We start from the raw sequence: 288,358 nt of genomic DNA on the forward strand, positions 1-288,358 counted from the left end.
CCGAATGGCATCACAAGGTATTCAAAATGGCCTTCTGGCGTATTAAATGCAGTTTTCCATTCGTCACCCTGCTTAATACGAACAAGATTATATGCCCCTCGGAGGTCAATCTTAGTAAACCAACTAGCCCCCTTAATCTGAGCAAACAAATCAAAAAGAAAAGGCAAGGGTTATTGGAATTTGACCGTAATCTTATTAAGAAGACGATAATCTATACAGGGTCTCAAGGAGCCATCCTCCTTAGCAACAAAAAAGAAACCCGCTCCCAATGGTGACGAAGACGGCCAAATATGCCCCTTCTCCAAAGATTCCTTAACATAGCTCCGCATGGCGGCATGCTCTGGCACAGACAGATTGAAAAGTCGGCCCTTAGGGAACTTACAGCCTGGAATCAAGTTAATAGCACAATCACAGTCCCTATGTGGAGGAAGGGAACTGGACTTGGGCTCATCAAATACATCCTGGAAATCCGACAAAAACTCAGGGACCTCAGAAGAGGGGGAAGAGGAAATTGACATCAAAGGAACGCCACTATGTACCCCTTGACAACCGCAACTCCTTTCAGACATAGTTTTCCAATCCAGCACCGGATTATGTTCCTGTAACCATGGAAACTCAGTACAACAACATCATGCAGGTTATGCAACACCAGAAAATGGCAATTTTCCTGATGTGCTGGAGCCACGTACATGGTCATCTGCGTCCAGTACTGAGGTTTATCCTTGGCCAATGGTGTAGCATCAATGCCCCTCAAAGGAATAGGGCTCTGCAAAGACTGCAAGGAAAAACCACAGCTCCTGGCGAATTTTAAGTCCATTAAGTTCAGGGCAGCGCCTGAATCCACAAATGCCATGACAGAAAAGGACGACAATGAGCAAATCAGGGTCACAGATAAAAGAAATTTAGGCTGTACAGTACTGATGGTAACAGACCTAGCGACCCTCCTAGTACGTTTAGGGCAATCAGAAATAACATGAGCTGAATCACCACAGTAAAAACACAGCCTATTCTGACGTCTGAATTCCTGCCGTTCTGTTCTAGTCAAAATCCTATCACATTGCATAGGCTCAGGACTCTGCTCAGAGGACACTGCCATATGGTGCATAGCTTTGCGCTCGCGCAGACGCCGATCAATCTGAATGGCTAGAGACATAGATTCGCTCAAACCATTAGGTGTAGGGAAGCCCACCTAACATCTTTAAGGGCTTCAGAAAGACCTTTTCTGAAAATAGCAGCCAGAGCATCCTCATTCCATTTAGTGAGCACAGACCATTTCCTAAATTTCTGGCAGTATAATTCTGCCGCTTCCTGACCTTGACACAGGGCCAACAGGGTTTTTTCTGCATGATCCACAGAATTAGGTTCGTCATACAATAATCCGAGCGCTTGAAAAAATGCGTCTACATTCAGCAATGCCGGATCCCCTGATTCAAGGGAGAATGCCCAGTCCTGAGGGTCACCACGCAGCAAGGATATGGTGATTTTAACTTGCTGAATGGGATCACCAGAAGAACGGGGTTTCAAAGCAAAAAACAATTTGCAATTATTTTTAAAGTTCAAAAACTTGGATCTGTCCCCAAAAAACAAATCAGGAGTAGGAATTCTAGGCTCCAAAGCCGGAGTCTGGACAACATAATCTTGGATACTCTGTGCTCTTGCAGCAAGTTGATCAACACGAGAAAACAAACCCTGAACATCCATGCCAGAGCATAAATCCTGAACCACCCAGAGATCAAGAGGAAAAAAAAGACAAAACAGAGCACAGAAAAAAAAATGGCTCAGAATTTTTTTTTCCCTTCTTTTGAGATGCATTTAATTCATTTTTGGCCACTTGTACTGTTATGAACTGGTGGTTTAGGAGCAACATGGGACGAGCTCTGAAGGAAGTGGTACCTGTACTGACCGCAGTCCCTAAGCTCAACACAACACTAGAAGTAGCCGTGGGATGCTCCTGACACTCCCTAGGCACCTCGTCACAGCCTGAGAACTAACTACCCCTAAAGATAGAAACAGGAAAACTATCTTGCCTCAGAGAAAATCCCCAAAGGATAGATAGCCCCCCACAAGTAATGACTGTGAGTGGAGAGGGAAAAGACATACACAGAATGAAACCAGGATGTAGCACAGGAGGCCAGTCTAGCTAGATAGATAGGAAAGGATGGAGTACTGTGCGGTCAATATAACACACTACAAAAAATCCACACAGAGTTTACAAAAATCTCCATACCTGACTAAAGGTGTGGAGGGTAAATCTGCTTCCCAGAGCTTCCAGCTTCACTGAATTAATTCATACTGACAAGCTGGACAAAACATAGAAAGCACAGAACGGATAAGTCCACAACCTGTGGACAGAAAAGAGCAAGCAAGGACTTAACTTTGCTGAACTGGTCAGGATAACAGGGAAATCCAAAGAGATGTGAATCCAACCAGGAACCATTGACAAGTGGCACTGGTTGAAGGGAAGAGCCAGGCAAAAATAGCCGAGCAGAAAGACAATCAGTGGAAGCAGCTGCAGACTGCTAAATGCAAGGAGCAGCCATACCACTTAAAACCACCGGAGGGAGCCCAAGAGCAGAACTCACAAAAGTACCACTTACAACCAGTGGAGGGAGCCCAATAGCGGAATTCACAACACGATCCACACCCACTCAGCAGTTGTTATGTGTGGGGGCTGAGTGTTATTTTGACGGGCTTTGAGAAGCTGGAAAGCAGACAATGCCCTCTACTGCTCACTAAGCCTTGCCAACATATTAAAGGTGGAATTCCAGCAAGTAAGCAGGTCACAAATCAGTCAGTGATGAAGCAAATTAAAGCGCTGCTGCAGCAAAGCCAGATTGGCGAAAATCTGGGATGACTTTCGGAAATGGGCTCTGACACGGCGTACCTTGGCAAGTAGGTCCAGCAAGTCAGGGTATGTTTTTAAAAACCGCTGTATAACCAAGTTGAGCACAGGGGCCATGCATGGAATGTGTAGCAGCTTTAAAGCCGCCACCAAGTTACTCCCATTATCGCACACAATGAGACCAGGTTGGAGGTTCAGTGGGGAGAGTGATTGATCAGTCTGTTCTTTTATCCCTGACAACAGCTCTACTGCATTGTGAGCTTTATCACCTCAACAGAGAAGCTTCAGAAGAGCTTGCTGCTTCTTTGCCAATGCAGTGCTGCAGACCTGCCAGCTGGGGAGTGATAGGAAGGCTAGTTCAGCTGAGAATTAGGAGGAGGAGAGACAGGAACTGGAATACGAGGAAACAGAAAACCAGATGAAAGTTAAACCTGCTATTCTTGGTATGGGTAAGATGTGTCATGCCCCAGCATCTGACTCTGTCTCAGACTCCACCAAGTTCGCCCACTGTGATGTCAGGAAAATGAAGCATCCCTGTCCACAAGAACTTGTCCATGTGTCTGTGGTTAGTTGGACCTTCCCTGTGACTGCTTTGGCCAGAGCACTGCTGATATTGTGTTACACGTGCTTATATGACAGGACGACTGCACAGCGGGAAAAATAGTGATGGATGGGATTTGAGTACCTTGGGGTTGTCACTAGTGTTGAGCATTCCGATACCGCAAGTATCGGGTATCGGCCGATACTTGCGGTATCGGAATTCCGATACCGAGTTCCGATACTTTTGTGGTATCGGGAATCGGTATCGGATCCATAGTGATGTGTAAAATAAAGAATTAAAATAAAAAATATTGATATATTCACCTCTCCGGCGGCCCCTGGACATCACCGCTGGTAACCGGCAAGCTTCTTTGTTTAAAATGAGCGCGTTTAGGACCTGAGAATGACGTCGCGGCTTCTGATTGGTCGCGTGCCGCTCATGTGACCGCCACGCGACCAATCACAAGCCGCGACGTCATTCTCAGGCACTAAACTCCTCATTCTAGGAATTTAGGACCTGCGAATGGCGTCGCGGCTTCTGATTGGCCGCGTGGCGGTCACATGAGCGGCACGCGACCAATCAGAAGCCGCGACGTCATTCTCAGGTCCTAAACGCGCTCATTTTAAACAAAGAAGCCTGCCGGTTACCCGCGGTGATGTCCAGGGGCCGCCGGAGAGGTGAATATATCAATATTTTTTATTTTAATTCTTTATTTTACACATAAATATGGATCCCAGGGCCTGAAGAAGAGTTTCCTCTCCTTCAGACCCTGGGAACCATCAGGATACCTTCCGATACTTGGTGTCCCATTGACTTGTATTGGTATCGGATATCGGTATCGGCGATATCCGATACTTTTCGGGTATCGGCCGATACTATCCGATACCGATACTTTCAAGTATCGGACGGTATCGCTCAACACTAGTTGTCACCTCCAAAAAATCGTGGAAAGACTCAGTTCCCACAAGCCAAAACAGCAGCATCTCCAGGACTAGCAATCTGGCAATGTGGGTGATTAGCATTGGGCCTGTAGATGGGTAGATATTTCTGCTTCCAGGCAACAGGGACAAGTGAACACTGCACTTGGACAATAAACTAAAGGTGGTTACTTACTGTTGTGTCTGTGCAACTGCAGGTTGAGGGCAGGAGGCATCAGCACCTGCTTCCTGAACAGCAGATTAGGAAGGCCGTAACTCATGGTAAGGGGCAGTGGTTTCACACTAAAGGTACCGTCACACTTAGCGACGCTGCAGCGATACCGACAACGATCCGGATCGCTGCATCGTCGCTGTTTGGTCGCTGGAGAGCGGTCACACAGACAGCTCTCCAGCGACCAACGATCAGGGGAAAGACTTCGGCATCGTTGAAACTGTCTTCAACGATGCCGAAGTCCCCGGGTAACCAGGGTAAACATCGGGTTACTAAGCGCAGAGCCGCGCTTAGTAACCCGATGTTTACCCTGGTTACCATCGTTAAAATAAAAAAAACAAACGCTAATACTTACTTATTATGATGGAATATAGGCTGAACTGGATGGACAAATGTCTTTTTTCGGCCTTACTAACTATGTTACTATGTTACTATGTTACCGCTGTCAGTCCCCGGCGCTGTGCTTCTCTGCTCTGGCTGTGAGCACAGCGGCCGGAAAGCAGAGCGGTGACGTCACCGCTGTGCTCTGCTTTCCGGCTGCCCGCCGCTCACAGCCAGAGCAGAGAAGCCCAGCGCCGGGGACAGACAGCGGTAGGTAAGTATGTAGCGTTTGTTTTTTTTTACTTTAACGATGGTAACCAGGGTAAACATCGGGTTACTAAGCGCGGCCCTGCACTTAGTAACCCGATGTTTACCCTGGTTACCAGCGAAGACATCGCTGAATCGGCGTCACACACGCCGATTCAGCGATGTCAGCAGGACCTCAACGATCAAAAAATGGCCCAGGCCATTCCGACACGACCAGCGATCTCACAGCAGGGGCCTGATCGCTGCTACGTGTCACACATAGCGAGATCGCTACTGAGACCGCTGTTGCGTCACAAAACTTGTGACTCAGCAGCGATCTCGCTATGTGCGACGGGGCCTTAAGACTCAGATTTTGTACAAAGGTGTTCCGCCCACCTACTGGGGTGCTTGGCTTCCATGTCCTTCTGAATGCTGGTGATGCTCAGTTTGGCAGTGTTTTTGCCTCTGCTTAGCTTTGTTTGGCAGATGCTGCAATTACAGTTGTTTTGTCTGAAGGACTGTCAGAAAAAAACTGCCATACAGGGGAACAATGCACCCTTGGCCTGCTATCTAGCTAAGTGGGGGACTCTGAGGAGCAATTGACTGAGTTCTTCCATTGCTCAAACCACTACCTCTTTTGTACCTGTTTTCTTGCTATAGATCCAACCCTATTTGGACTACTGTGCTTGCTAGGCGTGCCATCGTACCAGGTTGGATCAGTAACCTTATCACAGACCACATCGTCTTCCAATTCATCAATCTGATCCTCCTACTGAGTTGCAATTTTAGGCTGACCTGATGGCAACTGTTTGTCATGATTATCATCCACCTCTTCGGACATTAATTGACCTTCACCATTGTGACTTTCTCCTGGCCATGGATGCGCAAATGTTTGGGTATCACTGCACTCCACCTACTCATGACCCTCTTTATTGGAGTACTTTGAGAGGCCTGAATAATTACAAGGTAGGTAAACAATTCATCTGAGTGGCCAGCATTATTAGGGCTGGCAGAATGCTCCAAATAAATATAATAATAAGGTGCGCTCGCAACTCGGGGTCCACCATGCAGAGATGGTAACTGCTACTCGGTAATGGTGGACACTATATGGCATTAGTGAACCGAGCACTCACGAGTAGTGTTGAGCATTCCGATACCGCAAGTATCGGGTATCGGCCGATACTTGCGGTATCGGAATTCCGATACCGAATTCCGATACTTCCCACGTATCGGATACCGGAATCGGAAGTTCCCAGAATTCAAACTGCACGCAGCAGCCAAAGAGGAATGAATGGAAGTGTGGGCACATCCTGTTTAGCATGGTGGGCATGTAAGTACTGGCAAGGCTGTGATTGGCTGCTGAAATGATGTCACTCTGCACTATAAAAAACGCTGCCGCCATTTTGCGCTCACTCTGCTGTGATTTCAGTTAGGGACAGGACGCTGTGTTCTAACTGAGGGCCAGTTGAGATAGCTAATTGCTTTATTTTGCTTTCCCAAGGCTAATTTAGCAAAACGCTGTGTGTTGTTCACTGTTTACCTTGCTCTTGCCTTGCAGCGCTGTTTTAACAGCGTTCTGCAAGGTCTCTGTGTGTGTGTGCAGCTCACTCTGTAGTCTGTGTGCAGCCATATACCCGGTTGTATTCAGCTCAGGGGGGGTTCACACTGCCTCACACAGTTCTATCCATTGTCCTTTTTTGCTCATAGTGCAGCCTGCTGCACATTTTTTCTAAAATTTCCTATTAGTGTTTTTCCACCCGTCTCCAGCTAAATTGTGGAAAAACACTACACAGGATAACCTAGAGGGGGGTTTTTGGGCCTTGCAGCGCCATTTATGGCTGTCTGCACGGTCTCCGTGTGAGCGCAGCTCGCCCTGTAGTCTGTGTGCAGCCACAGCCGGTTGGATTCAGCTCAGGGTGCGTCACTGCCTCATACCGTGAAAAAATTTTTCCTTTTTTTCAAATAGTGCAGCCTGCTGAAAATTTTTGCAAAAATTTCCTATTAGTGTCTTTCCACCCGTCTCCAGCTAAATAGTGGAAAAACACTACATAGGATAACCTAGAGGAGGGTTTTTGGGCCTTGCAGCGCCGTTTACGGCTGTCTGCACGGTCTCCGTGTGAGCGCAGCTCGCCCTGTAGTCTGTGTGCAGCCACAGCTGGTTGTATTCAGCTCAGGGTTCGTCACTGCCTCATACCGTTGAATAACTTGTCCTTTTTTTCAAATAGTGCAGCCTGTTGAAATTTTTTTTTTAAATTTCCTATTAGTGTCTTTCCACCCGTCTCCAGCTAAATAGTGGAAAAACACTACATAGGATAACCTAGAGGAGGGTTTTTGGGCCTTGCAGCGCCGTTTACGGCTGTCTGCACGGTCTCCGTGTGAGTGCAGCTCGCCCTGTAGTCTGTGTGCAGCCACAGCCCGTTGTATTCAGCTCAGGGTTCGTCACTGCCTCATACCGTTGAATAACTTGTCCTTTTTTTCAAATAGTGCAGCCTGTTGAAATTTTTTTTTAAAAATTCCTATTAGTGTCTTTCCACCCGTCTCCAGCTAAATAGTGGAAAAACACTACATAGGATAACCTAGAGGAGGGATTTTGGGCCTTGCAGCGCCGTTTACTGCTGTCTGCACGGTCTCCGTGTGAGCGCAGCTCGCCCTGTAGTCTGTGTGCAGCCACAGCCCGTTGTATTCAGCTCAGGGTTCGTCACTGCCTCATACCGTTGAATAACTTGTCCTTTTTTTCAAATAGTGCAGCCTGTTGAAAATTTTTTACAAAATTTCCTATTAGTGTCTTTCCACCCGTCTCCAGCTAAATAGTGGAAAAACACTACATAGGATAACCTAGAGGAGGGTTTTTGGGCCTTGCAGCGCCGTTTACAGCTGTCTGCACGGTCCCCGTGTGAGTTAAAGTCGCTCTGTAGCCCGATCTGCAGAAAAAAAAAAGTAAAGTTCACCAAACACCACTTAACACTTGTGTAGGCCACATTTTATAAATAATAAAGTCTAGTCCACACTTTACAACATTAGTGTTTCTTACACCTGTTAGGAGGAGCATTTCAGGAATAAGCACACTAAGGCCTTAGTACTTTTCTGCTTATCTTTATCTGTCAACCAAGATGAAGAGGGCAGGGAGTAAGGCACGTGGGCGTGGGCGCGGAGCAGGGAGAGGAGCAGGGAGAGGACGTGGTGATTCTGTGCCTGCTGCGGGCACCGGTGACTCGTCGTCACTCAGTTTCAACAGGGAACAGTCCTTCATGCGCAGCTTTGTCGGAGAGCGCCGTGCACCGCTGCTGCATGAAGATCAAATTGAAGCCGTTGTCGGATGGATGGCAGCTAACGCATCGGCATCGACTTCAATTAGTGCCACATCCTCTCAGGCACAGACCACTGGAGAGCAGCCATCTGTCTTTTCACCACCTGCCAAATTGGCCAGGCAGTCAGAGAGCCCAGGACAGGAGCGGTCTCTACTTCTGTTCTCTGAATCTCTTGGCTTGGAAACAGGGGGCCAGCCAAGCAGTATTGGAGAAATGGAAGAAGAGGCAGTGTGCAGTGATGCCCAACAGCTTTGTCTCTCTGACTCTGAAGAGGCGGGTGGGTCAGTGCCTGCGGTGAACACAGCGCAGTACGCATCTGATGATGAAACTCAGGTGCCGCTTTCTGGTGCGTACTGTGCTGCCGAGACTACCCAGGAGGAGCAGTTGGTGGCAGAGGGTAGTGGAGATGATGAGGTCCTTGACCCATCGTGGCGTGAGGTACAGGAAGGTGGTGGGACCAGCTCAGAGGAAGAGATTCCCCTAACGGGCCAAAGAGGGAGAGGGAGGGGGAAGACTGCGGAGCCTGTAGCCTCCACTTTGGCACCCGTTAAGAGCCTGTCTCTTTCAAAAGCCAAAAAGGGCGCTCCCAAGACTTGCAGTGCCTGGTCCTTTTTTGACACAGTTGCAGATGACATTTGTTTTGTCAAATGCAAGCTGTGTCATCAGAAAGTCAAAAGAGGTAAAAGTGTCAGCAACCTCAATACCACAAATATGTGGAAACATGTGCGGACCAGGCACGCGGTGGAGTTCCAAAAACACACTGAAGACCTAGGCCATCCAACAGCGGCAGCTACCACCTCTTCAGCTCGTGCTGCCTCTTCCTCCAGCTCCCGCACAGCTGGTTTGGCGTCCTCCCCGGATCGCCATGGAAGAACCTCTGGGACTGTTGTCCAGAGCCTAGTGTAATTCCACCCACAGCACCACATTCCCAGTCATCCTCACACTCCCAGTCTACTCTACAGCCATCGGTAGTACAGGCATGGGAGAAAAGGCGGGCATTCTCGGCCAACCACCCCTGAGCACAGGCTCTGAATGCAGGCATTGCCAAACTTCTGTCACTGGAAATGCTCTCATTCAGGCTGGTGGAGACTGACAGCTTCCGTGACTTGATGGCATTGGCAGTCCCACAGTACAAGGTGCCCAGCCGCTTTTACTTCAACAGGCAAGCTGTCCCTGCCCTGCAAAAGCATGTGGAGGGACACATAAAACACGCGCTACTGAACGCTGTCAGTAGCAAGGTCCACCTCACCACCGATGCGTGGACCAGTCAACATGGACAGGGGCGATACATTTCCCTCACTGCCCATTGGGTTAATGTTGTTGAGCCCGGTACAGATCGTGCGAGTGGCGCAGGACGTGTCCTGCCCACTCCAAGGATTGCAGGAATCCAGACTGTACGCATTGACTCCTCCTCATACACAAGTTCCTCAGAATCATCGCTGCAGGAGCCGTCACAGTCCACCTCCACATGGACCCGTGAACGTTTACCTATGACCGACATGAGCACAGCCGTGGCCAAACGTCAACAGGCCATCTTGAAACTAGTTTAATTGGGGAATCGAAGCCACACAGCGCAGGAGCTCTGGAATGCCATCAAGCAGGAGAGAGATGTGTGGTTTGTGCCAGCGAATCTCCAGCCAGGCATGGTAGTGTGTGACAATGGCCGAAATCTGGTGGCAGCTTTGGCACTTGGCAACCTCACTCACATCCCATGTCTGGAACATGTGCTCAATTTGGTTGTGCAGAGTTTTCTGAGGGACTATCCGGATCTTGATGCACTGCTGCACAAGGTCCGCCTAGAGTGTGCTCACTTGCGGCGTTCCAGCTTGGCAAGATCTCGCATTGCTGCTCTGCAGCGCCGATTCCGCCTTCCGGAACACCGCATCATATGTGACCTACCTACCAGGTGGAATTCCACGTTACATATGTTGGAGTGGTTGTGTGAGCAGCAGCAAGCAGTAATGGAGTACCAGCTGCATCAGGCGCTAAAAAGTCGCAGTCAGCGCCGATCAGACTTCACAACCACAGAGTGGGCCACTATGAAGGACGTCTGCCAGGTTTTGCGTCCTTTTGATTATTCCACGCGGATGGCAAGTGCAGATGATGCCCTAGTCAGCATGACTGTCCCCCTTATCTGCCTGCTTCAGCAAACTTTGCAAGGGTTAAGGGATGATGTTGTGGAAGAGGTGGAGGATGAGGAGTCACCTTTTCCATCAGCTTCTGGAGAGTCAGCGCCACGTGGTTCCTCACAAAGGGGTACGCAGGGGCCACTTTGTGAGGAGGATGAGGAGGAGTCAATGGAGGAGGAAGAGCTCCATCCAGAGGAGGGAGTGAGACAATTGTCCAGTGGTCAGTGTGTACAGCGAGGGTGGGGTGATGACGAGCGGGCAGAGATCATGTCTCAAGCAGGGGACAGCGTTTCTGGGCCAGTTGGCAGTCTGCAGCACATGGTGGATTTCATGCTGCAGTGCCTGAGAAACGACCGACGCATCGACCACATTCTCAACATGCCTGATTATTGGGTGTTCACCCTCCTCGATCCTCGCTACCGGGACAACGTCCAAAACCTCATCCCAGCGTTGACCCGGGAGCGTAAAATGCGGGAGTACCACGACACACTGGTGAATTCCATCATCTTCTCCAGTCCAACTGAGAGGAGTGCTGCTAGTGCTTTGCAAAGCAGCTCAGTGCATCGAGGCAGTGGAGGAGGCTCTGCCCAAAGAGGGAGCAGAAGCTGTGTCTCTGCCCAAGGCAAGCCCAGTATGGCACAACTGTGGCAAACTTTTGTGTGCCCGCCCCAAATGTCTACACCATCACCGGCGGCTCCAGTCAGCAGGAGGCAACGGTTCCGTCAGATGGTGACAGACTACATGGCTTGCCCTCTTACTGTACTCCCAGACGGCTCTTCCCCGTTCAAGTTTTGGGTCTCTAAGCTGGATACATGGCCAGAGCTAAGCCAGTATGCATTGGAGGTGCTGGCTTGCCCTGCGGCTAGTGTCTTATCGGAACGTGTCTTTAGTGCCGCAGGTGGTGTACTAACAGACCGTCGCATGCGACTATTCTCCGATAACGTTGACCGGCTTACTTTCCTGAAAATGAACCAGGCCTGGATCTCGCAGGAATTTGCCACTCTTCTGCCTGATTAAGCAATTGGGTGTCATCCAGGTCTCCTGATGTGTTCATCTTTCTACCACCTGAAGTGCTATCCCTGGGCTCCAACACCGCCAGTTGCGGCTCAGAAGTGCAGGCTGCACAGTCAAAACATACAACCCAGTGTTATTGGGTTTCAGTAACGTCAGCTGATCCCCAGCTGTGTAGCCGGCAATGTGTCCTGCGACCGCCACGCTGGCACAACAACCTAAATGTAAGGGAACCTGTCCCCCCCCCCCGGCGTTTGTTACTGAAAGAGGCACCTTGTGTAGCAGTAATGTTGCACAAGGAAAAGGTAGCTCTTTTAGTTTAGCTCTTTGCACACGCAGAACTTAACAATTATAAAATGTGTTCACTGATACCGTTATACCGTCCCGGAGCTGGGACTTTCCTTCATAATGTGACGCAGCACAGCGGTCATTCCTACCCCCTTGGTGCCATGCGCTGCCTCCTCAGCATTGTTTTAAGCTGTCACGGAGCCTGCGCTGTTCTGTTATCCCTTGGCCATGGCCAATTTGCGCTGCCTGTCTTCTGACATAATTTGGTGTCAGGCTGGCTGCGCCTGTGCGCCCGCGCTGCCCGAGAACCCGCCTCGCAGTGTCTTCTGATTGAATCACACTGCGAGCCTGGGATCCATGGGCATGCGCAGTGCATATCTTCACCTCGGCCTCTCGCTCCTCTCCCTCCACCTTCTTTAGACTGTGCGCCGTCAGCTGATCCCTAATAGCATGCCACGGCCATGACGCCGCACAGTCTGAAGAAGAGGGAAGGAGGGGAGTGAGAGACGAGAATATGCACTGTGCATGCCCATGGATCCAAGGCCCGCAGTGGGATTACATTAGATGACACTGCGAGGTGAGATCTGGAGCAGCGTGGATGCACAGGCACTGACAGCCTGACACCAAATTATGTCAGAAGACAGGCAGCGCAAATTGGGCATGGCCAAGGGATAACAGACCAGCGCAGGCTCCGTGACAGCTTAAAACAACGCTGAGGAGGCAGCGCACGGCACCAAGGGGATAGGAATTACAGCTGTGCTGCGTCCCATTACGAAGGAAATTCCCACCTCCGGGACGGTTTTACGGTATAAGGGGACACATTTTTAGTGTTTACTTCTGTGTTTGCAAGGAGCATAATTAAAAGAGCAACCTTTTCCTTTTGCATCCTTAGTGCTGCACAAGATGGCTCTTTCAGCTACAAACGTCTTGGGGGGGGGTTAAAGGTTCCCTTTCAACTTGCTCCAATCAGGCTTCGGCCTACACTCTGTTCCTCTGCTCCTCCTGCTGTCCCTGGGCTCTAACACCGCCAGTTGGTGCCTGGAAGTGCTGTCTGCACAGTCAACAGTTGCTCCTCTGTTATTGGGGTTCAGTAACGTCAGCTGATCCCCAGCTGTGTGTGCGGCAATACCTCCAATCTACTCCTCCTGCTGTCCCTGGGCTCTAACACTGCCAGTTGGTGCCTGGAAGTGCTGTCTGCACAGTCAACAGTCGCTCCTCTGTTATTGGGGTTCAGTAACGTCAGCTGATCCCCAGCTGTGTGTGCGGCAATACCTCCAATCTGCTCCTCCTGCTGTCCCTGGGCTCTAACACCGCCAGTTGGTGCCTGGAAGTGCTGTCTGCACAGTCAACAGTCGCTCCTCTGTTCAGTAACGTCAGCTTATCCCCAGCTGTGTATCCGGCAACGTGTCATGCGACCGCCACGCTGGCACAACAAAAATGTAAGGGAACCTGTCCCCCCCCCCTAGGTGTTTGTTACTGAAAGAGCCACCTTGTGCAGAACTAATACTGCACAAGGAAAAGGTCGCTCTTGAAATTATGCTCCTTGGAAACGCTGAACTACACACTCATGTAATGTGTCCCCTAACACCGTCCAACCGTCCCGGAGGTGGGACTTTCCTTTGTAATGTGACGCAGCACAGCCGTCATTCCTACCCCCTTGGCTCCGTGCGGTGCCTCCTTAGCGTTGTTTGATTCTGTCATGGACCCTGCGCTGTTATGTTATCCCTTGGCCATGCACAGTTTGCGCTGCCCGTCCTCTGACATCATTTGTTGTCATCCTGGCTGCGCCTGTGCGTCCACGCTGCCCGAAATCCCACCTTGCAGTGTCGTCTAATGTGATCCCACAGTGGGCCTGGTATCCATGGCCATGCGTAGTGCATATGCTAGCCTCTCACTCCCCTTCTTCACGCTTCTTCAGACTAGGCGGCGTCAGCTGATCCCTAATAGCATGCCACGGCCGTGACTCCGCACAGTCTGAAGAAGCAGGAAGGAGGTGAGTGAGAGGCGATGATATGCACTGCGCATGCCCATGGATCCCTGGCCCGCAGTGGGATTACATTAGATGACACTGCGAGGTTGGATCTCGGGCAGCTTGGACGCACAGGCACTGCCAGCCTGACACCTAAATGATGTCAGAAGACGGGCACCGCTAACTGTGCATGGCCAAGGGATAACATTACAGCGCGGGCTCCGTGACAGAACCAAACAACATTGAGGAGGTGGCGCACGGCACCAAGGGGGTTGGAATGTCGGCTGTGCTGTGTCACATTACAAAGGAAAGTCTCACTTCTGGGACAGTTTAACGGTGTGAGGGGACACATTATATGAGTGTGTACTTCAGCGTTTGCAAGCAGCATAATTTTAGGAGCCACCATTTTCCATGTGCAGTATTACTGCTGCACAAGATGGCTCTTTCAGCAACAAATTCCTGGGGGGGTTAAAGGTTCCCTTTCAACTTGCTCCACTGCAGGCTTCGGCCTACACTCTGCTCCTCTTCGATTCCCTGGGTTTCAACACTGTCAGTTGCCACCTGGAAGTGTTGTCTACACAGAAAAAACACTAGCTGATGTGTCAGTGGGGTTCGGCACCGCCAGCTGTTCCCCTGCTGTGTAGTCGGCAACGTGTCCAGCACAAGCCACGCTGGCACAACAGACCAAAAGCTGCCACCAGTGCAGGCTTCGGCCTACACTCAGCTCCTCTCCTACTCCTGCTGACCCTGGGCTCAAACACCGCCAGTTTCTGCCCGGACGTGCTAGCTGCACAGAGAAAAACTCCAGCCAATGTGTTAGTGTGGGCTTCAGCACCGCCAGCTGTTCCCCTGCTGTGTAGCCTGCAACGTGACCTGCAAACGCCCCGCAGGCACCTGAACTGAAATTAAAGGGACCCTGACCCCCACCCCCAGGTGTTTCTATGTATAACAGCCACCTTGTACAGCAGTACTGCTGCATTTGTACAAGGTGGCTGACTTTTTCTCCTTGCCCACCTTGAATTAAACACGTGCAAAATGTGTCTCATTACATTACAATGTCCCTGAGGTGTGACTTTCCTTTTTAATGACACGCAGCACCACCCTTCGTAACGCTGCCCGTCTTCTGACATCATTGGTTGGCTGCCTGTGCCTGTGCGTCCGCCCTGCCCGACACAACCCCCCTCGTTGTCTGATCTATTTTGACTGCAAGGGTGTGATTGATGGGCATGTGCAGTGCATATGTTCACCTGTCTTAACTCATCTCCTTCCGCCTTCTTCATACTGTGCGGGATAAGGCGTGTGCAATGCGCAAAATTCAAAGAGCAACCTTTCACTTGTGGAGCATTAATGCTGCACAAGGTGTGGCTCTTCAACATTATAACACCTGAGGGTGGGTTAAAGGTTACCTTTGAAATTGGTTCAATTAGGCTTCGGCCTACACTCTGCTCCTCCTGCAGACCCTGGGCTGTAACTATGCCAGTTGGGGCCCGGAAGTGCTGGCTGCACAGAGAAAAACACCCGCCATTGTGTCAGTGGGGTTCAGCACCGCCAGCTGTTCCCCTGCTGTGTAGCCGGCAACGTGTCCAGCACAAGCCACGCTGGCACAACAGACCAAAAGCTGCCACCAGTGCAGGCTTCGGCCTACACTCTGCTCCTCTCCTCCTCCTGCTGACCCTGGGCTCTAACACCGCCAGTTTCTGCCCGGACATGCTAGCTGCACAGAGAAGAACACCAGCCAATGTGTTAGTGGGGTTCAGCACCGCCAGCTGTTCCCCTGCTGTGTAGCCGGCATCGTGTCCAGCACAAGCCACGCTTGCACAACAGACCAAAAGCTGCCACCAGTGCAGGCTTCGGACTACACTCTGCCTCCTGCTGACCCTGGGCTCAAACACCGCCAGTTTCTGCCCGGACATGCTAGCTGCACAGAGAAGAACACCAGCCAAAGTGTTAGTGGGGTTCAGCACCACCAGCTGGTCCCCTGCTGTGTAGCCGGCAACGTGTCCAGCACAAGCCACGCTGGCACAACAGACCAAAAGCTGCCACCAGTGCAGGCTTCGGCCTACACTCTGCTCCTCTCCTCCTCCTGCTGACCCTGGGCACTAACACCACCAGTTTCTGCCCGGACGTGCTAGCTGCACAGAGAAAAACAACAGCCAATGTGTTAGTGGGGTTCAGCACCGCCAGCTGTTCCCCTGCTGTGTGGCTGGCAACGTGTCCTGCAAACGCCATGCAGGCACCTGAACTGAAATGAAAGGGAACCTGCCCCCACCCTCCGATGTGTTTCTATGTATAACAGCCACCTTGTACAGCAGTACTGCTGCATTTGTACAAGGTGGCTGACTTTTTCTCCTTGCCCACGTGGAACTCAACACGTACAAAATGTGTCTCATTACAGACCATTTCACTGCCCCTGAGATGTGACTTTCCTTTTTAATGACACGCAGCACCCCCCTTGGTAGCGCTGCCCGTCTTCTGACATCATTGGTTGGCTGCCTGTGCCTGTGCGTCCGCCCTGCCCGACACAACCCCCCTCGTTGTCTGATCTATTTTGACTGCGAGGGTGTGATTGATGGGCATGTGCAGTGCATATGTTCGCCTGTCTTCACTCCCCTCCTTCCGCCTTCTTCAGACTGTGCGGCCTCATGGCCGTGGCAGGCGATAAGGGATCAGCTTAGGCCGCCCAGTCTGAAGCAGGTGTAAGGACATTTGTGAGCGGCGAACATATTTACTGCACAAGGCCATGAATCCCAGGCTGGCAGTGTGAATTATTGAAAACACACTGGGGTTCTGGGATTTATGGCCATTAGTGTTGAGCGATACCTTCCGATATCGGAAAGTATCGGTATCGGATAGGATCGGCCGATATTCAAAAAATATCGGATATCGCCGATACCGATACCCGATCCCAATGCAAGTCAATGGGACCAAAATATCGGAATTAAAATAAACCCTTTCTTTCCTTGTAGGTTCATTCTACATGAAGGAAAACAACTAAGAATAATGCAGGATGTATTTGGGGAGGTGGCGGAGACATTAAAGTCATAGAGGTTTAGCCCAATCAAATAGAATAGCATGTTTTTTTTTTTTTTTTTTTAAGACGTTCGGAGTGACAAAGATATTGACTATGTAAATATTTTTTTTATTTTGTCAGATATTGATGTTTCACTATTCCACACCCTTCCCCTTCTTTTTTTTTTTACTTTTCCCACACTTTCATCTTCATCATCATCAGCATCTTTGACATCAACTTCTTCTTCACCTTATTCATCTTCTTCTTCATCCTTTACCTTTTTTTTTTTATTATTACATTCTTCATATTCATTTTATTCAACTATTATTATTATTCCTATTCTACATATTCATTTTATTCAACTGTATTATTCTTCCTATTCTACTTCTTCATCATATTCTCATTTGTGACAGGCATTCCCGTAGTTGTTATCTATAAAAGTTGGAAGATTACACCTTCCGTTCTGCCAGTCACAAAAGTTACATTTGTCCGCGTTCAGTTTGGCCTGCAGCATCAGGCTTTATCCAGGGGCACCACGAGGAGGAACGGACTCACCCCCATACACTGCTTAGTCTTCTTCTGCATATAATTGAGATAATATCTTTTGCTCTGATATTAAATGTTATGCTTAATGTTCTTCTGCTCTTTGTTCTGCAGCCTCTTGTTCTTCTACTTCTCGGTCTTCCATGTCGTCGTCTCCAGTGTCGTCATCTCCGCCGTCGTCATCTCCGCCGTCGTCGTCTCCGCCGTCGTCGTCGTCGTCATCGGGGTGGTCTTCTGGGTTGTCGTCGTCGTCATCGGGGTGGTCTTCCGGGTCGTCGACTTTAGGGTCTTCAACTTGGAAATGTAGCAGAAGGTACAAGAAGGCTGAGAAAATGCCAAGAACCAGATGATGGAACTGGAACTCGGATGGCTACCCGAAGGTTCAAGAGCCTATGGAACTACCGAGGACCAGCTGACGTTACTGGAACCCGGTTACTAAGCAGGAGGTACCCGTGCTAAAAAGCACTACCAAGGACCGCCTGACGTTTGCGGAACTCGGATACCCAGAAGGAGGCACCTAAGCCAAAGGCTCTGCCCGGAACCAGCTGACGGTACTGGAACCAGGATGGGGAGCAGAAGGTACAAGAGCAAAAGACACTGCCAAGAACCAGCTGACGGTACTGGAACCTGGATGGGTAGCCGAAGGTCCAAGAGCCAATGGAACTACCGAGGACCAGCTGACGTTACTGGAACCCGGTTACTAAGCAGGAGGTACCCGTGCCTGAAAGCACTACCAAGGACCACCTGACGTTGGTGGAACTTGGATACCCAGAAGGAGGCACCTAAGCCAAAGGCTCTGCCCGGAACCAGCTGACGGTACTGGAACCAGGATGGGGAGCAGAAGGAACAAGAGCAAAAGACACTGCCGAGAACCAGCTGACGGTGCTGGAACCAGGTGGTGGACCCCAAGGCCCACAGGAGAGGAGAGAACAGCTAGGCCGCGAGGCAGCCGCAGTCACCGAACCCCAACAGTCCTACAGGGGGAGCTGGGCCTACTGGCACTACAGAACCAGCCTTGACTACCAGTTCACGCAGCCCACATAGGAAGCTCCTAAACTGGAGGCACCCTGGAGTTGGCTAACCCGACCGCACCACGACGGGGCAAGCATAGGCGTCTCAGTGAGCTTGACACAACCCGGAAACAGCTGACGGTGCTGAAACCAGGTTTGGCACGAGGGAGTACCTGTGACAAAAACACTGCCGAGAACCAGCTGGCGGTGCTGGAACCCAGATGCGTTGCCCCAGTGTGCAAGAGCCAATGGCACGACCGAGGACCAGCTGACGGTGCTGGAACCCGGTTACTAAGCTGTAGGTGCCCGCGCTTAAAAGCACTACCAAGGACCGCCTGACGTTGGCGGAACTCGGATACCCAGGAGGAGGCACATAAGCCAAAGGCTCGGCCCGGAACCAGCTGACGGTGCTGGAACCAGGTGGTGGACCCCAAGGCCCACAGGAGAGGAGAGAACAGCTAGGCCGCGAGGCAGCCGCAGTTACCGAACCCCAACAGTCCTACAGGGGGAGCTGGGCCTACTGGCACTACAGAACCAGCCTTGACTACCAGTTCACGCAGCCCACATAGGAAGCTCCTAAACTGGAGGCACCCTGGAGTTTGCTAAGCCGACCGCAACACGACGGGGCAAGCATAGGCGTCTCAGTGAGCTTGACACAACCCGGAAACAGCTGACGGTGCTGAAACCAGGTTTGGCACGAGGGAGTACCTGTGACAAAAACACTGCCGAGAACCAGCTGGCGGTGCTGGAACCCAGATGCGTTGCCCCAGTGTGCAAGAGCCAATGGCACGACCGAGGACCAGCTGACGGTGCTGGAACCCGGTTACTAAGCTGTAGGTGCCCGCGCTTAAAAGCACTACCAAGGACCGCCTGACGTTGGCGGAACTCGGATACCCAGGAGGAGGCACCTAAGCCAAAGGCTCGGCCCGGAACCAGCTGACGGTGCTGGAACCAGGTGGTGGACCCCAAGGCCCACAGGAGAGGAGAGAACAGCTAGGCCGCGAGGCAGCCGCAGTTACCGAACCCCAACAGTCCTACAGGGGGAGCTGGGCCTACTGGCACTACAGAACCAGCCTTGACTACCAGTTCACGCAGCCCACATAGGAAGCTCCTAAACTGGAGGCACCCTGGAGTTGGCTAACCCGACCGCACCACGACGGGGCAAGCATAGGCGTCTCAGTGAGCTTGACACAACCCGGAAACAGCTGACGGTGCTGAAACCAGGTTTGGCACGAGGGAGTACCTGTGACAAAAACACTGCCGAGAACCAGCTGGCGGTGCTGGAACCCAGATGCGTTGCCCCAGTGTGCAAGAGCCAATGGCACGACCGAGGACCAGCTGACGGTGCTGGAACCCGGTTACTAAGCTGTAGGTGCCCGCGCTTAAAAGCACTACCAAGGACCGCCTGACGTTGGCGGAACTCGGATACCCAGGAGGAGGCACCTAAGCCAAAAGGCTCGGCCCGGAACCAGCTGACGGTGCTGGAACCAGGTGGTGGACCCCAAGGCCCACAGGAGAGGAGAGAACAGCTAGGCCGCGAGGCAGCCGCAGTTACCGAACCCCAACAGTCCTACAGGGGGAGCTGGGCCTACTGGCACTACAGAACCAGCCTTGACTACCAGTTCACGCAGCCCACATAGGAAGCTCCTAAACTGGAGGCACCCTGGAGTTGGCTAACCTGACCGCAACACGACGGGGCAAGCATAGGCGTCTCAGTGAGCTTGACACAACCCGGAAACAGCTGACGGTGCTGAAACAAGGTTTGGCACGAGGGAGTACCTGTGACAAAAACACTGCCGAGAACCAGCTGGCGGTGCTGGAACCCAGATGCGTTGCCCCAGTGTGCAAGAGCCAATGGCACGACCGAGACACCAGCTGACGGTGCTGGAACCCGGTTACTAAGCTGTAGGTGCCCGCGCTTAAAAGCACTACCAAGGACCGCCTGACTTTGGCGGAACTCGGATACCCAGGAGGAGGCACCTAAGCCAAAGGCTCGGCCTGGAACCAGCTGACGGTGCTGGAACCAGGTGGTGGACCCCAAGGCCCACAGGAGAGGAGAGAACAGCTAGGCCGCGAGGCAGCCGCAGTTACCGAACCCCAACAGTCCTACAGGGGGAGCTGGGCGTACTGGCACTACAGAACCAGCCTTGACTACCAGTTCACGCAGCCCACATAGGAAGCTCCTAAACTGGAGGCACCCTGGAGTTGGCTAACCCGACCGCACCACGACGGGACAAGCATAGGCATCTCAGTGAGCTTGACACAACCCGGAAACAGCTGACGGTGCTGAAACCAGGTTTGGCACGAGGGAGTACCTGTGACAAAAACACTGCCGAGAACCAGCTGGCGGTGCTGGAACCCAGATGCGTTGCCCCAGTGTGCAAGAGCCAATGGCACGACCGAGGACCAGCTGACGGTGCTGGAACCCGGTTACTAAGCTGTAGGTGCCCGCGCTTAAAAGCACTACCAAGGACCGCCTGACGTTGGCGGAACTCGGATACCCAGGAGAAGGCACCTAAGCCAAAGGCTCGGCCCGGAACCAGCTGACGGTGCTGGAACCAGGTGGTGGACCCCAAGGCCCACAGGAGAGGAGAGAACAGCTAGGCCGCGAGGCAGCCGCAGTTACCGAACCCCAACAGTCCTACAGGGGGAGCTGGGCCTACTGGCACTACAGAACCAGCCTTGACTACCAGTTCACGCAGCCCACATAGGAAGCTCCTAAACTGGAGGCACCCTGGAGTTGGCTAACCCGACCGCACCACGACGGGGCAAGCATAGGCGTCTCAGTGAGCTTGACACAACCCGGATTCAGCTGACGGTGCTGAAACTAGGTTTGGCACGAGGAAGTACCTGTGACAAAAACACTGCCGAGAACCAGCTGGCGGTGCTGGAACCCAGATGCGTTGCCCCAGTGTGCAAGAGCCAATGCCACGACCGAGGACCAGCTGACGGTGCTGGAACCCGGTTACTAAGCTGTAGGTGCCCGCGCTTAAAAGCACTACCAAGGACCGCCTGACGTTGGCGGAACTCGGATACCCAGGAGGAGGCACCTAAGCCAAAGGCTCGGCCCGGAACCAGCTGACGGTGCTGGAACCAGGTGGTGGACCCCAAGGCCCACAGGAGAGGAGAGAACAGCTAGGCCGCGAGGCAGCCGCAGTTACCGAACCCCAACAGTCCTACAGGGGGAGCTGGGCCTACTGGCACTACAGAACCAGCCTTGACTACCAGTTCACGCAGCCCACATAGGAAGCTCCTAAACTGGAGGCACCCTGGAGTTGGCTAACCTGACCGCAACACGACGGGGCAAGCATAGGCGTCTCAGTGAGCTTGACACAACCCGGAAACAGCTGACGGTGCTGAAACAAGGTTTGGCACGAGGGAGTACCTGTGACAAAAACACTGCCGAGAACCAGCTGGCGGTGCTGGAACCCAGATGCGTTGCCCCAGTGTGCAAGAGCCAATGGCACGACCGAGGACCAGCTGACGGTGCTGGAACCCGGTTACTAAGCTGTAGGTGCCCGCGCTTAAAAGCACTACCAAGGACCGCCTGACTTTGGCGGAACTCGGATACCCAGGAGGAGGCACCTAAGCCAAAGGCTCGGCCTGGAACCAGCTGACGGTGCTGGAACCAGGTGGTGGACCCCAAGGCCCACAGGAGAGGAGAGAACAGCTAGGCCTCGAGGCAGCCGCAGTTACCGAACCCCAACAGTCCTACAGGGGGAGCTGGGCCTACTGGCACTACAGAACCAGCCTTGACTACCAGTTCACGCAGCCCACATAGGAAGCTCCTAAACTGGAGGCACCCTGGAGTTGGCTAACCCGACCGCACCACGACGGGGCAAGCATAGGCATCTCAGTGAGCTTGACACAACCCGGAAACAGCTGACGGTGCTGAAACCAGGTTTGGCACGAGGGAGTACCTGTGACAAAAACACTGCCGAGAACCAGCTGGCGGTGCTGGAACCCAGATGCGTTGCCCCAGTGTGCAAGAGCCAATGGCACGACCGAGGACCAGCTGACGGTGCTGGAACCCGGTTACTAAGCTGTAGGTGCCCGCGCTTAAAAGCACTACCAAGGACCGCCTGACGTTGGCGGAACTCGGATACCCAGGAGGAGGCACCTAAGCCAAAGGCTCGGCCCGGAACCAGCTGACGGTGCTGGAACCAGGTGGTGGACCCCAAGGCCCACAGGAGAGGAGAGAACAGCTAGGCCGCGAGGCAGCCGCAGTTACCGAACCCCAACAGTCCTACAGGGGGAGCTGGGCCTACTGGCACTACAGAACCAGCCTTGACTACCAGTTCACGCAGCCCACATAGGAAGCTCCTAAACTGGAGGCACCCTGGAGTTTGCTAACCCGACCGCACCACGACGGGGCAAGCATAGGCGTCTCAGTGAGCTTGACACAACCCGGATACAGCTGACGGTGCTGAAACCAGGTTTGGCACGAGGGAGTACCTGTGACAAAAACACTGCCGAGAACCAGCTGGCGGTGCTGGAACCCAGATGCGTTGCCCCAGTGTGCAAGAGCCAATGGCACGACCGAGGACCAGCTGACGGTGCTGGAACCCGGTTACTAAGCTGTAGGTGCCCGCGCTTAAAAGCACTACCAAGGACCGCCTGACGTTGGCGGAACTCGGATACCCAGGAGGAGGCACCTAAGCCAAAGGCTCGGCCCGGAACCAGCTGATGGTGCTGGAACCAGGTGGTGGACCCCAAGGCCCACAGGAGAGGAGAGAACAGCTAGGCCGCGAGGCAGCCGCAGTCACCGAACCCCAACAGTCCTACAGGGGGAGCTGGGCCTACTGGCACTACAGAACCAGCCTTGACTACCAGTTCACGCAGCCCACATAGGAAGCTCCTAAACTGGAGGCACCCTGGAGTTGGCTAACCCGACCGCACCACGACGGGGCAAGCATAGGCGTCCCAGTGAGCTTGACACAACCCGGAAACAGCTGACGGTGCTGAAACCAGGTTTGGCACGAGGGAGTACCTGTGACAAAAACACTGCCGAGAACCAGCTGGCGGTGCTGGAACCCAGATGCGTTGCCCCAGTGTGCAAGAGCCAATGGCACGACCGAGGACCAGCTGACGGTGCTGGAACCCTGTTACTAAGCTGTAGGTGCCCGCGCTTAAAAGCACTACCAAGGACCACCTGACGTTGGCGGAACTCGGATACCCAGGAGGAGGCACCTAAGCCAAAGGCTCGGCCCGGAACCAGCTGACGGTGCTGGAACCAGGTGGTGGACCCCAAGGCCCACAGGAGAGGAGAGAACAGCTAGGCCGCGAGGCAGCCGCAGTTACCGAACCCCAACAGTCCTACAGGGGGAGCTGGGCCTACTGGCACTACAGAACCAGCCTTGACTACCAGTTCACGCAGCCCACATAGGAAGCTCCTAAACTGGAGGCACCCTGGAGTTTGCTAACCCGACCGCAACACGACGGGGCAAGCATAGGCGTCTCAGTGAGCTTGACACAACCCGGAAACAGCTGACGGTGCTGAAACCAGGTTTGGCACGAGGGAGTACCTGTGACAAAAACACTGCCGAGAACCAGCTGGCGGTGCTGGAACCCAGATGCGTTGCCCCAGTGTGCAAGAGCCAATGGCACGACCGAGGACCAGCTGACGGTGCTGGAACCCGGTTACTAAGCTGTAGGTGCCCGCGCTTAAAAGCACTACCAAGGACCGCCTGACGTTGGCGGAACTCGGATACCCAGGAGGAGGCACCTAAGCCAAAGGCTCGGCCCGGAACCAGCTGACGGTGCTGGAACCAGGTGGTGGACCCCAAGGCCCACAGGAGAGGAGAGAACAGCTAGGCCGCGAGGCAGCCGCAGTTACCGAACCCCAACAGTCCTACAGGGGGAGCTGGGCCTACTGGCACTACAGAACCAGCCTTGACTACCAGTTCACGCAGCCCACATAGGAAGCTCCTAAACTGGAGGCACCCTGGAGTTGGCTAACCCGACCGCACCACGACGGGGCAAGCATAGGCGTCTCAGTGAGCTTGACACAACCCGGAAACAGCTGACGGTGCTGAAACCAGGTTTGGCATGAGGGAGTACCTGTGACAAAAACACTGCCAAGAACCAGCTGGCGGTGCTGGAACCCAGATGCGTTGCCCCAGTGTGCAAGAGCCAATGGCACGAACGAAGACCAGCTGACGGTGCTGGAACCCGGTTACTAAGCTGTAGGTGCCCGCGCTTAAAAGCACTACCAAGGACCGCCTGACGTTGGCGGAACTTGGATACCCAGGAGGAGGCACCTAAGCCAATGGCTCGGCCCGGAACCAGCTGACGGTGCTTGAACCAGGTGGTGGACCCCAAGGCCCACAGGAGAGGAGAGAACAGCTAGGCCGCGAGGCAGCCGCAGTTACCGAACCCCAACAGTCCTACAGGGGGAGCTGGGCCTACTGGCACTACAGAACCAGCCTTGACTACCAGTTCACGCAACCCACATAGGAAGCTCCTAAACTGGAGGCACCCTGGATTTGGCTAACCCGACCGTACCACGACGGGGCAAGCATAGGCGTCTCAGTGACCTTGACACAACCCGGAAACAGCTGACGGTGCTGAAACCAGGTTTGGCACGAGGGAGTACCTGTGACAAAAACACTGCCGAGAACCAGCTGGCGGTGCTGGAACCCAGATGCGTTGCCCCAGTGTGCAAGAGCCAATGGCACGACCGAGGACCAGCTGACGGTGCTGGAACCCGGTTACTAAGCTGTAGGTGCCCGCGCTTAAAAGCACTACCAAGGACCACCTGACGTTGGCGGAACTCGGATACCCAGGAGGAGGCACCTAAGCCAAAGGCTCGGCCCGGAACCAGCTGACGGTGCTGGAACCAGGTGGTGGACCCCAAGGCCCACAGGAGAGGAGAGAACAGCTAGGCCGCGAGGCAGCCGCAGTTACCGAACCCCAACAGTCCTACAGGGGGAGCTGGGCCTACTGGCACTACAGAACCAGCCTTGACTACCAGTTCACGCAGCCCACATAGGAAGCTCCTAAACTGGAGGCACCGTGGAGTTTGCTAACCCGACCGCAACACGACGGGGCAAGCATAGGCGTCTCAGTGAGCTTGACACAACCCGGAAACAGCTGACGGTGCTGAAACCAGGTTTGGCACGAGGGAGTACCTGTGACAAAAACACTGCCGAGAACCAGCTGGCGGTGCTGGAACCCAGATGCGTTGCCCCAGTGTGCAAGAGCCAATGGCACGACCGAGGACCAGCTGACGGTGCTGGAACCCGGTTACTAAGCTGTAGGTGCCCGCGCTTAAAAGCACTACCAAGGACCGCCTGACGTTGGCGGAACTCGGATACCCAGGAGGAGGCACCTAAGCCAAAGGCTCGGCCCGGAACCAGCTGACGGTGCTGGAACCAGGTGGTGGACCCCAAGGCCCACAGGAGAGGAGAGAACAGCTAGGCCGCGAGGCAGCCGCAGTTACCGAACCCCAACAGTCCTACAGGGGGAGCTGGGCCTACTGGCACTACAGAACCAGCCTTGACTACCAGTTCACGCAGCCCACATAGGAAGCTCCTAAACTGGAGGCACCCTGGAGTTGGCTAACCCGACCGCACCACGACGGGGCAAACATAGGCGTCTCAGTGAGCTTGACACAACCCGGAAACAGCTGACGGTGCTGAAACCAGGTTTGGCACGAGGGAGTACCTGTGACAAAAACACTGCCGAGAACCAGCTGGCGGTGCTGGAACCCAGATGCGTTGCCCCAGTGTGCAAGAGCCAATGGCACGAACGAGGACCAGCTGACGGTGCTGGAACCCGGTTACTAAGCTGTAGGTGCCCGCGCTTAAAAGCACTACCAAGGACCGCCTGACGTTGGCGGAACTCGGATACCCAGGAGGAGGCACCTAAGCCAATGGCTCGGCCCGGAACCAGCTGACGGTGCTTGAACCAGGTGGTGGACCCCAAGGCCCACAGGAGAGGAGAGAACAGCTAGGCCGCGAGGCAGCCGCAGTTACCGAACCCCAACAGTCCTACAGGGGGAGCTGGGCCTACTGGCACTACAGAACCAGCCTTGACTACCAGTTTACGCAGCCCACATAGGAAGCTCCTAAACTGGAGGCACCCTGGAGTTGGCTAACCCGACCGCACCACGACGGGGCAAGCATAGGCGTCTCAGTGAGCTTGACACAACCCGGAAACAGCTGACGGTGCTGAAACCAGGTTTGGCACGAGGGAGTACCTGTGACAAAAACACTGCCGAGAACCAGCTGGCGGTGCTGGAACCCAGATGCGTTGCCCCAGTGTGCAAGAGCCAATGGCACGACCGAGGACCAGCTGACGGTGCTGGAACCCGGTTACTAAGCTGTAGGTGCCCGCGCTTAAAAGCACTACCAAGGACCGCCTGACATTGGCGGAACTCGGATACCCAGGAGGAGGCACCTAAGCCAAAGGCTCGGCCCGGAACCAGCTGACGGTGCTGGAACCAGGTGGTGGACCCCAAGGCCCACAGGAGAGGAGAGAACAGCTAGGCCGCGAGGCAGCCGCAGTTACCGAACCCCAACAGTCCTACAGGGGGAGCTGGGCCTACTGGCACTACAGAACCAGCCTTGACTACCAGTTCACGCAGCCCACATAGGAAGCTCCTAAACTGGAGGCACCCTGGAGTTGGCTAACCCGACCGCACCACGACAGGGCAAGCATAGGCGTCTCAGTGAGCTTGACACAACCCGGAAACAGCTGACGGTGCTGAAACCAGGTTTGGCACAAGGGAGTGCCTGTGACAAAAACACTGCCGAGAACCAGCTGGCGGTGCTGGAACCCAGATGCGTTGCCCCAGTGTGCAAGAGCCAATGGCACGACCGAGGACCAGCTGACGGTGCTGGAACCCGGTTACTAAGCTGTAGGTGCCCGCGCTTAAAAGCACTACCAAGGACTGCCTGACGTTGGCGGAACTCGGATACCCAGGAGGAGGCACCTAAGCCAAAGGCTCGGCCCGGAACCAGCTGACGGTGCTTGAACCAGGTGGTGGACCCCAAGGCCCACAGGAGAGGAGAGAACAGCTAGGCAGCGAGGCAGCCGCAGTCACCGAACCCCAACAGTCCTACAGGGGGAGCTGGGCCTACTGGCACTACAGAACCAGCCTTGACTACCAGTTCACGCAGCCCACATAGGAAGCTCCTAAACTGGAGGCACCCTGGAGTTTGCTAACCCGACCGCACCACGACGGGGCAAGCATAGGCGTCTCAGTGAGCTTGACACAACCCGGAAACAGCTGACGGTGCTGAAACCAGGTTTGGCACGAGGGAGTACCTGTGACAAAAACACTGCCAAGAACCAGCTGGCGGTGCTGGAACCCAGATGTGTTGCCCCAGTGTGCAAGAGCCAATGGCACGACCGAGGACCAGCTGACGGTGCTGGAACCCGGTTACTAAGCTGTAGGTGCCCGCGCTTAAAAGCACTACCAAGGACTGCCTGACGTTGGCGGAACTCGGATACCCAGGAGGAGGCACCTAAGCCAAAGGCTCGGCCCGGAACCAGCTGACGGTGCTTGAACCAGGTGGGTGACCCCAAGGCCCACAGGAGAGGAGAGAACAGCTAGGCCGCGAGGCAGCCGCAGTTACCGAACCCCAACAGTCCTACAGGGGGAGCTGGGCCTACTGGCACTACAGAACCAGCCTTGACTACCAGTTCACGCAGCCCACATAGGAAGCTCCTAAACTGGAGGCACCCTGGAGTTTGCTAACCCGACCGCAACACGACGGGGCAAGCATAGGCGTCTCAGTGAGCTTGACACAACCCGGAAACAGCTGACGGTGCTGAAACCAGGTTTGGCACGAGGGAGTACCTGTGACAAAAACACTGCCGAGAACCAGCTGGCGGTGCTGGAACCCAGATGCGTTGCCCCAGTGTGCAAGAGCCAATGGCACGAACGAGGACCAGCTGACGGTGCTGGAACCCGGTTACTAAGCTGTAGGTGCCCGCGCTTAAAAGCACTACCAAGGACCGCCTGACGTTGGCGGAACTCGGATACCCAGGAGGAGGCACCTAAGCCAAAGGCTCGGCCCGGAACCAGCTGACGGTGCTTGAACCAGGTGGTGGACCCCAAGGCCCACAGGAGAGGAGAGAACAGCTAGGCCGCGAGGCAGCCGCAGTTACCGAACCCCAACAGTCCTACAGGGGGAGCTGGGCCTACTGGCACTACAGAACCAGCCTTGACTACCAGTTTACGCAGCCCACATAGGAAGCTCCTAAACTGGAGGCACCCTGGAGTTGGCTAACCCGACCGCACCACGACGGGGCAAGCATAGGCGTCTCAGTGAGCTTGACACAACCCGGAAACAGCTGACGGTGCTGAAACCAGGTTTGGCACGAGGGAGTACCTGTGACAAAAACACTGCCGAGAACCAGCTGGCGGTGCTGGAACCCAGATGCGTTGCCCCAGTGTGCAAGAGCCAATGGCACGACCGAGGACCAGCTGACGGTGCTGGAACCCGGTTACTAAGCTGTAGGTGCCCGCGCTTAAAAGCACTACCAAGGACCGCCTGACATTGGCGGAACTCGGATACCCAGGAGGAGGCACCTAAGCCAAAGGCTCGGCCCGGAACCAGCTGACGGTGCTGGAACCAGGTGGTGGACCCCAAGGCCCACAGGAGAGGAGAGAACAGCTAGGCCGCGAGGCAGCCGCAGTTACCGAACCCCAACAGTCCTACAGGGGGAGCTGGGCCTACTGGCACTACAGAACCAGCCTTGACTACCAGTTCACGCAGCCCACATAGGAAGCTCCTAAACTGGAGGCACCCTGGAGTTGGCTAACCCGACCGCACCACGACAGGGCAAGCATAGGCGTCTCAGTGAGCTTGACACAACCCGGAAACAGCTGACGGTGCTGAAACCAGGTTTGGCACAAGGGAGTGCCTGTGACAAAAACACTGCCGAGAACCAGCTGGCGGTGCTGGAACCCAGATGCGTTGCCCCAGTGTGCAAGAGCCAATGGCACGACCGAGGACCAGCTGACGGTGCTGGAACCCGGTTACTAAGCTGTAGGTGCCCGCGCTTAAAAGCACTACCAAGAACTGCCTGACGTTGGCGGAACTCGGATACCCAGGAGGAGGCACCTAAGCCAAAGGCTCGGCCCGGAACCAGCTGACGGTGCTTGAACCAGGTGGTGGACCCCAAGGCCCACAGGAGAGGAGAGAACAGCTAGGCCGCGAGGCAGCCGCAGTCACCGAACCCCAACAGTCCTACAGGGGGAGCTGGGCCTACTGGCACTACAGAACCAGCCTTGACTACCAGTTCACGCAGCCCACATAGGAAGCTCCTAAACTGGAGGCACCCTGGAGTTTGCTAACCCGACCGCACCACGACGGGGCAAGCATAGGCGTCTCAGTGAGCTTGACACAACCCGGAAACAGCTGACGGTGCTGAAACCAGGTTTGGCACGAGGGAGTACCTGTGACAAAAACACTGCCAAGAACCAGCTGGCGGTGCTGGAACCCAGATGTGTTGCCCCAGTGTGCAAGAGCCAATGGCACGACCGAGGACCAGCTGACGGTGCTGGAACCCGGTTACTAAGCTGTAGGTGCCCGCGCTTAAAAGCACTACCAAGGACCGCCTGACGTTGGCGGAACTCGGATACCCAGGAGGAGGCACCTAAGCCAAAGGCTCGGCCCGGAACCAGCTGACGGTGCTTGAACCAGGTGGTGGACCCCAAGGCCCACAGGAGAGGAGAGAACAGCTAGGCCGCGAGGCAGCCGCAGTTACCGAACCCCAACAGTCCTACTGGGGGAGCTGGGCCTACTGGCACTACAGAACCAGCCTTGACTACCAGTTCACGCAGCCCACATAGGAAGCTCCTAAACTGGAGGCACCCTGGAGTTGGCTAACCCGACCGCACCACGACGGGGCAAGCATAGGCGTCTCAGTGAGCTTGACACAACCCGGAAACAGCTGACGGTGCTGAAACCAGGTTTGGCACGAGGGAGTACCTGTGACAAAAACACTGCCGAGAACCAGCTGGCGGTGCTGGAACCCAGATGCGTTGCCCCAGTGTGCAAGAGCCAATGGCACGACCGAGGACCAGCTGACGGTGCTGGAACCCGGTTACTAAGCTGTAGGTGCCCGCGCTTAAAAGCACTACCAAGGACCGCCTGACGTTGGCGGAACTCGGATACCCAGGAGGAGGCACCTAAGCCAAAGGCTCGGCCCGGAACCAGCTGACGGTGCTGGAACCAGGTGGTGGACCCCAAGGCCCACAGGAGAGGAGAGAACAGCTAGGCCGCGAGGCAGCCGCAGTTACCGAACCCCAACAGTCCTACAGGGGGAGCTGGGCCTACTGGCACTACAGAACCAGCCTTGACTACCAGTTCACGCAGCCCACATAGGAAGCTCCTAAACTGGAGGCACCCTGGAGTTGGCTAACCCGACCGCACCACGACGGGGCAAGCATAGGCGTCTCAGTGAGCTTGACACAACCCGGAAACAGCTGACAGTGCTGAAACCAGGTTTGGCACGAGGGAGTACCTGTGACAAAAACACTGCCGAGAACCAGCTGGCGGTGCTGGAACCCAGATGCGTTGCCCCAGTGTGCAAGAGCCAATGGCACGACCGAGGACCTGCTGATGGTGCTGGAACCCGGTTACTAAGCTGTAGGTGCCCGCGCTTAAAAGCACTACCAAGGACCGCCTGACGTTGGCGGAACTCGGATACCCAGGAGGAGGCACCTAAGCCAAAGGCTCGGCCCGGAACCAGCTGACGGTGCTGGAACCAGGTGGTGGACCCCAAGGCCCACAGGAGAGGAGAGAACAGCTAGGCCGCGAGGCAGCCGCAGTTACCAAACCCCAACAGTCCTACAGGGGGAGCTGGGCCTACTGGCACTACAGAACCAGCCTTGACTACCAGTTCACGCAGCCCACATAGGAAGCTCCTAAACTGGAGGCACCCTGGAGTTGGCTAACCCGACCGCACCACGACGGGGCAAGCATAGGCGTCTCAGTGAGCTTGACACAACCCGGAAAAAGCTGACGGTGCTGAAACCAGGTTTGGCACGAGGGAGTACCTGTGACAAAAACACTGCCGAGAACCAGCTGGCGGTGCTGGAACCCGGATGCGTTGCCTATCAAAGATTGTCTTCCTACAGCCCCAACTAGCGGTGTTGGAGCAAAGGGTAAGCAGGGGGAGCAGAGTGTAGGCCGAAGCCTGCACTGGAGTCAGCTTTGTGTCTGCGTTGCGTTTGCAGGACACTTTGCCGGCTACACAGTGGGGGAACAGCAGGCGGTGCTGAACCCCACTAACACATTGGCTGGTGTTTTTCTCTGTGCAGCTAGCACTTCCGGGCAAAAACTAGTGTTGTTACAGCCCAGGGTCAGCAGGAGGAGGAGAGGAGCAGAGTGTAGGCCGAAGCCTAGTTGAACCAATTTCAAAGGTAACCTTTAACCCCCCCTCAGGTGTTGCAAGGTACAAGAGCCACACCTTGTGCAGCATTAATCCTGCACAAGTAAAAGGTTGCTCTATTTAGTTTGCTCCTTGTACACGCTGAATAAAACACGTACACTATTTAGCCCATTATACTGTCAAACAGTAGTGGAGGCGTGACTTGTCTTTTTAAGGAGATGCAGCACAGGTGTCAAAATTTACACCTAGGTGCTGGGCGCAGATTCCTGAGCGTTGTTATTTGCTGTACAGGAGTCTGCGCTCTTGTTATCCCTTGGCCATGCGCTGTGAGCGATGCCTGTCTTCTCACCTCATTTCATGTTGGCCGGTGCGGTTAGCGATGGCCATGAAACCCAGACCCGCAGTGTCTTTTAATAAAGTCACACTGCAGAGCTGGGATTCATGACCTTGCGCAGTAAATGTTGTCGCCTGTCCCTGATGTCCTTACAACTGCATCAGACTGGGCGGCCTCATCTGATCCCTTCTCGCATGCCGCGGCCATGAGGCCGCACATTCTGAAGAAGGCGGAAGGAGATGAGTAAAGACAGGCGAAGATATCCACTGCTCGTGCCCATCAATCACACCCTCGCAGTCAAAATAAGTAAGACAACGAGGAGCGTGGTTTCAGGCAGGGCGGACGCACAGCCGCAGCCAGCCAACCAAAGATGTCAGAAGACGGGCAGCGCTAACAAGGGGGGTGCTGCGTGCCATTAAAAAGGAAAGTCACACCTCAGGGACATTGTAATGGTCTGTAATGAGACACATTTTTTACGTGTTTAATTAAACGTCGGCAAGTAGACAAAGTCAGCCACCTTGTACAAATGCAGCAGTACTGCTGTACAAGGTGGCTGTTATACATAGAAACACCTTGGGGTGGGTGGCAGGGTCCCTTTAATTTCAGTTCATGTGCCTGTGTGGCATTTGCAGGTCACGTTGCCGGCTACACAGCAGGGGAACAGCTGGCGGTGCTGAACCCCACTAACACATTGGCTGGTGTTTTTCTCTGTGCAGCTAGCACGTCCGGGCAAAAACTGGCGGTGTTAGAGCCCAGGGTCAGCAGGAGGAGGAGAGGAGCAGAGTGTAGGCCGAAGCCTAGTTGAACCAATTTCAAAGGTAACCTTTAACCCCCCTCAGGTGTTGCAAGGTACAAGAGCCACACCTCGTGCAGCATTAATGCTGCACAAGTAAAAGGTTGCTCTATTAATTTTGCTCCTTGCACACGCTGAATAAAACACGTACACTATTTAGCCCATTCTACTGTAAAACAGCAGTGGAGGCGTGACTTGTCTTTTTAAAGAAAAGCAGCCCAGGTGTCGAAAATAACACCTTGGTGCATGGGCGCAGCTTCCTGAGCGTTGTTATTTGCTGTACAGGAGTCTGCGCTCTTGTTATCCCTTGGCCATGCGCTGTGAGCGCTTCCTGTCTTCTGACCTCATTTCATGTTGGCCGATGCGGTTAGCGGTGGACATGAATCCCAGACCCACAGTGTGTTTGGAAAAAATCACACTGCGTGGCTGGGATTCGTGCCCTTGTGCAGTTAATATGTTTGCCGCTCACACATGTCCTTACACCTGCTTCAGACTGGGCGGCCTCATCTGATCCCTTATCGCATGCCGCGGCCATGAGGCCGCACAGTCTGAAGAAGGCGGAAGGAGATGAGTTAAGACAGGCGAACATATGCACTGCACATGCCCATCAATAACACCCTCGCAGCCAAAATATATGAGACAACGAGGGGCGTTGTGTTGGGCAGGGCGGACGCACAGGCACAGGCAGCCAACCAATGATGTCAGAAGACGGGCAGCGCTACCAAGGGTGGTGCTGCGTATCATTAGAAAGGAAAGTCACACCTCAGGGACAGTTGAATGGTCTCAATGAGACACATTTCGTACGTGTTGAGTTCCACGTGGGCAAGGAGAAAAAGTCAGCCACCTTGTACAAATGCAGCAGTACTGCTGTACAAGGTGGCTATTATACATAGAAACACCTGGGGGTGGGGGGCAAGCTCCCTTCAATTTCAGTTCATGTGCCTGCGTGGCGTTTGCAGGTCACGTTGCAAGTTACACAGCAGGGGAACAGCTGGCGGTGCTGAACCCCACTAACACATTGGCTGGTGTTTTTCTCTGTGCAGCTAGCAATTCCGGGCAAAAACTAGCGGTGTTAGAGCCCAGGGTCAGCAGGAGGAGGAGATGAGCAGAGTGTAGGCCGAAGCCTCCACTGGTGGCAGCTTTTGGTCGGTTCTGCCAGCGTGGCTTGTGCTGGACACGATGCCGGCTACACAGCAGGAAAACAGCTGGCGGTGCTGAACCCCACTAACACATTGGCTGTTGTTTTTCTCTGTGCAGCTAGCACTTCAGGGCAAAAACTAGCGGTGTTAGAGCCCAGGGTCAGCAGGAGGAGGAGAGGAGCAAAGTGTAGGCCAAAGCCTAGTTGAACCAATTTCAAAGGTAACCTTTAACCCCCCCTCAGGTGTTGCAAGGTACAAGAGCAACACCTTGAACAGCATTAATGCTGCACAAGTCAAAGGTTGCTCTCTTCATTTTGCTCCTTGCACACGCTGAATAAAACACGTACACTATTTAGCCCATTATGCTGTAAAACAGTAGTGGAGGCGTGACTTTTCTTTTGAAGAAGACGCAGCACAGGTGTCAAAATTTACACCTAGGTGCTGGGCGCAGACTCCTTACCGTTGTTATTTGCAGTACAGGAGAGTGCGCTCTTGTGTTATCCCTTGGCAATACCCTGTTAGTGCAGGCCGTCTTATGACCTCATTTCATGTTGGCCGGTGCGGTTAACGATGGCCATAAATCCCAGACACACAGTGCCTTTCCATAAAGTCACACTGCGGTGTTGGGATTCGTGGCCTTGTGCAGTAAATATGTTCGCCGCTCACACATGTCCTTACACCTGCCTCAGACTGGGCGGCCTCAGCTGATCCCTTATTGCCTGCCACGGCCATGAGGCCGCACAGTCTGAAGAAGGCGGAAGGAGGGGAGTGAAGACAGGCAAACGTATGCACTGCTCGTGCCCATCAATCACACCCTCGCAGTCAAAATATATGAGACAACGAGGGGCGTTGTGTCGGGCAGGGCGGACGCACATGCACAGCCAGCCAACCAATGATGTCTGAAGACGGGCAGCGCTAACAATGGGGGTGCTGCTTGTCATTAAAAAGGAAAGTCACACCTCAGGGACATTGTAATGGTCTCTAATGAGACACATTTTGTACGTGTTGAGTTCCACGTGGGCAAGGAGAAAAAGTCAGCCACCTTGTACAAATGCAGCAGTACTGCTGTACAAGGTGGCTGTTATAAATAGAAACACCTGGGGGTGGGGGGCAGGCTCAATTCAATTTCAGTTCATGTGCCTGCGTGGCGTTTGCAGGTCACGTTGCCGGCTACACAGCAGGGGAACAGCTGGCGGTGCTGAACCCCACTAACACATTGGCTGGTGTTTTTCTCTGTGCAGCTAGCAATTCCGGGCAAAAACTAGCGTTGTTAGAGCCCAGGGTCAGCAGGAGGAGGAGAGGAGCAGAGTGTAGGCCGAAGCCAGCACTGGTGGCAGCTTTTGGTCAGTTGTGCCAGCGTGGCTTGTGCTGGACACGTTGCCGACTACACAGCAGGGGAACAGCTGGCGGTGCTGAACCCCACTGACACATCACCTAGTGTTTTTTCTGTGTAGACAACACTTCCAGGTGGCAACTGACAATGTTGAAACCCAGGGAATCAAAGAGGAGCAGAGTGTAGGCCGAAGACTGCAGTGGAGCAAGTTGAAAGGGAACCTTTAACCCCCCCCCAGGCATTTGTTGCTGAAAGAGCCATCTTGTACAGCAGTAATACTGCACATGGAAAATGGTGGCTCCGAAAATTATGCTCCTTGCAAACGCTGAAGTACACACTCATATAATGTGTCCCCTCACACTGTCAAACCGTCCTGGAAGTGAGACTTTCCTTTGTAATGTGACACAGCAAAGCCGTCATTCCAACCCCCTTGGTGCCGTGCGCCACCTCCTCAACGTTGTTTGGTTCTGTCACGGAGCCCGCGCTGTAATGTTATCCCTTGGCCATGCACAATTAGCGGTGCCCGTCTTCTGACATCATGTAGGTGTCAGGCTGGCAGTGCCTGTGCGTCCAAGCTGCCCGAGATCCAACCTTGCAGTGTCATCTAATGTAGTCCCACTGCGGGCCAGGGATCCATGGGCATGCGCAGTGCATATCATCGCCTCTCACTCACCTCCTTCCTGCTTCTTCAGACTGTGCGGCGTCACGGCCGTGGCATGCTATTAGGGATCAGCTGACGCCGCCTAGTCTGAAGAAGCGTGAAGAAGGGGAGTGAGAGGCTAGTATATGCACTGCGCATGGCCATGGATACCAGGCCCACTGTGGGATCACATTAGACGACACTGCGAGGTGGGATTTCGGGCAGCGTGGACGCACAGGCGCAGCCAGGACGACAACAAATGATGTCAGAGGACGGGCAGCACAAACTGTGCATGGCCAAGGGATAACATAACAGCGCAGGGTCCATGACGGAATCAAACAACGCTAAGGAGCCAGCGCACGGTGGCAAGGGGGTAGCAATGACGGCTGTGCTGCGTCACATTACAAAGGGAAGTCCCACCTCCGGGACGGTTGGACGGTGTGAGGGGACACATTACATGAGTGTGTAGTTCAGCGTTTGCAAGGAGCATAATTTCAAGAGCGACCTTTCCCTTGTGCAGTATTAGTGCTGCACATGGTGGCTCTTTCAGTAACAAACGCCTAGGGGGGGGGGGACAGGTCCCCTTACATTTTAGTTGTGCCAGCGTGGCGGTCGCATGACACGTTGCCGGATTCACAGCTGGGGATCAGCTGACGTTACTGAACCCCAATAACAGAGGAGCGACTGTTAACTGTGCACACAGCACTTCCAGGCACCAACTGGCGGTGTTAGAGCCCAGGGACAGCAGGAGGAGCAGATTGGAGGTATTGCCGTACACACAGCTGGGGATCAGCTGACGTTACTGAACCCCAATAACAGAGGAGCGACTGTTAACTGTGCACACAGCACTTCCAGGCACCAACTGGCGGTGTTAGAGCCCAGGGACAGCAGGAGGAGCAGATTGGAGGTATTGCCGCACACACAGCTGGGGATCAGCTGACGTTACTGAACCCCAATAACAGAGGAGCGACTGTTAACTGTGCACACAGCACTTCCAGGCACCAACTGGCGGTGTTAGAGCCCAGGGACAGCAGGAGGAGCAGATTGGAGGTATTGCCGCACACACAGCTGGGGATCAGCTGACGTTACTGAACCCCAATAACAGAGGAGCGACTGTTAACTGTGCACACAGCACTTCCAGGCACCAACTGGCGGTGTTAGAGCCCAGGGTCAGCAGGAGGAGCAGAGGAACAGAGTGTAGGCCGAAGCCTGATTGGAGCAAGTTGAAAGGGAACCTTTAACCCCCCCAAGACGTTTGTAGCTGAAAGAGCCATCTTATGCAGCCCTAAGGATGCAAAAGGAAAAGGTTGCTCTTTTAATTATGCTCCTTGCAAACACTGAAGTAAACACTAAAAATGTGTCCCCTTATACCGTTCAACCGTCCCGGAGGTGCGAATTTCCTTCGTAATGGGATACAGCACAGCTGTCGTTCCTATCCCCTTGGTGCTGTGAGCTGCCTCCTCAGCGTTGTTTTAAGCTGTCACGGAGCCTGCGCTGTTCTGTTAGCCCTTGGCCATGCCCAATTAGCGCTGCCTGTCTTCTGACATAATTTGGTGTCAGGCTGTTAGTGCCTGTGCGTCCACGCTGCTCCAGATCCCACCTCGCAGTCTCGTCTAACGTAATCCCACTGCGGGCCTTGGATCCATGGGCATGCACAGTGAATATACTCGACTCTCACTCCCCTCCTTCCCTCTTCTTCAGACTGGGCGGTGTCACGGCCGTGGAATGCTATTAGGGATCAGCTGACGGCGCACAGTCTAAAGAAGGCGGAGGGAAATGAGTGAGAGCCCGAGGGGAAGATATGCACTGCGCATGCCCATGGATCCCAGGCCCGCAGTGTGACTCAATCAGAAGACACTGCGAGGCGGGATCTCGGGCAGCGCGGCCGCACAGGCGCAGCCAGCCTGACACCAAATTATGTCAGAAGACAGGCAGCGCAAATAGGGCATGCCCAAGGGATAACAGAACAGCGCAGGCTCCGTGACAGCTTAAAACATGCTGAGGAGGCAGCGCATGGCACCAAGGGGGTAGGAATGACGGCTGTGCTGCGTCACATTACGAAGGAAAGTCCCAGCTCCGGGACGGTATAACGGTATCAGTGAACACATTTTATAAGTGTTAAGTTCTGCGTGTGCAAGGAGCTAAACCAAAAGAGCTACCTTTTCCTTGTGCAGCATTACTGCTGCACAAGATGGCTCTTTCAGTAACAAACGACGGGGGGGGGGGGACAGGTTCCCTTACATTTAGGTTGTTGTGCCAGCGTGGCGGTCGCAGGACACATTGCCGGCTACACAGCTGGGGATCAGCTGACGTTACTGAAACCCAATAACACTGGGTCGTATGTTTTTACTGTGCAGCCTGCACTTCTGAGCCGCAACTGGCGGTGTTGGAGCCCAGGAATAGCAGTTCAGGTGGTAGAAAGATGAACACAGCAGGAGACCTGGATGACACCCAATTACTTAATCAGGAAGAGGAGTGGCAAATTCCTGCGAGATCCAGGCCTGGTTCATTTTCAGGAAAGTAAGCCGGTCAACGTTATCGGAGGACAGTCGCATGCGACGGTCTGTTAGTACACCACCTGCGGCACTAAAGACACGTTCCGATAAGACACTAGCCGCAGGGCAAGCCAGCACCTCCAATACATACTGGCTTAGCTCTGGCCATGTATCCAGCTTAGAGACCCAAAACTTGAACGGGGAAGAGCCGTCTGGGAGTACAGTAAGAGGGCAAGCCATGTAGTCTGTCACAATCTGACGGAACCGTTGCCTCCTGCTGACTGGAGCCGCCGGTGATGGTGTAGACATTTGGGGCGGGCACACAAAAGTGTGCCAGAGTTGTGCTATACTGGGCTTGCCTTGGGCAGAGGCACTGCTTCTGCTCCCTCTTTGGGCAGAGACTCCCCCACTGCCTCGACGCACTGAGCTGCTTTGTAAAGCACTAGCAGCACTCCTCTCAGTTGGACAGGAGAAGATGATGGAATTCACCAGTGTGTCGTGGTACTCCCGCAATTTACGCTCCCGGGTCAACGCTGGGATGAGGTTTTGGACGTTGTCCCGGTAGCGAGGATCGAGGAGGGTGAACACCCAATAATCAGGCATGTTGAGAATGTGGTCGATGCGGCGGTCGTTTCTCAGGCACTGCAGCATGAAATCCACCATGTGCTGCAGAGTGCCAACTGGCCCAGAAACGCTGTCCCCTGCTTGAGACATGATCTCTGCCCGCTCGTCATCACCCCACCCTCGCTGTACACACTGACCACTGGACAATTGTGTCGCTCCCTCCTCTGGACGGAGCTCTTCATCCTCCATTGACTCCTCCTCATCCTCCTCACAAATTGGCCCCTGCGTACCCCTTTGTGAGGAACCACGTGGCGCTGACTCTCCAGAAGCTGATGGAAAAGGTGACTCCTCATCCTCCACCTCTTCCACAACATCATCCCTTAACCCTTGCAAAGTTTGCTGAAGCAGGCAGATAAGGGGGACAGTCATGCTGACTAGTGCATCATCTGCACTTGCCATCCGCGTGGAATAATCAAAAGGACGCAAAACCTGGCAGACGTCCTTCATAGTGGCCCACTCTGTGGTTGTGAAGTCTGATCGGCGCTGACTGCGACTTCTTTGCGCCTGATGCGGCTGGTACTCCATAACTCCTTGCTGCTGCTCACACAACCGCTCCAACATATGTAATGTGGAATTCCACCGGTTAGGTAGGTCACATATGATGCGGTGTTCTGGAAGGCGGAATCGGCGCTGCAGAGCAGCAATGCGGGATCTGGCCAAGCTGGAATGCCGCAAGTGAGCACACTCTAGGCGGACCTTGTGCAGCAGGGCATCAAGATCCGGATAGTCCCTCAGAAAACTCTGCACAACCAAATTGAGCACATGTGCCAAATATGGGATGTGAGTGAGGTTGCCAAGGGCCAAAGCTGCCACCAGATTTCGGCCATTGTCACACACTACCATGCCTGGCTGGAGATTCGCTGGCAGTAACCACACATCGCTCTCCTGCTGACGTTTGGCCACGGCTGTGCTCATGTCGGTCATAGGTAAACGTTCACGGGTCCATGTGGAGGTGGACTGTGACGGCTCCTGCAGAGTTGATTCTGAGGAACTTGTGTAAGAGGAGGAGTCAATGCGTACAGACTGGATTCCTGCAATCCTTGGAGTGGGCAGGACACGTCCTGCGCCACTCGCACGATCTGTACCTGGCTCAACAACATTAACCCAATGGGCAGTGAGGGAAACGTATCGCCCCTGTCCATGCTGACTGGTCCACGCATCGGTGGTGAGGTGGACCTTGCTACTGACGGCGTTCAGTAGCGCATGTTTTATGTTTCCCTCAACATGCCTGTGCAGGGCAGGGACAGCTTGCCTGCTGAAGTAAAAGCGGCTGGGCACCTTGTACTGCGGGACTGCCAATGCCATCAAGTCACGGAAGCTGTCAGTCTCCACCAGCCTGAACGAGAGCATTTCCAGGGACAACAGTTTGGCAATGCCTGCATTCAGAGCCTGTGCTCGGGGGTGGTTGGCCGAGAATGCCCGCCTTTTCTCCCATGCCTGTACTACCGATGGCTGTAGAGTAGACTGGGAGTGTGAGGATGACTGGGAAGGTGGTGCTGTGGGTGGAATTACACAAGGTCTTTGGACAACAGTGCCAGAGGTTATTCCATGGCGATCCTGGGAGGAAGCCAAACCAGCTGTGCGTGAGCTGGAGGAAGAGGCAACACGAGCTGAAGAGATGGTAGCTGCCGCTGTTGGTTGGCCTATATCTTCAGTCTGTTTCTGTAACTCCACAGCGTGCCTGGTCCGCACATGTTTCCACATATTTGTGGTATTGAGGTTGCTGACATTTTTCCCTCTTTTTACTTTCTGATGACACAGCTTGCATTTGACAAAACAAATGTCATCTGCAACTGTGTCAAAAAAGGACCAGGCACTGCAAGTCTTGGGAGCGCCCTTTTTGGCTTTGGAAAGAGACAGGCTCCTAACGGGTGCCAAAGTAGAGGCTACAGGCTCCGCAGTCTTCCCCCTCCCTCTCCCTCTTTGGCCCGTAAGGGGAATCTCTTCCTCAGAGCTGCTCCCACCACCTTCCTGTTCCTCACGCCACGATGGGTCAACGACCTCATCATCTCCACTACCCTCTGCCACCAACTGCTCCTCCTGGGTAGTCTCGGCAGCACAGTACGCACCAGAAAGCGGCACCTGAGTTTCATCATCAGATGCGTACTGCGCTGTGGTCACCGGAGGCACTGGCCCACCCGCCTCTTCAGAGTCAGAGAGACAAAGCTGTTGGGCATCACTGCACACTGCCTCTTCTTCCATTTCTCCAATGCTGCTTGGCTGGCCCCCTGTTTCCAAGCCAAGAGATTCAGAGAACAGAAGTAGAGACGGCTCCTGTCCTGGGCTCTCTGACTGCCTGGCCAATTTGGCAGGTGGTGAAGAGACAGATGGCTGCTCTCCAGTGGTCTGTGCCTGAGAGGATGTGGCACTAACTGAAGTCGATGCCGAGGCGTTAGCTGCCATCCACCCGACAACGACTTCAATTTGGTCTTCACGCAGCAGCGGTGCACGGCGCTCTCCGACAAAGCTGCGCATGAAGGACTGTTCCCTGCTGAAACTGAGTGACGACGAGTCACCGGTGCCCGCAGCAGGCACAGAATCACCACGTCCTCTCCCTGCTCCTCTCCCTGCTCCGCGCCCACGCCCACGTGCCTTACTCCCTGCCCTCTTCATCTTGGTTGACAGATAAAGATAAGCAGAAAAGTACTAAGGCCTTAGTGTGCTTATTCCTGAAATGCTCCTCCTAACAGGTGTAAGAAACACTAATGTTGTAAAGTGTGGACTAGACTTTATTATTTATAAAATGTGGCCTACACAAGTGTTAAGTGGTGTTTGGTGAACTTTACTTTTTTTTTCTGCAGATCGGGCTACAGAGCGACTTTAACTCACACGGGGACCGTGCAGACAGCCGTAAACGGCACTGCAAGGCCCAAAAACCCTCCTCTAGGTTATCCTATTTAGTGTTTTTCCACTATTTAGCTGGAGACGGGTGGAAAGACACTAATAGGGAATTTTTTAAAAAATTTTAAACAGGCTGCACTATTTGAAAAAAAGGAAATTTTTTTCAAGGTATGAGGCAGTAACGCACCCTGAGCTGAATCCAACCGGCTATGGCTGCACACAGACTACAGGGCGAGCTGCGCTCACACAGAGACCGTGCAGACAGCCGTAAACGCCGCTGCAAGGCTCAATAAACACCCTCTAGGTTATCCTATGTAGTGTTTTTCCACAATTTAGCTGGAGACGGGTGGAAAAACACTAATAGGAAATTTTTTTTTTAACGTTTAAACTGGCTGCACTATTTGAAAAAAAGTAAATTTTTTTTCAAGGTATGAGGCAGTAACGCACCCTGAGCTGAATCCAACCGGCTATGGCTGCACACAGACTACAGGGCGAGCTGCGCTCACACAGAGACCGTGCAGACAGCCGTAAACGGCGCTGCAAGGCCCAAAAATACCCGTCTAGGTTATCCTATGTAGTGTTTTTCCACAATTTAGCTGGAGACGGGTGGAAAAACACTAATAGGAATTTTTTTTTTTTAATTTTAAACAGGCTGCACTATTTGAAAAAAAGGAAAATTTTTCTCAAGGTATGAGGCAGTAACGAACCCTGAGCTGAATCCAACCGGCTATGGCTGCACACAGACTACAGGGCGAGCTGGGCTCACACGGAGACCATGCAGACAGCCGTAAACGGCGCTGCAAGGCCCAAAAACCCCCCTCTAGGTTATCCTATGTAGTGTTTTTCCACAATTTAGCTGGAGACGGGTGGAAAAACACTAATAGGAAATTTGAGAAAAAATGTGCAGCAGGCTGCACTATGAGCAAAAAAGGACAACTGTGTGAGGCAGTGTGAACCCCCCCTGAGCTGAATACAACCGGGTATATGGCTGCACACAGACTACAGAGTGAGCTGCACACACACACACACACAGAGACCTTGCAGAACGCTGTTAAAACAGCGCTGCAAGGCAAGAGCAAGGTGAACAGTGAAGAACACACAGCGTTTTGCTAAATTAGCCTTTGGAAAGGAAAATAAAGCAATTAGCTACCTCAACTGGCCCTCAGTTAGAACACAGCGTCCTGTCCCTAACTGAAATCACAGCAGAGTGAGCGCAAAATGGCGGCAGCGTTTTTTATAGTGCAGAGTGACATCATTTCAGCAGCCAATCACAGCCTTGCCAGTACTTACATGCCCACCATGCTAAACAGGATGTGCCCACACTTCCAATCATTCCTCATTGGCTGCTGCGTTCAGTTTGAATTCTGGGAACTTCCGATTCCGGTATCTGATACGCGGGAAGTATCGGAATTCGGTATCGGAATTCCGATACCGCAAATATCGGCCGATACCCGATACTTGCGGTATCGGAATGCTCAACACTAATGGCCATCGATAACCGCACCGGCCAACATGAAATGAGGTCATAAGACAGGCTGCGCTCACAGCGCATGGCCAAGGGCTAACAAGAGCACACACTCCCGTACAGCAAATAACAACGCTCAGGAGGATGCGCCCAGCACCAAGGCGTTATTTTTGGACACCTGTGCCGCGTCTTCTTAAAAAGACAATCACGCCTCCAATACAGTTCTACTGTACAATGGGCAAAATTGTGTACGTCTTTCATTCTAAGTGTGCAATGAGCAAAATTTAAAGAGCAACCTATCACTTGTGGAGCAGTACTGCTGCACAAGGTGTGGCTCTTCAACATTTTAACACCTGAGGGTGGCTTAAAGGTTACCTTTGAAATTGGTTCAATTAGGCTTCGGCCTACACTCTGCTCCTCTCCTCCTCCTGCTGACCCTGGGCTCTAACACCGCCAGGTTTTGCCCGGACGTGCTAGCTGCACAGAGAAAAACACCAGCCAATGTGTCAGTGGGGTTCAGCAACGCCAGCTGTTCCCCCGCTGTGTAGCCGGCAACGTGTCTTGCAAACGCAACGCAGACACAAAGCTGCCTCCAGTGCAGGCTTCGGCCTACACTCTGCTAAACCCTGCTTACCCTTTGCTCCAACACCGCTAGTTGGGGCTCTAGGAAGACAATCTTGAATAGGCAATGCATCTGGGTTCCAGCACCATCAGCTGGTTCTCGGCAGTGTCTTTGTCACGGGTACTCCCTCCTGCCCAGCCTGGTTCCAGCACCGTCAGCTGGTTCCGGGTAGTGTCAATGTCACTTACACGCCTATACGTTGTCCCGTCGTGTTGCGGTCGGGTTAGCCAACTCCAGTGTGCCTCCAGTTTAGGAGCTTCCTATGTGGGCTGCGTGAATTGGTAGTCAAGGCTGGTTCTGTAGTGCCAGTAGGCCAAGCTCCCGCTGTAGGACTGTTGGGGTTCGGTAACTGCGGCTGCCTCGCGGCCTAGCTGTTCTCTCCTCTCCTGTGGACCTTCTGGTCCACCACCTGGTTCCAGCACCGTCAGCTGGTTCTGGGCAGAGTCTTTGGCTTAGGTGCCTCCTCCTGGGTATCCGAGTTCCGCCAACGCCAGGCGGTCCTTGGTAGTGCTTTTAAGCGCGGGCACCTACAGCTTAGTAACCGGGTTCCAGCACCGTCAGCTGGTCCTCGGTGCCATTGGCTCTTGCACACTGGGGCGACGCATCCGGGTTCCAGCACTGCCAGCTGGTTCTCGGCAGTGTTTTTGTCATGGGTACTTTCTCGTGCCCAGCCTGGTTCCAGCACCATCAGCTGTTTCCGGGTAGTGTCAAGCTCACTGAGATGCCTATGCTTGCCCCGTCGTGTTGCGGTCGGGTTAGCCAACTCCAGGGTGCCTCCAGTTTAGGAGCTTCCTATGTGGGCTGCGTGAATTGGTAGTCAGGGCTGGTTCTGTAGTGCCAGTAGGCCAAGCTCCCGCTGTAGGACTGTTGGGGTTCGGTAACTGCGGCTGCCTCGCGGCCTAGCTGTTCTCTCCTCTTCTGTGGACTTCTGGTCCACCACCTGGTTCCAGCACAGTCAGCTGGTTCCGGGCAGAGCCTTTGGCTTAGGTGCCTCCTCCTGGGTATCGGAGATCCGCCTACGCCAGGCGGTCCTTGGTAGTGCTTTTAAGCGCGGGCACCTACAGCTTAGTAACCGGGTTCCAGCACCGTCAGCTGGTCCTCAGTGCCATTGGCTCTTGCACACTGGGGCGACGCATCCGGGTTCCAGCACCGCCAGCTGGTTCTCGGCAGTGTTTTTGTCACGGGTACTCCCTTTGCCCAGCCTGGTTCCAGCACCGTCAGCTGTTTCCGGGTAGTGTCAAGCTCACTGAGACGCCTATGCTTGCCCCGTCATGTTGCGGTCGGGTTAGCCAACTTCAGGGTGCCTCCAGTTTAGGAGCTTCCTATGTGGGCTGCGTGAATTGGTAGTCAAGGCTGGTTCTGTAGTGCCAGTAGGCCAAGCTCCCGCTGTAGGACTGTTGGGGTTCGGTAACTGCGGCTGCCTCGCGGCCTAGCTGTTCTCTCCTCTCCTGTGGACCTTCTGGTCCACCACCTGGTTCCAGCACCGTCAGCTGGTTCCGGGCAGAGCCTTTGGCTTAGGTGCCTCCTCCTGGGTATCCGAGTTCCGCCAACGCCAGGCGGTCCTTGGTAGTGCTTTTAAGCGCGGGCACCTAGAGCTTAGTAACCGGGTTCCAGCACCGTTAGCTGGTCCTCGGTGCCATTGGCTCTTGCACACTGGGGCGACGCATCTGGGTTCCAGCACCGCCAGCTGGTTCTCGGCAGTGTTTTTGTCACGGGTACTCCCTCGTGCCCAGCCTGGTTCCAGGAACGTCAGCTGTTTCCGGGTAGTGTCAAGCTCACTGAGACGCCTATGCTTGCCCCGTCGTGTTGCGGTCGGGTTAGCCAACTCCAGGGTGCCTCCAGTTTAGGAGCTTTCTATGTGGGCTGCGTGAATTGGTAGTCAAGGCTGGTTCTGTAGTGCCAGTAGGCCAAGCTCCCGCTGTAGGACTGTTGGGGTTCGGTAACTGCGGCTGCCTCGCGGCCTAGCTGTGCTCTCCTCTCCTGTGGACCTTCTGGTCCACCACCTGGTTCCAGCACCGTCAGCTGGTTCCGGGCAGAGCCTTTGGCTTAGGTGCCTCCTCCTGGGTATCCGAGTTCCGCCAACGCCAGGCGGTCCTTGGTAGTGCTTTTAAGCGCGGGCACCTACAGCTTAGTAACCGGGTTCCAGCACCGTCAGCTGGTCCTCGGTGCCATTGGCTCTTGCACACTGGGGCGACGCATCCGGGTTCCAGCACCATCAGCTGGTTCTCGGCAGTGTCTTTGTCACGGGTACTCCCTCCTGCCCAGCCTGGTTCCAGCACCGTCAGCTGGTTCCGGGTAGTGTCAATGTCACTTACACGCCTATGCTTGCCCCCTCGTGTTGCGGTCGGGTTAGCCAACTCCAGGGTGCCTCCAGTTTAGGAGCTTCCTATGTGGGCTGCGTGAATTGGTAGTCAAGGCTGGTTCTGTAGTGCCAGTAGGCCAAGCTCCTGCTGTAGGACTGTTGGGGTTCGGTAACTGCAGCTGCCTCGCGGCCTAGCTGTTCTCTCCTCTCCTGTGGACCTTCTGGTCCACCACCTGGTTCCAGCACCGTCAGCTGGTTCTGGGCAGAGCCTTTGGCTTAGGTGCCTCCTCCTGGGTATCCGAGTTCCGCCAACGCCAGGCGGTCCTTGGTAGTGCTTTTAAGCGCGGGCACCTACAGCTTAGTAACCGGGTTCCAGCACCGTCAGCTGGTCCTCGGTGCCATTGGCTCTTGCACACTGGGGCGACGCATCCGGGTTCCAGCACTGCCAGCTGCTTCTAGGCAGTGTTTTTGTCACGGGTACTCCCTCGTGCCCAGCCTGGTTCCAGCACCATCAGCTGTTTCCGGGTTGTGTCAAGCTCACTGAGACACCTATGCTTGCCCCGTCGTGTTGCGGTCGGGTTAGCCAACTCCAGGGTGCCTCCAGTTTAGGAGCTTCCTATGTGGGCTGCATGAATTGGTAGTCAGGGCTGGTTCTGTAGTGCCAGTAGGCCAAGCTCCCGCTGTAGGACTGTTGGGGTTCGGTAACTGCGGCTGCCTCGCGGCCTAGCTGTTCTTTCCTCTCCTGTGGACCTTCTGGTCCACCACCTGGTTCCAGCACCGTCAGCTGGTTCCGGGCAGAGCCTTTGGCTTAGGTGCCTCCTCCTGGGTATCCGAGTTCCGCCTACGCCAGGCGGTCCTTGGTAGTGCTTTTAAGCGCGGGCACCTACAGCTTAGTAACCGGGTTCCAGCACCGTCAGCTGGTCCTCAGTGCCATTGGCTCTTGCACACTGGGGCGACGCATCCGGGTTCCAGCACCGCCAGCTGGTTCTCGGCAGTGTTTTTGTCACGGGTACTCCCTTTGCCCAGCCTGGTTCCAGCACCGTCAGCTGTTTCCGGGTAGTGTCAAGCTCACTGAGACGCCTATGCTTGCCCCGTCATGTTGCGGTCGGGTTAGCCAACTCCAGGGTGCCTCCAGTTTAGGAGCTTCCTATGTGGGCTGCGTGAATTGGTAGTCAAGGCTGGTTCTGTAGTGCCAGTAGGCCAAGCTCCCGCTGTAGGACTGTTGGGGTTCGGTAACTGCGGCTGCCTCGCGGCCTAGCTGTGCTCTCCTCTCCTGTGGACCTTCTGGTCCACCACCTGGTTCCAGCACCGTCAGCTGGTTCCGGGCAGAGCCTTTGGCTTAGGTGCCTCCTCCTGGGTATCCGAGTTCCGCTAACGCCAGGCGGTCCTTGGTAGTGCTTTATGCGCGGGCACCTACAGCTTAGTAACCGGGTTCCAGCACCGTTAGCTGGTCCTCGGTGCCATTGGCTCTTGCACACTGGGGCGACGCATCTGGGTTCCAGCACCGCCAGCTGGTTCTCGGCAGTGTTTTTGTCACGGGTACTCCCTCGTGCCCAGCCTGGTTCCAGGAACGTCAGCTGTTTCCGGGTAGTGTCAAGCTCACTGAGACGCCTATGCTTGCCCCGTCGTGTTGCGGTCGGGTTAGCCAACTCCAGGGTGCCTCCAGTTTAGGAGCTTCCTATGTGGGCTGCGTGATTTGGTAGTCAAGGCTGGTTCTGTAGTGCCAGTAGGCCAAGCTCCCCCTGTAGGACTGTTGGGGTTCGGTAACTGCGGCTGCCCCACGACCTAGCTGTTCTCTCCTCTCCTGTGGACCTTCTGGTCCACATCCTGGTTCCAGCACCGTCAGCTGGTTCCGGGCAGAGCCTTAGACTTAGGTGCCTCCTTCTGGGTATCCAAGTTCCACCAACGTCAGGTGGTCCTTGGTAGTGCTTTCAGGCATGGGTACCTCCTGCTTAGTAACCGGGTTCCAGTAACGTCAGCTGGTCCTCGGTAGTTCCATTGGCTCTTGGACCTTCGGCTACCCATCCGGGTTCCAGTACCGTCAGCTGGTTCTCGGCAGTGTCTTTTGCTCTTGTACCTTCTGCTCCTCATCCTGTTTCCAGTACTGTCAGCTGGTTCCGGGCAGAGCCTTTGGCTTAGGTGCCTCCTTCTGGGTATCCAAGTTCCACCAACGTCTGGTGGTCCTTGGTAGTGCTTTCAGGCATGGGTACCTCCTGCTTAGTAACCGGGTTCCAGTAACGTCAGCTGGTCCTCGGTAGTTCCATTGGCTCTTGGACCTTCGGCTACCCATCCGGGTTCCAGTACCGTCAGCTGGTTCTCGGCAGTGTCTTTTGCTCTTGTACCTTCTGCTCCCCATCCTGGTTCCAGTAACGTCAGCTGGTTCCGGGCAGAGCCTTTGGCTTAGGTGCCTCCTTCTGGGTATCCGAGTTCCGCCAACGTCAGGCGATCCTTGGTAGTGCTTTTTAGCACGGGTACCTCCTGCTTAGTAACCGGGTTCCAGTAACGTCAGCTGGTCCTCGGTAGTTCCATAGGCTCTTGAACCTTCGGGTAGCCATCCGAGTTCCAGTTCCATAAGCTGGTTCTTGGCATTTTCTCAGCCTTCTTGTACCTTCTGCTACATTTCCAAGTTGAAGACCCTAAAGTCGACGACCCGGAAGACCACCCCTAAGATGACGACGACATCGGAGACGACAACCACTGAGATGACGACGACTCTGGAGATGACGACCCTGAAGACCACCCCGATGATGATGACGGCGGAGACGACGACGCCGGAGACGACGACCCTGGAGACGACGACCCTGGAGACGACGACCCTGGAGACGACGACATGGAAGACCGAGAAGCAGAAGAACTAGAGGCTGCAGAACAAAGAGCAGAAGAACATTAAGCATAACACTTAATATCAGAGCAAAAGATATTATCTAAATTATATGCAGAAGAAGACTAAGCAGTGTATGGGGGTGAGTCCGTTCCTCCTCGTGGTGCCCCTGGATAAAACCTGATGCTGCAGGCCAAACTGAACGCGGACAAATGTAACTTTTGTGACAGGCAGAACGGAAGGTGTAATCTTCAAACTTTTATAGATAACAACTATGGGAATGCCTGTTACAAATGAGAATATGATGAAGAAGTAGAATAGGAAGAATAATAACAGTTGAATAAAATGAATATGTAGAATAGGAAGAATAATAATAGTTGAATAAAATGAATATGAAGAATGTAATAAAAAAAAAATAGGTATAAGATGAAGAAGATGAATAAGGTGAAGAAGAAGTTGATGTCAAAGATGCTGATGATGATGAAGATGAAAGTGTGGGAAAAGGAAAAAAAAGAAGGGGAAGGGCGTGGAATAGTGAAACATCAATATCTGACAAAATAAAAAATAATTTACATAGTCAATATCTTTGTCACTCCGAACGTCTTTAAAAAAAAAAAACCATGCTATTCTATTTGATTGGGTTAAACCTCTATGCCTTTAATGTCTCCGCCACCTCCCCAAATACATCCTGCATTATTCTTAGTTGTTTTCCTTCATGTAGAATGAACCTACAAGGAAAGAAAGGGTTTATTTTAATTCCGATATTTTGGTCCCATTGACTTGCATTGGGATCGGGTATCGGTATCGGCGATATCCGATATTTTTTGAATATCGGCCGATCCAATCCGATACCGATACTTTCCGATATTGGAAGGTATCGCTCAACACTACTCACGAGTTACCCATCTCCCGGTGTGTACTGCAGCAAGCCCTGTTACTTCACAGAGCCGCTATACTAAGTTTAGCGCACAGAGTACGCACGGCGTCACACAGACGAACACCACTAACAAACGTTAACTGAAGAGATTTAGCGCACTGAATGCGCGCTGCGTCGCACAGGCGAACGTCAATAACTGATGCTAACTAACGTGAAGTGTGAACTGAGTGCATGGTGGCGCATAGGCAATGTCACTACTTGGCGCTGTCTCAAACTCCGATCACCCTATTCACATACACAACCAAAGGGTAGGGTATCATTAGGAGTAGTGTTGAGCATTCCGATACTGCAAATATCGGGTAACGGCCGATATTCGCTGTATCGGATTTCTGATACTGAGCTTCGAAATTTTTAAGATATCGGATACTGTAATCGGAAGTTCCTATAGTGCAATGATGCACTATAATGGAGTGAGGCAGTGTGTGGGCGGAGACTGCATCTGTGTGTGCGGTCGGGGTCTATTCGTGACCGTGGGGGTCTGAGCGGGCCTGCTGGGGGTCTGTGCGGGCCTGCCGGGATTCTGTATGGGCCTATCAGGGGTCTGTGCGGCCGGCCGGGGGTCTGTGCGGTCTCCCAGGGGTCTGTACGGGCCTCTAGGGGGTCTGTGCGGCCTGCCAGGGGTCTGTGCAGCCTGCTAGGGGTCTGTACGGGCCTCTCAGGGGGTCTGTGCGGCCTGCCGGGGGTCTGTACGGGCCTCTCTGGGGGTCTGTGTAGCCTGCCAGGGGTCTGTACGGGCCTCTCTGGGGTCTGTGCAGCCTGCCGGGGGTCTGTGCGGGTGTGCAGGTATCGTCCAGATGACTGCTAAAATGGCAGCGATTGACACATTAGCCAATGATGGGACAGTAGTAGTCCCATCATCCGGCTACTGTGTTGAATGTAAAAAAAACATACTATACTACATACATACTACATACATACTAGATGCATACTACATACATACATACTACATACATACTACATACATACATACAACATACTACATACATACTACATGCATACATACAACATACTACATACATACAACATACATACATACAACATACATACAACATACTATATAAATACTACACACATACATACAACATAAAACATACCACATACATACTACATACATACTACATACATAATATATACATACTACATCCATACAACATACATACTACATACATACATACAGCATGCATACTACATACATACAACATACATGCATACTACATACATACAACATACATACTACATACATACTACATACATACAACATACTACATACATACTACATACATGCATACATACTACATACATACATATATACATAGTACATGCATACTACATACATAGTACATTCATACTACATACATACATACTACATACATACTACATACATACACACTAAATACATACTACATACATACTACATACATACATACTACATACATACTACATACATACATACATACATACTACATACATAGTACATACATACATACATACTGCGTACATACTACTTACATACTACATACATAAATACTACATACAATACATTCATACATTACATACAATACATAGGTATAGACATACAGTACGTATAACATAGAGTACATACTCACCATTGCTTGTCATTTTGATCCCCGAAGCCAGTGTCATCTGTAAAAAAGATTAAAATAACAAACATCCAATATACTCCCTGATCCGCAGAAATCCACGAGTGTCCCACGACGATCTCCCGTGGAGAACGGCAGCATCAGCTGACTACATACATAGTACATACATACTACATACATAGTACATTCATACTACATACATACATGCTACATACATACTACATACGTACTACATACATACATACACACACACTACATACATACTACATACATACTACATGCATACATACTACATACATACTACATGCATACATACATACATACATACTACATACATGCTACATACATACTACATACAATACAATTCATACTACATACTTACATACTACATACATACTACATGCATACATACATACATACATACTACATACATACTACATACATACATACTACATACATACTACATACAATACAATTCATACATTACATACAATACATAGGTATAGACATACAGTACATATAACATAGAGTACATACTCACCATTGCTTGTCATTTTGATCCCCGAAGCCAGTGTCATCTGTAAAAAAGAAGAAAATAACAAACAACCAATATACTCCCTGATTGTTGTGAATTCTGCTTTTTGGTTCCCTCCAGTGGTTGTAGGTGGTAATGCAGTTGTCCCTGAGTTGCAGTCCTGGTCAGGTATATCTGCTGATTGCAGTTCTGACTGGGGTATTTAGGTGTGCAGGATTCATTAGTCCTTGCCAGTTGTCCATGGTTCTGGGAGGTTTTGGATCTTTGTCTGGTTCCTCCTGCCTTGCTGCCAATTCAGCAAAGATAAGTGTCTGGTTTTTGTTTCTATGGCACACTTGCTGTGTGCTTAATAATTCTGTGCTATTCATTGGTTTTCTCTTGTCCAGCTTAGATTGTGTCAGTGTTTTCTCAGTCTTGTTGGATTCTCAGGAGTTGCAGATATACGCTCCACATCTTTAGTTAGATGGTGGAGTTTTTTGTATTTTCTGCTGTGGATATTTTTGGAAGGGTTTTAATACTGACCGCTGTTGTGGATTCTGTTTTTGGGCTCCCTCTGGTGGTTATAGATGGTACTGGGTGACTTGTGTTGTCTGCGGTCTCTGGTGTCCACCTGTTCTATCAGGATATGGGAGTTTCCTATTTAACCTGGCTTTCTTGTCATTTCCTCGCCGGCTATCAATGTAATCAGTGTGTCTTGTTACCCCTGCTTTCCGCTTCTGTAATCTTCAGGACAAGCTAAGTTTTTGATTTTCCTGTTCCACGTTTTGCTTAATTTTTGTCTTAGTCCAGCTTGCAGATATGTGATTCCTTTTTGCTGGTTGCTCTAGTGGGCTGATATTACTCCTCATGTTCCATGAGTTGGCACATGAGTTCAAGTAATTTCAGGATGGTTTTTTGTAGGGTTTTTCGCTGACCGCGCAGTTCACTTTTGTATCCTCTGCTATCTAGCTTTAGCGGGCCTCATTTTGCTGAATCTGTTTTCATAACTACGTATGTGCTTTCCTCTCATTTCACCGTCATTACATGTGGGGGGCTGCTATTTCTGTGGGGAGTTTCTCTGGAGGCAAGAGAGGTCTGTGTTTCTTCTAATAGGGGAAGCTAGTCCTTCGGCTGGTGCGAGACGTCTAGGAATCATCATAGGCATGTTCCCCGGCTACTGCTAGTTGTGTGAATTAGGTTCGGGATCGCGGTCAGCTCAGTTTCCATCACCCTAGAGCTTGTTTTGTTTTTTGTGCTTGTCCTTTTGTGATCCCCTGCCATTGGGATCATGACAGTATAGCCGGCCCGAAAAAGTGGTAATCGCATTGGCTGAAGTAGGAGGAAAAGTAGTCTGAGGAAGTTTCCCCCCCCCTCAGAGTTTGCTGCCTAGCCTTAATTGCAGCCTGGCTGCGTCTTACCTCCTCTTAATCCTTGAATGGCTCTGACCTCAGCTGTTTATCATGGACGTCCAGAGTTTGGCTTCCAGCCTGAATAATCTTGCTGCTAAGGTTCAAAATATACAAGATTTTGTTGTACATGCTCCTATGTCTGAACCTAGAATTCCTATCCCAGAGTTTTTTTCTGGAGATAGATCTAGTTTTCTGAATTTTAGGAACAATTGCAAGTTGTTTCTTTCTTTGAAATCTCGCTCCTCTGGAGACCCTGCTCAGCAAGTCAAAATTGTTATATCTTTCCTGCGGGGTGACCCTCAGAATTGGGCATTTGCATTGGCACCAGGGGATCCTGCGTTGCTCAATGTGGATGCGTTTTTTCTGGCATTGGGTTTGCTCTATGAGGAACCTAACCTAGAGATTCAGGCTGAAAAAGCTTTATTGGCTCTCTCTCAGGGGCAAGATGAAGCAGAAATATATTGTCAGAAATTTCGGAAATAGTCGGTGCTTACTCAGTGGAATGAGTGCGCCCTGGCTGCAAGATTCAGAGATGGCCTTTCTGAGGCCATTAAAGATGTTATGGTGGGGTTCCCTGCGCCTACAGGTCTGAATGAGTCTATGACTATGGCTATTCAGATTGATCGGCGTTTACGGGAGCGCAAACCTGTGCACCATTTGGCGGTGTCTTCTGAACAGGCACCTGAGACAATGCAATGTGATAGAATTCAGTCCAGAAGTGAACGGCAAAATTATAGGCGGAAATATGGGTTGTGTTTTTATTGTCGTGATTCAGCTCATGTTATATCAGCATGCTCTAAACGCACAAAAAAGGTTGATAAGTCTGTTGCCATTAGTACTTTACAGTCTAAGTTCATTCTGTCTGTGACTCTGATTTGTTCATTATCAGCCATTTCCGTCGATGCCTATGTGGATTCAGGCTTATGGATTGGTCATTTGCCAACCGCTGAGGGTTTAGTCTGGAGCCTCTGGAAGTCCCTATTCCTTTGAAAGGAATTGACTCTACACCTTTGGCTATGAACAAACCTCAGTACTGGACACAAGTGACCATGCGTATGACTCCCGTTCATCAGGAGGTGATTCGCTTCCTGGTACTGTATAATTTACATGATGTCTTAGTGCTTGGTCTGCCATGGTTACAAACTCATAACCCAGTCTTGGACTGGAAAACGATGTCTGTGTTAAGCTGGGGATGTCAGGGGGTTCATGATGATGCACCTCCGATTTCTATCGCTTCATCTACTCCTTCTGAGGTTCCTGTATTTTTGTCTGATTATCGGGATGTTTTTGAGGAGCCTAAGCTCAATTCGCTTCCTCCTCACAGGGATTGCGATTGTGCTATAGATTTGATTCCTGGCAGTAAATTTCCTAAAGGTCGTTTGTTCAATCTGTCAGTGCCAGAGCATACTGCTATGCGGGATTATGTTAAGGAGTCCTTGGAAAAGGGACATATCCGTCCATCTTCGTCTCCTTTGGGAGCAGGTTTTTTTTTCGTGGCCAAAAAAGATGGTTCCTTGAGGCCTTGTATAGATTACTGTCTTTTGAATAAGATTACGGTCAAATATCAGTATCCTTTGCCATTGTTGACTGATTTGTTCGCTCGCATTAAGGGGGCTAAATGGTTCACTAAGATTGATCTTCGGGGTGCGTATAATCTTGTGCGGATAAAGCAGGGTGATGGGTGGAAAACCGCATTTAATACGCCTGAGGGCCATTTTGAGTATTTGGTGATGCCTTTTGGACTTTCTAATGCTCCTTCTGTCTTCCAGTCCTTTATGCACGATATTTTCCGTGAATATCTGGATAAATTTATGATTGTGTATTTGGATGATGTTTTGTTTTTTTCTGATGACTGGGAGTCCCATGTTCAGCAGGTCAGGAAGGTGTTTCAGGTCCTGCGGGCCAATTCTTTGTTTGTAAAAGGTTCAAAGTGTCTCTTTGGAGTCCAGAGGATTTATTTTTTGGGGTATATTTTTCCCCTTCTACTATTGAGATGGATCCCGTCAAGGATCAGGCTATTTGTGACTGGACGCAGCCTACATCTCTTAAGAGTCTACAGAAGTTCTTGGGCTTTGCTAATTTTTATCGTCGTTTCATAACTAATTTTTCTAGTGTTGTTAAGCCTTTGACGGATCTGACTAAGAAGGGTGCTGATGTTGCTGATTGGTCTCCTGCGGCTGTGGAAGCCTTTCAGGAACTTAAGCGCCGGTTTTCTTCTGCTCCTGTGTTGCGTCAGCCAGATGTTTCGCTTCCTTTTCAGGTTGAGGTTGATGCTTCCGAGATTGGAGCGGGGGCGGTTTTGTCACAGAGAAGCTCCGATTGCTCAGTGATGAAGCCATGTGCGTTCTTTTCTAGAAAGTTTTCGCCCACTGAGCGGAATTATGATGTTGGTAATCGGGAGCTTCTGGCCATGAAGTGGGCATTTGAGGAGTGGCGTCATTGGCTTGAGGGTGCTAGACATCGTGTAGTGGTCTTGACTGATCACAAAAATCTGATTTACCTTGAGTCTGCCAAGCGTCTGAATCCTAGACAGGCTCGTTGGTCACTGTTTTTCTCCCGTTTCGATTTTGTGGTTTCATACCTGCCAGGTTCAAAGAATGTGAAGGCGGATGCTCTTTCTAGGAGTTTTGTGCCTGACTCCCCTGGAAATTCTGAGCCCACTGGTATCCTTAGGGATGGGGTGATTTTGTCGGCTGTCTTCCCAGACTTGCGACGTGCTTTGCAGGAGTTTCAGGCGGATAAACCTGATCGTTGTCCGCCTGAAAGACTGTTTGTTCCGGATAATTGGACCAGTAGAGTCATCTCCGAGGTCCATTCTTCTGCGTTAGCAGGTCATCCTGGAATATTTGGTACTAGAGACTTGGTGGCCAGGTCTTTTTGGTGGCCTTCCTTGTCGAGGGATGTGCGTTCTTTTGTGCAGTCTTGTGAAGTTTGCGCTCGGGCTAAGCCTTGCTGTTCTCGGGCCAGTGGATTGTTGTCACCTTTGCCTATCCCGAAGAGGCCTTGGACGCACATTTCCATGGACTTTATTTCGGATCTCCCTGTCTCTCAAAAAATGTCCGTCATCTGGGTTGTGTGTGACCGCTTTTCTAAGATGGTTCATCTGGTACCCTTGCCTAAGTTACCTTCCTCCTCTGAGTTGGTCCCTCTGTTCTTTCAGAACGTGGTTCGTTTGCATGGGATTCCGGAGAACATAGTTTCTGACAGGGGATCCCAGTTTGTGTCTAGATTTTGGCGGACGTTCTGTGCTAAGATGGGCATTGATTTGTCCTTTTCATCTGCATTCCATCCTCAGACGAATGACCAGACGGAACGAACTAATCAGACCTTGGAAACTTATTTAAGGTGTTTTGTTTCTGCTGATCAAGATTACTGGGTTACCTTTTTGCCGCTTGCCGAATTTGCCCTTAATAATCGGGCTAGTTCTGCTACCTTGGTTTCTCCTTTCTTTTGTAATTCGGGGTTTCATCCTCGTTTTTCCTCTGGTCAGGTGGAGCCTTCTGATTGTCCTGGAGTGGACATGGTGGTGGATAGGTAGCATCAGATTTGGAGTCATGTGGTGGACAATTTGAAGTTGTCCCAGGAGAGGGCTCAGGAGTTTGCTAATCGCCGTCGCCGCGTGGGTCCTCGACTTCGTGTTGGGGACTTGGTGTGGTTGTCTTCTCGTTTTGTTCCTATGAAGGTCTCTTCTCCTAAGTTCAAGCCTCGGTTCATCGGTCCCTATAGGATCTTGGAAATTCTTAACCCTGTGTCGTTTCGTTTGGATCTCCCGGCATCGTTTGCTATTCATAATGTGTTCCATCGGTCGTTGTTGCGGAAGTATGAGGTACCTGTTGTTCCTTCGCTTGAGCCTCCTGCTCCGGTGCTGGTGGAGGGAGAATTGGAGTATGTTGTGGAGAAGATCTTGGATTCTCGTGTTTCCAGACGGAAACTTCAATATTTGGTCAAGTGGAAGGGTTATGGTCAGGAGGATAATTCTTGGGTGGTTGCCTCTGATGTTCATGCTGCTGATTTGGTCCGTGCATTTCATAGGGCTCATCCTGGTCGCCCTGGTGGTTCTCGTGAGGGTTCGGTGACCCCTCCTCAAGGGGGGGGTACTGTTGTGGATTCTGTTTTTGGGCTCCCTCTGGTGGTTACAGATGGTACTGGGTGACTTGTGTTGTCTGCGGTCTCTGGTGTCCACCTGTTCTATCAGGATATGGGAGTTTCCTATTTAACCTGGCTTTCTTGTCATTTCCTCGCCGGCTATCAATGTAATCAGTGTGTCTTGTTACCCCTGCTTTTCGCTTCTGTAATCTTCAGGACAAGCTAAGTTTTTGATTTTCCTGTTCCACGTTTTGCTTAATTTTTGTCTTAGTCCAGCTTGCAGATATGTGATTCCTTTTTGCTGGTTGCTCTAGTGGGCTGATATTACTCCTCATGTTCCATGAGTTGGCACATGAGTTCAAGTAATTTCAGGATGGTTTTTTGTAGGGTTTTTCGCTGACCGCGCAGTTCACTTTTGTATCCTCTGCTATCTAGCTTTAGCGGGCCTCATTTTGCTGAATCTGTTTTCATAACTACGTATGTGCTTTCCTCTCATTTCACCGTCATTACATGTGGGGGGCTGCTATTTCTGTGGGGAGTTTCTCTGGAGGCAAGAGAGGTCTGTGTTTCTTCTAATAGGGGAAGCTAGTCCTTCGGCTGGTGCGAGACGTCTAGGAATCATCATAGGCATGTTCCCCGGCTACTGCTAGTTGTGTGAATTAGGTTCGGGATCGCGGTCAGCTCAGTTTCCATCACCCTAGAGCTTGTTTTGTTTTTTGTGCTTGTCCTTTTGTGATCCCCTGCCATTGGGATCATGACAGACCGCTTAGTATTCTGTCCTATCCTTTCCTATTTTAGCTAGAGTGGCCTCTTTTGCTAAATCCTGTTTCCTGCCTGCGTGTGTCTTTCCTCTACTACTCACAGTCAATATTTGTGGGGGGCTGCCTATCCTTTGGGGTTCTGCTCTGAGGCAAGGTAGAATTCCTATTTCCATCTATAGGGGTATTTAGTCCTCCGGCTGTGTCGAGGTGTCTAGGATTTGTTAGGCACACCCCACGGCTACTTCTAGTTGCAGTGTTAAGTTCAGGATTTGCGGTCAGTACAGTTTCCACCAACTCCAGAGAAAGTTCCATGCAGCTCCAAGGTCACCGGATCATAACACTGATCCACAGAAATCCACGAGTGTCCCACGATGATCTCCCATGGAGAACGGCAGCATAAGCTGATGCAACCGCTCTCTAGGGGCTCCAGGAACACAATGTCGGGAGTAAAGTATCCTTCCGCACACTATTCCTCTGCCACTGTAAGAAAAATAATCCGTAGTCCCACTTTTGGCATTGCTGTGGGAGAAATTTTCCCATGCAGCGATTGCCATAAAGTGAGACTCTGAGAGGTTACTATAGTTCAGTGATGCACTGCAGGAGCCACTGTCTCCTGTCAGTGTGTCACTGAAGGTCCTATAGAGCAGTGACATCACCCAATGTCACTGTTCTATAGGGGAGATCATCGTGGGACACTCGTTATTAATTGGACTACGGCAGACAGGTAGTATACGGTTTATTATTTTATGAAGAATATTAAAATACTTTTTTCCTAATGTGTGTGTGTTTTATTAACCCTTTACTAGTATTGGATTAATTATAGATAGGCGTCTTATTGATGCCTCTCCGTTATTATCCCGGCTTAATGTCACCTTACAATAGCAAGGTGACATTAACCCCTTATTACCACATATCCCACCGCTACACTGGAGTGGGAAGAGATGGGCTAAGTGCCGGAATTGCACCATTTGGCGGTGTCTTCTGAACAGGCACCTGAGACAATGCAATGTGATAGAATTCAGTCCAGAAGTGAACGGCAAAATTATAGGCGGAAATATGGGTTGTGTTTTTATTGTCGTGATTCAGCTCATGTTATATCAGCATGCTCTAAACGCACAAAAAAGGTTGATAAGTCTGTTGCCATTAGTACTTTACAGTCTAAGTTCATTCTGTCTGTGACTCTGATTTGTTCATTATCAGCCATTTCCGTCGATGCCTATGTGGATTCAGGCTTATGGATTGGTCATTTGCCAACCGCTGAGGGTTTAGTCTGGAGCCTCTGGAAGTCCCTATTCCTTTGAAAGGAATTGACTCTACACCTTTGGCTATGAACAAACCTCAGTACTGGACACAAGTGACCATGCGTATGACTCCCGTTCATCAGGAGGTGATTCGCTTCCTGGTACTGTATAATTTACATGATGTCTTAGTGCTTGGTCTGCCATGGTTACAAACTCATAACCCAGTCTTGGACTGGAAAACGATGTCTGTGTTAAGCTGGGGATGTCAGGGGGTTCATGATGATGCACCTCCGATTTCTATCGCTTCATCTACTCCTTCTGAGGTTCCTGTATTTTTGTCTGATTATCGGGATGTTTTTGAGGAGCCTAAGCTCAATTCGCTTCCTCCTCACAGGGATTGCGATTGTGCTATAGATTTGATTCCTGGCAGTAAATTTCCTAAAGGTCGTTTGTTCAATCTGTTAATGCCAGAGCATACTGCTATGCGGGATTATGTTAAGGAGTCCTTGGAAAAGGGACATATCCGTCCATCTTCGTCTCCTTTGGGAGCAGGTTTTTTTTTCGTGGCCAAAAAAGATGGTTCCTTGAGGCCTTGTATAGATTACTGTCTTTTGAATAAGATTACGGTCAAATATCAGTATCCTTTGCCATTGTTGACTGATTTGTTCGCTCGCATTAAGGGGGCTAAATGGTTCACTAAGATTGATCTTCGGGGTGCGTATAATCTTGTGCGGATAAAGCAGGGTGATGGGTGGAAAACCGCATTTAATACGCCTGAGGGCCATTTTGAGTATTTGGTGATGCCTTTTGGACTTTCTAATGCTCCTTCTGTCTTCCAGTCCTTTATGCATGATATTTTCCGTGAATATCTGGATAAATTTATGATTGTGTATTTGGATGATGTTTTGTTTTTTTCTGATGACTGGGAGTCCCATGTTCAGCAGGTCAGGAAGGTGTTTCAGGTCCTGCGGGCCAATTCTTTGTTTGTAAAAGGTTCAAAGTGTCTCTTTGGAGTCCAGAGGATTTATTTTTTGGGGTATATTTTTCCCCTTCTACTATTGAGATGGATCCCGTCAAGGATCAGGCTATTTGTGACTGGACGCAGCCTACATCTCTTAAGAGTCTACAGAAGTTCTTGGGCTTTGCTAATTTTTATCGTCGTTTCATAACTAATTTTTCTAGTGTTGTTAAGCCTTTGACGGATCTGACTAAGAAGGGTGCTGATGTTGCTGATTGGTCTCCTGCGGCTGTGGAAGCCTTTCAGGAACTTAAGCGCCGGTTTTCTTCTGCTCCTGTGTTGCGTCAGCCAGATGTTTCGCTTCCTTTTCAGGTTGAGGTTGATGCTTCCGAGATTGGAGCGGGGGCGGTTTTGTCACAGAGAAGCTCCGATTGCTCAGTGATGAAGCCATGTGCGTTCTTTTCTAGAAAGTTTTCGCCCACTGAGCGGAATTATGATGTTGGTAATCGGGAGCTTCTGGCCATGAAGTGGGCATTTGAGGAGTGGCGTCATTGGCTTGAGGGTGCTAGACATCGTGTGGTGGTCTTGACTGATCACAAAAATCTGATTTACTTTGAGTCTGCCAAGCGTCTGAATCCTAGACAGGCTCGTTGGTCACTGTTTTTCTCCCGTTTCGATTTTGTGGTTTCATACCTGCCAGGTTCAAAGAATGTGAAGGCGGATGCTCTTTCTAGGAGTTTTGTGCCTGACTCCCCTGGAAATTCTGAGCCCACTGGTATCCTTAGGGATGGGGTGATTTTGTCGGCTGTCTTCCCAGACTTGCGACGTGCTTTGCAGGAGTTTCAGGCGGATAAACCTGATCGTTGTCCGCCTGAAAGACTGTTTGTTCCGGATAATTGGACCAGTAGAGTCATCTCCGAGGTCCATTCTTCTGCGTTAGCAGGTCATCCTGGAATATTTGGTACTAGAGACTTGGTGGCCAGGTCTTTTTGGTGGCCTTCCTTGTCGAGGGATGTGCGTTCTTTTGTGCAGTCTTGTGAAGTTTGCGCTCGGGCTAAGCCTTGCTGTTCTCGGGCCAGTGGATTGTTGTCACCTTTGCCTATCCCGAAGAGGCCTTGGACGCACATTTCCATGGACTTTATTTCGGATCTCCCTGTCTCTCAAAAAATGTCCGTCATCTGGGTTGTGTGTGACCGCTTTTCTAAGATGGTTCATCTGGTACCCTTGCCTAAGTTACCTTCCTCCTCTGAGTTGGTCCCTCTGTTCTTTCAGAACGTGGTTCGTTTGCATGGGATTCCGGAGAAAATCGTTTCTGACAGGGGATCCCAGTTTGTGTCTAGATTTTGGCGGACGTTCTGTGCTAAGATGGGCATTGATTTGTCCTTTTCATCTGCATTCCATCCTCAGACGAATGACCAGACGGAACGAACTAATCAGACCTTGGAAACTTATTTAAGGTGTTTTGTTTCTGCTGATCAAGATGACTGGGTTACCTTTTTGCCGCTTGCCAAATTTGCCCTTAATAATCGGGCTAGTTCTGCTACCTTGGTTTCTCCTTTCTTTTGTAATTCGGGGTTTCATCCTTGTTTTTCCTCTGGTCAGGTGGAGCCTTCTGATTGTCCTGGAGTGGACATGGTGGTGGATAGGTTGCATCAGATTTGGAGTCATGTGGTGGACAATTTGAAGTTGTCCCAGGAGAGGGCTCAGCAGTTTGCTAATCGCCGTCGCCGCGTGGGTCCTCGACTTCGTGTTGGGGACTTGGTGTGGTTGTCTTCTCGTTTTGTTCCTATGAAGGTCTCTTCTCCTAAGTTCAAGCCTCGGTTCATCGGTCCCTATAGGATCTTGGAAATTCTTAACCCTGTGTCGTTTCGTTTGGATCTCCCGGCATCGTTTGCTATTCATAATGTGTTCCATCGGTCGTTGTTGCGGAAGTATGAGGTACCTGTTGTTCCTTCGCTTGAGCCTCCTGCTCCGGTGCTGGTGGAGGGAGAATTGGAGTATGTTGTGGAGAAGATCTTGGATTCTCGTGTTTCCAGACGGAAACTTCAATATTTGGTCAAGTGGAAGGGTTATGGTCAGGAGGATAATTCTTGGGTGGTTGCCTCTGATGTTCATGCTGCTGATTTGGTCCGTGCATTTCATAGGGCTCATCCTGGTCGCCCTAGTGGTTCTCGTGAGGGTTCGGTGACCCCTCCTCAAGGGGGGGGGGTACTGTTGTGGATTCTGTTTTTGGGCTCCCTCTGGTGGTTACAGATGGTACTGGGTGACTTGTGTTGTCTGCGGTCTCTGGTGTCCACCTGTTCTATCAGGATATGGGAGTTTCCTATTTAACCTGGCTTTCTTGTCATTTCCTCGCCGGCTATCAATGTAATCAGTGTGTCTTGTTACCCCTGCTTTCCGCTTCTGTAATCTTCAGGACAAGCTAAGTTTTTGATTTTCCTGTTCCACATTTTGCTTAATTTTTGTCTTAGTCCAGCTTGCAGATATGTGATTCCTTTTTGCTGGTTGCTCTAGTGGGCTGATATTACTCCTCATGTTCCATGAGTTGGCACATGAGTTCAAGTAATTTCAGGATGGTTTTTTGTAGGGTTTTTCGCTGACCGCGCAGTTCACTTTTGTATCCTCTGCTATCTAGCTTTAGCGGGCCTCATTTTGCTGAATCTGTTTTCATAACTACGTATGTGCTTTCCTCTCATTTCACCGTCATTACATGTGGGGGGCTGCTATTTCTGTGGGGAGTTTCTCTGGAGGCAAGAGAGGTCTGTGTTTCTTCTAATAGGGGAAGCTAGTCCTTCGGCTGGTGCGAGACGTCTAGGAATCATCATAGGCATGTTCCCCGGCTACTGCTAGTTGTGTGAATTAGGTTCGGGATCGCGGTTAGCTCAGTTTCCATCACTCTAGAGCTTGTTTTGTTTTTTGTGCTTGTCCTTTTGTGATCCCCTGCCATTGGGATCATGACAGACCGCTTAGTATTCTGTCCTATCCTTTCCTATTTTAGCTAGAGTGGCCTCTTTTGCTAAATCCTGTTTCCTGCCTGCGTGTGTCTTTCCTCTACTACTCACAGTCAATATTTGTGGGGGGCTGCCTATCCTTTGGGGTTCTGCTCTGAGGCAAGGTAGAATTCCTATTTCCATCTATAGGGGTATTTAGTCCTCCGGCTGTGTCAAGGTGTCTAGGATTTGTTAGGCACACCCCACGGCTACTTCTAGTTGCAGTGTTAAGTTCAGGATTTGCGGTCAGTACAGTTTCCACCAACTCCAGAGAAAGTTCCATGCGGCTCCAAGGTCACCGGATCATAACACTGATCCACAGAAATCCACGAGTGTCCCACGATGATCTCCCATGGAGAACGGCAGCATAAGCTGATGCAACCGCTCTCTAGGGGCTCCAGGAACACAATGTCGGGAGTAAGGTATCCTTCCGCACACTATTCCTCTGCCACTGTAAGAAAAATAATCCGTAGTCCCACTTTTGGCATTGCTGTGGGAGAAATTTTCCCATGCAGCGATTGCCATAAAGTGAGACTCTGAGAGGTTACTATAGTTCAGTGATGCACTGCAGGAGCCACTGTCTCCTGTCAGTGTGTCACTGAAGGTCCTATAGAGCAGTGACATCACCCAATGTCACTGTTCTATAGGGGAAATCATCGTGGGACACTCGTTATTAATTGGACTACGGCAGACAGGTAGTATACGGTTTATTATTTTATGAAGAATATTAAAATACTTTTTTCCTAATGTGTGTGTGTTTTATTAACCCTTTACTAGTATTGGATTAATTATAGATAGGCGTCTTATTGATGCCTCTCCGTTATTATCCCGGCTTAATGTCACCTTACAATAGCAAGGTGACATTAACCCCTTATTACCACATATCCCACCGCTACACTGGAGTGGGAAGAGATGGGCTAAGTGCCGGAATTGGCGCATCTTACAGATGCACCATTTCTGGGGTGGCTGCGGACTGATATTTGTAGCCGGGGGGGGCAATATCCATGGCCCCTCTCTAGGCTATGAATATCAGCCCACAGCTGTCTGTGTAGCCTTTCTGGCTATAAAATATAGGGGGACCCCACATCATTTTTTGGGGGTACCCTATTTTAATAGCAAGTAAAGGCTACGCAGACAGCTGCGGGCTGATATTCATAGCAGGCTGCAAATATTGGCCCCCGGCCATCGGCTTTCCCCTCTGGCGCAGAAAATTGCACGGGAGCCCATGCCATTTTTTACCGTTTTTTTTTAATTAAGCGTCTCTTTCACACATGCGTCGGTACGGGTCTGTCGCTATACGGATACCGACGCCTGACCTTCATTCAAGTAATGATGGCCACTCGTTTTACTTTACTTAGCTGCTTTTTTCTTGCCATAATACAAATTCTAAAGGTACCGTCACACTCAGTGACGCTGCAGTGATATAGACAACGAGCCGATTGCTGGAGCGTCGCTGTTAAGGTCGCTGTAGAGACGTCAAACAAAGCAACTCCAGAACGATGCAGGAGCGATCCAGTGACGTAACGGCGACTCACTTATCGTTCTCGCTGGTTATTAGCTCCATGTAAAACATTGCTGGCATCGTTGCTTTTGCTGTCAAACATGACGATACACGCCGACCTGACGACAAAATAAAGTTCTGGACTTCGAGCTCCGACCAGCGATGGCACAGTGGGATCCAGATTGCTGCTGCGTGTCAAACACAACGAGATCGCTATCTAGGACGCTGCAACGTCACAGATCATTGTCGTTCTCGTTGTAAAGTTGCTGAGTGTGAAGGTACCTTAACAGTCTATTCAGTAGGACTATTAGCTGTGTATCCATCAGATTTCTGCACAACACAACTGATGGTCCCAACCCCATTTATAAGGCAAGAAATCCCACTTATTAAACCTGACAGGGCATACCTGTGACGTGACAACCATTCCCGGTGACTATCTCTTGAAGCTCATTGAGAGAATGCCAAGAATGTGCAAAGCAGTCATCAAAGCAAAAGTTGACTACTTTGAAGAACCTAGAATATAAGACATATTTTCAGTAGTTTCACACTTTTTTGTTAAGTATATAATTCCACATGCGTTAATTCATAGTTTTGATGCCTTCACTGTGAATGTACAATTTTCATAGTCATGAAAATACAGAAAAAATTTTATATGAGAAAGTGTGTCCAAACTTTTGGTCTTTACTGTATATCTTCTAGCTATTGAACTCATTCTACGCCCGGGTGGCAAGCATTTATATTGGTATATGGTCTCCAACTTGATATGTGCTGCTCCCATCCTGCGCCCTAATCTTGTCATGTGCTGCTACCATCTTGCGCCCCCCTTCCTGTTATGTGCAGCCCCCATCCTGTGCCCCCTTCTTGTCATGTGTAGCCCCATCCTACGCCCTCATCCTGTTTTGTGCTCCTCCATCTTGTCATGTGCGCCGATGGCATCCAGCACCCAGTTAGTGTCCTTCCGCAGCCGCTCGTAGGTGCCAAGGAAGTCGTAGGGCACGGCGCAGGGCTAGCAGAGCTGGTAGATGGGCATCCAGTGCTCGTTCATCTTCTCCTTGTCCTCATCCAGCAGGTAAGGCAGGAACTCAGAAAAGGTGACATCGTCCCCATTGGATGCGGCGGCAGGCGGCTGCTGGCAGTACGTCGCAAGATCTCCAGGCAGTACCGCTGCTGGTACTCCTTGATCTCCACAAACTTGTTCCTGTAGGCTGACAGCAGCAGCTCCAGGGGCTCCCGCAGGAACAGGAACTTGTATGAGCACATGTTGCAGATTTGCCTATGGATTTTTCCACACTGAATCCACATCTCTTGGCAGAAAATGCAGGTAAAAATCCACTCGTTTTTGGTGCATTTTGGATGCATTTTATGTGCGGATTTGATGTGTTTTTATGCATTTTTTAATGCATTTTTTATGAGTTTTTGAAAGCTAAATAAAGATCTATTATTGAACAAAAAAATTGTGATGTTATTTTTTGTTCAACCTCCTCTTTTACATTTGTCCAACCCACGCTCCATCACAGATAGATAGATAGACAGACAGACAGGTAGACATAGATAGATAGATAGATAGATAGATAGATAGATAGATAGATAGATAGATAGATAGATAGATAGATAGATATGGGATAGATAGCTGGATCTATAGATAATATCTATCGATCTATGCATAGATCTATCTATATATAGATCTATCTATCTAATTCCTTCTATCTATCTATAGGTCTATCTATTTATTATCTATCTATCTATCTCATTTCTTCTATATATCTATCGACAGACAGACAGACAGATAGATAGATAGATAGATAGATAGATAGATAGATAGATAGATAGATAGATAGATATCGGATAGATCGATAGAAGAAATGAGATAGATATATACAGTAGATAGAAGAAATGAGCTAGATAGATAGATAGATAGATAGATAGATAGATAGATAGATAGATAGATAGATCGATAGAAGGAATGAAAGGTTTATAGATAGATCTATAGATACATAGATATATCTATTCATATATCTATCTATAGATATATCTATGGATAGATGTAGATAGATATATGGATAGTTAGATAGATGTATATATAGATATATCTTTCTATCTATAAATATGTCTATAGATAGATCTGTAGATATCTATATATCTACCCTCGACCCATCCTGCACAAACAAATACAGACCAGTCTCCAATCTTCCCTTCATCTCAAAACTCTTGGAGCGCCTGATCTACTCCGGCCTTACCCGTTACTTCTCCACTCATTACATCCTAGACCCTTCATAGTCCGGTTTCCGCCCCTTACATTCGACAGAAACTGCACTCATCAAGGTGACCAATGACCTTCTGACAGGAAAATGTAACGGTGACCACTCTCTGCTCATTCTCCTCGACCTTTCTGCAGCTTTCGACACTGTTGACCACCCTCTCCTACTCTCTAGGCTCCAGTCACTAGGCATTAAGGACACTGCTCTCTCCTGGTTCTCCTCCTACCTTTCTGACTGCTCCTTCAGTGTTCTGTTCTCTGGCTCCACTTCATCTCCTCTTCCTCTCACTGTTGGGGTACCTCAGGGCTCAGTCCTTGGCCCCCTTCTCTTCTCCCTCTACACAGCCCCAATTGGACAGACCATCAGCAGATTTGGCTTTTAGTACCATCTTTATGCTGATGACACACAACTATACACATCATCCCCTGACTTTACCCCTGCTGTACTACAGAACACCACTGACTGTCTGTCTGCAGTCTTCAACATCATGTCCGCTCTCTATCTGAAACTCAACCTCTCCAAAACTGAACTTCTTCTGCTCCCGCCTTCTACTAACCTCCCTAAATCTGACATTTCCCTCTCCTTGGGTGGCACCATAATAACACCCCGGCAGCAGGCACGCTGTCTGGGTGTTATGTTTGACTCCGATCTTCCCTTCACCTCCCATATACAATCTCTTGCCTGCTCGTGCCGCTTACACCTAAATAACATCTCTAGAATCCGCCCTTTTCTCACCATTGAAACAACAAAAACCCTCACTGTTGCCCTGATCCACTCACACCTGGACTACTGCAACGCTCTATTAATTGGCCTCCCCCTCACTCGACTTTCCCTTCTCAAGTCCATCCTTAATGCGGCAGCCAGGGTTGTCCATCTGGCTAATCGTTACTCAGATGCATCCGCTCTTCGCCAGTCATTACACTGGCTGCACATTCATTACAGGATACAATTCAAAGTACTTGTTCTCACCAACAAAGCTCTCCACAGTGCGGCACCCCCATACATCTCCTCTGTTATGACCTGGTGGTAAGGACAATAATGGACCTGGTGGTTAAGAGCACACGGAATGACCAGATAGTTACTAATAATATAGGACGAGCTCTGAGACGTGGGAACTCTGCTGACCGCAATCCCTAATCCTATCACACACACTAGAAATAGCCGTGGATTGCTCCTAACGCTCCTTATGCAACTCGACACAGCCTAAGAAACTAGCTAGCCCTAGAGACAGAAAAATAAAGCCTACCTTGCCTCAGAGAAATTCCCCAAAGGGAAAGGCAGCCCCCCACATATAATGACTGTGAGTAAAGATGAAAATTACAAACACAGAGATGAAAAGAAGATTTAGCAAAGTGAGGCCCGACTTACTGAACAGAAAGAGGATAGGAAAGGTAACTTTGCGGTCAGCACAAAAAACTACAAAAAGACCACGCAGAGGGCGCAAAAAGACCCTCCGCACCGACTCACGGTGCGGAGGCGCTCCCTCTGCGTCCCAGAGCTTCCAGCAAGCAAGACAAAATCAAAATGGCAAGCTGGACAGAAAAATAGCAAACCAGAGAAAAGCAAGCAGGAACTTAGCTTCTGCTGGGAAGACAGGTCACAAGAACGATCCAGGAGAGAACAAGACCAATACTGGAACATTAATAGGTGGCATGGAGCAAAGATCTAAGTGGAGTTAAATAGAGCAGCCAGCTAACGAATTAACCTCGTCACCTGTGGAAGGAAACTCAGAAGCCGCAGCTCCACTCACAACCACCAGAGGAAGCCCATGGACAGAACCAGCCGAAGTACCATTCATGACCACAGGAGGGAGCTTGCCAACAGAATTCACAACACTCCTCCCTCATTTCGGTCTATCGGCCTAGCCAACCGCTGCGCTCTGCAAATGACTTTCGGCTAACCTCTGCACTAATCCGTACCTCCCACTCCCGACTCCAAGACTTTTCCTGCACTGCGCCAATCCTCTGGAATGCTCTATCCCAAGATATTAGGACCATCCACAACTTGCTTAGTTTTAGGCGCTCGCTCAAAACACATTTGTTCAGAGCGGCCTACCATGTTAACTAATCAAAGTCATTTCATGTTTGTGTGTATAGCCCATTCACTACCTCCATCTACCCTCAACCCCCTGAAGATAGCTGGACCATCATTGTAAATACATCATTGTAAATACACACCTGTACTTTGTATCTCACCACCTCATTGTAGATTGTAAGCTCTCACGAGCAGGGCCGTCTTATTTTGCTTTTATTGTATTCTTAACGTTGTTACCTATGACTGTTGTGTTTGAAACTGTTAAACTGTAAAGCGCTGTGGAATATGTTGGCGCTATATAAATAAAGATTATTATTACTATTATTATATATCTGTAGATATATATATATAGAGAGAGAGATATATATCTATAGATAGAGAGAGATATCTATAGAAAGATAGATATATCTATAGATATATCCATAGATATATCTATAGATATATAATAGCAAGGCCAAAGTTTACTAATGAACAATATGTTTAATTTTGAAAAAGAATGGGAACATGGGCTCCCATGCAATTTTCTGCACCAGAGGGGGAAAGCCGACAGTCGGGGGCCAATATATGGAGCCTGGGAAGGGGTAATTGCCATGACCCCTTCCCGAAGCTGTCTGCACAGCCTTTACTGGCTATTAAAATAGGGGGACCACCCCAAAAATGACGTGGGGTCCCACTATAGTTTATAGCTAGAAAGGCTACGCAGACAGCTGTGGGCTGATATTCATAGCCTAGGAAGGGGCCATGGATATCGCCCCCCGGCTACAAAAACCAGCTTCCAGCCACCGCAGATATGGCGTATCTGTATGATGCGCTAATTCTGGCACTTAGCCTCCCTCTTCCCACTGCCCTGTAGTGGTGGCATATGGGGTAATAAGGGGTTAATGTCACCTTTGTAATGTAAGGTGACATTAAGCCCGGTTAGTAATGGAGAGGTGTCAATAAGACATCTATCCATTACTAATCCTATAGTAGCAAAAAAGTAAAAAAAGACACAGTCAGAAAAAGTATTTTAATATTCTTAATTTCACCATACTTACAACCACGCCTAATTCCTGCGACGCCCTCGATTGCCTGCAAAAAATAAAAAAGAATAAACCAACCGTATACTCCCTGTCGACGATCTCCCCTATAGAGGAGATGTGACAGCTCTATAGACCTTCAGTGACACACTGACAGGAGACAATGGCTGCAGTGCATCACAGAAGAGGTTACAGTATTTTAATTCATTGTCTCGCTTTATGGCAATGCTGTGTGGGAATTTTCCCATGCAGCTCTGCCACAAGTGACAGCATGAACTTTACTGTACTCACAGTGGCAGAGGGATACAGTGCGGAAGGATACCTTCCATCATTGTATCCTGGAGCCCTTGGAGAGCGGTCACATCAGCTGATGTGACAGCTCTCCACGGGGGATCATCATGGGACAATCATATTAATTGGATTATGGTGGACACAGGGAGTATATTGTTGGTTTATTATGTTAATTTTTTTTCAGGTGAGCGAGGGCTTCAGAGTTTAGGTGTAGATGGTGAGTATGAACTATTTTTTTTTTTACATTCAACACATTAGCCGGATTATGGGACTACTACTGTCCCATCATTGGCTAATGGGTCATTCGCTGTCACTGTAGCACACATAGCTGGATGGGACTTGTTGTCCTATCGGACGATGCCAGCACACACACAAATACACACAAGCACACACACTGACACAGCCCCCGGCAGACCCACGGACAGCCCCCAGACCCCTGGACAGCTCTACAGACACTTCGCATAGCCCCCCAGAACCCTGCAGACCCCAAAACAGCCTTGAAGACCCCCCTGACAGCATAGCAGAACTCCGCAGACCCCCAGACAGCCCACAGACCCCCGGACTGCTCGCAGACCCATAGACAGCCCTGCAGACCCCCGCACACAACCCACCAACCCCACATACAGCCCCACTGACCCCGCACACAGCCCCACTGAACCCTGTCAGCTACATACACAGCCTCGCCGACTCCACACACATCCCTGCAGACCCACACAGACACGCAGACCCCACCCTCACACACACAGAGGTGCACACAGTCACCGCCTACACTCCGCCCACACACTTAACTCGCCCGCCACGTCCTGCTGCCCTTATGCCCGCCACAGCATCTAGTTCCGGATTTCCCACAGGATCTGCTGCTCCTCCGGCTGTGTGGGTCTTCATCTCATGAGGGGTCTTCACCTCGGCCAGGATGCCTCACTCTATCATCAGCAGCAGCCTGCTGGAGGCCACGATCGCCCCGAACATCAGCATGGAGGGCAGCAGGGTGCTCTGTTCGTGGAGCTGGGACACGGTGCCGGAGATCGCGGTATGCATTCAGTGCTTACGCATACTGCAATCTCCTGGGCCACAATTCTCATCCCTGGATGCATAACTCCATGGGGTCCAGACTGCTCAGGCGCATCGTGCTTGCACAGTCTATAAAGACTTTAGACAGAGTGACGCTCTTAGCATTATATTATAGATTCTATAGACTGAGTGTGCTTAGAGTGATTGCTGTATTCTATATCATTGTCTTTTTCCCTTGGAGTCTGTGCTAAAGAACAGGACTAGCATTCCTGCTGCCTCATGCACTAACTATGGCCATGCTTGTTCTCGCACGGTGTGAAAGAACCTATCCAGGGACATCAGGGAGCTCAGTTTGTCCCTCTATTCTTTCCGAGTCGCATTCCTCCCCTTCCCATCCATCTAACCTTGCGCCGTCTGGCTCCTTGGTGGAGCATGACATTATGTTTCAGAAAACTATGATAATGTCATTGAAAGGTTTAAGGTTTAATTTTGTTATTACAAAGCATTTATTTATTTTCAACAATCTTAAAGAGGTTTTCCACCATTATATATACAATCGTTTCCTTGATTTTATATTTCCCATTCATTTTTTAAATGAAAATAGTTATTTTTAACACCTGAATATTGTAAGTAGTGGCTAATTATTATGCAACTTGGCATCTGCGTAACTTTTTTTTAATCAATGCATTCTGGTCAAGTGTGAAGGTAAGTGACATTTACAGGCAACATTGAAAAACAGAGCTTAAAATAAAATACGTGATTTGCAAACCTGCAGTTATATATTTACTTTGAACTTGAAAAGATGTTAGATTTTCTGAAATATTTTATTTTTAAGTAATGAAGGTCATTAATAAACACAGGCATATTAATAAATCAAGCTATATCATGTGAGATTCCATAGTGTCATTAAATATTGTCTTTTTTCTGTGCATTACAATGAATAACAACAAATTAGCTGATAAACAATATGAATAGAACCATTCAGAGACGAGCAACTGAATTGCACTGTACAGTACAAGCACAGGAAAGACACATGATATTCAGAGAGATAATCTATTGTGTTCATTGTCTGCTCCGAAAGGTTTATTTGTTTTCTTAGTGCCCTGAATTTCCAAAAGCATGTATTTTAGATAGAAGATATTAAATAATTAGTTATCTAGATGAACATAGATGCTGTAGATAGATAGATAGATAGATAGACAGAGAGAGAGATAGATAGATAGATAGATAGATAGATAGATAGATAGATAGATAGATAGATAGATAGATAGATAGAATTACAGTTATATGACGAAGTTTGGGCACCCCTATTAATCTTAAGCTTAATGTTTTATAAAAATTGTTTTTTTTGCAACAGCTATTTCAGTTTCATATATCTAATAACTGTTGGACACAGTAATGTTTCTGCCTTGAAATGAGGTTTATTGTACTAACAGAAAATGTGCAATCCCCATTCAAACAAAATTTGACAGGTGCATAAGAATGGGCACCCTTATCATTTTCTTGATTTAAATACTCCTACCTACTTTTTACTAACATACTAAAGCACTTTTTTTGGTTTTCTAACCGCATTGAGCTTTGAACTTCATAGCCAGGTGTATGCAATCATGAGAAAAGCTACTTAAAGTGGCCACTTGCAAGTTGTTCTCCTGTTTGAATCTCATCTGAAGAGTGGCATCATGGGCTCCTCAAAACAACTGTCTAGTGATCTGAAAACAAAGATTATTCAACATAGTTGTTCAGGGGAAGGATACAAAAAGCTGTGTCAGAGATTTAACCTGTCAATTTCCACTGTGAGGAACATAGTAAGGAAATGGAAGAACACAGGTACAGTTCTTGTTAAGGCCAGAAGTGGCAGGCCAAGAAAAGCATCAGAAAGGCAGAGAAGACGAATGGTGAGATCCGTCAAGGACAATCCTCAGACCACCTCCAGAGAGCTGCAGCATTCACTTGCTGCAGATGGTGTCACTGTGCATCGGTCAACTATACAACGCACTTTGCACAAGGAGAAGCTGTATGGGAGAGTGATGTGAAAGAAGCCGTTTCTGCAAGCACACCACAAACAGAGTAGGCTGAGGTATGTAAAAGCACATTTGGAGAAGCCAATTTCTTTTTGGAAGAAGGTCCTGTGGACTGATGAAACCAAGATTGAGTTGTTTGGTCATACAAAAAGGCGTTATGCATGGCGGCCAAAAAACAAAGCATTCCAAGAAACACACTTGCTACCCACAGTAAAATTTGGTGGAGGTTCCATCATGCTTTGGGGCTGTGTGGCCAATGCTGGCACCGGGAATCTTGTTAGAGTTGAGGGACGCATGGATTCCTCTCAGTATCAGCAGATTCTTGACAATAATGTTCATGAATCAGTGATAAAGTTGAAGTTACGCAGGGGATGGATCTTTCAGCAAGACAAGATCCAAAACACCGCTCCAAATCTATTCAGGCATTCTTGCAGAGGAACAATTACACTGTTCTAGAATGGCCATCCCAGTCCCCAGACCTGAATATCATTGAACATCTGTGGGATCATTGGAAGAGGGCTGTCCATGCTCGGGGACCATCAAACTTAACTGAACTGGAATTGTTTTGTAAAGAGGAATGGTCAAAAATACCTTCATCCAGGATCCAGGAACTCATTAAAAGCTACAGGAAGTGACTAGAGGCTGTTACTTTTGCAACAGGAGTATCTACTAAAGATTAATGTCACTTTTCTGGTGGGGTGCCCATACTTATGCACCTGTCAATTTTTGTTGGAATGCAGATTGCACATTTTCTGTTAGTACAATAAACCTCATTTCAAGGCAGAAACATTACTGTGTCCAATAGTTATTAGATATATGAAACTGAAATAGCTGTTGCAAAAAAAAACAATTTTTCTAAAACATTAAGCTTAAGATTAATAGGGGTGCCCAAACTTTTTCATATAACTGTATATAGATATAAAATTCTAAAGAGCTTGAATTCAGTACTGTAATATCTTACCATTGTGGTAACAAGTCAGTTCATGAAATTTATCTGCTCCAAAATTTTCCAAGATCACCAGTAAGTGATATAATTGAAAAGTTAAAGTGTTTAGGACGCTAAGCGGCACACCACACATAGTGCATAAAAGTTGCCAATTTTCTGCTGACACAATAACTGCATAGTTCTAAAACTCCTATGATATTATCATCAGCACAAAAACTGTGCTATGTTAGCTTATTGACTGAGCACTCCTCGCTTCACCATCTGTTTTTTTTATTACATCTATTCACACTTGGTTCCGGCCAACCCATATGTAGGCTTTGCTGAGAGAGGTGTCCATATTCACCCAAGCATTAGCCTTCGGAAAGTGTTCACATTTGGACAGGGAGGACAGGTACCCATCAGTTTTTTAGTGAGACCATCTTGACGATGGTTGATGGGCTCACACTATTTGGCCAAATTCTGTGCTAAGCATCTCAAAAAAATTTTTCTGGTGTTCAAAAAGCAGTTTTGCTATTCAAATTTCATGTATTTCGTGTTTGACGTGTTTTGGCACGATAGAGTGCAACATTTTTTTGTATATTGTATATGGAGGTAGCTGCTCCTGGTATGCACCTATTCACACTAGTTTGGATGTGCCAGTCTTTTTTTCTGTCATTTCTATATTAGCTTATTGATTGAGCACTCCTCCCTTCACCATCTGGTTTTTATTTACATCTATTCACACTTGGTTCCAGCCAGCCCATATGTAGGCTTTGCTGAGAGAGGTGTCCATATTCACCCAAGCATGCAGACATTAGCCTTCGGTAAGTGTTCACATTTGGACAGGGAGGTCAGGTACCCATCAGTTTTTTAATGAGACCACCTTGACGATGGTTGATGGGCTCACACTATTTGGCCAAATTCTGTGCTAAGCGTCTCAAATTTTTTTTTCTGGTGTTCAACAAGCAGTTTTGCTATTCAAATTTCATGTATGACGTGTTTTGGCATGATAGAGTGCAACCTGTTAGGGGTCGAGTTCCCGCTTCTGCACAGGGGGAATCTCGAGCCACCTCCGCTGCGGTCTCCCATTCTTGTCCAGCCGCAGTGGAGTCTGCGCAGCAAAGACGTCGGTCCCAGCGTCTTGCTCATTCTCACTCTGTTCTGAGAGTTACTGCTGCTTCTCCAGTCTCTGCCATTAAAGTCAGTGCTGGTCAGCAGCGAGCGGACTTCTCTGGGACTAAGTCCTTGTCTGCACGTACTGAGCATGCCAGGGTAAGATCTCCCGTTGGAGATCGAGGGTCATGTGCTCAGGCTCTGGAGCACATTCCATTGGTCCTCTTGGCAGGTCTTGGAAGGGCAAAGTTTCTGTGGCCACTTCCTGTGCTGCAACTATATAAACTGCGCATGACCGCACGGCCATGCGCTAGTGTACAATTGTTAATGTGTGTATGTTGTGAGTGCAAGTCGTCCTTGGATACCCCTACCCTATTGAATGTCTGTTCGCGGAAGGTGTATGGTTGCTATCTAGCGCCCGACTTATCCTACAGCACTAATCACACATTACAGCGTCCAGTTGCTGTGACCGCCAGTACGGCGCCGTGCACTTCCTCTGTGCTTTCCTTACCCAAGCCTGGGTGGTTAGTGGCGTTCGTCAGTGCGGCACCGCATGCACTCTTGTGCCTTAATATTGTTGTTCAGTTTCCTTACACACCCAGTTGCGGTTTTGTGCCAGCAAGGGTCTAATCGGACTTCAATCCTAGTTGGGGTTGAGTTCGCTGACTACTTGCTCGCGCTTTAGGTGCGGTACCGCGGTCCTGTGACTCAACAGGATTGCTTCTTTCACGCTGGGTGAGGTTAACCCACGCGTGTATACTTTAGTGCACCGCCATATAGTCTGCAAATTGCTAGCAGCAGGTTTTCACCTGCACGGTGGACCCCGGACTGCGAACGCATCTATATCATCTGTCTTGGTGCGTTCCGCCAGTCCTAACAGAATACTAGCGCCAGGGTCTGGCTAGTAAAATGGCGGACGACCAGCGTTTACAGTGGTACATCCAGCAGCTGGAGGGAAGGTTGGCGGCTCTTGAGCGTACAACCTCAGCTGTGGATGTCACTGCTGTAGCTGTGCAGGCTGCAAGTGTAGCCGCAGCCAGTTTGTCCGCTGCCACCCCTGCTCTGACTTTATCCCATCTCCCGCTTCCTGACAAGTTTGCTGGCGACAGTAAACATTGTCGCGGATTCGTGAGCGAGTGCTCTATACATCTTGAGCTCCTGGCGTCACGTATTCCTACGGAGCGGGCGAGAGTGGGATTTATCCTATCTCTCTTGTCGGGCAGGGCGTTGGAGTGGGCAACGCCACTCTGGGAGCGAGATGATCATGTGGTACAGAGTGCTCCTCTCTTCTTGGACACTCTGACGCAGGTCTTTTTAGGGCCTCGGGTTACCCACGACACCGCACTCCAATTGTTGTCTATTACACAGGGTACGTCCGTGGTCAGCCAGTTTGCCATCCAGTTCCGGACTCTAGCTTCAGAGTTAGAGTGGCCAGACAAAGTTCTTATTCCGGTGTTCTGGAGGGGACTGGCAGACCATGTGAAGGACGCCTTGGCCACTAGGGAGATACCGGCCACACTGGAGGAACTTATTTCTGTGTCTACCCGCATCGACCTCCGTTTTCACGAGCGGAGGTTGGAGCGGACCCAGTGTAGGCAGAGGTTTCGGCTGGCTCCAACTTTCGCCAGACCTCTGGAATCCCCTGTCTTGGCGTCAGATTCCCATGAGGCCATGGAGGTTTCTCGAGCGGGACCTAAATCTCTAGCCGCTCGAGTACCCGTGGTTTGTAATAACTGTCAACAACATGGACATTACGCTAATAAATGTCCGCGGTGGTCGGAAAACGATCGCGTCTAGTAACCATTGGGGGAGGTTCACTAGACACAGCGGCATTCTCCTCCAAACTGTCCTTTAAAGGGACAATCCTGTTAGGCTCCTCCACTCTAACAGTCGAGCTTTGTGTGGATTCAGGAGCAGAGGGAAACTTCATGTCCTCTGCTTTTGCTACACGTCATGCTATACCACTAGTCATGCTCGCCAAACCAATAACGGTTAGAGTTGTGAATGGGGCGACACTCCCACTGCAAATCACACACCAGACAGTTCCGTTCTCGCTGTCCATATCTCCTTCCCACCAGGAGATTATTTCCCTTCTTGTCCTTCCTGAGGGAATGGATGAGATTTTGCTGGGAATACCCTGGCTCCGTTTCCACTCCCCACATATTGAGTGGTCCTCAGGGAGAATATTGGGTTGGAGTAAGTCTTGTTTGGGCAGGTGTGTGAGTGAGTGTGTACAGGTCTCTACTACCGAGGTACCCGCAGATCTTTCATCACTTCCCAGGTATTATTGGTGTTATGCAGACGTGTTCTCTAAAAAGGCTGCTGAGACTCTACCGCCCCATCGCCCTTACGACTGTCCTATCGACCTCTTGCCGGGAGCCGAACCTCCTCGGGGAAGGGTATATCCCCTCTCTCTCCCTGAGACGAGGCTATGTCTCAATACATTCAGGAGAATTTGGCAAGAGGGTTTATAAGGAAGTCAGTGTCTCCGGCAGGGGCGGGATTCTTCTTCGTGCAAAAGAAGAACGGGGAGTTACGTCCTTGCATCGATTACAGGGGTCTCAATGCTATCACTATTAAGAACAAATACCCGTTGCCCCTGATATCGGAGCTCTTTGACAGATTAAGGGGAGCTAAAATATTCACCAAATTAGATCTGCGGGGTGCCTACAATCTGATTCGCATCCGTGAGGGGGACGAGTGGAAAACGGCTTTCAATACCAGGGATGGGCACTATGAGTACCTGGTGATGCCTTTCGGGCTCTGTAATGCCCCAGCCGTTTTTCAGGACTTTGTCAACGATATCTTCCGGGATATGCTTTCTACCTCGGTCGTAGTCTATCTGGATGATATTCTCATCTTCTCTCCAGATATTGACTCCCACCGGAGAGATGTTGGCAGAGTCTTCGAACTCTTACGGGCGAATTCCTTATATGCAAAGTTGGAGAAGTGTGTGTTTGAACAGGAGTCCTTGCCTTTCCTGGGCTATATCATCTCGGCCCAGGGATTGGCTATGGATCCTGCCAAACTACAAGCAGTGATGGACTGGCAGGAACCCCATTCTCTTAAAGCGGTGCAGCGCTTTATGGGGTTCATAAATTACTATCGCCAGTTCATTCCCCACTTCTCAACTTTGGTAGCTCCCTTGGTATCCCTCACCAAGAAGGGAGCGAATCCCAAATCGTGGTCCGAAGGGGTCTCCAAGGCCTTCACTTCTATAAAGTCCCATTTTGCTAGCGCTCCTATCTTACATCATCCCGATGTTGGTAAGCCATTCCTTTTGGAAGTGGATGCCTCATCCGTTGGTGCTGGAGCAGTCCTCTATCAAAAGGATGCTCAGGGTCGGAAGCACCAATGCTTCTTTTTCTCAAAGACCTTCACACCAGCAGAGAGAAATTACTCCATCGGGGATAGAGAGTTGCTGGCAATGAAGTTGGCCTTTTCGGAGTGGAGACATCTCTTGGAGGGTGCTCGGTTCCCATTCCAAGTTTTCACGGATCACAAGAATTTCGTCTATTTACAAACAGCCCAGCGGCTGAATTTTCGGAATTCTGTTTTTCTCCCGGTTCCACTTTACCCTACATTATCTCGCCGGGGAGAAGAACATTCATGCTGACGCTCTCTCTCGCTCCTTCGTGTCAGCTGAGGAGGAAGAGGATGAGCCTCGGCTCATTGTCCCTTCGGAGAGTCTGAGAACTGTAGCTCCGGTTTCGCTGGAGTCTGTGCCCCCGGGCAAGACTTTTGTTCCCATCAATTTGCGTCCGGAGGTTCTCTCTTGGGCTCATTCGTCCAGAGTGGGTGGACACTTTGGGGCAAAAAGGACATCTGAGTTACTGGCGAGAATGTACTGGTGGCCACATATGGTTCGTGACGTCGGAGACTACGTTCAGGCATGTGTCTCTTGTGCCAAGAATAAGTCTTCCCGACAACGGCCAGCTGGTTTGTTATACCCTCTCCCGGTGGCAGACAGGCCCTGGGAGATGGTCGGGATGGATTTTGTTGTGGGTCTGCCCAAGTCTCGTGGCTGTACCATTATTTGGGTAATCACCGACCATTTTTCTAAAATGGTGCATTTGGTGCCGCTTCCCCGATTACCTTCTGCACGGGCCTTGGCAGCGTTGTTTGTCAAACACATCTTTCGTCTTCACGGTATGCCAGACAAAATTGTCAGTGACCGAGGTCCCCAGTTTGCGTCTCGGTTCTGGAGAGAGCTTTGTCGTCTTCTCAGTATCGAGTTGAATCTCTCTTCGGCTTATCATCCAGAGACGAATGGGTTGGTAGAGAGAGCCAACCAGACCTTGGTCACATATCTGCGACATTTTGTTTCTGCTAAGCAGGATGACTGGGCATCTTTGCTACCGTGGGCGGAGTTTGCTCTTAACAATGCTGTCGCTGATTCCACTGGACAGACTCCATTCCTCCTTAACTATGGTCAGCATCCGCGGGTACCTGTGCCCATGCCCGTGTCTTCCGCCGATTCCAGGGTGGCAGACTGGGCTGTGGAAGCACGGGACATTTGGGATCGCACTCAGGATGCCATTCATGCTTCCAAGGAGAGAATGAGGTCCTCCGCCGACGCACATCGGCGCCCCGCTCCAACCTTTGCTCCTGGCGACTTAGTGTGGCTCTCCGCCCGTAACATCAGGCTGCGAGTTGAGTCTACCAAGTTTGCACCTCGCTACTTAGGTCCTTTTTAGGTCCTCGAACAGGTTAATCCTGTGGTTTATCGTCTGGCCCTTCCTCCACGCCTAGGTATCACCGACACCTTTCATGTGTCCCTCCTTAAGCCCATCTACATGTCCCGGTTTTCTGAGTCATCTACTGGGACGTCGGGTTCGTCTACGGACGATTACGAGGTGAACGCTATCTTGGGGTACAAGGTGGTTCGTGGCAAAAAATTTTATTTGGTGGACTGGAGGGGTTACGGTCCTGAGGATAGATCCTGGGAGCCTGCTGAGCACATTCGGGCTCCGCAGCTCATTGCTGCCTTCGAACGTAGCGAGGCCCAAGGGGGGGGGGGGCCCTAGGAGGGCGGGTAATGTTAGGGGTCGAGTTCCCGCTTCTGCACAGGGGGAATCTCGAGCCACCTCCGCTGCGGTCTCCCATTCTTGTCCAGCCGCAGTGGAGTCTGCTCAGTAAAGACGTCAGTCCCAGCGTCTTGCTCATTCTCACTCTGTTCTGAGAGTTACTGCTGCTTCTCCAGTCTCTGCCATTAAAGTCAGTGCTGGTCAGCAGCGAGCGGACTTCTCTGGGACTAAGTCCTTGTCTGCACATACTGAGCATGCCCAGGGTAAGATCTCCCGTTGGAGATCGAGGGTCATGTGCTCAGGCTCTGGAGCACATTCCATTGGTCCTCTTGGCAGGTCTTGGAGGGGCAAAGGTGCTGTGGCCACTTCCTGTGCTGCAGCTATATAAACTGCGCATGACCACACGGCCATGCGCTAATATTGTCTTACAATTGCTAATGTGTGTATGTTGTGAGTGCAAGTCGTCCTTGGATACCCCTACCCTATTGAATGTCTGTTCGCGGAAGGTGTATGGTTGCTATCTAGCACCCGACTTATCCTACAGCACTAATCACACATTACAGCGTCCAGTTGCTGTGACCGCCAGTACGGCGCCGTGCACTTCCTCTGTGCTTTCCTTACCCAAGCCTGGGTGGTTAGTGGCATTCGTCAGTGCGGCACCGCATGCACTCTTGTGCCTTAATATTGTTGTTCAGTTTCCTTACACACCCAGTTGCGGTGTTGTGCCAGCAAGGGTCTAATCGGACTTCAATCCTAGTTGGGGTTGAGTTCGCTGACTACTTGCTCGCGCTTTAGGTGCGGTACCGCGGTCCTGTGACTCAACAGGATTGCTTCTTTCACGCTGGGTGAGGTTAACCCACGCGTGTATACTTTAGTGTACCGCCATATAGTCTGCAAAGTGCTAGCAGCAGGTTTTCACCTGCACGGTGGACCCCGGACTGCGAACGCATCTATATCATCTGTCTTGGTGTGTTCCGCCAGTCCTAACACAACCTTTTTTTGTATATAGTATATGGAAGTTGCTGCTCCTGGTGTGCACCTATTCTCACTAGTTTGGATGTGCCAGTCTTTTTTTCTGTCATTGCTCCAGAGACCGGCAGGACAGCTAATTTCCAGTTACTGATCCGCCCTATACCCAGGCGGCACGGTGGCAACTTGTGGGGGCTGGGGCGTGCTAGAGTCCTTGTAAAAAGCCTCAGGCCACCAGTCATATGGGTTTGTTCCTATCCATCTGGGGGACAGAGAGAGACATAACATCAAGAACATCTACAACAGTTGTGAGGACCTTATGAGAAGCTCAGCAGTAAGGTACTACAACACCCAGGCACTAGTGGAAGGCTTCTGATTTCCACCTGGATAAGGGGACTCTGGATGTGCCTCCAAACTGGCCGGACTCTGCCTGCCCTGTGATCTGGTGCTCTGGGCTGTGGATACTGAAGCCTTCACTAAAGGTAAAGAGACTGCAACCTTGTGTCCTCGTTCTTCACTGCGCCTCTCACCATCCACCATCCACACACTGGGAAGCCCTGAGGACACACTTCACCTGTGGGAAGGTATACCATCTAGCTGCCCTAACATCACCCCAGTGGACCCCTAAGCAGCGTCGGTCACCCTGACCGAATACCACAGGTGGCGTCACGAACATTTCCCCTTTAAAGACCTTTCTCTTTTACATCGGACCTCCCGAGGGCCACGGACCGGGTCACCCACCGTGACATCCCCCTTAAGAACCGAAGGACCCGGTACCGAGTACCCCACTGCCCTACAGCGGCGATCCATAATCTGTATAAACTGTCTTTCAGTTTCATTCCATTACATCTCATGTTTCTATGTTCAAATGAGAATAAGGATAATCCCTCCACACTGACATCCCTTCAGATATTTGTAGACATTTATTAAGTCTCCTCTTATCCTTCATTTTTGGAAGCTAAACATTTCCAGATCCTTTAACTGCTCCTCGTAGGATATACTTTGCATCCTTCTCTGAACTTGCTCCAGTTTTTCAATGTCTTTTTTAAAATGTTGTGCCCAGACCTGGACACCGTTATCCAGATGAGGTATGACCAAAGAGGAGTAGAGGGGGATAATTACTTCACGTGATCTAGAATTTATGCTTCTCTAGCACCTTAGAGACCAAACCAATTGTGACCTTAACCCCTTCCCGACCTGTGACACAGCGTATGCGTCATGAAAGTCGGTGCCAATCCGACCTGTGACGCATATGCTGTGTCACAGAAAGATCGCGTCCCTGCAGATCGGGTGAAAGGGTTAACTCCCATTTCACCCGCTCTGCAGGGACAGGGGGAGTGGTAGTTTAGCCCAGGGGGGGTGGCTTCACCCCCTCGTGGCTACGATCGCTCTGATTGGCTGTTGAAAGTGAAACTGCCAATCAGAGCGATTTGTAATATTTCACCTAAAAAAATGGTGAAATATTACAATCCAGCCATGGCCGATGCTGCAATATCATCGGCCATGGCTGGAAATACTAATGTGCCCCCACCCCACCCCTCCGATCGCCCCCCCAGCCCCCCGATCTGTGGCCCGCTCCCCTCCGTCCTGTGCTCCGCTCCCCCGTCCTCCTGTCCGCTCCCCCGTGCTCCAATCACACCCCCCCGTGCTCCAATCAAACCCCCCCGCACTCCGATCCCCCCCCGTGCTCCGAACCACCCCCCCTGCACACCGATCCCCCCCCCCTGCACACCGATCCACCCGCCCGCACACCGATCACTCTCCCCCATGCTCCGATCCCTCCCCCCCCGTGCTCCGACGCCCCCCCGTGCCCTGATCTCCCCCCCCTGTGCCCTGATCTCCCCCCCTTATACTTACCGATCCTGGCGGGGTCCGTCAGTCTTCTTCCCCGAGCGCCGCCATGTTCCAAAATGGCGGGCGCATGCGCAGTGCGCCCGCCGAATCTGCCGGCCGGCAGATTCGTTCCAATGTGAATTTTGATCACTGTGATATAATCTATCACAGTGGTCAAAATAAAAAAACAGTAAATGACCCCCCCCATTTGTCCCCCATAGATAGGGACAATAATAAAATAAAGAATTTTTTTTTTTTTTCACTAAGGTTGGAGTTAGAACTAGGGTTAGGGTTAGGGTTAGGGGTAGGGTTAGGGGTAGGGTTAGGGTTAGGGTTAGGGTTAGGGGTAGGGGTAGGGTTAGGGGTAGGGGTAGGGGTAGGGTTAGGGTTAGGGGTAGGGGTAGGGTTAGGGGTAGGGTTAGGGTTAGGGTTTCGGTATGTGCACACGTATTCTGGTCCTCTGCGGATTTTTCTGCAGCGGATTTGATAAATCCGCAGTGCTAAACCGCTGCGGATTTATGGCAGATTTACCGCGGTTTTTCTGCGCATTTCACTGCGGTTTTACAACTGCGATTTTCTATTGGAGCAGTTGTAAAACCGCTGTGGAATCCGCAGAAAGAAGTGACATGCTGCGGAATGTAAACCGCTGCGTTTCCGTGCAGTTTTTCCGCAGCATGTGTACAGCGATTTTTGTTTCCCATAGGTTTACATTGAAATGTAAACTCATGGGAAACTGCTGCGGATCCGCAGCGTTTTCCAAAGCGTGTGCACATACCTTTAGAATTAGGCTATGTGCACACGGTGCGGATTTGGCTGCGGATCCGCAGCGGATTGGCCGCTGCGGATCCGCAGCAGTGTTCCATCAGGTTTACAGTACCATGTAAACCTATGGAAAACCAAATCCGCTGTGCCCATGGTGCGGAAAATACCGCACGGAAACGCTGCGTTGTATTTTCCGCAGCATGTCAATTCTTTGTGCGGTTTCCGCAGCGTTTTACACCTATTCCTCAATAGGAATCCGCAGGTGAAATCCGCAGGTAAAACGCAGTGCCTTTTACCCGCGGATTTTTCAAAAATGGTGCGGAAAAATCTCACACGAATCCGCAACGTGGGTACATAGCCTTAGGGTTAGGGTTGGGTTGGAATTAGGGTTGTGGTTAGGGTTAGGGGTGTGTTGGGGTTAGGGTTGTGGTTAGGGGTGTGTTGCGGTTAGGGTTGTGGTTAGGGTTACGGCTACAGTTGGGATAAGGGTTAGGGGTGTGTTGGCGTAAGAATTGAGGGGTTTCCACTGTTTAGGCACATCAGGGGGTCTCCAAACGCAACATGGCGCCACCATTGATTCCAGCCAATCTTTTATTCAAAAAGTCAAATGGTGCTCCTTCCCTTCCGAGCCCCGACGTGTGCCCAAACAGTGGTTTACCCCCACATATGGGGTATCAGTGTACTCAGGACAAACTGGGCAACAATTACTGGGGTCCAATTTCTCCTGTTACCCTTGAGAAAATAAAAAATTGCTTGCTAAAACATCATTTTTGAGGAAAGTAAAATGATTTTTTATTTTCACGGCTCTGCGTTGTAAACGTCTGTGAAGCACTTGGGGGTTCAAAGTGCTCACCACATATCTAGATAAGTTCCTTGGGGGGTCTAGTTTCCAAAATGGGGTCACTTGTGGGGGGTTTCTACTGTTTAGGCACACCAGGGGCTCTGCAAACGCAACGTGACGCCCGCAGACCATTCCATCAAAGTCTGCATTTCAAAACGTCACTACTTGACTTCCGAGCCCCGACATGTGCCCAAACAGTGGTTTACCCCCACATATGGGGTATCAGCGTACTCAGGACAAACTGGGCAACAATTACTGGGGTCCAATTTCTCCTGTTACCCTTGAGAAAATAAAAAATTGCTTGCTAAAACATCATTTTTGAGGAAAGAAAAATGATTTTTTATTTTCACGGCTCTGCGTTGTAAACGTCTGTGAAGCACTTGGGGGTTCAAAGTGCTCACCACATATCTAGATAAGTTCCTTGGGGGGTCTAGTTTCCAAAATGGGGTCACTTGTGGGGGGTTTCTACTGTTTAGGCACACCAGGGGCTCTGCAAACGCAACGTGACGCCCGCAGACCATTCCATCAAAGTCTGCATTTCAAAAGTCACTACTTCCCTTCTGAGCCCCGACGTGTGCCCAAACAGTGGTTTACCCCCACATATGGGGTATCAGCGTACTCAGGAGAAACTGGACAACAACTTTTGGGGTCCAATTTCTCCTGTAACCCTTGGGAAAATAAAAAATTCTGGGCTAAAAGATTATTTTTGAGGAAAGAAAACGTATTTATTATTTTCACTGCTCTGTGTTATAAACTTCTGTGAAGCACTTGGGGGTTCAAAGTGCTCACCTCACATCTAGATAAGTTCCTTTCGGGGTCTAGTTTCTAAAATGGGGTCACTTGTGGGGGGTTTCTACTGTTTAGCCACATCAGGGGCTCTGCAAACGCAACGTAACGCCCGCAGAGCATTCCATCAAAGTCTGCATTTCAAAATGTCACTACTTGACTTCCGAGCCCCGACATGTGCCCAAACTGTGGTTTACCCCCACATATGGGGTATCAGCGTACTCAGGAGAAACTGTACAACAACTTTTGGGGTCAAATTTCTCCTGTTACCCTTGGGAAAATAATAAATTGCAGGCTAAAAGATCATTTTAGAGAAAATAAAATTTTTATTTTATTTTCATGGCTCTGCGTTATAAACTTCTGTGAAGCACTTGGAAGTTCAAAGTCCTCACCACACATCTAGATTAGTTCCTTTGGGGGTCTAGTTTCCAAAATGGGGTCATATGTGGGGGATCTCCAATGTTTAGGCACACAGGGGCTCTCCAAACGTGACATGGTGTCCGCTAATGATTGGAGCTAATTTTCCATTTAAAAAGCCAATTGGCGTGCCTTCCCTTCCGAGCCCTGCCGTGCGCCCAAACAGTGGTTTACCCCCACATATGGGGTATCAGCGTACTCAGGACAAACTGGACAACAACATTTGCGGTCCAATTTCTCCTATTACCCTTGGCAAAATAGGAAATTCCAGGCTAAAAATCATTTTTGAGGAAAGAAAAATTATTTTTTATTTTCATGGCTCTGCATTATAAACTTCTGTGAAGCACCTGGGGGTTTAAAGTGCTCAATATGCATCTAGATAAGTTCCTTGGGGGGTCTAGTTTCCAAAATGGGGTCACTTGTGGGGGAGCTCCAATGCATAGGCACACAGGGGCTCTCTAAACGCGACATGGTGTCCGCTAACAATTGGAGCTAATTTTCCATTCAAAAAGTCAAATGGCGCGCCTTCCCTTCCGAGCCCTGCCGTGTGCCCAAACAGTGGTTTACCCCCACATATGAGGTATCGGCGTACTCGGGAGAAATTGCCCAACAAATTTTAGGATTCATTTTATCCTATTGCCCATGTGAAAATGAAAAACTGAGGCGAAAAGAATTTTTTTGTGAAAAAAAAAAGTACTTTTTCATTTTTACAGATCAATTTGTGAAGCACCTGAGGGTTTAAAGTGCTCAATATGCATCTAGATAAGTTCCTTGGGGGGTCTAGTTTCCAAAATGGGGTCATTTGTGGGGGAGCTCCAATGTTTAGGCACACGGGGGCTCTCCAAACACGACATGGTGTCCGCTAACGATGGAGATAATTTTTCATTCAAAGAGTCAAATGGCGCTCCTTCCCTTCCGAACCTTACCATGTGCCCAAACAGTGGTTTACCTCCACATGTGAGGTATCGGTGTACTCATGAGAAATTGCCCAACAAATTTTAGGATCCATTTTATCCTGTTGCCCATGTGAAAATGAAAAAAATTGAGGCTAAAAGAATTTTTTTGTGAAAAAAAAGTACTTTTTCATTTTTACGGATCAATTTGTGAAGCCCCCGGGGGTTCAAAGTTCTCACTATGCATCTAGATAAGTTCCTTGGGGCGTCTAGTTTCCAAAATGGGGTCACGTGTGGGGGAGCTCCAATTTTTAGGCACACGGGGGGCTCTCCAAACGTGACATGGTGTCCGCTAAAGAGTGGAGCCAATTTTTCATTCAAAAAGTCAAATGGCGCTCCTTCCCTTCCAAGCCCTGCCGTGCGCCCAAACATTGGTTTACCCCCACATATGAGGTATCAGCGTACTCAGGACAAATTGGACAACAACTTTCGTGGTTCAGTTTCTCCTTGTACCATTGGGAAAATAAAAAAAATGTTGCTAAAAGATAATTTTTGTGACTAAAAAGTTAAATGTTCATTTTTTCCTTCCATGTTGCTTCTGCTGCTGTGAAGCACCTGAAGGGTTAAAAAACTTCTTGAATGTGGTTTTGAGCACCTTGAGGGGTGCATTTTTTAGAATGGTGTCACTTTTGGGTATTTTCATCCATATAGACCCCTCAAACTGACTTCAAATGTGAGGTGGTCCCTAAAAAAAATGGTTTTGTAAATTTCGTTGTAAAAATGAGAAATCGCTGGTCAAATTTTAACTCTTATAACTTCCTAGCAAAAAAAAATGTTGTTTCCAAAATTGTGCTGGTGTAAAGTATACATGTGGGAAATGTTATTTATTAACTATTTTGTGTCACATAACTCTCTGGTTTAACAGAATAAAAATTCAAAATGTGAAAATTGCGAAATTTTCAAAATTTTCGCCAAATTTCCGTTTTTATCACAAATAAACGCAGAATTTATTGACCTAAATTTACCACTAACATGAAGCCCAATATGTCACGAAAAAACAATCTCAGAACCGCTAGGATCCGTTGAAGCGTTCCTGAGTTATTACCTCATAAAGGGACACTGGTCAGAATTGCAAAAAACGGCCAGGTCATTAAGGTCAAAATAGGCTGGGTCATGAAGGGGTTAATGATCAAGACAAGTTATTTAAATCTGACCAGTGTTAATTTATAATAACTCTGGAATGCTTCAAGGAATCGTACTGATTCTGAGACTCTTTTCTCATGACATACTGCACTTCATAACATTAGTTCGATATTACTTGCATTTGTTTGTGAAAATTTCTTAAATCTGGAGAAAAATTCAAAAATATTGCAATTTTCAGACTTTTAATTCTTATGCCCTTAAATAAGAAAGTTATGTCAGACAATATGACTAATAAACAACGTTTCCCACATGTATACTTTACATAATTTCTTAAACATAATTTTTTTTTATTAGGAAGTTAGGAGGGTTAAAATTTGATAATCAATTTCTCATTTTTCCAACAAAATTTCTAAAGCCATTTATTAGGAACCACATCACACTTGAAGTGGCTTTGGGGGACCTATATGACAGAAAAAAAACAAAAGTGACACCATTCTAAGAACTGCACCCCTCAAAGTACTCAAAACCACATTCGAGAAGTTTATTAACCCTCAGGTGCTTCACAGGTACTAAAGCAATATGAAAGGAAAAATGAACATTTAACTTTTCTCACAAAAATTTTACTTTAGCTCCAAATTTGTTACTTTCACAAGGGCAACGGGAGAAAATGGACCCTAAAATTAGTTGTTCAATTTCTCTTGTACATGCTGATACCCATATGTGGGGTAAATCTATTTTCAATGGCACTTTGTTTTTTAATTTTGCATTATTGCGTCTGTTATATTTCCCAACAATTGTTCAAGTAAGTGCCAATTAAGATTTCTGTCTAAAGTGCATGGACATAGCATTGTCTGCATAATTGCTATATATATATATATATATATATATATATATATATATATATATAGTTTGTGGGCAGTGTCTATATCCAAGATGACGCCTACTTAATGAACTCACTAATATGCATGACCTATCATAGTGTCTGATGACCTCAGTAACACATCGCCCTCGCTTTCTATTGATTTTTGGATGTGTGCATGCTTAATAGCATCTACAGGATGAAGTATTACTAATTTGTAAATATTTTATGACCAAGGGCAGATGTAACAGAAATGGGTATGAATCACTCTGTATATTTTTGATCATGGATACCCTTGATTTTAACAAATGAAATAAATGGAAGTTTTATTGAGGCACCAATCCTTTCTCCAGTTTTTGCTCATTGTACACTGCTGGTTGGCAGCATTGATAGAGGTACTTACTACTAATGCAGCAACAAGGCACGTTCTTTTCATATTCTTGCACATGTTTCCTATGTAATTTGGAATCATGTATTCTTTTATGATGTACATGAGCCATATTAATAATTGTTTTGTACCTATGGTATCAATCAAACAATGTTTATGCATTTTCACATTATTCACTTTCTATCTACAGTATGTCTGTCCATCTGCAACAAACTGACATTTATCCATGACCTCTTCATCACCAACAAACTCTCCTTCCTCAGCCTCACTGAAACCTGGCTCACCCCATCTGACTCTGCCTCTCCAGCTGCGCTCTCCTATGGCGGATTCCACCTCTCTCACACCCCTCGCCCCAGCAACAAACATGGTGGAGGAGTTGGATTGCTCCTGTCCGACACCTGCTCCTTTACTCCAATCCCGCTACCACCCTCCGCTTCTCTTCCTTCGTTTGAGGTGCACTCTGTCCGCATCTACTCCCCCTCCAACCTCCAGCTGGCTGTCATCTACCACCCCCCAGAACTTGCCATCTCCACCTTTCTCGACCACTTCACCACCTGGCTACTTCATTTCCTCTCTGTCGACATCCCCACTATCATCATGAGTGATTTCAATATCCCCATTGACACTTCCACCTCAGCTGCCTCTAAACTTCTATCACTGACTGCCTCCTTTGGCCTCACTCAATAGTCCTCTGAGGCCACTCACAAAGATGGCCAAACGCTGGACCTCATTTTCACCCGCCTCTGCTCCCTTACTAATCTCATTAAAACACCCCTCCCCCTGTCTGACCACAACCTACTGACATTCTCTTCCCTCTCCTCTCCTAATGTGCAACCCCCAGTCCACAAACTCCCTCGCAGAAATCTCAAACATCTCAACTTACAATCACTCTCTGGGTCCCTTCTCCCTCTCACAGACATAGCTTCCCTTCATGACACAGATGCTGCTGCCACTTTTTATAACACCACAATAACAGCAACACTCGATTCTGCCGCCCCGCTCATGCATAGTAAAACTCGTACAATTAACAGGCAGCCCTGGCTGACCAGCCTGACCAAAGAATTAAGACGGGCTTCCAGGATTGCTGAGCGGAGATGGAAGCAATCCCGCTCTGCCGACCACTTCACTACATACAAGCAGTCCCTCGCCAGCTTCAAGTCTGCACTCACTGCCGCAAAACAAACTTACTTCTCATCTCTCATATCCTCCCTGTCTCACAACCCTAAACAGCTTTTCAACACTTTCAATTCTCTACTCCGTCCCCCAGCACCTCCTCCCTCCCCCCTCATTTCTGCTGAAGACTTCACCTCTTTCTTTAAACAGAAGATCGATACGATCAGAGAAAGCTTTGGCCCACAGCGCCCACTGCCCCTCTTAGCTGCTCACCCCTGCTCCTCCATAACCAGCTTCTCCACCATGACAGAAGATCAGCTCTCCACCCTCCTGTCAAGATCACACCTCACCACCTGCACGCTTGACCCGCTCCCATCCCACCTCATCCCTAACCTTTCCATGGTCTTCATCCCAACCCTAACGCACCTCTTCAACCTCTCACTCACAACAGGTGTCTTCCCCTCATCCTTCAAGCATGCCAAGATCACACCCATCCTCAAAAAGCCCTCCCTCGACCCATCCTCTGTGTCTAGCTATCGCCCGATATCTCTTCTCCCTTATGCCTCCAAATTGCTGGAGCAACACGTCCATCTTGAACTGTCCTCCCACCTCTCCTCCTGCTCCCTCTTTGATCAGTTACAATCAGGCTTCCGTCCCCATCACTCAACTGAAACTGCCCTAACTAAAGTCACCAATGACCTACTAACTGCCAGGAGCAAGCGACACTACTCTGTCCTCCTTCTCCTGGACCTGTCTTCTGCCTTTGACACTGTGGACCACTCCCTTTTGCTACAAATTCTCTCATCTCTTGGCATCACAGACTTGGCCCTTTCCTGGATCTCATCATATCTGACAGACCGAACATTCAGTGTCTCCCTCCCCCACACCACCTCCTCACTTCGCCCCTTGTCAGTCGGTGTTCCTCAAGGCTCTGTTCTAGGACCCCTACTCTTCTCCATCTACTCTTTCGGCTTGGGACAGTTCATAGAATCCCACGGTATGCAGTACCATCTCTACGCTGATGACACGCAGATCTACCTATCCGGACCTGAGCTCACCTCCTTACTTACCAAAATCCCGCACTGTCTGTCTGCTATTTCAGCCTTCTTTTCTGCTCGCTTTCTACAACTGAACATGGACAAAACAGAATTCATCATCTTTCCCCCATCTCACTCTACCCTTCCACCAGACCTATCCATCAATGTCAATGGCTGCTCACTTTCCCCAGTCCCACATGCCCGGTGCCTCGGGGTGATCCTCGACTCTGCCCTCTCTTTCAAGCCACATATCCAAGCCCTTGCCTCCTCCTGCCGTCTCAAACTCAAAACTATTTCCCGGATCCGTGCTTTCCTTGACTGCGACACCGCAAAAATGCTAGTGCATGCCCTTATCATCTCCCACCTCGACTACTGCAACCTCCTACTCTCTGGACTCCCCTCTAGCACTCTGGCACCGCTCCAATCTATCCTACACTCTGCTGCCCGACTAATCTACCTGTCTCCCCGCTATTCCCCAGCCTCTCCCCTATGTCAAGCCCTTCACTGGCTTCCTATCGCCCAGAGACTCCAGTTCAAAACCCTCACAATGACATACAAAGCCATCCACAACCTTTCTCCTCCATACATCTGTGACATGGTCTCCCGGTACCTACCTACACGCAACCTCCGATCCTCTCAAGACCTCCTTCTCTACTCCCCTCTCATCTCTTCTTCCCACAACCGCATCCAAGACTTCTCCCGTGCTTGCCCCATACTCTGGAACTCTCTTCCCCAACACATCAGACTCTCGCCTACCATAGAAACCTTCAAAAAGAACCTGAAGACCCACCTCTTCCGACAAGCCTACAGCCTGCAGTGATCCTGAAGTTACTGAACCGCCACGCAACCTGCCCTACCCTCTCCTAGTGTTTCATCACCCATCCCCTGCAGACTGTGAGCCCTCGCGGGCAGGGTCCTCACTCCTTATGTACCCGTGTGCCTGTTATCTGCTCATGTTTAATGTATTTGTCTATATTTGCCTCGTATTCACATGTAAAGCGCCATGGAATAAATGGCGCTATAAAAATGTATAATAATAATAATAATAATGAATTACAATTGATTGCATGACTTTTGCACTGAATGTAACTTTTCCTTATGTAATGCTTGAGAAAATCTCTGCTATTTTGAGCCTAAATATTTTATGGGCTGATTAAAATCAGTTTTTTAACAATCTGACTTTGGAGTGCTGCATCCATTTTTTAGATTTGTATACAAGAGGGTTTAGTGATAACTTTGGGAAATTGCACACATTTTTGCATGAAAATTGTTTCTTTTAACTGCTGTCTCTTGATGCATAGATAGAGAGAGAGAGAGAGAGAGAGAGAAAGACACCCTCACAATAGCTTAGAACAGGTTTCTCCTGTGTGAGAATTGTTATGACAATCAGTATGCTCTCACTGCAGTGCTGTGCATGACAACAATGAAGGGAGAAGAGCAGAGATGAATGTGATTATCTACATCTCTCATCTCACATCAGCCAGTGTGGTGGAGAGAGAGTATAGCAGGGCTGAGTTTTATCTTGTCTCTCCTATCATCGTGTTATCACCACCACTTATAACGCTTATTTTATTGTCATTATGGACAGTGACACTTTGATGGTTCTGCCCATGGGAAATTTCACAATTTTCAAGAACATTGTATGTATTCAATGCTGTAATAGGTCATGGGCTATAGACTGAAAGACTGATGGTAGCATTCTCTTAACCCTTTAAGCCCCGAGGGTGGTTTGCACGTTAACGACCAGGCCAATTTTTACATTTCTGACCAGTGTCCATTTATGAGGTTATAACTCTGGAACGCTTCAGCAGATCCCGATGATTCTTGCTTTCTCTAGACATATTGTACTTCATGATAGTCATAAAATTTCTTTGATATTACCTGCATTTATTTGTGAAAACAACGGAATATTGGCAAAAATTTTGAAAATTGCGCAATTTTCCAACTTTGAATTTTTATGCCCTTAAATCACAGAGATATGTCACACAAAATACTTAATAAGTAACATTTCCCATATGTCTACTTTACATCAGCACAATTTTGGAACCAAAATTTTTTTTGTTAGGGAGTTATAAGGGTTAAAAGTTGACCACTGACCAGCAATTTCTCATTTTTACAACACCATTTTTTTTAGGGACCACATCACATTTGAAGTCATTTTGAGGGGTCTATATGATAGACAATAACCAAGTGTGACACCATTCTAAAAACTGCACCCCTCAAGGTGCTGAAAACCATATTCAAGAAGTTTTTTAACCATTCTTGTGCTTCACAGGAATTTTTGGAATGTTTAAAAAAAACATTTAATTTTTTTTCACCAAAAATATGCTTCAACTCCAATTGTTTTATTTTACCAAGGGTCACAGGAGAAAATGGACACCAAAAGTTGTTGGACAATTTGTTCTGAGTACTCCCATGCCCCATATGTGGGGGTAAACCACTGTTTGGGCGCATGGCAGAGCTCGGAAGGGAAGGAGCGCCAATTGACTTTTCAGTGCAAAATTGGCTGGAATTGAGATAAGACGCCATGTTGCTTTTGGAGAGCCATTAATGTGCCTAAACATTGAAACCCCCCACAAGTGACACCATTTTGGAAAGTAGACCCCCCTAAGGAACTTATCTAGATGTGTGGTGAGCACTTTGACCCAAAAAATGCTTCACAGAAGTTTATAATGTACAGCCGTAAAAAATAAAAAATAATATTTTTTCACAAAAAATAAATTTTTGCCCCCAATTTTTTATTTTCCCAAGGGTACTAGAAGAAATTGTACCCCAATGTTGTTGTGCAATTTGTCCTGAGTACGCTGATACCCCGTATGTGGGGGTAAACCACTGTTTGGGCGCATGGCAGAGCTGGGAAGGGTAGGAGCACTGTTTGACTTTTCAATGCAAAATTGGCTGGAATTGAGATGGGATGCCATGTTGCTTTTGGAGAGCCACTAATGTGCCTAAACATTGAAACCCCCCACAAGTGACACCATTTTGGAAAGTAGACCCCCTAAGGATCTTATCTAGATGTGTTGTGAGAACTTTGAACCCCCAAGTATTTCACTACAGTTTATAACTCAGAGCCGTGAAAATAAAAAATCATTTTTTTCCTACAAAAATTTTTTTTTAGCCCCCCAAATATTTATTTTCCCAAGGGTAACATGAGAAATTGAATGCCAAAAGTTGTTGCCAATTTGTCCTGAGTACGCTGATACCCCATATGTGGGGGGGAACCACCATTTGGGCACATGACAGAGCTTGGAAGGGAAGGAGTGCCATTTGGAATGCAGACTTAGATGGATTGGTCTGCAGGCGTCACCTTGCATTTGCAGAGCCCCTGATGTACCTAAACAGTAGAAACCCCCCACAAGTGACCTCACATTGGATCCTAGACCCCCCAAGGAACTTATCTAGATGTGTTGTGAGAACTTTGAACCCCCAACTATTTTACTACAGTTTATAGCGCACAGCCGTGAAAATAAAAAATCTTTTTTCCCTACAAAATTGGTTCTCAGCCCCCCAAATTTTTATTTTCCCAAGGGTAACAAGAGAAATTGGATGGCAAACGTTGTTGTCCAATTTGTGGGGGGAACCACCATTTGGGTGCATGGCAGAGCTCGGAAGGGAAGGAGTGCCATTTGGAATGCAGACTTAGATGGATTGGTCTGCAGGCGTCACGTTGCATTTGCAGATCCCCGGAAGTACCTAAACAGTAGAAACCCCCCTAAATTGACAACATATTGGATACTAGACCCCCCATAGAACTTATCTAGAGGTGTTGTGAGAACTTTGAACCCCCAACTATTTCACTGCAGTTTATAGCACAGAGCCGTGAAAATAAAAAATCTTTTTCCCTACAAAATTGGTTTTTAGCCCCCAAAATTTTTATTTTCCCAAGGGTAACAAGAGAAATTGGACACCAAAAGTTGTCCAATTTGTCCTGAGTATGCTGATACCCCATATATAGGGGTATATGTTTGGGCACATGGGAAGGCTCGGAAGGGAAGGAGCGCCATTTGGAATGCAGACTTAGATGGATTGCTCTGCAGGCATCACATTGCATTTGCAGAGTCCCTGATGAACCTAAACAGTAGAAACCCCCCACAAGTGACCCTATATTGGAACCTAGACCCACAGGAACTTATCTAGATGTGTTGTGAGAACTTTGAACCCCCGAGTATTTCACTACAGATTATAACGCAAAGCCGTAAAAATAAAAAATAATTTTTTTCCTACAAAAATGTTTTTTTAGCCCCCCAAATTTTTATTTTCCCAAGGTTAACAAGAGAAATTGGACCCCAGAAGTTGCTGTCCAATTTGTCGTGAGTACGATGATACCTGATATGTTGGGGTAAACCCCTGTTTGGGCGCACAACAGAGCTCGAAAGGGAAGGAGCACTGTTTTACTTTTTCAACGCAGAATTGGCTGGAATTGAGATCGGACGCCATGTCGCGTTTGGAGAGCCCTGATGTGCCTAAACAGTGGAAACCCCCAATTCTAACTGAAACCCTAACCCAAGCTCACCCCTAACCCTAATCCCAACTACACCCCTAACCTTAACTCCAACACACCCCAAACCATAATCCCAACCATATCCCTAACCACACCCCTAACCCTGACACACCCCTAACCCTAATCCCAACTTTAAATGTAATCCAAACTCTAGACCTAACCCTAGCCCTAACCCTAACCCTAGCCCTAACCCTAACCCTAGCCCTAGCCCTAGCCCTAGCCCTAACCCTAAACCTAACCCTAGCCCTAACCCTAGCCCTAACCTTAGCCCTTGCCCTAACCCTAACCCTTGCCCTTACCCTAGCCCTAACCCTAACCCTAGCCTTAACCCTAGCCCTAACCCTAGTCCTAACCCTCGCCCTAACCCTAACCCTAGCCCTAACCCTAATGGGAAAATGGAATTAAATACATTTTTAATTTTTTTTAATTTTTCCCTAATTAAGGGGGTGATGAAGTGGGGTTTGATTTACCTTTATAGCGGGTTTTTTAGTGGATTTTTATGATTGGCAGCCGTCACACATTAAAAGATGCTTTTTATTGCAAAAACTATTTTTTGGCGCTACCACATTTTGAGCGCTATAATTTTTCCATATTTTAGTCATGTGAGGTCTTGTTTTTTGCAGGACGAGTTGACATTTTTATTGGTAACATTATCGGGCACGTGACACTTTATGATCGCTTTTTATTCTGATTTTTGTGAGGCAGTATGACCAAAAAACAGCTATTCATGAATTTCTTTTGGGGGGGCTTTTATACCGTTCCACGTTTGGTAAAATGGATAAAGACGTTTTATTCTTCGGGTCAGTATGATTACAGAAATACCTCTTTTATGTATTTTTTTATGTTTTGGTGCTTTTATACGATAAAAACTATTTTATAGAAAAAATAATTATTTTTGCATTGCTTTATTCTGAGGGCTATAACTTTTTAATTTTTTCGTTGTTGATGCTGTATCATGGCTCGTTTTTTTGTGGGACAAGATGACGTTTTCATCGGTACCTTGGTTATTTATACTCGTCTTTTTCATCGCGTGCTATTCCACTTTTTGTTCAGCGGTATGATAATAAAGCGTTGCTTTTTGCCTCTTTTTTTTATATACGGTGTTCACTGAAGGGGTTAACTAGTGGGACAGTTTTATAGGTCGGGTCGTTACGGACGCAGCGATACTAAATATGTGTACTTTTATTGCTTTTTTATTTAGATAAAGGAAGGTATTCATTGGAACAATTTTTATTATTATTATTTATTTTGGATTTTTTTTTTTTTACACATGTAAATTTTTTTTTTAACATTTTTACTTTACCCCAGGGGAGACATCACAGCAAAGTGACAGATCGCTGATCTGACACTTTGCTGTGCACTGTGTCAGACCAGCGATCTGACATGCACAGCAGGGAGGCTTCCCGGCGCCTGCTCTGAGCAGGCGCTGGTAAGCCACCTCCCTGCAGGACCTGGATGCAGCCCAACGGCCATTTTGGATACAGGGCCTGAATGGAGAGGAAGGTAGGAGACCCTCAGAGCAGCGCGATCACATCGCATTGCTCCGAGGGTCTCAGGGAAGCCAGCAGGGTGCCCCCTCCTTGCGCGATGCTTCTCCTATACCGCGGGAACTCTGCAATCATGTTTGATCGCAATGTGTCGGGGGTTATTGTGTCGGTGGTGGTGGTCCATGACCGCTCCTGGCACATAGTGCCGGATGTCAGCTGTGATAGTCAGCTGACACCCGGCTGACCGTGCTGGACGTACTATCCCGTCACTGGTAGAGTTGAGCGACTTTTACTTTTTTAGGATCGAGTCAGGTTTTGCGAAACCCAACTTTCTCAAAAGTCGGGTTGGGTGAAATCGGACGATTATTGCAAAAAGTCGGCGGCCGACTGAAACACGAAACCCAATGCAAGTCAATGGGGAATCAAAGTCGGCAGTGAGTGGAGGACAGGAAAACAATTACAGTGCCCATTTTAATGCCAAAAACATAAATTCGTATTACTGAAGCTTGTCAATCTTAATTTACTTTATAATAATAGTTAGGCATTGAAAACAGGGGGTCATTTGGCTAAAGTTGTGGGGGGGTAGCTCAAGATTTTTGTGGGCCCAGGAAATGCAGAATATGTCATGGCGGTGGAGCAGGGAGAGAAAAGTATTTCAACTTTGCAAGTGCTGTGATCCTGAGCAAGCGGGGGGGGGCACTAGTTGGCACTGGCACAGGGCCCCTCATAGTATGACGGTGTGTTTGACGGCGGGCGGTGCCTCCCACTGCTAGAGACACTTTTGCGTACTATGAGTGGCCCTGTGCCAGTGCCAACGAGTATGACCCCCCACCTGATGAAGGAATGTGCACTTTTGTCTGTACCTTCCTCTTTGTCCCCGTGTAAGGTGGTATAGTATGCGGGAAGGGGAACCTGAGTAACTGGTATATTCTCTCATCACTAATAGGTATGGTACAATGCCAAAGATTTCACTTCTTACAATACATGAGTGATATCTAGTGTAAATTCTACAATAAGTTAGAAACCAGACAGTATAGTCCTCCATACATTATTTTGGGCACCACATAGTGCTACATACAGAATAATGAGCCCCATATAATGCTCCATATAGTATATAATAGGCCCCATATATTGCTCCATACAGTATAATGAGCACCATATATTGCTCCATAATGTATAATGGGCCCCATATAATGTTCCATATATAATGAGCCCCATATAATGCTCCATATATAATGGACCCCATATGATGCTTCATATATAATGGGCCTCATATGATATCCCACGTGTAATGGGTCTCATATGATGCTCCATATATAATTGGTCCCATATGATGCTCCATATTTAATGGCCCGATATGATTCTACAGTGTATGATGGGCACCAGATGATGCTCCATGATGAGCCTCATATAATTCTCCATATGTAATGGGCCTAATATATGATGCTCCAGTATATAATGGGCCCATGTAGGATGCTCAAGTGTATGATGGGACCCATATAATGCTTGATATATAATGGACCCCATAAATGAAGCTCCACTGTATGATAGGCCTCAAATATGATGCTCCAGTGTATAATGTGCCCCATATATGATGCTCCAGTGTATAATGTGACCCATATAAGATCCAGTGTATAATAGGCTCCATATATTGTTCCAAACATAAAAAATTATAAATGAAATACACACCTGTCATCGACGGATGCTGCTCTGTTCTGGACTCCTCAGCGTTAGTGTCTTCTGATTCTCTGCACTGTGACTGTTCAGGCCAACAGCCTGCTCAGGGTCCTGGCACTTGCCTAGGTATGCCAGGGGCTGATGCCATCCCTTGGTTTCCTGTGCTGGGACTCCTGCTGCAAATAGGTGGTCTGGGTAGGGGCTCATATTGTATATTGGAGCCGCGTGTGGGCTCATATAGTATACGGGGGTGTCAGCATATTTATTTCTGCACAATTTTAAGTGATGTAATTATTATTTTATATTTATTGTAATTAATATGTTAATATTAATTTTGAGAATTAATTTCAGGTATTGATTTGGCTCTCAACAGCCATGATGGTTTCTCATGTGGTCTTTTAACAACCCCAATGTATACAGAAATAGATAGATAGATAGATAGATAGATAGATAGATAGATAGATAGATAGATAGATAGATAGATAGATAGATAGATAGATAGATAGATGTGTGCATATATGCTGAATATTATAGGAAAAATTGTGAAATTATGGAAATTATAGAGTGTTAGGTGTCGAGTTCCCGCCACCCTCCAATCCAGAACCATTCTCAAACCCATTCTCCTCCAGCCGCAGTGGAACCTGCTCAGCAGAGACGTCGATCCCAGCATCTGGCTCAAGCTGATATTGTGCAAATGGTTACTGCTGCCTTTCCAGGCTCTGCCTTTGTAGCCAGCACTGATCAGCAGTGAGCAGGCATTTCAGGGACTAAGTCCTGCTTTTCCCACACTGAGCATGCCCACAGGACAACCTCCCATTGGAGGTCGGGGGTCACATGCTCAGGTCCTGTTGCAGCTCCTATTGGACCATCAGGAAGGTCCCAGAGTGCTACTACTATAAAAGGTTTGCAAGGTCTCTCGGCCATGCGCTAGTGTAAACTTGTTAACTTATGTGTGTGGATGAATGCCTGTCGATTGATGAAAGCTCCGAATCATTCCCATCCCTAGTGTTGTTGCCTGCTCGCGAATGGTAGAGCTACCTAGCGCCCGACAGTGCTATCCTGCACAATACCATAAGATTCTTAATCGAGTTAGCAGCGACCGCCAGAGCGACGTCATGCGCAGATACTGCACTTTCCTGGCCCTAGTTAGGGTGGTTAGTGTCATCCATCAGAGTGGCGCTGCATGCACTCCGGTGAGGTAAATGTTTTAGTTTAGCTGATTCCCTGGCACCACAGTATCGTTGTCAAGCGCAAGAGATCTAGAGGGACTTTTATCAGGAGTCTTGGAACAGAGTTCTGTGACCCTTTACTTGCGCTCTCTGTGCGTTATCGTGGCCCTGTGACGCAACAGGGTTCTCTTCCTTCATACCAGGTGTAGCTAACTCGTGTGTGTACTCACATTAAACCACCATATAGTCCGTCATTACCAAGCAGCAGGTGTCTTAGCTGCACGGTGGACCCCAGACTGCGAACGCACCTTATATCATCTCTAATTATTAATTGGTGCGCTCTGCAAGTCCTAACACAGAGTCCATAGACCTCTTAAAAATATGCAAATGATGAAAAAGTGGAAACAAAATTTGTTGTTAACGGCTGTATGAGAAAAGTTCTGACTAGAGATGGGCAAATACGAACAGTAAAGTATGGCATCCATACCAAGCACCTTCTGTTCTGGTGTTCGGGCATGGACACCGAATACGCACTTCACCAGGAAGTCCATGTTACTGTTTGGGTTCGGTCTGAGGTAACCTTGATGATGTCAAAGCTAGTCCCTGATGCTGCACTCGCAGCAGCTCATTCATCAGTGATTCTCAGAAGGATGGTAAAGTATAGGTATACTAGATGGTGGCCCGATTCTAACGCATCGGGTATTCTAGAATATGCATGTCCCCCTAGTATATGGACAATGATGATTCCTGAATTCGCGGCAGACTGTGCCCGTCGCTGATTGGTCAAGGCAACCTTTATGACATCATCGTCGCCATGGCAACCATTATGACATCTACGTCGATACTGTGCCCGTCACTGAATCAGAAACGTGGGATTTCTACGTCCTTTATGACATCATCGTCGCTGTGCCCGTTGCTGATTGGTCGAGGCCTGGCGACCAATCGGGTATTCTAACGCATCGGGTATTCTAGAATATGCATGTCCCCGTAGTATATGGACAATGATGATTCCAGAATTCGCGGCAGACTGTGTCCGTCGCTGATTGATCGAGGCAACCTTTATGACATCATCGTCGCCATGGCAACCATTATGACATCATCGTCGCTGTGCCCGTTGCTGATTGGTCGAGGCCTGGCGGCCTTGACCAATCAGAGACGCGGGATGTCTACGTCCTTTATGACATCATCGTCGCTGTGCCCGTCGCTGATTGGTCGAGGCCTGGCGGCCTCGACCAATCAGAGACGCGGGATTTCCTGGACAGACAGACAGACAGACAGAAAGACAGACAGACAGAAAGACAGACAGACGGAAAAACCCTTAGACAATTATATATATAGAAGATCACTCCCTGGATCTCACCAAGGAAAGCAGAGATAGACATAGGAAGAAATCTGACGCTCTTAGTAAATCCAGTTTGGTAAAGTTTTGGACCAGATTTTTTATTCCATGACAAGTAGTTGGTATTGGGTTCCAACACTTCTCCTTACAGTATTAGTTTTTGTGTAAGTGCTTTCAATCTCATGTGAAGCTGATGGGGTTAAAAATATGATGCTTTCTGATGACTTTCTGAATGATTTGATTACTTGAACTAGCGTATAGATGGGGAAGCCTGCTGATGTTTTGTTAGCGGCTAGACAAGGGGATTTTTTTTAATGTAATAATGGTTGAGGCTAGATTAAATGATAATCAACTGCGTTGGAGTGACAGTACTTCCTGTGCAACCATCATCTTGACACCAGTTTGCTCCCAATTTGTAACACTATAAACTGTTAATACAGATGGATGCTTTTTTCTTAAATAGCTACAGCAACTTGAGCATTAATCAGCACAATAACAAACGACTGCTGCCTTTGTTTCATTGAATCTCTATTAGTCTTCAAAAAGAAGAAACTTGACTGCTCTTAATGTGTGAAGTCAGGCAAAGGGCAGGTCTTCCAGCTATACACTTTCTATGTGCCATGATATGTTGTGAAATTTAGTGCAGTGGGAATAGCATTATCTGTCACAAAAATGTACCACTGTTGCTTGAACTGGTAACCTTTAAACCTATGGCAGGCAAAAAAAATGTATTAAAGCCCCAGGAATTAAAATAAAGCTTACATGACCTTTGTATGATTTTCAAGTTAAATTGACATAGAAATGAAATAATATAAAAAGGAACATGATTAAAAAAAGCATAAATTGAATTGCTAGAATACTTTTTACCAAAAACTAGAATGTGACATCAGTAGTTAACAATAAAATGAATTTGTGAACGTGACTGACTGTTATATCTATAACGATCTGAACTCTACCTAAAAAAAAGAAAAAATCATAAAACATTGTAAAATAAAAGAAGGCATAAAGTGATAACAGAAAAGTGATGATCTGCATCCTGTTGTTCTGTAAAGGAAACTCGTGACAATAGTGTTGTCAGTGATTGCTTGATGGACCACTAGTTTCAGCAGGTATGATAGAAACATCATAGGATGCAATACACTGAACCTGGAAGAGTAAAAAAAGATGGTTTCCAAATTGCATGGCTTCTGCTCCAAAGATTGCAGTTGCGGTAAAGTGTAATTTTGTCTGTTTTTATTGTGAAATGTATTGGACGCTTTCTTAAATTTTGTCTTGCTTTGATCTTGCTGATTTCATTAAAGAGGAAAGAGTGCTAGGTTATATAATTAAAGTGCTATAAACATATTATTGCCTAACATTTACATATAAGGTAGTGTGAAAAAGATTTTAGCTGGTGTGGAAACACTGCTGCAAAGTAGCATACTTTCTAAGACAAAAGTGCCAATAGTTTATTTATATCATTTAAAATTCTAAATGAATAAACAAAAGACAAATCCAAATCTTATCAATATTTGATGATGTCACCTTTTGCCTTCAAAATAGAATCCACGGTTCGGCCGGGGTTAGGCTAGCGTATGGCATCGGATGCGAGAGCATCGGATGCAATATACTAATGACCCTCGGCTCCTGCTCTGCTGCGAGTGGGAGCCAAGCGTCATGTGTCTGTGCTCCGAGCCTCTCACACAGAGAGGATCGCAGCACAGCTGCGGAGGAGGCAGAGAAACTAATTTTTCCATATCTTTCATTGCTGGGGTCAACGTATATATCGCACATCACTCGGATGATATCTGAGTGATTTGCATTGTCTCACTGGCACCTATAGGCTTATATGGGTGCGAGTGAGCCAAGACTCTGCCGAGTGTCGGTGACAATCACAGCATGCTGCGATTTCACTCGCATGTTGAAAACGGCTAAGAAAAAAACGCTGATGGAGAAACTTGAAAACGTTTGGTAGAGCGGCTTGATATACATTTTTTGCAAAAAACATATCAACCAAATACCCTGTTTTTTCCATCTTTTTACCAGCACTTGCTGTCCACTGTGATTTTTTTGCAACAGGGTGTTTTTGGTTTTACTGTGCTTTTTTTGTGTTTTCATGTTTCTTGGTGGTGTGAACATGTCTCTACGGGCTTGTTCACTGTGCGCGCAGCTCATGTGTTCTGGTTTCACAGGATTAAAGTCATGTGTAATGAGTAACCAAATGCATCAAACAGCTAATAAAGAGCAGTGGGCACAGCTGAAATTTTTTGAGTGCCCACAATTGAAAGAATAATCAAGACGTCTTATGCACAGAAATTGCTTCACATCCTTCATTAAATAGAAAATGTTTAATAATCAAAGGCGACCTAATGCAAATAACAAACAAAAACAATTGAAAGCTGCCAAACAGTAGTCTCTGCCTCACCCTCCCAAATATTTTTTAAAGGCAGAAATCTTCACACACATAAAGCCAATGTGATATATTTGATGCAATCAAAACACAATCAAGACTAATAGAATAGATGGTAGATTATTCAATAAATGCCAAGTCCAACCAACGTGCAGAATGAAATATGGACTAAACAAGTGATTGTGCAGTAAAGAATTCATTGATATTACCATACTGACAATATATTATCCGATCCTGAAACGACAAGCAATAAACAAAGTCCTTTTAATGAGGCATACAATAGGTAAGGTGTAAAAGAACCACACAAATAATAGAATCTGTTCAGATGATTGATACACTGTCAGGGCATTTTTCTCCTTTAAACCAGATCAAACAGTAGATAGTAAGTTCAGTTTAATGGTTGTGACAAACTCAAAAAACTGCGATAAGCCAACTGACTATATGTAGATATTTCCCCAAAGATGACAGAGGGAGCTTCTATTTAGAACTGATTATACTGGAGGTAATCTGGTAGATAAGTATATACAGTTGTGAGGTAAATGGGTCAGCCTATTCCTTTCAAATAGTGTTGAGCAATACCTTCCGATATCCAGAAGTATCGGTATCGGATTGGATCGGCCGATATCCAAAAAATATCGGATATCGCCGATTCCGATACCCCATACCAATGCTAGTCAATGGGACACAAATATCGGAATGTAAATAAGCCCTTTCTGTCCTTCTACATCCTGTTCCAGAGAGTGGAAGAGTGTGGGTGGTGCGTGGGCGGACATTGTGCAGGTCTGTGTGTGCGGGCGGGGTCTGTGCGGGCTGCCGGGGATCTGTGCAGGCTGCCGTGGGTCTGTACGGGCCTGCCAGGGCTCTGTGCGGGCTGCCGGGGCTCTGTGCGGGCTGCCGGGGGTCTGTGCGGGCCTGCCAGGGCTAAGTGCGGGCTGCCGGGGCTCTGTGTAGGCTGCCAGGGCTCTGTGGGAGCTGCCGGGGGTCTGAGCGTGTGTGCAGTCATTGTTCGATGGGACTACAAGTCCCATCGGACGATGCCTGCTAGGGTGACAGTGATTGACACATTAGCCAATGATGGGACAGTAGTAGTCCCATCATCCGGATAATGTGTTGAATGAAAAAAAAAACATACATACTACATACATACTACATACATACTTCATACAGTACATTCATACATTACATACAATACATACATATAGACATATAGTACGTTAAACAGAGTACTTACTCACCATTACTTGTCATTTTGATCCCCAAAGCCAGTGTCATCTGTAAAAAATATTAGAATAACAAACAACCAATATACTCCCTGTCCGCAGAAATCCATGAGTGTTCCACAATGATCTCCCGTGGAGAACGGCAGCATCAGCTGATGTGACGGCTCTCCAGGGGCTCCAGGAACACAATGACGGGAGGAAGGTATCCTTCCGCACTGTATTCCTCTGCCGCTGTAAAAAAAATAGTCCCTAGTCTCTCTTTTGGCAATGCTGTGTGAGAAATTTTCCCACGCAGCAATTGCCATAACGTGAGAATTTGAACTATAGTAACCTCACTGATGCACTGCAGGAGCCATTGTCTCCTGTCAGTGTGTCACTGAGGGTCCTATAGAGCAGTGACATCACCCGATGTCACTGTTCTATAGGGGAGATCGTCGTGGGACACTCGTTATTAATTGGACTATGGTGCAGCCGCCCCAGAAATGGCACATCTGTGAGATGCGCCAATTCCGGCACTTAGCCCCTCTCTTCTCACTCCCGTGTAGCGGTGGGATATGGAGTAATAAGGGGTTAATGTCTCCTTGCTATTGTAAGGTGACATTAAGCTGGGTTAATAACGGAGAGGCTTCAATAAGACGCTTATCCTTTATTAATCCAATAGTAATAAAGGGTTAATAAAACACGCACACATTAGGAAAAAAGTATTTTAATAGTCTTCATTTAACCATACTTACCATACTTCAGCGCCTGCAAAAAATGTAAAATAATAAACTGTATACTACCTGTCCGCCGTAGTCTAATTAACTAGTGTCCCACGATGATCTCCCCTATAGAACAGTGACATCGGGTGATGCCACTGCTCTATAGGACCCTCAGTGAAACACTTACAGGAGACAATATCTCCTGCAGTGCATCACTGAGGTTACTATAGTTCAGAGGCAATTGCTGCATGGAAAAATTTCTCACACAGCAATGCCAAAAGTGAGACTAGGGACTATTTTTTTTTACAGCGGCGGAGGAATAGAGTGCAGAAGGATACCTTCCTCCAGTCATTGTGTTCCTGGAGCCCCCATACTGTTGTTCTCCACGGGAGATCGTCGTGGGACAATCGTGGATTTCTGCGGACAGGGATTATATTGGTTGTTTGTTATTTTAATCTGGCTTCGGGGAACAAAGTGACAAGTGATGGTGAGTATGTAATCTATGTTTTATGTACTGTATGTCTGTATGTATGTATTGTATGCAACGTATGAATGTATTGTATGTAGTATGTATGTAGTATGTAGTACGTATGTAGTATGTATGTAGTATGTAGTGTGCATGTAGTATGTATGTAGTATGTAGGTCGTATGTATGTATGTAGTATGTATGTATGTAGTATGCATGTATGTATGTAGTATGTATGTGTGTAGTATGTATGTATGTAGTATGTATGTAGTATGTAAGTATGTAGGTAGTATGTATGTAGTATATATGTATGCAGTATGTATGTATGTAGTATGTATGAATGTAGTATGTAGTATGTACAGTATGTAGTATGTATGTAGTATGTAGTATGTATGTAGTATGTATGTATGTAGTATGTATGTAGTATGTATGTAGTACTTTTTTTTACATTCAACACATTAGCCGGATGATGGGACTACTACTGTCCCATCATTGGCTAATGTGTCAATCACTGTCACTGTAGCAGGCATCGTCCGATGGGACTTGTAGTCCAATCGGATGATGCCTGCACACATGCACAGACCCCCGGCAGCCTGCACAGAGCCCTGACAGCCCGCACAGAGCCCTTGCAGACCTGTACAGACCCCCGGCAGGCCCGCACAGAACCCCGGCCGGCCGCACAGACCCCCGGCAGGCCGCACAGACCCCCTCCAGGCCTCACAGACCCCCGGCAGCCCACATAGACCCCCGGCAGCCCACACAGAGCCCTGGCAGGCTTGTACAGACCCCTGGCAGGCCCACTCAGACCCCCATCCGGCCGCACAGACCCCCGCCAGGCCTCACAGACCCCCGACAGCCCGCACAGACCCACAGCAGCCCGCACAGACCCCCAGCAGGCACGCACAGACACCCGGCAGGCACGCACAGACCCCCGGCAGGCACGCACAGACCCCCGGCAGGCACGCACAGACCCCCCACTGTCACGCACAGACCCCGCCGGCACACACACACACGCAGTCTCCGCCCACGCACTTCCCACACTCCATTATAGTGCATCAGTCCACTATGGGAACTTCCGATTCCGGTATCCGATATCGCAAAAGTATCGGAACTCGGTATCAAAATTCCGATACAGCGAATATCGGCAGATACCCAATATTTGCAGTATCGGAATGCTCAACATTACTTACAAATGAACATTTTCAGATGGGCAGTTTCTCAATGTGATATTAGCTGCTTTCAAGTTCTCTCTTTGTGACTGAGCAGATTCCTACCCTCTAAGGTGTCTTGCCCTCCCAGAAATGCAGTGAAAATCACCTCACAATGGCGGCTGTCTGCTGCCTTCCCTTCTATCTCCCTGTGGCAGGGCTCAGAGTCTCACATCCTTTTCTGACTGACTCAAATCTTACTGCCTCATAACCGTTTGCTCCTCCCCATAACATGTGACTTTCCGAGAAGCAGTCATTGGTTGCCTGCACTGTCAATACTCCTTCCCATAAAACTCGCTAAACCTTTACTGATGTTGTCCCTGTAAGAAAATTCACAATTAAGTAAGACAAGCAAAGAAATGTGAATAACATAGGAAAAACCACATACCATATATACTCGAGTATAAGCCGACCCGAGTATAAGCCGAGGCCCCTAATTTTGCCACAAAAAACTGGGAAAACTTATAGACTTGAGTATAAGCCTAAAGTGGGAAATGCAGCATATCAATAAAAGTAAAATTAATGGAGACATCAGAAGGTTAAAGGTTTTTAAATATCCATATTGAATCAGGAGCCCCATATAATGCTCCATATAGTTCATGATGGGCCCCATAAGATGCTCCATACAAAATATGCCCCATATAATGCTGCACGAAGGTGGATGATGGGCCCATAAGATGCTCCATATAAAAATATGCCCCATATAATGCTCCATAAAGGTTGATTGCCCCATAAGATGCTCCATAGAATTATATGCCCCATCTAATGTTCCATAAAGGTTGATGGCCCCATAAGATGCTCCATAGAATAATTTGCCCCATACAATGTTCCATAAAGGTTGATGGCCCCATCAGATGCGCTATAGAATAATATGCCCCATCTAATGTTCCATAAAAGTTGATGGCCCCATAAGATGCTCCATAGAATAATATGCCCCATATAATGTTCCATAAAGGTTAATGGCCCCATAAGATGCTCCATAGAATACTATGCCCCATATAATGTTCCATAAAAGTTGATGGCCCTATTAGATGCTCCATAGAATAATATGCCCCATTTGCTGCTGCTGCAATTAAAAAATTAAAATTGAAAAATGACATACTCACCTTTTATTGCTGGGAGCCGGGTGTTGGTGTCCTGAGCAGACGGGGACACCGGCGCACTATGGGGTCAAGGTGCCGGTGTCACCGCTGGCTCAGGATCCCGACACTTGCGATTTTCACCTGTCCCCGTTCCACTGCCATGCGCCACTTTATCTTCACAGTCTCTGCAGTGACTGTTCAGGCAGAGGGCACGCACTAAACACGTCATCACGCCCTCTGACCTGAACGTCACAGCCAGAGGATGCGGAAGACACAGCGCTGTGGTGGAACGGGGACAGGTGAATATCACATGGCTCACCCTCCCCTGTCATACTCACCCCCTCCTGGCACATCCCTGCTTCTCTGTTGTCCCGGGCCGGCAGCTCCTACAAGTGCTGAGCGGTCACATGGTACTAGTGCAATAAACAAGAAAACGAGCACTCACCATCTGTGCAAAAAGTCTGTCCTTTATTGAGGCTTCATGTTAAAAAAGCAGGATACAGCAGGGAGAACCTGAGGTTCCTATGACGACGATCGTTTCGCTCTAGTGAGCTTCTACGGGTCTGATGGTAATGTCAGGTGGGAGAGCTTATCAAGCATATCCGTCCAAGCTGCACTCCCTCCCCTGTTAAACGTCACCAAAGTAAGGAACTCCTACTTAGTAAAACTTTAAAAACAAAGTGAAGTGGAACAAAAATGTCTTAACAATCATATAAAACTACAAATACATATTCAAAACAAAGAGTACAGCGACAAATTACCAAGATACCTATAAAAAAAACTGACATGTCTGTCCGGTCATTTAACCCTAGAGGGCCTGTTGCATTCACTTTCAATATCCACCTCCCCTCTCTCCTTAATAACAGCCTGTGGAGATCGCCTCCCTGTTCTGGCAGCGTGACCCTTTCCAGACCTGCAAATCGCAGACAAGCCGCATCTCCTGCATGCTGAGTACGTATGTGATTTATGAGTCTGGGGACACCCTTGCCCGTGCTGATAGATTTAAAGTGTTCCCTAAATCTGATAAAGAGGGGGCGTATAGTTTTACCTACATAATAAAAGCCGCACGGGCAAAACAGGACATACACGACATGCGTGGTTCTACAGGATATAAAGTCCTTAACCAAATGTTGGATAGGACCTATGTGGATTAGTTTACCTACTAAATGGTAGGAACAAAAATAACAATGTCCACATTTGACATTTCCCTGAGGGATGCTTGCTGTCAACCAATCTACCTGTTTAGATACCACCCTATTGCGCACTAATATGTCTTTTAGATTTTTACTTCGGCGACACGCAAACAGAGGGCCTCTACTGACTGGACCTGCTAGACTGGGGTCTCTGTCTAATATGTGCCAACTATTTCTTATGGCCGAACTTTTTGTGTGTCAAATCATTATTGCCTGATTTATTGCCCCGCTTTATTAGGCCTTCCGTTTTCGCTTTTGTTAGAGCCTGATCTAAAACACTGGGGGGATAAAGCGGGGCAATAAATCAGGCAATAACGATTTGACACACAAAAAGTTCGTTTTCAGTTTTAAATTCAGTCCTATGGACCATTGTATAAGAACGGCCATAAGAAATAGTTGGCACATATTAGACAGAAACCCCAGTCTAGCAGGTCCAGTCAGTAGAGGCCCTCTGTTTGCGTGTCGCCGAAGTAAAAATCTAAAAGACATATTAGTGCGCAATAGGGTGGTATCTAAACAGGTAGATTGGTTGACAGCAAGCATCCCTCAGGGAAATGTCAAATGTGGACATTGTAATTTTTGTTCCTACCATTTAGTAGGTAAACTAATCCACATAGGTCCTATCCAACATTTGGTTAAGGACTTTATATCCTGTAGAACCACGCATGTCGTGTATGTCCTGTTTTGCCCGTGCGGCTTTTATTATGTAGGTAAAACTATACGCCCCCTCTTTATCAGATTTAGGGAACACTTTAAATCTATCAGCACGGGCAAGGGTGTCCCCAGACTCATAAATCACATACATACTCAGCATGCAGGAGATGCGGCTTGTTTGCGATTTGCAGGTCTGGAAAGGGTCACGCTGCCAGAACAGGGAGGCGATCTCCACAGGCTGTTATTAAGGAGAGAGGGGAGGTGGAAATTGAAAGTGAATGCAACAGGCCCTCTAGGGTTAAATGACCGGACAGACATGTCAGGTTTTTTTATAGGTATCTTGGTAATTTGTCGCTGTACTCTTTGTTTTGAATATGTATTTGTAGTTTTATATGATTGTTAAGACATTTTTGTTCCACTTCACTTTGTTTTTAAAGTTTTACTAAGTAGGAGTTCCTTACTTTGGTGACGTTTAACAGGGGAGGGAGTGCCGCTTGGACGGATATGCTTGATAAGCTCTCCCACCTGACGTTACCATCAGACCCGTAGAAGCTCACTAGAGCGAAACGATCGTCGTCATAGGAACCTCAGGTTCTCCCTGCTGTATCCTGCTTTTTTAACATGAAGCCTCAATAAAGGACAGACTTTTTGCACAGATGGTGAGTGCTCGTTTTCTTGTTTATTGCACTATTGGAGATATATTTTTCTGTTTTCTACGAGCACCCAATTCTGTGGTGGAAAATACAACGCTCAGCTATCTGGAGGTGGAACACAGGTGTGTCGGAGCTGATTGTGCGTCTGACTCTTTTTCTTTGGTCACATGGTACTGCTCATTAAAGTAATGAATATGGACTCCACGCCTATGGGAGTGGAGATGCGTCCATATTCATTACTTTAATGAGTGATACCAATTGACCGCTGAACACGGGAAGGGCTGCTGCGCCGGGACAACAGAGTGATGCAGGGAGGACTTGCAGTGATCGCATCAGGAGTGGGTAAGTATGATGTGACCGCAGACTCCTGCAGCTCTCCCTCTCCCACCGAACCCCTGGGACAACTCGAGTATAAGCCGAGAGGGGCACTTTGAGCCTAAAAAAATGGGCTGAAAATCTCGGCTTGTACTCGAGTATATACTGTATATTGAAAATGCAGAAATATCGTAATAACAAAAATACTTCTATCTCAGAAACTTTATGTGATACAGCAAAACTAAGCAGAAAGGATGCTGGTATGGTCACTTAACCCATTACTTGCCAAATTAGAAATTTTCAACAAAGGAAAACACCAGCGCTACCAATAGAAAAGATACCCTTTGCTGCTGGTATCAAAACAGCCAGATGCCAGGGCTGTCAATGTAAGTAAACAATATTAGTAAAACAGGATGATACCGCGCTAAAGGGAAATGTCTGTGCTGAAGAATCTATATACCACATGGCGCTGGCTTCCTCGCCCAGTACCTGTTCCTCAGGATCAGCATCTCATGTGCTGGACTCACTTTCCAGGCGCTCGGATCCTTGGTACCTCTGGCACTACATCTATCATCAGACCTTGGTGAGTCAGACTCGTATTGGTTAGTGCCAACACCTCTGGTACCACGTTGTGCTCAGCATAGTATTTATCACAGTGCACTTATCCTTCCACTTTTTCCCATCACATGTAGCAGGGACTCAGCGGGGAGTTTATTAATAGGGGCATACTCCACCTATTGGTATATATTTACAAATTAGAAATTTTCATTTTACGGATTTTTCAGAAAAAGGCATCCTAAAATTCAATTAAAAATGACAATGACATGATTTCCTATTTTGAAAACATTCATTTTACAAACACAAAACAAAAAATTGGACCTAATTATAAAAATTATAAAAATCTTAGTTGCTAAAAGCAAAAGATTAGGTGTCCTGAAAAAAGGACATTGGTAGATAATGAGTTAAATAGGTCTTCACCATCTTGGTCAACTTCTCCCTCATTTTCATAGTTGCAGCCACAGATAGCCATTGCTGATCTGACGGTTTCATGAAAATGGCCCAGTTGGTGGACATTTTTTCCCCCACTAGGTTGCACCTGGTGTGTGTGGCCCTCCCCTGTAATCCTTGTGGGTAAAAAGAGCTTGTACCTCTGCCAGCAACATTGTCTGAGAGCAATCTTTTTTGCAATTCGTCCACAATGGCCATCTGGCATGAATGCATTGAAAATGGCATGTCTGCCTCCGACATGAGAGAAGCAAATATCTCCTTGTACCGTGGGTCAAGAAAGGTGCACAGCCAGTATTTCATTTTGGAAAAATTTGTGTTTCACGCGAGTGTCTTGAGAAAGGCATCTGGACATAAACTTTACCATGTGTGACAGACTACAAGGAGTCAAACATACAGTGTCCTTACAAGTAAGAACAAAACCCATCCTTTCCACCTCAGGATGCATAGCCTCATCTCCTCCTTCTCCTCTTCATGCTGGAGAGGCATGAAGCTGGTACTGGGAGTCCCATCTGTAGCAAAGACCAAAACTCCTGTTCCTCATCATCATCCAATGTGGCCTGAGAATATTGTGTGAGGCTGGGCTGTGTGGTATCAGCGACTATAAAATTTTGCTCCATAGCCTCCTGCTCGGAATTCAAAGCTTCCTCTTTGAGATTCTGCAGCAAACATTTTAATAGACAGAGCAGCGGGATGGTTACACTGATAATAGCATCATCGCTCACCATCTTGGTGCAGTACTTAAGGTTTTGAAGAACCTTACATATGTCAGTGATCCACACCCACTCGGCAGTTATGTGTAGGGGTTGAGTGTTACTCTGATGGGCATTGAGAAGCTGGTATTCAAACACTGCCCTCTGCAGCTCACTAAGTCTTGGCCAATATATGAAAGGTCGAATTCCAGTGTGTGGGCAGGTCACAAATCAGTTGGTTGACGAGGCAAACTAAAGCCCTGCTGCAGTGACGCCAGACCGGCGAAAGCCCGAGATGTCTTACGGAAATGTGCGCTGACATAGTGTACCTTGGCAAGTAGGTCCAGCAAGTAAGGATATGTTTTTAAACACCGCTGTACAACTAAGTTCAGAACATGGGACATGCATGAAACGTGTACCAACTTGTCGAGCTTTAAAGCCACCACCAAGTTACGCCCATTATCGCACACAACCTGACCTAGTTGGAGGTTCAGCGGGGATAGCTACTGATCGGTTTGGTCTTTAATCTCTTTCAAAAGCTTAGCTGTGTTTTGAGCTTTATCACCTAAACAGATGAGCTTCAGCAGAGGTTGCTACCGCTTCACCAAGGCAGTGTTGCAGACCCTGCAGCTTGAGAGTGATGGGGAGGCTAGTTCCGCTGAGGATGAGGAGGAGGAGGAGAGACAGGAACTGGAATATGAGGAGACTTAAACCCTAATGGAAGTTGGGCCCGCTATTCTTGGTGTGGGTAAGATGTGTGATGGCTCAGTGTCTGACTCTGTCCCAGACTCCACCAGGTCAACCCAGTGTGCCATTAGGGAAATGTAATGTCCCTGTCCACAAGAACATGTCCACATGTCTGTGGTTTGTTGGACCTTCCCTGCGACTGCATTTGTCAGAGCGCAGCTGATATTGTGAAACACGTATTATGTAATTCGGGAATGGCACACCGGACAAAATAGTGACAGCTGATAATTGAGTACTGTTGGGCTGCCACCACCAAGAGGTCTTGGAAAGACTCAGTTCCCACAAGACGAAACAGCAACATTTCCAGGGATAGCAATCTGGCAATGTGGGTGTTTAGCGTTTGGGCCTGTGAGTGGGTGGTGGATATTTCTGCTTTCTTTTAAATGTCTGGGGCAGGGATAACTGAACTCTGCACTGGGAAAATGAACTGACAAAAAACTGCTGGAGACATCAGCATAAATAGGGTCTTATCCAATATACAGTGAGTGAATATAATTAGATTATATTCACCAGATAGCGCTATCGATATAGCACATCAAGAAATATCCATTGCAGCAGATCCACGGGTCAGCAAGTGACCGTACTGTAGATCGATGAAAGGGTTAATGTGGATATGGTCTGCACTGCTGAATAATAGAAGGGACAAAGGTGTCTCACATAAAGGATGGTGGTTTGTTCAATGTGTTTAAAAGTCTAACCGACTTCTTCATCAGAAAACACCACCCAAATACCTATAGGTACAAATACAAATAGGTATTTGAGTGGTATTTCCTGATGAAATATCAAAGCAAGCTGTACATCAGAAATGATCTGACCCTCAGAACCTACCCACAAATGCAATATAACTAGCACCATGGTCTGCAATCGTTAAAACTTAACCTTTCACTTGTATCTAAAACAAGCACATTGACTGCAATGCATAATAAGACAACAGTACAAGAATTATACAGTGCAAGTGCTCAAAACAAACCATGCTGAAGTAAAAAACTGGTTCAATCTCACCCCAAGCCAGGTTTTCCTTTAAAAAAAAAAAAAATATATATATATATATATATATATATATATATATACAGGTCCTTCTCAAAAAATTAGCATATAGTGTTAAATTTCATTATTTACCATAATGTAATGATTACAATTAAACTTTCATATATTATAGATTCATTATCCACCAACTGAAATTTGTCAGGTCTTTTATTGTTTTAATACTGATGATTTTGGCATACAACTCCTGATAACCCAAAAAACCTGTCTCAATAAATTAGCATATTTCACCCATCCAATCAAATAAAAGTGTTTTTTAATAACAAACAAAAAAACCAACAAATAATAATGTTCAGTTATGCACTCAATACTTGGTCGGGAATCCTTTGGCAGAAATGACTGCTTCAATGCGGCGTGGCATGGAGGCAATCAGCCTGTGACACTGCTGAGATGTTATGGAGGCCCAGGATGCTTCAATAGCGGCCTTAAGCTCATCCAGAGTGTTGGGTCTTGCGTCTCTCAACTTTCTCTTCACAATATCCCACAGATTCTCTATGGGGTTCAGGTCAGGAGAGTTGGCAGGCCAATTGAGCACAGTAATACCATGGTCAGTAAACCATTTACCAGTGGTTTTGGCACTGTGAGCAGGTGCCAGGTCGTGCTGAAAAATGAAATCTTCATCTCCATAAAGCATTTCAGCTTTTAACATATATACCTATTAGGAATATACTCACCCTCGGACGCGCCCTGGTTCTAACCCGCAGCCTTCCTTCCTAAGAATCAGCGCTTGAAGGACCTTAGATGACGTCGCAGCTTGTGATTGGTCGCGTGACGCCCATGTGACCGCTCACGCGACCAATCACAAGCCGCGACGTCATCGAAGGCCCTTCAGGCGCTCATTCTTAGGAAGGAAGGCTCCCGGTTACAACCAGGGCGCGTCCGAGGGTAAGTATTTCAATATTTTTTATTTTGATTCTTTATTTTACACATTAATATGAATTCCGATACTGATTCCCGATATCTTAAACATATCGGGAATCGGTATCGGAATTCTGATTCCAGTTCAGAAGATCGCCTACCTCATGGCCGACCCCACACAGGGGTCGGGTCGGGTTTCATGAAACCCGACTTTGCCAAAAGTCGGCGACTTCTGAATCTGGCCGACCTGTTTCGCTCGACCCTAGTGCTGACTTTAATAAATAATGATTTTATTGATACAGTTATATATAACATAACATATTAAACAAAAATAATTGAGGAAGGTAAAGACAGGATCCATAATAAGTGCTCCGGGAATAAAGGGGAGGGGTAAGATACAATTCCAAGGTTTACATAAATACATAATTTTTCAAAACAATGTAAACATATACTCTCATTGTGTAAATACTGTATTGTAGTTGTACCAATCTGGTAAGCAAACACCAGATCTGCAATAGTCATAAAGTGCTTGTGCTGAGAGGTATTGCCATTGTTTGTAAACAAACAAACACTTAACCGTAATGTAAGATGCCGCTGCACTAACCAGGGAATTCCCAAGGGTTAGTTTTTCAATTAAATTTGTCTTATAATCACCGTCATTTGTGTTATGTATGCGTATGTTTTTGGCTCCCATTGACTCCTACGATGTTCGGCTAAAATCAGCGAATATTCGCTGATTAAATAGGTGAATATTGCAAATTCAGCAATCGTGATGTGAACCAAATGTGGAAACATTCACTCACCTCTATTTATAAGCTGCTTCTGTGGGGACACTCTCCTCAATGCTCTGTGGATTACATTTTTATCTGGGCTGGCAGTATCAAGCCTCAGTCTTTGTAGGGGCACTATTAATAGTTTTATGCTATTCATTTACTTCCTATAACTCCTTTAAGTCATTTTCCTATCCATATTTATTTGCAGGGAAATTGCCCTGCTCTGACCCCCATTTTTCTTCCTTTGGCAGCCCCCAACCCTTACTCCGACCATTTTTCAACCATTTTACAGCGCTGAAGTTTGGGTCCTTATTGTGTTATATGGGTCTCTGTGTCCAGGGTCAAGTTTGAGACCTGAACTGGACTTTTAAAAAAGTCTGTCAAACCTAGGAAACCCTAACATCCATGGATTCACTCATTACTAATCTTCAAGATATAATAAAATATTTCCAAAAATGTGAGCGGTTGACTCAATTTTATTATATACTGTATTTATGCTGTATCTATATATGCAGTGCCTTGAAAAAGTATTCATACCAAATTAACTTTTGCATCTTTTTTCACATTACACTTATGAACTGAAATGTATTTTATCGGAATTGTATATGTAGAATGTAAGCCCACAAAGGGCAGGGTCCTCGCCCCTCTGTATCAGTCTGTAATTGTTAGTTTGCTTACTGTAAGTGATATCTGTAATTTGTATGTAACCCCTTCTAATGTACAGCACCATGGAATCAATGGTGCTATATAAATAAATAATAATAATATACTAAAACAAAGTTGTGAGTATTTGTGAAGTATAAAGGAAATAATCCATGATTTTCTAATTATTTAAAAAATATAAATCTGAAAATTGTAATGTGCATTTGTAATCTGCCCCCTGTAGTCTAATACCTCTAAATAAAATCTTAAGTAACTAATTTCTTCCAAAAGTCAAATAATTGCTGTACGAAAGGAAGAGCAATCATGACTACAGGATGGACCATTTACATGGATACACCTTGGTAGGCCATGTATATGGATACACCTAAATAAAATGGGAATGGTTGGTGATATCAACTTCCTGTTGTAGCAGATTAGTATATGGGAGGGGAAAACTTTTCAAGATGGGTAGTGACCATGGCGGCCTTTTTGAAGTCAGCCGTTTTGGATCCAACTTTATAAATGGCCCACCCAGGTTTATCCATATAAATGGCCAGCCCTGTACAATCTTGAAGGCTAAAATTTGGTCACTGTCTGAAGTGAATCTTTATTGGGATCCCCACACCTGGGGTGCAGGCTGTTTCTTTAGGCATTACAATATAGAACATATGAAACAAAGAAGACTTTACTTGAATGATATTAGCTACACTAGAGTGCCAATTCCTAAATTCCATTTTGTGACATTAATACTTCATCTATTTTTGCTTGACAAAAGAAACATAATTTCAATTTCCTTGAAACGCTTTATTAAATGCTCTGACCCATGATTTTTCTTTAACAGAGTGTTGTTTATGTACATCTGTGTTTATGCATTGAAACTTTTAAATTAAAAATTAACAGAGTTTTTCAGCTTTATGATTCTGGGTCAGTCCTCGAGCATTCACCATTTGTAAAAATATGTCCTATTTAAAATATAGAATATATATTTTGAAAGAGTGGAATGTATTAAATTATGTCCCTTGGCAAAAAATATAGCTGCATCTGCAATGTTTTAATATTTTCATGTGGAAATTAAAAGGTGCCATGAAGTTTTAAAGCACAAGCTTTGCTTTTAAGCACTCTGAAGTAGATTTTAAAGAAGTTCTTTGCTATCATCCATGCAATTTTTGCACAGAGGAATCTGTGCTCTAAATATAAATATACAATAATCATAATAAATAATGTAGCAGTGTACTTTTGATCATTTGCTTTCTTCTTCTTCAGTTATTTTATTTGATATTGCTTTCTGGTTTGAACTATTGCTGTAACATTTCGCTTGCAAAATTATGTGTGTATTAGCATAAACCCATGCTTAACATTTATTCTATAGCCCCCTAGACAGAAGTCAAGTAAGCATAGAAGGTCAGGAGAATATAATTTTTAAATGTTACTACCATAGAGCTGTAGCTCTAGAGGATTTTACATAAATTGTGCAGATTCCTTAAGCTTTATCATCTCAGGACCTTAATAAATAAAAGAATAATATACACCTATTTCCATTGTGCTTAAAGACCAAAACAATTATAGATTCTTATATTTAAGATAACGATGTAAGGACGAAATAATTTTTAAATGCTACATAATGAGCACAGTTTTTTTCTCTGAGTCTTAAGGGGATAAGTAACATTTATAGTTTAAACGTCTTTGAGAAGTACAAGAATACCAAGAATACATTATATAAAAAAATAAAATATGAAGCACGAGTCAAAACTTCTAGATCGTGAAAAAAATAAGAATCAAGTTTTCTCTAAATTCGACATCTTCAGCTCCTAAATATATTATAGAAAAGTTCACTATAGCAATCAGATCAATCCCTTAACCCCTTCATGACATATAATTTGATCATTAAACGGCGTTACAAAAAAACAAAATGCTAGAATTATAGTTTTTGGCTGCCACAACATTGCAATAAAGTAATTCGGTCTACTTCAAAATGTTATCACTAAAAATGTCAGGTCACAAAAATAAGCATCACACAGACTCATATCCTGAATAGTGAAAACGTTACGAGTCTTGGAAAATGGTGAACAAAGCAAATTTTTTTTTATAAATTTCCAATTCCAATTTTTACAAGTTTCCAACTACCAATAAAATAAAAAACTATACATGTTTGGTATCTACGTACTCCTACTGACCTGGAGAGCCATATAGCCTGGTCAGTTTTACTATAAAGCGAACATGATAAATAAAAAAAACAAAACATAATTGTGAAATTACAATACATAGAATGAATGGTGTCATTCAAAAGTACAACTCATCCTGCAAAAAAAAAAAAAACATCAAAAATAAAATAGTTACAGTATGGCTTTTGAAAAAAGGGGAGGAAAAAAATAAAATGAGAAAATGCCATGTCATAGAGGGGTTTGAGACAGGGCTTGTTTTGCAGTTTCAATTTTCCTTCTCCTTTCAATAGTTGTAACTTTTTTATATTTACACCCACATGGCCCCATAAGGACTTGTTTTTTTCATTACAGGTTGCACTTTATAGTTACACCATTCATATTGCCATATAATGTACTGAAACCTGGGAAACAAATCCAAGTGAAATGATAATTGTTAAAAAAAAAATGCACTGAACTGTAAGTATCTCCCTGGAAAATACAACTAGAGAAAATATGGCCAAAAGGGGCAAAAAGGGCATCTGCCACCTTATAGGCCCTGCAAATCCAGAAAAAAAGATGTGCACACTGTCACTGGGTTGGTGCAGGCATGAACAAAATAGTCCAAGTATAGGAAAAATCAGCCGCACTCAAATGGTTGAAAGTTCAGCAAACTGTGTAGTTTCTTTATTAATATATACAATAAACATCACCAGGTGCTTTTTTAGGAGGTAAATGGGTGGCGGACTATTCAATTCGGGTAACGTTTCGACCCCAGCGGGTCTTTACCCGAATTAAATAGTCTGCATGTGTTTTTTTGCGGCAAAAAAATGCAATGCTGTCTATGTAAATGCATTCGTTTTTAACCACATGCGTTTGCATGTGTTAAAAATGCATGCGTTAAAAAAAACAACACACTGATAAACCACCCCACACCATAAAATTGATAAAGGGATCCTACCCCTAACCCTAACCCTACCCCTAACCGTACCCCTACCCCTAACCCTACCCCTAACCCTACCCCTAACCCTAACCCTACCCCTAACCCTACCCCTAACCCTACCCCTAACCCTATCCCTAACCCTAACCCTACCCCTAACCCTACCCCTAACCCTAACCCTAATCCCTTTAAGTTTAGGGTTAGGGTTAGGGGTAGGGTTAGGAGTAGGGTTAGGGGTAGGGTTAGGGGTAGGGTTAGGATCCCTTTAGGGTTAGGGTTAGGGGTAGGTTTAGGGTTAGGGTTAGGATCCCTTTAGGGTTAGGGTTAGGATCCCTACCCCTAACCCTACCCCTAACCCTAACCCTAGCTCTTGCTGTTTATAGTGGGTTTTTTACTTTATTTTGATGATTGGCAGCTGTCACACATTTATCTGCATGCGTTTAAAAAATGCAAATGCATGAAAAAACGCATATAAACACGTTAAAACGCCGCGTTATTTTCACCACATGCAAAAACTCATGCGCCAAAAAAACACGGCATTTGCACGCGTTTACATGCGTTTTTTCACCATGCGTTTTTTTAAAAAACGCATGCGTTTTAAAACGCAAGTGTGAAATCAGCCTACCACAGTAAGGATGAGCCATTTTCCAGATGGCCAGTGGCCCAATGATGTTTAGAAAAATCCTCTGGAAAGGTTTCTATATTACCAGTAAAGGCATCAGAAGAGCTCTGAAAGCTGAACCCAACTTGCCTATTCTTTGACACGCCCCCAAGTGTCCAGCTATTGGGATCTCATGAGCAATCTGCAACAACTCTTCCTTAACCCCTTCCCGCCCTTTGACGCCACGTAGGCGTCATGAAAGTCGGTGCCAATCCGACCCATGACGCCTATGTGGCATCATGGAAAGATCGCGTCCCTGCAGATCGGGTGAAAGGGTTAACTCCCATTTCACCCGATCTGCAGGGACAGGGGGAGTGGTAGTACAGCCCAGGGGAGGTGGCTTCACCCCCCCGTGGCTACGATCGCTTTGATTGGCTGTTGAAAATGAAACTGCCAATCAGAGCGATTTGTAATATTTCACCTATTATAACTGGTGAAATATTACAATCCAGCCATGGCCGATGCTGCAATATCATCGGCCATGGCTGGAAACACTAATGTGCCCCCACCCCATCCCACCGATCGCCCCCCAGCCCTCCGATCTGTCCGGTACACTGCTCCGGCTCCCCTCCGTCTTGTGCTCCGCTCCCCCCGTGCTCTTGTCCGCTCCCCCGTGCTCCAATCACCCTCTCCCGTGCTCCAACCACCCCCCTGCACTCCGATCCACCCCCCTGCAGTCCGATCCACCCCCCCTGCAGTCCGATCCTCCCCCCTGCAGTCCGATCCACCCCCCGATGCTCCGATGCACCCCCCCGTTCTCCGTTCCACCCCTCCCGCACTCCGATCCACCCCTCCATGCTCCGATCCCCCCCCGTGCTCCTCCCCACCCCATCATACTTACCGATCCTGCCGGGATCCGTCCGTCTTCTCCCTGGGCGCCGCCATCTTCCAAAATGGCGGGCGCATGCGCAGTGCGCCCACCGAATCTGCCGGCCGGCAGATTCGTTCCAAAGTGCATTTTGATCACTGAGATAGATTATATCTCAGTGATCAAAATAAAAAAAATAATATATGACCCCCCATCCTTTGTCACCCCCATAGGTAGGGACAATAAAAAAATAAAGAATTTTTTTTTTCCACTAATGTTAGAATAGGGTTAGGGGTAGGGTTAGGGTTAGGGGTAGGATTAGGGGTAGTGTTAGGGTTAGGGGTAGGGTTAGGGGTAGGGTTAGGGGTAGGGTTAGGGGTAGGGTTAGGGGTAGGGTTAGGGCTAGGGTTAGGGGTAGGGTTAGGGTTAGGGTTAGGGGTAGGGTTAGGGGTAGGGTTAGGGCTAGGGTTAGGGTTTTGGTATGTGCACACGTATTCTGGTCCTCTGCGGATTTTTCCGCTGCGGATTTGATAAATCCGCAGTGCTAAACCGCTGCAGATTTATGGCAGATTTACCGCGTTTTTTCTGCGCATTTCACTGTGGTTTTACAACTGTGATTTTCTATTTGAGCAGTTGTAAAACCGCTGCGGAATCCGCAGAAAGAAGTGACATGCTGCGGAATGTAAACCGCTGCGTTTCCGTGCAGTTTTTCCGCAGCATGTGTACAGCGATATTTGTTTCCCATAGGTTTACATTGAACTGTAAACTCATGGGAAACTGCTGCGGATCCGCAGCGTTTTCCGCAGCATGTGCACATACCTTTAGAATTAGGCTATGTGCACACGGTGCGGATTTGGCTGCGGATCCGCAGCAGATTGGCCGCTGCGGATTCGCAGCAGTGTTCCATCAGGTTTACAGTACCGCGCGGAAACGCTGCGTTGTATTTTCCGCAGCATGTCAATTCTTTGTGCAGATTCCGCAGCGTTTTACACCTGTTCCTCAATAGGAATCCGCAGGTGAAATCCGCACAAAAAACACTGGAAATCCACGGAAAATCTGCAGGTAAAACGCAGTGCCTTTTACCCGCGGATTTTTCAAAAATGATGCTGAAAAATCTCACACGAATCCGCAACGTGGGCACATAGCCTTAGGGTTAGGGTTGGAATTAGGGTTGTGGTTAGGGTTGTGATTAGGGTTATGGCTATAGTTGGGATTAGGGTTAGGGGTGTGTTGGGGTTAGTGTTGGAGGTAGAATTGAGGGGTTTCCACTGTTTAGGCACATCAGGGGTCTCCAAACGCAACATGGCGCCACCATTGATTCCAGCCAATCTCGTATTCAAAAAGTCAAATGGTGCTCCCTCACTTCCGAGCCCCGACGTGTGCCCAAACAGTGGTTTACCCCCACATATGGGGTACCAGCATACTCAGGACAAACTGCGCAACAATTACTGGGGTCCAATTTCTCCTGTTACCCTTGTGAAAATAAAAAAATGCTTGCTAAAACATCATTTTTGAGGAAAGAAAAATGATTTTTTATTTTCACGGCTCTGCGTTGTAAACGTCTGTGAAGCACTTGGGGGTTCAAAGTGCTCACCACATATCTAGATAAGTTCCTTGGGGGGTCTAGTTTCTAAAATGGGGTCACTTGTGGGGGGTTTCTAATGTTTAGGCACACCAGGGGCTCTGCAAACGCAACGTGACGCCCGCAGACCATTTAATCAAAGTCTGCATTTGAAAAGTCACTACTTCCCTTCTGAGCCCCGACGTGTGCCCAAACAGTGGTTTACCTCCACACATGGGGTATCAGCATACTCAGGAGAAACTGGACAACAACTTTTGGGGTCCAATTTCTCCTGTAACCCATGGGAAAATAAAAAATTCTGGGCTAAATAATTATTTTTGAGGAAAGAAAACGTATTTATTATTTTCACAGTTCTGCATTATAAACTTCTATGAAGCACTTGGGGGTTCAAAGTGCTCACCACACATCTAGATAAGTTCCTTTTGGGGTCTAGTTTCCAAAATGGGGTCACTTGTGGGGGGTTTCTACTGTTTAGCCACATCAGGGGTTCTGCAAACGCAACGTGATGCCCGCAGAGCATTCCATCAAAGTCTGCATTTCAAAACGTCACTACTTCAATTCCGAGCCCCGGCATGTGCCCAAACAGTAGTTTACCCCCACATATGGGGTATCACCATACTCAGGAGAAGCTGGACAACAAATATTGGGGTCAAATTTCTCCTGTTACCCTTGGAAAAAAATTAAAAAATTCTGGGCTAAATAATAATTTTTGAGGAAAGAAAACGTATTTATTATTTTCACGGCTCTGCATTATAAACTTCTGTGAAGCATTTGGGGGTTCAAAGTGCTCACCACACATCTAGATAAGTTCCTTTCGGGGTCTAGTTTCCAAAATTGGGTCACTTGTGGGGGGTTTCTACTGTTAAGCCACATCAGGGCCTCTGCAAACGCAACGTGACGCCCACAGAGCATTCCATCAAAGTCTGCATTTCAAAACGTCACTACTTCACTTCCGAGCCCCGGCATGTGCCCAAACAGTGGTTTACCCCCACATATGGGGTATCAGCGTACTCAGGAGAAACGGGATAACAACTTTTGGAGTCAAATTTCTCCTGTTACCCTTGGGAAAATAAAAAATTGCAGGCTAAAAGTTCATTTTTGAGAAAATATTTTTATTTTTTTATTTTCATGGCTCTGCGTTATAAACTTCTGTGAAGCACTTGGGGGTTCAAAGTCCTCACCACACATCTAGATTAGTTCCTTTCGGGGTCTAGTTTCCAAAATGGGGTCATTTCTGGGGGATCTCCAATGTTTAGGCACACAGGGGCTCTCCAAACGTGACATGGTGTCCGCTAATGATTGGAGCTAATTTTCCATTTAAAAAGCCAAATGGCGTGCCTTCCCTTCCGAGCCCTGCCGTGCGCCCAAACAGTGGTTTACCCCCACATATGGGGTATCAGCGTACTCAGGACAAACTGGACAACAACATTTGAGGTCCAATTTCTCCTATTACCCTTGGCAAAATAGGAAATTCCAGGCTAAAAAATCATTTTTGAGGAAAGAAAAATTATTTTTTATTTTCATGGCTCTGCGTTATAAACTTCTGTGAAGCACCTGGGGGTTTAAAGTGCTCAATATGCATCTAGATAAGTTCCTTGGGGGGTCTAGTTTCCAAAATGGGGTCACTTGTGGGGAAGCTCCAATGTTTAGGCACACAGGGGCTCTCCAAACGCGACATGGTGTCCGCTAACAATTGGAGCTAATTTTCCATTCAAAAAGTCAAATGGCGCGCCTTCCCTTCCGAGCCCTGCCGAGTGCCCAAACAGTGGTTTACCCCCACATGTGAGGTATTGGTGTACTCGGGAGAAATTGCCCAACAAATTTTATGATCCATTTTATCCTATTGCCCATGTGAAAATGAAAAAATTGAGGCGAAAAGAATTTTTTTGTGAAAAAAAAGTACTTTTTCATTTTTACAGATCAATTTGTGAAGCACCTGAGGGTTTAAAGTGCTCACTAGGCATCTAGATAAGATCCTTGGGTGTCTAGTTTCCAAAATGGGGTCACTTGTGGGGGAGCGCCAATGTTTAGGCACACAGGGTCTCTCCAAACGCGACATTGTGTCCGCTAACGATGGAGATAATTTTTCATTCAAAAAGTCAAATGGCGCTCCTTCCCTTCCGAGCTTTACCATGTGCCCAAACAGTGGTTTACCCCCACATGTGAGGTATTTTGTAGTCAGGAGAAATTGCCCAACAAATTTTAGGATCCATTTTATCCTGTTGCCCATGTGAAAATGAAAAAATTGAGGCTAAAAGAATTTTTTTGTGAAAAAAAAGGACTTTTTCATTTTTACGGATCAATTTGTGAAGCACCTGGGGGTTCAAAGTGCTCACTATGCATCTACATAGGATCCTTGGGGCGTCTAGTTTCCAAAATGGGGTCACTTGTGGGGGAGCTCCAATTTTTAGGCACACGGGGGCTCTCCAAATGTGACATGGTGTCCGCTAAAGAGTGGAGCCAATTTTTCATTCAAAAAGTCAAATGGCGCTCCTTCCCTTCCAAGCCCTGCCGTGCGCCCAAACAGTGGTTTACCCCCACATATGAGGAATTAGCGTACTCAGGGCAAATTGGACAACAACTTTTGTGGTTCAGTTTCTCCTTTTACCATTGGGAAAATAAAAAAATTGTTGCTAAAAGATAATTTTTGTGACTAAAAAGTTAAATGTTCATTTTTTCCTTCCATGTTGCTTCTGCTGCTGTGAAGCACCTGAAGGGTTAATAAACTTCTTGAATGTGGTTTTGAGTACCTTGAGGGGTGCAGTTTTTAGAATGGTGTCACTTTTGGGTATTTTCAGCCATATAGACCCCTCAAACTGACTTCAAATGTGAGGTGGTCCCTAAAAAAAATGGTTTTGTAAATTTCGTTGTAAAAATGAGAAATCGCTGGTCAAATTTTAACCCTTATAACTTCCTAGCAAAAAAAAATTTTGTTATTTATTAACTATTTTGTGTCACATAACTCTCTGGTTTAACAGAATAAAAATTCAAAATGTGAAAATTGCGAAATTTTCAAAATTTTCACCAAATTTCCGTATTTATCACAAATAAACGCAGAATTTATTGACCTAAATTTACCACTAACATGAAGCCCAATATGTCACGAAAAAACAATCTCAGAACCGCTAGGATCCGTTGAAGCGTTCCTGAGTTATTACCTCATAAAGGGACACTGGTCAGAATTGCAAAAAACGGCAAGGTCTTTAAGGTCAAAATAGGCTGGGTCATGAAGGGGTTAAACTGATAGGGCATGACCAGCTGTCTCTCTCTCAGCCACACCTGTTGCGGATGACAAGGCACAGTCTCCTGGTGCAACCCCTCTCTCCTGGTGCAAATTGCACTCTGAGCTCCTTCCCCTCATGCTGACAGGCTGTAGATACCACTTTTCCAGCATCCTGATAGGCTATGGTTACCACTTTGCAATCCTCCTCTAATACATCAGGAGCAGTGCTAATCATGGGGAAGCTACCGCCAGCCATGTTGCTGTCTGTCGTGACACTGATCAACTACATAGGACCACCTTCTTCCTGGTTCTCATGCCTGTTCCCATCACCCTTAGTACTGATTTTCATTCCTTTGAGGGATTCCTCAGCAGCATCACCTTGCAGCTTGACATGGCAGCATTCTCAAATAATGAGACGCATAATCATCATGAATAAGATTGACATTTGAATCACATGAAGTACCAGATATGTAGGAGGGTTGTCAGGGACATATTGAGCAATTGTCACATATCTGTCCTCATTAAAACATATCTGGGGGTGTTCTTGGATGCTCCCACTTTCCTCAAACCTAACATAGGAAAACCTGAGCCATCTGGAAAGGTCAGTGAACACCTTCAATCCCAGTGACACACCAGAAAAAGGTTTTTGCTTTTTTTTGCTAGGTTTTAAAAACAAGAACATTCCAGCCATCTATACCTTTGGATCCTTGATGCATCTGAGTTGAAGCGCTTTATAATCTGGTCTTCAATTTCTTTGCTCTACCTCCAATCCCCTTGACAGTCAGGGTCTTCTCAGGGATAAGTTCTTCAGGAGACACCAATTCAGGGAAGATGAGGGTTCTTTCTGCTCCATCTTGTGGTCACAACTTATCACTGACTGGTCTTTAGTTTCTTTGCTCTACCTCCAATTCCCATGACAGTCAGGGTCTTCTCAGGGATAAATTCTTGAGTAGACACAAATTCAGGGTAAATTAGAGTTCTTTCTGCGCTTTCTTGTGGTCGCAACTTCTGACTGAATGGAGTAATGAGGTAATGGCAAAAAACATTCAGTGTAATTCTATGAGAGACTTGTTCTGGCTCTCATAGATACTTACATTGAGTTTTGACTTCCCAATAACCCAATAAACACTGTAATTATCTGGCAGGTCATAACCTGCAGAAGACCGACAGGAGTGGTGCTGATAAATAATGAAGATGGTGGCTGGTAAGTATGAGACTAGGGAACTTATATTAGTATAACCACTAAAGAGGTGAAATTGAAAAAACACCTGATTGGTGCTATAAACTAAGTAAGATGAATATGCCTCAATATCCACGTGTAATTAAATAGTGTATGAAGAAGAACACACAAATACAAGGAAAACATACAAATGTCACAATGGTCAGTTATGAACCCAGAAATCCAGCTGCAGGGGAAAAATGTTGAGTGACTATACTACTTTCTGTTCCATATGCAAACATTTTCCTTGCATTTCCTTGTTAAATGAAAATACAGGGTATCTACATGATCATAGCTGTATTTTTCAACTTGTGTTTATCATTTAAAAATGACTGAGTAACGCATTTGTTTTTCTATTGTAATTAGACATTAGCAAATTGTGTACATGTTTTGCTAATGAGGTCCCTCAAAAAGTTCTTTAGTGTAAGGATGTGAACAAGCATACCAAATACAGTATATTAACAATTGAGCAGACGGTATGTAGTCTTAGCTTAAATCCCTCTCATCTTCCTATCTGTCAACCCTCTAAGTGACTGTGCAGTGACAAGAGTATTAAGCTAAGGAAGTGTAACAATAACACTGGACATCATCCAGAATAATTGTAGAATTTATTTCAAAGACTGCAGTTTAGGCCTCATATGAAGGTTCCTGAACATTTTATCTATTTATTTAAGCTAAATATATCCCAATCAAAATATTTTTTCCAGCAAGTGGTTGTTGCTGATAAATTCAAAGCATAATTTCATGTAAATCAAAGCAAAATTACTATCTTTAGAACAACTGTAATCTCTTCCCTCTCAGCATTTTAATAGTCCTATATACTGTAGTTCCTGAAAACCACCATGGTATTACACAGCAGTGAAAAGCTCGCAACATACAATAACTTGTGTGTGTCATCTGTTTTATACAGTGGACTTTCAACAGCAAGGGAATGCATAATAGCTGTTAGGTGTCGAGTTCCCACCTCTGCACAGGGGGAATCTCAAACCATCTCTGCTGCGGTCTCCCATTCTTCTCCAGCCGCAGTGGAGCCTGCTCAGCGGAGACGTCGGTCCCAGCGTCTTGCTCAGTCTCACTCTGTTCATGGAGTTACTGCTGCTTTTCTTGCTTCTGCCATTGAAGCCAGTGCTGGACAGTGGCGAGTAGATGCTTTTGGGACAAAGTCCTGCTTTTCCCCTTGTGAGCATGCCCAGGGCAAGATCTCCCTTTGGAGATCAAGGGTCACATGCTCAGATACTGCAGCAGATCCCATTGGTCCTCCAGGAAGGTCCTGAAGGTGCTCAACTTCTGTGGCAGCCTCCCATTGGTCCTTCTGGGAAGGTCATGTACATGCTGCAGCTATATAAGGTTTGTATGACCGCACGGCCATATGCTAGTATACAATTGTAATCATGTGTGTGTTGATGAGTGCAAGTCATTCCTTAAAAACCCATCCCTTGTGTATGACTGTTCTTGTAAGGTGTATGGCTGCAATCTAGCGCCCAGCTGAACTCACAGCGTTAACACACGAAACAGCGCCTACTGCTGTGACCGCCAGTACAGTGCCACGCGCCATTAGAGCGCTTCTTTAACCAAAATCTGGGTGGTTAGTGGCGTCCGCCAGTACGGCACCGTCCGCACTCTCGTGCTATTTAAATATTAGTTTTGTTACGTGCGGTACTGCGGCCCTGTCATGCAACAGGGTTTGCTTCCTTCACACAGGGTGAAGTTAACCCGTGTGTGTATTCACATTGTACCGCCATATAGTCCGTCATTACTTGGCAGCAGGTTCCATCTCTGCACGGTGGACCCCGGGCTGCAAACGCACATTATTCTATCTTATTATTTGGTGCGTTCCGCTAGCCCTAACAATAGCTCCAACACCATTTTACACACTGCTGAAGGGTTCATTATTTCAGTCGTTGGCTGATTGGCTTCCCCTTAATGCCCTGCAGCTGTCACATCATATGGTCTAGCACAACCAATCAAGGGGGACTAGTATAGCATTACAAAAGTTGAGGGCCAGACAAGCAGTGCCGTTATATGCCTTTACAGGATAAGGTCAGAGCACACAAATCAATCCACTTAAGAAAAGCAAAAGTGTAAGTGCTGCACAGGTCCAGGTGTAAAGGCCCCTTCACATTTAGCGACGCTGCAGCGATACCGACAACAATCCGAATCGCTGCAGCGTCGCTGTTTGGTCGCTGGAGAGCTGTCACACAGACCGCTCTCCAGCGACCAACGATGCCGGTAACCAAGGTAAACATTGGGTAACTAAGCGCAGGGCCGCGCTTAGTAACCCGATGTTTACCCTGGTTACCATGCTAAAAGTAAAAAAAAAAAAACAGTACATACTTACCTACAGCCGTCTGTCCTCCAGCGCTGCGCTCTGCTTCTCTGCTCTCCTCCTGTACTGTCTGGGAGCCGGAAAGCAGAGCGGTGACGTCACCGCTCTGCTTTCCGGCTCACAGCCAGTACAGGAGGAGTGCAGAGCACAGCGCTGGAGGACAGACAGCTGTAGGTAAGTATGTACTGTTTGTTTTTTTTTACTTTTAGCATGGTAACCAGGGTAAACATCGGGTTACTAAGCGCGGCCCTGCGCTTAGTTACCCGATGTTTACCCTGGTTACCAGTGAAGACATCGCTGGATCGGTGTCACACACGCCGATCCAGCGATGTCTCCAGGGAGATCCAGCGACGAAATAAAGTTCTGGACTTTATTCAGCGACCAACGATCTCCCAGCAGGGGCCTGATCGTTGGTCGCTGTCACACATAACGATTTCATTAACGATATCGTTGCTACGTCACAAATAGCAACGATATCGTTAACAATATCGTTATGTGTGAAGGTACCTTAACAGTAGAACACTCAAGATTTGTGAAACAGGTCCCTAAGTAGAACAAAAAAGAGAAAAAAGAACACTACTGAAGATGTGCACACCACTGCATTAATTTATATATGAAAAATCCACTTTATTGGTACACCACATTTAAAACACAATTAAAAATAAAGTAACCACACAACTGCTACCATCCCAATAATGCACTATAAATCTCAATATACAGCCTGATACATATTATAGTATACACATATATACATGCATAGATATAAATACTATACCCTTAACCTAATGGCTCATTGGGCACTTACAACCACCAATATAAATAGATGATTAAATGGGTAATACAAGTATATATCAGAGTAACCCACACAGTGACTCATCCAAGTAAAAGACCTAGGTAGCCAAACAGATGACTAATAAGCCATCTCCAAAACAGAAAATAGGAAGGGAAAAGAAGAAAGAGGGGAAAATATTACCCACTATCATCCAAATGCATGAAAAGTGACCAGGCTTAGAGGTCCCAGGATGGCAGGCAGGACATGGCCCCACGCGTAACGCCTCCAAGATGAGGCTTCCTCAGGGGAAGGGTCTAGAGGTTGCTAAGTAGGGCTACCACCAGGAATTTCAGGGCAACATTTTGGGGCCCCCTCAGACTCCGCTCAGGCTCCAGCTGTGCATATAGTGTCAGTGTATAGGTAAAACAGTGATAACCAGTGAAATTATACACAGGAGCTCTATATATATTATCGGTGTACAGTTAAGGCTAGTTTCACATTTGTGTCTGCAGCATATCGTCCGCAACCACAATCGCACGGAAAACTGCATGCAGACGCAGCATTTTTTAGCTGCATCAGCTTATGCATGCAGTCAAAAAAGTGCAAGGTTTGCATGCGTTTGCATGCGTTTTGCATGCGTTTGCGCTGTTTATGCACATGAATTGTAAAGGTGAAAAATGTATCAGGAGAAAAATATAGATAAATAAACACCACCAATGGGACACAAATGGGTGTGTCTTGTGGGTGTTCTTTATTTAGACACTTTAGACAGCTGAAATATTCAGATTTTGCTCCTGTATCCTGCTTCGGTGTTTCTTCACATGGAAAGCTTTTATTTCAACCTGGATTTGGATCTCAAACTGTTTCTTGCCTTTGCGTTTGCTTGTGAGCAACAAAGAAACTGAGAGAGACAGAGAAGAACACGGAGTCTGCGTTTTTGGAAACACCCCTTTATCAAAGTCCGGGAGAGCCGTGGAGCCTACCACACGCTATTCAGTGAGCTGCATGCCAACCCGGAGAAATTTGGGGAATATACCTGGATGTCTCAAAAGACCTTCTGGGATTTGCTTGGTCGTGTCCAAGGAGCCATCAGGAGACAGGACACCTAGCTCCGTAGAGCGATTCCTGCTGAGGAACGTCTCCTGGTCACATTAAGGTACGTATTATTTCAAAAGAAGCGCCTGTAATAATTATTATTTTTCTGCCATGTATTATTTGTTTTTTCCTTTATGTGTTTAGCAAAACCCAATCATAAATATAATTGTTCGTAATTTGTTTATTTCTTTTTTTGGCAGATTCCTGGCTACCTGAGAGAGCTTATCATCACTCCATTTTCAGTACCGGCTTGGAATTTACCCCTTGTCTGGAATAGTTGCGGACACCTGCCGTGCTTTGCGGAACATTCTTTAGGAAGAATTTATCCCCTACTCAGCATGGCAATGTGGCAGGAAATTTCAGAAAAATGTTGGCAAGTCTGTAATTTCCCCAACTGTTTGGGAGCAGTAGATGGAAAACACATTTGGATTACCAAACCTGCCAGAACTGGATCTGAGTACTTCAACTATAAAAAATATTTTTTCTGTAGTGCTCCTGGTGATTGCCGATGACTGACTGTCGCTTTGTCGCCCTGGACATTGGAGCTTTTGGCCATGGCAATGACTCCCAGACTTTTAAAAACTCAGACATGGGCCAACGCTTGTATTGAAAACATTTTAATTTTCCCCTGCCACGACCTCTTCCCAACACTGAAGGCCTGGCAATGCCATTTGTTATGGATGGGGATAAGGCCTTTCGGATGTGTGATAACCTGCTGAAACCATACTCCAGTCAAGACTTGAACCACACCCAAAAAATTTTTGACTACAGACTAAGTAGGGCACGAAGAATTGTTGAGTGGAACTTTGGGATTCTTGTCTCAAAATGGTGCATTCTTGGAACAGCCATTAATCTAAAAATAAAGACAGTTGTTGAGGTTGTCAAAGCCTGTGTGGTTCTACATAACATAGTAACATAGTAACATAGTAACATAGTTAGTAAGGCCGAAAAAAGACATTTGTCCATCCAGTTCAGCCTATATTCCATCATAATAAATCCCCAGATCTACGTCCTTCCACAGAACCTAATTGTATGATACAATATTGTTCTGCTCCAGGAAGACATCCAGGCCTCTCTTGAACCCCTCGACTGAGTTCGCCATCACCACCTCCTCAGGCAAGCAATTCCAGATTCTCACTGCCCTAACAGTAAAGAATCCTCTTCTATGTTGGTGGAAAAACCTTCTCTCCTCCAGACGCAAAGAATGCCCCCTTGTGCCCGTCACCTTCCTTGGTATAAACAGATCCTCAGCGAGATATTTGTATTGTCCCCTTATATACTTATACATGGTTATTAGATCGCCCCTCAGTCGTCTTTTTTCTAGACTAAATAATCCTAATTTCGCTAATCTATCTGGGTATTGTAGTTCTCCCATCCCCTTTATTAATTTTGTTGCCCTCCTTTGTACTCTCTCTAGTTCCATTATATCCTTCCTGAGCACCGGTGACCAAAACTGGACACAGTACTCCATGTGCGGTCTAACTAGGGATTTGTACAGAGGCAGTATAATGCTCTCATCATGTGTATCCAGACCTCTTTTAATGCACCCCATGATCCTGTTTGCCTTGGCAGCTGCTGCCTGGCACTGGCTGCTCCAGGTAAGTTTATCATTAACTAGGATCCCCAAGTCCTTCTCCCTGTCAGATTTACCCAGTGGTTTCCCATTCAGTGTGTAATGGTGATATTGATTCCTTCTTCCCATGTGTATAACCTTACATTTATCATTGTTAAACCTCATCTGCCACCTTTCAGCCCAAGTTTCCAACTTATCCAGATCCATCTGTAGCAGAATACTATCTTCTCTTGTATTAACTGCTTTACATAGTTTTGTATCATCTGCAAATATCGATATTTTACTGTGTAAACCTTCTACCAGATCATTAATGAATATGTTGAAGAGAACAGGTCCCAATACTGACCCCTGCGGTACCCCACTGGTCACAGCGACCCAGTTAGAGACTATACCATTTATAACCACCCTCTGCTTTCTATCACTAAGCCAGTTACTAACCCATTTACACACATTTTCCCCCAGACCAAGCATTCTCATTTTGTGTACCAACCTCTTGTGCGGCACGGTATCAAACGCTTTGGAAAAATCGAGATATACCACGTCCAATGACTCACCGTGGTCCAGCCTATAGCTTACCTCTTCATAAAAACTGATTAGATTGGTTTGACAGGAGCGATTTCTCATAAACCCATGATGATATGGAGTTAAACAGTTATTCTCATTGAGATAATCCAGAATAACATCCCTCAGAAACCCTTCAAATATTTTACCAACAATAGAGGTTAGACTTACTGGCCTATAATTTCCAGGTTCACTTTTAGAGCCCTTTTTGAATATTGGCACCACATTTGCTATGCGCCAATCCTGCGGAACAGACCCTGTCGCTATAGAGTCCCTAAAAATAAGAAATAATGGTTTATCTATTACATTACTTAGTTCTCTTAGTACTCGTGGGTGTATGCCATCCGGACCCGGAGATTTATCTATTTTAATCTTATTTAGCCGGTTTCGCACCTCTTCTTGGGTTAGATTGGTGACCCTTAATATAGGGTTTTCATTGTTTCTTGGGATTTCACCTAGCATTTCATTTTCCACCGTGAATACCGTGGAGAAGAAGGTGTTCAATATGTTAGCTTTTTCCTCGTCATCTACAACCATTCTTTCCTCACTATTTTTTAAGGGGCCTACATTTTCAGTTTTTATTCTTTCACTATTGATATAGTTGAAGAACAGTTTGGGATTAGTTTTACTCTCCTTAGCAATGTGCTTCTCTGTTTCCTTTTTGGCAACATAATGGCTAAAGAGCGATCCAACATTGAACTTGATGAACCAGTTTCAAACCCCTTGCCAGATTACCATCATCACCCTCTGCGGTCAACAGTAGAGGTTGCCCAAATGAGGGGCCGATTTGCTGCCTACTTGGTTTCTGATATCGGATGTGTGGCATGGCAAGATGGGATGGTTTAATAAAATGTTCTGTTGTGTTTGTGTATGTACCTGTAATGTTAAAATGTTCCTGTAATGTTTTGTGTAACTAAAAAACCTGCTTTGAAACCTGTACCGAGTGCCCTCTGTCTTTAATCAACTCAAATCCACTTATGATGTTAGTGCTATGGTAGGCGACTTCTGATTCGATCCAGCGTCTCTTATGTCTGCAGTATCTATTGGACGCAGAACGAAGAGACGATGGGGGAAATGCAAGGCATATCTATACTCACCAGGCCACATGTCAGAAATAGTGAATTCAGGATGCTGGGTTTTGTGCATCCTGAATTCACTATTTCTGACACCTGGCCAGGTGACAATAGATATGCCGTGTATTACCTCCATTGTCTCTTCATTCTGCATCCAATACATTACACAGACTAAAGAGATGCTGGAGAAAATGAAAGTCATATTTGTTTTTGACAACTCATAGCTCCATGACAGACACAAGAAACAAAGCTGCAGTGCAGTGTTCAAGTTGTGTCAGTCCTGGAGATATGAGGAGGCGCAGCGTGTTTAGTCGGTTCATGGTGTGTGTTGCCGGTGGCAGAACACAAAGAACCAAACAGTAGTAGGGGCAAAAAACTACACATTTATTTTAAAAAAAATTACATTAACTACGGCAACTTGGGGAAACGTGACGGAACTGGGGTGTGTTGAGCTGAGATGTTTGACTGGGTAAAGATGACAAAGGGGTTGCAGGGGAAGGGGAGATGAAAGTAGTGGGGTCAGGGAGGTCAGGGATGGTAGTGGGGGCATGGGTTGGGACACACACACTGGAAGGGAGAGACAAACCGGACATCACAGACACATTTTGAGGTGAGGGGAGAGGGAGTGCGAGAGTCCGTTGTTTTTCTTTCTTACTCTCTGGTGTTTTATGCTGGTGTCTTCTGGAGAGTGATGATGTGGTGTCTACAGGGGGGATTGTGCGGGTGGACGGCCTTGCATGATCTGGTTGCTGCTGCTGCTGCTACTGCTGCTGTGGCATGGTGCGGGTGGACAGCTTGGCAGTATCCAGTTGCGGCTGCTGCTCCTGTGGCATGAGGTGGGTGGATGGCCTGGCAGGATAGGGGTGCTGGAGCTGCTGCTGTGGCATGGTGCTGGTGGATGGCCTAACAGGGTCCGCTTGCTCCGGCATGTCAGTGGTGATGGAGGAGGACCAAGCAGGAGCAGCACTCGGTATGGTGGTGGCGGTGGACTGTGCAGCAGCACTCGGCATAGTGGGGGCACTTTAGTTGTGTCCAGCAGGGCTTGGAATGGTGGTGGCCCTGCAGTGGTATGCAGCAGAACTCAGTATTGAGGTCAAGCGTGTCAGTGTTGGCAGAGGTGGAAATACCCCCACTGACTGCGGCAAGTACCGAGTCTGCTACATAGCCTGCATGTAAGCAGCATTGCAGGCCCACATGACATTGAGCTGGAGATCAGGAGCGAGGTGTTCCAACATGCCCTGTTCAATTTGATTAAAGAAATGATGTGCTGGTCTCTGGAGGTCGGCTTCCAGATGGTTAAGGCATTGGTTGACATCCTGGAAAAGTGTGTTATTATGAGTCAGACCACTTTCCAGTCTATCTCCCAGCACCTTTAAACCATCCTGGAAGACTGAGCTCAAGTGAAGATACTCGGGCATGAGTGACTTGTCCAAGGCCTTCTGCCGCTGGTGGGAAGAGCCCCCCCAAAAAAGAGGCAGAGGACTGGGACAGGGGAACACCTGATGGGCCAGCTTCCTGGTCTCAAGTCTGTTTTTCAGGCCCACTTGCTGCTGCGCTGGTGGATAGCTGGGGCAGGTCCATGGCTGTTCGATGAAGGACTGATCCAGATCCAGGTTCGAGGGTGCTGCTCCAGGTTCTGTGAAAATAAAAGAAAAACACTAGTACCAAAAATTTACAATAGTAAAAGCACCATCTCCTGTGGACTATAAAAAAAAGCAGATTAGGGAATACAACACAATACAATACAACACAAAAATACTTATGTTCTCTGGGCAAGGACCGGTCTCAAAAATGCCTGCATGCAATGATATTTGTACTTTCTGATCCTTACTGCAGCACCACTGCGAACCTGGCTCTCCTGACGAAGGTCCTTGTTCGATCCTTCATCGAGTGCGGACTAGTTCTGACTTTGTTCACTGGAAAAACAATAAAAATTTTTAAGGCAATGCACTTTCGGTCGTGATCACACAACTGTGTGTGATGCGAGAAACTCGGAGGAGTTTATCACATCACACACAGTTGTGTGATCCCGGCCAGGGTAAATGGTGCATCACACAACATTTAAATACTTACAAAATTCCTTTTGAACCCATGGCATGGTATTGTCCCAGACACCCATCATTGCTCGGGCCACCTCATTCCACAGCCGCCGGATGACCACGTTATCCGAGTGCTGCTGAACCCGGGTGTCCCAAAACGGCACTTGCTCCTTGATAAGGGAAATGAGAAGGTCATTATCAAGGAGATCTTCATCTCGTTCTGGAATCTAGAAAAGAAAGAAAGACATTAATGTTATAAAGACAAGAAAAAGAAAGAAAACAAGAGATACAGAAAACAGGAAAGAATAAGTTAAAGTCAAGAAAAAAATAGTAGTCAAGACAAAAAAGGGAAGATAGAAGCAAAGTGAAGAAATAAAAAACATGCAAGAATAGTATAGTAATGAAAAAAAATAAAACAGTCAAGTATACTTACACGCCATCTTGCCACCCGAACGTGTGCTGGCTGCTCCTGGCCTGCCTCTGCTGCAGTGGAAGAACTCGTCTGATGAGTAAAAAAAAACCATATGTACAGTATATGTGACAGACAATACTTACCAATCAGTAGGGAATGTACTCACTTCACTTTCCCTTCCTGCACATTCAGGACCAGGGCACTCCTCAGAAGATGACGAGGAAGACATTGGGAATGCTGAAAGGAAAAATAGACAGAAATTAGTACATACTAAAGATAGAAAAAAGGACAGATAGACATTCGCTTTTATACTGACATAAGCCAAAGTTGTGATTCTTCAGGAGAGGTTCCTGGGTCTGCTTCAAAGTGCCTGCTTCAAGTCTGTCTGCTTCCAGGGGCCAGTAGAGTAGTGTATTGCCAGTGCCCACACATTATTTTTATCTATCTTTGTGTGGGGGTGCCTAATCAGTGTCTAGACATGTTTACTTGGGAAAAACACATGCGTACGAAAACGCGAGCGAACGCGTGTACTTGCGTACACCTTCGTTACCATAGACTGTAATGCATTGTTTCAACGCATTCCTTCCGCAAGCATCCGCATGCGTTTGGTGGTGCCACCAAAATTGCAACATGTTACGTTAGCCACGCCCAGCCGCACAAGCCGAAACGACACATGTGTAGTCAAACGCGGCCAAAAGCATATAAAAACGTCTACCTGCGTCCACAATATTAAAGATGGGAAAACACGACGCATGCTGATGTATGCAGCCAAAATGTTGCGGACACAACCGCAAATGTGAAACCAGCCTAATACAGGCAGCACTGGGGACATTATACATGTCTCTAGTTAAAGTCCTTCATCTTCGCTTTTCTTCTTCATTCAGAGCAGACTGCCATCACTTCTTCCAGCCAGGACTCATCTCTGCTAGTTATCTAAAGCACTGCTTCCAAAGCACATTCCACACATTCCACAACTTTTCCCTTTTTTCTACACTACACAGCTGAATAAAGATGTGTACCCACCATTAATATATAATCAGTTATGCAACCCACCATTCCAAATATCAATTGTAATCAATTGCTGTGCCCCCACTAAGTATGAATAGCCACTTTCCCCATCCAATAAATATATAAACTAATTTGCACATGCACACTTTCTCCCATTTCAATACCAGTCACTGCATCCTTAACCCGCACTCTGTACCTCCTGCTACCCTGATGCATTATATTTTCATGCCCCTTCCACACCAATTCGTTATGTCGTGTCTTCTCTCTCCCACACCCACCCTGTATTCATTATCATCTGCTCTCTCCCCATTCAATACATCATTTACTCTCCCCCACCCTTAATTTATTACTTGCTGCCCCACTCCAATTCATAATTTATTGTCCCCCATCATTTACTGTCTCAATTCACCATAATTTTCTCCCCCACCCTCAAAATTCAACATTATTTATTCTCCCCCAACCCGCAAGATAACATTTGCTCTCCCACACTTTCAATTCATCATTTGCTCTCTCCACCCCCACCTTCAGTTCAATTGCTTTCCCCCACTCTCAATTCATCAATTGCAGCTCCCCCACTTCATTATTTGCATTCCCCCTCATTTCATAATTTGAAGTCCCCACCCCCTCAATTCATCATTTGCAGTCCCTGTCCCCTCCCATTTCATCATTTGCAGCATGCCTACTTCATTATTTTCAGTCCCTCTCCCCCACTTCATCATTTACAGTCCTCGTAACCTTCAATTAATCATTTGCAGTCCACCTCCCCCTATTTCATTATTTGCAGTCCACCCACTTTATCATTTACATCCCCTCCTCCACTTCATCATTTCCAGTACCCCTCCCCCACTTCATCATGTGCAGTCCCCGTCTCCACTCATTTCATCATTTGCAGTCCCTCACTCCCTCACTTTATCATCTGCAGTCCCTATCCCCTGTTATTTTATCATTTGCCATCCCCCATCCCTTCCCACTTCATCATTTTCACTCCTCCACTCACTTAACAATTACCAGTCCCCCTACCCAAATTCATAATCGCAGTCCTCCTACTCCCAATTCATCATTTGCAGTCCCTTTCCCCCTTCACTTCAATACTTACAGTGCCGTCTCCCCATTTCATCATTTGCAGGTACCCTAACCCCTTCACTTCATCTTTTGCAGTCCCCTCCCCTCCTCACTTCATTTGCAGTCTGTCCCCTTTCACTGCATCATTTGCAGTGTTCCTCCCACCCACTTACATAGTAACATAGTAACATAGTTAGTAAGGCCGAAAAAAGACATTTGTCCATCCAGTTCAGCCTATATTCCATCATAATAAATTCCCAGATCTACGTCCTTCTACAGAACCTAATTGTATGATACAATATTGTTCTGCTCCAGGAAGACATCCAGGCCTCTCTTGAACCCCTCGACTGAGTTCGCCATCACCACCTCCTCAGGCAAGCAATTCCAGATTCTCACTGCCCTAACAGTAAAGAATCCTCTTCTATGTTGGTGGAAAAACCTTCTCTCCTCCAGACGCAAAGAATGCCCCCTTGTGCCCGTCACCTTCCTTGGTATAAACAGATCCTCAGCGAGATATTTGTATTGTCCCCTTATATACTTATACATGGTTATTAGATCGCCCCTCAGTCGTCTTTTTTCTAGACTAAATAATCCTAATTTCGCTAATCTATCTGGGTATTGTAGTTCTCCCATCCCCTTTATTAATTTTGTTGCCCTCCTTTGTACTCTCTCTAGTTCCATTATATCCTTCCTGAGCACCGGTGCCCAAAACTGGACACAGTACTCCATGTGCGGTCTAACTAGGGATTTGTACAGAGGCAGTATAATGCTCTCATCATGTGTATCCAGACCTCTTTTAATGCACCCCATGATCCTGTTTGCCTTGGCAGCTGCTGCCTGGCACTGGCTGCTCCAGGTAAGTTTATCATTAACTAGGATCCCCAAGTCCTTCTCCCTGTCAGACTTACCCAGTGGTTTCCCATTCAGTGTGTAATGGTGATATTGATTCCCTCTTCCCATGTGTATAACCTTACATTTATCATTGTTAAACCTCATCTGCCACCTTTCAGCCCAAGTTTCCAACTTATCCAGATCCATCTGTAGCAGAATACTATCTTCTCTTGTATTAACTGCTTTACATAGTTTTGTATCATCTGCAAATATCGATATTTTACTGTGTAAACCTTCTACCAGATCATTAATGAATATGTTGAAGAGAACAGGTCCCAATACTGACCCCTGCGGTACCCCACTAGTCACAGTGACCCAGTTAGAGACTATACCATTTATAACCACCCTCTGCTTTCTATCACTAAGCCAGTTACTAACCCATTTACACACATTTTCCCCCAGACCAAGCATTCTCATTTTGTGTACCAACCTCTTGTGCGGCACGGTATCAAACGCTTTGGAAAAATCGAGATATACCACGTCCAATGACTCACCGTGGTCCAGTCTATAGCTTACCTCTTCATAAAAACTGATTAGATTGGTTTGACAGGAGCGATTTCTCATAAACCCATGCTGATATGGAGTTAAACAGTTATTCTCATTGAGATAATCCAGAATAACATCCCTCAGAAACGCTTCAAATATTTTACCAACAATAGAGGTTAGACTTACTGGCCTATAATTTCCAGGTTCACTTTTAGAGCCCTTTTTGAATATTGGCACCACATTTGCTATGCGCCAGTCCTGCGGAACAGACCCTGTCGCTATAGAGTCACTAAAAATAAGAAATAATGGTTTATCTATTACATTACTTAGTTCTCTTAGTACTCGTGGGTGTATGCCATCCGGACCCGGAGATTTATCTATTTTAATCTTATTTAGCCGGTTTCGCACCTCTTCTTGGGTTAGATTGGTGACCCTTAATATAGGGTTTTCATTGTTTCTTGGGACTTCACCTAGCATTTCATTTTCCACCGTGAATACCGTGGAGAAGAAGGTGTTTAATATGTTAGCTTTTTCCTCGTCATCTACAACCATTCTTTCCTCACTATTTTTTAAGGGGCCTACATTTTCAGTTTTTATTCTTTTACTATTGATATAGTTGAAGAACAGTTTGGGATTAGTTTTACTCTCCTTAGCAATGTGCTTCTCTGTTTCCTTTTTGGCAGCTTTAATTAGTTTTTTAGATAAAGTATTTTTCTCCCTATAGTTTTTTAGAGCTTCAATGGTGCCATCCTGCTTTAGTAGTGTAAATGCTTTCTTTTTACTGTTAATTGCCTGTCTTACTTCTTTGTTTAGCCACATTGGGTTTTTCCTATTTCTAGTCCTTTTATTCCCACAAGGTATAAACCGCTTACACTGCCTATTTAGGATGTTCTTAAACATTTCCCATTTATTATCTGTATTCTCATTTCTGAGGATATTGTCCCAGTCTACCAGATTAAGGGCATCTCTAAGCTGTTCAAACTTTGCCTTCCTAAAGTTCAATGTTTTTGTGACTCCCTGACAAGTCCCCCTAGTGAAAGACAGGTGAAACTGCACAATATTGTGGTCGCTATTTCCTAAATGCCCAACCACCTGCAGATTTGTTATTCTGTCAGGTCTATTAGATAGTATTAGGTCTAAAAGTGCTGCTCCTCTGGTTGGATTCTGCACCAATTGTGAAAGATAATTTTTCTTGGTTATTAGCAGAAACCTGTTGCCTTTATGGGTTTCACAGGTTTCTGTTTCCCAGTTAATATCCGGGTAGTTAAAGTCCCCCATAACCAGGACCTCATTATGGGTTGCAGCTTCATCTATCTGCTTTAGAAGTAGACTTTCCATGGTTTCTGTTATATTTGGGGGTTTGTAACAGACCCCAATGAGAATTTTGTTACCATTTTTCCCTCCATGAATTTCGACACTTCATAAATTGCTGTCCCTTGTACCCTCCCACTTCATTTGCAGCCCTCCCCTCACTTCATCATTTGCAGTTCCCCTCAACCCACTTCATCATTTGAAGTCCCCGTCCCCTCTCACTTTATCATCTGCAGTCACCTGCTTACTCTCTTCATCATTTGCAGTTCACCAGTTCACTGTCCCATCACACTTCATCATTTGCAGTACCCCTCCCCACATCGTGATTTGCAGTCTCCCTTCTCCAATTCATTATCTGCAGTCCCCCTCCCTCATTTTTTTTTATTATTATTTATTTGTAGTTCCTCTACCATCTTGAATTCATCATTTGCAGTTCACATCCCCCTTCATTTCATCATATGCAGTCCCCCTCCACCTTTTTAAAATTTGCAGTCCACATCCCCCCTTCACTTCATCATTTGCAGTTCCCCTCACCCAACTTCACTATTTCAGTCACCCTCCCCTACTTCATAATTTGGGGGTTCGCCTCACACATTTAATTCATTTTATAAAGAAAAAAAGGTTTTCATACATATCTCATTGATGTTCCCCTGTAATTACAGATCCACATCTGGCCAGTGGTGCACGTGTAACACCCCAGGTAACCGGTTGTTACAGTGGCATTGCTTTCCTCATGGGGAGAGTGATGTCATGCTTGGAAGTGAGGAAGGATCCCTTTAGCAGGTATTCACATACATGCAACATGTTCTGACTCCAGGAGAGAAGGGGGAGCTCTGAAACTGGTTTCAGGGGAGATTCACTAGATAATATATATTCTGGCTTGGAAGAGGAGTTAGGTAGTCTGTGAGAGGAGAGAGGAAGCAGACAAAGTAACGGGGAGTGAGGAGAAAGGAAAGCTGGGGCCGTGCAGCCACGAGAGGTGCTGCAGCTCCTGGGAAAGGAAATAAAGGAACAGAACCGTTGTAGAGACAGTGAAGGAGGAAAAGAAGCTCAGGAGAGTAAGCAGCTGGAGGAGAGCTGCGACAGGGCTCCCTCCATGCTGAAGTGCAGATACTAGTAGCCAGAAGACTGAGGTTGTAGGGCTAACTTCATGCCCCATGGCAGAAACCGGCAGACAGCAGATTGCAGGTCTCCTGTCCACCATTAACACCCGAAGACACAGTATCAGATAGAGCCCAAAGTCATTGGAGAGACCCTGTAGAAAGGCTCGAGTTACCTGGCATACGGGTATTGTCCTACCTAAAGGGGTACAGAGAAAAAATGTGAGGACCTTGTGTAAGGCATAAGGCAGCAAAGGACTACAACACAGTGCATGGATAGGGTGATTCCTGAGTCGCTTCCAAGCTGGCCGGACCATACCAGTACCTGTGATCCGGCACCCTGGACTGTGGCTGCCTTACACCAGTAAAGAGCTAAAGAGGCTGCAACTTTGTATCTTCTTTTTTTTCTGGCACAACACCATCTTTGCCAAATACACTGGGAGCCCTGGGGACCCAGCTTCTCCTGTGGTAAGCCATACCATCCCAGCTGCCATAACATCATCCCAGTGGACCCCATTAAGCAGTGTCGGTCATCCCGGAACGAACACCACAGGTGGTGTCACGAACAAACGTTACAACCTTTTTTTCCCATTTACTGCTGCCCTTTTTATTGGACGCCCAGGGCCACAGACCGGGTCACTACCACCGTGACACATCCCTTTAAGAACCGACCCAGTGCCGAGTATCCCTAAGGCCCTGGCGGGTGCTCCACACATGCATGCCAGCGTTTATGCGATGACGTCATAATGTTCATGCCATCACTTGACCAGACATCTAGGAAAGGTGGAAATATTTTTTCCTTTAATATTTGGGAGATCTCTCTCTCCTACATTTGGGAGGTCTCTCCTTCATGCCAAATAGTTAGCAAGTTAGTGGAATACATATTCCCCATCCCTTTACAATGCCATTTCAAACATGCCCATTTGAATTTTGTTTTTTTCCCGCCACCACCATCATGTCCACCGCCATGTCATTATATGACCCTCACTTACAATTTGAAGAGTGCCAGCAGGTGCCACGACACTTGAGTTTGTTAAGGGCCCTCATGTGGCCCTGTATCATACATTTGGCAGAGCTCTCACTCCTACATTTGGGAGGTCACTCCCTCATGCCAAATAGTTAGCAAGATAGTGGAATACATATTCCCCATCCATTTCCAATGCCATTTCAAACATGCCCATTTGAATTTTGGGTTTTTCCCGCCACCACCACCATGTCCACCTCCATGTCATTATACGGCACTCACTTACAATTTGAAGAGTGCCCTTAGGTGCCGTGAAACCGGAGTTTGCTATGGGCCCTCATTTGGCCCTGTATCATATATTTGGGAGAGCTCTCACTCCTACATTTGGGTGGTCAGTCCCTCATGCCAAATAGTTAGCAAGATAGTGGAATCCATGTTTCCCATCCCTTTAAAATGCCATTTCAAACATGCCCATTTGAATTTTAGGCTTTGCCCGCCACCACCACATCCACCTCCATCTGATTATGCGTTTCTCTCTTCACATTTTCAGAGGGCCAGCAGGTGCTGTTAAAGCTGCATTTTGCAAGTTCAACAGTTCATTTTTGCCAGAGGATCCCAATGGAACAACTGTCACAATGGGTGACGCTGCTGTAAGGTAAATATAATATAGAAGTTGGGGGAGCCATATGATCCATGTCAGGAAATTAGATTTTACCAGACACCAAAGACATTAGAATTAGATTTTCAATACAGTGTATGCAAGCGAGGGCCTCTATTGTCAGTCTGTCAGGCCTGAAACCCATGTCAGGAAGATATACAAGCCTCATTTTACTTAGAAGCAGCCTCCTCAAGGGAAATAGACAGAAGGGCCATTGACCAATCTGCGCAAGTCTACGCACTTCTTCTGCAAACTACCCAACCAGACAGAATTTATATTTTGCAAGGTTTTGAGCAACAATGGAATAATTACAGGATATGTCCCAGTGAGTATCTAGGTCTGTGGAGTGTATTACTCAGGTGACAGGCAGTGCTACAGTACTCAGATAAAGGCCTTAGCGTGACCGAGCAATGACCATGTTACAATATGTGTAAAGCTGTGGCCTGAATAGGTCTGTGGAGCCTATTAACCCAGTTTCTTAGATGTGCTTAAAACATACAGAAACTATCCAATACCCCACCACCACTTTTTTGTAAAGACCCAAATTTAGAAAATGTAATGGAAGCAACAGTTTAACAAAGAGGCAGAAGTCTCATGTATGATCCTAGAAAATTCACGATGGTCTTTGTCTAGTACTGGACAATGTACATTGCTAATAAATATGTATGCCCCATCTAAGTAACAATTTGTGAACAGACATATATGCTGACAAGAGCCAATTGGACGCTGCGCTGGGACAACAAACTGGAAGTGGTTGCAGACTGTTGTGTCTGTGCAACTGCAGGTTGTGGCCATGAAGCATCAGCGGCTCCTTCCCAAACAGCAGATTGGGAAGGACGTAACACAGTGGAAGGGAAAGTGGCTTCACCATCAGACACAGATTTGGTACCCAGGCGTTCTGCCTACCTACTGGAGTGCTGTATATATGAGGAGTATATGGCATTTGCTAACAGAGGTATTACATTGAATTTCTCTTTACAAAGGTACAGGAAAGGCCGGAGCGAGCCGGCCCCTCCCACCACGGCGTAAGCAAAGGCCAACATGACACTGGGTTGGAGGGGTGGGGCGGATTAGGCTAATTGCAAGGGGTGGGGGCAGATAGTGGGCATACAGGGGTGATTGGGGCGGGGCCTGGTCAGTTTCCGCTTCCTGTCCCAAGTTGTACCTGGCATGTCCAGCATTGACACCATCCTGGAGAGCCTGAGGGTGGCTGCAGCTTCGCGCCCTCATTACTGGCTCGAGGCACAGGTGGCGCACATCATGGATGGCAGCGGGAGGTCTTTGCCAGCGGACCCATATTTGGAGCGCCGATCTCGACGGTTACGGCCCCCCTAGCGGCTATCTCCGGACTCTGCTCCCTGAGCCTCCTGCATGTGCAGGAGCCCCTCCCGGGACCCTCCAGGCCAGGCGCCGGTAAGAGCAGCGGCGAGCAGGCCCCGGCCTGGGAGGAATCCTACAGCCAGGCAAGGCTCAGTGGCAGTTAATAGGCCCTCAGCTCTTGGCGTGGTGGGGCGGAGTCAAGGCGCGCCAGGCAGTGCCAGGGGCCTGTTAAAACGGGAGGCCACAGCGGTGATGTGACTGATGGGGGTTGAAGCGCTGCAGGCTCACCCACGCAGGCGCCAACATCCCCAGGGACCTGGAGCCAGGATCTCCTATTTCCTGTGCCCACGGCGCTACAGAGCACTCAGCCTGATGGGCAGCACCAGCAACAAGTGTCGGATGGGTCAGTGAAGGATTTTGCAGTCCGTGGATGTCTGGAAGCCAGCACTCCAGCTTGAGGGACCACAGATGCAGCCCGGTGAGTATACGTCCGTGTCACGTTTATGTCCTACAGATGAGTTGTCACCTGGATTTTGTGGTGGTCAAGGGATGTTTAGTGGATCAGTAAGGGTGGGGGTGGCAGGTGGTGGTGAAGCGGCAGGGGTCCGCGAGCTTTTGGGTAATGTGCAGGATTTGTTGGCTAGATTAGATCGTGGTATGGTCACACAGAGAAATTTGGGAGCGTGGTTGGGCTCGCAGCCGGGGCCGGTTAGTTCAGCAGTGGCGCCAGCTGTGGTTGCGGAGCCAGTATCCGTTTCAGTGCAAACGGATAAGGATAGGGAGTGTAGGATCCACCTGGATGATAGGGCGCACGGGCAGGTATACGTGTGTTTTGAGGGTCCGTTGGGGGCACATCTTAAAAAAAAGGTTAAGCAAAAGATAGCAAAATACGAATATGAGGAAATTTTCTCATTGATCCCCTTCGAAAAATGTAATCTTGATAAGGAGAAGAAAGACGATAGTAAAAAGGAGGAGGAAGAAAAACGGCGGTGGCATTTGATTCCTCAGACTTTTGTTAACTGGCGTCAGGCTTTTGCCATTTTGGCCAGCGTTATCAGTGAAAAGGCGCCCGAGAAATGTTCGGGGATATTCTGTTGGATTCCATCAGTGAGGCACAAAGGGTGTATGGTGGTCAGGCTTGACTCAGGTACGATGAGCATTTCAGACAGAGAAAAGCTGCTTGACCGGCCATTAGATGGGACCAAAAAGATATCGGGCTCTGGATACGTGTGATGCCGCAGTACAAGTTCGGCCATTGCTTTCACAGGGGGCCGGTGCTTCCGGCCAAAGTTCTCAGTCCAGTACTTCAGGGTCCTCAAGTAATGCAGGTCAGGCAGGCGGGCAGAAATTGGAGGTGTGTTGGCAATTTAACAAGGGACAGTGCAAATTCGGAGTCAACTCCAAGTTTAAACATTTGTGCTCCCACCGTCTTCAGGAGGACGTGCGGCGGGCTTGTCGTCTGCACAAATTGCCGTTGCGGGATTTGCAATCACTGCTCGGGAAGCTTAACTTTGCCTGTTGGGTCATGGCGATGGGTAGAGTCTTTTCCAGGAAGTTGGCCAGCGCTATGGCAGGAGCCAGGGCTCCCCATCATTTTGTACGGTTGTCAGCAGAGCACAAAGAGGATTTGGCGGTTTGGAGTGTTTTTTTGGAAAATGATAACGGTAGGTTTTTGCTATTGGAGGGAGTGATCGATAATGAGTATTTGGAGTTGTTTACTGACACAGCAGGTGGGTCAGGTTTTGGAGTGTATTTTCAGGGACAATGGTGTGCGTCACAATGGCCGGCGCTTTGGATTTCTTCTGGCCTGGTTCGGAACATAGCGCTTTTGGAGATTTTTCCTATTTTAGTAGCGGTGCGCTTGTGCCAGGGGGTTTTCCGAAACAGGCGGGTTCGTTTTCACTGCGATAACATGGAGGTGGTTTGCGCAATTAACAGCTTGTCCGCATCGTCACCTCCGGTTGTGCGAGTATTGAGGCAGTTGGTGTTATTGTGTCTGAATTTGAATGCACACGTCAGAGTGTCGCATGTGCCAGGGGTACATAATTCCACCTCTGACTCTCTTTTTCATTTACAGTTTGATCGTTTTTTGGTCATTGGCTCTGGAAACGGAGGTGGTCGGGTTGGAGTGCCCAGCAGAACTCTGGCTTGTGGTATCCGGAACGCTGAGGCATTGATTAAGGCGTCATTGGCTCCCAGAACTTGGGAGGCGTATCAGGCAATTTGGCTTGAGTGGGAGGATTTGTTATCGGCGGCGTCATGTGGGTAGAGCGAGCAGGATCAGGTGGGTATTTTGTTATCTTGGTTAAGTCGTGGGGCATCGGCTGGATGGTCTTCTGTTAAGGTGTCAAGAGTCATGTCAGCTTTGGCTTTTGGGTTTAAATTGCGGGGTCAGCACGATATAACCAAGATCTTTTTGGTGCAACGAGCGGTAAAAGGTTTTCGATGGCGGCCTGGACAAATGGATACTAGGCGGCCTGTTTCTTTCAATTTGTTGGAACAGTTGGGTGAGGTTTTGTCTTCTTTATGTTTCTCAGTTTTCAAGCTTTATTTGTTTTGTTTGGCTTTTTAGTTTGCCATTTTCGGAGGTGTTGAGAATTGGTGAGTTGGTATCGCCTAGCAAAGAGGTGATGGGAGGACTTTTGGCTAAAGATGTGTTTTTATCAGCTGGTGTGGAGTTGTGGTTGCGGCGATCAAAATCGGATTAGGAAAGTAGGGGTAGTAGAATTGTTTTGGGTTCGAATGCTGGTTCTGGTATGTGTCCGGTTGCCTGTCTTCACAGATTTTGGGGACTTTGGCCTCAGCGAGATCGGTCGCTGTTATGCCATCAAGATGTTTCCTTTTTGTCTCGTTATCAATTTACGGTGGTTTTTAGGAAGGCTATTGCGTTATTGGGTTTGGACGTTGCGTGTTTTGCCCCTCATTCCATTTGGATCGGGCCGCGACTGGTGCGGCGTTGGGGGCTTAGGGGCTGCCACCATTCAGCGGATTGGTAGGTTGCGCTCGAACAGATATCGTAGTTATGTGCAGCCGGAAGGGGTGGTCGGAGGTACTTTATAGGAGTCGTAACATTGGGTTGTTATATCGTTCGTTTATATTTTGAGATTGTGTTTTTGTTTTCTAGGTCTTCAGGCATTATTGGTGTGGATTCTCGGCCACTTGTATGTCCATTGGGGAGCTCTGCATGCCGATGTGCGGTCGGAGGGCAGACAGCTTGGTTTTGATTGGAGAGTGGCGGTAATTCGGTGGCTTGGTTTTCGGGGATGGCCTGGAATAGAGTGTTACAGGAGATCCATAACAGTGTTAGGTTCGATAAGGTTCCAAATATTTTAGTTCTACATGTTAGGGGTAATGATTTGGGGGTTTGACCTTTTCGGGAATTAATAAAGGATATAAAACAAGATTTTTTGCGCTTATGGGTTTTGTATCCGGGCTTGACCATTGTCTGGTCCGAAATTGTGCCACGGAAACGTTGGAGGAATATGCGGTCGTTGGATAAAATAAACAAGGCCAGGATAAAGGTTAATAGGGCAGTATCCGCGTTCGTGTTTAGGAATGGGGGCGTGGCGGTAAGACACTTTGAGTTGGAAAAAGGGGAAGGGGCGTTTTGGTTGGAGTTTAATATGTTTCGGATTTGGTGAATGGTGGTGGGGAGTTGTGGCAGGGGGGTCGGATCTCCTGGAATATTACTATGAACAGTGAACCCTCTTGTGAGTTTTGGTGCTCCCGAGCCAGGGGTAGAACGGCTGGGAGTAAAATTGGTGTTATGTTATGTTCACTTGATGGGTCGTTAATCACCAGATTCTTGTGGGCTCCAAGGACTCCTTCTAGTTTAAAAGTTAATGTATTTAAATTCATTGTATTAATTGATGTATGTTAAATAAAAAAGGCTGCTGTGGCCTACATTATTCCAAAGAAATCTTGGTCCTTGTCTTTATTAGGGTTGGGTGGGCTGAACAGGTGGTGCTGGTGGGAAATGGGGGTTCAATAATTGGTTGGGCTGGAGTGAGTTTTACTCCTTCATATGCAACACCTTCAACAATACCAGTGTCATGAATGTGTGGGTAAGATTTTTGAACTAGCAGGATATATATACTGTATAGAGCATGTTTCATTACTCATATTATTATTCTGTGTAAGGCTGAAACCTGAAGAATTGTGTGGAGCATGTTAATGCATTCATGCACTCAAGTGCAGACCCAAAAATCAACATCAGGCTACCAGATACACGCTTGAAGAGACCATGAGAAGGGCAACACAATAAACAAATTATAATAATAGACTATATAGAGATTGAGAGTAGAAATTTGCCCTTTGCACAATGTCAAAAGATTTCAAAATATTTCCCCAAGGGGTCTGTATCAGACCAGCTGAAATACATCATTATGGGGACATAACAATGCACTTTGCAGTTATCACAAGAGGCAGAGATAGGGAGTAGAAAGTTGACCATTGAACAATGTACAAAGGTTTCCAAAAATTGCCCCTAGGGGTCTGTATCATACACGCTGAAAGAGGCTGTGATGGGGACCTCACAATACATTTTGCAGTACTTATTACAAGAGGTAGTAGTCCAAAAAAGGAAGCAGCACACCACTGTGCAGTGGTGTGCTGCTTCCTTTTTTGGACTACTGCATGCAAGGTTTGGTATATGCCTGTGGAAGCTCTTTTACATTTAGATTCTTTCCTTGCTGAATGTGCTGCTCTATTTTTCTATTTCTTGTATTACAAGAGGTAGAGATAGAGAGTAAAAGATTCACCATTACACAGTGTGCAAAGGTTTAAAAAAATTAGCCAAGTGGTCTCTCTCAGACCAGCAGATAGACACCATGATGGGGACATCACAAAACACTTAGCAGTTTTTACAAGTGGAAGAGACAGTGGAAAAAGTACAAAACATTACCGACATGGGGTATGCATAGAGGAACACTATCTACTTGATACAGAAGCATGGGAGGACAACGAGGAGGAGTAGGTGATTTTCTGAACAAAATGGTTTTGGATGGTAAAGGATGGATGTCAGTAAGACACCTTCAAATAAAAATTTGGCCTGCCTTTACATAACATTGCTGTCATCTGTAGGGCTTACAAACTAGGAGGAAATCCAGCCCTAGTTCAATTTTGGAAAAGTCAGCCTGTCTGCATTTCCCATTGACAGGCGTGTGCACCTATCCATTATGATTGCACCTGCCAAACTAAAATCGCACTCAGACAACACACTCGCAGCAGGGCATGGCTGCACCTCCAAGGCATACAAGGAGAGGTTGGTGTTAAGATAAGGTAATTCAGTACCACAATGGACATAGAGGTCAGAGCACATACAGTGACCTGACAATAACCCAAAAACATAGAACGAGCTCTGAGACGTGGGAACTCTGCTGACCGCAATCCCTAATCCTCTCCAACCACACTAGAGGCAGCCGTGGATTGCGCCTAACGCTCCCTATGCAACTCGGCACAGCCTGAGAAACTAGCTAGCCTGAAGATAGAAAATAAGCCTACCTTGCCTCAGAGAAATACCCCAAAGGAAAAGGCAGCCCCCACATATAATGACTGTGAGTAAGAAGAAAAAGACAAACGTAGAGATGAAATAGATTTAGCAAAGTGAGGCCCGACTTTCTGAACAGAGCGAGGATAGGAAAGGTAACTTTGCGGTCAACACAAAACCCTACAAAAAACCACGCAAAGAGGGCAAAAAGACCCTCCGTACCGAACTAACGGCACGGAGGTACACCCTCTGCGTCCCAGAGCTTCCAGCAAGCAAGAAAAAAACAAATAGACAAGCTGGACAGAAAAAAACAGCAAACAAAATAGCAAAGAAGAACTTAGCTATGCAGAGCAGCAGGCCACAGGAACGATCCAGGAGGAAACAGGTCCAATACTAGAACATTGACTGGAGGCCAGGATCAAAGCACCAGGTGGAGTTAAATAGAGCAGCACCTAACGACTTCACCACATCACCTGAGGAAGGAAACTCAGAAGCCGCAGTACCACTCTCCTCCACCAACGGAAGCTCACAGAGAGAATCAGCCGAAGTACCACTTGTGACCACAGGAGGGAGCTCTGCCACAGAATTCACAACAGTACCCCCCCTTGAGGAGGGGTCACTGAACCCTCACCAGAGCCCCCAGGACGACCAGGATGAGCCATATGAAAGGCACGAACAAGATCGGGAGCATGGACATCAGAGGCAAAGACCCAGGAATTATCTTCCTGAGCATAACCCTTCCACTTAACCAGATACTGTAGTTTCCATCTAGAAACACGAGAATCCAAAATCTTCTCCACAATATACTCCAACTCCCCCTCCACCAAAACCGGGGCAGGAGGATCAACAGATGGAACCATAGGTGCCACGTATCTCCGCAACAATGACCTATGGAATACTTTATGTATGGAAAAAGAATCTGGAAGGGTCAGACGAAAAGACACAGGATTAAGAACCTCAGAAATCCTATACGGACCAATGAAACGAGGTTTAAACTTAGGAGAGGAAACCTTCATAGGAATATGACGAGAAGATAACCAAAACAAATCCCCAACACGAAGTCGGGGACCCACACAGCGTCTGCGATTAGCGAAACGTTGAGCCTTCTCCTGGGACAAGGTCAAATTGTCCACTACATGAGTCCAAATCTGCTGCAACCTGTCCACCACAGTATCCACACCAGGACAATCCGAAGACTCAACCTGCCCTGAAGAGAAACGAGGATGGAACCCAGAGTTGCAGAAAAACGGCGAAACCAAGGTAGCCGAGCTGGCCCGATTATTAAGGGCGAACTCAGCCAAAGGCAAAAAGGACACCCAATCATCCTGATCAGCAGAAACAAAGCATCTCAGATATGTTTCCAAGGTCTGATTGGTTCGTTCGGTCTGGCCATTGGTCTGAGGATGGAAAGTCGAGGAAAAAGACAAGTCAATGCCTATCCTAGCAAAAAAGGCTCGCCAAAACCTCGAAACAAACTGGGAACCTCTGTCAGAAACGATATTATCTGGAATGCCATGTAAACGAACCACATGCTGGAAGAACAATGGCACCAAATCAGAGGAGGAAGGTAATTTAGACAAGGGTACCAAATGGACCATCTTAGAGAAGCGATCACAGACCACCCAAATGACTGACATCTTTTGAGAGACGGGAAGATCTGAAATAAAATCCATAGAGATATGTGTCCAAGGCCGCTTCGGGACCGGCAAGGGCAAAAGCAACCCACTGGCACGAGAACAGCAGGGCTTAGCCCGAGCACAAATCCCACAGGACTGCACAAAAGAACGCACATCCCGCGACAGAGATGGCCACCAAAAGGATCTAGCCACTAACTCTCTGGTACCAAAGATTCCAGGATGACCAGCCAACACCGAACAATGAACCTCAGAGATAACTTTATTCGTCCACCTATCAGGGACAAACAGTTTCTCCGCTGGGCAACGATCAGGTTTATTAGCCTGAAATTTTTGCAGCACCCGCCGCAAATCAGGGGAGATGGCAGACACAATTACTCCCTCTTTGAGGATACCCGCCGGCTCAGACAAACCCAGAGAGTCGGGCACAAAACTCCTAGACAGAGCATCCGCCTTCACATTTTTAGAGCCCAGAAGGTACGAAATCACAAAGTCAAAACGGGCAAAAGACAGCAACCAACGAGCCTGTCTAGGATTCAACCGCTTGGCAGACTCGAGATAAGTCAAGTTCTTATGATCAGTCAAGACCACCACGCGATGCTTAGCTCCCTCAAGCCAATGACGCCACTCCTCGAATGCCCACTTCATGGCCAGCAACTCTCGATTGCCCACATCATAATTTCGCTCAGCAGGCGAAAACTTCCTGGAAAAGAAGGCGCATGGTTTCATCACCGAGCAATCAGAACTTCTCTGCGACAAAACAGCCCCTGCTCCAATCTCAGAAGCATCAACCTCGACCTGGAATGGAAGCGAAACATCTGGTTGACACAACACAGGGGCAGAAGAAAAATGACGCTTCAACTCTTGAAAAGCTTCCACAGCAGCAGAAGACCAATTGACCACATCAGCACCCTTCTTGGTCAAATCGGTCAATGGTTTAGCAATACTAGAAAAATTGCAGATGAAGCGACGATAAAAATTAGCAAAGCCCAGGAACTTTTGCAGACTTTTCAGAGATGTCGGCTGAGTCCAATCATGGATGGCTTGGACCTTAACAGGGTCCATCTCGATGGTAGAAGGGGAAAAGATGAACCCCAAAAATGAAACCTTCTGAACACCAAAGAGACACTTTGATCCCTTCACAAACAAAGAATTAGCATGCAGGACCTGAAACACCGTTCTGACCTGCTTCACATGAGACTCCCAATCATCTGAGAAGATCAAAATGTCATCCAAATACACAATCAGGAATTTATCCAGGTACTCTCGGAAGATGTCATGCATAAAGGACTGAAACACTGATGGAGCATTGGCAAGTCCGAATGGCATTACTAGATACTCAAAATGGCCCTCGGGCGTATTAAATGCAGTTTTCCATTCATCGCCTCGCTTAATAAGCACAAGATTATACGCACCACGAAGATCTATCTTGGTGAACCAACTGGCCCCCTTAATCCGAGCAAACAAATCAGATAACAAAGGCAAGGGGTACTGAAATTTAACCGTGATCTTATTTAGAAGGCGGTAATCTATACAAGGTCTCAGCGAACCATCCTTCTCGGCTACAAAAAAGAACCCTGCTCCTAATGGCGACGATGATGGGCGAACATGCCCCTTCTCCAAGGACTCCTTCACATAACGCCGCATAGCGGCGTGCTCAGGCACAGATAAATTAAACAGTCGACCTTTTGGGAATTTACTACCAGGAATCAAATCGATAGCACAATCACAATCCCTATGCGGAGGTAGGGTATCGGACTTGGGCTCATCAAACACATCCCGGTAATCAGACAAGAACTCTGGAACCTCAGAAGGGGTGGATGACGAAATAGTCAGAAATGGAACATCACCATGTACCCCCTGACAACCCCAGCTGGACACAGACATGGATTTCCAATCTAATACTGGATTATGGACTTGTAGCCATGGCAACCCCAACACGACCACATCATGCAGATTAGGCAACACCAGAAAGCGAATAACCTCCTGATGTGCAGGAGCCATGCACATGGTCAGCTGGGTCCAGTACTGAGGCTTATTCTTGGCCAAAGGCGTAGCATCAATTCCTCTCAATGGAATAGGACACTGCAAGGGCTCCAAGAAAAACCCACAACGCCTAGCATACTCCAAGTCCATCAAATTCAGGGCAGCGCCTGAATCCACAAATGCCATGACAGAATACGATGACAAAGAGCAGATCAAGGTAACGGACAAAAGAAATTTTGACTGTACCATACCAATGGTGGCAGACCTAGCGAACCGCTTAGTGCGCTTAGGACAATCAGAGATAGCATGAGAGGAATCACCACAGTAGAAACACAGCCCATTCAGACGTCTGTGTTCTTGCCGTTCAACTCTGGTCAAAGTCCTATCGCACTGCATAGGCTCAGGTTTAAGTTCAGGTAATACCGCCAAATGGTGCACAGATTTACGCTCACGCAAGCGTCGACCGATCTGAATGGCCAAAGACATAGACTCATTCAGACCAGCAGGCATAGGAAATCCCACCATGACATCCTTAAGGGCTTCAGAGAGACCCTTTCTGAAAATAGCTGCGAGCGCACCTTCATTCCATTGAGTGAGTACGGACCACTTTCTAAATTTCTGACAATATACCTCTATCTCATCCTGACCCTGACACAGAGCCAGCAAATTTTTCTCTGCCTGATCCACTGAATTAGGTTCATCGTACAGCAATCCGAGCGCCAGGAAAAAAGCATCGATATTACTTAATGCAGGATCTCCTGACGCAAGAGAAAATGCCCAGTCCTGAGGGTCGCCACGTAAAAAAGAAATACTGATCCTAACTTGTTGAACTGGGTCACCAGAGGAGCGAGGTTTCAAAGCCAGAAATAGTTTACAATTATTTTTGAAACTCAGAAATTTAGTTCTATCTCCAAAAAACAAATCAGGAATAGGAATTCTCGGTTCTAACATAGAATTCTGAACCACAAAGTCTTGAATATTTTGTACTCTTGCCGTGAGCTGATCCACACATGAAGACAGACCTTTAATGTCCATCGCTACACCTGTGTCCTGAACCACCCAAATGTCTAGGGGAAAAAAAAGGCAAAACACAGTGCAGAGAAAAAAAAATGGTCTCAGAACTTCTTTTTACCCTCTATTGAGAATCATTAGTACTTGGGGCCTCCAGTACTGTTAAGATAAGGTAATTCAGAACCACAATGGACATAGAGGTCAGAGCACATACAGTGACCTGACAATAACCCAAAAACATAGAACGAGCTATGAGACGTGGGAACTCTGCTGACCGCAATCCCTAATCCTCTCCAACCACACTAGAGGCAGCCGTGGATTGCGCCTAACGCTCCCTATGTAACTCGGCACAGCCTGAGAAACTAGCTAGCCTGAAGATAGAAAATAAGCCTACCTTGCCTCAGAGAAATACCCCAAAGGAAAAGGCAGCCCCCACATATAATGACTGTGAGTAAGAAGAAAAAGACAAACGTAGAGATGAAATAGATTTAGCAAAGTGAGGCCCGACTTTCTGAACAGAGCGAGGATAGGAAAAGTAACTTTGCGGTCAACACAAAACCCTACAAAAAACCACGCAAAGGGGGCAAAAAGACCCTCCGTACCGAACTAACGGCACGGAGGTACACCCTCTGCGTCCCAGAGCTTCCAGCAAGCAAGAAAAAACAAATAGGCAAGCTGGACAGAAAAAAACAGCAAACAAAATAGCAAAGAAGAACTTAGCTATGCAGAGCAGCAGGCCACAGGAACGATCCAGGAGGAAACAGGTCCAATACTAGAACATTGACTAGAGGCCAGGATCAAAGCACCAGGTGGAGTTAAATAGAGCAGCACCTAACGACTTCACCACATCACCTGAGGAAGGAAACTCAGAAGCCGCAGTACCACTCTCCTCCACCAACGGAAGCTCACAGAGAGAATCAGCCGAAGTACCACTTGTGACCACAGGAGGGAGCTCATGCTACAGAATTCACAACAGGTTGGGCCAATTGTGCAGCTTGAACAACCAACAGTTAAAAGGCACTGAAGCATCAGGAAGGATGCTAATATAGTCACTTAACCCCTTAATCCCATATGACGTACTATCCCGTCCAGGTGACCTGGGACTTAATTCCCAGTGACGGGATAGTACGTCATATGCGATCACGGCCGGGTGTCAGCTGCCTATCACAGCTGACATCTGGCACTATGTGCCAGGAGCGGTCACGGACCACTCCCGGCACATTAACCCCCGGCACACAGCGATCAAAGATGATCGCGGTGTGCCGGCGGTGCAGGGAAGCATCGCGCAGGGAGGGGGCTCCCTGCGGGCTTCCCTGAGACGATCGGTACACGATGATGTACTCACCGTGTACCGAGCGTCTTCTCCTTGCAGTCCCCGGATCCAAAATGGCCGCGGGGCTGCATCCGGGTCCTGCAGGATCAGGCTGCAGCTGCAGCTCTAATCCTGCCCGGCTGTATGTCAGATCACCGATCTGATAGAGTGCTGTGCACACTGTCAGATTGGTGATCTGTGATGTCCCCCCCTGGGACAAAGTGAAAAAGTAAAAAAAAAATTTCCACACGTGTAAAAAAAAAAAAAATCCTATATAAAGAAGAAAAAAATATATAGTATTCCCATAAATACATTTCTTTATCTAAAAAAAAACAAAAAACCAATAAAAGTACACATATTTAGTATCGCCGCGTCCGTAACGACCCGACCTATAAAACTGGCCCACTAGTTAACCCCTTCAGTGAACACCGTAAGAAAAAGAAAAAAAAAACGAGCCAAAAAACAACGCTTTATTATCATAACGCTGAACAAAAAGTGGAATAACACGCGATCAAAAAGACGGATATAAATAACCATGGTACCGCTGAAAGCGTCATCTTGTCCCACAAAAAACGAGCTGCCATATAGCATCATAACCAAAAAAAATAAAAAAGTTATAGTCCTCAGAATAAAGCGATGCCAAAATAATTATTTTTTCTATAAAATAGCTTTTATCGTATAAAAGCGCCAAAACATAAAAAAAATGATATAAATGAGGTATCGCTGTAATCGTACTGACCCGAAGAATAAAACTGCTTCATCAATTTTACCAAACGCGGAACGATATAAACGCCTCCCCCAAAAGAAATTCATGAATAGCTGGTTTTTGGTCATTCTGCCTCACAAAATATCGGAATAAAAAGCGATCAAAAACTGTCACGTGTCAGAAAATGTAAACGATAAAAACGTCAACTCGTCTCGCAAAAAACAAGACCTCACATGACTCTGTGGACCAAAATATGGAAAAATTATAGGTCTCAAAATGTGGAGACGCAAAAACTTTTTTGCTATAAAACGCGTCTTTTAGTGTGTGATGGCTGCCAATCATAAAAATCCGATATAAAAAACGCTATAAAAGTAAATCAAACCCCCCTTCATCCCCCCCCTTAGTTAGGCTATGTTCACATTGCGTTAATGGGTTAACGCTAACGGTCAGCGCTGCACGGTGAAAATGTCACAATTAACGCCGTGCAACGGGTCCGTTAGCACACCCATTGACAGCAATGTGATTTTCGGGTGTAGCGCATCGCTAGAGCGTGCCATTTTCGGCTCGCGCTAGCAAGGTGCCGTTCTTTTGTGGCGCGCCTCGGACGCTGCTTGCAGCGTCCGCGGCGCGCCCGAGGTCCGATCCCCGATCTTCCAGAGCGGGGACGTTAACGCGACCACTAAACACGACACCTAAAAAGACATTGCGTTAGCGCAATCCGCTAGCGCTAAACGGATTTCCCTAACGCAATGTGAACCTAGCCTTAGGGAAAAATAATAAAATTAAAAAAAATGTATTTATTTCCATTTTCCCATTATGGTTAGGTCTAGGGTTAGGGTTAGGGCTAGGGTTAGGGCTAGGGTTCGGGCTAGGGTTAGGGTTTGGATTACATTTACGGTTGGGATTAGGGTTGGGATTAGAATTAGGGGTGTGTCAGGGTTAGGTGTGTGGTTAGGGTTACAGCTGGGATTAGGGTTAGGGGTGCGTTTGGATTAGGGTTTCATTTATAATTGGGGGGTTTCCACTGTTTAGGCACATCAGGGGCTCTCCAAACGCGACATGGCGTCCGATCTCAATTCCAGCCAATTCTGCATTGAAAAAGTAAAACAGTTATAGTTGACTTTGTGGACCTTTCTCCCATCTCCCAATTGCATCTCTGGAGCTCAGCCACAATGATCTTGGTGTTCTTCTTTACCTCCCTTACCAAGGCTCTTCTCCCACGATTGGTCAGTTTGGCTGGTTGACCAGGTCTAGAAAAATTTCTGGTGGTCCCAAACTTCTTCCATTTAAGGATTATGGAGGCCACTGTGCTCTTAGGAACCTTGAGTACTGCAGAAATTCTGTTGTAACCTAGGCCAGATCTGTGCCTTGCCACTATTCTGTCTCTGAGCTCCTTGGCCAGTTCCTTTGACTTCATGATTCTCATTTGGTCTGACATGCACTGTGAGCTGTGAGGTCTTATGTAGACAGGTGTGTGTCTTTCCAACTCAAGTCTTGTCAGTTTAATTAAACACAGCTGGTCTCCAATTAAGGAGTAGAACCATCTAAAGGAGGATCACAAGGAAATAGACAGCATGTGACTTAAATATGAATGTCTGAGTAAAGGGTCTGAATACTTATGACTATGTGATATTTTAGTTTTTCTTTTTTATTAAATTTGCAAAAAATTCTACATTTTTGTTTTTTTTCAGTCAAGATTGGATGCAGAATGTACATTAATGAGAAAAAAATGAACTTTTTTGAATTTACCAAATGGCTGCAGTAAAACAAAGAATGAAAAATTTGAAGGGGTGTTAGGCACCGGGATTCTCCCACTGCACATGGTAGACCCCAAGCCTTGCCTGCCTCTGCAGTCTCCCATCCAGCTTTGGCCAATGCTGAGCATAGACGTTGGTCTTAGCACCTTGCTTAGGCTCGTGCTATTCGTCTGTTACTGCTTCAGCCAAGTCTATGGTAACCAGCAGTAGGCAGCGACGAGCGAAAGCTCTGGAGACTAAGTCTAGAAATCACCCTACTGAGCATGCTCGTGATGTGGTGACATCTCATTGGTGGTCGGTCATTAGCTGCTCTAGTGATGTGGCAGCTCCGGATTGGCCCGCATGCAAGGTGCTGTCCAACTGGACATGAACTGAACATATAAAAGGGTCTCAGAGCTGCATGTACGCATGCTAGTGTCAACCATGTTACATGTGTGTATGAGCTATTGCAACAGTGTGGTTTAAGTCAGCATGTGCTCAGTGTCAGCGGTAAGCCGTTAGAATTCCGGCACCTCCGAATTCCGGCACCTCCGGAAAGGAGTTAGTCTGGGTCAATTCAGAGCTGGTGTTTAGCCATTAGAATTCCGGCAAATCTAGATAGGATTTGTCTGACTGTGTGACCACTGTTTGCCATTGACCCCGTGTGCGGGTTTCGATCTCCTGTGAGGTTAACAGGAATCGTGTTTAGCGATATATCTGCTATGCTACTGTGTGCAAGTGACACAGCTCTAGTGCAGAGCATCTTTTCCATTACAGTGTGCGAGTGACACAGCTCTTTTGCAGAGCATCTATTCTGTTGCTGTGTGCAAGTGACACAGCCTCGTGTGCTATTCACTGAGTGACTGTGTGTTCCGCCATTGTTCATATTAGCTGCAGTTTAACATCTCTGCATGGTGGACTCCGGATTGCGATTGCACTTTATCATTATATTTATTAAGGGCAATCTGCCAACTCTAACAGGGTTTGAATACTTTCGGTACCCACTGTACATCCTGGCAGCCAATCAGGGCACATAAATCATCCGCAACGTCATGATACAAAGTCTGCTGTGATTGGCTGCCAAAATCTCATGTCCCTATCCATAAAAAAAATTGTTCTTTTACTGTTGCCATTTTCTCAGTGTCACAGTGCTGAAAAGCCACTCCTGCTAGTGCTGCTGCCGAAAGTGAACTTGTCAGTTAGCTAGATAGGATCATGTCCTGTGTGAATTCGATCTTCTAGTATCTAACCACATGGTCCTAAAACTGTGTTGTAGTCTCAGGAGCACTTGTTTGCTAATCAAAATCTTTTGGGCAAAAACTATGTTGCAGTCACGAATTAAAAGGCCATATTTACCTTTAAAAATCATTAGGCCTGATACAGTGTTTGGGATAAAAATGTGTTACAGTGAGGAATCAGAAGGCTTGATTTCCTCTTAAAAATTGTTGGGCTTAATATAGGAGCTCAGCCAGGAGGCCATATTTGCTAATCTAAATTGTTTGGGATAAAACAGTGTTGCAGTGAAGAATCAGAAGGCCCCATTTTGCTCATCAATATCGATAGGCTTAATATTGGGGTTCAGCCAGGAGGCCGTATTTGCTAATCAAAATCTTTAGGGCTAATAGTGTTGTGCAGTCCATATTCCACATTTCCTACTCAAAATCATTTGGGCTAATACTGTGCTGCAGTCAGGACTCAGAAGGAACCATTTGTTAATCAAGATCATTACACCTAATATTGGGGTTTAGCCGGGAAGCCCCATTTGCTAATCAAAATCGTTAGGGCTAATAGTGTTGTGTAGGCCAGTTTCCACATTTCTTACTCAAAATCACTTGGGCTAACACTTTGTTGCAGTCAGGACTAGGTTTGAGCAAAACGGATCGGACAAATTAAAAAATCGCCAACTTTCGGCAAAGTTGGGTTCCATGAAACCCAACCCGATCCTAGTGTGGGATCGGCCATGAGGTCGGCGATCTTCGCGCCAAAGTCACGTTTCATATGATGTTTTCAGTGCCATTTCTCAGCCAATGAAGGAGGACGCAGAGTGTGGGCAGCGTGATGACATAGGTCTTGGTCCCCACCATCTTAGAGAACGGCATGTCAGTGATTGGCTTGCTTTCTGTGGCGTCACAGGGGCTATAAAGGGGCGTGCATGCTGCCGCCATCTTACTTCTGCCGATCTTAGCATAGGAAGAGGTTGCTGCAGCTGCATTAGAAGAAGGGATATAGTTAGGGAGGGAAGATTAAGCCCCGAAACTGCTTGTGCTGTAGCGAATTCCACTGTCCAACACCCCCTTTTCTTGGCAGTGACAGTGGAGTTTATATTTTTGTGCAGCAGCTCTGTAGCTTATTTGGCTGCCTTAGGCTACGTTCACACTAGCGTTCGGCTAGTGTGCGTCGCGCTAGCGTCGGGCGACGCAGCGGCGACGCAGGCGTCATGTGCCCCTATGTTTAACATGGGGGACACATGCGTTTTTGCTTGTTGCGTTTTCCGACACGTGCGTCTTTTTTGACGCTAGCGTCGGACCAAGAAAACGCAACAAGTTGCATTTTTCTTGCGTCTGATTTTCGTCAAAAAACGACGCACGCATCGAAAAACGCAGCGTTTTTGCGTGCATTTGCACGCGTTTTTCGGTGCGTTGTGCGTCGCGTCGCCGACGCAGCGGCGCACAACGCTAGTGTGAACGTAGCCTTATAAGGCTCCCTGATAGCTGCATTGCAAAATCCTGTTCCTCCTTTCTGCACAGTTATCTTGTTTATTTGTCCACACTTTTGTGTGCAGCAGTCCTTTTTATTGCTGCCATACTTGTCCTGAGATCATTGTAGGGAGATTGAAATTGTACTACAGTCCTTGTATTTTTTCATATCTTTTCCAGCCACGTTCTGCCACTTACATTGTGTAGTGTTATACACTAGGTCTGAGTTTTGGTGCATTCTCCCCCCCAAAAAAGGGAGATTCAAATTGTCACAAAGTGGATCTAGGTCAGTTCTGTTAGTTTGTCGTATATCTTCCAGCCACGTTCTGCCACTTACATTGTGTAGTTTTATACACTGGGCCTGAGTTTTGGTGCAGTCTCCCCCCAAAACAAGGGAGATTTAAATTGTCACAAAGTGGATTTACATCAGTTCTGTTAGTTTGTTGTATATCTTCCAGCCACTTTCTGCCACTTACATTGTGTAGTGTTATACACTAGGCCTGAGTTTTGGCGCAGTTTCCCCCCCAAAAAAGGGAGATTTAAATTGTCACTAAGTGGATCTACGTCAGTTCTGGTAGTTTGTCGTATATCTTCCAGCCATGTTCTGCCACTTACATTGTGTTGTGTTATACAATGTGCCTGAGTTTTGGTGCAGTCTCCCCCCCAAAAAAGGGAGATTTAAGTTGTCACAAAGTGGATCTACGTCAGTTCTGTTAGTTTGTCGTATATCTTCCAGCCACGTTCTGCCACTTATACATTGTGTAGTGTAATACACTGGGCCTGAGTTTTGTTGCAGTCTCCCCCCCAAAAAAGGGAGATTTAAAGGGACACTGTCACCTGAATTTGGAGGGAACAATCTTCAGTCACGGAGGCGGGGTTTTGGGGTTTTTGATTCACCCTTTCCTTACCCGCTGGCTGCATGCTGGCTGCAATATTGGATTGAAGTTCATTCTCTGTCCTCCGTAGTACATGCCTGCACAAGGCAATCTTGCCTTGCGCAGGCGTGTACTATGGAGGACAGAGAATGAACTTCAATCCAATATTGCAGCCAGCGGGTAAGGAAAGGGTGAATCAAACACCCAAAAACCCCGCCTCCATGGCTGAAGATTGTTCCCTCCAAATTCAGGTGACAGTGTCCCTTTAAGTTGTCACAAAGTGGATCTACGTCAGTTCTGTTAGTTGTCGTATACCTTTCGGCCACGTTCTGCCACTTACATTGTTTAGTGTTATACACTAGGCCTGAGTTTTGGTGCAGTCTCCCCCCAAAAAAAGGGAGATTTAAATTGTCACTAAGTGGATCTATGTCAGTTCTGTTAGCTTGTCGTATATCTTCCAGCCATGTTCTGCCACTTACATTGTGTAGTGTTATACACTGTGCCTGAGTTTTGGTGCAGTCTCCCTCCCCAAAAAAGGGAGGTTCAAATTATCACAAAGCAGATCTACGTCAGTTCAGTTAGTTTGTCGTATACCTTTCAGCCACGTTCTGCCACTTACATTGTTTAGTGTTATACACTGGGCCTGAGTTTTGGTGCAGTCTCCCCCCCAAAATAGGGAGATTTAAATTGTCACTAAGGGGATCTACTTCAGTTCTGTTAGCTTGTTGTATATCTTCCAACCATGTTCTGCCACTTACATTGTGTAGTGTTATACACTGTGCCTGAGTTTTGGTGCAGTCTCCCCCTCAAAAAAGGGAGATTTAAATTGTCACTAAGTGGATCTACGACAGTTCTGTTAGCTTGTCGTATATCTTCCTGCCACGTTCTGCCACTTACATTGTGTAGTGTTATACACTGTGCCTGAGTTTTGGTGCAGTCTCCCCCCAAAAAAAGGGAGACTTAAGTTGTCACTAAGTGGATCTACGTCAGTTCTGTTAGCTTGTCGTATATCTTCCAGCCACGTTCTGCCACTTATATTGTGTAGCGTTATACACCGTGACAATTTACATCTCCCTTTTTTGGGGGGAGACTGCACCAAAACTCAGGCACAGTGTATAACACTACAGAATGTAAGTGGCAGAACGTGGCTAGCTGATATACGACAAACTAACAGAACTGACATAGATCCACTTAGTGACAATTTAAATCTCCCTTTCTTGAGGGGGAGACTGCACCAAAACTCAGGTCCAGTGTATAACACTACACAATGTAAGTGGCAGAACGTGGCTGGAAGATATACGACAAACTAACAGAACTGACCTAGATCCACTTCGTGACAATTTACATCTCCCTTTTTTGGGGGGAGACTGCACCAAAACTCAGGCACAAAGTGGATCTAGGTCAGTTCTGTTAGTTTGTCGTATATCTTCCAGCCACGTTCTGCCACTTACATTGTGTAGTGTTATACACTGGACCTGAGTTTTGGTGCAGTCTCCCCCTCAAGAAAGGGAGATTTAAATTGTCACTAAGTGGATCTATGTCAGTTCTGTTAGTTTGTCGTATATCAGCTAGCCACGTTCTGCCACTTACATTCTGTAGTGTTATACACCGGGCCTGAATTTTGGTTCAGTCTTCCCCCCAAAAAAGGGAGATTTCAATTCTCAACAAGTTTATATACACCTTCTACCTTGTTTTACAGTACTATATGACGTTTGTTATTTTGGTTAGATTTTCCCAAAATCAGGAAGTCTGGTGGAAGAGGCCATGGGTGGTCGTTGCCAGCTGGTACTGATGGTGGTAGTGGTGGTGGTGGAGCATCTGGTGGTAGTGGGAAAAGCAAAAAGGCTCGAGGTGTTGAGCCAGCGTCATTGTCTGGCTACACAAGGCCTCGAAGGCTCCCCTATCTGGGAGTAGGAAAGCAGATTTTAAAGCCGGAGCAGCAGGAAAAAGTTTTGGCTTTCCTTGCTTACTCGGCCTCTAGCTCCTTTGCTTCCTCTTCAGAAAGTTCGAAATATAAAAGATGCGAGTCACCAGTGGATGCTCCCGGTCAGGAGTAGGGTCGGCCATTTTCAGAAGTCGCCGACTTTTGGCAAAGTCGGGTTTCATGAAACCCGACCCGACCCCTGTGTGGGGTCGGCCATGAGGTCGGCGATCTTCTGAATCTGGTATCGGAATTCCGATACCGAGTTCCGATATGTTTGCAATATCGGAAATCGGTATCGGAATCCATATTTAAGTGTAAAATAAAGAATTGAAATAAAAAATATTGCTATAATCACCCTGTGACGCGCCCTGGTACTAACCAGCAGCCTTCCTTCCTTAGAATCAGCGCGTGAAGGGCCTTAGATGACGTCGCGGCTTGTGATTGGTCGCGCGACCGCCCATGTGACCGCTCGCGCGACCAATCACAAGCCGCGAAGTCACCGAAGATCATTCAAGCGCTGATTCTTAGGAAGGAAGGCTGCCGGAAAGAAGCAGGGCACTCTGCCAGTAGCTCAGAAGCAGAGGAGGATGATCCACAGCAGGCATCTACATCACAACAGCTTTCATCTGACAGGCCCATATCTGGCCAAAAACGTTTGTCAAAAACAAAAACAGTTTTAGCAAAGCGTGGCCATCCGGTGAAAGTAGCACAGCGTGCAATGCCTGAAAAGGTGTTCCATAGTAGGAAGAGTGTAGTGTTGCAATTTTTTAACCAAGATCTGAATGATCAGGGCAAAGTTATCTGTAAGAAATGCTCAAAGACCTTTAACAGAGGGAAGAATCTCCAAAATTTAAATACAACGTGCATGCTTAGACATGTAACCAGCATGCACTTGCAAGCCTGGACTAACTACCAAACATCCCGTGCCGTTGGTGCACCTGCTCAGAACGAAGGTAGTCAGCAACGCTACATTGCTTACCTCACTGTAAGTCCACCGGTTAGGACACCACCAGCATCAAATGTGGAGGTATCATAGCAAGGCCAAAGCATTCAGTGAATCACAAGGTTATTGGTAGGAAACACTGTATGTAGGCCAACATCAAGAATACCATCACCAACCCTCTCTTAATCTGCCATGTCCACCACCACCCCCGCTAGTTCCACCATATGCAGCTCTCCAGTCCAGCTCACCCTACAAGAGACTCTCATTAGGAAAAGAAAGTACTCATCCTCTCATGTGCATACACAGGGTTTGAACGCCCACATTGCTAGACTAATCTCGTTAGAGATGATGCCCCACCAGTTGGTTGAAAGCGAAGCTTTCAAAGCCCTTATGGCATATGCAGTATCATGCTATGACCTACCCATTCGACACTTCTTTGCGAGAAAAGCCATCCCAGCCCTCCACAAGCATGTCAAAGTTCGCATTGTCCATGCACTGAGGCAATCAGTCAGTAGAAAGGTGCACCTCACAACAGATGCATGGACCAGTAGGCATGGCCAGGGACGTTACATGTCCATCACGGCACACTGGGTTAATGTGGTGGATGCAGGGTCCACAGGGGACAGCCATGGTGGGACAGATCTGCCTAGCCCACGGTCTAGGAAACAGTTGGCTGTAGGCGTTCACCACCCCTCCTTCTCCTCCTCCTCCAGAAGCGAAAGCTCATCCACAGAGCGCAGTCGCACAACCAATCCATCCGCAGCTGCCAGTGTTGCACACGAGGTGTCCCATTATCGAACAGCTAGTGGTAAGCATCAGCAGGCTGTGTTAGAAATAAAGTGTTTGGGCGACAACAGACACATCGCGGAAGTACTGGCTGAGTACTTGCAGCAACAAACTCAGTCATGGCTGGGCAGTGTACATCTTGAGGCAGGCAAGGTAGTCAGTGATAACGGAAGGAATTTTATGGCTGCCATAGCCCTTTCAGAACTGAAACAGATACCTTGCCTGGCTCACACCTTGAACCTGGTGGTGCAGTGCTTCCTGAAAAATTATCCTGGGTTACCAGCCCTGCTCCTGAAGGTGCGAAGACTTTGCTCGCACATCCGCCGGTCGCCCGTACACTCCAGCCGTATGCTGAACCATCAGCAATCACGGAATCTTCCCCAGCACTGCCTAATAATCGACGTTGCAACAAGGTGGAAGTCCACACTGCACATGCTTCAGAGGCTGTGCGAACAGAGGCATGCTGTAATTTTTTTGTGGGAGGATACACATACACGGGCAGGCAGTTGGATGGCAGACATGGAGTTGTCTGGTGTGCAGTGATCAAAGCTACAAGACCTCTGTCAAATCCTTCAGTGTTTTGAGAAATGCACACGGCTGGTAAGTGCAGACGGCGCCATCATAAGCATGAGCATCCCCCTAATGCGTCTGCTGATGCAAAGTTTGACGCACATTAAGGAGCAGGCGTCTGTAGCCGAGGAGGAGGGAAGCCTTGATGACAGTCAGCCATTGTCTGCCCAGGGAACTCTCCTGGACGAGGTGGCGGATGAAGAGGAGAAGGAGGAGGAGGATGGGGATGATTATTTATGGGAGGAGGATGCTTCTCAGGGGGCAATAGAAACTGGTGGCGTTGCAAGGTCAGGTACAGGGTTTCTGCGGGACACAAGTGATGTTGATTTGCAAAAAAGTGCTCCTCAACCCAGCACAAGCAGTGAAATGACACCTGGAACATTGGCACACATGGCTGAGTATGCCTTGCGTATCCTAAAAAGGGATCCCCGCATTATCAAAATGATGACCGATGACTAGGGTTGAGTGAAACAGGTCGGCCATTTTCAGAAGTCGCCGACCTTTGGCAAAGTCGGGTTTCATGAAACCCGACCCGATCCCTGTGTGGGGTCGGCCATGAGGTCGGCGATCTTCGCGCAAAAGTCGCGTTTCATTCCGATACCGCAAGTATCGGATATCGGCCGATATTTGCGGTATCGGAATCCATATTTATGTGTAAAATAAAGAATAAAAATAAAAAATAGGGATATACTCACCCTCGGACGCGCCCTGGTACTAACCGCTGTAACCGGCAGCTTCCATTCCTAAGAAAGAGCGCGTGAAGGACCTTCGATGACGTCGCGGCTTGTGATTGGTCGCGTGAGCGGTCACATGAGCGGTCACGTGACCAATCACAAGCCGCGACGTCATCGAAGGTCCTTCACGCGCTCATTCTTGGGAAGGAAGGCTGCCGGTTAGTACCAGGGCACGTCCGAGGGTGAGTATATCCCTATTTTTTTTTTTATTCTTTATTTTACACATAAATATGGATCCCAGGGCCTGAAGGAGAGTTTCCTCTCCTTCAGACCCTGGGAACCATTAGTATCCCATTGCACTGCATTGGGTTTCGTGTTTCGGCCGACCCCGACTTTTTAATAGGATCGGCCGATTTCACTCGACCCGACTTTTGATAATGTCGGGTTTCGTGAAACCCGACCCGACCTTAAAAAAACAAAACTCGCTCAACCCTACCGATGACGACTACTGGTTGGCCTGCCTCCTGGATCGACGATATAAAGGAAAATTACAAAATATCATGCCACATGAGAACCTTGAGCAAATATTGGCTACCAAACAAGCAACTCTTGCAGACCATTTGGTTCAGGCATTCCCAGCACACAGTGGCGGTGATGGTTCTCACACCAGCTGTAGGGGGCAACATGGCAGAGGTGTTAGAGGTGCACAAATCCGAAGTGGCGTTGGACAGAGGGGTTTTATGACCAGGTTATGGAGTGATTTCGCAATGACCGCAGACACGACAGGTACTGCTGCATCGATTCAAAGTGACAGGAGACAGCATTTGTCCAGTATGGTTACAAACTATTTTTCCTCCCTTATCAATGTTCTTGCTCACAGTTCATTCTCCCTTGATTACTGGGCATCTAAAATAGACACCTGGCCTGAGTTGGCAGAATATGCATTACAGGAGCTCGCTTTCCCAGCTGCTAGTGTGCTATCAGAAAGAGTCTTCAGTGCTGCTGGTTCAATACTGACCGAAAAAAGGACACGTCTGGCTACCCGAAATGTTGATGATTTAACCTTCATTAAAATGAGCAAATCATGGATTTCAAATTATTTTGCCCCACCTTTCCCTGCTAACACGTAGCTTGCCTGAAAAATGTCTTGCCTTTGGCCTCCTCTTACTGACTGCTCCAATTCCTCCATTTACAGCTGCTGAATGTCCACCATAGGCCATTTTTATACCTCCCTAAATGGGCTGACTCCCCCCACAGGGCCGTGGTCACCACTTGGTGCAAGCACCCGTGCGAGTGCCCTTTGCCTGGACAGGTGGTGTGCCCACTTTTGGGCAACAGCACTGGCACAGGGTTCCTCATAGTACAATGAAGTGTCTCTGACTGTGGTGGTGCACAACCAACGTCAGACACACCATCGTAATATGAGGGGCCCTGTGCCAGTACCACCGCCCACGAGAGAGTGTTCCCCCTTAGCTCGAACAGTGCTTTACCACTTCCAAAACTTACCTCTCCCTGCTCCACCACTCTGTATTCTGTGCTGTTAAATCCTTCAATGGTACTGCCAATACAAATTTGTTGAAATGATAGATGATAGTAAAAATATACAGGGGTCCTGGCCTCCATTTAGACCAGTTAATACTTTGCGCCAACTACAACTGTCTGCTACTCAGCAGAGGAGCCCACCCCTGTACCTAGCTATGCCACCTGTTTATTTATGAACAATTTTTTCGCAGACATATAGTCCACTGTATTACTTTGGCCTAGTAACTGTGTCAGCCACTCATTACACTTGTCCTCCACTGAATAAATCAATGCCGCCTGTTTAGTCCTGTTACCAAATTTGAACTGCATTTAACCTACTTACTTATTTGGGCCTAGTAACTGTGTCAGCCACTCCTTACAGTTGTCCTCCACTGAACAAAGCTATGCTGCCTGTGTACTCCTGTTACCAATTTTGAACTGCATTTAGCCTACTTTATCATTTGGGCCTACTACCTGTGTCTGGCTCTCAGCCACTCATTACAGTTGTCCCCCTCCACTGAACAAAGCAATGCTGCCTGTGTACTCCTGTTACCAATTCTGAACTGCATTTAGCCTACTTCATCATTTGGGCCTACTACCTATGTCTGGCTGTCAGCCACTCATTACAGTTGTCCTCCTCCACTGAACAAAGCAATGCCGCCTGTGTACTCCTGTTACCAAATTTGAACTACATTTAGCCTACTTTTTTATTTTGGGCCTACTAAGTCTGTCTGCGCCACTCAATACAATTGTCCTCCACTGAACAAAGCTATGCGGCCTGTGTACTCCTGTTACCAATTTTTAACTGCATTTAGCCTACTTTTTTATTTTGGGCCTACTGAGTCTCTCTGCACCACTCATTACAGTTGTCCTCCTCCACTGAACAAAGTAATGCCGTCTGTGTACTTCTGTTACCAATTTTGAATTGCATTTAGCCTACTTTTTCATGTTGGGCCTACTACCTGGGTCTGGCTGTCAGCCACTCATTACAGTTGTCCTCCTCCACTGAACAAAGCTATGCCACCAGTGTACTCCTGTTACCAATTTTGAACTGCATTTAGCATACTTTTTTATTTTGGGCCTACTAAGTCTGTCTGCACCACTCAATACAGTTGTCCTCCACTGAACAAAGCTATGCCGCCTGTGTACTCCTGTTACCAATTTTGAACTGCATTTAGCCTACTTTATCATTTGGGCCTACAACCTGTGTCTGGCTCTCAGCCACTCATTACAGTTGTCCTCCTCGACTGAATAAAGCAATGCTGCCTGTGTACTTCTGTTACCAATTTTGAACTGCGTTTAGCCTACTTTATTATTTGGGTCTATATCTGTGTTTCCTCCTCATCCTGCCCATTGCCCAGCCACTGCTTGATGAGTCTGCTGGTACCTTGACCCAGACCACTACATTCCCCTTGCACTCTACACAGCCAGAATCTGACCCTGCTGAAAGTCAGGTTCCCCTTCCCTCATACTATACCACCTTACACGCGGAAAAAGAGGAAGGTGCAGATGAAAGTGCAGGTTCTTTCATCAGGTGGGGGGGCATACTCATTGGCACTGGCACAGGGCCCCTCATAGTATGCAAAAGTGTCTCTGGCAGTGGAAGGCGCCACCCACCGTCAAACATACCGCTGTACTATGAGGGGCCCTGTACCAGTGCCAACTAGTGGGCCCCCCCTGCTTGCTCAGGATCACAGCAATTGCAAAGTTGAAATACTTACCTCTCCCTGCTCCACCGCCGTGACGTATTCTGCATTTCCTGTGCCCACGGAAATCTTGAGCCAGCCCTACCTCAGCACATCTTTAGCCAAATGACCCCCTGTTTTCAATGCCTAACTATTAATCTAAAGTAAATTAAGATTGACAAGCTTCAGTAATACGAATTGATGTTTTTGGCATTAAAATGGGCACTGTAGGTGTTTTCCTGTCCTCCACTCACTGCCGACTTTGATTCCCCATTGAATTGCATTGGGTTTCGTGTTTCAGTCGGCCCCCGACTTTTTGCAATAATCGGCCAATTTCACCCGACCCGACTTTTGAGAAAGTCGGGTTTCACGAAACCCGACTCGATCCTAAAAAAGTAAAAGTCACTCAACTCTTGTCAGGACTCCTGAGGTCATATTTACTAATCAAAATCGTTTGGGCAAACATTGGGGTGCAGGCACCAGGCCCCAATTCCTAATTCAATCCATTTAGTCTTCAAATTAAATAGTTTCTGGTCACAGAAACTACAATTGTTTACCCACCATGATCTGGGTGAGAGAGAGCTGGTCAGCTGTTATGGAAATAGACATGACTGCTGCTATTGTGTCACGTAGCACAAAACATATTTCTCAATCCACCATAACACCTCTGCCTGCACCTTACTGACAGTTCAGCAGTTTGTCCTTTTCTCTGCACTACACCCACTCACAGCACAGCAGCCTGCTTGGCCACTCACTGCACAGCAGCCTGCTCGTGGTCCCCCAGTTGCGGTCACATAAAAGAATGTTTCCTCCTACACATAACAAAGATAAGATATTGAACGTTACCATCTCCAATCTGTTGACCATGGAAATTCGGGATTTGGATGTTTCACCCCCAGCAGTTTGCCCCCAGCATTTCATCCCCAGCAGTTCACCCCTGGGTACATTTACTTCACCTGTGGGAAGTTATACTATCCAGCTGTCATACCATGACCCCAGAGGACCCCTTTAAGCAGAGTCGGTCCCTACTGACCGAACACCACAGGTGGCATCACAAACAAGCTTTATTCTTAAACTTCCTTTAAAGACCTTCCCCTTTACTTGGGAGCCCAGGGTCATGGACCGGGTCGCAGCTACAGTGATGTCACCTTCAAGTACTGGACCCGGTACCGAGTACCCCACTGCCCTGGCGGGCAACTTAACTTGGCATCATGAACAGGATGTACCTGGGAACGAACTTCTGGGGGCAAACTGCTAGGGGCGAACTGCTGGGGGTGAACTGCTGAGGGCGAAACATCCTATAACCCGGAAATGCTGCCTTTCTGCCTGGTGGATACAGATGGTTTCCGAAAGTTGATGGTTGTTGCAGGCCCCCAGTACCAGTTTGCCAGTTGCCATTACTTCTCAAAGAAAGCTGTGCTTGTGCTGCACCTGCATCCCGCTGACAACCTCACCTGTTCCCTGAAAAAAATCATTGTCTGCCAGAGTGCATTTCACCACTGACCCCTGGGCAAGCAAACATGGGCAAGGGCATTACATGTAGCTGACTGGGTACAGGGTAATATGATGGCTGTGGTGGCAGGTGGTAAAGGAGATGCTCCACAGGTTTTTGAATCCCCAAGGCTTGCGGAACAAACCTCTGTATCTAACAGTTCCTCCACTGATTCTGCCTCCTCCCCTTAATCAGACACGCATTCCAACAGTGCAGAGGGAATCTCCCCAACATCCATACTACGCAGCCATGGCTCACCACAATCAGGAAATGTTTAAATTAATATACCTTGGAGATTGCAGTCACACAGCTCAAGAGTTATGGACAGGTATTCAGACTGAGTTAGAGCAATGGCTGTCTCCACCAAACCTGAACAGGCCGTGTGCGATAACAGTGCCAAACTGGAGGAAGCCCTACGCTGTGGGAATATTACACACGTTCCTTGCATAGCTCACATCCTCGACCTGGTGGTACAGCAATTTCTATGCCACTATCCCAGTCTGGATGTACTGCTGCAGAAAGCACGGTCGCTATGCGCTCACTTCCGACAATCCCACAGGTCATCGACTTGCATCTCTACAGAGGTCATTTGGCCTACCAGATAACAGTTTGATTACAATGTTCTGACAGGGTGGAATACCATTATGCAAATGTTTCAGTGGCTGTGGCAGCAGCAATGAGTCCTGGTGCAGTATGTTCTTTCTCATAGCCTAGGCCAGAGCAGTCTGGACATTGCGCAAATCTTGCTTGCGGAGTGGGCACAGGTGAATGACCTCTGCATCCTTCTGCACAGTTTTGAAATGGCTATTAAGTTGGTTAGCGCTGATGATGCCGTCTTCAGCCTTACTATTCTGGTCATCTATATCCTGGAGCACACTTTGAATTGTCTACGTGAGTAGGCAATTGTATAAAAGAATAGGGGCAAGGCGCACAGCTATATAAATGTAACATAAGTAAGGAGGGTGCAAAGAGCAGTAATAAACAGAACCAGAGGAAATATATATAGAAAAAGCATCACTGCATAATATGCACACCATTCAAATAATAACAAATATATAAAGAAAAAATATAATTTATTAATGCACTTAAAACACACCAAACAATAAATAAAACATACTTAAAAACCGACACAAAACATAACAGGTTGAATCATATACAAAATAAGGCAACCACCAAATCCTAACCTAACTGGCTCATATGATGGTATCCCATGCGGCCATAACAAGGTAGAAGCCACTAATAAGGATCCAACAGGGGAAAGTAAATGTATTCCCACAAATGCATGGCCTAGGCTAGATAGGAAACCAAAGTCCTAGAATAAACAGGACCAAGGAAAGGCAATCAGCCATATAAACAGCACCAATAAAGACTCATAATGAGATCCCAAAGTGCATACAACCTGGTGTAAACCGATATCCCACGCGTATCGCCCGGCGAGCCGGGCTTCCTCAGGGAGTGTGTGGAAAAGCGCAAGTGTAGGGCTTATATACATACGACATAAGTGACAAACAACATACCGGTGTGCAAGGCCCGGCCAACCGGAAGGAGCAGGTGAGTCGCGCGGTCATATGACATAGCAGGAGCTAATGGAACATAAGGCTGACACATCGCATCCAGATGAAGCACCGCCTCCCATCAGGAGAACAAAAGAGCGGGCGCCTGCGCGGACACCCAATAGCAAGCCGCACAGAAGCTGAGGCCGGCACCATGGGAACCAGCGGCACCCCAAGCTCCACCTCCCATAAGGAGAGTAGGAGAGCAAGCGCCTGCGCGGACATAAGATAACAAGCCGCACAGACGCTAAAGCCGGCACCATGGAGACCACACGGCACCCAAAGCAGGGCCAGCCGGGCGTGTCCACGGAGCCGGTGTGCCAGCAAAACTCCGCCCCCAATCGGGACCCGGAGGAAACAAGCACCCATGTAAAAAAATAGAAAAACATGGATAAGGCGGTGACAAAAAACAATAACACCGCAAGAATAGCCTAACCCCCAAAGAAAAATATATGTATATATATATATAGGGGATGCACGATTCCAGCCCCCAAGGTGGATATATCCAAACAATAGCCCATGTGAAAGATCCACAATAAATGGCTAAATCTAAAAATAGATAAGCCACCATAAAGACCATAACAGACACATGGGCAGATTGCCTGATAGTACCCAGATAGCAACCGTAAGCCAAGAACTCATATAGCATATATAAGATGTAAGCCAAAGGGCAAGGGAGAGCACGCATAACCCCAATAGACCCCAGGGCAAGGGGGAGAGGGGATTTTTTAGACCATGTACCATGTACATCCAATCATACATCAAGCACTCTCCGGAGAGTTAACCACAAGCAGCCACATATATAAAGCACACAATATAAATATATTGAGCATAAGTCCAGAATGATTCAAACCAACTTTATTATATCTTACAGCATCCCATAATAAAAAGGTCTATATGTTAGTATAAGGTGCTATTACAATTTCCATGAATGAATAAGGCATGTATAGTAAGGCATAATAACCCAAGGCAAAAAAAGGGGGGGGGGAGGTGGAGCAGGCTCAGAGCATATAAATATAATATAAAGAAGAAAAATAATAAAAATAAAAATAACCCAGCATGGAATAGAAAGCCATTAACCTGCCTAATGAGCCAGTACTAAAGGCTAACAATATCCCAGAGCCAGAGTGGCTTATCCACCTACCTAATGAGCCAGTCCTAAAAACCTATATAATAATAGGACCCAAACATCCAAGTATCTGTAACAACCTGTAAAAGAGGCCATAATAAGCCTACATAAAACAGTATAAAACACCACACCTAAACCAAAAATTACCTAACAAGGCAGGAATCAACTAGAACAGTATAGCAAATATACACAGGCTGCTGGAGGAACATTCTCATAGGGCAGTCCATAATCCATGAGTGCTTAAAGGTACCAATCCGGAAATCCAGACGAGAAGCTCTCATAGGGCAGTCCATAATCCATATGTGCTCCAAGGTACCAATCCAAATGTTGAGACGATATAAGGCAAGCATCCTCCATATCCAATTCCCGATAACCAAAGATAAACGTCCGGCGACACATTAGCCCAGGAATCCGGTGAAAAGCAATTCTTCGTTTAATCCTGCGGGGGCAACAGAACCCAAATTAAAAATCCAGCGAGCCTCCTTTTGTAAGAGGGACCGTTTATAGGCTCCCCCCCTATTGGATGGTTGGAGCCTTTCCAGACCTACAACTTTGGTGTTCAACACCCGGCCACCATGATGGACTAAAAAATGTGCAGCTACCGGAGTTAGCACCTTCCCTTTAGCGGAGTCCGTAGCCGCCAGATTTATGGTAGAGAAATGTTTTTGGGTCCTACGGCGTAGCTCCTGGGAAGTCTGGCCCACATAGATATGTTGACAAGGGCAGATCAAAGCATAAATGACATACGACGTTTTACAGTTGATATAGGAGCGTAGTCTATGCTTGCTACCATCTTTAGGGCTGATAAAAAAATCCCTAGTCGGAGCCATATGTGGGCAGATGTTACAATCACCACAGGGAAAGGATCCATGCAGCACTACGCCCCGGTGTAATCTAGTCGTCTGTCTCTGATAATGACTATTAGTCAGCAGGTCCCGAAAATTTGGGGCCCTCCTGGCTGTAAGAAGGGGTCGATCTCCTACCACCAAGGACGTATGTAAATCAGTGGCCAGAATATCCCAATGCTTTTGAAGGATACATCGAATCTGTGACCAATTATCATTATAATTGGTAATAAACCTTGATTTGCCATCTCGTACCTTGTTCCGAGGCTCCAATAACGATTCTTGTGTATAGGTTGCCGCACGTTGGAAGGCCTTAGAGATACTCTTTTTAGGATAGTGTCGCTGTCTGAATCGGTCCGTCAGTCCACGGGCCTCTATCCGGAAATCCTCATCAGAGGTACAATTCCTTCGAATCCTTAAGAACTGCCCTATAGGAACACCATCTTTAGTGTGCTTAGGATGAAAACTTCTATAGTCTAATAGACTATTGGTCGCGGTGGACTTGCGAAACAGCCTTGTCGATAATTCATTGCCACTGACCAGAACCTGTAAGTCCAGAAAGGAGACTGTCGTAGAGGAAAAAGAGTACGTTAGAATGATATTGTGTACATTATTATTTAAAGCATCAATAAATTTGCTGCACCCCTGTTCATCACCTTTCCAAATAAAGAACACGTCGTCGATATAACGACTCCAACAACACACGTGTTCCTTAAAATCCTCAAGGGGGTAGACCATGGTAGCCTCCCACCAGCCTAAAAAAAGATTAGCAATGGCCGGAGCACATCTCGCGCCCATGGCCACCCCCGAGGTTTGAAGATAGTAGGTGCGGTCAAACAAAAAGTAATTGTGCCTCATAATAAATTCCATGAGATCTATCACCCAAGAATCGTGTATGCGATCAGAATGTCCAAGTTGATCAAAAAAGTATAAGGCAGCCGTAACACCATCCTCATGCCTAATGTTCGAGTACAAAGACTCAACATCGCATGTAACCAACAAAAACTGAGATGGTAACGAAACCTCACGACAGATACGAATAAAATGCGATGAGTCTTGAACGAATGACGGTAAACCCTTGACCATTGGTTGGAGAAAATGATCAACGTAGACACCAGCTTTTTCACACAAGCTGCCTATACTTGCCACAATAGGACGCCCTGGTGGCTTATGCAGGCACTTGTGGATTTTCGGCAACATATAAAATGTTGCCGTGATCGGAACCTCCACCCAGAGAAACTTGAACTCTTGATGCCCAATGATATTCAAGTCCCTCGCTCTCTCCAGAAGACGCCTAAACTTAACAGCGAAAACCCCTGTAGGATCTGAAGGGAGCCTCTTATAAAAACAGCTGTTACCAAGTTGGCGTTGGGCCTCCTCGAGATAGAGTGCATGGGGCCACAGCACAACATTGCCACCCTTATCCGCCTCCTTCACAAGGAAGGCAGTATTGGATCTGAGCCCATAAAGGGCCCGTTTCTCCTCGCTGTTAAGATTGCCCATGATGGAAGGACGTGGACGCAGGGCCATAATGTCCCTCTTGGTAAGTTCAAAAAAGACCCTAATGGCAGGAACAAGGGAGAACGGAGGTGTCACATTAGATTTATTTTTGAAAGGGAAAGAACTCTTACCACTATCCGACTCGTTCTCCTGTAACAGCTGTAACAAGTCACGAAATACCATCTGTTCCGTTTGATCATAACCTTCCATCATGTGTGGTCTATTATGAAGGACCTGTAATACAAGGCACCGATAGAATAGGTAAAGATCTTTGACAAGTGTGAACTTGTCTAACCGGTGTACTGGTGAAAACGTAAGACCCCGCTGTAGTACAGAGAGCTCAATAGGAGAAAGCACATAATCAGACAAATTGACTACTTGTAATACATCAGAGACTACCTGGTCACCCAAAGATGGATGCATGGCTTCCCGGGGAACTTCTATTTGCGGTAACCTCTGTGCGATTTGTATGCTATCGGCCGACGATTCCCGAACCGAGTTGTCCGTGTTGACATGACCACGGCATTTCCGCCCCCTTCGGACCCGGCGTCGGGCTCGCTGTCTGCCGAAGATAAAAAATCACTCTCCGAAGTGCCATCCATTCCCCTTGTAGCCGTATGCGTGGTACCTCCGATGTTTTGAGTCTTAGGGCCCTGTCTTGGATTGCCCTGATGTCTCCATTTGAAAGCCCTCTGTGCCTCAAAATCATTGCGGTCTCTTAGAAATTTAGATTTCTTTCTTAGCATGATCTCATTGTCATACTTATCCAGGGTCCCCTTCAGCTTGACCCTAAATGGCTGAACCTGGGTAATATCATCAAATTTAGTCAATTTCAATTCCAACTCCTTAATTCTGACTTTAGTATCCGCAAGAAGTTTTCTATCGTGTTCCAAAAGCATATTAATAATAATGCCTGAACATTTAAGCAATCCTTGTTCCCAGGTCACTTGAAAATCAGGGGAAGGTTCCCAAGCCGGAAAAATAGACACCCTTAAACCCCGGGGTACGATACTAGTCTTAACATACTCTTCCAGACTCCGTATATTCCACCAGAGTCTGATGCCTGCTCGATGGGCTGCCGTAATCTCAGATGAAAGTTGATTGAAGTCAGAGTCGGGAGTGATATGTTCCCCTGAGGCAAATACATTCTGCGACTGTGCTCGCCAAGCCGCCTCGCGAGCCTCCCAATCCATAGCGGCCGTACCACACACCACTATAAAAACAGAACCAGTCAAAATAATGGGCGTAAAAAATATACTAACTACCCACAATAATAATAGAAGTTCAACAATAGAACGCGTGCAGCCTCAAGAAAGCACCCACCACAAGGGGGGTATAAACAACTAGTACTAGAATAGGGGCAAGGCGCACAGCTATATAAATGTAACATAAGTAAGGAGGGTGCAAAGAGCAGTAATAAACAGAACCAGAGGAAATATATATAGAAAAAGCATCACTGCATAATATGCACACCATCCAAATAATAACAAATATATAAAGAAAAAATATAATTTATTAATGCACTTAAAACACACCAAACAATAAATAAAACATACTTAAAAACCGACACAAAACATAACAGGTTGAATCATATACAAAATAAGGCAACCACCAAATCCTAACCTAACTGGCTCATATGATGGTATCCCATGCGGCCATAACAAGGTAGAAGCCACTAATAAGGATCCAGCAGGGGAAAGTAAATGTATTCCCACAAATGCATGGCCTAGGCTAGATAGGAAACCAAAGTCCTAGAATAAACAGGACCAAGGAAAGGCAATCAGCCATATAAACAGCACCAATAAAGACTCATAATGAGATCTCAAAGTGCATACAACCTGGTGTAAACCGATATCCCACGCGTATCGCCCGGCGAGCCGGGCTTCCTCAGGGAGTGTGTGGAAAAGCGCAAGTGTAGGGCTTATATACATACGACATAAGTGACAAACAACATACCGGTGTGCAAGGCCCGGCCAACCGGAAGGAGCAGGAGAGTCGTGCGGTCATATGACATAGCAGGAGCTAATGGAACATAAGGCTGACACATCGCATCCAGATGAAGCACCGCCTCCCATCAGGAGAACAAAAGAGCAGGCGCCTGCGCGGACACCCAATAGCAAGCCGCACAGACGCTGAGGCCGGCACCATGGGAACCAGCGGCACCCCAAGCTCCACCTCCCATAAGGAGAGTAGGAGAGCAAGCGCCTGCGCGGACATAAGATAACAAGCCGCACAGACGCTAAAGCCGGCACCATGGAGACCACACGGCACCCAAAGCAGGGCCAGCCGGGCGTGTCCACGGAGCCGGTGTGCCAGCAAAACTCCGCCCCCAATCGGGACCCGGAGGAAACAAGCACCCATGTAAAAAAATATAGAAAAACATGGATAAGGCGGTGACAAAAAACAATAACACCGCAAGAATAGCCTAACCCCCAAAGAAAAATATATGTATATATATATATATATATATAGGGGATGCACGATTCCAGCCCCCAAGGTGGATATATCCAAACAATAGCCCATGTGAAAGATCCACAATAAATGGCTAAATCTAAAAATAGATAAGCCACCATAAAGACCATAACAGACACATGGGCAGATTGCCTGATAGTACCCAGATAGCAACCGTAAGCCAAGAACTCATATAGCATATATAAGATGTAAGCCAAAGGGCAAGGGAGAGCACGCATAACCCCAATAGACCCCAGGGCAAGGGGGAGAGGGGATTTTTTAGACCATGTACCATGTGTTAGGGCTAGCGGAACGCACCGAGTAGAAATAGATATTTATTATTAATGGTGCGTTCGCAGCCCGGGGTCCACCGTGCAGGAAGAACCTGCTGCTAGTGAATGGTGGCACAATATGGCGGTGTAGACTAGCTCTGTTACCTCACAGAGCAGCCGCGAGAGGAAAGCACTGCGCCCTGTTAGCCTCACAGGAGCACAAGCTTACTGCCAAGCTGATAGCAGTCTGTGGTTAAGCAACACGCAATCTCCTCACCGGAGAAGCCGGTATTCTATTGGCTTATTTCAGCCGGGTCCCTGAACACACTCATACAATCTCCTCACCGGAGGTGCCGGTATTCTAGGGGCTTATTTCAGCCGGGTCCCTGAACACACTTATGCTAACCACACTGGCGCAAAGCACATATGACTTGATACTAGCGCATGGCCGTGCGGTCATGCGCATTTTATATAGCTGCAGCACAGGAAGTGGCTATAGAACTTTTGCCCTTCCAAGACCTGCCAAGAGGACCAATGGAATGTGCCGCAGAGCCTGAGCACATGATCCTCGATGTCCAACGGGAGATCTTGCCCTGGGCATGCTCAGTGTGTGCAGATAAGGACTTAGTCCCAGAGAAGTCCGCTCGCTGCTGACCAGTATAGGCTTTAACCCCTTCATGACCCAGCCTATTTTGACCTTAAAGAACTTGCCGTTTTTTGCAATTCTGACCAGTGTCCCTTCATGAGGTAATAACTCAGGAACGCTTCAATGGATCCTAGCGGTTCTGAGATTGTTTTTTCGTGACATATTGGGCTTCATGTTAGTGGTAAATTTAGGTCAATAAATTCTGTGTTTATTTGTGATAAAAACGGAAATTTGGCGAAAATTTTGAAAATTTCGCAATTTTCACATTTTGAATTTTTATTCTGTTAAACCAGAGAGTTATGTGACACAAAATAGTTAATAAATAACATTTCCCACACGTCTACTTTACATCAGCACAATTTTGGAAACAAAATTTTTTTTTGCTAGGAAGTTATAAGGGTTAAAATTTGACCAGCGATTTCTCATTTTTACAACGAAATTTACAAAACCATTTTTTTTAGGGACCACCTCACATTTGAAGTCAGTTTGAGGGGTCTATATGGCTGAAAATACCCAAAAGTGACACCATTCTAAAAACTGCACCCCTCAGGGTGCACAAAACCACATTCAAGAAGTTTATTAAACCTTCAGGTGCTTCACAGCAGCAGAAGCAACATGGAAGGAAAAAATGAACATTTAACTTTTCAGTCACAAAAATGATTTTTCAGCAACAATTTTTTTATTTTCCCAATGGTAAAAGGAGAAACTGAACCACGTAAGTTGTTGTCCAATTTGTCCTGAGTACGCTGATACCTCATATGTGGGGGTAAACCACTGTTTGGGCACACGGCAGGGCTTGGAAGGGAAGGAGCGCCATTTGACTTTTTGAATGAAAAATTGGCTGCACTCTTTAGCGGACACCATGTCACATTTGGAGAGCCCCCGTGTGCCTAAAAATTGGAGCTCCCCCACAAGTGACCCCATTTTGGAAACTAGACGCCCTAAGGAACTTATCTAGATGCATAGTGAGCCCTTTAAACCCCCAGGTGCTTCACAAATTGATCCGTAAAAATGAAAAAGTACTTTTTTTTCACAAAAAAATTCTTTTAGCCTCAATTTTTTCATTTTCACATGGACAACAGGATAAAATGGATCCTAAAATTTGTTTGGCAATTTCTCCTGAGTACACCGATACTTCACATGTGGGGGTAAACCACTGTTTGGGCACATGGTAAGGCTCGGAAGGGAAGGAGCGCCATTTGACTTTTTGAATGAAAAATTATCTCCATCGTTAGCGGACACCATGTCGCGTTTGGAGAGACCCTGTGTGCTTAAACATTGGAGCTCCCCCACAAGTGACCCCATTTTGGAAACTGGACCCCCCAAGGAACTTATCTAGATGCCTAGTGAGCACTTTAAACCCTCAGGTGCTTCACAAATTGATCCGTAAAAATGAAAAAGTACTTTTTTTTCACAAAAAATTTATTTTCGCCTCAATTTTTTCATTTTCACATGGGCAATATGATGAAATGGATCCTAAAATTGGTTGAGCAATTTCTCCCGAGTACGCCGATACCTCATATGTGGGGGTAAACCACTGTTTGGGCACACGGCAGGGCTCGGAAGGGAAGGCGCGCCTTTTAACTTTTTGAATGGAAAATTAGCTCCAATTGTTAGCGGACACCATGTCGCATTTGGAGAGCCCCTGTGTGCCTATGCAATGGAGCTCCCCCACAAGTGACCCCATTTTGGAAACTAGACCCCCCAAGGAACTTATCTATATGCATACTGAGCACTTTAAACCCCCAGGTGCTTCACAGAAGTTTATAATGCAGAGCCATGAAAATAAAAAATAATTTTTCTTTTCTCAAAAATGATTTTTTAGCCTGGAATTTCCTATTTTGCCAATGGTAATAGGAGAAATTGGACCACAAATGTTGTTGTCCAGTTTGTCCTGAGTATGCAGATACCCCATATGTGGGGGTAAACCACTGTTTGGGCGCACGGCAGGGCTCAGAAGGGAAGGCACGCCATTTGGCTTTTTAAATGGAAAATTATCTCCAATCATTAGCGGACACCATGTCGCGTTTGGAGAGCCCCTGTGTGCCTAAACATTGGAGATCCCCCACAAATTACCCCATTTTGGAAACTAGACCCCCAAAGGAACTAATCTAGATGTGTAGTGAGCACTTTGAACCCTCAAGTGCTTCACAGAAGTTTATAACGCAGAGCCATGAAAATAAAAAAAAATAAAATTATTTTCTCAAAAATGAATTTTAGCCCGCAATTTTTTATTTTCCCAAGGGTAACAGGAGAAATTTGACCCCAAAAATTGTTGTCCAGTTTCTCCTGAGTACGCTGATACCCCATATGTGGGGGTAAACCACTGTTTAGGCACATGCTGGGGCTCGGAAGTGAAGTAGTGACGTTTTGAAATGCAGACTTTGATGGAATGCTCTGTGGGCGTCACGTTGCGTTTGCAGAGCCCCTGATGTGGCTAAACAGTAGAAACCCCCCACAAGTGACCCCATTTTGGAAACTAGACCCCGAAAGGAACTTATCTAGATGTGAGGTGAGCACTTTGAACCCCCAAGTGCTTCACAGAAGTTCATAACACAGAGCAGTGAAAATAATAAATACGTTTTCTTTCCTCAAAAATAATTTTTTAGCCCAGAATTTTTTATTTTCCCAAGGGTTACAGGAGAAATTGGACCACAAAAGTTGTTGTCCAGTTTCTCCTGAGTACGCTGATACCCCATGTGTGGGGGTAAACCACTGTTTGGGCACACGTGGGGGCTCAGAAGGGAAGTAGTGACTTTTGAAATGCAGACTTTGATGGAATGGTCTGTGGGCGTCACGTTGCGTTTGCAGAGCCCCTGGTGTGCCTAAACAGTAGAAACCCCCCACAAGTGACCCCATTTTGGAAACTAGACCCCCAAAGGAACTTATCTAGATGTGTGGTGAGCACTTTCAACCCCCAAGTGCTTTACAGAAGTTTATAATGCAGAGCCGTGAAAATAATAAATACGTTTTCTTTCCTCAAAAATAATTTTTTAGCCCAGAATTTTTTATTTTCCCAAGGGTTACAGGAGAAATTGGACCACAAAAGTTGTTGTCCAGTTTCTCCTGAGTACGCTGATGCCCCATGTGTGGGGGTAAACCACTGTTTGGGCACACGTGGGTGCTCAGAAGGGAAGTAGTGACTTTTGAAATGCAGACTTTGATGGAATGGTCTGCGGGCGTCATGTTGCGTTTGCAGAGCCCCTGGTGTGCCTAAACAGTAGAAACCCCCCACAAGTGACCCCATTTTGGAAACTAGACCCCCCAAGGAACTTATCTAGATATGTGGTGAGCACTTTGAACCCCCAAGTGCTTCACAGACGTTTACAACGCAGAGCCGTGAAAATAAAAAATAATTTTTCTTTCCTCAAAAATGATGTTTTAGCAAGCAATTTTTTATTTTCTCAAGGGTAACAGGAGAAATTGGACCCCAGTAATTGTTGCGCAGTTTGTCCTGAGTATGCTGGTACCCCATATGTGGGGGTAAACCACTGTTTGGGCACACGTCGGGGTTCGGAAGTGAGGGAGCACCATTTGAATTTTTGAATACAAGATTGGCTGGAATCAGTGGTGGCGCCATGTTGCGTTTGGAGACCCCCTGATGTGCCTAAACAGTGGAAACCCCTCAATTCTACCTCCAACACACCCCTAACCCTTATCCCAACTGTAGCCGTAACCCTAATCACAACCCTAACCCCAACACACCCGTAACCCCAACACACCCCTAACCCTAACCACAACCCTAATTCCAACCCAACCCTAAGGCTATGTGCCAACGTTGCGGATTCGTATGAGATTTTTCAGCACCATTTTTGAAAAATCCGCGGGTAAAAGGCACTGCGTTTTACCTGTGGATTTACCGTGGATTTCCAGTGTTTTTTGTGCGGATTTCACCTGTGGATTCCTATTGAGGAACAGGTGTAAAACGCTGCGGAATCCGCACAAAGAATTGGCATGCTGCGGAAAATACAACGCAGCGTTCCCGCGCGGTATTTTCCGCACCATGGGCACAGCGGATTTGGTTTTCCATATGTTTACATGGTACTGTAAACCTGATGGAACACTGCTGCGGATCCGCAGCCAAATCCGCACCGTGTGCACATAGCCTAATTCTAAAGGTATGTGCACACGCTGCAGAAAATGCTGCGGATCCGCAGCAGTTTCCCATGAGTTTACAGTTCAATGTGAACCTATGGGAACCAAAAATCGCTGTACACATGCTGCAGAAAAACTGCACGGAAACGCAGCGGTTTACATTCCGCAGCATGTCACTTCTTTCTGCGGATTCCGCAGTGGTTTTACAACTGCTCCAATAGAAAATCGCAGTTGTAAAACCGCAGTGAAATGCGCAGAAAAACCGCGGTAAATCCACGATAAATCGGCAGCGGTTTAGCACTGTGGATTTTTCAAATCCGCTGCGGAAAAATCCGCATAGGACCAGAATATGTGTGCACATTCCTACCCCTAACCCTAGCCCTAACCCTACCCCTACCCCTAACCCTACCCCTACCCCTAACCCTAACCCTACCCCTACCCCTAACCCTACCCCTAACCCTAACCCTACCCCTAACCCTACCCCTAACCCTAACCCTAACCCTAGTTCTTACCCCAACCTTAGTGAAAAAAAAAAAAATTCTTTATTTTTTTTATTGTCCCTATCTATGGGGGTGACAAAGGGGGGGGTCATTTACATTTTTTTTTATTTTGATCACTGAGATATAACCTATCTCAGTGATCAAAATTCACTCTGGAACGAATCTGCCGGCCGGCAGATTCGGCGGGCGCACTGCACATGCGCCCGCCATTTTGGAAGATGGCGGTGCCCAGGAAAGAAGACGGACGGACCTCGGGCGGCTAGGTAAGTATAAGGGGGGGGATCAGGGCACGGGGGGGCGTCGGAGCACGGGGGGTGGATCGGAGCATGGGGGGGTGGATCGGAACACGGGAGGGAGGATTGGAGCACGGGGGAGGATTGGAGCACGGGGTGAGGGATCGCTGTGCGGGGGGGTGGATCGGAGCACGGGGGGGTCGCTGTGTGCGGGGGGGGATCGGAGTGCGGGGGGGTTTGATTGGAGCGCGGGGGGTGTGATTGGTGCACGGGGGAAGCGGACAGGAGGACGGGGGAGCGGAGCACAGGACGGAGGGGAGCGGACCACAGATCGGGGGGCTGGGGGGGCGATTGGAGGGGTGGGGTGGGTGCACATAAGTGTTTCCAGCCATGGCCGATGATATTGCAGCATCGGCCATGGCTGGATTGTAATATTTCACCAGTTTTTTAGGTGAAATATTACAAATCGCTCTGATTGGCAGTTTCACTTTCAACAGCCAATCAGAGCGATCGTAGCCACGAGGGGGTGAAGCCACCCCCCCTGGGCTAAACTACCACTCCCCCTGTCCCTGCAGATCGGGTGAAATGGGAGTTAACCCTTTCACCCGGCCTGCAGGGACGCGATCTTTCCATGACGCATATGCTGCGTCATGGGTCGGAATGGCACCGACTTTCATGACGCAGCGTATGCGTCAAAGGTCGGGAAGGGGTTAAAGGCAGAAGCTGGAGAAGCAGCAGTAACTCTTCTCACAGAGTCAGACTGAGCGAGACGCTGGGGTCGACGTCCCTGCTGAGCAGACTCCACTGCGGCTGGAGGAGAATGGGAGACCGCAGCGGAGATGGATCGAGATTCCCACTGTGCAGCAGAGGAAACTCGACTCCTAACATTACCCCCCCTCCTAGGGCCCCCCCCTCCTTGGGCCTCGCTACGTTCGAAGGCAGCAATGAGCTGCGGAGCCCGAATGTGCTCAACAGGCTCCCAGGACCTGTCCTCGGGACCATAACCTTTCCAGTCCACCAAATAAATTTTTTTACCACGCACCACCTTGCACCCCAAAATAGCGTTCAACTCATAATCGTCCGAAGACGAACCCGATGTCCCAGCAGATGACTCGAAGAACCGGGACATATACACGGGTTTCAAGAGGGACACATGAAAGGTGTCGGTGATACCAAGGTGTGGCGGAAGGGCCAAACGATAGACCACAGGATTAACCTGCTCGAGGACCTTGAATGGGCCCAAGTAGCGAGGAGCAAATTTAGTGGACTCAACTCGCAGCCTGATGTTACGGGCGGAGAGCCACACCAAATCGCCAGGAGCAAAGGTCGGGGCAGGGCGCCGATGTGCATCGGCGGAGGACCTCATTCTCTCCTTCGAGGCCCGAATGGCATCCTGAGTGCGGTCCCAAATGTCCCGTGCCTCCACTGCCCAGTCTGCCACCCTGGAGTCAGCAGAGGACACGGGCATAGGCACAGGAACCCGCGGATGCTGGCCGTAATTAAGGAGGAAAGGAGTCTGACCGGTGGAGTCGGCTACAGCGTTATTAAGGGCGAACTCTGCCCATGGTAATAAAGATGCCCAGTCATCCTGCCTGGCAGAAACAAAATGTCGTAGATATGTGACCAGAGTCTGATTGGCCCTCTCTACCAACCCATTCGTCTCGGGATGATATGCGGAAGAGAGATTTAACTCAATGCTGAGAAGACGACAAAGCTCTCTCCAGAACCGAGACGCAAACTGGGGACCCCGGTCACTGACAATTTTGTCTGGCATGCCATGTAGGCGGAAGATGTGTCTTATGAACAACGCTGCCAAGGCCCGTGCAGAAGGTAACCGTGGGAGCGGCACCAAGTGCACCATTTTCGAGAAATGATCGGTAATAACCCAAATGACGGTACAGCCGCGAGACTTGGGCAAACCCACTACAAAGTCCATCCCGACCATCTCCCAGGGCCTGTCTGCCACCGGCAAGGGATAGAGTAACCCAGACGGCCGTTGTCGAGGAGACTTATTTTTGGCGCATGAGACACACGCCAGAACGTAATCTCTGACATCTCGCAGCATATGCGGCCACCAGTACGTCCTCGCCAGCAGCTCAGATGTCCTTTTTGTCCCAAAGTGTCCACCCACCCTGGAGGAATGAGCCCAAGAGAGAACCTCCGGTCGCAAATTTATGGGCACAAAAGTCTTGCCCGGAGGCACAGACTCAAGCGACACCGGAGCCACGGTTCTCAAGCTCTCAGAAGGAACAATAAGCCGAGGCTCTCCTTCCTCCTCCTCAGATGACACAACAGAGCGAGAAAGAGCATCAGCTCGAATGTTCTTCTCCCCAGCGACATAATGGAGGGTGAAGTGGAATCGGGAGAAGAATAAGGACCATCTGACCTGGCGAGAATTTAGCCGCTGGGCTGTTTGCAAATATAGCAAATTTTTGTGGTCTGTAAATACTTGAAAGGGAAAACGAGCCCCCTCCAAGAGATGTCTCCACTCAGAGAAAGCCAATTTCATCGCTAGCAACTCCCTGTCCCCGATGGAATAATTCCTCTCCGCTGGTGTGAAGGTCTTGGAGAAGAAGAAGCACGGATGCTTCCGACCTTGAGCATCCTTTTGGAAGAGGACTGCTCCAGCACCAACGGAAGAGGCATCCACCTCCATTATAAACGGCTTATCGACATCGGGACGATGTAGGATGGGAGCGCTAGCAAAATGAGACTTAGTAGAAGAAAAGGCCCTGGAGACCTCTTCAGACCACACTTTGGGATTTGCTCCCTTCTTGGTGAGGGCTACCAAGGGAGCTACCAAAGTTGAGAAATGGGGAATGAACTGGCGGTAATAATTAATGAACCCCATAAAGCGCTGCACTGCTTTAAGTGAATGAGGTTCTTGCCAGTCCATCACAGCCTGTAGTTTGGCAGGATCCATAGCCAATCCCTGGGCAGAGATGATATAGCCCAGGAAAGGTAAAGACTCCTGCTCAAACACACACTTCTCCAACTTTGCGTAAAGAGAGTTTGCCCGTAAGAGGTCGAAGACTCTGCCAACATCTCTCCGGTGGGAGTCAATATCTGGAGAGAAGATGAGAATATCATCCAGATAGACTACGACCGAGGTGGAAAGCATATCCCGGAAGATGTCGTTGACAAAGTCTTGGAAAATGGCTGGGGCGTTACAGAGCCCGAAGGGCATCACCAGATACTCATAGTGCCCATCTCTGGTGTTAAACGCCGTCTTCCATTCGTCCCCCTCACGAATGCAAATCAGGTTATAAGCTCCCCGCAGGTCTAATTTGGTAAATACCTTAGCTCCCCGTAGCCTATCAAAAAGCTCAGAAATCAGGGGCAGCGGGTACTTATTCTTAACGGTGATGGCGTTAAGACCCCTGTAGTCTATGCAAGGACGCAATTCTCCATTCTTCTTCTGTACGAAGAAGAACCCTGCCCCTGCTGGTGACACTGACTTCCTAATAAATCCTCTTGCCAAATTCTCCTGGATGTATTGGGACATAGCCTCCGTCTCCGGGAGAGAGAGGGGATAGACACGTCCCCGAGGAGGTTCTGCTCCAGGCAAGAGATCTATAGGACAGTCATAGGGACGGTGAGGCGGAAGGGTCTCCGCGGCCTTTTTGGAGAAGACGTCTGCATAAGACCAATAGTATTTGGGGAGAGTAGAGAGATCTGCGGGTATCTCAGTGGTGGAAACCTGAACGCACTCTTTCACACATCTGCCCTTACAGGATTCACTCCAACCCAATATCCTCCCAGAGGTCCACTCAATATGTGGGGAGTGGAAACGGAGCCAGGGTATTCCCAGCAGAATCTCATCCATTCCCTCGGGAAGGACAAGAAGGGAAATAATCTCCTGGTGGGATGGGGACATGGCTAACGTGAAAGGGACAGTCTGATGTGTGATCTGTAATGGAAGTGTCGACCCATTCACCACTCTAACGGTTACTGGTTTGGCAAGCATAACCAGAGGTATTGCGTGGTGCAGAGCAAAAGCAGAAGACATAAAATTTCCCTCTACTCCTGAATCCACACAAAGCTCTACTGTAAGAGTGGATGTGCCTAACAGGATTGTCCCTTTAAAGGACAATTTTGCGGAAAATGCCGCAGTGTCCAGTGAACCTCCTCCAATGGACACTAGACGCGATCGTTTTCCCGACCGCCGTGGACATTTATTAGCGTAATGTCCCGGTTGCTGGCAATTTTTACATACCACAGGTACTCGAACGGTCTGAGACCTAGGTCCCGCTCGAGAAACCTCCATGGCCTCATGGGAGTCGGACGCCATAACAGGAGATTCTAGAGGTTTGGCAAAGGTGGGAGCCAGCCGAAACCTCTGCCTACACTGGGTCCGCTCCAACCTCCGCTCGTTAAAACGGAGATCGATGCGGGTAGCTATAGTAATAAGCTCCTCCAGTGTGGCGGGAATCTCCCTGGTGGCCAAGGCGTCCTTCACATGATCTGCCAGTCCTTTCCAGAACACCGGAATAAGGACTTTATCCGGCCATTCCAGCTCAGAAGCTAGAGTCCGGAATAGGATGGCAAACTGGCTGACCATGGACGAAGCCTGAGTAATTGCCAACAATTGGAGCGCGGTATCGTGGGTGACACGGGGTCCCAGAAAGACCTGCCTCAGAGCGTCCAGGAAGATAGGAGCACTCTGTACCACACGATCACCACGTTCCCAAAGCGGCGTTGCCCACTCCAACGCCCTGCCCGACAAGAGAGATGTAATGAATCCCACTTTCGCCCGTTCCGTAGGAAAACGTGCAGCCAGCAGCTCGAGATGTATGGAGCACTGGCTCACGAATCCCCGACATAGCTTACTGTCACCAGCAAACTTGTCTGGAAGCGGGAGACGGGATAAGGTTGGAGCAGGGGTGGCAGCGGACAAACTGGCTGCAGCTGCACTTGCAGCCTGAACAGCGACAGCAGTAACGTCCACAGCTGAGGTTGTGCGCTCGAGAGCCGCCAACCTACCCTCCAGCTGCTGGATGTACTGCTGTAGACGCTGACCGTCCGCCATTTACTAGCCAGACCCTGGCACTAGTATTATGTTAGGGCTAGCGGAACGCACCGAGTAGAAATAGATATTTATTATTAATGGTGCGTTCGCAGCCCGGGGTCCACCGTGCAGGAAGAACCTGCTGCTAGTGAATGGTGGCACAATATGGCGGTGTAGACTAGCTCTGTTACCTCACAGAGCAGCCGCGAGAGGAAAGCACTGCGCCCTGTTAGCCTCACAGGAGCACAAGCTTACTGCCAAGCTGATAGCAGTCTGTGGTTAAGCAACACGCAATCTCCTCACCGGAGAAGCCGGTATTCTAGGGGCTTATTTCAGCCAGGTCCCTGAACACACTCATACAATCTCCTCACCGGAGGTGCCGGTATTCTAGGGGCTTATTTCAGCCGGGTCCCTGAACACACTTATGCTAACCACACTGGCGCAAAGCACATATGACTTGATACTAGCGCATGGCCGTGCGGTCATGCGCAGTTTATATAGCTGCAGCACAGGAAGTGGCTATAGAACTTTTGCCCTTCCAAGACCTGCCAAGAGGACCAATGGAATGTGCCGCAGAGCCTGAGCACATGATCCTCGATCTCCAACGGGAGACCTTGCCCTGGGCATGCTCAGTGTGTGCAGATAAGGACTTAGACCCAGAGAAGTCCGCTCGCTGCTGACCAGTATAGGCTTTAAAGGCAGAAGCTGGAGAAGCAGCAGTAACTCTTTTCACAGAGTCAGACTGAGCGAGATGCTGGGGTCGACGTCCCTGCTGAGCAGACTCCACTGCGGCTGGAGGAGAATGGGAGACCGCAGCGGAGATGGATCGAGATTCCCCCTGTGCAGCAGAGGAAACTCGACTCCCAACACCATGTACATCCAATCATACATCAAGCACTCTCCGGAGAGTTAACCACAAGCAGCCACATATATAAAGCACACAATATAAATATATTGAGCATAAGTCCAGAATGATTCAAACCAACTTTATTATATCTTACAGCATCCCATAATAAAAAGGTCTATATGTTAGTATAAGGTGCTATTACAATTTCCATGAATGAATAAGGCATGTATAGTAAGGCATAATAACCCAAGGCAAAAAAAGGGGGGGGGGGGGAGGTGGAGCAGGCTCAGAGCATATAAATATAATATAAAGAAGAAAAATAATAAAAATAAAAATAACCCAGCATGGAATAGAAAGCCATTAACCTGCCTAATGAGCCAGTACTAAAGGCTAACAATATCCCAGAGCCAGAGTGGCTTATCCACCTACCTAATGAGCCAGTCCTAAAAACCTATATAATAATAGGACCCAAACATCCAAGTATCTGTAATAACCTGTAAAAGAGGCCATAATAAGCCTACATAAAACAGTATAAAACACCACACCTAAACCAAAAATAACCTAACAAGGCAGGAATCAACTAGAACAGTATAGCAAATATACACAGGCTGCTGGAGGAACATTCTCATAGGGCAGTCCATAATCCATGAGTGCTTAAAGGTACCAATCCGGAAATCCAGACGAGAAGCTCTCATAGGGCAGTCCATAATCCATACGTGCTCCAAGGTACCAATCCAAATGTTGAGACGATATAAGGCAAGCATCCTCCATATCCAATTCCCGATAACCAAAGATAAACGTCCGGCGACACATTAGCCCAGGAATCCGGTGAAAAGCAATTCTTCGTTTAATCCTGCGGGGGCAACAGAACCCAAATTAAAAATCCAGCGAGCCTCCTTTTGTAAGAGGGACCGTTTATAGGCTCCCCCCCTATTGGATGGTTGGAGCCTTTCCAGACCTACAACTTTGGTGTTCAACACCCGGCCACCATGATGGACTAAAAAATGTGCAGCTACCGGAGTTAGCACCTTCCCTTTAGCGGAGTCCGTAGCCGCCAGATTTATGGTAGAGAAATGTTTTTGGGTCCTACGGCGTAGCTCCTGGGAAGTCTGGCCCACATAGATATGTTGACAAGGGCAGATCAAAGCATAAATGACATACGACGTTTTACAGTTGATATAGGAGCGTAGTCTATGCTTGCTACCATCTTTAGGGCTGATAAAAAAATCCCTAGTCGGAGCCATATGTGGGCAGATGTTACAATCACCACAGGCAAAGGATCCATGCAGCACTACGCCCCGGTGTAATCTAGTCGTCTGTCTCTGATAATGACTATTAGTCAGCAGGTCCCGAAAATTTGGGGCCCTCTTGGCTGTAAGAAGGGGTCGATCTCCTACCACCAAGGACGTATGTAAATCAGTGGCCAGAATATCCCAATGCTTTTGAAGGATACATCGAATCTGTGACCACTTATCATTATAATTGGTAATAAACCTTGATTTGCCATCTCGTACCTTGTTCCGAGGCTCCAATAACGATTCTTGTGTATTGGTTGCCGCACGTTGGAAGGCCTTAGAGATACTCTTTTTAGGATAGTGTCGCTGTCTGAATCGGTCCGTCAGTCCACGGGCCTCTATCCGGAAATCCTCATCAGAGGTACAATTCCTTCGAATCCTTAAGAACTGCCCTATAGGAACACCATCTTTAGTGTGCTTAGGATGAAAACTTCTATAGTCTAATAGACTATTGGTCGCGGTGGACTTGCGAAACAGCCTTGTCGATAATTCATTGCCACTGACCAGAACCTGTAAGTCCAGAAAGGAGACTGTCGTAGAGGAAAAAGAGTACGTGCCGGCCTCAGCGTCTGTGCGGCTTGCTATTGGGTGTCCGCGCAGGCGCCTGCTCTTTTGTTCTCCTGATGGGAGGCGGTGCTTCATCTGGATGCGATGTGTCAGCCTTATGTTCCATTAGCTCCTGCTATGTCATATGACCGCGCGACTCTCCTGCTCCTTCCGGTTGGCCGGGCCTTGCACACCGGTATGTTGTTTGTCACTTATGTCGTATGTATATAAGCCCTACACTTGCGCTTTTCCACACACTCCCTGAGGAAGCCCGGCTCGCCGGGCGATACGCGTGGGATATCGGTTTACACCAGGTTGTATGCACTTTGGGATCTCATTATGAGTCTTTATTGGTGCTGTTTATATGGCTGATTGCCTTTCCTTGGTCCTGTTTATTCTAGGACTTTGGTTTCCTATCTAGCCTAGGCCATGCATTTGTGGGAATACATTTACTTTCCCCTGTTGGATCCTTATTAGTGGCTTCTACCTTGTTATGGCCGCATGGGATACCATCATATGAGCCAGTTAGGTTAGGATCCTTAGTTCTTAAGGATTCGAAAGAATTGTACCTCTGATGAGGATTTCCGGATAGAGGCCCGTGGACTGACGGACCGATTCAGACAGCGACACTATCCTAAAAAGAGTATCTCTAAGGCCTTCCAACGTGCGGCAACCTATACACAAGAATCGTCATTGGAGCCTCGGAACAAGGTACGAGATGGCAAATCAAGGTTTATTACCAATTATAATGATAATTGGTCACAGATTCGATGTATCCTTCAAAAGCATTGGGATTTTCTGGCCACTGATTTACATACGTCCTTGGTGGTAGGAGATCGACCCCTTCTTACAGCCAGGAGGGCCCCAAATTTTCGGGTCCTGCTGACTAATAGTCATTATCAGAGACAGACGACTAGATTACACCGGGGCGTAGTGCTGCATGGATCCTTTGCCTGTGGTGATTGTAACATCTGCCCACATATGGCTCCGACTAGGGATTTTTTTATCAGCCCTAAAGATGGTAGCAAGCATAGACTACGCTCCTATATCAACTGTAAAACGTCGTATGTCATTTATGCTTTGATCTGCCCTTGTCAACATATCTATGTGGGCCAGACTTCCCAGGAGCTACGCCGTAGGACCCAAAAACATTTCTCTACCATAAATCTGGCGGCTACGGACTCCGCTAAAGGGAAGGTGCTAACTCCGGTAGCTGCACATTTTTTAGTCCATCATGGTGGCCGGGTGTTGAACACCAAAGTTGTAGGTCTGGAAAGGCTCCAACCATCCAATAGGGGGGGAGCCTATAAACGGTCCCTCTTACAAAAGGAGGCTCGCTGGATTTTTAATTTGGGTTCTGTTGCCCCCGCAGGATTAAACGAAGAATTGCTTTTCACCGGATTCCTGGGCTATTGTGTCGCCGGACGTTTATCTTTGGTTATCGGGAATTGGATATGGAGGATGCTTGCCTTATATCGTCTCAACATTTGGATTGGTACCTTGGAGCACGTATGGATTATGGACTGCCCTATGAGAGCTTCTCGTCTGGATTTCCGGATTGGTACCTTTAAGCACTCATGGATTATGGACTGCCCTATGAGAATGTTCCTCCAGCAGCCTGTGTATATTTGCTATACTGTTCTATTTGATTCCTGCCTTGTTAAGTTATTTTTGGTTTAGGTGTGGTGTTTTATACTGTTTTATGTAGGCTTATTATGGCCTCTTTTACAGGTTATTACAGATACTTGGATGTTTGGGTCCTATTATTATATAGGTTTTTAGGACTGGCTCATTAGGTAGGTGGATAAGCCACTCTGGCTCTGGGATATTGTTAGCCTTTAGTACTGGCTCATTAGGCAGGTTAATGGCTTTCTATTCCATGCTGGGTTATTTTTATTTTTATTATTTTTCTTCTTTATATTATATTTATATGCTCTGAGCCTGCTCCACCTCCCCCCCCCCCCGTTTTTTTGCCTTGGGTTATTATGCCTTACTATACATGCCTTATTCATTCATGGAAATTGTAATAGCACCTTATACTAACATATAGACCTTTTTATTATGGGATGCTGTAAGATATAATAAAGTTGGTTTGAATCATTCTGGACTTATGCTCAATATATTTATATTGTGTGCTTTATATATGTGGCTGCTTGTGGTTAACTCTCCGGAGAGTGCTTGATGTATGATTGGATGTACATGGTACATGGTCTAAAAAATCCCCTCTCCCCCTTGCCCTGGGGTCTATTGGGGTTATGCGTGCTCTCCCTTGCCCTTTGGCTTACATCTTATATATGCTATATGAGTTCTTGGCTTACGGTTGCTATCTGGGTAACATAGTAACATAGTAACATAGTTAGTAAGGCCGAAAAAAGACATTTGTCCATCCAGTTCAGCCTATATTCCATCATAATAAATACCCAGATCTACGTCCTTCTACAGAACCTAATAATTGTATGATACAATATTGTTCTGCTCCAGGAAGACATCCAGGCCTCTCTTGAACCCCTCGACTGAGTTCGCCATCACCACCTCCTCAGGCAAGCAATTCCAGATTCTCACTGCCCTAACAGTAAAGAATCCTCTTCTATGTTGGTGGAAAAACCTTCTCTCCTCCAGACGCAAAGAATGCCCCCTTGTGCCCGTCACCTTCCTTGGTATAAACAGATCCTCAGCGAGATATTTGTATTGTCCCCTTATATACTTATACATGGTTATTAGATCGCCCCTCAGTCGTCTTTTTTCTAGACTAAATAATCCTAATTTCGCTAATCTATCTGGGTATTGTAGTTCTCCCATCCCCTTTATTAATTTTGTTGCCCTCCTTTGTACTCTCTCTAGTTCCATTATATCCTTCCTGAGCACCGGTGCCCAAAACTGGACACAGTACTCCATGTGCGGTCTAACTAGGGATTTGTACAGAGGCAGTATAATGCTCTCATCATGTGTATCCAGACCTCTTTTAATGCACCCCATGATCCTGTTTGCCTTGGCAGCTGCTGCCTGGCACTGGCTGCTCCAGTTAAGTTTATCATTAACTAGGATCCCCAAGTCCTTCTCCCTGTCAGATTTACCCAGTGGTTTCCCGTTCAGTGTGTAATGGTGATATTGATTCCCTCTTCCCATGTGTATAACCTTACATTTATCATTGTTAAACCTCATCTGCCACCTTTCAGCCCAAGTTTCCAACTTATCCAGATCCATCTGTAGCAGAATACTATCTTCTCTTGTATTAACTGCTTTACATAGTTTTGTATCATCTGCAAATATCGATATTTTACTGTGTAAACCTTCTACCAGATCATTAATGAATATGTTGAAGAGAACAGGTCCCAATACTGACCCCTGCGGTACCCCACTGGTCACAGCGACCCAGTTAGAGACTATACCATTTATAACCACCCTCTGCTTTCTATCACTAAGCCAGTTACTAACCCATTTTCACACATTTTCCCCCAGACCAAGCATTCTCATTTTGTGTACCAACCTCTTGTGCGGCACGGTATCAAACGCTTTGGAAAAATCGAGATATACCACGTCCAATGACTCACCGTGGTCCAGTCTATAGCTTACCTCTTCATAAAAACTGATTAGATTGGTTTGACAGGAGCGATTTCTCATAAACCCATGCTGATATGGAGTTAAACAGTTATTCTCATTGAGATAATCCAGAATAACATCCCTCAGAAACCCTTCAAATATTTTACCAACAATAGAGGTTAGACTTACTGGCCTATAATTTCCAGGTTCACTTTTAGAGCCCTTTTTGAATATTGGCACCACATTTGCTATGCGCCAGTCCTGCGGAACAGACCCTGTCGCTATAGAGTCACTAAAAATAAGAAATAATGGTTTATCTATTACATTACTTAGTTCTCTTAGTACTCGTGGGTGTATGCCATCCGGACCCGGAGATTTATCTATTTTAATCTTATTTAGCCGGTTTCGCACCTCTTCTTGGGTTAGATTGGTGACCCTTAATATAGGGTTTTCATTGTTTCTTGGGATTTCACCTAGCATTTCATTTTCCACCGTGAATACCGTGGAGAAGAAGGTGTTTAATATGTTAGCTTTTTCCTCGTCATCTACAACCATTCTTTCCTCACTATTTTTTAAGGGGCCTACATTTTCAGTTTTTATTCTTTTACTATTGATATAGTTGAAGAACAGTTTGGGATTAGTTTTACTCTCCTTAGCAATGTGCTTCTCTGTTTCCTTTTTGGCAGCTTTAATTAGTTTTTTAGATAAAGTATTTTTCTCCCTATAGTTTTTTAGAGCTTCAATGGTGCCATCCTGCTTTAGTAGTGCAAATGCTTTCTTTTTACTGTTAATTGCCTGTCTTACTTCTTTGTTTAGCCACATTGGGTTTTTCCTATTTCTAGTCCTTTTATTCCCACAAGGTATAAACCGCTTACACTGCCTATTTAGGATGTTCTTAAACATTTCCCATTTATTATCTGTATTCTCATTTCTGAGGATATTGTCCCAGTCTACCAGATTAAGGGCATCTCTAAGCTGTTCAAACTTTGCCTTCCTAAAGTTCAATGTTTTTGTGACTCCCTGACAAGTCCCCCTAGTGAAAGACAGGTGAAACTGCACAATATTGTGGTCACTATTTCCTAAATGCCCAACCACCTGCAGATTTGTTATTCTGTCAGGTCTATTAGATAGTATTAGGTCTAAAAGTGCTGCTCCTCTGGTTGGATTCTGCACCAATTGTGAAAGATAATTTTTCTTGGTTATTAGCAGAAACCTGTTGCCTTTATGGGTTTCACAGGTTTCTGTTTCCCAGTTAATATCCGGGTAGTTAAAGTCCCCCATAACCAGGACCTCATTATGGGTTGCAGCTTCATCTATCTGCTTTAGAAGTAGACTTTCCATGCTTTCTGTTATATTTGGGGGTTTGTAACAGACCCCAATGAGAATTTTGTTACCATTTTTCCCTCCATGAATTTCAACCCATATGGACTCGACATCCTCATTCCCTTCGCTAATATCCTCCCTTAAAGTGGACTTTAGACAAGACTTTACATAGAGACAAACCCCTCCTCCTCTCCGATTTTTACGATCCTTTCTAAACAGACTGTAACCCTGTAAGTTAACTGCCCAGTCATAGCTTTCATCTAACCATGTCTCGGTTATTCCCACTATGTCAAAGTTACCTGTAGATATTTCTGCTTCTAGTTCTTCCATCTTGTTTGTCAGGCATCTGGCGTTTGCGAGCATGCAGTTTAGAGGATTTTGTTTTGTTCCAATCTCCTCACTGTGGATTGTTTTAGAAATGTTCTTACCTCCCTTCTGAGTATGTTTTCCTGGGTCGTCTTTGTTCGAGTCTAATGTTTTTCTTCCCGTCCCCTCTTCTTCTAGTTTAACGCCCTCCTGATGAGTGTAGCGAGTCTTCTGGCGAATGTGTATTTCCCAGGTTTGTTGAGGTGTAGTCCGTCTCTGGCGAGGAGTCCATCATACCAGTAATTCACACCATGGTCCAGGAATCCAAATTACTACTATCAGGCAATCTGCCCATGTGTCTGTTATGGTCTTTATGGTGGCTTATCTATTTTTAGATTTAGCCATTTATTGTGGATCTTTCACATGGGCTATTGTTTGGATATATCCACCTTGGGGGCTGGAATCGTGCATCCCCTATATATATATATATATATACATATATTTTTCTTTGGGGGTTAGGCTATTCTTGCGGTGTTATTGTTTTTTGTCACCGCCTTATCCATGTTTTTCTATATTTTTTTACATGGGTGCTTGTTTCCTCCGGGTCCCGATTGGGGGCGGAGTTTTGCTGGCACACCGGCTCCGTGGACACGCCCGGCTGGCCCTGCTTTGGGTGCCGTGTGGTCTCCATGGTGCCGGCTTTAGCGTCTGTGCGGCTTGTTATCTTATGTCCGCGCAGGCGCTTGCTCTCCTACTCTCCTTATGGGAGGTGGAGCTTGGGGTGCCGCTGGTTCCCATGGTGCCGGCCTCAGCGTCTGTGCGGCTTGCTATTGGGTGTCCGCGCAGGCGCCTGCTCTTTTGTTCTCCTGATGGGAGGCGGTGCTTCATCTGGATGCGATGTGTCAGCCTTATGTTCCATTAGCTCCTGCTATGTCATATGACCGCGCGACTCTCCTGCTCCTTCCGGTTGGCCGGGCCTTGCACACCGGTATGTTGTTTGTCACTTATGTCGTATGTATATAAGCCCTACACTTGCGCTTTTCCACACACTCCCTGAGGAAGCCCGGCTCGCCAGGCGATACGCGTGGGATATCGGTTTACACCAGGTTGTATGCACTTTGGGATCTCATTATGAGTCTTTATTGGTGCTGTTTATATGGCTGATTGCCTTTCCTTGGTCCTGTTTATTCTAGGACTTTGGTTTCCTATCTAGCCTAGGCCATGCATTTGTGGGAATACATTTACTTTCCCCTGTTGGATCCTTATTAGTGGCTTCTACCTTGTTATGGCCGCATGGGATACCATCATATGAGCCAGTTAGGTTAGGATTTGGTGGTTGCCTTATTTTGTATATGATTCAACCTGTTATGTTTTGTGTCGGTTTTTAAGTATGTTTTATTTATTGTTTGGTGTGTTTTAAGTGCATTAATAAATTATATTTTTTCTTTATATATTTGTTATTATTTGGATGGTGTGCATATTATGCAGTGATGCTTTTTCTATATATATTTCCTCTGGTTCTGTTTATTACTGCTCTTTGCACCCTCCTTACTTATGTTACATTTATATAGCTGTGCGCCTTGCCCCTATTCTAGTACTAGTTGTTTATACCCCCCTTGTGGTGGGTGCTTTCTTGAGGCTGCACGCGTTCTATTGTTGAACTACTATTATTATTGTGGGTAGTTAGTATATTTTTTACTTCCATTATTTTGACTGGTTCTGTTTTTATAGTGTTGTGTGGTACGGCCGCTATGGATTGGGAGGCTCGCGAGGCGGCTTGGCGAGCACAGTCGCAGAATGTATTTGCCTCAGGGGAACATATCACTCCCGACTCTGACTTCAATCAACTTTCATCTGAGATTACGGCAGCCCATCGAGCAGGCATCAGACTCTGGTGGAATATACGGAGTCTGGAAGAGTATGTTAAGACTAGTATCGTACCCCGGGGTTTAAGGGTGTCTATTTTTCCGGCTTGGGAACCTTCCCCTGATTTTCAAGTGACCTGGGAACAAGGATTGCTTAAATGTTCAGGCATTATTATTAATATGCTTTTGGAACACGATAGAAAACTTCTTGCGGATACTAAAGTCAGAATTAAGGAGTTGGAATTGAAATTGACTAAATTTGATGATATTACCCAGGTTCAGCCATTTAGGGTCAAGCTGAAGGGGACCCTGGATAAGTATGACAATGAGATCATGCTAAGAAAGAAATCTAAATTTCTAAGAGACCGCAATGATTTTGAGGCACAGAGGGCTTTCAAATGGAGACATCAGGGCAATCCAAGACAGGGCCCTAAGACTCGAAACATCGGACGTACCACGCATACGGCTACAAGGGGAATGGATGGCACTTCGGAGAGTGATTTTTTATCTTCGGCAGACAGCGAGCCCGACGCCGGGTCCGAAGGGGGCGGAAACGCCGTGGTCATGTCAACACGGACAACTCGGTTCGGGAATCGTCGGCCGATAGCATACACATCGCACAGAGGTTACCGCAAATAGAAGTTCCCCCGGGAAGCCATGCATCCATCTTTGGGTGACCAGGTAGTCTCTGATGTATTACAAGTAGTCAATTTGTCTGATTATGTGCTTTCTCCTATTGAGCTCTCTGTACTACAACGGGGTCTTACGTTTTCACCAGTACACCCGTTAGACAAGTTCACACTTGTCAAAGATCTTTACCTATTCTGTCGGTGCCTTGTATTACAGGTCCTTCATAATAGACCACACATGATGGAAGGTTATGATCAAACGGAACAGATGGTATTTCGTGATTTGTTACAGCTGTTACAGGAGAACGAGTCGGATAGTGGTAAGAGTTCTTTCCCTTTCAAAAATAAATCTAATGTGACACCTCCGTTCTCCCTTGTTCCTGCCATTAGGGTCTTTTTTGAACTTACCAAGAGGGACATTATGGCCCTGCGTCCACGTCCTTCCATCATGGGCAATCTTAACAGCGAGGAGAAACGGGCCCTTTATGGGCTCAGATCCAATACTGCCTTCCTTGTGAAGGAGGCGGATAAGGGTGGCAATGTTGTGCTGTGGGCCCATGCACTCTATCTCGAGGAGGCCCAACGCCAACTTGGTAACAGCTGTTTTTATAAGAGGCTCCCTTCAGATCCTACAGGGGTTTTCGCTGTTAAGTTTAGGCGTCTTCTGGAGAGAGCGAGGGACTTGAATATCATTGGGCATCAAGAGTTCAAGTTTCTCTGGGTGGAGGTTCCGATCACGGCAACATTTTATATGTTGCCGAAAATCCACAAGTGCCTGCATAAGCCACCAGGGCGTCCTATTGTGGCATGTATAGGTAGCTTGTGTGAAAAAGCTGGTGTCTACGTTGATCATTTTCTCCAACCAATGGTCAAGGGTTTACCGTCATTCGTTCAAGACTCGTCGCATTTTATTCGTATCTGTCGTGAGGTTTCGTTACCATCTCAGTTTTTGTTGGTTACATGCGATGTTGAGTCTTTGTACTCGAACATTAGGCATGAGGATGGTGTTACGGCTGCCTTATACTTTTTTGATCAACTTGGACATTCTGATCGCATGCACGATTCCTGGGTGATAGATCTCATGGAATTTATTATGAGGCACAATTACTTTTTGTTTGACCGCACCTACTATCTTCAAACCTCGGGGGTGGCCATGGGCGCGAGATGTGCTCCGGCCATTGCTAATCTTTTTTTAGGCTGGTGGGAGGCTACCATGGTCTACCCCCTTGAGGATTTTAAGGAACACGTGTGTTGTTGGAGTCGTTATATCGACGACGTGTTCTTTATTTGGAAAGGTGATGAACAGGGGTGCAGCAAATTTATTGATGCTTTAAATAATAATGTACACAATATCATTCTAACGTACTCTTTTTCCTCTACGACAGTCTCCTTTCTGGACTTACAGGTTCTGGTCAGTGGCAATGAATTATCGACAAGGCTGTTTCGCAAGTCCACCGCGACCAATAGTCTATTAGACTATAGAAGTTTTCATCCTAAGCACACTAAAGATGGTGTTCCTATAGGGCAGTTCTTAAGGATTCGAAGGAATTGTACCTCTGATGAGGATTTCCGGATAGAGGCCCGTGGACTGACGGACCGATTCAGACAGCGACACTATCCTAAAAAGAGTATCTCTAAGGCCTTCCAACGTGCGGCAACCTATACACAAGAATCGTTATTGGAGCCTCGGAACAAGGTACGAGATGGCAAATCAAGGTTTATTACCAATTATAATGATAATTGGTCACAGATTCGATGTATCCTTCAAAAGCATTGGGATATTCTGGCCACTGATTTACATACGCCCTTGGTGGTAGGAGATCGACCCCTTCTTACAGCCAGGAGGGCCCCAAATTTTCGGGACCTGCTGACTAATAGTCATTATCAGAGACAGACTACTAGATTACACCGGGGCGTAGTGCTGCATGGATCCTTTGCCTGTGGTGATTGTAACATCTGCCCACATATGGCTCCGACTAGGGATTTTTTTATCAGCCCTAAAGATGGTAGCAAGCATAGACTACGCTCCTATATCAACTGTAAAACGTCGTATGTCATTTATGCTTTGATCTGCCCTTGTCAACATATCTATGTGGGCCAGACTTCCCAGGAGCTACGCCGTAGGACCCAAAAACATTTCTCTACCATAAATCTGGAGGCTACGGACTCCGCTAAAGGGAAGGTGCTAACTCCGGTAGCTGCACATTTTTTAGTCCATCATGGTGGCCGGGTGTTGAACACCAAAGTTGTAGGTCTGGAAAGGCTCCAACCATCCAATAGGGGGGGAGCCTATAAACGGTCCCTCTTACAAAAGGAGGCTCGCTGGATTTTTAATTTGGGTTCTGTTGCCCCCGCAGGATTAAACGAAGAATTGCTTTTCACCGGATTCCTGGGCTAATGTGTCGCCGGACATTTATCTTTGGTTATCGGGAATTGGATATGGAGGATGCTTGCCTTATATCGTCTCAACATTTGGATTGGTACCTTGGAGCACGTATGGATTATGGACTGCCCTATGAGAGCTTCTCGTCTGGATTTCCGGATTGATACCTTTAAGCACTCATGGATTATGGACTGCCCTATGAAAATGTTCCTCCAGCAGCCTGTGTATATTTGCTATACTGTTCTAGTTGATTCCTGCCTTGTTAGGTTATTTTTGGTTTAGGTGTGGTGTTTTATACTGTTTTATGTAGGCTTATTATGGCCTCTTTTACAGGTTATTACAGATACTTGGATGTTTGGGTCCTATTATTATATAGGTTTTTAGGACTGGCTCATTAGGTAGGTGGATAAGCCACTCTGGCTCTGGGATATTGTTAGCCTTTAGTACTGGCTCATTAGGCAGGTTAATGGCTTTCTATTCCATGCTGGGTTATTTTTATTTTTATTATTTTTCTTCTTTATATTATATTTATATTGCTCTGAGCCTGCTCCACCTCCCCCCCCCCCCTTTTTTTTGCCTTGGGTTATTATGCCTTACTATACATGCCTTATTCATTCATGGAAATTGTAATAGCACCTTATACTAACATATAGACCTTTTTATTATGGGATGCTGTAAGATATAATAAAGTTGGTTTGAATCATTCTGGACTTATGCTCAATATATTTATATTGTGTGCTTTATATATGTGGCTGCTTGTGGTTAACTCTCCGGAGAGTGCTTGATGTATGATTGGATGTACATGGTACATGGTCTAAAAAATCCCCTCTCCCCCTTGCCCTGGGGTCTATTGGGGTTATGCGTGCTCTCCCTTGCCCTTTGGCTTACATCTTATATATGCTATATGAGTTCTTGGCTTACGGTTGCTATCTGGGTACTATCAGGCAATCTGCCCATGTGTCTGTTATGGTCTTTATGGTGGCTTATCTATTTTTAGATTTAGCCATTTATTGTGGATCTTTCACATGGGCTATTGTTTGGATATATCCACCTTGGGGGCTGGAATCGTGCATCCCCTATATATATATATATACATATATTTTTCTTTGGGGGTTAGGCTATTCTTGCGGTGTTATTGTTTTTTGTCATCGCCTTATCCATGTTTTTCTATATTTTTTTACATGGGTGCTTGTTTCCTCCGGGTCCCGATTGGGGGCGGAGTTTTGCTGGCACACCGGCTCCGTGGACACGCCCGGCTGGCCCTGCTTTGGGTGCCGTGTGGTCTCCATGGTGCCGGCTTTAGCGTCTGTGCGGCTTGTTATCTTATGTCCGCGCAGGCGCTTGCTCTCCTACTCTCCTTATGGGAGGTGGAGCTTGGGGTGCCGCTGGTTCCCATGGTGCCGGCCTCAGCGTCTGTGCGGCTTGCTATTGGGTGTCCGCGCAGGCGCCTGCTCTTTTGTTCTCCTGATGGGAGGCGGTGCTTCATCTGGATGCGATGTGTCAGCCTTATGTTCCATTAGCTCCTGCTATGTCATATGACCGCGCGACTCTCCTGCTCCTTCCGGTTGGCCGGGCCTTGCACACCGGTATGTTGTTTGTCACTTATGTCGTATGTATATAAGCCCTACACTTGCGCTTTTCCACACACTCCCTGAGGAAGCCCGGCTCGCCGGGCGATACGCGTGGGATATCGGTTTACACCAGGTTGTATGCACTTTGGGATCTCATTATGAGTCTTTATTGGTGCTGTTTATATGGCTGATTGCCTTTCCTTGGTCCTGTTTATTCTAGGACTTTGGTTTCCTATCTAGCCTAGGCCATGCATTTGTGGGAATACATTTACTTTCCCCTGTTGGATCCTTATTTGTGGCTTCTACCTTGTTATGGCCGCATGGGATACCATCATATGAGCCAGTTAGGTTAGGATTTGGTGGTTGCCTTATTTTGTATATGATTCAACCTGTTATGTTTTGTGTCGGTTTTTAAGTATGTTTTATTTATTGTTTGGTGTGTTTTAAGTGCATTAATAAATTATATTTTTTCTTTATATATTTGTTATTATTTGGATGGTGTGCATATTATGCAGTGATGCTTTTTCTATATATATTTCCTCTGGCAATTGTATAAAAAGGAGAGACTGAGTCAATGCTAGTTTATAAAAAATATGAAATTTTTTTTATTTCAACCAATAAATCACACAATAAATTTAAAAAGATCTAAAAAGCAACATACAGAGCAATACTTATAAAGAAGTATAGACTCTGGGTTAGTAACAAAAAATCCAAAACTTAGTTAGTACCAATCACGATGCCAGAGCACAGAGGGCAAATAGTAAGTTTTCTGCCATAGACATAGTGTCAAAATAAGGCAGTTGGTTGGTTTAGCTTAGGGGAATCTGAGGATTTATTAAATAAATACCTAAGAAGGTGCTAATGGTCACTAACAGTGTTACGATAACATAGCCCTATAAGGCGACACCCAACTACCACCCATCTCTAACTGCCACGACATAAGCAGTAAATAACAAAAAGGTAATTACACGTTATTACCCATCATAGTGCAGAGCAAGTGATCCAGGACCCTCTCCCTGACATACATTTCAGTATGGTTTTCTTTCCTCAGGGGGCGTGAGTAGGTAATTGTCCCAGAGCAAGAGTTGGATACAGTGGAGCATTTGGAAGAAATAACAATATATCAAATGCACAGGCAGATGCCATGGGACGGTGGCTTACAGCGATCAAGGGGGCCCATGATACCAAACAAGCTGTTAGTGAAAATGCAGGAGCCAAGGAACACAAAAATTTCCAGACCACAGGACATGTCTCCAAATATTAAGGGCTTTGTTCATATGTGCATTTGCAAATATTAGTCTGGCTTTTTGTGTTTCTTTTGAAGGAATGGCTTCATCCTGGCAGAGTGGCCTTTCAGTTCATGTTCATACATGACTCGTATCACTGTGGATATTTACAAAATCTTACCAGCTTCAGCCATCATCTTCATAAGGTCTTTTGCTTTTGTCTTTGGGTTGATAAGCACATGTCGCACCAAAGCATGTTCATCTCTAGGACACAGAACCCATCTCCTTCCTCAGCAGTATGATGGCTGGACATTCCCATCTTGCTTGTACTTGCATGTAATTGTTTGTACAGATGAATGAGGCACCTTCAGGTATCTTCAAATTGTACCCAAGGATGAGCCAGACTTGTGCAAGTCCTCAGTTTTCTTCCTGATATCTTGGAGCAAGTAATAAAAATGCCTTAAAACATTCTCTCTCTCTCTCATTATTCTGGAATTTGACAGATATAAATAATTATGGTAATCCTAATTAACCTTAACCATGAAAGATTTCATCTGATTTCATGTCAGGCATTGAGAAAAACATGCATACAGGTGCTTCTCACAAAATTAGAATATCAATAACAAGTTAAATTATTTCAGTTCTTGAATAAAAAAGTGAGTAATTACAAACATAGTGATCTATTTCAAGTATTTATTTCTGTTAATGTTGATGATTATGGCTTACAGCCAATGAAAACCCCCAAATCATTATCTCAGTAAATTAGAATACTTTATAACACCAGCTTTAAAACTGAATTTAAAATCCAAAATATTGGCCTACTGAAATGTATGTTCAGTAAATGCACTCAATACTTTGTCGGTGCTCCTTTTTCATCAATTTCTGCATCAATGCAGAGTGGCTTGGAGGCGTTCAGCAGGAGGCACTGCTGAGGTGTTATGGAAGCCCAGGTTGCTTTGATAGCAGCCTTCAACTCATCTGCATTGTTGGGTCTGATGTTTCTCATCTTCCTCTTGACAATACCCCATAGATTCTTTATGGGGTTAAGGTAAGGTGTGTTTGCTGGCCAATCAAGCACAGTGATACTGTTGTTTTTAAACTAGGTATTGGTACTTTTGGCAATGTGGACAGGTGTGAAGTCCTGCTGGAGAATTAAATTTCCTTTTCCAAACAGCTTGTTGGCAGAGGAAAGCATGAAGTGTTCTAAAATGTCTTGTAGACGGCTGCTCTGACTTTGGTCTTGATAAAACACAGTGGACCTTCACTAGCAGATGACATGGCTCCCCAAACCATCATGGATTGTGGAAAGGTCACACTAGACCTCAAGCAGCTTGGATTGTGTGCCTCTCCACTCTTCCTCCAGACTCTGGAACCTTGATTTACAAATGAAATGCAAAATGTACTTTCTTCTAAAAACAACACCTTGGACCACTGAGCAATAGTTTAGTTCTTTTTCTTCTTGGCCCAGGTAAGACGTTTCTAGCGTGTTGTCTATTGGTCATGAGTGGCTTGACACAAGGAATGCGACACTTGTAGTCCATGTCCTAGATACATCTGTGTGTGGTGGGTCTTGAAGAAATGACTCCGGCAGTCCACTCCTTGTGAATCTCCTCCAAATTTTTTGAATGGCCTTTTCTTAACAATCCTTTCAAGGCTGTACCTTTTTCTACCATGCTTTTTCCTTCCACTCAATTTTCCATTAATATGCATGGGAACAGCATTCTCTGAACAGCCAACGACTTTAGCAATGACCTGTTGTGGCTTACCTTCCTTGTGGAGTGTGTCAATGACTGCATTATGGACATCTGTCAAGTTAGCAGTCTTCCCCGTGATTGTGGAGCCTACTAAAAACAGAATAAGTGACCTTTTTAAATGCTTAGGAAGCCTTTGCAGGTGTTTTTGTCAATTATTCTAATTTACTGAGATAATGACTTTTGAATTTTGATTGGATATAAGCCATAATCATCAACATTAACAGAAATAAACACTTGAAAAAGATCACTCTGTAATGACTCTAAATAATATATAAGTTTCACTTTTTGTATTGTAGAACGGAAATAAATTAAGTTTTGTTAGTATTATAATTTTGTGAGAAGCAAATGTATGTGTCAATTTTAATTTTGTGTCTGAAAACTTCTGGTTTCAACTGTATGCCCTGGTCCTCATCAGACTTTAATGCAAATGTTGTTGCATCCATTTATTTCTACTCCTGCGCATAGCTTTCTTCACTGAGGCTTTCAAGCAATCGGTTGGGTTCTCAAGACCTCAACCTTGACCTGTCTGTTTGCTGTTAAAATTACCTCAATGATTTAGTTAATAAAACAAAACAAAAAAATTTCCCTTTATGTATGAACTAGTTTGCTTTTCTTCTGTGTATTTTTCTGTTCAGTAGTTTTCTGTTTTTGCAGATTTGTTATAATGCTAACATGAAATATCAATAAATACAGTTTTCATCTTATTATTTTTTAGATTAATTATTCACATATGATTAAATGATTTTCCTTCTTGTAATCAAAGAGATAAATGAGCATAAGGGCACCTTCATACATACATATTTTAAGCACTTTTAAAAGTTTGCAAGAATTAGCAAAAGTTTCAAGAGTATTTGAAACAATTTTTACATAGGTTTTTAATAAATTACAAAGTACAGTGGGAGTTCTTTAAATCTACTATAAAAACTTCTCCTTTTAGTCCCATCTCTTTAACCAGAAATAGGAGAGGATCACTGGATTTTCTGCAACATAATAAAGGTTAAACACATTTCAATTAAAAAAAAACTCTGCAAACAAGAAGCTCATTGTGGGTATTTATGAATCTTATGGTAAATGCTGTTTCTAAATATGTTATAGATCTTGTAATTAGTATTGACCCAAAAAAGATAGTCCAATCGTTTCAAATTTAAAATTGCAAGGTTCAACATTTTTTTCTGCTAAGCCTACCATTGCACTGATGTATAATTCTCTGAGGTCTACTAGGACTGCATTTAACTTTTTTTTAGCTCTTTAATAACAAACAGATATTGTCCCACTGGGTGAAGAAGGAGTAAGTGCACAACAACGGGGAGAGGGAGTGGGGAGCCCAAACACTAGAAAAGTGGAGGGTGGAGAGCCTTACGCAGATCTAAAATCACCCTGTCTGCCCCAAAACTTCCCTATATAGGTTCTGCACCTATCAACGAACAGGAACCTAATCCTTGCCTGACCCAAGTGATAGGTCCTGGTTTGGCATTCTCTTGATGAGCTTCATGAGATAGTCACCGGGAATGGTTTTCAATTCACAGGTGTGCCCTGTCAGGTTTAATAAGTGTGATTTCTTGCCTTATAAATGGGGTTGGGACCATCAGTTGTGTTGTGCAGAAGTCTGGTGGATACACAGCTGATAGTCCTACTGAATAGACTTAGAATTTGTATTATGGCAAGAAAAAAACAGCTAAGTAAGGAAAAACGTGTGGCCATCATTACTTTAAGAAATGAAGGTCAGTCAGTCTGAAAAATTGGGCAAACTTTGAAAGTGTCACCAAGTGCATTGGCAAAAACCATCAGGCGATACAAAGAAACTGGCTCACTTGAGGACCGCCCCAAGAAAGGAAGACCAAGAGTAACCTCTGCTTCTGAGGTTAAGTTTATCCGAGTCACCAGCCTCAGAAATCGCAGGTTAACAGCAGCTCAGATTAGAGACCAGGTCAATGCCACACAGAGTTCTAGCAGCAGACACATCTCTACAACAACTGTTAAGAGGAGACTTTGTGCAGCAGGCCTTCATGGTAAAATAGCTGCTAGAAAACCACTGCTAAGGACAGGTAACAAGCAGAAAAGACTTGTTTGGGCTAAAGAACACAAGGTATGGACAGTAGACCAGTGGAAATCTGTGCTTTGGTCTGATGAGTCCAAATTTGAGATCTTTGGTTCCAACCACCGTGTCTTTTTGCGACGCAGAAAGGGTGAACGGATGGACTCTACATGCCTGGTTCCCACCATGAAGCATGGAGGAGGAGGTGTGATGGTGTTGGGGTGTTTGCTGGTGAGACTGTTGGGGATTTACTCAAAATTGAAGGCATACTGAACCAGCATGGCTACCACAGCATCTTGCAGCGGCAAGCTATTCCATCCGGTTTGCGTCTAGTTGGACCATTATTTATTTTTCAACAGGACAATGACCCCAAACACACCTCCAGGCTGTGTAAGGGCTATCTGACCAAGAGGGAGAGTGATGGGGTGTTACACCAGATGACCTGGCCTCCACAGTCACCAGACCTGAACCCAATCGAGATGGTTTGGGCTGAGCTGGACCACAGAGTGAATGCAAAGGGCCAACAAGTGCTAAGCATCTCTGGGAACTCCTTTAAGATTGTTGTAAGACGATTCCTGATGACTACGTCTTGAAGCTCATCAAGAGAATGCTAAGAGTGTGCAAAGTAGTCATCAAAGCAAAAGGTGGCTACTTTGAAGAACCTATAGTATAAAACATTTTCAGTTGTTTCACACTTTTTTGTTAAGTATATAATTCCACATGTGCTAATTCATAGTTTTGATGCCTTCAGTGTGAATGTACAATTTTCATAGTCATGAAAATACAGAAAAATCTTTACATGAGAAGGTGTGTCCAAACTTTTGTTCTGTACTTTATATATATATAAACACATATGATAAACAAGACTATGAGAAACCCTTTTTAAGATGTTTGTGGTATTTAAGGACATGTCATTTGTTAAAATAATAAGAATAACTCTTGTGAAAAACCATATACACTCTTGCAGTCAGGGCCTGGACAAGGTAATTTGGTGCCCTAGTCAGATATAGCTGAAGGTGCCCTCCCCGCCCTGATGAACCTTCAGCCCCCAAGTAAAGGAATGGGTCAGAAACCAAGATGAAAGCACTCCAAACACCCCATCACCTGAATAAAAATTATCTTTTAAAGGTTTTTTTTGTGCTAGTGTGTAAGCATAACTACTTCACCAGAACCACCATCACTGTATAAATATATCACCAAAACACACATAAATAAATGAATACATCACCAATCTTAGTACAGCAATAATTTGTAATGTCAAGTAAGGCCCATATACATTTGTATCTCATGAACTTAGAACCCCCAATATGTATTAAATAGAGATGAGCGAGCACTAAATTGCTTGGATGCTCATTAATCAAACCAAGGAATTATTAATTCTTGAATGCACATTTCAAGTAAAGTCTCACTCTCATATTCCTCTGGTGACTCCTTCGAGAATCTCGTGCGATTCTGCCATCTTTTTTTCTCACTAAGCACATTACACTGTGTGGCTGACAAATTGAATCCATAAAATAGTTTCAAAGCATTTTTAGAGTGTTATATAGCACAGAAATATGTCACAAAGCATGTATTACTGTATGGATGAATAACTGAATCCAGAAAAATGTTACAGCGCTTTTTTGGAGTGTTCTATAACCCAAACATGTACCACAAGGCATGCAATACTGTGTGGATGAATAATTGAATCCATGAACATTTTACAACACTTTTTGTAGTGATACATGCTACTGAAATGTATCACACAGCACATAATACTCTATGGGTGGTATAAGGCAGCTACTGGACAATTAGTTGATGGGAAGTATTTATCACAGAGATGGTTGTCATCTTGAAGTATTGCTCTAGGGCACTTAGCACTAAGAGGATTGTTTGGTGCATCAGGGTCAGGTTTTCTGGGTAGCCTGTGAGATGGGCGGGTCAGGCTGCCCACATGCCTCAACTCTGGGTGTGGTTATCATGTTAAAATGGAGTCCATTGTTTGGCACATGGTTGTATGTGATGGGAGAATTCCTCCTGTTTTGTTTATCCAGGCCAAAACCATGTACTGGGCGTTATCCAGCCTGTGTGACCAGTACTGGTTTCAATAAACTTTATCAAAGGAATTATTTACTTTATTATGCCTGCACTAAAGGCTGTTTACTTTTCCTTTGCTTGTGGAATGGTTTATTAAGCAGCAATAAACCAGCATGGAAATTTAAAGGAAAACACCTGTTTTGCCACCCTATGCACTCAATTAATAATAAATAATAATAATCTTTATTTATATAGCACCAACATATTCCGCAGCACTTTACAGTTTAACAGTTTCAAACACAACAATCATGAGTAACAACATTAACAATACAATAATTAAAGAAAAATAAATTGAGTAACATCCCTACAATTGGTGGAGAATTCAGGCAGCTTTCCCAGTAAACATGTGTACCTGCTACAAGAGGTAGTATATGTCATGTTTGAAGGCAACCATAAGCCAGCAAATGACATCAGGTGAAATGGAGGACCTGAATATACGTCTGCAAGCGCAGCAGCAACAGCCCCAGCAGCACCATCAACAGTTACAGCAGTAACAGCTGGCACAACAGGGGACAAGTAAGCTGCTTATGCAGCAGCTCCAGCAACAGCAGCAGCACCAGCAGCAGGTCTAGCTCCAGCATCAGCAATAGTATCAGTACCGACAACAGCAGCAGCAGATCGATTTGCTCACAGAGGCAGTTTTCCGCATGGCGACAGCTCCAACTCCAAGGTCAGTGGACAATTTTTTCATTCGGAAGGTGGTGAGCAGAGCCATGTAGAAAATGACTCCTTAATGACACAGAGGCCTTGACAGTTTTTGGGAGGGAGAAACTTCTTCCGGAGCAATGAGCAGAGGTGCTGGCACCATACTTGATGGGGGAAGCCCCAAAAGGCCTACTATGACGGCCATGCAAGATGCCAAGAAATATGGCAAGTTAAAAACTGAAATTTTGGTGCACTAAAGGGTGACAATAACTGGCAGGGTGTAGCGAGTCCACCTCTGGGAATATCACCAAGATAAACCCCCTCCCTCCAAAATGTTTGACCTGCTGCACCTGGTCCAAAAATGTTTGCAGCTACAGTCTTCTACCCCTGCGCAGATTGTAGAGGGAGTAGTGATTGACCGGTTTGTTCAATACAGACTTGAGTTGCCCAGGGTGATCCTAAGAATGCTAATGAACTGGTTGGATTGGACAAGAGTTATCCGAGGGTCAAGGGTTCCTTGGGAAGCATCCCATTGTATACTGGAGGTCCCAGCAGAGGTGGAGGCCCAAATGGGGTGGGGATGCAATACTGAAGGTACCTGCTGGTGATATCACATGCAGGAAATATCAAGGCCAAGGTTATATAGCCACCTGTTTTCCCCTGACCTCTGAGTAAATGAACTGTAGCCTGGGATGCCGCTGTTCTTACTATGCATATCCAGCATGCAGTATAAACTGTTTACCCAGTGAGGGGCCACGAGCTTGTCCCATAAAGGTAAAAGATTGGCTAGTAACTGGACTGTGTGAGAATCCCACTTCCTCTCCAACTGATCCCAGGGAAAATGGATGGCATCCACTGCATTAGTGGAGTTGCTAAAGACTATCCAGTGCCCAGAGTTGAAACAGCCCAAGATACTGAGTCACACAAATTCTGAGTCATCCAGGAGTGATTGCACCCCATTATCATGGGCTGGGACTTTTGTTTGTTTTTGGACCTGTGGGGGAAGGAGACAGGGCTCAGTTGCTCAGATAAGAAATGGGTCAGCCCTAAAGAAGTATCATCACAACCGGAGTCTAATGGATTTCCCTTTTGTGTCCTTGTGGGGAAATGGGTCAGCCCTAAAGAAGAATCACCACAACCAGAGTCTAACGGATTTCCCTTTAGTTTCCTTGTGGGGGATAAGGAAGTAGTGTCAATTAAGACCGACTTTCCTGAGCTAGGGGTGACTGGTGAATATTTTAGGTCCGCTTAACATAGGGACCTAAAGGAAGCATTCAACAATGTAATGGTCATAAGTGGTACAACACAGCAGCCAGGGGGCTGACCCCAGATTTCCCCAATTTATGTTGAGTGTGGAGTTATTGTACTGGGTTACAAAAGTGAAGAAGGAGCTAGTGGAACAGTTATTGGTATCAGGACTCTATAGACGGTGGGTGTGGGACATTTCGCATTCGCATGTCTTGTGTGGCCATCTTGGGGTGGAAATCACTCAGGAACAGATTATGCAAAGATTCTATTGGCCTGGATGTCGCTGAGAAATCTTAAAGTATTGCAGGTCCTGTCCCGCATGCCGGCTAACTGCCCCCACCTCTCACTTTTGAAGTCCCAATGTACCATAACCCATCATAGAGGTGCTGGTTGAGAGAATTGCAAGGACTTGGTCGGTCCCCTGGTTAAGGGCATAAATATAAATTGGTCATCCTTGACTAAGCTCCTTAGGAACTGCTCGGAAAAAGAGTATAGCCATTGAGTTGGTCAAGATTTTTTCTCGGACAGGATTACTGAGGGAGATCCTAACTGACCAAGGATTTCCCTTTATGAGTAAGGTGATGAGGGAACTGTTTAAGGCCTTAAAAATTACACAGCTGAAGACATCAGTATGCCATTCCCAGACAGACAGCCTTGAGGAAAGATTCTATAAAACACTCAAGAGTATGATTAGGAAGGCCATAAAGAAGGATGGTAGAGACTGAGACTGTCTCCTACCACATCTAAAGTTCTCTATTCGAGAGGTTCCACAGGCCTTTACCGGATTCTCTCCTTTCAAGCTTCTGTGTAGTCAACATACACAGGGTCTCCTTGATATAGATACAGGATATACAGGATATATACAGGAAGTCTAAGTCACTCCCCAGCGGAGTGTATTTGAGCACGTCGCTCAGATGCAGGAGAGAATTGCAAAGGTAATGCCCATTGTTAAAGGACATCTCCATCAGGCACAAGAAGCTCAAGCTAGAATATAAAACCAGTCCACCAGAGTGAGGCAATTAAACCTCAAGGACCAAGTCCTCATACTAATTCCCACCTTGGAAAGTAAGTTCTTGGCCAAGTGGCAAGGACCTTATAAGGTGGTGGAAAAGCTAGGTGAGGTGAATTACAAGATTCATCAGCCGAGAAGACGTAACCAACTCAAGGTTAACCACGTCAATCTCATCAAACCGTGTTGTTTAGTCTGCAGGGAGCTCTGGCCACCTTCCAAAGAGCCATGTACCTGATCCTTGCACCCCATAAGAATTACGCCGTTGCATACCTGGACGATATAGAAATCTTTAGCCAGGATTGGGGAAATCATGTGCAAAAGATTCAGGAAGTGTTTTTGATTTTCTTAGGAAGGTGGGGTTTTCAATTAATCAAAACAAATGTGCCATGGGTTAAGAAGAGGCCAAATACAAGAGATATGTAGTAGGCAGAGACAAGATAAAACCTCAAATCAGTGAGGTGGAAGCAATAAAAAAAAAGAAGGTTAGAGCCTTTCTAGGAATTGTGGGATACGACATGAGATTCATCCCAAACTTTGCCATGATGGACGCACCCTTGACTGACCTCCTTAAGGGGACAAATTCAGTTATGGTCAATTGGACTGTGGATGCAGAGACGACCATTCTGGAACTGAAAGTGACTCTCCTTATGCAACTGGTCCTGGATGCCACCGATTTCAAGAGGGAATTTATACTCCAGACAGACTCCTCAGAAGTCAGTTTAGGAGCAGTTCTCTCTCAGGAGACACACGGGGAGGAGAACCCGGTTCTTTACCTGAGTAGGAAGCTATCCGCATGTGAAAAGATTATTCCTCTGTAGAAAAGTAATGCTTTGCCATAAAGTGGGCGGTGGACACATTACATAGTAACATAGTAACATTGTTATTAAGGTTGAAGGAAGACTTTAAGTCCATCTAGTTCAACCTATAGCCTAACCTAACATGCCCTAACATGTTGATCCAGAGGAAGGCAAAAAAAAAACATATGGCAAAGAGTAAGCTCCACATTGGAGAAAAAAATTCCCTCCCGACTTCACATACGGTAATCAGTCTAGTTCCCTGGATCAACGCCCTATCAAGGAATCTAGTATATATAACCTGTAACATTATACTTTTCAAGAAAGGCATCCAGTCCCCTCTTAAATTTAAGTAATGAATCACTCATTACAACATCATATGGCAGAGAGTTCCATAGTCTTACTGCTCTTACAGTAAAGAATCCATGTCTGTTATTATGCTTAAACCTTCTTTTCTCCATATGTAGAGGATGCCCCTTGTCCCTGTCTCAGGTCTATCATTAAAAAGATCATCAGAAAGGTCTTTGTACTGTCCCCTCATATATTTATACATTAAAATAAGCTCACTCCTTAGCCTTCTTTTTTCCAAACTAAATAGTGTAATAACCTATCTTCGTATTGCAGAACCCCCCAGTCCTCTAATAACCTTGGTCGCTCTTCTCTGCACCTGCTCTAGTTCAGCTATGTCTTTCTTATACACCGGAGACCAGAACTGTGCACAGTATTCTAAGTGTGGACGAACTAGTGACTTGTATAGAGGTAAAATTATGTTCTCCTCATGAGCATCTATGCCTATTTTAATGCATCCCATTATTTTATTTGCCTTTGTAGCAACTGCCTGACACTGGCCACTAAATGTCAGTTTGTCATCCACCCATACTCCCAGGTTTTTTTATTGACGGTTTTGCCCAGAGTTTTAGAATTAAGCATATATTACGGTACTAGCTGTTACGGCAAAAATTTTAATTAGTTTCAGACGATGCCCGACTAAGGTGAATGAGGGAGAAAAAGGAAATAAATACTAGAGTCACTCACTGGTTTTTATCCCTACTTTAACTTAGCTTCTATGTTGAACATAGAGCCGAGAAGCTACATGGTAATGCCAATGTCCTCTCAAGAATCCCATGTTTAGTAGTAGAAGGTGCAAAACCCCATGGGTTTAGGCAGTGGGGGGAGGTATGTAAGATACCTATGGATAAATAGTTGATGGGAGGTACATATCTGTGATGTAATCCTGGAGTATTGTTCTATTGCACATAGCGCTAAGGGGATAGTTTAGTGCATCTGGACCAAATTTTTATGGGCAGCCCACATGCCTCACCTCTGAATGTGGTTAACATGTGAAAATGGAGCCATTGTTTGACACATGGTTGTGTGTGGAGGGAGAAGGCCTACTGTGTGGTATATCCAGACTAAACCGGTGTTATCGATGCTATCCAACCTGTGTGATCAGGACTGGATTTCAAGAGACTTTGTCAAAGGAACTGTTTACTTTGTTTTGCCTACACGAGAGGCTGTTTTGTTTTCTCTTGCTTGTGGCATGGTTTGTGAAGCAGCAATAAACCAGCATGGACATTTATCTGTTTTGCCTTCCGAGGCACCCAAGTGAGTAGCATCCCTACAGTTAATCCAGCATAATTTATCAATGCTTTTTGTAGTGTTATATACTGCAGAAATGTACCACAAAGCACATAATACTACTAGGATGAAAATATATTTAAACAGGAGAACAAAACGGAGCATTGATGAAAAAATATCACAAATGTTTATTTAATAAATAGTATCCAATAAAACGTGAAGTTTAACATCATTCATATCATGCAGTAACATACAAGGATGAAATGCCTAGAAATGCTGAGACTATCCTCCCCAAAATACCCACAGATGACACCCCCACAGTGGAAAGTGGCACAACCCCCCCTCCTATATGGAAAAAAGAGAAGGGAAGGGTAACATAAGAGCAGGCGCACTATAATGGGCACGCCACAAGCGGCGCGGCTCAGTAACAATCGCACATATCCCAAAATCAACATCCCATAGTGGGGTTAAAGGAAAAAATAACATAAGAGAAAGCACCCTGTAATAGGCATTCCACAGTGAGCCAAGCTCAGTAATCAATGCCCATATCCCAGAGACCGCGTCCCTCAGTAGGGAAAACAATTGCTGCTAAAATAAAAAATAAATAATAGGGACCGGGCTTACCAGCAGTGGGGGCAGAGTGGGGAGACAGTCGGGCGGTGGACCCCGACGCGCGTTTCGCGGCAACACGCTGCCGCTTCCTCAGGGGTATGTTCTAATAGTGCCTTCCAGGACCTTCCAATAGCCCCTGACCCCGCTCACATGACCACTCGCGGCCAATCACGGCGGTGCTGTCGGCGCGTGCACACTGCGTCCGACAGGTCCTGGCCGTGGAACACGGCGTCAAGCCAAGTGCGCACACGCGGGGAGCGGAAAAAAGCTCCCAGAGCGTGCGCACGGGACAGATAGATGCCGGTCCACACCAGGGTGCAGCGGACCGCAGCGTGACGTGCACGGCCACCCTAAGTAAATGCAATAAAGCCATACCACCCACCCGGGAGAAAAGAAAGGGGGGACCAAAAAAGGGGGGGAAGACCCAATACAAAAATATCGCCAACATCAAGACAGGACATAATATGAATCATCAATAATATCACAATGCAGAAAATCCAGATTTTCAAAAGAGGACTTTTTCATCCACTTGGATAGCCACAGATGTCCGTCTTGGCAGATTGAAGGGCGAATCCCATTTCTTGTCCATGACATGTAACTTGGATCCAACCACGGGAGTAACGGTGGCGTTAGCCAGATAATTATCAGCCAGGAGCTGATTTAGTGAGAGCTTGAGTGTTAGGTAGATCCTGCCACACCCTGTATCTCACAACATGTATTTGGGGTTGTTATTACTAGGATGAAAATATAGTCAATTTTTTTTATCCCCCCAAGATATTTTTTATTATTATTTATTTATAGCGTAGGCACTGTCTGATGATTACTCCCATCATTTGGCGCCTGCTCTTGCTGCTATTAGCAACACCAGGCATATGCTGACGACAGTAGTACTCTCTCATCAGCTGACACCTGCACCTGGCGACAATCGTTTTACTGCCTTTCACAGCTGTTGGCTCATGCTGTCATCTGACAGCATGGGAACTACAGCTCTCTGATTTTACCGCCAATCAGATCCTCTGGTGTTTATCGCGCTGTCACACAGATGACAGCTCAGCAAACAGCCAGTGTTTGGGATGTTGAACCCAAACAGTTACAAAGGCTTCCTGGAGAAGTTCGGTATGGATCTTGAATTTTACTCTTCGGGTTTGCCCATCTCTACTTCTCAGTTTGCAGTGAAAATTTCTCACAAGTTAACTAGGGTACTCTCCTGTCCTCTGGCACCTCACAAAACTCCACCAGTGAGTTCATTCCAGTTTGGCAAGTAGTTAGGCAGCAGGAGGAGGCATCGCTGGGTGGATAATAGAGCTGGAGTGACTTTTCAAAAGCTCCTCCGCCTCATTTAGGTATCAATTTAAACTCTGATTTATTAGTGACTGAGCAATGGATTGCCATGTAAAGTTATTGTTGAACTTTCTTCGAAAGGGCTACTTGCTCATATAAACAGTTTGTGGTGCAAAATCCTACTGATAGATTGCCTTTTAAAAAAAGTAAAAGATTTTGTGTTTGGAAAATTGTGCCTATCTAAAGTTCTTTTACAAAAATTCTTTTTATGCATAAACAGGGACACTTTTATGATGTAGGATTCAGAAATGTTTTCAAAGTGTTTATTATCCTTTTTGTGCTGCAAAACCATATTTATATCTTGAGTTTATTAAATTAACATACATATTTAGATAATAAAATTATTATCATATAATCATATATGAAGCTTTTTTCAGTGTAATCGATCTAATATAATCGGTTATCATATGTGAGGCATGGAGGGGGATCATATACAGTACGAGGGTCGATATGTATTCCCCAGGATGCAGACAAAGTCCTATTAGACCCCCTGGAGTGCCTCGTGATAACAGCAGGACGCCTGTGAGTCAGAAAACAAATTAAGTAAGTGTGGGCCTGGTCAAGCTAATATGGCACCCCTGGGGGTATTTGCCACAAAAATAGTTACTGACAGTAAATACAAATACTAAAATAGCAAGACTGCACTACCACCTCCGGCCAGAAGGGGGAGCTCCAGAGACTCCCCTTGATCCATTCTGGTCTGAGAGAAGAAATGGCAGTTGGGCTAAGGAGCTGAAAGTGAGAGGTCATACAGCTGAATTTCTAACAGCCCTATGACGGTTTCCAGGCCCAAATCACCGGCCTGAGGAGAAGAGGGATAGAGAAAAAGGACATTGTGAGAACCGGGTAGCATTAATCACTACCCAGAACAGGCGCAAAGACGGATACCGGATCCGTGGCTGTACTCATTATATATAATACAGCAACCGGAAAAACGTGAGGTGATATCAGCTTCACTAGGGCCGGACGCAGCAACAGACACAGAGTTCAGCGGTACTCCTGGAGGGGGTAAGCCGATAAAAGGACTCGGGTTGCCCGTCGAACCAGGACCCGGAGGGGACAGATTGGGCCGGCAGCCAGTTCACATACAGCAGCAGGGCCACACAGAAACTGCGTACAATAAGAGGCGAAGACCCCGGCAGGGTCAAAGTAACTCAGAGTTCCCATACAGACTCCGGTGACAGGACTGGATTGTAAATCCCTTTATGTTGAAGTAAACTGGTTAAACGTTTCAGTGCCTCAGTCTTTCATTTGGACAATAGCCATCTATCCAGGATCAGGATCATCACCGCTGGGAGAACCTGCTGCTGATCAAGTAAGTGCTGTTCCCTCATGATACCCCTTACACTGTGCATTGCCTGAGGCCACAGCACCGGGTCAAGCCACCCGTGACATCCCCCTCAAGAGACAGACACCATTGGTCCGGTGCTGGGTACCCCGGTCTCCTGGGTGTCACAATTGGCGTCACGAACAGGTTCGAGCCAGCCCGTATACCAGGTATTGTGTGCCGTGATTGGAGCCCAAAACTGTGAAAACTTGGATGAAAAATCTTGAAAATTGACTTTATTAAAGAAAATTCCGTTCCCCATTGAAAACTATTGAAAGTGACTTTTCCCCATTGGTTATAATGGAGTAAAGATGGCCGCCATCCCCTGAGGTAATCACCTCGTAACCGTTAGGCACGAGACTGTTAATTGGGCTACGCCATTACTTGAGCCCCAGTCTGACTGAAAAACTTCAGAATCCGCCATTACGGAGCGCGCGGCGGGCGGGAGCAGCAGGGGGCGTGTCATTGTGGGCTGCATTAAGCTGAGCGCTCTGACGTCAGAGCAAGGGGAAAACCAATCCTGCTGCACAGCGGAACGAATCTACACTATCCCGACGGAAGCGGGGGACCGGAAGGGTCCGGATTAACTAAGGGGGCACAGTATGTCGCAGCACGGAGACGTCGCAGCACCCGGCGACGCTAATGCAGCTGAAAGACAGAGTGTCGATAGAGAGTCCAGCAGCGCAGCGGTGCAAGGAGTGGCGCCCATCATGCCGGTGCTGATGCCATATACCCCGGGTGGCCCGTGGCTTCCAATGTATGAAGGTGAGCCTAATACCCTTGACAATTTCAGAGAAAAGATGCTGGCCCATTTTGACATGTTCCCCGTGGGTGAAGTTCAGCGTGTTAGTCTCCTGATGATGCAGTTAAGTGGCCATGCTAAGCGAGAAGTCACAGCATGGGCAGCTGATCTAAAAGGCACTGTTGAACGCATATTTGCTGGATTAAAAGCTACATTTGAAACCACGGCCAGCAGCAAAGCTAAAATACGATTCTTTAATTGCAAACAAAAAGCTAATGAGGGCGTGAGAGACTTTGCCTTAAACCTGCAGGAAGCCCTTAAATCACTTACACTGGCTGAACCCATTTTTAACACCGGAGCGGATAAACTGCTAAGAGATCAATTTATTGAGGGACTCTACACCCCTTCTCACCGGGGGCATGTGAGCATGCTTGTTTTTAAGAACCCTGAATTGACATTTGCCCAATTAAAGGCGAGTGCTATACGTCTCCAGCTGGCAGAGGCACCTCGGGATCAGGATCCTGCGCAACCCATGGCAGAGGCACCTCAACAACAGGGAGTGCCAGTGACATCAGCTATGTCTGGGGCCATTGCTAAGCCCCTGGGGCCCAGTACTAATGAGGCTCTTCAACAAAAGCTTGACTCTTTAGCTGATGTTGTTGCTTCAATGGCTAAAACCATGCAGGAGATGAGAGGACACAAGATGGAGTTGGCAAACTGTAGAGAGGATGTTCCATGGATGAGACCCCGGAAATACCCGACATGGAGAGGACGACCCCGCGACCGCTACCAACCGGATGGGCAGCCCATTTGCCGCCGTTGCCAGCAGCCAGGCCACTTTGCACGAGATTGTGATTTAAACGGGAATCCCCTGGGAATGCGGGCCGCTTCACAGGAATGAACTTTCAAGGCCCAACACCCTGGCACGACAGGTACATCGGAGGACGACCCATTATCCCTATCGTGCTGGACGGAATTCCCCTCAACGCTTTGCTGGACACAGGTTCCCAGATTTCATCTATACCGTATATCCTTTATAAGAGGTACTGGGCTGATGCAGATATTGATAAAGGGCCCTCTGATGTTGAACTAGATATATGGACCAGTAATGGTAAGTTGGTACCGAAACTAGGATTCAGGGAGATGACCATAAAGATTGGTAAAGTAGAATTGAGGAAACAGGGTATAATTGTTGTTGATGTTGACCGGCGGAACTGTGAACCCACTGTATTGATAGGAATGAATGTGTTAGAGAACTGCTTTTCCGAAGTTATTTCTGTCTTACAGCAAATTGCTGAAACTGCCCAATCCTGCCAGCAGAGAGTTCTCCGAAGGGAAATAAAAGTATTGATGTTAAGGCAACAGGTAGAAGTTGCAGGTGGAGAAATCGGCAGTGTGAGGGTAAGTGATCCGACATCTATTGTAATCCCACCAAAAACAGAAATGCTGGTATGGTGTAGAGCAGCCATTGGTACTAAGGGACGAGATTATCAAGCCTTAATAGAACCAGTGTACACCGACAGCAGGCCCACTATACTCACAGCACGAGGGGTAGTCGAGGTACACCGGGGACGAGTGCCGGTACGACTTTTGAACTGTGGAGAGGAAGAGGTCACTTTGCCAAGGTATGCTACAGTGGCAAAGCTATATACTGTTGACAACAATGCCATCACAACCATTGAGCCCTTAGAACCAACCTGTCAGGTGGAAGGCAACGGCTCAGACGGAGAATTGGAGGATTGGTGCCAACAGCTACACGTGGGCATAAATTCAACACCTACCCATCAAAAACAAGGGGTGTATAGGCTAGTGACGGAATATGAACAAGTCTTCAGTAAACACCCATTGGACTTCGGACGGATAGAAGGGGTAGAACACACAATCCCCACCGGTGACCATCCCCCAATAAAAGAAAGATATAGACCCATACCGCCCGCTCACTATCAGTGTGCAAAAGATATGCTGAGGGAGATGAAACAGGCCGGGGTAATAAGAGACAGCTGTAGCCCCTGGGCGGCCCCTCTAGTGATTGTCAAAAAAAAGGACGGAACCATGAGAATGTGCGTAGACTACCGGAAGATTAATAACATCACCCATAAAGACGCCTACCCCTTGCCTAGGATAGAAGGGTCCTTAACTGCTTTGAAATCTGCTAATTATTTTTCCACCTTAGACTTAACAAGCGGGTATTGGCAAGTCCCTGTGGCTGAGAGAGATAAGGAAAAGACGGCATTCACCACACCAATGGGTCTATGTGAATTTAATCGCATGCCGTTCGGACTCTGCAACGCATCCGGTACCTTCCAGCGGCTGATGGAATGCTGCCTCGGACACAAGAACTTCGAGACCGTCCTCCTGTACCTAGATGATGTGATCGTCTACTCAAAGACTTACGAACAACACTTAATAGACCTGGCAGAAGTGTTTGAAGCCTTATCCAGGTATGGCATGAAAGTCAAGCCATCCAAATGTCACCTTCTCAAGCCAAAGGTACAGTACCTGGGACACATCGTGAGTTCGGAGGGAGTAGCACCAGATCCCGAGAAAATAAGCGCCATAAGGGATTGGCCAAGACCTACCAGCGCAAAAGAAGTGAGACAATTCCTGGGATTGGTGGGTTACTATCGCAGATTTATAAAAGGATTTACCAAGTTGGCAGCACCCTTGCAAGACACCTTGGTAGGGCAGACGAAGAAACCTTCAAACCGAAACCGTCCTTTTCAGTGGAACGACGAAAGGGAAGACTCCTTTGAACAACTAAAGAAGGCACTAACCGGAGAAGAGGTTCTGGCATACCCAGATTACCATCAACCTTTCATCCTCTACACCGATGCCAGTAATGTGGGACTAGGAGCGGTGCTGTCACAAAAACAAGAAGGTCGGAAGAAAGTCATCGCCTTTGCAAGTAGAAAGCTCCGGCCTACTGAAAGAAATTCAGAAAATTACAGCTCCTTCAAATTGGAACTACTGGCAGTAGTTTGGGCTGTGACTGAACGTTTCAAACACTATCTGGCCGCTGCAGAATTTATTGTCTATACTGACAACAATCCGTTGACCCACCTGGACACAGCCAAATTAGGTGCGTTATAACAGCGATGGATAGCCCGGTTATCTAATTACAACTTCATAATCAAGTATCGAGCAGGTCGCAAGAATGGAAATGCCGATGCCCTATCCCGGATGCCATACTTGAGAGATGTAGAAGAGGAAACGGGGGAGCTTGAAGAAATTGAACTACCAGCCTTCCATCGTCCCAAGGCAAAACATCATTAGTCAAGTACCTATCAGAAACAACAAGAGGTGAATTTTAATCCGTTAGCACGCCATAGATGGGCTGACACCCAAGACAGCAATCCGGCTGTGAAGTTGGTGAAGGAACTGTTGACTGAGCAAAGTGCATATCCCGATGAGGATGCCCCAGAAGAGACGCATCAACTCTGGAAAGAGAGAGGCAAAATGTTCCTGTATCAAGGGAAGCTCTGTAGAAGATACACCAATCCGAAAACACATGAATTGGTTTGGCAGATTATTGTGCCTAAACAAGATGTGAAGATGGTCCTCGAAGCTTACCATAATGGTGCTGGTCACTTCGGTTGGAAAAAGTTAGAAGTACTTCTAAGAGAAAGATTTTATTGGGTCGGGATGAGAAAATCAATCGAACAGTGGTGCAGAAACTGTGGCCCGTGCAACCTCAGAAGAAACGATCAAAAGAACCAAAGAGCACCACTGCAGCCCATAATCACCAAACAACCACTTGAACTTGTAGCCATAGACCATGTGAAGTTGACACCAAGCCGGTCCGGCTATGTCTATGCCTTGACCATCGTGGACCATTATTCACGCTTCTTGGTAGTAGTACCCGTAAAAGATCTGACAGCAAAAACAGCGGCCAAAGCGTTCCAAACGTACTTTTATAGACCCCATGGATATCCGGAACAGGTTCTCACCGACCAAGGTACAGCCTTTGAATCAGAGATCTTCAGAGAATTCTGTAATATGTATGGTTGCAAAAAGATCCGGACGACGGCCTATCATCCACAAACAAACGGCTTATGCGAGAAGATGAACCATATTATAATAGACCTACTAAAGACTTTACCTGAGACAGAAAGGAATCAATGGCCAGAGAAATTGCCTGACTTGGTGGATCTGTATAATCATGTCCCGGTGAGCTCCACCAACTGCACCCCAGCTTACCTTATGCGTGCAAGACCCGGCCAATTACCAATCGATCTAGAAATGGGAATTCTGAAACCAGATGCAGAAGTTCAAGACTCCAATTGGGATATCATACGGCAAAAGCAGTATCGCCAAGTGCAAGAGAGTGTGGAAAAAAAGCCTTCAGCAAACTAGAGAAAGACAAGAGCGAACTTTCAACCAGAATGCTCTAGCGACCCCATTAAGACCGGGTGACCAAGTGCTCAAGAGAAATCGTCGAACCAATAAACTAGACAATCAGTGGGAAGCTGTACCCTACACAGTTTTACCAACAAGAATGGATAATCCTAAAATGTGTCTCATTAGCAAAAACGGAGGCTTAACATCTGTACTAGTGTCAAGAGACAACCTTAAATTATGTCCGGAAGCACTGAAAGAGCCAGAAGTTGTCCAGTCAGAACCAGAAGTTATTCAACCCATTCTGGTTCAACCAGTAAAGGAAAAAGAAGAGGAAATGTATCACACCTGTATAGGAGACTTTCCCAAAACCCTACTAACATACCATGGTGCAGTAGTGGTTCCCATGGTGGCCTTTTACCCAACACCGAACCCAATACCAGAAGTCCCAAGACAGGAAGAGGCTGACCCCATACTACAGGAGGTTCCAGGCCAGGAAGAACAGATTCCTGATCAGAGTAATCCCATTCACGGTGGACTTGCCAACTCCATAGTCGTGGAATTATCTTTAGCAGAGCGGGCAGATACTACATTTACAGTAGACAGTAGTACACCACATGAAGAGACACCGCTATTACGTAGATCACAGCGTAGTACCCAGGGTCAATTACCGGCCAGGTATGCAGATTACCAATTATAAAACTATAGTCATTGTTATCATTCTGCAACGTTTAAGCCCAGTACCTACAGAGACTTGTCTGTATGAACTTCTTGCATATTCTTGAACTTGTTATCAGCCCGGAGGCACTAAATCAAAGCTCCGGAAAGACTGCTTTTTGAACTTTGCTTTTTGCTCTTTTTGAACTTTCTTTAGACTTTATATTGACAACTTCGTTGGAAAAATGGAACTAAATTCCTGGACACAAAGTGCAGTGCCTTTCCTAGTACCTTCAAGGATAGGACTGTATTAATGGATGCTATTTGAAGTGACTTTTTACAGAACTCTATTTTTGTTTCCTTGAGTGGTTTTTGTAACTTTTCATTTTTAAGACTCTGTACATATTAATTGTTATTTCAAAATGTTATCGTCCCACAGTCCCGGAGTACTGTTCTTAACTAAGGGGGAATGTGGCACCCCTAGGGGTATTTGCCACAAAAATAGTTACTGACAGTAAATACAAATACTAAAATAGCAAGACTGCACTACCACCTCCGGCCAGAAGGGGGAGCTCCAGAGACTCCCCTTGATCCATTCTGGTCTGAGAGAAGAAATGGCAGTTGGGCTAAGGAGCTGAAAGTGAGAGGTCATACAGCTGAATTTCTAACAGCCCTATGACGGTTTCCAGGCCCAAATCACTGGCCTGAGGAGAAAAGGGACAGAGAAAAAGGACATTGTGAGAACCGGGTAGCATTAATCACTACCCAGAACAGGCGCAAAGACGGATACCGGATCCGTGGCTGTACTCATTATATATAATACAGCAACCGGAAAAACGTGAGGGGATATCAGCTTCACTAGGGCCGGACCCAGCAACAGACACAGAGTTCAGTGGTACTCCTGGAGGGGGTAAGCCGATAAAAGGACTCGGGTTGCCCGTCGAACCAGGACCCGGAGGGGACAGATTGGGCCGGCAGCCAGTTCACATACAGCAGCAGGGCCACACAGAAACTGCGTACAATAAGAGGCGAAGACCCCGGCAGGGTCAAAGTAACTCAGAGTTCCCATACAGACTCCGGTGACAGGACTGGATTGTAAATCCCTTTATGTTGAAGTATACTGGTTAAACATTTCAGTGCCTCAGTCTTTCATTTGGACAATAGCCATCTATCCAGGATCAGGATCATCACCGCTGGGAGAACCTGCTGCTGATCAAGTAAGTGCCTGTTCCCTCATGATACCCCTTACACTGTGCATTGCCTGAGGCCACAGCACCGGGTCAAGCCACCCGTGACATCCCCCTCAAGAGACAGACCCCATTGGTCCGGTGCTGGGTACCCCGGTCTCCTGGGCGTCACACTATTGTTCAAGAAAACCTGTTATGAGCTTTGAATTTTGAAATGGACAACAGGAAGGTAGCGGGGTGGTCCGCCTCCTCCGGTCTGATTTTCCATATGGCCTACGGCCACAGATTGATTGCCAAAACCCCTGCAGCAGAGGGTTGGGTGTGTCAGTTTGGAGTTTGCAACTTGCGGAGCTGTGGGCTCTGCAGAAGCTCAGCTTGTGTAAGTTAACACAGAGCAAGCAGAGTAAACTCCTGGCACCCCACAATGTGATATGGTGGTGCTGTCACCCTCGGCAACCGGACTCCCACAGACTGTTTTGTTTCCCGACTGCGAACCAGAGGATATTGTGTGCTGTACACTGTGTGAGTGTGGATATTAAAACACATTTGCTGTGAACTTTCAGTGTGGTCACTGTCTGTCACACTGAACCAACCCCCCATGTTTTGGAAAATGTGGACAAAGTAAAATACCTAATTTACCATCCCGGGAAAAGAAAACCATTTTCAGGTTTACCTGGTCATACCTCTGTCATCCAGCATGACATTGTCACCAAGCCTCAAGTAAGGGTACGAATGAAACTGTACTGTGTGCCTGAGACCTGGAGACAAGGCATCTCGAGTGAGGTGAAACAAATGCTTCAGCTGGGAGTAATTGTGGAATCCTGGAGTGACTGTGCTAGCCCAATTCTGCTAATACTGAAGCTGGACGGGTCATTACGGTTCTGTAATGACTTCTTTAAGTTAAATGAGGTGTCAAAGTTCGACCTTTACCCAATGCCCAGTGTGGACAATCTGATTGAGCGCCTGGGTCAGGCCCAGTACTTCACCATGCTCGATCTGACTAAGGGTTATTGGCAGGTGCCTCTTACAGAGTCGGCAAAGGAAAAGACCGCCTTCATAACACCAGAGGGTTTTTACTACTATGTAATCTTGCCCTTTGGACTACAATCCAGAGGTTGATGGATGCAGTGCTGGAACTCCATAGGAAGTTTGTGTCAGCATACTTAAATGACATCATCATCTTTGGTACTGAATGGCATACCCACTTGTCCCAGGTACAAGAGGTAGTGGATTCGCTCAGAGCCATGGGCTTGATGGCGAATCCCAAGAAATGTGCGATAAGGCATGAGGAAACCTGATACTTGGGATAAATAATCTGCAGTGAGGTTATCAAACCACAAATAAATAAAATTGAGGCAATTCAGATCTGGCACTGACCTTTTACCACCAAACAGTTACATAGTAACATAGTAACATAGTTAGTAAGGCCGAAAAAAGACATTTGTCCATCCAGTTCAGCCTATATTCCATCATAATAAATCCCCAGATCTACGTCCTTCTACAGAACCTAATAATTGTATGATACAATATTGTTCTGCTCCAGGAAGACATCCAGGCCTCTCTTGAGAGCATTGAGAGCATTTCTCGGAATCATTGGGTATTACTAGAGGTTCATACCTAATTTTTCAGGGAGAACAACATCCTTAACTGATCTCATCAAGGGGAAGAAGTTGGTCATGGTTCGATGGAACCCCCAGGTGGGGGAAGCATACTAATCCATGAAGGTTACACTGTGCGGACAACCCTTCCTCATTAGCCCCAACTTAACACACTTCATCGTACATACGGATGCCTCTAATGTGAGCCTAGGAGTGGTCCTGTCATAGGAGGTGATCAGAGAGGTACATCCAGTTATCTACCTAAGTAGGAAACTCACACCGACCGAGAAAAATTATAGCGCAGTGAAAAAAGAGTGCCTCGCCATTATGTGGGAATTGGCATCCCTATGCTATTATTTGCTCGGTCGACCAATTCGCTTGGTGACACATCACTCACCCTTGGAATGGATGAGGAATGCAAGGAGAGGAATGCTCGGGTCACCAGATGGTTTCTTTCCCTGCAGAATTTTAATTTCACCATTGAACATATGACAGGGAAATCGTAGGGAAATGCAGATGCACTGACATGGGTCCCTGCATGATGAAAAATGTTCAACCCCACATGTTTGAACATGGGGGATATGTGAGGTATGGAAGGGGATCATATGTGAGGGTCAATATATATCCCCCAGGATGCGTACGGAGTCCTATTAGACCCGCTGGATTGCCTTGTGGTCACAGCAGGATCCCTGTGAGTCACAAAGCAAATTAAAGTAAGTGTGGACCTGGTCAAACTATTTGGCCAAGGCATTTTTCAGGAACACCCATTATGGGCCTTTATTTTTTAAATGGACTACAGTAAGGTAGTGAGGCGGTCCGTTTCCTCAGGCTGGGTTTTCAATGTGTTTAAACATATTGACCGTAGAGTTATTAAACTGTACTCAGTCACGAAATGTTTAATACTGAAAAGAAACCTTTATTCACATATAAACAATACAAAACATTAAAAACAGTGCCTCAAAATCAGATCAAACTTCCATAACAAGGTAAGCGGAGGGAGCCTCAGGTATCCAAATATAATTATTCAGGATTTGTGCTATTTATGAAAATTTTAATAGTCACAGAAGAGAATTCCCTTGTAGCCATTACCACAATTCTCCAGTGACATTTGCAAAATTGCTGTTGCATATATACACCCGTAAATGCTCTTAAAGGGTACATAGAAGTTATATAGAAACAGGGGCGCACTATAGTATCCAGGAAAGATAATGATCATCAAGGGGTGCAATACCTAGTCTATGTATGAACATATGAAACCAAAGAGAAAAGAGTAGACTAGTATAGTATGCACAACCACAGTCAATATAGAAAATATATATAAACACCTATATTGCACCTCAAAAGATATACACATAAAAACATTTAAAACATGGTACATGAATTAGTACGAAAAAACCACACTCCAAGAGATAGAAACTCCTCATAATAATGAGGTCATAACACCTATAAATATTGTCCTGCATATGCATTGGAAATTATGTGCACATCAATCCATATATATGACAACAACAGCACTATGCATATACCCACTATCCCAGGTATGAGGAGCAAATAGCCCAGGAGGGTGACCCATATATATAGTCCCCTGAAATAAATGTGACGATGAAATACATCAACCCTGTGGATACAACCTGTGCATGGATAAGATGGATCCTGAGATGTGCTGCAGAAAAATATGAGGCAGAAGTCCAAAAATAGCAAGTAAATAAACTCTCTATGAATGAACAGGGGAAACGGGCAGAATAGCCCAGAAATGGAGGAGTGTGGTGGAAGCAGGCCCCACGCGTATCGCTGCCACAGCAGCTTCGTCAGGGGAAGTGACCTGGAGGCACATATGACCGAATTAAATAGTTAAATCAATTAGGGTAAATTACATACCGCTGTGCATACGATAGCCTGGTTAGGAGAGCTGGAGGACGCTGCGCCCCTAGAGGAACATGAAAGCCCGGGTAAGTTCGGCTAAACAGACCAAGCCAGCCGATAAGGATGCAGGACAAGGATGCAGTACAAATGATCCTGTTAGACCAAAGAAAGGAATGAGGAGAAGGGGGGGAGAAAGAGGCCGGTACCAGCAGGGAAAGATACAAGAGGGAGATAGGAGGAAAGGACATATGCCATATACCTTAAAGGCTACATAAACATCAAATACCCCTATGAAATTACTACGGTAAATGCTCAAAGTTTTAAAGTGACAGTGCAAAAATGATCAATAATAAGTCAATGAATGGCACCACAAAAATGCTTCCCGCTGGATCAGATTCCCTACAGGTGTGCTGACAAAATTATTTGTAAACAGTCAAAAAACAGATCATTGACCCAAACAAGAGGGGATATACCTAAAACCCAAATCCGATCCCTTTCCCAAATAATCAGAGTGGGACCACAGAATATTGCACATTATTCATATCTCATAATCTCACACTGCGTCAGTGGAACTCAGGGCGAGAAATCCACCAATCAAAAATCCTACCAGACAAAACCGCAGGTCATTGCATCTACCGTGAAACTAACACCTCTGTCACATCTGAAACATCACACGATGTTATGAGCAATCTGCTCGGTACATATTACTTGAATGAACCCGCTGCTCCCCTGCCTCGTGGCACGCTGCACCTTGACTACCCCGACGCGCGTTTCGCATCTGCTTCCTCCTGGGGGCGTGTCTGAGGTCAGGCATCATAGGATACTTAAAGTTCAATCTCAACAATCAGGTTCCTTGTACGGGGATATCCCAGGCACGTCATCCAGATACACTATCCACCAATCAGTTACAGGGGGCAGTCCCCAGCGCGTCACCCAGAGACACTATCCACTTATCCACTAATCAGATGATAAGGTATATATTGTCCTCAACACTAGGGAGTTAAGGGGTATATGTCTCAATGACATACCTATATATATAAAAATGGCGCTGAACGCGTCATACGAAACCCGACTTTGGTGCGAAGATCGCCGACCGCATGGCCGATCTCATACTAGGAACAGGTCGGGTTTCATGAAAAGTCGGCGACTTTTGAAATTGTCCGATCCATTTCACTCAACCCTAGTGGTATTGGCTACAAGGGAATTCTCTTCTGGTGACTATTAAAATTTTCATAAATAGCACAAATTCTGAATAATTATATTTGGATACCTGAGGCTCCCTCCGCTTACCTGGTTATGGAAGTTTGATCTGATTTTGAGGCACTGTTTTTAATGTTTTGTATTGTTTATATGTGAATAAAGGTTTCTTTTCAGTATTAAACACTTCGTGATTGAGTACAGTTTAATAACTCTACGGTCAATATGTTTATATTAAGTTTGGAGTGTGGCCCTTTGAGGAAATGGGTTGGTGCGTTATGTTTATTATGGGTTTTCATTGTGGCCTACACTCACACTGTACACTGCGTGACTGTGGACATTAAAACATGTTTGCTGTGAACTTTTCCTGTGATCACTGTATGTTACACTGAACCAACCCCGCTGCACTACACATGATAGATTGGAGCTATGTAGATCAGGATTTTGCTTATGCTTAAGGTAGAATGTACAGTTGTGTGAAAAAGTGTTTGCCCCTTCCTAATTTCCTATTCTTTTACATGTTTGTCACACTTAAATGTTTCAGATCACCAAACAAATTTAAATTGCCCCTAAACCTAATAACTGGATGGGCCACCCTTAGCATCAACAACTGCAATCATGCATTTGCGATAACTGGTTTTTACAAGGCTATGGAGGAATTTTGGCGCACTGATCTTTGCAGGATTGTTGTAATTCAGTCACATTTGAGGGTTTCTGAGCATGAACCACCTTTTTTTGTCTAGGACACTCCAAAGTCTTAATTCAGTATTTCTTAAGCTATTCAGAGGTAGACTTGACTTTGGTTCATTGTCCTGCTACATAACCCAAGTGCGCTTCAGTTTGACGTCAAGAACAGATGTTCAGATTCTTTGGGTAGACAGCTTAATTCATGGTTTCATTTACCACAGCAAGTCTTTCAGGTCCTGAAGCAGCAAAACATCCCCAGACTATCACACTATAACTACCATATTTTACACTTGGTATGATGTTCCTTTCTGAAATGCTGTGTTACTTCTATGTAATGGGACGTATACCTTCTAAATAGTTCAACTTTTGTCTCGTCAGTCCACAGAGTTTTCTCACAAAAGTCTTGGGGATCATCAATATATTTTCTGGCAAAACTGAGATGAGCTTTTAAGTTCTTATTGCTCATCAGTGGTTTCAATCTTAGAACTCTGACATGCAGGTAATTTTGCCCAGTTTCTTTCTTTTACTGGAGTCATGAACACTGACCTAAACTGATGGAAGTGAGGCCTACAGTTCTGTGCATGTTTTTGCGGGGTCTTTTGTGTCCTTTTGGATGAGTTGTTACTGTGCTCTCAGGGTAATTTTTGTCAGCCAGCCACTCCTGGGAAGAACCACTGTAACCACTCTATAATTTTGCCATTTCTGGATAATGGCTCCCACTTTGGTCCGCTGAAGTTCCAAAGCTTGAGAAATTGCTATATAACCTTTTTCAGACTGATATATCTCAAATACTTTGTTTCTTATTTGTTCCATAATATCTGTGAATTGTGTCAGGATGTGTAGCTGTGGAGGAACTTTTGGTCTACTTGACTGTCAGGAAGGTTCTATTTAAGTGATTTCTTGATTGAGAATAAGTGTGGCAGTATTCAGGCCTGGGTGTGGCTAAGGAATTTGAACTCAGCTTCCCAAAGATGTCATAAACCACAGTTAGTTTATGTTTTAAGTGGGTGAGGGGGCAATCATCTTTTTTCTTACAGGGCCCTGTATGTTTATATGTAAATGTTGTTTAAGCTAAATATGGACTCTTGCTACTGTGATAGTGTGGGAAAAAAGGGGTCAGGTAAAAGTCTGCAGATAGTGTTAGATTTTGGGAAAAGTGTATTTTGTTTATCTTATGAAAGCAGATGACTTTTTAAAGCCTTTCATGCTACCTTACCATTACCTTTCTGGTTGCATCTTTATCAAAACTAACTAATAATGTTTTTGCTTCATAAATATAAATTGCATTACTCAAATTCTAGAAACACACAGCAGTTTTTTTTATGTGAATACTGGTGTACAAGGATAATTTTACAACCTAATTTTTGAATGGAGTTTTGTATTTAGCTGCTGAGGAGATTCGGAGAGCTTTAAACCTTTCAAAATATAAAGGTAATTGAATTTCTGTTGTGTTCCTGCAGTGGTGAAAAATAATAGCAGACAAGACTATTTTTATTGTATATCTCTTCTAAGAGCATGGCGGTGAACAGTAAATACAGATGTCTCTGGGAACACAAAACTATAGTGCATTGGCATATAGAAATTTGTATAAACTATGTAGAAAATAAACCTGTGTTTTTCAATTTTTTTAATATTTTGAATAAGGGGCAGATTTGCAATACCCAGCTACAGCCACTATATAGCCAACAAAGCTGCTCCATAATCAATGTTAAAGTCCCAGACAAACTCTTTAAAATGAGTGCAAATAGTCCCCAATATTTGGTCCAAAATTATGCAATGCTGCAGCCTGAACTTGAGACACAAGTTGTATCAGTGCTATGTATGGCGGTGTGAAGCAGTAAAGCCTACAGCATAAAATGTCAGAAACCACATAGAGCTACAGTCATGTTTTGCTATACACATGTTTATTTATTTTGTGTGTATTTTAACCACACAAAAATAAACAGGGGAAAAAGCGCAAACTGGACATAGTTTCACAGAAAACCCCCAAAATGTCCAGGACAAAATTTATTGTTAACAAAATTGTGGGTAAACAACTTTTTTTAAGCATGGGATGCTCATTCAAGGCAAGTAACATGTGTGGGCAATATGAAAATTACACCTGAAATTAGATACTAAGAGGAGACGTTGAGTAAATCTTTGCAATGTGTGTCTGTGTATTTCACACTAAAGGTACCGTCACATTTAGCGACGCTGCAGCGATCTAGACAACGATGCCGATCGCTTCAGTGTCGCTGTGTGGTCGCTGGAGAGCTGTCACACAGACAGTTCTCCAGCGACCAACTATGCGAAGTCCCCGGGTAACCAGGGAAAACACCGGAATGTAAGCCGGGGGACAGACACCGGAATGTAAGTATGTAGTGTTTTTTTTTTACATTTACACTGATAACCAGGGTAAACATCGGGTTACTAAGCGCGGCCCTGTGCTTAGTAACCCGATGTTTACCCTGGTTACCAGTGAACACATCGCTGAATCGGCATCACACATGCCAATTCAGCGATGTGTGAAGGAGATCCAGCGACGAAATAAAGTTCTGGCCTTTCTGCTCTGACCAATGATGTCACAGCAGGATCCAGATCGCTGCTGCGTGTCAAACACAACAATATCGCTATCCAGGACGCTGCAACGTCACGGATCGCTAGCGATATCATTGTTAAATTGTTCAGTGTGAAGGTACCTTAAGCACATAGAACAGAAAGAGAAGAGAAATGCTTGAAGACTTAAGAATCAAAATTGTTGCCAAATATCAACAATCTCAAGGTAATAAGTTTATATCTATATATAGAGATCTTGATGTTCCTTTGTCCACTGTGTGCAACATAATCAAGAAGTTTACAACCTACAGCACTGTACCTAATTTCCGTAGACATGGATGTGGATAAAAATTGTTGAAAGGTTTCAACACAAGATAGTCTGATGAATATGCAGCCCAAATGAAGTTCCAAAGAAATTCAAGCTGTCTTGCAAGCTCAGGGAGCATCAGTGTCAGTGTGAATCATCTGTCAACATTTGAGTTAAATGAAACACTATGGCCGATGACCCAGGGCGGCCCCACTGCTGACAAAGAGACATAAAAAAGCTAGACTATAGTTTTCCAAAATATAATTGCGTAAGCCAATTACTGAAAATTGAATTTGGTCTACAAAGAAAAGAACATAATACCTACAGTCAAATATGATGGAGGTACAAAGATGTTTTGGGTGCCTCTGGTACTGTGCGCCTTGACTGTGTGCAAGGCATCATGAAATCTGAAGATTGTCAAAGGGTTTGGGTCATAATGCAGTGCCCAGAGTTAGAAAGCTGGTTTTGTGTCCTAGGTCAAAGTTCTTCCAGCAGGACAATTAACCCCAAACATACTTCAAGAAGCTCCAGAAATGGATGGAAACAAAGCATTGGAGAGTTCTGAAGTGGCCAGAAATGAACACCTGTAGAGAAAACTTAAAATTGCTGTTGGGAGAACACACCCTTTAAATATGAGAAACCTGAAGCAGTTGCAAAAGAAGATTGGTTCAAAATTCCAGTTGAGAGGTGTAAAGAAGCTTGCTAATGGTTATAGGAAGTGGTTTATTACAGTTATTTTTTTGCAAAGGGTCTGCAACCAAATATTAAGTTGAGGGTGCCAAAAATTTTGACCTGCCCATTTTGGGGGTTTTGTGTAAAGCTATATCCAATTTGCCTTTTTTCTATTTGTTTATGTTTTTTAAATACACACAATGGAAATAAACATCTATAATACAAACATGTGTAATTGCAATAATTTTCTTGGAGAAATACTCAATTTTCTGGAACAATTTCAAGGGCGCCAACACTTTTAGCTATGACTGAATGTATAGATTTGTGACCTGTGTTTTATATATTTAGATGATGATAATAAGATTAGTTCTGAAAAATGAAAGTTTCTGAAGAAGTGTGATACATTTAATGGCCAGGGTGAATACTGGAAGTTTGAATAAGCCTTTCAAATTAGATAGGGTGAAATGGAAAATTAAAAAAATAAATAAATAAAAATACTTAAAAAATATTTGAAACAAAAATCATGATATAAGGTATATGGATTTAAATAAGCTATCTCATTGTTACATCATACTTCAATGCACATAAGAATTTTCCTTTTACTTTTCTAAATCAGTAGCAAGAGGTTAAGTACATGTTGCTAGTAAATGCTTTATTTGATGTAATCATAGTGTTAGCTGGAAGGTGTCATTTCTTTACACATATTTATTAATATAGATTTTGATAACGCACGCTGCAAAAAATTGATTTATTTTCAAAAATACTTACTTAAGTGAATAATTGGCAAGAGCAGCATTTTCTAAAGGAGAGTAAAATGAATGACGTTTTCTTTATTCTAAGTGACATTTTTATGTTATATGTTTTCTAAATGTGAGCTATTGTGTAAAAAGGTGTACAATTCTGGAAGAACATGATGAACTATTGGAGAAATGTTTATAAGCTTATTCTCCATGTTTTTATTTTATTTTATACAAATGCCAACGAATGAAGACATGTGCCCAATTTATGTTTGCTTTGTATTAACCCTAAAATCAAGATTTGTGCACACAAACAATGAGTTATATGTATAACATAAATGTCAGGAAAAGCTCTAAGGTAATAGATTAAATGTGACTACTGGGCTCCATTCACCTAACAAAGGCCAAAGCAAAGTCCATTTATCCTTTACCAGTGTAAAATGCATCAATATTTCCTTTTAGCCCATTTTATTATCACATCTATACCTGGAACCGCTATTGCGACATCTGCTTCTGTCACTAGGTGCTGCTGTACTCATTCTGTTGGTGGCGCTTGTTATGGACGAAACGTCAAAACCAGAAGCTCTACACAGCTCAAGGTCTACCCAGCCAGGGATGATATTGTGGATGGGGCATGCAGAGCCTTTTAGTTAGGCCGGAGTTTTACTTATGTAGAATATGGACGAGTACTATGTGAGAACACAATGCATAGCACTCGGCCTAGTGTTAGTCTATGGGGCAGCTCACATTAGTTTATTTTCTCAGCCGTATTCGGTGTGCGTGTAAAATTGCTGCATTCTGTGATTATCACCAAGACTCGACCGAGACTTGCTAATGCAAGCCTATGAGTCTGCAAAAAAATTACACAACACTCAATCCATGCGAGTGTTGTCTGATTTTTACACATGGTGTCCTTGGAAAAGCCGGCAATTCATCTGCCAAATATAGTAAAATCACAGAGTGACAGAGATAGAATAGAATAAATAGAATAGAAATATAAACATAGAATACACAGATATATAGATGTCAGTGACACACACACACACATATATATATATATATATATATATATATATATTACATAGATAGAAGTAAAGCCGGCAATTCAGCAGCTGTGTAGTGTAAAATCACAGCAGTAGCCGACAGCATGGAAGAAATGGTTGACATGCAGTAAATACAAACAGAATAGGTAGATATGCAGCTGTCTGTGACAAACACAATTAGTGCAGTGTTTGAGCAGCTTACGGTAAATGTATTTAATTAATAAAAGATAATTATTCTGGAAAAAAATGGCATGGTCTCCCTAGTAATTTTTGGAACCAGCAGAAGGAAAGCCGAAGACTGGGGACCGATGTTTATAGCCTGGAAAGGGGGTAATACCCATGGAACCTCCCAGGCTATTAATATCAGTTCACAACTTCATAATTGGCTTTTACCGGCTATTAAAATGGATGACCATAAAAAAGTAGAGTCCCTAATAGTTAATAACCAGCAAAGGTTATGCAGACAGCTGAGGGCTAATATTAATAGCCTAGGAAGGGGTAATAGATACTGCCCCCCAAGGCTGAAAACATAAGCTCTCAGCCACCCCAGAAAAGGTGCATCTCTAAGATGTGCCCATTCTGGTACTTAGCCTTGCTCTTGCACTTGCCCTGTAGCGGTGGCAAGTGGGGTGATAGTTGGGGGGTTGATGTCACCTTTGTATTGTCAGGTGACATCAATCCCCAAGGTTAATAATGGAGAGGTGTCAATAAGATGCCCCATTAATAACCCCATAGTCACATTGTATGAAAGCACACACACCCAGAATAAAGTCCTTTAATTGAAAGAATAACATAGACTCCTTTAATAAATCTTAATTAAACCATACTTAAGACTTCGCCTATTGCACCTATGCCTTTGTCATCTGCAAAAGAGTTAAACATAAAAAACAACAATATTGCCAGCTAGCTATATGGCCCAGTAGCCATTATGTGGACCCAATCCAGTGACTCATTTTTAAGTACAGAATCCCTGTATAGGAGTTAAACGGTAAAGACTAGGACACCCTCTAGGGTCTTCTACTTGGAGAGGGCAGTGAACAGTCTATACGTGGAAGTCATATTAAGAGATACCAGCCTTACACTGACAGTGTTCCCTGACAGTTTAATTGGCAAAATTATGAATCATTTCCAATGAGTGGACTAGGGTTTTGCAGAGCAGATTCAGCAACAAGAAACCATTCAGGACCAAGCCACTTCAGCACTTTTCTTGACTATTGCTGAACACAAGGTAAACCTACCAGATTGATTTTTAAGTGACTGTAAAAAATGTGTTCCTTTAAGGAACATTCTACTTCATGCTCTGCCCACATTTTGTTGGTTCTGTGAGCTAGCATGTGGAGCTTATCATTCCCTGCGGCAAAATTAACCACAGGCACAGGCCTTCAAATTACCACCTAATGCTGTTAAACTATTTATAGCTGACTCTTACTTTGAGGCCCTTGGGCTCCTGTATGATGACCATATTCATATCAGAGTTTAAATTTTCCTACTATGCCAATGGCAATATATTGTTGAAGAATACTATAGTCAATTCCGGCGCTGGGCTATATGCTCACAGTTGAATGACCAAGCTGTTTACCATTTTTGTTCTGGACTTTCTGACCAAGTTAAAGACATGTTACTCTTCCCTTCTCCAACAGCCATGTTTTTGCCAATCTCTCATGAGAGGCAGCTGTGTGAATGTAGACCGGAATGCACAGCTTGCTCTGGATCTCATCCTAAGACTTATGTAGCTATTACACTTACTAAAGAGCCCATTCAGTTTGTGGTGACTCACTCCCATCAACCATAAGGGGTCAGGTGACATAAGCTGGGTTTGGAGATGCCCATCTAGACACACAGGTATATCCCTATAATTCTGCAAAATTATTGCTTCATGTTTGTCTTGGCAAGAACAATCTGAGGCTTTTATTGTGGTCAGACAGGAAATGTTGTTGATGTCAAAGTGGAAAAATATTTTATTTTACATTTACTAAAATAATGGTTTCCTTTGAAATTCACGGCTTTTGACAATACACTTCTCACTCGAGGTGTGGTTATGTTGATATTTTTGCTTAATGGTACTTTCCATTTTTAATCCTTTTAGTTATTTTTATTCTTGAAAGTTTGTCCACAGCTCTGGTTTTGGTCCCTTCATTACATAAACGTAACTTGGTTATTGATTGGTACGATGATGAAATTGTGCACTCTACTCTTTATCTGTGAACTTGACAAAAGCCCAATCAATTATCTGAAAAAATTAGACATTTTGTAACTATAATTGAGACATGGTCTGGTTCACTGATTATTCAGCTCTTGTTCAACATGTTTGTTTGCCATGTCTGACCTTTGCCCATTTTCACCATTTTCCTTTTACCTAACAACGCTACTGCTGTCTCTGACCTGATAGTGACATGTTTTTCAGCCATTCTGTGACCCAAATCACGGGCCTCTGTGCAAGTTGGTTAAATTTGAAGTTATCTCAGAGAGGATATTGAACATTGTCACTGTGGATGGCCTCAGAGCACGTCTGGGGCAAAGCTATGTGGAACACTGGAGAATTGTTCAACTGCTCAACACTTCAATATTGCAAATTTCTGGCTTCTTCACTATCAACATATGAAGAACAAGGTCCCACATCATAATCTCTACTGTGTCTACAGGGCTCCAGTTCTCAAATGATTAAATCAAACGTTTAAGGATTTTGCTCAGTAAACTACAATCACTGTCAGGTTGGCGCTGTTTTACTGATTAAAATGATACAACCTTGGCTGATGAAATCCGTCTTTTGGTTGCGGTTTAATCTGTATTTGTAGTTTTCAGTTAATTAAATTATCGTGCTTCAGGGTGTGCCTGTGTGTGGGTTTTAATGTGGTGCTCTGCTTTGATATTCATCTGTATGGGCATATGGCATGTCACTGATCTTTCAGTTGCATGTAAAGAAGCTGCGGAGACACCATCACGTGTTTCTCGATGCAAGCAGTGAATAGCCAGGCCTTTCCCCGGGAAGGAACAACCACGGGAAGGGCAGCATCCTATGAAGGAAAGCCACCTATGCCAAGCATGGTATCCATCCACAGACAGCTGTTTCGGGGTTTTTGCCCCTCATCAGTGTGGAGTAGGAATCTGGCTATTAAGAACAGTGCCTAGTAAAAAGGCTATAAAGGCACAGATGATTGGCCTCGGGGAGACCAAAACATCCAACACCGCGGAGACACCATCACGTGTTTCTCAACGCAGTGATTCCAGAACACTGCCCCCATCCCTTATGGGAAATATGCAGATGCATGTAAAGAAGCTGCGGAGACACCATCACGTGTTTCTCGATGCAAGCAGTGAATAGCCAGGCCTTTCCCCGGGAAGGAACAACCACGGGAAGGGCAGCATCCTATGAAGGAAAGCCACCTATGCCAAGCATGGTATCCATCCACAGACAGCTGTTTCGGGGTTTTTGCCCCTCATCAGTGTGGAGTAGGAATCTGGCTATTAGGAGCAGTGCCTAGTAAAAAGGCTATAAAGGCACAGATGATTGGCCTCGGGGAGACCAAAACATCCAACACCGCGGAGACACCATCACGTGTTTCTCAACGCAGTGATTCCAGAACTCTGCCCCCATCCCTTATGGAAAATATGCAGATGCATGTAAAGAAGCTGCGGAGACACCATCACGTGTTTCTTGATGCAAGCAGTGAATAGCCAGGCCTTTCCCCGGGAAGGAACAACCACGGGAAGGGCAGCATCCTATGAAGGAAAGCCACCTATGCCAAGCATGGTATCCATCCACAGACAGCTGTTTCGGGGTTTTTGCCCCTCATCAGTGTGGAGTAGGAATCTGGCTATTAGGAGCAGTGCCTAGTAAAAAGGCTATAAAGGCACAGATGATTGGCCTCGGGGAGACCAAAACATCCAACACCGCGGAGACACCATCACGTGTTTCTCAACGCAGTGATTCCAGAACACTGCCCCCATCCCTTATGGGAAATATGCAGATGCATGTAAAGAAGCTGCGGAGACACCATCACGTGTTTCTCGATGCAAGCAGTGAATAGCCAGGCCTTTCCCCGGGAAGGAACAACCACGGGAAGGGCAGCATCCTATGAAGGAAAGCCACCTATGCCAAGCATGGTATCCATCCACAGACAGCTGTTTCAGGGTTTTTGCCCCTCATCAGTGTGGAGTAGGAATCTGGCTATTAGGAGCAGTGCCTAGTAAAAAGGCTATAAAGGCACAGATGATTGGCCTCGGGGAGACCAAAACATCCAACACCGCGGAGACACCATCACGTGTTTCTCAACGCAGTGATTCCAGAACACTGCCCCCATCCCTTATGGGAAATATGCAGATGCATGTAAAGAAGCTGCGGAGACACCATCACGTGTTTCTCGATGCAAGCAGTGAATAGCCAGGCCTTTCCCCGGGAAGGAACAACCACGGGAAGGGCAGCATCCTATGAAGGAAAGCTACCTATGCCAAGCATGGTATCCATCCACAGACACCTGTTTCAGAGTTTTTGCCCCTCATCAGTGTGGAGTAGGAATCTGGCTATTAGGAGCAGTGCCTAGTAAAAAGGCTATAAAGGCACAGATGATTGGCCTCGGGGAGACCAAAACATCCCGGGGAAAGGCCTGGCTATTCACTGCTTGCGTCGAGAAACACGTGATGGTGTCTCCGCAGATTCTTTACATACATCTGCATATTTCCCATAAGGGATGGGGGCAGTGTTCTGGAATCACTGCGTTGTGAAACACGTGATGGTGTCTCCGCGGTGTTGGATGTTTTGGTCTCCCCGAGGCCAATCATCTGTGCCTTTACTGATCTTTCAGTGACCTGCTTCCTATTTTACATAATGCATGCAATATTGTTGGGTTAGAAAAAAAAATTGCATTCAGCAAAATGGCGCCATGCTACTGTGCTGTAGCGTGTAACGCATAATTCATATAATATTGTCAGTTAAAAAAATAAATATTTATCATCTTCAAATGGCGATGGTGGCAGCGCACGCGCATTAGCATCTATCGCGTTCCAATAAATGATACTTCGTAAGAGCCGTAGGCGCCATTTTGCTGCAGCCCAATTATTTTTCTTCTCCAGAAAATTGGCGGCGGCACATGCACTGTAACATCTATCAGTAGGGTTGAGCGAAACGGGTCGAACATTTTCAAAAGTCGCCGACTTTTGGCTAAGTCGGGGTTTCATGAAACCCGATCCGACCCCTGTGCGGGGTCGGCCATGCGGTACGCGACTTTCGCGCCAAAGTCGCGTTTCAATGACGCGAAAAGCGCCATTTCTCAGCCAATGAAGGTAAACGCAGAGTGTGGGCAGCGTGATGACATAGGTCCTGGTCCCCACCATCTTAGAGAAGGGCATTGCAGTGATTGGCTTGCTGTCTGCGACGTCACAGGGGCTATAAAGAGGCGTTCCCGCCGACCGCCATCTTACTGCTGCTGATCTGAGCTTAGGGAGAGGTTGCTGCCGCTTTGTCAGAAGCAGGGATAGCGTTAGGCAGGGTCCATTAACCACAAAACCGCTTGTGCTGCAGCGATTTGCACTGTCCAACACCACCCTCGGTGTGCAGGGACAGTGGAAGTTTTTTTTTTTTTTTTTTTCCCCTCAGCGCTGTAGCTCATTGGGCTGCCCTAGAAGGCTCCCTGATAGCTGCATTGCTGTGTGTACGCCGCTGTGCAAACCAACTGCTTTTTTCAAAGCACAAATCCTCTTGTTCCTTCCTTTCTGCACAGCTATCTTTTTTGTTTGTCCACACTTTTTATTTCATTTGTGCATCAGTCCACTCCTTATTGCTGCCTGCCATACCTGGCTGAGATTACTGCAGGCAGGGAGATAGTAGCTGCCTGCCATACCTGGCTGAGATTACTGCAGGCAGGGAGATAGTAATTGTAGGACATTCCCTGTTTTTTTTTTTTTTTTTTTTTGGTGGGAGATTAAGATTGGCAATTTGGCATTTCTGCTAGAGTGCCATCCCTGTGTGTGCCATCTCTCTCACATAGTGGGCCATAGAAAGCCTTTTCATTTTTCTGTATTTTTTTTTGTGGGGTGTATAAATTCTCCCTGATAAAAATACAGTGGGAGATTAATATTGGCCTTTGGGCTTGTGTGCCAGTCCTGAGTGTGCCATCTCTCTCACAAATAGTGGGCCATAGAAAGCCTATTTTATTTTTTTTGGGGTTTTATAAATTCTCCCTGAAAAAAAGGGAGATTAATATTGGCCTCTGGGCTTGTGTGCCAGTCCTGAGCGTGCCATCTGTGCCAGCCCTGAGCGTGCCATCTCTCTCACAAATAGTGGGCCATAGAAAGCCTATTTATTTTTTTTTTTGGTTTTATAAATTCTCCCTGAAAAAAAGGGAGATTAATATTGGCCTCTGGGCTTGTGTGCCAGTCCTGAGCGTGCCATCTGTGCCAGCCCTGAGCGTGCCATCTCTCTCACAAATAGTGGGCCATAGAAAGCCTATTTAATTTTTTTTTTTGTTTTATAAATTTTCCCTGAAAAAAGGGAGATTAATATTGGCCTCTGGGCTTGTGTGCCAGTTGTGAGCGTGCCATCTGTGCCAGTCCTGAGCGTGCCATCTCTCTCACAAATAGTGGGCCATAGAAAGCCTATTTAAATTTTTTTTTGGTTTTATAAATTCTCCCAGAAAAAAAGGGAGATTAATATTGGCCTCTGGGCTTCTGTGCCAGTCCTGAGCGTGCCATCTGTGCCAGTCCTGAGCGTCCCATCTCTCTCACAAATAGTGGGCCATAGAAAGCCTATTTTATTTTTTTTTTGGGTTTTAGAAATTCTCCCTGGAAAAAAAAAGGGAGATTAATATTGCCCTTTGGGCTTGTGTGCCAGTACTAAGCGTTCCATCTCTCTCTCTCTCTCTCTCAGTCAGTGGGCCATAGAACGCCTATTTTTGGTTTTATTTGTTTTATAAATTCTCCCTGAAAAAATCATTTTATTTTATTTGGTTTCTAAATTCTTCCTGATAAAATCTTTTTTTTTTTATTATTTTTTTTTCTAAAGTCTCCCTGAAAAAAAAAAAAAAAAACAGTGGGAGATTAATATTGGCCTTTCTGCTTGTGTGCCAGTCTTGGCTCCTGGGTGTGCCATCTCTCTCTCTCTCTCTCTCTCTCTCTCTCTCTCTCCAATTGTGGTCCATAGAAAGCCTATATTTTTTTTCCTTGATTTGGGTTCTAAAATCTACCAGAGAAAATAACTACATCAATCATTGGTAGAAAAATATTGGCCTCTGGGTTTGTGTGCCACTCCTGACTCCTGTGTGCGTCATCTCTCAGTCAGTGGGCCATAGAACGCATATTTTTGTTTTTATTTGTTTTATAAATTCTCCCTGAAAAAATCATTTTATTTTATTTGGTTTCTAAATTCTTCCTGATAAAATCATATTTTTTTTATTATTTTTTTTTCTAAAGTCTCCCTGAAAAAAAAAAAAAAAAACAGTGGGAGATTAATATTGGCCTTTCTGCTTGTGTGCCAGTCTTGACTCCTGGGTGCGTCATCTCTCAGTCAGTGGGCCATAGAACGCCTATTTTTGGTTTTATTTGTTTTCTAAATTCTCCCTGAAAAAATCATTTTATTTTATTTGGTTTCTAAATTCTTCCTGATAAAATCACATTTTTTTTATTATTTTTTTTTCTAAAGTCTCCCTGAAAAAAAAAAAAAAAAACAGTGGGAGATTAATATTGGCCTTTCTGCTTGTGTGCCAGTCTTGACTCCTGGGTGCGTCATCTCTCAGTCAGTGGGCCATAGAACGCCTATTTTTGGTTTTATTTGTTTTCTAAATTCTCCCTGAAAAAATCATTTTATTTTATTTGGTTTCTAAATTCTTCCTGATAAAATCACATTTTTTTTATTATTTTTTTTTCTAAAGTCTCCCTGAAAAAAAAAAAAAAAAACAGTGGGAGATTAATATTGGCCTTTCTGCTTGTGTGCCAGTCTTGACTCCTGGGTGCGTCATCTCTCAGTCAGTGGGCCATAGAACGCCTATTTTTGGTTTTATTTGTTTTCTAAATTCTCCCTGAAAAAATCATTTTATTTTATTTGGTTTCTAAATTCTTCCTGATAAAATCACATTTTTTTTATTATTTTTTTTTCTAAAGTCTCCCTGAAAAAAAAAAAAAAAACAGTGGGAGATTAATATTGGCCTTTCTGCTTGTGTGCCAGTCTTGACTCCTGGGTGCGTCATCTCTCAGTCAGTGGGCCATAGAACGCCTATTTTTGGTTTTATTTGTTTTATAAATTCTCCCTGAAAAAATCATTTTATTTTATTTGGTTTCTAAATTCTTCCTGATAAAATCATATTTTTTTTATTATTTTTTTTTCTAAAGTCTCCCTGAAAAAAAAAAAAAATAAAAAAAAAAAAAACAGTGGGAGATTAATATTGGCCTTTCTGCTTGTGTGCCAGTCTTGACTCCTGGGTGTGCCATCTCTCTCTCTCTCTCTCTCTCTCTCTCTCTCTCCAATTGTGGTCCATAGAAAGCCTATATTTTTTTTCCTTGATTTGGGTTCTAAAATCTACCAGAGAAAATAACTACATCAATCATTGGTAGAAAAATATTGGCCTCTGGGTTTGTGTGCCACTCCTGACTCCTGTGTGCGTCATCTCTCAGTCAGTGGGCCATAGAACGCCTATTTTTGTTTTTATTTGTTTTATAAATTCTCCCTGAAAAAATCATTTTATTTTATTTGGTTTCTAAATTCTTCCTGATAAAATCATATTTTTTTTATTATTTTTTTTTCTAAAGTCTCCCTGAAAAAAAAAAAAAAAAAAAAAAAAAAAAACAGTGGGAGATTAATATTGGCCTTTCTGCTTGTGTGCCAGTCTTGACTCCTGGGTGTGCCATCTCTCTCTCTCTCTCTCTCTCTCTCTCTCTCCAATTGTGGTCCATAGAAAGCCTACATTTTTTTTCCTTGATTTGGGTTCCAAAATCTACCAGAGAAAATAACTCCATCAATCATTGGTAGAAAAATATTGGCCTCTGGGCTTGTGTGCCACTCCTGATTCCTGTGTGCGTCATCTCTCACTCAGTGGCCCATAGAAAGCATATAGTTTGTTACATTTGTTTTCTAAATTCTCCCTGCAAAAATCTTTTTTTTTTTTTGGGGGGGGTTTCTAAAGTGTTCCTGAAAAAAAAAAAAATAAAAAAAAAATAATAGTGTGACATTAATATTAACATTTGTGCTTCAGTGACAGTCCTGCGTGTGGGGCATCTCTCTAATTTGCAGCCACCAAAAAAAGAGTGTGTAACATTGGGCCTGATTTTCGCTGTGGTCTCACCAACCTGTAAAGGGGTAGCTAAATCATACTGAAGTTATAGCTCACCGTGTAAGTTGTGTGACTACAACAAATAACGTTAGTTTGGTTACGTTTTTAAAACAATGAGGAAGTCTAGTGGAAGAGGTCGTGGCCGGGGGCGTTCATTGTCAGCTGGTAATGAGGGTAGTGGTAGTGGTGGAGCATCAGGTGGTCGTGGGGGAAAAAATATTGCACCTAAGTCTGGAGCTGTGGAGCCAGGTTCGTCGTCCGGCTACACAAGGCCTCGAACGCTCCCTTTTCTGGGATTAGGAAAACCGCTTTTAAAGCCGGAGCAGCAAGAGCAAGTTTTGGCTTATCTTGCTGACTCAGCCTCTAGCTCTTTTGCCTCATCTCGTGAAACTGGTAAAAGTAAAAGCAGCGCGTCGTTAGTGGATGTTCACGGTCAGGGACAAGTCACTTCCTTGTCCTCTTCAGCAAAAACAACAACAGAGAAGAATGCAGCAGGCGACACAACGGGTTACTCCATGGAGCTCTTTACACATACCGTCCCTGGCTTAGAAAGTGAAGCAGTTAACAGTCCATGCCCATTACAAATTGAATCTGACATGGAGTGCACTGACGCACAGCCACAGCCAGACTACTATGCTGGTCCTTTGACTCAGACCACAACATTGCCCTCGCAGGGTGCTGATCAAGAATCAGACCCTGATGAGACTATGTTGCCCCATCACGAACGCTATACCACCGAACGACACGGTGACACAGACGAAGTTGCGCAGGAGGTACAAGAAGAGTTATTAGATGACCCAGTTCTTGACCCCGATTGGCAGCCATTGGGGGAACAGGGTGCAGGCGGCAGCAGTTCTGAAGCAGAGGAGGAGGAGGGGCCGCAGCAGGCATCAACATCGCCACAGGTTCCATCTGCCGGGCCCGTATCTTGCCCAAAACGCGTGGCAAAGCCAAAACCTGGTGGAGGACAGCGTGGCCATCCGGTTAAAGCTCAGTCTGCAATGCCTGAAAAGGTATCCGATGCTAGAAAGAGTGCAGTCTGGCATTTTTTTAAACAACATCCAATTGATCAGCGCAAAGTCATCTGTCAAAAATGTTCTACTTCCTTAAGCAGAGGTCAGAATCTGAAAAGTCTCAATACTAGTTGCATGCATAGACATTTAACCACCATGCATTTGAAAGCTTAGACTAACTACCAAACGTCCCTTAAGGTTGTTGCACCCTCGGCCAATGAAGCTAGTCATCAACGCAACATCCCTTCCGGCAGTGTAGGACCACCATTTAGCGCACCACCTGCTGTATCTGTGCAGGTATCTTTGCCAGGCCAAAGCAGTCAGGGTCAGGGAATCACCAGTTTCGTAGTAGGAAACACTGCATCTAGGGCACCGGCGGCAACAATACCATCTCCCACCGTCTCTCAGTCTGCCATGTCCACCGGCACCCCCGCTAGTTCCACGATCTCCAGCTCTCCAGTCCAGCTCACCCTACATGAGACTATGGTTAGAAAAAGGAAATACTTAGCCTCGCATCCGCGTACACAGGGTTTGAACGCCCACATAGCTAGACTAATCTCGTTAGAGATGATGCCCTACCGGTTAGTTGAAAGCGAAGCTTTCAAAGACCTGATGGACTACGCTGTACCACGCTACGAGCTACCCAGTCGACACTTTTTTTCCAGAAAAGCCATCCCAGCCCTCCACCAGCATGTTAAAGAGCGCATCGTCCATGCACTCAGGCAATCTGTGAGCACAAAGGTGCACCTGACAACAGATGCATGGACCAGTAGGCATGGCCAGGGACGTTACGTGTCCATCACGGCACACTGGGTAAATGTGGTGGATTCAGGGTCCACAGGGGACAGCAAGTTTGGGACAGTTCTGCCTAGCCCACGGTCTAGTAAACAGTTGTCTGTAGCCGTTCGCACCCCCTCCTCCTCCTCCTCCTCCTCGTCCTCCTGCAGAAGCAAGAGCTCGTCCACAGACCGCAGTCGCACAAACACTCCATCCGCACCTGCCACTGTTGCACACCAGGTCTCCCATTATGGGGCAGCTACTGGCATACGTCAGCAGGCTGTATTGGCTATGAAGTGTTTGGGCGACAATAGACACACCGCGGAAGTTCTGTCCGAGTTCTTGCAGCAAGAAACGCAGTCGTGGCTGGGCACTGTAGATCTTGAGGCAGGCAAGGTAGTGAGTGATAACGGAAGGAATTTCATGGCTGCCATCTCCCTTTCCCAACTGAAACACATTCCTTGCCTGGCTCACACCTTAAACCTGGTGGTGCAGTGCTTCCTGAAAAGTTATCCGGGGTTATCCGACCTGCTCCTCAAAGTGCGTGGACTTTGCGCACATATCCGCCGTTCGCCTGTACACTCCAGCCGTATGCAGACCTATCAGCGTTCTTTGAACCTTCCCCAGCATCGCCTAATCATAGACGTTGCAACAAGGTGGAACTCAACACTGCACATGCTTCAGAGACTGTGCGAACAGAGGCGGGCTGTTATGTTTTTGTGGGAGGATACACATACACGGGCAGGCAGTAGGATGGCAGACATGGAGTTGTCAGGTGTGCAGTGGTCGAAGATTCAAGACATGTGTCAAGTCCTTCAGTGTTTTGAGGAATGCACACGGCTGGTTAGTGCAGACAACGCCATAATAAGCATGAGCATCCCCCTAATGCGTCTGCTGATGCAAAGTTTGACGCACATAAAGGATCAGGCGTCTGCACCAGAGGAAGAGGAAAGCCTTGATGACAGTCAGCGATTGTCTGGTCAGGGCAGTGTACATGACGAGGTACCGGGCGAAGAGGAGGTGGAGGATGAGGAGGATGATGGGGATGAGTATATTTTTAATGAGGAAGCTTTCCCGGGGGCACGGGAAATTGGTGGCGTGGCAAGGCCGGGTTCTGGTTTTTTGAGGGACACAAGTGACGTAGATTTGCCTGCAACTGCCCCTCAACCAAGCACAACCGCAGATTTGACAACGGGAACTTTGGCCCACATGGCGGATTATGCCTTGCGTATCCTCAAAAGGGACACACGCATTACAAAAATGATGAACGATGACGATTACTGGTTGGCCTGCCTCCTTGATCCTCGCTATAAAGGCAAATTGCAAAATATTATGCCACATGAGAACTTGGAACTAATATTAGCAACAAAACAATCAACTCTTGTTGACCGTTTGCTTCTGGCATTCCCTGCACACAGCGCCCGTGATCGTTCTCACACGAGCTCCAGGGGCCAGCAGACCAGAGGTGTTAGAGGGGCAGAAATCAGAAGTGGCGTTGGCCAGAGGGGTTTTCTGACCAGGTTGTGGAGTGATTTTTCTATGACCGCAGACAGGACAGGTACTGCAGCATCAATTCAAAGTGACAGGAGACAACATTTGTCCAGTATGGTTACAAACTATTTTTCATCCCTTATCGACGTTCTCCCTCAACCGTCATTCCCATTTGATTACTGGGCATCCAAATTAGACACCTGGCCAGAATTGGCAGAATATGCATTGCAGGAGCTTGCTTGCCCGGCAGCTAGTGTCCTATCAGAAAGAGTATTCAGTGCTGCAGGTTCAATACTAACAGAAAAAAGGACTCGTCTGGCTACCCAAAATGTAGATGATCTAACCTTCATTAAAATGAACCACAACTGGATTTCAAAATCTTTTGCCCCACCCTGCCCGGCTGACACCTAGCTTTCCTATGAAAAGGTCTTGCCTGTGGACTATTCTGAATGACTTTTCCAATCTCGTAATTTTCTTCACCTGATTGTCCAGCATACGACATGTTTCCACCTCACGAAATGGCCAAACTCCCCACACGGGGCCGTGCTATCGCCACTTTGCGCTTGGACCCTTGAGAGTGCTGTTTGTCTGAAGAGGTGGGTGTGGCCGCTTTTGGTCGACGGCACTGCCACTGGGTCCCTCATAGTACAATAAAGTGTCTCTGGCGGTGGTGGTGCGCACCCAACGTCAGACACACCGTTGTAATATGAGGGGCCCTGTGCCTGTAACGCCGGCCACAAGACAGTTCCCCCCCCCAGCTCAAACAGTGCTCTACCACTAGCAAAATTATCTCTCACAGCTTCACCAATGTGTAGTCTAGGCGCTGACATCCTTCAATGCCTGGCACTGACAATACCATTGTTTTGACATTTTTGTTATGTTAGGCCTTCGAAGCCTGTCTGCGGTCCCTTCTTTCTACAACTACTACACTGACCAGGCCACTGCTGGCCGTGTTACCCTGGAACCAATTTAAAGTGCCTACAGCCAGCCCAATTTTGTTATGTTAGGCCTTCGAAGCCTGTCTGCGGTCACTCCTTCCACTAGACTTCCACTGACCAGACCACTGCTGCCCGTGTACCCCTGGAACCAATTTAAAAGTGCCTACAGCCAGCCCAAGTTTGTTATGTTAGGCCTTGGAAGCCTGTCTGCGGTCACTCCTTCCACTAGACTTCCACTGACCAGACCACTGCTGCCCGTGTACCCCTGGAACCAATTTAAAAGTGCCTACAGCCAGCCCAAGTTTGTTATGTTAGGCCTTCGAAGCCTGACTGCGGTCCATTCTTTCAACTACTACTACACTGACCAGGTCACTGCTGCCCGTGTACCCCTGGAACCAATTTAAAAGTGCCTACAGCCAGCCCAAGTTTGTTATGTTAGGCCTTGGAAGCCTGTCTGCGGTCACTCCTTCCACTAGACTTCCACTGACCAGACCACTGCTGCCCGTGTACCCCTGGAACCAATTTAAAAGTGCCTACAGCCAGCCCAAGTTTGTTATGTTAGGCCTTGGAAGCCTGTCTGCGGTCACTCCTTCCACTAGGCCTCCACTGACCACACCACTGCTGTCCGTGTACCCCTGGAACCAATTTAAAATTGCCTACAGCCATGTGTTATTATTTTAGGCCTTCGATGCCTGTCTGCGGTCACTCCTTCCACTAGGCCTCCACTGACCACACCACTGCTGTCCGTGTACCCCTGGAACCAATTTAAAATTGCCTACAGCCAGCCCAATTTTTTTATTTTAGGCCTTCGATGCCTGTCTGCGGTCCATTCTTTCAACTACTACTACACTGACCAGGTCACTGCTGCCCGTGTACCCCTGGAACCAATTTAAAATTGCCTACAGCCATGTGTTATTATTTTAGGCCTTCGATGCCTGTCTGCGGTCACTCCTTCCACTAGGCCTCCACTGACCACACCACTGCTGTCCGTGTACCCCTGGAACCAATTTAAAATTGCCTACAGCCATGTGTTTTTATTTTAGGCCTTCGATGCCTGTCTGCGGTCCATTCTTTCAACTACTACTACACTGACCAGGTCACTGCTGCCCGTGTACCCCTGGAACCAATTTAAAAGTGCCTACAGCCAGCCCAAGTTTGTTATGTTAGGCCTTGGAAGCCTGTCTGCGGTCACTCCTTCCACTAGACTTCCACTGACCAGGTCACTGCTGCCCGTGTACCCCTGGAACCAATTTAAAATTGCCTACAGCCATGTGTTATTATTTTAGGCCTTCGATGCCTGTCTGCGGTCACTCCTTCCACTAGGCCTCCACTGACCACACCACTGCTGCCCGTGTACCCCTGGAACCAATTTAAAATTGCCTACAGCCAGCCCAATTTTTTTATTTTAGGCCTTCGATGCCTGTCTGCGGTCCATTCTTTCAACTACTACTACACTGACCAGGTCACTGCTGCCCGTGTACCCCTGGAACCAATTTAAAATTGCCTACAGCCATGTGTTATTATTTTAGGCCTTGGAAGCCTGTCTGCGGTCACTCCTTCCACTAGACTTCCACTGACCAGACCACTGCTGCCCGTGTACCCCTGGAACCAATTTAAAATTGCCTACAGCCAGCCCAATTTTTTTATTTTAGGCCTTCGATGCCTGTCTGCGGTCCATTCTTTCAACTACTACTACACTGACCAGGTCACTGCTGCCCGTGTACCCCTGGAACCAATTTAAAATTGCCTACAGCCATGTGTTATTATTTTAGGCCTTCGATGCCTGTCTGCGGTCACTCCTTCCACTAGGCCTCCACTGACCACACCACTGCTGTCCGTGTACCCCTGGAACCAATTTAAAATTGCCTACAGCCATGTGTTTTTATTTTAGGCCTTCGATGCCTGTCTGCGGTCCATTCTTTCAACTACTACTACACTGACCAGGGCACTGCTGGCCGTGTACCCCTGGAACCAACATCAGAAAATATAAAAATAAGTATTTTGCTTATAAAAAAGAAAATACTGGTAAGATATCAAATGCAGACATTTTAACATTAAAAACAAACACACAACTAAAATCTGGTACAGTACTAAAAATGGCCACCAGCTACAATTACTTTCTCCTGCAAGTAGTTAACTGAAAGTTTTTTTAAATTGAAAACACACATATGGCATCCACCGAGTGTTGTCCTGTCGCGTCTTCTTTATATTATTGCCGAGAAGATGCAAAATAATGAAAATAATAAAATCATTAATTACCAAAATAATAGAGAAAGTCAACACCACATTGCAAATAAACATTCATTCCAAATAAAGAAGCAGGGCGCGTCCGAGGGTGAGTATATACCTAATAAGAATCTAATCACCCTCGGACGCGCAATGCTTATTTCCAACAGCCTTCCTTCCTAAGAATCATCCCTTCCGTGGTGTAGAGAGACGTTGTGTTACACTCCAAGGTGTTCCCCAGGTTGCCTTTCCTGAGCTTCGATCTACCGGCTCTCGTTTAGTAGTTGTTGGAAACTACGCTGCATTAGGCCTTCAAATTGGGTATGGGGTGTAGAGAGATGGTGTGTTCCACTCCAAGGTGTTCCCCAGGTTGCCTTTCCTGAGCTTCGATCTTCCGGCTCTCGTTTAGTAGTTCTTGGAAACTACACTGCATTAGGCCTTCAAATTGGGTATGGGGTGTAGAGAGAGGGTGTGTTACACTCCAAGGTGTTCCCCAGGTTGCCTTTCCTGAGCTTCGATATTCCGGCTCTCGTTTAGTAGTTGTCGGAAACTACGCTGCATTAGGCCTACAAATTGGGTATGGGGTGTAGAGAGAGGGTGTGTTACACTCCAAGGTGTTCCCCAGGTTGCCTTTCCTGAGCTTCGATCTTCATGCTCTCGTTTAGTAGTTGTCGGAAACTACGCTGCATTAGGCCTACAAATTGGGTATGGGGTGTAGAGAGAGGGTTTGTTACACTCCAACGTGTTCCCCAGGTTGCCTTTCCTGAGCTTCGATCTTCCGGCTCTCGTTTAGTAGTTGTTGGAAACTACGCTGCATTAGGCCTTCAAATTGGGTATGGGGTGTAGCGAGAGGGTGTGTTACACTCCAAGGTGTTCCCCAGGTTGCCTTTCCTGAGCTTCGATCTTCCGGCTCTCGTTTAGTAGTTCTTGGAAACTACACTGCATTAGACCTTCAAATTGGGTATGGGGTGTAGAGAGAGGGTGTGTTACACTCTAAGGTGTTCCCCAGGTTTCCTTGCCATTGCTTCGGTCTTCCGACTCTCGTTTAGTAGTTGTAGAAAAGTACACTGCATTAGGCCATACAAAATGGGTATGGGGTGGAGAGAGATGGTGTGTTACACTCCAAGGTGTTCCCCAGGTTGCCTTTCCTGAGCTTCTATCTTCAGGCTCTCATTAAATTGTGGTTAAATGGAACAACTGCATTTGGCGTACTAGTTGGTTTGGGGCCTACTATCGGTGTCTGCCACTCCTTGCTGTTCTCCTCCACTGAACAAAGCTGTGCCGCCTGTTTACTACGGTTGCCAATTTTGAACTGCATTTCGACTACTTACTGATTTGGCCCTACTCTCTGTGTCAGCCTCTCATTCCAGTTGTCCTCCACTGCAATGCCCCCTGGTTATTCCTGTGTTACCAATTTTGAACTGCATTTAGCCCACTTTCTTCTTTGGGCCTATATCTGTGTTTCCACTTCATCGTGCCCATTGCCCAGCCAGTGATAGATGAGTCTGCTGGTACATTGACCCATAACGCAACATTCCCCGTGCACGCTACACAACAACATTGTGACCCTGCTGAAAGTCAGGTTGCTCTTCCCGCATACCATACCACCTTACACGGGGACAAAGAGGAAGGTGCAGATGAAAGTGCAGGTTCCTTCATCAGGTGGGGGGAGGAATACTAGTTGGCGACGTCACTGGCACAGGGCCTCTCATAGTACGCAAAAGTGTTGCTGCCGGTGGGAGGCGCCCCCGCCGTGCAAACACACCGCTGTACTTTGAGGGGCCCTGTGCCAGTGCCAATGCCAACGAGTGGGCCCCCCCTGCTTGCTCAGCTTCACAGCACTTGCAAAGTTGAAATACTTACCTCTCCCTGCTCCACTGCCGTGACGTGGTCCAGATTTCCTGGGCCCACTAATTACTTGAACCAGCCCTACCCCCCACAACTTTAGCCAAATGACCCCCAATTTCAAATGCCTTCCAATTATTATAAGGTAAATTACGCTTGACAAGCTTCATTAAGAAGAATGGATGGTTTTGACATTAAAATGGGCACTCTAGGTGTTTTCCTGGCCCCCACTCACTGCCGACTATGCTGCCCCATTGACTTGCATTGGGTTTCGTGTTTCGGTCGATCCCGACTTTACGTCATAATCGGCCGATTTCACTCGACCCGACTTTGGACATAGTCGGGTTTCGCAAAACCCGGCTCGACTCTAAAAAGGTCAAGGTCGCTCAACTCTATCTATCAGTATAACAGCGCCAACTTGACAGTGTCTCTAGTTTACTGAGAAATCTCCTGGTGACAGTTTCTCTTTAAGTGTGATTTTGTCATAAAAAAATTTGCACATGCAAGTTTGTCAGGGATATCATGAGATCTACAAAATTGTGTTAGAAAAAGACTTTGAAAAACTCAATTTCTGTAAGGCTGGTAGTGTCAAATTCGATGTCACGACACAGCTGTAGGGTGACCTGTTGTGAATTCCGCGCTTGGGCTCCCTCCGGTGGTTCTAAGTGGCACTTTTGTGAGTTCTGCTCTTGGGCTCCCTCCGGTGGTTTTAAGTGGAATGGCTGCTCCTTGGATTTAGCAGTTAGCAGCTGCTTCCACTGATTGTCTATTCTGCTCGGCTATTTAGCCTGGCTCTTTCCTTCAGCTCGTGCCACTTGGCAATGGTTCCTGGTTGGATTCACATCTCTTTTGGATTTCCCTGTTATCCTGACTAGTTCAGCAAAGTTAAGTCCTTGCTTGCTCTTTTCTGTCCACAGGTTGTGGACTTGTCCGTTCTGTGCTTTCTATGTTTTGTCCAGCTTGTCAGTATTAATTAATTCTGTGCAGCTGGAAGCTCTGGGAAGCAGATTTACCCTCCACACCTTTAGTCAGGTGTGGAGATTTTGAAAACTCTGTGTGGATTTTTTGTAGTGTTTTATACTGACCGCACAGTATTCCATCCTGTCCTATCTATCTAGCTAGACTGGCCTCCTGTGCTCATCCTGGTTTCATTCTGTGTGTGTCTTTTCCCTCTCCACTCACAGTCATTACTTGTGGGGGGCTATCTATCCTTTGGCGATTTTCTCTGAGGCAAGATAGTTTTCCTGCTTCTATCTTTAGGGGTAGTTAGTTCTCCAGCTGTGACGAGGTGCCTAGGGAGTGTCAGGAGCATCCCACGGCTACTTCTAGTGTTGTGTTGAGCTTAGGGACTGCGGTCAGTACAGGTACCACTTCCTTCAGAGCTCGTCCTATGTTGCTCCTAAACCACCAGATCATAACAGTGACCTGGGACCAGGGGCTCCTTTTCTGGCCCTATCACTGGGGGGCGCCCTAGCTTGCCCTGTTTCCTGGGATACTTCAGATGGCGAAGATGCCAGCGGGCGGTAGTCCCAGCCAAGTCAACTAAGCCACAATCAGTATGTATCCCGGGACCTTGCACATTGACCTTAGACATGGGGGCAGCACTTTCTCTCCCCTCCAGGGGAGTCCTTGGCTCCAGATGCTGGAACACAACTTGCCACGGCCATGCCTGGCTGGGCTCTGCTGCTAGAAGCAGAGCTTCCTGCTTCTTTGAGACTGCTAACCCAGCCCCTTTCATTAACTCTCTCTATCCCTGCACTAATCATGCCACATATGAGACATGGCACATTAACTCAATGAAACATAAGGCAACCATTCAGGTGCCGCACGGGCTACCTGTGCCTGGTATGCAGGAAGACACGTGAGGTATTTGCCACCTCCTTACGCTCCATCCTCCTTGAAACATGGTCATCCTTGACCATGGTGGCACCATAGTAAGGTCAATACAGTCTCAATGTAACACTTTTGGTGGGTCAACCGTGACCCCGGCTCTACTTGGCTGGAGCCCTGGAACAGCAGAGTTTCATTGTGGGTCCACCTGACCCTGGTCTCCTGGTTCCTGGGACCCAGACACACACGGTGTCAAACAACAACACGTCAGGCCTACGTGCCTGTGCTTTCCTACTTTGGGTAGCCAAACACAGGAAGTTACTTGCAATACATGGCCTGGTGGCCAACTCAGCAGTCAATTCAGTCCTGACCTCGCTTGCTCCCTGACGAAGCTCTCCCCCTCCCACCTTTAACCAGACCATGGGCTTAGCAGCAAAGTTTTCCCTGCTACTCCTCCTGCTTCTCACACTCCTCAGTGGTGAGTCCAGGGTCTCCGCAGCTTCCGGCTTCTTTCCTCCAGCAGCAGCCAGCTCTGCAGACTTGGAGCCTCCCGCTTCTGTGACCCGACTGTGGCCACCAATTTCTTTGAGGTGCCTCTTCCCTCTGGCTTTTTGCTGGGGTAGCGACCAGTGCAGGCAGCCCCACATAACACCTCGCTTTCCACACCTGTTTCTCCTCGATGCTGGAGAGCACTTTTACTGCCATTGAATATGACCCCCGGGGCAGGAATAGGTGCGGGGACTGGGGTGAGGGTAAGTGTCGCACTCACTGTGACTGCATCTGGCTGTGATGGTCCTCCACTACGGCCGCATAAACTCAGGATCATGGCTGTGGTGGTCCTTCTTTCCCCACTTCTTCTTTTTCGACTGCTCCTTATGACTCAGGGTCCTCTGCATTCGCGGCACTCCGGCTCCCGACGATCTTCCTCACCAGCTGCTGAACATGGACAGGTTACTCACTCGGCAATGGTGTCTCTCTTCCTGTCACGCCATCTTGCTCTTCTGGGCTCCACCCAGCAGGACCACACTTGGCTCACCACTTGGCTGCACCCGATTTATTGGGTTCTGCTGTATGGGTGGGAATTTCTTCTTCGCCCGCACCCATTTAGGGTGGGCCTTCTTCACAGGGGATGCAACCCCCTGCCTTTTGGTGGCAAATCTTCTCCATGACACCCACGTCAGGCTGCAACATCTGTAATTTTCAAGCCAATTGCCACCATCTTCGGGGTAGCTGTCGGCGCCATCTTGCAATCTGTCAGCCGCCATCTTTAATTCCTTCATGGTGGGCAACAAGTCAAAAATCTCGGGCTCAAAGTCTCTGTCAGCCGCCATCTTTAATTCCTTCATGGTGGCAACAAATCACAAATCTCAGGCTTAAAGTCACTGTCAGCCACCATCTTTAATTCCTTCATGGTGGGCAACAATTCACACATCTCATGAAAAGGAGTGGCTGAGCACAGCTGAGAACAGGGATTTCCAACATGGCCGATTAACCCCTGCTCTGCCAAAAGAAATAAACACGTTTAATAAGACAAAGTGCTTACTCTCAGTGTCGGAGTGGGAGCAACCAGACGCTGCGGCCTTCTGGCACTGCACCCTAACGGTAACCCCATCACATTTTATTCCTGATTGCACCACAAAATCCAGAATCTGTGGCTCATAATTTTCAGGTGGTGAGGTCCATATGGGCTCACTAATGGTGGGTGCTGACTAATTTTCTATCCTAGAGTGTCTGCATGATGGTTCCGTATCACTTGAGGAAGAGGAAAACCCAAAGCAACCTATCTACAAAAAATATGGCCCAATTGAATATATCACGTAAATCTTTATTAGCATAATGCAATAAATATAAAAGATTTTTTAAGACATATAGGTACAGTGAGAAAACAAGAAAGGTGACAAAACAGCAGGAGGAGATGGATATGTAAACAGTTATACGAGTGTATCGGGTATATAAGCAAAATAAAGGATAGATGACCATAGTGTTTAAAATACCCAGATACACCAAATATCCACAATGCAAGCCAGATGTCTAAGTATATAAATACATGTTTATCAAATAGAGCATACAGCAGATATTGGTATAAGCAAGTACCTGTAGTCATCTCCACCTGCTTGACTGGCATCAACTCCCAATACATGTTTCGGCATGTAGCCTTCATCATGGAATATGGCGTCGGGTGAGCAGGAGGCACTCTAAATACTGTCACAGACCATTGAGGGATCGCTTGTCCCAGGTGGTCATTTGTGGCACTGAGTGCAACAATACAGCCGCCGGGTCCCACCTCCTGCACGTCAGCTGAGGAGGCCGGCTCAGGTGACACGAGCATGACCGTGACCACATGACTAGGACATGATTGACGTCCCATCATGTGACTTGGTCTGGGCTCAGATAGCGAGGCGAGGAATGGACCTGCAGGTCGGAACTGCGAATGTGCACAGACCATATGTGAGGCTGAGAGTGAAAGGAAACGAGAAGTTTGCGGGTGGAGAATGCGCAAATGCACAGATGGACTAGGGAATTAACAAAAATATAAGTACAGAAATATAAACCAAAACAGTAAATAATGAGCAAGAATGGCATGATTATATTAGACAGATTTCACATAATAAAAGCAACAATAGCAGCATAAGAACATATATAACCTCAAAAAATGGGAAAAAATAGTAAATATACAATATTACGCACAAAATTGTATGTAAAACATATATATTTTTAAAAATGTTAAAAAGTGTGTAAGATGTGACCAATTATGGTATGATGTGATGCAGAATTAAAGTCAATAGGAGATTACATGATGTAAATAAGTTCAAGAATATGGTAAGAAAATTATATTCAAATACAAAAAACATTTTCCTAAAAAAAAGAGGGATGAAGTTAAGTGAAATAAAGTGAATGGTGCAGCATTTGATGCAGTTTATAATGTACATACAGTATATGCATTACCAGATATGAAAATAACTGGAAGACAAACATACTAATAGACACAGTTCAGAGTATTTGACAACTGAAGGAGTTCATCTTGTATAAATGTAGTCTGGATCAATCCATGTAAGGATGCTTTACTCCAATCAGTTCTACAACAGAACTATGTGAAAATACACAAAAAACATAAATTAGTGAACAAGTAAGAATTGCTCACGTGAACGAAGGGTGTTTAAGAAATGACCTAAAAACAATAAAAAAACGCACTTTGTGCTTTGCCATCCTTAAGGTTACCCCATTTTCCCTTATAGGTTCCCTCCATCTTATTCCATTTACATTGTTTGTCTTGCTTGTTTTTTTTTCCAAATTCCCTTTATTCACCCGAGTGAACTCAAAAGATATGATCCTTTCCTATTGCCCCCAATTCTAATTATAAGCCACAATTAGGAGCCTTCAGATATACTTCTAACATCCCTTTACCATGCCATTAACAATCGTGTCACACAACATGCAGGGCCTTAATTCTTTTCACAAACGTACTAAGGCCTTCCGATAGTATAGATCCCAACCATCAGATGTGGTCTGTCTCCAAGAGACACACTTCTCAACCAATTCATATCCAAAGTTTTTGTCCGCTTCTTACCCACTCTTCTATATACTGAAGCTAATGCCCCCAATAAAACCAAAGGTGTTGTCATTTGTTTTATGAAGTCTGTCCACTTCGTTTTCAAATCTTCAGTTGCAGACAAAGAAGGTCATTATTTAATGGTGACTGGTTCTATCTCTGACGAGCTGGTAACCATTGTTTCCTACTATGCTCTTAACACTCACCAAGCTGTCTTCTTTTCTCAGCTATTTAACCTGGTCTCTGAACATGCCCAAGGCACAACACTGCTATGTGATGACTCTAATTGTATACTTAAAGCTAGCCTTGATAAGTTTACAGGTCCCCAATCCCCAATCCTTTTGGCATCACATCCTTCTAGAGATTCAGCAGCTCTTGACAAACTCCTCTCACAACACCAATGGGTGGATTTATGGAGAGAGCTATACCCTTCAGACAAAGATTACACGTATTTCTCTCCACGCCATCTTGTTTATACCAGAATAGACCACATATTTGTACACCTGTCGTTCAAACCCAATGTGTCAAATATTACTATTCAGTCAACTTCATGGTCAGATCATTCCCCAATTCAACTTACTTGCTTCACCCACGACCCTGCTCATTCATCTGGACTTTGAATGACTCCTTACTCGCCTAACCTGATATCGCTCAAGGACTGAAAAATCACCTTGATGATTATTTCTCTTTGAATCAACAATCAACCTCTTAACCCATTTCCCTATGGGAAGCTCATTTATCAGTGTTGAGAGGTTTCTGCATTCAATAAGCCCCTCACAAGAAAAAAGATAGATGTGCAAGGATAGCTGATCTAGAGAGGAGAGTGTCAGTCTTAGAGTCCCAGATGAAGAGGTCACCCTCTCTCATAACATACCAAGCAAGACCTCTTCCATTCTCGTGCCGAACTTGATCTCTGTCTATCCAAAAATGCAGACCGTGCTATCCGTTGGTCTCAACAGTGCTTTTATGCTCTTAATAATAAAAACAATTCCAACCTAGCTCACCGCCAAAAATGCTTTCAGTTATTTTGCCCTCCAATATGTTTACGTACTGCTTCAGGCATTACATCCAACCCACAACAGATTACCCATATGTTTCAACAAAAACTTGAACAGCTATACTACCACATTACCACTGTAAATACAAAAATGATAGAAGCTTTTCTAGACTCTGTTCCTCTCCCAGCCCTCAGCCCTAATATGATCTAATTCCTAAATCAGGCTATCACTCCATGTGAAATATACTGTAAATAGCAATCCAACAACTAAAACCCAATAAGTAACCAGGTTCAGATGGATTCACTGCCCTCTACTATAAGAAGTACGCGTCTGTTCTAATCCCTCACCTTACTAACTATTTTAACTGTTTAAGGGAAGGTAACAAACCAGGGACAGCTTCTCTAATGGCAGCAATATTCATGATACCGAAATCATACTCAGACCACTTACTGTGGTCTAATTACAGATCAATATCCCTTAGCAATATAGACATCAAACTCCTAGCTAAAATTCTGTCTCGGCACCTAAACTCAGGCCTAGGATTTCTAATACACAGAGACCTGGTTGGCTTTTTTCCACACAGACAAGCCTCAGATAACATACGAAGAATCTCCCATCTAGTGCATCTATGCGAGCAGTGTAACCTAGCAAGTTTGTTATTATCACTTGATATTAAAAAAGCTTTTGATTCTATCTGTTGGCCATACCTATTCCCAGTCTTAAGTAAATGGAAGTTCCCTGATCATTTTCTTTCATGGATCCATGCTCTTTACAGTTCTCCTTCACCTAATGTTCTCTATAATGGCTTCTCATCAGCGTTCTTCCTATTAGAAGAGGCACTCATCAAGGGTGTCCCCTATCACCTCTACTATTCCTTCTAGCAATTGAACCATAAGCTATCCATCTCCGTCTTAACACTAATATACAAGGCATAGAAATCGCATCAGTTTCCCATAAACTTTTCATGTTTGCAGATGATATATTGCTTCTCCTATCAGCTCCACAGACCTCTTTGCCAGACCTACTTCAATCCTTTAGTAACTTCGAACATATTTCTGGCCTACAGATTAACCGTTCAAAATCATACACTATGAATACATCCCTTCCTGCTACTGTTATCTCACAGCTCCAACAAGAATTCCCTTTTCAATGGGCCACTAACCACTTAGAATACTTGGGAATGAAACTGACAGCCAATCTGGATTCCCTCTTTTCAGTCAACTACCCTCAAATGCTTTGCTAAATATGCTCTCTGCTTCAGACAAGGGAAAAGCTACATCTTTCTTGGCTAGGCCATGTACGGGCACTTAAGATTACTTTACTCCCTAAATTACTTTACTTATTTTGAGTTTTGCAAATCCCTGTCCCTTTGCACTACCTCAAAACAGCCCAGTGTTTAGTTAACACTTTAGTCTGGAGGGGTAGCCTCCCTAGGATTAACAGAGCTACTATTTATCAACATTGTTTAAAAGGAAGCCTGGGAGTTCCCAATCTGTCTAATTACTACCAAGCAGCTCAAATAGCCCAATTAACCTTATATCACACCTATTTAGATCACCTCTGTAGCTTTCACTGGAAGCTTCCGAATGTCACCCAGGGACTCTCGATGCTTTGTTATGGATCCTCCCAGCTCAATGTAGGCAAATTTCGAATCCCATCATAATAAATTCCCTTAAAATTTGGGATTCACTGAAATACTCTTCAAAGTTAATCTCTCCTTTTTTGCCTCTCGCTCCCTCTGGGGTAATCCTCAGTTTTCCCCAGGTGCTGAGTCCCTTGGGAACTTTTGTTTATGGGTCACAGCAGAGATTACTAGAGTCCACCATCTTTTTATTGTTGATGGAATTATTCCATTTCCCGCCCTACAAGAAAATGATCATTTTCCCAGGGAAATATTTTGTTATCTGTAACTCAAAAACGTCATAATTTCATTATTAAGAAACTCTATTCCACAGTATACATTTACTCCCTTTGAGCAAAGATGCAGCCAAAATCCACGTGCCCCAGGTATCACTTTTTTATTCCCATATTAACTCTCCCTCATATAGGAGTTGCTTAAACTATATTTCTTATTGGAAGTTCGACATTGGCTCCACTCTTACTGACTCAGAATGGTCTCAAATTTGGTCCTACTCTACTGGAGGAATACTAAACACCTTAATATTGCAAACAAATTATAAGATGCTGAACAGGTGGTTCTTGACCCCAGATAGAGTAGCCAAGAGAGTCACTATCTACTCCCCCTATTGCTTTAGAGGGTTTAACTCCACAGGAGATATGTTCCATATATGGTGGTTAACCCCTTCATGACCCAGCCTATTTTGACCTTAATGACCTGGCCGTTTTTTGCAAATCTGACCAGTGTCCCTGTATGAGGTAATAATTCAGGAACGCTTCAACGGATCCTAGCGGTTCTGAGACTGTTTTTTCGTGACATATGGAGATTCATGTTAGTGGTAAACTTAGGTCAATAAATTCTGCGTTTATTTGTGATAAAAAGGGAAATTTGGTGAAAATTTTGAAAATTTCGCAATTTATACATTTTGAATTTTTATTCTATTAAACCAGAGAGTTATGTGACACAAAATAGTTAATAAATAAAATTACTCACATGTCTACTTTACATCAGCATAATTTTGGAAACAACATTTTTTTTGCTAGGAAGTTACAAGTGTTAAAATTTGACCAGCGATTTCTCATTTTTACAACGAAATTTACAAAACCATTTCTTTAGGGACCACCTCACATTTGAAGTCAGTTTAAGGGGTCTATATGGCTGAAAAAAGCCAAAAGTGACATCATTTTAAAAACTGCACCCCTCAAGGTACTCAAAACCACACTCAAGAAGTTTATTAACCCTTCAGGTGCTTCACAGCAGCAGAAGCAACATGGAAGGAAAAAATGAACATTTAACTTTTTAGTCACAAAAATGATAATTTAGCAACAATTTTTTTATTTTTCCAATGGTAAAAGGAGAAACTGAACCATAAAAGTTGTTGTCCAAATTGTCCTGAGTACGCTGATACCTCATATGTGGGGGTAAACCACTGTTTGGGCGCACGGCAGGGCTCGGAAGGGAAGGAGCGCCATTTGACTTTTTGAATGAAAAATTGGCTCCACTCTTTAGCGATGTCGCGTTTGGATTGCCCCCGTGTGCCTAAACATTGGAGCTCCCCCACAAGTGACCCCATTTTGGAAACTAGATGCCCCAAGGAACTTATCTAGATGCATAGTGAGCACTTTAAACCCCCAGTTGCTTCACAAATTGATCTGTAAAAATGAAAAAGTACTTTTTTTTCACAAAAAAATTATTTTAGCCTCATTTTTTTCAGTTTCACATGGGCAACAGGATAAAATGGATCCTAAAATTTGTTGGACAATTTCTCCTGAGTACGCCGATACCTCATATGTGGGGATAAACCACTGTTTGGGCACATGGTAAGGCTCAGAAGGGAAGGAGCGCCATTTGACTTTTTGAATGAAAAATTATCTCCATCGTTAGCGGACACCATGTCGCGTTTGGAGAGCCCCTGTGTGCCTAAACATTGGAGCTCCCCCACAAGTGACCCCATTTTGGAAACTAGACCCCCAAAGGACCTTATCTAGATGCATAGTGAGCACTTTAAACCCTCAGGTGCTTCACAAATTGATCCGTAAAAATAAAAAAGTACTTTTTTTCACAAAAAAATTATTTTAGCCTCAATTTTTTCATTTTCACATGGGCAATAGGATAAAATGGATCCTAAAATTTGTTGGGAAATTTCTCCCGAGTACGCCGATACCTCATATGTGGGGGTAAACCACTGTTTGGGCACACGGCAAGGCTTGGAAGGGAATGCGCGCCATTTGACTTTTTGAATGGAAAATTAGCTCCAATCGATAGCGGACACCATGTCGGGTTTGGAGAGCCCCTGTGTGCCTAAACATTGGAGCTCCCCCAAAAGTGACCCCATTTTGGAAACTAGAGCCCCCAAGGAACTTATCTAGATGCATATTGAGGACTTTAAACCCCCAGGTGCTTCACAGAAATTCATAACGCAGAGCCATGAATATAAAAAATAATTTTTCTTTCCTCAAAACTGATTTTTTAGCCCGGAATTTCCTATTTTCCCAAGGGTAACAGGAGAAATTGGACTCCAAATATTGTTGTCCCGTTTGTCCTGAGCACGCTGATACCCCATATATGGGGGTAAACCACTGTTTGGGCACACGGCAAGGCTCGGAAGAGAAGGCGCGCCATTTGACTTTTTGAATGGAAAATTAGCTCCAATCGTTAGCGGACACCATGTCGTGTTTGGAGAGCCCCTGTGTGCCTAAACATTGGAGCTCCCCCACAAGTGACCCCATTTTGGAAACTAGACTCCCAAAGGAACTTATCTAGATGTGTGGTGAGCACTTTGAACCCCCAAGTGCTTCACAGAAGTTTATAATGCAGAGCCGTGAAAATAAAAAATAATTTTTCTTTCCTCAAAAATAATTTTTTAGCCCGCAATTTTTTTATTTTCCCAAGGGTTACAGGAGAAACTGGACCCCAAAAGTTGTTGTCCAGTTTCTCCTGAGTACGCTGATATCCCAAATGTGGGGGTAAACCATTGTTTGGGCACACGTCGGGGCTTGGAAGGGAGGGAGCACCATTTGACTTTTTCAACGCAAGATTGGCTGGAATCAATGGTGGCACCATGTCGCGTTTGGAGACCCCCTGATGTGCCTAAACAGTGGAAACCCCTCAATTCTAACTCCAACACTAACCCCAACACACCCCTAACCCTAATCCCAACCCTAACCACAACCCTAACCCCAGTCTTAACCCTAATTCCAACCCTAACTCTAATTCCAACCCTAACCCTAAGGCTATGTACCCACGTTGCGGATTTGTGTGGGGATTTTTCCGCACCGTTTTTGAAAAAATCTGCAGGTAAAATGCACTGCGCTTTACCTGCGGATTTACCGTGGATTTCCAGTGTTTTTTGTGTGGATTTCACCTGCGGTTTCCTATTATGGAGCAGGTGTAAAACGCTGCGGAATCCGCACAAAGAATTGACATGCTGCGGAAAATACAACGCAGCGTTTACGCGCTGTACTTTCCACACCATGGGCACAGCGGATTTGGTTTTCCATAGGTTTATGTGGTACTGTAAACGTAGTGGAAAACTGCTACGAATCCGCAGCGACCAATCCGCTGCGGATCCGCAGCCAAATCTGCACCGCGTGCACATAGCCTAATTCTAACTCTAATTCCAACTCTAGCCCTAATTCTAACCCTAACCCTAAGTGCAACCCTAGCCCTAATTCTAACCCTAACCCTAAGTGCAACCCTAGCCCTAAGTGCAACCCTAGCCCTAAGTGCAACCCTAGCCCAAAAACAAAAATAAATATATTTTCTATATTTTATTATGTTCCCTACCTATGGGGGGGATAAAGGGGGTGGTTATTTACTTGTTTTTATTTTGATAGCTGTGATAGAACCTATCACAGCAATCAAAATGTACAGGGAACGAATCTGCCGGCTGGCAGATTCGGCAGGCATACTGCGCATGCGCCCGCCATTTTCCAAGATGACCGAGGACACCGGGAGGGACACCGGGACTAGGTAAGTATTGGGGGGTGCGATCGGACAGTGGCGGGGGCAGAGGGGAGGACGGGGAGGGGCGGAGAGGAGAGGAAGGCGCTTAGGACAGGACGGAGGGGTAGGGAACACTGATGGCGGCTGCAGATCGCCGCCGTCAGTCAGTGGGGGGCCAGATCGGGGTCTCCAGCCATGGTCGATGCGCATCGGCCATGGCTGGATTGTAATATTTCACCAATTTTCATAGGTGAAATATTACAGATTGCTCTGATTAGCTGTTTCACTTTCAACAGCCAGTCAGAGCGATCGTAGCCACGGGGGGGAGGGGGCAAAGCCCCCCCCCTGGGCTGAAGTACCACTCCCCCTGTCCCTGTAGGTCAGGTGAAATTGGAGTTAACCCTTTCACCCAGCCTGCAGGGACGCGATCATTCTGTGACACAGCATATGCGTCACAGGTCGGACTGGCACCGACTTTCATGACGCATACGCTGTGTCACAGGTCGGGAAGGGGTTAATAGTGATGGGTGAGCACTAAAATGATCAGGTACTCATTGCTCGGGTCAAGCATATTGGAATGCTCGGGTAGTCGACCCGAGCAACGAGCCCATTGTAAGTCTATGGGAAACCGGAGCTTTTTGCCACAATCCCCCATCTCAGAGGTATTTTATGGGCTAAAAACATTGGAAATCTATGGGCACAGTTCTCAAATCACATGGGAACATCATGGAGAAGACCCCTGGAAGCATTTCTGACTCCTGGGTCACTGCTGTGAACAATGTTGTCAGAGTCTTATGCCACTTTTACAGACGCACACTAAAACATGCAAAAATGAAGCCAAAGTGGGAAATAAGTTAAGGGAAATCCTTTCCAGGGTAATAATTTGTATGTAAGGCAAAAGAAATATCCCAACCAGAAAATGTACCTCCACCACTTGGGCTATGTTCACACGTAGCGTTTTTGATGTGTTTTTCAACTTTAGCATTGCTTTCAACCAAGGCAAATGCATTCACTGTGAAATGTCAATTTAACATTTCACAACCTTAGCTGGCCATGTGGTGTGTGACACATCATCAGACACATCTTGTTTCATTTATGAAGGAGGGACTCTGAAAGTCACAGAAAGACAATTTTTATAGGGCCATCAAGCGGCATTAATATTCTTAAAGGGCCATTATTAAACAGAGGGGCTCATATACTGTTATTGCCTATGCAGTGAGTGGCTTGGCTGCCAAAAATTACGACCCACCCCAATAGCCCTTTGATGAGACATACAGGAGGGCCTCCTTAAAAAATGTTCTCATTATAAGACAGTGGGTATCCCATAGTGAATAGCTATTGGATAAAACTTAACCTTTATTAGGTATAGGATAAAAAATACTAACACTAAATAACATAACATACATAATGGACCTGGGGAAGGATAGACCCTAGTGCTCTGGTGAACCCTAACAACCACAGAAGAGGGAAGAAAAAAGAGGGGATATATAAAACCGATACCTCTGACAGTACTATTGGGTCACTTTACCACAGCACACCGTGATACATATCACCTAATTTAAGGTGTCTGGATAAGTACGTCCAAATTAGTAGGCTGTACCAAAGAATATTTCAGTGTGTAATACCTGTATGTCAGCCAACCTATATGTGTGTTAATAAACATATATGACATCTATGGTGGATATTCACTGCAACCATCCACTCTGTAATGTCACCAACTCCTTTATTTAGTAAGGTTTTGACAATGGTCATGTACACTTATCACTTGATCCATTTAACATCTATAGGCTACTTTATTACAGGCTTAAACTGGTCATGCTTGGTCTTGGGTAAATCTGACCCATACCATTATTACCCTCTGTACCACCGCCTTACAGAAAATACCGTCAGAGGTTTATAGCAGCATAAGAGAGGTATATACAAAACATGTGACCAATCAAAAAACTGTTACTATATTGCGCTTATTACGGGACCATGCTACCTCATGAGCATATATCATGAGCGTCCCTCAGTGGGCACAACAGTGTGGTCACCATTTTATTGCTCCAACCCCTGTTACCTTCGGGCATCAATATATGCAAACTTTGCGACCAGGAGCAATCATGTAATGTATCGATCACACCCACAGTTGGAGAGAGTTAACGTATCTCTCAAAAGGGTGAGCCTGCCTCTCATTCATATATAGCGTCTCCCGACGCGTTTCTTCCTAGTGGGACTCATCAGGGGAGTGAAGGCTGCCGCTTACAGATCTTACCCCATCTGTGATTTAAAAGCACTGACGGAGGCGCGCCTTTGAGGAAAAAACTGTATATAGGTAAAAGGGTAGGGGAGTAGGGGTCCATCCGTTCATGCACTGTGCCCGTTATATATGCCCATTATACACATTGGTGCATCACTAGAGAGGCACTTAATGCATGTGTCATAGACTCCATAAGGGTCTTGCTTAAACGACATGCAGGTATGGAGCGTACATTAATCCGGTGCCGGGCGGCGCATGACAATGGAGTGGGGCGCTTGCGTTCCATCTCCATGACACTCTGCGTCCCACAGCTTGTACGTGTGCTCCGATATACCAGAAATACTTTGCGCAGCACAGGAGACGCGTCACACGCTGGGGGCGGTGCCTCAATGGCGCGCCTCCGTCAGTGCTTTTAAATCACAGATGGGGTAAGATCCGTAAGCGGCAGCCTTCACTCCCCTGATGAGTCCCACTAGGATGACACGCGTTGGGAGACGCTACATATGAATGAGAGGCAGGCTCACCCTTTTGAGAGATACGTTAACTCTCTCCAACTGTGGGTGAGATCGATACATTACATGATTGCTCCTAGTCGCAAAGTTTGCATATATTGATGCCCGAAGGTAACAGGGGTTGGAGCAATAAAATGGTGACTACACTGTTGTGCCCACTGAGGGACGCTCATGATATATGCTCATGAGGTAGCATGGTCCCATAATAAGCGCAATATAGTGACAGTTTTTTGATTGGTCACATGTTTTGTATATACCTCTCTTATGCTGCTATAAACCTCTGATGGTATTTTCTGTAAGGCAGTGGTACAGAGGGTAATAATGGCATGGGTCAGATTTACCCAAGACCAAGCATGACCAGTTTAAGCCTGTAGTAAAGTAGCCTATAGATGTTAAATGGATCAAGTGATAAGTGTACATGACCATTGTCAAAACCTTACTAAATAAAGGAGTTAGTGACATTACAGACTGGATGGTTGCAGTGAATATCCACCATAGATGTCATATATGTTTATTAACACACATATAGGTTGGCTGACATACAGGTATTACACACTGAAATATTCTTTGGTACAGCCTACTAATTTGGACGTACTTATCCAGACACCCTAAATTAGGTGATATGTATCACGGTGTGCTGTGGTAAAGTGACCCAATAGTACTGTCAGAGGTATCGGTTTTATATATCCCCTCTTTTTTCTTCCCTCTTCTGTGGTTGTTAGGGTTCACCAGAGCACTAGGGTCTATCCTTCCCCAGGTCCTTTATGTATGTTATGTTATTTAGTGTTAGTATTTTTTATCCTATACCTAATAAAGGTTAAGTTTTATCCAATAGCTATTCATTATAATTTTCTTGGATTAGTTACCCAGCTTATATATATGGGTATCCCATAGTGTTTGCCTCTGCATTGAATGCAAGGCATGCCGTGCCCCAAAGTTACACACACCCCTATAACCCTTGGAACAGATGTCCTGGATTGCCACATGAAACCAAAGTTCCCATTATTATTAATTTGTTACTGCTTTACTTTTAGTCTATGCATTGAATGCAAGGCCTGACTTGCCACAAAGTTACATGCACCCCAATAACCCTTGGAACACATCCTGGATGGCCACATGAAACCAAAGTTGCCATTATTTTTCATTTGGTGCTGCCATACTGTTAGCCTATGCATTGAATGCAAGGCCTGCCTTGCTACAAAGTCACATGCGCCCAATATTCCTTTTGAAATGATGTACTGGATGGCCACATGAAACCAAAGTTCCCATTTTTTTCATTTGGTACAGCCAAACTGTTAGCCTATGCATTGAATGCAAGGCCCGACTTGTCACAAAGTTACATGCACCCCAATAACCCTTGGAACAGACATCCTGGATAGCCACATTAAACCAAAGTTCCCATTAGTATTCATTTGTTACTGCTTTACTGTTAGCCTATGCATTGAATGCAAGGCCTGCCTTGCCACAAAGTCACACGCACCCAATAACCCTTTGAAAAGACATCCTTTATGGCCACATGAAACCAAAGTTCCCATTAGTATTCATTTGTTACTGCTTTACTGTTAGCCTATGCATTAAATGCAAGGCCTGGCTTGCCACAGAGTTACACATACCCCAATAACCCTTTGAAATGACGTACTGGATGTACTGGATGGTGACATGAAACCAAACTTCCCACTTTTTTCATTTGGTACTGCAATACTGTGAGCCAATTTGTTGAATGCAAGGCCTGGCTTGCCACAAAGTTACACGTACCTCAATAACCCTTGGGACAGATGTACTGGATAGCCACATGAAACCAAAATTCCTATTAGTATTGATTTATTATTGCTGTGCTGTTAGCCTATGTATTGAATGCAAAGCCCGCCTTGCCACAAATTTTCATACACTCCAATAACCCTTTGAAACGCCGTACTCATTATTACTCAGTATTCATCTGGTACTGTCATACTGTTAGCCTATGCATTGAATGCAAGGCCAGCCTTGCCACAAAGTTATATGCACCCCAATAATCCTTGAGTAGAGGAGGGCCTCCTGAAGGCAATGTTCAAATTAATAGGAAGTGGGTCTCCCATATTGTTTGCCTATGCAGTGAATGCAAGGCCTGCAAAATATTAGGAGGCATGTAAACTGCTTCCTCTACTGGTGCTCTTCCCCACCGCTCCGGGTCCCTGCGCGCTGGCCTCGCTTCTTCTGCAGCAGTACCTGCTCTCCCTGCCGCTGCCCATCATCGCCACTTCTCTTCCGGGTACCGGCACGCTGGTCCTGCCTCCCCTGCTGCGCTGCCTGCTCCCTCTGCCGCTGCTCATGCACGCTGCTCTGCTTCCGGTTCCCAGCACATTCATCCTCATTCAGCCTCATCCCTGTTTCCGGTTTCTCGCTTTGCTCCGGAGGTTGGGTGTCTGCGCAGGCACTCTGAGTTCCTTAGAGGGCTCATGTGCACCTCCCCTGTGCCCTCTCCCCCTGAATGCTTGGATCCGGAAATCCTCTACAGCCAATCCGAGTAAGGTATACAGTATATCAGGCTGCCTCCCTTGCATGGAGGTGCCTGATAGCACCTAGCTTCCGCTAGTGTCTATGGCCCGCATGCTCTTTCTCGTGCTCTGTGTCCTGCATTTCTTTTGCTCAGTTAGCCCTATCCTTTTGCCCTGCCTTGTCCGACCGTACCTAGTTCTCTGTCTTGTCAGTACCTAGTTGCTCTGTTGCTTATCAGCTGTTCCTTCCATAGCTTCTTCTAACTCTCGCTCTCTCTCCTGTTATGATGCGGTGGTCTAGGAGCAACATGGAACGAGCTCTGAGGGAAGTGGTAACTGTACTGACCGCAGTCCCTAAGCTCAACACAACACTAGAAGTAGCCGTGGAATGCTCCTAACTCTCCCTAGGCATCTCGTCACAGCCTAAGAGCTAACTGCCCCTAAAGACAGAAGCAGGAAAACTATCTTGCCTCAGAGAAAATCCCCAAAGGATAGATTAGCCCCCCACAAATAATGACTGTGAGTGGAGAGGAAAAAGACATACACAGAATGAAACCAGGATGAGCACAGGAGGCCAGTCTAGCTTGATAGATAGGACAGGATGGAATACTGTGCGGTCAGTATAAAACACTACAAAAATCCACGCAGAGTTTACAAAAAAATCTCCACACCTGACTAAAGGTGTGGAGGGTAAATCTGCTTCCCAGAGCTTCCAGCAAGACAGAATTAATTCATACTGATAACGCTGGACAAACATAGAAAGCACTGAACGGATAAGTCCACAATCTGTGAACAGAAAAGCGCAAGCAAAAACTTAGCTTTCCTGAACTGTTCAGGATAACTGGGAACTCCAAAGAGATTTGAATCCAACCAGGAACCATTTATAAGTGGCACTGGCTGAAGAAAGAGCCAGGCCTAAATAGCCGAGCAGAAGAGACAATAAGTGGAGGCAGCTGATGACCGCTAACTCCAAGGAGCAGCCATACCACTTGAAACCACAAGAGGGAGCCCAAGAGCAGAACTCACAAAAGTGCCACTTACAACCACTGGAGGGAGCCCAAGAGCAGAATTCACAACAGTACCCCCCCTTGAGGAGGGGTCACCGAACCCTCACCAGAGCCCCCAGGCCGATCAGGACGAGCCAAATGAAAAGCACGAACCAAATCGGTGGCATGTACATCGGAGGCAACAACCCAAGAATTATCCTCCTGGCCATAACCCTTCCACTTGACAAGATACTGAAGCCTCCGCCTCGAAAAACGAGAATCCAAAATCTTCTCAACCTCATATTCCAACTCTCCCTCAACCAACACCGAGGCAGGAGGGTCATCCGAGGGAACAACGGGCACCACATATATCCGCAACAAAGATCTATGGAAAACATTATGAATGGCAAAAGAGGCTGGAAGAGCCAAACGAAAAGACACCGGATTAATAATTTCAGAAATTTTATAAGGACCAATAAACCGAGGCTTAAACTTAGGGGAAGAAACCTTCATAGGAACATGACGAGAAGACAACCAAACCAAATCCTCCACACGAAGCCGGGGACCAACACACTGATGGCGGTTAGCAAAACGTTGAGCCCTTTCCTGAGACAACGTCAAAAAGTCCACCACATGTGTCCAAACCTGCTGCAGCCTGTCCACCACAGAATCAACACCAGGACAATCAGAAGGCTCAACCTGCCCTGAAGAAAAACGAGGATGAAAACCAAAATTACAAAAGAAAGGTGAAATCAAAGTAGCCGAACTAGCCCGATTATTAAGGGCAAACTCGGCCAACGGCAAGAAATACACCCAATCAACCTGATCAGCAGACACAAATCATCTCAAATAGGTCTCCAAGGTCTGATTAGTTTGCTCAGTTTGGCCATTAGTCTGAGGATGAAACGCCGAAGAAAAAGACAAATCAATGACCATCCTAGCACAAAAGGCCCGCTAAAATCTAGAGACAAACTGAGAACCTCTGTCAGAGACAATATTCTCCGGAATGCCATGCAAACGAACCACATGCTGAAAAAATAATGGAACCGGATCAGAGGAGGAAGGCAACTTAGGCAAAGGTACCAGATGGACCATTTTAGAGAACCGGTCACAAACAACCCAGATAACAGACATCTTCTGGGAAACAGGAAGATCCAAAATAAAATCCATGCAAATATGCCTCCAGGGCCTCTCAGGGACCGGCAAAGGCAAAAGCAACCCACTAGCGCGGGAACAGCAAGGCTTGGCCCGGGCGCAAGTCCCACAGGACTGCACAAAAGCACGCACATCGTGCGACAAGGAAGGCCACCAAAAGGACTTAGCAACCAAATCTCTGGTACCAAAAATCCTAGGATGACCAGCCAACACTGAACAATGAACCTCAGAAATAACCTTACTTGTCCATCTATCAGGAACAAACAGCTTCCCCACTGGACAGGGGTCAGGCCTATCAGCCTGAAATTCCTGAAGCACCCGCCGCAAATCAGGGGAGATAGCAGAAAGAATCACCCCCTCCTTAAGAATGCCAACCGGCTCAAGGACTCCAGGAGAATCAGGCGAAAAACTCCTAGAGAGGGCATCAGCCTTAACATTCTTAGATCCCGGAAGATACGAGACCACAAAATCAAAACGGGAGAAAAACAGGGACCATTGAGCCTTTTTACGATTCAGCCGCTTGGCCGACTCGAGGTAAATCAGATTCTTATGATCGGTCAGGACCACAACGCGGTGTTTAGCTCCCTCAAGCCAATGTCGCCACTCCTCAAACGCCCACTTCATAGCCAACAACTCCCGATTGCCGACATCATAATTGCGTTCCACAGGCGAAAACTTTCTGGAAAAAAAAGCACACGGTTTCATCAAAGAACGATCAGACTCCCTCTGAGACAAAACGGCCCCTGCCCCAATCTCAGAAGCGTCGACCTCAACCTGAAAAGGAAGAGAAACATCCGGCTGACGCAACACAGGGGCAGAAGTAAATCGGCGTTTAAGCTCCTGAAAGGCCTCAACAGCCTCAGAGGACCAATTCGTCACATCAGCGCCTTTCTTCGTCAAATACGTAAGGGGCTTAACCACACTGGAAAAGTTGGCAATGAAACGGAGATAGAAATTAGCAAAGCCCAAAAATTTTTGAAGGCCCTTCACAGATGTGGGTTGGATCCAGTCATGAATAGCTTGGACCTTAACAGGATCCATTTCTATAGACGAGGGAGAAAAAATAAAACCCAAAAAAGAGACCTTCTGAACTCCGAATAGGCACTTAGACCCCTTCACAAACAAATCATTATCACAAAGGATCTGGAACACCATCCTGACCTGCTTCACATGAGACTCCCAATCATCGGAAAAAATCAAAATATCATCCAAATATACGACCATGAATTTATCAAGATAATTGCGGAAAATATCATGCATGAAAGACTGGAACACATTAGAGAGCCCAAATGGCATTACAAGATATTCAAAATGGCCTTCGGGCGTATTAAATGCAGTTTTCCATTCGTCACCCTGTTTAATACGAACAAGATTATATGCCCCTCGGAGGTCAATCTTAGTAAACCAACTAGCCCCCTTAATCTGAGCAAACAAATCAGTAAGCAAAGGCAAGGGGTATTGGAATTTGACCGTGATCTTATTAAGAAGACCATAATCAATACAGGGTCTCAAGGAGCCATCCTTCTTAGCAACAAAAAAGAAACCCGCTCCCAATGGTGACGAAGAGGGCCAAATATGCCCCTTCTCCAAAGACTCCTTAACATAACTCCGCATGGCGGCATGCTCTGGCACAGACAGATTGAAAAGTCGGCCCTTAGGGAACTTGCAACCAGGAATCAAGTTAATAGCACAATCACAGTCCCTGTGCGGAGGAAGGGAACTGGACTTGGGCTCATCAAATACATCCTGGAAATCCGACAAAAACTCAGGGACCTCAGAAGAGGGGGAAGAGGAAATTGACATCAAAGGAACATCACTATGTACCCCTTGACAACCCCAACTAGTCACCGACATAGTTTTCCAATCCAGCACCGGATTATGTTCCTGTAACCATGGAAAACCCAGTACAACAACATCATGCAGGTTATGCAACACCAGAAAATGGCAATCTTCCTGATGTGCTGGAGCCATGTAGATGGTCAGCTGCGTCCAGTACTGAGGTTTATCCTTGGCCAAGGGTGTAGCATCAATACCCCTCAAAAGAATAGGGCTCTGCAAGGCTGCAAGGAAAAAAACACAGCGCCTGGCGAATTCTAAGTCCATTAAGTTCAGGGCAGCGCCTGAATCCACAAATGCCATGACAGAAAAGGACGACAATGAGCAAATCAGGGTCACAGATAAGAGAAATTTAGGCTGTATAGTACTAATGGTAACAGACCTAGCGACTCTCTTAGTACGCTTAGGGCAATCAGAGATAACATGAGCAGAATCACCACAGTAAAACACAGCCTATTCTGACGTCTGAATTCCTGCTGTTCTGTTCTAGTCAAAATCCTATCACATTGCATAGGTTCTGGACTCTGCTCAGAGGATACTGCCATATGGTGCACAGCTTTGCGCTCGCGCAGACTCCGATCGATCTGAATGGCTAGAGACATAGATTCGCTCAAACCGGCAGGCGTAGGAAAGCCCACCATAACATCTTTAAGGGCTTCAGAAAGACCTTTTCTGAAAATAGCCGCCAGAGCCTCTTCATTCCATTTAGTGAGCACAGACCATTTTCTAAATTTCTGGCAGTACAACTCTGCCGCTTCCTGACCTTGACACAAGGCCAACAGGGTTTTTTCTGCATGATCCACAGAATTAGGTTCGTCATACAATAATCCGAGCACTTGAAAAAATGCATCAACATTCAATAATGCCGGATCCCCTGTTTCAAGAGAAAAAGCCCAGTCTTGAGGGTCACCACGCAGCAAGGATATGATGATTTTTACTTGCTGAATGGAATCACCAGAAGAACGGGGTTTCAAAGCAAAAAAACAATCTGCAGTTATTTTTAAAGTTCAAAAACTTGGATCTGTCCCCAAAAAACAAATCAGGAGTAGGAATTCTAGGCTCTAAAGCCGGAGTCTGGACAACATAGTCCTGGATACTCTGTACTCTTGCAGCAAGTTGATCCACACGAGAAAACAAACCCTGAACATCCATGCCAAAGCATATATCCTGAACCACCCAGATATCAAGAGGAAAAAAAAGACAAACAACAGAAAAAAAAAATGGTTCAGAACTTTCTTTTCCTTCTTTTGAGATGCATTTAATTCATTTTTGGCCACTTGTACTGTTATGATGCGGTGGTCTAGGAGCAACATGGAACGAGCTCTGAGGGAAGTGGTAACTGTACTGACCACAGTCCCTAAGCTCAACACAACAATAGAAGTAGCCGTGGAATGCTCCTAACTCTCCCTAGGCATCTCGTCACAGCCTAAGAGCTAACTACCCCTAAAGACAGAAGCAGGAAAACTATCTTGCCTCAGAGAAAATCCCCAAAGGATAGATTAGCCCCCCACAAATAATGACTGTGAGTGGAGAGGAAAAAAACATACACAGAATGAAACCAGGATGAGCACAGGAGGCCAGTCTAGCTTGATAGATAGGACAGGATGGAATACTGTGCGGTCAGTATAAAACACTACAAAAATCCACGCAGAGTTTACAAAAAAATCTCCACACCTGACTAAAGGTGTGGAGGGTAAATCTGCTTCCCAGAGCTTCCAGCAAGACAGAATTAATTCATACTGATAACGCTGGACAAACATAGAAAGCACTGAACGGATAAGTCCACATTCTGTGAACAGAAAAGCGCAAGCAAAAACTTAGCTTTGCTGAACTGGTCAGGATAACAGGGAAATCCAAAGAGATGTGAATCCAACCAGGAACCATTTATAAGTGGCAAAGGCTGAAGAGAGAGCCAGGCCTAAATAGCCGAGCAGAAGAGACGATAAGTGGAGGCAGCTGATGACAGCTAACTCCAAGGAGCAGCCATACCACTTGAAACCACAAGAGGGAGCCCAAGAGCAGAACTCACAAAAGTGCCACTTACAACCACTGGAGGGAGCCCAAGAGCGGAATTCACAACACTCTCCACAGTCTCCTTCCATCTTAGCTCTCCAGCTGTCCAGGTCTGGTGCCTGTCTTCCTCATCATTCGCTTGTGGTTCTGCCTTCCAGGTTCCTGTTATACTGTTCCCCGTCCTTCCTTGGTTTCTCCCTAGCTCTTGCCATTCTCTCCTTCTGAGCCGCCCCTCTTGGTACAGCTGCTTTGTTTTAGTGACCTCTGGGCTTGCCCCTGACGGTCCCTGTATAGGGGTCGGTGTCCACTAGGTCCACTTGCCCAGGGGTAGGTCTTTTCAACAGTCCAGAAGGTCCACTCTAGTTCCTTTTTCTGATTTCGATATAAGGCACTTCAATGCCCCTTGAAAGAGATGTGGAGGAAGGCCTCATAAAAAATGTTCCCCTTATAAAGGAACAGGTCTCCTTTACTTGTAATGGCCATACACTAATTGTATGGGCTGACAAATATTTCCCCCTGGGTGTACGCATCAACCTACTGTGTCTCCTTTTTTTCTACTGGCATCATAAACACCCTTGAAAATAATAGCATGGCTGTTGCATCACGGAACAAGTTCACTCTGGTGATCTACTGTTGGTGTAGGAACAGACGTGGAGGATGGCCTCTGAAAAATGTTTTCCCAGTTTAAAGGAGTGAGTGTCCTATACTTGTAATGCCTATACACTTAGTGTATTGGCTGACAAACATTTCTCCCTGGGTGGGTAAACATCAACCTACTATGTCACATTTTTTGATGGGCATCATAAACACCCTTGAAAATAAAAGCATGGCTGTTACATCACAGAGCACGTTCACCCTGGTGATCTAGTGGTGGTGGATGATGAGGATGAGTAGAAGGAGGAGGATAACAGCAAATAGCCAAAATCATGAAGCCTATACCCATGTGTGGGTGTGAAGAGGTGCATGGGAAAATACCTCCCAAAAAAAGACACTAGATTTGAGGTTAGGCTTCACTCTTCTCATGCGGAAGTGTACAGAAGTCTTGCAAAATCCAGCCCTTGTTCATTTTTATAAGAGTCAGCCTGCCAAAATTTTCAATTGACAGGTGGATGCACTTGTGGCACCCCTAGGGGTATTTGCAACAAAAATAGTTACTGACAGTAAGTACAAATACTAAAATAGCAAGACTGCACTACCACCTCCGGCCAGAAGGGGGAGCTCCAGAGACTCCCCTTGATCCATTCTGGTCTGAGAGAAGAAATGGCAGTTGGGCCAAGGAGCTGATAGTGAGAGGTCACACAGTTGAATCTCTAACAGCCCTGTGACTGTTACCAGGCCTAAATCACCGGCCTGAGGAGAAGAGGGATAGAGAAAAAGGACATTGTGAGAACCGGGTAGCATTAATCACTACCCAGAACAGGCGCAAAGACGGATACCGGATCCGTGGCTGTATTCATTATATATAATACAGCAACCGGAAAAACGTGAGGTGATATCAGCTTCACTAGGGTCGGATGCAGCAACAGACACAGAGGTCAGCGGTACTCCCAGAAGGGGTAAACCGATAAAAGGACTCGGGTTGCCCGTCGAACCAGGTCCCGGAGGGGACAGATTGGGCCGGCAGCCAGTTCACATACAGCAGCAGGGCCACACAGAAATTGCGCACAATAAGAGGCGAAGACCCCGGCAGGGTCAAAGTAACTCAGAGTTCCCATACAGACTCCGGTGACAGGACTGGTTGTAAATCCTTTTATGTTAAAGTAAACTGGTTAAACGTTTCAGTGCCTCAGTCTTTCATTTGGACAATAGCCATCTATCCAGGATCGAGATCGTCACCGCTGGGAGAACCTGCTGCTGATCAAGTAAGTGCCTGTCCCCTCATGATACCCCTTACACTGTGCATTGCCTGAGGCCACAGCATCGGGTCAAGCCACCCGTGACATCCCCCTCAAGAGACAGACTCCATTGGTCCGGTGCTGGGTATCCCGGTCTCCTGGGCGTCACAATTGGCGTCACGAACAGGATCTAGCCAGCCCGTATACCGGGTATTGTGTGCCGTGATTGGAGCCCAAAACTGTGAAAACTGGGATGAAAAATCTTGAAAATTGACTTTATTAAAGAAAAATCCATTCCCCATTGAAAACTATTGAAAGTGACTTTTCCCCATTGGTTATAATGGAGTAAAGATGGCCGCCATCCCCTGAGGTAATCACTTCATAACCGTTAGGCACGAGACTGTTAATTGAGCTACGCCATCACCTGAGCCCCAGTCTAACTGAAAAACTTCAGAATCCGCCATTACAGAGCGCGGTGGGTGGGAGCAGCAGGGGGCGTGTCATTGTGGGCGGCACCAAGCTGAGCGCTCTGACATCAGAGCAAGGGGAAAATCGATCCTGCTGCACAGCGGAACGAATCTACACTATCCCGACGGAAGCGGAGGACCGGAAGGGTCCGGATTAACTAAGGGGGCACAGTATGTCGCAGCACGGAGACGCCGCAGCACTCGGCAACGCTAATGCAGCTGAAAGACAGAGTGTCAATAGAGAGTCCGGCAGCGCAGCGGTGCAAGGAGTGGCGCCCATCATGCCGGTGCTGATGCCATATACCCCGGGTGGCCCATGGCTTCCAATGTATGAAGGTGAGCCTAATACCCTTGACGATTTCAGAGAAAAGATGCTGGCCCATTTTGACATGTTCCCTGTGGGTGAAGTTCAGCGTGTTAGTCTCCTGATGATGCAGTTAAGTGGCCATGCTAAGCGAGAAGTCACAGCATGGGCAGCTGATCTAAAAGGCACTGTTGAACGCATATTTGCTGGATTAAAAGCTACATTTGAAACCACGGCCAGCAGCAAAGCTAAAATACGATTCTTTAGTTGCAAACAAAAAGCTAATGAGGGCGTGAGAGACTTTGCCTTAAACCTGCAGGAAGCCCTTAAATCACTTACACTGGCTGAACCCATTTTTAACACCGGAGCGGATAAACTGCTAAGAGATCAATTTATTGAGGGACTCTACACCCCTTCTCACCGGGGGCATGTGAGCATGCTTGTTTTTAAGAACCCTGAATTGACATTTGCCCAATTAAAGGAGAGCGCTAAACGTCTCCAGCTGGCAGAGGCACCTCGGGATCAGGATCCTGCGCAACCCATGGCAGAGGCACCTCAACAACAGGGAGTGCCAGTGACATCAGCTATGTCTGGGGCCATTGCTAAGCCCCTGGGGCCCAGTACTAATGAGGCTCTTCAACAAAAGCTTGACTCTTTAGCTGATGTTGTTGCTTCAATGGCTAAAACCATGCAGGAGATGAGAGGACACAAGATGGAGTTGGCAAACTGTAGAGAGGATGTTCCATGGATGAGACCCCGGAGATACCCGACATGGAGAGGACGACCCCGCGACCGCTACCAACCGGATGGACAGCCCATTTGCCGCCGTTGCCAGCAGCCGGGCCACTTTGCACGAAATTGTGATTTAAACGGGAATCCCCTGGGAATGCGGGCCGCTTCGCAGGAATGAACTTTCAAGGCCCAACACCCTGGCACGACAGGTACATCGGAGGACGACCCATTATCCCTATCGTGCTGGACGGAATTCCCCTCAACGCTTTGCTGGACACAGGTTCCCAGATTTCATCTATACCGTATATCCTTTATAAGAGGTACTGGGCTGATGTAGATATTGATAAAGGGCCCTCTGATGTTGAACTAGATATATGGGCCAGTAATGGTAAGTTGGTACCGAAACTAGGATTCAGGGAGATGACCATAAAGATTGGTAAAGTAGAACTGAAGAAACAGGGTATAATTGTTGTTGATGTTGACCGGCGGAACTGTGAACCAACTGTATTGATAGGAATGAATGTGTTAGAGAACTGCTTTTCCGAAGTCATTTCTGTCTTACAGCAAATTGCTGAAACTGCCCAATCCTGCCAGCAGAGAGTTCTCCGGAGGGAAATAAAAGTATTGATGTTAAGGCAACAGGTAGAAGTTGCAGGTGGAGAAATCGGCAGTGTGAGGGTAAGTGATCCAACGTCTATTGTAATCCCACCAAAAACAGAAATGCTGGTATGGTGTAGAGCAGCCATTGGTACTAAGGGACGAGATTATCAAGCCTTAATAGAACCAGTGTACACCGACAGCAGGCCCACTATACTCACAGCACGAGGGGTAGTCGAGGTACACCGGGGACGAGTGCCGGTACGACTTTTGAACTGTGGAGAGGAAGAGGTCACTTTGCCAAGGTATGCTACAATGGCAAAGCTATATACTGTTGACAACAATGCCATCACAACCATTGAGCCCTTAGAACCAACCTGTCAGGTGGAAGGCAATGGCTCAGATGGAGAAATGGAGGATTGGTGCCAACAGCTACACGTGGGCATAAATTCAACACCTACCCATCAAAAACAAGGGGTGTATAGGCTAGTGACGGAATATGAACAAGTCTTCAGTAAACACCCATTGGACTTCGGATGGATAGAAGGGGTAGAACACACAATCCCCACAGGTGACCATCCCCCAATAAAAGAAAGATATAGACCCATACCGCCCGCTCACTATCAATGTGCAAAAGATATGCTGAGGGAAATGAAACAGGCTGGGGTAATATGAGACAGCTGTAGCCCCTGGGCGGCCCCTCTAGTGATTGTCAAAAAAAAGGACGGAACCATGAGAATGTGCGTAGACTACCGGAAGATTAATAACATCACCCATAAAGATGCCTACCCCTTGCCTAGGATAGAAGAGTCCTTAACTGCTTTGAAATCTGCTAATTATTTTTCCACCTTAGACTTAACAAGCGGGTATTGGCAAGTCCCTGTGGCTGAGAGAGATAAGGAAAAGATGGCATTCACCACACCAATGGGTCTATGTGAATTTAATCGCATGCCATTCGGACTCTGCAACGCATCCGGTACCTTCCAGCGGCTGATGGGATGCTGCCTCGGACACAAGAACTTCGAGACCGTCCTCCTGTACCTAGATGATGTGATCGTCTACTCAAAGACTTACGAACAACACTTAATAGACCTGGCAGAAGTGTTCGAAGCCTTATCCAGGTATGGCATGAAAGTCAAGCCATCCAAATGTCACCTTCTCAAGCCAAAGGTACAGTACCTGGGACACATCGTGAGTTCAGAGGGAGTAGCACCAGATCCCGAGAAAATAAGCGCCATAAGGGATTGGCCAAGACCTACCAGCGCAAAAGAAGTGAGACAATTCCTGGGATTGGTGGGTTACTATCGCAGATTTATAAAAGGATTTACCAAGTTGGCAGCACCCTTGCAAGACACCTTGGTAGGGCAGACGAAGAAACCTTCAAACCGAAACCCTCCTTTTCAGTGGAACGACGAAAGGGAAGACTCCTTTGAACAACTAAAGAAGGCACTAACCGGAGAAGAGGTTCTGGCATACCCAGATTACCATAAACCTTTCATCCTCTACACCGATGCCAGTAATGTGGGACTAGGAGCGGTGCTGTCACAAAAGCAAGAAGGTCGGGAGAAAGTCATCGCCTTTGCAAGTAGAAAGCTCCGGCCTACTGAAAGAAATTCAGAAAATTACAGCTCCTTCAAATTGGAACTACTGGCAGTAGTTTGGGCTGTGACGGAGCGTTTCAAACACTATCTGGCCGCTGCAGAATTTATTGTCTATACTGACAACAATCCGTTGACCCACCTGGACACAGCCAAATTAGGTGCGTTAGAACAGCGATGGATAGCCCGGTTATCTAATTACAACTTCATAATCAAGTATCGAGCAGGTCGCAAGAATGGAAATGCCGATGCCCTATCCCGGATGCCACACTTGAGAGATGTAGAAGAGGAAACGGGGGAGCTTGAAGAAATTGAACTACCAGCCTTCCATCGTCCCAAGGCAAAACATCATCAGTCAAGTACCTATCAGAAACAACAAGAGGTGAATTTTAATCCGTTAGCACACCATAGATGGGCTGACACCCAAGACAGCAATCCGGCTGTGAAGTTGGTGAAGGAACTGTTGACTGAGCAAAGTGCATATCCCTATGATGATGCCCCAGAAGAGACGCATCAACTCTGGAAAGAGAGAGGCAAAATGTTCCTGTATCAAGGGAAGCTCTGTAGAAGATACACCAATCCGAAAACACATGAATTGGTTTGGCAGATTATTGTGCCTAAACAAGATGTGAAGATGGTCCTCGAAGCTTACCATAATGGTGCTGGTCACTTCGGTTGGAAAAAGTTAGAAGTACTTCTAAGAGAAAGATTTTATTGGGTCGGGATGAGAAAATCAATCGAACAGTGGTGCAGAAATTGTGGCCCGTGCAACCTCAGAAGAAACGATCAAAAGAACCAAAGAGCACCACTGCAGCCCATAATCACCAAACAACCACTTGAACTTGTAGCCATGGACCACGTGAAGTTGACACCAAGCCGGTCCGGCTATGTCTATGCCTTGACCATCGTGGACCATTATTCACGTTTCTTGGTAGTAGTACCCGTAAAAGATCTGACAGCAAAAACAGCAGCCAAAGCGTTCCAAACGTACTTTTGTAGACCCCATGGATATCCGGAACAGGTTCTCACCGACCAAGGTACAGCCTTTGAATCAGAGATCTTCAGAGAATTCTGTAATATGTATGGTTGCAAAAAGATCCGGACGACGGCCTATCATCCACAAACAAACGGCTTATGCGAGAAGAAGAACCATATTGTAATTGACCTACTAAAGACTTTACCTGAGACAGAAAGGAATCAATGGCCAGAGAAATTGCCTGACTTGGTGGATCTGTATAATCATGTCCCGGTGAGCTCCACCAACTGCACCCCAGCTTACCTTATGCGTGCAAGACCCGGCCAATTACCAATCGATCTAGAAATGGGAATTCTGAAACCAGACGCAGAAGTTCAAGACTCCAATTGGGATATCATACGGCAAAAGCAGTATCGCCAAGTGCAAGAGAGTGTGGAAAGAAGCCTTCAGCAAACTAGAGAAAGACAAGAGCGAACTTTGAACCAGAATGCTCTAGCGACCCCATTAAGACCGGGTGACCAAGTGCTCAAGAGAAATCGTCAAACCAATAAACTGGACAATCAGTGGGAAGCCGTACCCTACACAGTTTTACCAACAAGAGTGGATAATCCTAAAATGTGTCTCATTAGCAAAAACGGAGGCTTAACATCTGTACTAGTGTCAAGAGACAATCTTAAATTATGTCCGGAAGCATTGAAAGAGCCAGACGTTGTCCAGCCAGAACCAGAAGTTATTCAACCCATACAGGTTCAACCAGTAAAGGAAAAAGAAGAGGAAGTGTATCACACCTGTATAGGAGACTTTCCCAAAACCCTACTAACATACCATGGTGCAGTAGTGGTTCCCATGGTGGCCTTTTACCCAACACCAAACCCAATACCAGAAGTCCCAAGACAGGAAGAGGCTGACCCCGTACTACAGGAGGTTCCAGGCCAGGAAGAACAGATTCCTGGTCAGAGTAATCCCATTCACGGTGGACTTGCCAACTCCATAGTCGTGGAATTATCTTTAGCAGAGCGGGCAGATACTACATCCGCAGTAGACAGTAGTACACCACATGAAGAGACACCGCTATTACGTAGATCACAGCGTAGTACCCAGGGTCAATTACCGGCCAGGTATGCAGATTACCAACTATAAAGCTCATAATGTGAATTGTATATATGTTATGCCGTATATAGTTAAACAGAAAATGTAGTATAGTCATTGCTATCAGTCTGCAACGTTTAAGCCCAGTGCCTACAGAGACTTGTCTGTATGAACTTATTGCATATTCTTGAACTTTTTATCAGCCCGGAGGCACTAAATCAAAGCTCCGGAAAGACTGCTTTTTGAACTTTGCTTTTTGCTCTTTTTGAACTTTCTTTAGACTTTATATTGATAACTCCGTTGGAAAAATGGAACTAAATTCCTGGACACTAAGTACAGTGCCGTTCCTAATGCCTTCAAGGATAGAACTGT

This window comes from Ranitomeya imitator, chromosome 1 (genome assembly GCF_032444005.1).
Source record: "Ranitomeya imitator isolate aRanImi1 chromosome 1, aRanImi1.pri, whole genome shotgun sequence".
NCBI classification, from domain to species: domain Eukaryota; kingdom Metazoa; phylum Chordata; class Amphibia; order Anura; family Dendrobatidae; genus Ranitomeya; species Ranitomeya imitator.